A 288,358-nucleotide genomic window follows, 5' to 3' on the forward strand; every position below is an offset into this window, starting at 1 on the left:
TATATTATATTAAACAAGCGTCTCAAATTGAAAAATGAATATCGTTTAGCTATAAAGCCTGATTGGTCGGGGTGTATCAATTTATCTATAACTAGACTTAATCTATGAGCTAAGATTTTCGCCAATATCTTCTGATCAGTATTTAAAAGAGCTATCGCTCTGTACGAACCAGGGTCTTCAGAATCTTTATCTTTTTTAGGAATAAGTATTATTGTTGATTCAGTCAGAGTTTGTGGTAATCTCTGTTGTTTAAAGGCGTAACTATATACAGTTTGCAAACGTGGAGAGATCAAATCACTAAATTTTTTATAAAATTCATTATTTAAGCCGTCTGGGCCAGGAGTCTTCCCATTTTTCATGGATTTAATGGTCTCTTCAACGTCTTTCATAGTTATTTCTGCGCCCAGTAAGTTTCTGTCACTCTCATTCAAACCAGGGAGGTTACATTCCTGCAAAAAGTTTTGCATCTGCGCAGAGCTATCTGTTATTTTTGATGAATATAATGTCTGATAAAATTGCAAAAATCTCTGATTAATATCCTTGGGTAGTTTAAGCAAATCTCCATTATCTGATCTAATTTTATGAATTGTAGATTCACCTTCTAATTTACGGAGTTGACGTGCTAGCAATTTCTGTGGTTTATCTCCAAATTCAAAATGTTTTTGTTTAGTATATTGAAAAAGCCTTAAAATGTGAGCTGAGAGTATATAACAAGAGGAGTTGAGTATAGGAGCAAAGAGGTCCTTCTACAGTTGTACCGGGCCCTGGTGAGACCGCACCTGGAGTACTGTGTGCAGTTTTGGTCTCCAAATTTGAGGAAGGATATTCTTGCTATGGAGGGCGTGCAGCGTAGGTTCACTAGGTTAATTCCCGGAATGGCGGGACTGTCGTATGTTGAAAGGCTGGAGCGATTGGGCTTGTATACACTGGAATTTAGAAGGATGAGGGGGGATCTTATTGAAACATATAAGATAATTAGGGGATTGGACACATTAGAGGCAGATAACATGTTCCCAATGTTGGGGGAGTCCAGAACAAGGGGCCACAGTTTGAGAATAAGGGGTAGGCCATTTAGAACGGAGATGAGGAAGAACTTTTTCAGTCAGAGGGTGGTGAAGGTGTGGAATTCTCTGCCTCAGAAGGCAGTGGAGGCCAGTTCGTTGGATGCTTTCAAGAGAGAGCTGGATAGAGCTCTTAAGGATAGCGGAGTGAGGGGGTATGGGGAGAAGGCAGGAACGGGGTACTGATTGAGAGTGATCAGCCATGATCGCATTGAATGGCGGTGCTGGCTCGAAGGGCTGAATGGCCTACTCCTGCACCTATTGTCTATTGTCTATTGTCTATTGTCTATTGTCTATTGTCTATTTAACTTATATTTGAGAGCAGCGATTTTATTATGTATTTCAATAGAGGGAGCGATGGCATTTGTTATGTCTAACTGTTTTATCTGACTTTCTAGCTCATGTTGTTCAACCCGCTTCTTCTTGTTTTGAGACGCTTGAAAGGCAATAATACATCCTCTCACAAACACTTTAAATGTTTCCCAAAGCAGGGACGCAGGTGTTTCAGGGAGGTCATTTGCGTAAAAAAAGTTTCAATTTGCGATTTAAGATAGTCATAACATGCTGTTTCATTTAAAATTTGAGGATTAAATCTCCAATTGGTCTGTTTCCCCGTTACTCCTTGGAGTTTTACCCTAAATGTTAAAGGGGCATGATCGGATATAATAATATTATGATATTTTGAATTATACGTATAAGGAATAAGTTTGGAGTCCACCAAGAAATAGTTAATTCTTGAGTAAGTTTTATGCACTGGTGAATAAAATGAATACTCTCAGCCTGAAGGGTTTTCAATTCTCCAAACATCTTTTATATTTGCACTATTTATATAAGAGTTTAATAATTCACACGACTTGGATTTTGTTTTCCTTTGAGTTGACGATCTATCCAAGTAAGGATCTAGTGTACAATTTAAATCTCCTACAATTATCAAGTTATATTGTCCAAATTCTGGAATGGTATTAAATATATATATTTTAAATAACGGATTATCAAAATTTGGTGCGTAGACATTCACCAATATCAATTTTGTGGAGTATAGTTCTCCCACTAATATAACATATCTACCTTCAATGTCAACTATAGAGGAGGTATGTATAAATGGTATACCCTTACGAATTAAAATGGCAACACCTCTTGATTTAAAGGGAAATGATGAGTGAAATAATTTATCAATCCATTTGCCTTTCAATCTGTTATGTGCTACATTTTTTAGATGAGTTTCCTGAAGGAACATTATATCAGCATCAATAGATTTTAAATGTGAAAGTACTTTACCTCTTTTAATTGGTTCATTAATACCCTTGACATTCCAACTACAAAATGTAATACCTTTACCCCCTGTTTTCATAGTAGTATCTTGCATCTTAACCGATAAATAGTCTATAATAAAGCAAATGGCCTGGCACCCGAACTACAACATTTTTCTTGAATGAAGGGTGGATGATCTTTTGTACTACGTGGAATGTCTCCCGGAAATATCTCCCAAAAGTATATAAATTCTGAATAATGACATAATGATAAAAATTGAATCTAAAAAAAAAATCAATATATAAAAGGTTAAAAGAGTGCAGGAAAAAAAAAGAAACAACTAAAACTACAACTACAATTAGTGCAGTTAGTGATAGCCACCCTAAGGTGGCAAAAAATCTAAGGACTTCCGTGGGATGTAAAAAAAATAATAATACTAGCTCCGATTTTTAACGAAGTTGTTGTTTTTTGTTTTTTTATAAAAGAGAGGTAAACGGGGCAGGCCCGAAACTAATTAGTCTATAATAAATCGATTTTTCTGTCTAAGGTACATTAATTAAGTGTTCGAAATAAAGTTTACATAAATCAAATATTACTTGTACTTCTTATTAGTAATGATTAATAATAATATATATGTTTTTTGATTAATAGTAATTAGTTACGATTAATATTCGTATAGTATGTACACTAAGCTTAAATCTTTAGATTTTAATATCTTAAAGTCCAATCAGTTGTCTGCCAATTAATAAAGCCGTGAAGTAATATTGAACCCTTCAGCGACCTTTCGATCTCCCGAGCGAATTCCAGTGCTTTATTGTGGTCAGTAAAAAAGGATTCTGTTTGATTGTAGGTAACTCGGAGTTTTGCTGGATACAACATACCAAATCTGAGCGATGGGATCTTCCTAAGAATAGATCTTGACTCATTGAACAGTGCTCTTTTCTTGACCACCTCAGCAGGATAATCTCTGAAGATGCGAATCTCATCGCCTTGAAATGATAAAGTTCTGTTGCTAGCAATTCTCGACAGCATATCTTCTAAAACGTGAGGATAATGCACCTTCAGTATCAAATGTCTTGGAGGGGCGTTAGCACCTGGACGTGCTCTCAGTGCTCTGTGGGCTCGATCCAGCAAGGGCTTTGAATCAATTTTCAAAACTTCTTGTAAAAGCTCAGCAGTAAAGTCACGGAGGTTTTTAGCTTTCTCTTTACCTTCTTTAACTCCAAGAATTCTTAAATTTTGTTGTTTAGAATGACCCTCTAGGTCAGTACATTTTTCAGTTAATTTCATTAATAAATCAGATAAACGCTGAGTCTCCGTCAATACTGCTTTTGTTGTTTCAGCACTCGTCTCGGCTAAGGCTTCCAACTCACATATAGCCTCGTCATGTTGTTGCATTGTCTGTATAACTGGTTAACACCCAGGCCACAGCCAATAATGGACCGTTTCCTTGATCATTGTTACTTTTTTGCATATCTTTCATTCATTTGTTCTATATCTCTCTACATCACCGTCTATATCTCTCATTTCCCATTCCCCTGACTCTTAGTCAGAAGAAGGGTTTCAACCCAAAACATCAATGGTTCCTTTTCTCCAGAGATGCTGTCTGACCCACTGAGTTACTCCAGCTTTTTGTGTCTATCTTCAGTTTAAACCAGCATCTGCAGTTCCTTCCTACACAGATGCAAAATACTTGTTTAGTTCCATGCCTCCATCCTCTGACTCCAAGCACAAATTCCCTCGTTTATCCTTGAGTGGATCTACCATCTCCATAGACACCCTCACAATTTTAATGTATATGTAAAAAGCCCTGGGATTTTCTTTACTAGCTAATGCCAATTCATTGCCTCTTGTAGGCCTTCTAATTGGCTGCTTGAGTTCTTTCCTGCTTGCTTTATATTCTTCAAAAGGCCTTGTCTGATTTCATTTTCCTATACCTTACATACACTTCCATTTTCTTTTTGAGCAATATGCCTTTGGAATCTAGATCACATTGCCTGTTGATTTAGTGAGGCAGTGTGGTCTACGAGGAAATTGGATGAATATAAGGTGAGGAATATTTGCAAGTTGTAGCATTAATCTTTGCTCTGGTAGCAAGCCAGCAGAGACCTGATGGGTCAAATGGCCTTCTCAGAAACATAGGTGCAGGAGTAGGCTATTTGGCTCTTCGAGCCAGCACCGCCATTCAATATGATAATGGCTGATCATCCAGAATCAGTACCCTGTTCCTGCTTTCTCCCCTTATCCCTTGATTCTATATCCCTTGATTCCTAGCCCTAAGAGCTATATCTAACTCTCTATTGAATGCATCCAGTGAATTGGCCTTCACTGCCTTCTGTGGCAGAGAATTCCACAGATTCACAACTCTCTGGCTGAAAATGTTTTTCCTCATCTCATTCTTAAATGGCCTGCCTCTTATTCTTAAACTGTGACCCCTGATTCTGGACTCCCCCACCATGGGGAACATTTTTCTTCAATCTAGCCTGTCCAATTCCTTAAGAATTTTATGTTTCTATAAGATCCCCTCTCATCTCTCTAAATTCCAGTGAATATAACCCTATTCGATCCATTCTTTCATCTTATGTCAGTCCCGCCATCTCGGGAATTAACCTGGTGGACCTACGCTGCACTCCCTCAATAGCAAGAATGTCCTTCCTTAAACTAGGAGACCAAGACTGCACACAATACTCCAGGTGCGGTCTCACCAAGGCCCTGTACAACTGCAGTAGGACCGCCTTGCTCTTATACTCAATAATACTCTTCTGTGCTGCAACCATTCTAAGAATTCTATCTCTCTCTCGCTTCCCTTATCCCTAACCAGTCTGAAGAAGGGTGTCGACTCGAAACGTCACCCATTCCTTCTCTCCAGAGATGCTGCCTGTCCCGCTGAGTTACTCTAGCTTTTTGTGTCTATCTTCTGATTCAACAGACCTTGGTTCCAAGGCATTACCAGAATAATTGAGATGAGATGCCAGCACTGATTTATCTCCAGAGAAAGCACCTTCAATTTTCACGGCCCACAAGTTTGACAATGGGATCAACACACTGCGAGTTGTCCCATTTCTACACTGGCAAGCTTTGAGCCTTCTTTTCATCCAAATGAACAAACAAACAAACATACCAGTGACTGCACAAAGTGCTGGAGTAACTCAGCAGGTCAGGCAGCATCTCTGGAGAACATGAACAGGAGACATTTTGGGTCTTATTCACTGAACCTTTGTCAGACTAATTTCGTTCTGTTAACAGCACTGTGCAGGATGGTACAAACTTGGAATTACACAAGCCTCTCTCGTCCATCATATACTTCATAATTACTACCCTGAAACTACAATGAAATATTAATCCTCTATTTTTTTCCAGTGTGACTCAGCAATGAGGTGTAGCAATATTAAATCCAATTAACAAACGCATCAAAGGAAAAACTTAAGAATAGAGATTTTTTTGTATATCTTGTTGACCTTTTGTGTTCCTTCAGTGATTTAGCTCCCTGCACTGCTGGGCAGTGTACGGGGGCTTGGGAAAAAGAAAATGTGCTTCACACACGAAGTACCTTGTACCTGTCTTCCTCATCCCAAAATCATATTGGTGACTGGACTGGTTGCACCTTCCTGCATCTGTTGAGCTTATTTCAAGTCAGTGTAGCTATGACACTTGAATCATTCTCCATAACAACTTTGTGAAATTCACCATTTATCTATATTGTCAGGACGTGAAAGATGAAAGAAGTTTTTAAGGGTGGTAGGTGTATGGAATGAACTGCCGGAGCAGGTAGTTGAGGCAAGTATTGTCACAACATTTAAGAATCATTTAGACTCGTACATGGGTTGGATTAGTTTAGAGGGATATGGAGGATAAGTTTAGAGGGATATGGCAGGCAGGTGGGACTAGTATAGATGGGGCATGTTGGTCGGCGTGGGCAAGTTTGGCTGTAGGGCCTGTTTTCGCGCTGTATGACTTTGACTCTATAAAATATTTTTTCTTTACAACAGACCTTGAATTTTTTTTTAAACTTACTTTGATGATTGCCTGGGGTTTTAGAAAAGAAACAAAAGTTGATCATTTCTGTTCATCTCCATCAAGTGTTAAAAACGTCCACACTATTCCACTCCAGAGATGCAGCCTGGCCCACTGAGTTACTCCAGAACTTTGTGTCTTTTTTGTAAACCATCATCTGCAGTTCCTTGCTTCTACATTCCAAACTCTAGCACACGCACGCTTCTGCTGTTGTTTGTTTTACTTTCCACTGTCAGCTGTTGTAACTGAGGAGTTAATTAACCAATTTACTATAAATATACCAAAGCCCTTGCTAAAACAACCAGTGCATAAAAGGAATACAGATTACAGAATTGTTTACATGCTTTGATAGCAATATGTAATTTTTTGCTTTGTGGTTTAATTGTTATGTTAAAAAAAATCCCCAGAAAGTCTACACATTGTAAAATCAAAAGGTACACTAATTAAGAGATCTGTTGATAATCTGCAATCAAACCAGTACCATTTAAATCTATTACTAACCACTAATAGTATCAGGAACAGATGCTCCTCTGTGCAAACTGAAGGACTGAATGATGGCCTCTCATTGTAATTTTTTGGTCTAAAATGATAAATAAAATATTATCCAAGCTTCACGCTAAAATAATTACATTTGCTGCATTGCAACCAATTCCATTCTGACATTACTTCAGAGAGAACACTGCTATCTCTTTGGGGATGAGATGGTTTATCTTTTCCCTGAACAACTGTTTGTTTTTGGTGAGGTTAAGAGAAAACAAAAAGACGGATTGGTAATTTACCCTCTTGCTCGAGAGAATTATGGATCAGTATCTCGGCTGATCGCATCAAACCAGTCTCACAGCTCCAGTAGTTGTGATGTTCTATCAGCAGAAGAGGTGGCATGCTGTTCTGTTGCTATGGAGTGTTACTGGTTACCTTGGATACCTTGGATACATTTATACTCCCAGAGAACGACAGGCACAAGCTTTCACCATTACAAATTGAGGGAAAAAATGCTGTTGGAAATAAATCCTATTAGATTTCTGTAATTAAATTATTATAAATATTGAATGGCCATGCTAGAGAAATCTAAATGTGTTGCCTTAGCTCCTTCTCAGATTGATTTCTAAATGGATACTTTCTGTGAGTAAAAATAGAAATTCCTAAAAAGCACACATTCCCAGATTAAAATATATATTTATAAAATAAATTTAGTGTGCCGACCCCACTCAAAGCAAGAAACATTGATAATGAAGCCTCTGCCAAATTTGGTTCTGATAAAACAGAGATGCTGCAACATAGCGCCAAGCTCCGAAGGGAGAGGGAAGATGAGGCGGCTGAGGTTAGAGTGGAACACTTGAATTTGAAAGCCATGATTATTGCTGCCAAGCAACCGCTTGCATGGTTTACCTCAAAGCACAGCTTGCCTCATTTTTGTCACTGTCACGAAATCCTGTTGGCCACAGCGAAGATGCATCTCGACAGTTCTCAGCTGCACCACTAGATGGAGCGCTTCACAATAACTGGCGTGCCGACAAATTAGCCTCCTAGTGGGAATGTTTACTTAATGAGTGTGTTTGCTTAGGGAGAGATTTATTCTGCAAATATTCTGATGTATGCATCATAACAATCCGTGGATAATCATCTCCACCACAGCATTCTATAAGAAAATAACTGCAGATGCTGGTACAAATCGAAGGTATTTATTCACAAAATGCTGGAGTAACTCAGCAGGTCAGGCAGCATCTCAGGAGAGAAGGAATGGGTGACGTTTCGGGTCGAGACCCTTCTTCAGACCACCACAGCATTCAGTTAATTTTCGGGTATTACTTCCCCCTTTTCTCACACCTTTCATGCCTTCGCACTAATTACCCTGCAGCCAAAAGGATAAGGCTCATTGGATGCACAAGGAAGTGCAGATGCTGGTTTACGAAGAATAGATACAAAGTGTTGGAGTAACTCAATGGGTCAGGCAGCATCTAGGGAGACCATGGACAGGCGACATTTCGGGTCGGGATCCAATTAGGTTTATTATCTGGTTATTATCGATGCTTTCTACAATGATCTTTTGTGTTCTTCTTCCCAGGTCAATCTTCCCTTGCTAGGTTGTGTACTTTGGTACTCAGAATTCTCCCGTTCTTTTTTGTTTAGAGATACAGCACGGAAACATGCCCTTGGGCCCACCGAGTCCACATCGACCATCGATCACCCTTTCACACTTCTGTTATCCCACTTTATTATCCACTCCTACACACTCGGGGCAATCTGTAAAGGGCCAATTAACCTACAAACCTGCATAGTCATAGAGTCATAGAGATGCAGCGTGGAACCAGGACCTTCAGCCCAACTCGTCCAAACCGGCCAACAATGTCCCAGCTACACTAGTCCCACTTGCCTGCGCTTGGTCCATATCCCTCCAAACCTGTCCGATCCATGTACCTGTCTAATTGTTTCTTAAACGATAGGATAGTCCCAGCCTCAACTACTTCCTCTGGCAGCTTGTTCCATACATCCACCACCCTTTGTGTGAAAAAGTTACCCCTCGGATTCCTATTAAATCTTTTCCCCTTCACCTTGAACCTATGTCCTCTGGTCCTCGATTCTCCTACTCTCAGCAAAAGACTACCCGATCTATTCCTCTCATGATTTTGTACACCTCTATAAGATCTCCCCGCATCCTCCTGCGCTCCATGGAATAGAGACCCAGCCTGCTCAACCTCTCCCTATAGCTCACACCCTCTAGTCCTGGCAGCATCCTCATAAATTTTTTCTGAACCCTTTGAAGCTTGACAATATCTTTCCTATAACATGGTGCCCAGAACTGAACACAATATTCTAAATGCAGTCTCACCAACATCTTATACAACTGCAACATGACCTCCCAACTTCTATACTCAATATTCTGACCGATGAAGGCCAAAGTGCCAAAGGCCTTTTTGACCACCTTATCTACCTGTGACTCGACCTTCAAGGAACCATGCACCTGTACTCCTAGATCCCTCTGCTCTACAACACTACCCAGAGGCCTACCATTTACTGTGTAGGTCCTGCCCTTGTTTGATGTCGCAAAATGCAATACCTCACACTTCTTTGTATTAAATTCCATCAACCATTCCTCTGCCCACCTGGCCAATCGATCCAGATCCTGCTGCAATCATTCACAACCATCTTCACTATCTGCAAAACCACTAACGTTTGTATCATCAGCAAACTTGCTAATCTTGCCCAGAATGTTCTCATACAAATCATTGATGTAGATGACAAACAGTAACGGGCCCAGCACCGAACCCTGAGGCACACCACTAGTCACAGGCATCCAGTCTGAGAAACAACCTTCCACCATTACCCTCTGCTTCCTTCCATGGAGCCAATTTGCTATCCATTCAGCTATCTGTCCTTGGATCCCATACGACCTAACCTTCCAGAGCAGCCTACCATGCGGAACCTTGTGGAACGCCTTACTGAAGTCCATGTACACAACATCTATAGCTCTGCCCTCAGAAACGTCTTCAAAAAAATAAATCAGATTTGTGAGACACAACCTCCCACGTACAAAACCATGCTGACTATCCCTAATCAGCCCTTGCCCATCCAAACACAATATTCTAAATGCGGTCTCACCAGCGTCTTATACAACTGCAACATGACCTCCCAACTTCTATACTCAATACTCTGACCGATGAAGGCCAAAGTGCCAAAAGCCTTTTTGACCACCTTATCTACCTGCGACTCAACCTTCAAGGAACCATGCACCTGTACTCCTAGATCCCTCTATTCTACACTAACCAGAGACCTACCATTTACTGTATCCTATCCCTCAGAATACTCTCCAGTAACTTACCAACTACAGATGTTAAGCTCACTGGCCTATAGTTCCCAGTATTTTCCCTGCAGCCCTTCTTGAAAAGAGGTACATTTGCTACCTTCCAGTCTTCCGGCACCTCTCCTGTATTTAAGGACGACTCGTAAACTTCAACCAGGACTCCCGCATTTTCCTCTCTAGTTTCCAACAATGTCCTCAGATATATCAGATCAGGCTCTGGAGATTTGTTTACCTTCAAACACAACAGTGCCTTCAGTACTTCTTCGACAGTAACCCTGACTGCTCTCAAGACACTTCCAGTGACTGCTCCAATTTCCTCTGTCCTACTCTCTTTCTCCTCGGTAAAATGCAGTGGAGAAATACTCATTTAGGACCTTGCCCATCTCCTGTGGCTCCACACAGAGGTGACTGCTTTGATTCCTGAGAGGTCCCACTCTCTCTCTAGTTACCCTTTTCCCTCTTATATATTTATAAAATCTTTTGGCATTGTCCTTTGGGATGTGGGAGGTAATGGGAGCATCTGGAGGAACCCCACGCAGTCACAGGGAGAACTTGCAAACTCCACACAGACAGCGCCCGGGGTCAGGATCGAACCCGGGTCACTGCAGCTCTCCCAGCTACGACTCTGTGCCGCCATTATTGTGAATAGAGAGGACAAGATTTAGTTCAGCACACGTTGGCATTTTTGTCCTTTGATCCCTCAGACCGATGCGCTAATGCAGCTGAGATCCTTAATACAAATGATTGTTTCCTCAGTAAACGTAAATGGGGAAGGTTAAGTCCAGGTCCCAGTGCCCAAATTGATGTTTTGCTCATATTCCTGATCACCAGGAATGTTCGTGGTTGTTGAGGAAAATGAACATTTCACACAAGTCGTTGTGGCTTTCTAAGTCAGATTTTATAGACAGCAGAGATTTCTCTTGCATTCAGGGAGCTTGTTCATGCAAAGTTTATTGGTTACCACAGGATGAGGGAGCTGAATGAACACCCTCTGGTGTCAGTTAATCCAGTGTGTATCAACTCTAGCTCGCTCACACCGCTTTCCTTTAGCTGGGAGTAAAATCGCTCCCCAGAAATATTATTCAGGGCACTGAATGAACACAGCAGCAATGGAGGAGTTCGGAGATAGCTGGAATGCTGGAGATGTCCCCGTCCTGCTGATCAATTAAACCAAGGCCCAGCAAACTATATCAGGTGGATGTAACAATCCCAAAAGACTATTTCGAAGAGTAACGAGAGAGTTAGCCATAGGGTTGATAGTTATCCCGCGGTCATTGTCATTAAAACAAAGTATCTCGTCACCACATTGCCCTTTGTACCTTTGTAAGAACGTACTGTGTACAAAAGTTGTTGCAGTGCCACCGGTACCTCATTAGCTGCCTCTGCTTACCACAAAAAGGTTCAGGAGCAACCAGGCCATTAAACACTACAACCTCTGGATAAGCTGCAAACTACATAGACTTGGGGGCATTATTTTAGTCTTTGCACTATGATTGTTTGTTTTGTTTATATACACATATATATGTGTGTACACACACACAAATATATATATATATATGTACTCTGAACTTTTGTGTTGTTTACTGTGGTGCTTACAGTGTACTATGTTTTACAAATCTGTTGTGCTGCTGCAAGCAAAAATTTCATTGTTCCGTTTCAGGACATCAATATACTAAAACTCTCATTTGTTTGTTTGTTTGTTCGTGAACTACAGCCAAAACGGTACACGATAGCGCGACAATTTTAGACCCACCTTGCTCACCGTTGTCCCTTTGGTGCGAATGGAAGAAGTTTCATTGAAATCGGTGTTATATTTTAAAGGTTATCCACATTTTAAAGTTTAAATCTATTTCCTAGGGAGGGAGGGAGGGAGGGAGGGGTGGAGGGAAGGGGGGAGGGTGGGGGAATAAGGGGGGTTGAGGGTGATGGAGTGGGGGGGAGGGGATGGGGGAGGGGAGGGGGTGGGGGAGGGAGGGGGGTAGGGAAGGGGAGGGAGGGAGGGGAGGGTGTTGCATCAATGTAGGAGAGATTTGGGCCCAACGGGTCCACTTGGTCTAGTATGGCAATAAAACGCTCTTGACTCTTGTGTGCTTCAGAGACATGGACTTGCTAACGGGGGCATCTAAAAGCACTGGAGATATGGAGAAACCAACAGTGTAGGAAGGAACTGTAGATGCTGGTTTACACCGAAGATAGACACAAAATACTGGAGCCAACAATGAACCATTCTACATTTCCTTGATCGTTGTCTGCTTTGATCAGTCGTTTTCACACATTGCCCTTCCATATCTCTAGTTTCCCTGTGCCCTGATTCTCAGTCTGAAGAAGGGTCTCGACCCAAAACGTCACCCATTCCTTATCTCCAGAGATGCTGCCTGTCTTGTTGTTACTAAAGAGACCAACAGTCGGGATAAGTAAGTCAATGTCCGCAGCCTCTCCCAGACCAGCAGCATCCACTTCAAGGTTGCCTCTGATGGCAGGCCACGGTTGTTCCCAAGCCCACATTCCTAAAGTAGACACTGCTCTGTCGAGCTCCATCATGGCAAAGGATGGAGGATACACTTCAGGCATGCTCTCCTTTGAAAAATGCAACATCCTCACTGAATTGGGAGAATCTTCAGTCAATAACTGCTCAAAATGGAGAAGAGACATCTGGAATGTCAGTGAGACCCTTGAGTTGCTTGTCAGGAGCCTGTAGAAGCTCGGACAAAATGTCAGAGGGTTTGTAGGATCTCCAGTTGGATCCAGCCATCCATCCCCTAGTGCGCCTCCTGCCTTCTCACCAGACACCTCCGATCCCTGAGAACTGGACTAGAAGCCATACATCCTCTCCCTCTGGCACTGCCTAATGGGAAAGAGAAGTAAGTGATACCAAAACAATGGGAGATGCTAAATAAAAACAAGTATTCTTATTCTTTTAAACCATTTTTTAATTATTTATCTCACTTGTAGTTCCCTCTGGCGAAGCACAGATTTTAAGCTATTCTCAGAATACCAGTCACCCTCAATCAGCCACAGAAAAAAGCCATCTCCCTTTGAGAAATATTAATAATATTACCTGGGCAGCAAGACAGCTTTGTGACTACACCATTGCCATCATCACATTTTCTGGAGACACAAGTATAAATAGTAACATTTGCAGGAGAATTATTGTTACGCCCAAAAGGTAGAACCTTACACTTGCACATTATTCCGGAAAATAACTGGCTAACAACATCTTTATTTTTTCTCACAGTGAATTTTCAAGAGTCCAGGGCATGGAGAGATATAGATTATATGCAGGTAGGTAAGAGTAGGTCTTGGCATCATGTTCAGCACAGGCATTGATTAATCACTGTACTGTTCTGTGTTCTATACAGACAAGAATAGGATGAAATGCCAAATGTTAAATCCAGTTATCAAGTTACACATTCCATTGTAAATGAGCATGCTTTGACCGTTTGAGTGTTACAAATAATGGTGAGAGTATTTCATTGTTCTTGCAGTGTCAAGCAAGGTGGTTACATCCTTTTAGCATTTCAGTGGAATCTTGGGTGATCATAGATGGACACAAAGTGCTGGAGTGACTCAGTGGGTCAGGCAGCTTCTCTGGAAAAAAAAGGATGGGTGACATTTTGGGTGGAGACCCTTCTTCAAACTTGAGTAATTATATTGCTGAACAGTGGATTCCTAAAGTTTTTCAGATTAACAGGATACCTTTCTATGATTTACTTACAAAATACCGTTAAATTTAATACTTCTTTCTTACAAAATATTATTAACAATATGTACTTTAATTATCGCTAATATTACTCTGAAATTTCACAGATTATAATTTTTGTATTTATGCTGTTTCTTAAAACAAAAAAATAGTGTGATCCACCTTTCTTAGTTTCAACTCAGAAACCGTGGCCAGTTTAATAAATACAAGATTTACTTAATACCCTGGTAAAAGTACCATTTTAATACAAAATTACTTTAAACAAAAATCAAGTGCAGGAAGGTTGCGATGTTCATTTGATTTAAAACTTTAAATTGATACAGCGTTTCATCTATGGCACGTTTTATTTGGGTTGGTAACCGGCTTGTATTAGTTTCCATTGTGCTTCACAAACCTCTGGGGAAATATCTTGCTCCACCTGAAACCCCTTCTTTGGGTAATCCCGAATTTGTTCAAAAACAGCTGGAAAAAGAAAAAAACAAAATTAAAGTTGAACCAAAGACTCATGATAAGTCTACGTATAAAATAGCAATGACATTGAACCAAAACCCAGACGAATGCAAGACAAATAGGCATGGTGATATTCAAAGGAAGGCAGGGAATTTTTGGCAACATTTTTTCCTTAACTGACTTTTTTTTAAAATGTATTCCAAAGGCTGAAAATTTGAAATGAAATTAAAAAGACGCGGTAAATTCTCAGCAGGCCAGGCAGCATCTGTGGAGAGAGAGAAAGAATTACATTTTCAGATTAATGACCTTTCATCAGAAATTCACGATCTTTCAAAATTCTCTCTCCACAGATGCACTCAAACCTATTGAGAGCATTTCCACCATTTTCTGGTTTTATTACCAAAAGCAGAACATGACATTCATTTCATTTGCTGTTGTAATAAACTTGCTGTGTTTCCACATTTACCAACACTGGATATGCTCCATGTATAATGCTTTAGCACATCCTGACAGCTGCAATACATGCATCTTATTAAGGCAAGTTCCATCTGTCGTTAAATTAACACTTGTCTAAAAGCTAATTCCTGTGCATTAGCTATTGAAATGTTTCTAGATACTTAAATGTTGTGAGTACTGGCCTTCCCACCCACTCACAGAGTGTGTCCCAGATCCCACTCATCCTCCAGGTGATAAACATCCTCCTCAGATTCCCTCCAAATCTCATCCCTCATCCTATACCTGTGTCCTCTGGTTTTAGACAGCTCTGCTGCCTACTCTCTACCCTGTATCCAGCCCGCATAATGTTGTTTAGCTCCAATTGGGCACATAGGCAGAGGAGTGATTAATGGAATTTAATGCCGATAAATGCGAGGATTTTGGGAAGTCTAACCAGGACAGGGCCTTTGCAGTAAATGGCAGGGTTCTGGGGAGTGTTGTGGAGCAGAGGGATCTAGGAGTGCAGATACATAGTTCCTTGAAAATGGCATCACAGGTAGATAAGGTGGTCAAGAAGGCTTTCAGCACATTGGCCTTATCAGTCAGAGTATTGAGTATAGAGGTTGGGATGTTATGTTGCTGTGTAAGGTGCTGGTGAGACCACAGGTGGAGTATTTTGTTCAGTTTTGGTCACCCTGCTATAGGAAAGGTGTTATTAAGCTAGAAGGAGTGTGGAGAAGATTTACGAAGATGTTGCCAAGACTTGAGGGTCTGAGCTATAGGGAGAGGCTTGGCAGACTAGGATTGGATTCCTTGGAGCATGAGAGGATGAAAGGTGTTCTTATAGAAGTGTATAAGATCATGAGGAGAACAGATAGGGTAGATGGGGTAGGGTACTTAGAGTAAGGGAATCAAGAACCAGAAGATATAGGTTTAAGGTGCGAGGGGAAAGATTAAATGGGAATCTGAGGGGCATCTTTTTTACACTGAGGTTGGTGGGTATATGGAATGAGCTGCCAGAGGAGGTAGTTGCGGTAGAAACTATGCCAACATTTAAAAGATATTTGGACAGGTTTATGGATAGGAAATGTTTCGGGGGATATGCGTCAAACACGAATAGTCTGACTAGTATAGATGGGGAACCTTGGTTGGCCTGGGGAAGCTGGGCCAAAGGGCCTGTTTTCATGCTCTATGACTCTATGATTCCATCAACGTCCTCTACTCCAAGGAAAACAAACCCAGCCTATCCAGTCTCTCTTCACAACTAAATAGTTCATCCCAAATAACATCGAGAGGAATCTCCTCAGCATGATCTCCAGTGCAATCAAGATATTTCTATGTAGTCCCATCATCAAATGCTCACGAGTGTTCACACATGCAAATAGTTAATGTCCTCAGTATATACACGATAAAATAAGTTATGAAGCCAAATGTAATGTTCGTAGAATGACGTTAATACTCCCAAGTTACTTCAGCCTGAAGTCTCAGTGTGGAACAGTCAGTTTGCTTTCTCAGCTTACCTAACATATACTCAATTAAGTTGTCCATATTGCCCACATGCTTGTTTGGGTATTCATCAAGTTCCATTATTGGAGACGTGACAATGGCCTGCACATTCTCTTTGTCTTCCGGCCACTGGCGAAGGTAGGTTGCATAAACACGACGTTCCATAAATGGTTGTTGGACTAGAATAATCCTCTTCACTAGGGAAAAATAGAAAATCCACAACACAATTCTGGGCAACAAGTTGCATTTATATAAACCCTTTTTTAAAAAGTTGCAATGTGCTTCACTGAGGCAAAAATAGACATGAAGAGAAAGAGGTTAATCGATTTCCATGAAGCCATGACTACAGATTTCTGGAGATAAAAGGGAGGCAAATGGACAGTCATCAGTGTTGATAACCAAATCATAGTATGGTATGAAAATAACATTTCAGAATGTGACCCCAGGATGAATCAAGACACTATGAACATGAATGGACAGAGGGAGAAAGATGAGAAGAGAGAGAGATGGGGAGAGAGAGATGGAGAGAAAGAAATGGGGAGAGAGAAATAGAAAGAGAAATGGGGAGAGAGAAATAGAGAGAAAGTGAGATGGGGAGAGAGAAATAGAGAGAGATGGGAGAAAGAGAGAGAGAGATGGGGAGAGAGAAAGAGATGGGAGAGAGAGAGAGAGAGAGAGAGAGAGAGAGAGAGAGAGAGAGAGAGAGAGAGAGAGAGAGAGAGAGAGAGAGAGAGAGAGAGAGAGAGAGAGAGAGAGCATGAAAGATAGATCATGAAAGAAAGATGTACAAGCTTATGTCTGAAGGGTGGCTGAGGTGTTACAAGATCAGTCTACAAAAGGTCGGATGCTCTTGGAAATTAATGATAATTGTCTGGTTTAAGTCTGGATAAAATGATTAATATTCCAATGGAATAAATTGAAACAATTTTAAAATAATTGTTAGAAATTTAGAAATATTAACCATTTGTGGCGATGAAACAATGTCCTGAGTAAATGAACATCCAACACCTTTCAAAATGGAGATGCACTCATGTAACATGAAGTGAGTGCGTGTTACAAGGTGACCAAGGTGTGATGTGATATTAGTAGTAATCCTAGAACTGATAACAGTGTTCATTTCCCTACTGGGCAATGCCATCAATCTGCACAAATTACAAATTAAAGTTTTTCGCAGTGATTTACTTTCACTCATGTTTCTTTGTTCCATTTCACTTCCTATTATTTTGAGACAGTTGTAGTCCCTTCTCTTTATTTGTCATCCATTACTTTATCAGATGTCATCTCCTAATGCAGTTTCAATAACTGCTTATCATTTGGGAATTTCTTTCAAACAAATTTTCCAAATTGATTTTCAATTCAACAGTCCCACCCTGTTAAAGCTTCTAATTGTTTCTGTCACAGAAGTCAATATATCCACCTCTTAATTTTATTTTCATGATTTTGTTTTGTTCATTCCCAGAGTAAGATAAGATGGCAGGGCTGCATTTAATTCCATCTAAAATCCCATTGCTTGCTGTGGACAATAAACTTACTGTGTATGTCAACCACTTTTTTTTTGTATTTTGCTCTCTGTCCATTAGAAGTCAATATAATTTGCAGGTTTAGTCAGTATATTTTCAGGCCAATATCGTTGCACTATTGCTTTGATACAGTTTTGATTGAAATTCTTTTGGATGCTATACATTGAGGCATAGCACAGAATTATAATACAAATATCTATTTATCTCCTGCAGGCTGAGTCCAATACTGTATAGATCCAAATAACCTATTATAAGGATGCTAACTAAGAATTCAAAAACCTATCTGGTCCCAGGAATGTATTAGCTTCCAAACTGGTGAGCGTTATAGAGGGATCTAGGAGTGCAGGTACATAATTCCTTGAAAGTGGCAACACAGGAAGATAGAGCAGTCAAGAAGGCACTTATTGGCCTTCATCAGTCAGAGTACTGTGTATAAAAGTTGGGATGTTATGTTGCAGTTATACAAGGCATTGGTGAGGCCACATTGGCAGTATTATGTTCATTTTTGGTCACCCTCTTTGAGGAAAGATGTTGTTAAGTTGGAAAGGGTGCAGAGAGATTTACGAGGATGGTGCCAGGTATCGAGGGGCAGGTTTACTCCCCTATGAGGGGAGGTTTACAACCTGTGTTGCCACTTTCAAGGAACTATGTACCTGCACTCCTAGACTTTATTCCTTGGAGAGCAGGTGATCTTATAGAGGTGGTGTCAGATCATGAGAGGGATGGATAGGGTAAATGCACAGAATCTTTTACCCAGAGCCTTTGATTTGAGACTGGCATGGTAATCTCCCTCCCCAGATGTTGCCTGCCCCGCTGAGTTCCACCAGCTTTGCTCAAGGTTCCAGTATCTGCAGCTACTTGCGTCTCCAAAAGCAATCAGTATGTGCTCTCACTGGCAGCTCCAATCTGCCAAGCTCATGGCAGCATATTTGAGTGATAAAAGAATCAGGTTTGAAATGCATAATGGAAGACACGATGTATATGAATGATTATTTTGGACAAAATTTGAGGCTTGTTATATACAGATAGGATTTTTTTGTAGACAGTTATCCTAAACTCTCTTGTACAACATTGTTGATTTGGCATTCTGTGGGCCTCTTTGTGGCTTTACAGCACAGGAAACAGAAAGCACAGGAAAAAGGGGAGGAAATTGAATGTATTAAAAATAGTGTGTTCCCAGTGGTTCAATAACCATTCAGCTCAAAGATTGGGGTTTAGATGTGTAAAGTTACATTTAATCCCCAAGTCTTTGCTACTGTCTAAAGTCAAGGGGGCAGCATTGTTGATATTTTCATTATATCAGCTATTAATAAGGTCATGGAGTCATAGGGTAACACAATGTGGAAACAAGCCCTTCGACTCAACTTGCCCACACCGACCAACATGTCCCATCTACACTAGTCCCACCTGCCTGCGTTTGGCCCATATCTCTCCAAACCTATCCTATCCACGTTCTCACAGGAGATGAGTATAAAAAATCTGTAACAGTTGTACGAATTATTTAATGGCACTAAATAGAAAAAAAAGGCATATAAAATATAAAAGATATGCCAGTCATGTGATCAGCTTCTCGTGGGGAGGACCGCATCAGAACAGTGGGAGTTATTCAAAGGAATAATTGTAAAAGTACAGAGGAAGCATGTTCCCCTAAAGTTTAAGGGTGGGACAAACAAGTCCAAAGAACCTTGGATGTCGAACGATATACTAGGATTGATTTTTTTTTAAATGGGGGCTTTTGGAAGGCATAAAGAACTTAAGGCACAGGCATCATTAGAGGAATACAGAAGGTGTAGGGCGGTTCTTAAAAAAGAAATTAGGAGAGCAAAAAGGGGCCATGAGATAGCACTAGCGGGGAAATAAAAGAAAATCCCAAAGTGTTCTATAAGTATATCAAGGGTAAGAGGATAACGAGGGAAAGAGTGGGGCCCATCAGGGACCATAGTGGAAAGCTGTGTGTGGAGCCAGAGGATGTAGGAGATGTTTTAAATGATTTTTTTGCATCTGTTTTTACGAGGGAGGAGGGCGATGCGGACTTAGAAATGGAGCAGGAGGGTTGTGATGTTCTTGAGCATATTGCTATTGACAGGGAGGCGGTGCTGGAGGCTCTGGCAGGCTTAAAAGTGGATAAGTCTCCAGGCCCTGACGAGATGTATCCCAGGATGCTGAGAGAGGCAAGGGAGGAGATTGCGGGGGCTCTGGCACAAATTTTCTGAGCCTCTCTTGCAACGGGGATGTACCAGAGGACTGGAGGATAGCTAATATGGTGCCATTATTTAAAACGGCAGTAGGGATAAACCTGGGAACTACAGGCCGGTGAGTCTGACATCGGTGGTGGGGAAGCTGCTAGAAAAGATTCTGAGGGACAGAATCAGTCTTCACTTGGAGGATCGAGGGTTAATTAAGGATAGTCAACATGGCTTTGTTAATGGAAGGTCGTGTCTGACTAACTTGATTGAATTTTTTGAAGGGGTGACCAAGGAGGTAGATGGGGGTAGTGCAGTGGATGTGGTATACATGGATTTCAGTAAGGCTTTTGACAAGGTCTCACACAGGAGACTAGTCAAGAAGGTAAGAGCCCATGGGATCCAGGGCACCTTGGCAAAATGGATAAGAAACTGGATTAGTGACAGAAGGCAGAGGGTGATGGTAGAAGGTTGCTTCTGTGACTGGAGGCCGGTGTCCAGTGGGGTGCCGCAGGGATTGGTGTTGGGTCCCTTACTGTTTGTAATCTACATTAATGATCTGGATGTCAACGTACAGGGCATGATCAGCAAGTTTGCAGATGACACAAAGTTAGGGGGGGTGGTGAATAGCGAGGAAGGGATCTGCAAGCTGCAGGAAGATATAGATGAGATGGTCAGATGGGCGGAGCAGTGGCAGATGGAATTTAATCCTGAAAAGTGCGAGGTGATGCACTTTGGCAGAAATAACTTGGAGAGGGAGTACACCATGAATGGAAGGACCCCAGGGAAGATAGGGGTACAGAGGGACCTTGGAGTACAGGTACACAAGTCCTTGAAGGCAGCAGGACAGGTGGACAGGGTGGTCAAAAAGGCATATGGGTTACTGGCCTTCATTAGCCGGGGCATCGAATATAAAAGTAGGGGGGTAATGATGGAATTGTACAGAACACTGGTGAGGCCACAGCTGGAGTATTGTGTACAGTTCTGGTCACCACATTATAGAAAGGATGTGATAGCTTTGGAGAGGGTGCAGAGGAGATTCACCAGGATGCTGCCAGGGATGAAGGGCCTCGGCTATGAGGAGAGACTGAGCAGACTGGGGTTGTTTTCCCTGGAGCAGAGAAGGCTGAGAGGGGACATGATCGAGGTGTACAAGATCATGAGGGGCATAGATAAGGTAGATGGCGGGGAACTTCTTCCACTGGTGGAAGGTTCAACAATGAGGGGACCTAGATACAGGGTAAGGGGAGGGAGGTTTCGGGGGGATGTGAGAAAGAACTTTTTCACCCAGAGGGTGGTTGGAGTCTGGAACTCACTGCCTGGGGTGGTGGTGGAGGCGGGAACGCTCACAACGTTTAAGAGGCATTTGGATGGGCACTTGAAATGCTACAACATTCAGGGCTACGGTCCAAATGCGGGAAAATGGGATTAAAATTAGACTGTGTTTGGTAACGGGCGGCGCGGACACGATGGGCCGAAGGGCCTCTTTCTGTGCTGTAAGACTCTATGACTCTATGACTCTATGTACATAGATGTCAGGGGTTAATATGAAAGTGGATATAGAATAGAAAGAATTTAGGAACATTTGAGCTATGTTACACACTTGAAAAAACCCCACCCTTTTAAAAAATAACTACATTAAATGCTAAAGGATGCAGACCATATATGATATGACTTAGAACCCATCTATGCCAAAGAAGCATTGCATTTACCTGATTTTATAATCATCTATCTGGCAGTCCTGGTTAAATATCCTAATTAAAATATGTCAAAATACAATCATTAAAACATTTCCAACTTAACAATATCTTTCCTCTAAGAGGGTGACCAAAAATGAACATAATACTGCAACTGTGCAATTAAAATATTACATTTTCTTTGTATATTTGAGATGCAATTTTGTAAACTCAAAAGTCTATTCTATGTCTAAACTGTCATTAATGCACATGTTTTTTCCGTTAACTTCAAATAACATATCTTCGTAGCAGAGCAAAACTTAGAAAAGTGCGACACATATGTACATTTTGGGTGCTTTCTGCTGGTCACAGTAAATTAGTTGTTCAATTTTATTTTCTTTGCAGGGAAATATGTTATAAAATTGATTAAGATGAACCTATAGCAGTTTTGGAACATATTCTTACTCTTGATCAACCTTTGTCCATTGCAGTACTTGGCTTTGAAGATGATCAAAAGACTGTGTCTGCTGAAAATCTGAAATAAACATTGAAAAAGCTGGACACTCTCAGCATGTGAGGCAGCATCTGTGGAAGGAGAAACCAAGTGTATTTTGAGGTCAAAGATTCTTCATCGGAACTGGAAAAACAAGCACGTTAGTTCAAGTGGCGGGGATTGGGTAAAGCCAAAACTGTCATCGAAATCCCATTCATGGAAATGTCTGATGAAAAGATTAATTCATGCCATTAAAGAGGTGGAAGAAAACAAACAAATCTTTAGTTTAGTTTAGTTTAGTTTAGTTTAGAGATACAGCGTGGAAACAAGCCCTTCGGACCACCGAGTCTGACCAGCAATCAGACTAGCACCACTTTAACATTTTTACCAAAGCCAATTTAACCTACAAACCTGTATGTCTTTGGAGTGCGGTAGGAGACCGGAGCACCCGTGGAAAACACACACTGTCACGGGGTGAGCGTAAAAACTCTGTACAGACAGCACCTGTAGTCAGGATCGAACCCGGGTCTCTGGCGCTGTAAGGCAGCAACTCTACCGCTGCGCCACCCTGCCACCATGTTAATGGCCACATAAAAGCTGCAAAATGCAGGTCAAAGCTTTTGCTGAAACCCAAAATCAAAAGGAGAAGGTTAGAAATGTCCAGCAGATCAGTGACTGTGGAGAAGAAAAAATCTCTGGATTTTCCTCTCCACAGATGCTGCCTGTCATGCTGAGTGCTTCAGCAATCTGTCATGGCATTACTTTTAAATGATTTATATATTACTTGAAACCTACTAAGTGGTTGAAAATCAATACTGTAACAACATGTAATAGTTTTTTCCTTCTATTGGTTATCTTCGTGTTTACTCAGAAACGTAACTGATTCCAATTTACATTTTTGCTCCATTTCTTCAGATTTTAAACTTTAGAGATACAGTGCGGAAACAGGTCCTTCAGCCCTGGGAACTAGATGGCTGGAAGGATATGGATAATGTATATGCAGCTAAGATCAAGTTAACTTGGAATCATGTTTGGCACAACCAGTGTGAGCTGAAAGGCCCGTTCCTGTGCTGTACTGCTCCATGTTCCATGTTCTAATGCACTAGTTTTCAAAGTGGTTGTCATGATATGTTAAAAAAATTGGGTGGCGAAAATTATTTTACTGACTGTTCAACCTCACATAGAAGGGACTAAGGGAACGTGAGCAAGTCGACCCTCCCCATAAGTGACATCCAGCAGTGAAACATGCATGAAATATCATTCCCCTACAGTCTTTCAGGACTCAATCTAAGTGCTTAGATTGCATCTACAATTAGTTATAATTAACTAGTTACAATCATCCAGATACCTTTTTCAATGTTGCGAGAGTCCTTATCTCTACAACATTCACGGGTGAAATGTTCCAGATTCCTACGACTCCCTGGATAACTTTCTTCCCCTCAAATTTCCTCTAAACCTTTTAATCCTCACCTTAAACTGTCGGCATTCTGTCTTCTTATATCTCAAGTATATTAAAAGACATACAATTCTGAAACAATGGTTCACAAGGGAATGCTTTCCTTTCATGCCCTCGTTCCCAGAGAGCTATAATTTCAGCTCGCTTCTCATTCTAGTTCTCATATTGACCGGTCCTGATCATTTGGTGGTAGCCTGCTGCAACTGTAGCTGCCTTTGTCCTTGAGAAACTGGAAAATGGGTTGTGGATTGGCATCCATCCATCTGCAAGAGATGATGGTGCAGCTTTAGCATTGTCCTGCTTGTGGTTGCATTTCCTGCTGTGGCTGACTAGGCTGGAAGTCCTCGATCATCATTTTTAATACACGTCTTACATGTGGTGATGACAATGTTGACCTACAAGACAGTATTTTTATACCTTTGCATGAATGTAGTTTCTCAGCATGGATAGGATAGTGTTGGAAGGAACTGCAGATGCTGGTTTAAACCGAAGATGGACATAAAAAGCTGGAGTAACTCAGGCTGATATTTACCTGGGATATTCTTTTCCTTCAGCGTTTGATATGCAAACCTTATATTCTCGCCTGTATTTGTGGCCTTTGTTTCCAGCACAATCTTGTCAACAGGAACGCCCAATTTAATTGCATTTTCGGCAAAAATGTCTGCCTCCGCCTTATGCCATACACCTGTGTGTAGCAATCGTAGTTAGGTTAGTGAAGTCAACTTATAAATCACTTACACAATGAGGAAGTAGATATTTGCATTATCCATCAGCTATTTTCACCAATCCGTTTATAAACACACAAGTTGTGAGCAGGAGTAGGACACTCACCCTGTGAAGCCTACTCCTCAAGTCAGTCCAATCCTGGTTGTCCCGATTGTAATCTAAAATCCATAAACCCACCTACCCTTAGTAACAACCTCCCAACCCACTTACCCCCAGTAACAACCTCCCAACCCACTTACCCCCAGTAACAACCTCCCAACCCACTTACCCCCAGTAACAACCTCCCAACCCACATGCCCCCCCCCCCCCCGCCCTTCCACCCCCCTCCATTTGAGAAAATGGACTAATTCTGCTCCTATGTTTAGTTTAGTTTAATCTAGAGATACAGTGCAGAAAAAGGGCCCTTCGGCCCCACCGTGCCCGCACCGACCAGTATTCACCCATTCACACCAGTTACATTTTCCCATCCGCTCCCTGCACACTAAGGATAATTAACAATGGCCAATTAACCTGCAAACCTGCATGCCTTTGGGATAAGGGAGGAAACCAGAGCACCCGGAGAAAACCCATGTGGTCATAGGGAGGACGTGCAAACTCCACACAGACAGCACCCAAGGTCAGGATCGAACCCGGTCTCTGCTGCTGTGAGGCAGCAGCTCCACCAGCTGCGCCAGTGTGTGGCCCCTATATTCTTGTATGACATTTTGCCACAGACAAAGTTTGGAAGGCCATTTTAAAGAGGATATTGTTGCCGTCTCAGATGGCATGTGTCTAGATAGGATTCACAAAATGGACACCAGCTCGTTAACTCGAATGAATTCTTCCTGGATTTGATACAGCAACATTCCAGCTAGTGTCAAGAACAATCACCTGCAGCAGCCTGCAAATCCATCCCACTGGTCTTCCCAACACTTGATCTCAAGTACGGGCTGTACATCAGTACGTACGTCAAACCAGGATGGGCACCTGTACAGCACAGCATTTTATATTTTCATTTTAATTCCAGAACTGTATCCTCCAAGAACTGTATGAAATGTCAGCTCAGGTTATCCTCTTAAATGGACACAAAGCACTGGAGTAACTCAGAGGGTCAGGCAGCATCGCTGGAGAACAATGATGGGTGACATTTCAGGTCGGGACCCTTCAGACTGAAAATAGAGGGGGGGGGGAACTGGAGGTAAGAAAAGGCCAGAGCAAAGAAGGGCCAGTAATGGATGACCAAGGAAGGGTGGAGCCCATATTGGCCCATTGTCAACTGGGAAAGAGGTGATAACAAAGCAATACAAGGATGTGAACAGTGGAACTAGCAGGACAATTAGAGTGGGGAGGAGAGAGAGTAAAGGCAGGGGTTACTTAAAATTAGCAAAATCAACATTCACATCGCTGGGTTGTAAGCTGCCCAAGTGAAATATAAGATGCTGTTCCTACAATTTGCATGAAGCTTCACTCTGAAATGGCAGGCGAGGTACTTGTACCCAGTGCCTTCTGAATCAGAGATGAGAATATAACCAAACGTTGACATCTACATAATTATCCGTTGCCCTGAGGGAAATTTAAGGTTAAATGTTATTTGAGATAGAATCCCACCTCTATTCTGGTACTTTGGCAGTTAATAATTTTAAATATTGTAATTGATGCAATGAATTGACATTGATTTTACAAATCTACCAAATTGTCTGGAGGAACAGCAGCTCATATTTTGCTTGGGTCGCTTGCAAACCAGCGGTATGAACACTGAATTCTCTAGTTTTTAGTAAATTAATCTCATAATCCCCTCCTCCCCCCCTCCCTCATCGAGCCTTTCTCCTTCCAAGTCGCTTTCAAAACTTCCACAGTTTTCCACACTGTTTCTCTTGAGATCACACCTTTCCTGGCCAAACATGGACCTACCAGGCAACACCCTGCCTGAGGTCATTTGTATCTGGCTTCGATCGGTACTGGTCTTTTCCCACCTCCAGCTCTTCACTTCCCCCTCACCCCACCCCCACCCCTACTTTCAGTCTGAAGAAGGGTCCCTTAAACGTCACCCATCCTTTTTCTCTAGAGATGCTGCTTGACCCATTGAGTTACTCCAGCACTTTGTGTCTATCTTTGGTATGAACCAGCATCTGCAGTTCTTTGTTTCTATTAAATTTTCCAGTATGGGACGTAAAGAATTTGATAAACTGAGATTGCCTGTGAAATTCTCATCCATTTGTGAGTCTGACTCAAAGGTTGCCTGGTGCTCTCTGACACAGCATTGCTGAAAGGTTTTGAGGACTATTGATCTGAGTGTGGGTGGTAAGTCTGAGGGCAGAGCCAGTGGTCAAATGTCCTGTACCTGACATCCAGCATGCTCCTTGCCCATACACAGCAGGACAGAAATCCAGAATGTGTTGCCATGCCAACATAAACCAGCCATTGCTCCCTATGGAGTTCCCAAACAGCTGTCAACATGATTCAACTCACAATGCAGTTTCTGTAACCCCCTTCTGGCCCCGACAGTCCTCCCCATCTCAGTAACCCTCTCCAGCCACTACACCCCCTCCATGTCTCTGTAATCCCCTCTGAGTCCTACATCCCTCCTCATCTCTGTGACCCCCTCTGGCCCCTCGATCGCTCCCCATTTCTGTGACCACCTCCGACCCCTACATCGCTCCCCATGTCTGTAACCCCCTCCAACCTCAACACCCCACCCTGTCTCTGTAACCCTCTCTGGCCCCAACATCCCCCCCTTTCTCTGTAACCCTCTCTGGCCCCAACATCCCTCAGTCTCTGTAACCCTCTCTGGCCTCTCCATCCCTGCCCATCTCTGCAAGAGTCCCTCAAATGCAGCAAATGAAAATTAATTTTCTTTTTCTTTTAATCTGCTATTGGGATGTCAGCATCAGAAGAAAGGCCAACATTAATTTCCAATTCCCTAATCACCCTCGATAAAGTGGTGGTGAGCTCCCTCCTTGATCCACTACAGTACTTTGAATATCAATCCTCCTGTGTGTTATTGGATACAGAGTTCCAAGGATGGTGAAGGAACGTCACTGAGTTTCCAAGTCAGGAAGCTGTGCAGGAAAACTGCAATATTACATTATGAACTACAGCAAAAGAGATTGCAGTAGCGCCAGAAGAAAATGTGAAACTGTTATGCAATATTGTTTGATTGGAGTATAATTTAATTGTACTACCTCTTACCTACAGTATGGTTCCCCAGGTAACCAGTAAACAATATCAGCGGAGCCCAATCTTCCAGATAAAGATTTGCAGCTCTTTCAGCCACACGAATATCATGGCACCCCAGGCCAATAATTACATCACTCTGGAAGAACAAAGACTCTCAGTTAGCCTGCATGCATTTACCATCAGCGTTTCCCCACATCAATTCTATACGGCAACAACACAAATTATTAACATGTTATCAGAAAACCAAACTGAGCAGCAAAGTAACGCACAAAACTAATTGAGGCACAAGGAACGACGGATGCTGGAATCTTCAGCAAAACACCAGCCCTCCCTTACCCCTTTACCTAGTTCCACCTACCACCCACTAACCGTTTCCTTGACTCTTCCCACTCCCCTCCCCTTTACCTAAGCCAATTCACCTATAATTAACCTGTAGTGTGGAAAGAAATTGGAGTACCCGGAGAAAACCCACGCGGTCACAGGGAGAATGTCCAAACCCCGCACAGACAGCACCCGTAGTCAAGATCGAACCCTGGTCGCTGGCGCTGTCAGGCAGCAGCACAATCGCGGCGCCACTTTGTCGCCCCGGAGTTGCAGTTCTTCCAGCAGTTTCTTTGCTGCTCCAGATACCAGCATTTCCAGTCGCTTATGTTTCCAAATGCAGAAATCTTCATTCCAATTTGTGATATAAAGAGAGAGGTGCAAGGAATGGAAATACCACATCTGTGCATAAGTTTCTAAAATGGGGCTGAGGTTACATTGCAATAGTACCTGCTTCAGATTCATGTTTGTACTGAGTTGTGTCCCCTAACAAAATCACTACTAAAGCAGAAAAGTGTTTCTCCTGCTGGCATCAATCTCTCAGCACAAAAGTATTCGGGAAAGTTTTAACCGATATGGTTTTTGTTATTGAAGTGTTTGATTCATTGCGATACAATCAAGTCCAGCTTCCATATTCTGTGAATACCCGGGCTGGGTCAGAGATGAATAATATCGTGGACGTGGAAGGAGGCAGGATCTTTGTTAAGGAGAAGTTGGCAGATTACAAAACTCAGCATAAGGAGGAGATGAAGCTTCTAGCATGCCCCAATCTGCAATGGTAGAGCCGGTCACTGGTCAGCAGACCCAGTGGACCGCGGCCTGTCAGGGGGGGAAGCCACCGAGCCAACCCCTCCTCATCCCCCAAAGACCAGAGGGACCAGGAGGATGGAGCCAACGACGTCGGATGCGACGGGCGAGGAGCGAGGCTGGTGGGAGAGGGAGGTCGGCTGTGGGAGGTGCCCCTGGGGCACAAAGGTGGCCGGGCCAGGAGAGGACCGCTGCGTCTAAGGAAGGCAATGGCTGGAGGCCCTGCATCAGTTGGAGCTTGCCTGGATTGGGCACCGCTCATAAGAACTGGGACGCGGACTGGACTTTGAAAATGGTACCAAAACATGGTGCCTCTTGCATGCGGGCTCAGTGAACTATTTCTGTACACTTGCTAATTGGGGAATGCGCTTAGGAATGGCATTGCAGTACTGGACTGCATGTAAGAAAATAATTTCACTGTGCATTTGCACATGTGATAATAAAAGCACCATTGAACCATTGAAGATGGCAGTCTGCTTCACACAAAACAATGGCCGTGATGTGGGGTGTAACCATTGGGAGTAAATGGAGCAGGTGATGTAATTTTTACAACAATTAATCCTTGCAACGATCTGTGTGTGTTTTTCCTGCCAATCAGGAGCAAATCTCTCTTACCTTCACAAGAGGTTGTCCCAGTTTAAGGTAGTTCCATAAAACCTGTGCCCATTTTTTGCAGTCATCATCCATTCCACTCACACCATCTCCATCACCTAAAATAAAACAGCCTGAGATGTTTCACGGCAAGTTTCGTGAGCAGGTAGCATATGGAAGTGCAATTAGTTTCCCCTCTCATTGCAGCTGCCAGTGTCAGGTTAGCTAGTACATGTTGAGCATAATGAACAGTCTGCAGACCCAAGTATGCTGCCAGCAGTCACACTGATACACAAGAACTCTGCAGGTGTATCCTTGTGTGTATCTGTACTTCCTCGATAGTCAATCAGCCTTCCAGCAACACTCTCTCTTTATCTGTCTAGGAAGTTCAATAGACTACAGCAGAACATTATGTATAAAATGATGAGAGGGATAGATCGGGTAGACACGCAGAGTCTCTTGCCCAGGGTAGGGGAATCGAGAACCAGACTGCATAGTTTTAAGGTGAAGGGGGATATATTTTTATATGAATCTGAGGGGTAACACACAAAGGGTGATGGGTGTATGGAACAAGCTATCAGAGGAGGTAGTTGAGGTTGGGACTGTCGCAACGTTTAAGAAGCAATTAGATAGGTACATGGATAGGACAGGTTTAGAGGGAAACGGGCCAAATGCAGGCAAGTGGGACAAGTCTAGATGGGACATGTTGGCCGGTGTGGGCAAGTTGGGCTGAAGGGCCTGTTTCCACACTGTGTGACGATGACACTATAATTCTATCTAAATAATGCTGGACGAACAGCTATAATGCATCCAAAGTAAATTCAAACCCCCCTCCTAGGCTGTGTCCATCAATTACCTGCCATGCTTTGTCCTACCTCTCTCCCTTTCCATCATTCTTCCCTCCCCCTACAATCAGTCTGAAGAAGGGTCTCGACCTGAAACGTCACCTATCCATGTTCTCTGGCGATGCTGCCGGGCCTGCTGAGTTACTCCAGCACTTTGTGTCCCTTTGTTTATTTACCTGTATCTTCAGTTCTTTGTTTCCGCATCAAGACATGAGATGATATTTGAAGAGAATTTAGAGGAAGTGCTCAGAATTTTTTTAAGTTCCCAACAAGCACCTGGAACCATTTGCATCAACACTTTCCAAACCAAAGGTGTTTCATTTTAGCAAGGACAGCAATGTTACTGTTGGCAGAAACAAGGAACTGCAGATGCTGGTTCACAAAAGGAAACAAAGTGCTGGAGTAACTCAGTAGGTTAGGCAGCATCTCTGGAGAACATGGATAGAAACATAGAAACATAGAAAATAGGTGCAGGAGTAGGCCATTCGGCCCTTCGAGCCTGCACCGCCATTCAATATGATCATGGCTGATCATTCAGCTCAGTAGCCTGTACCTGCCTTCTCTCCATACCCCCTGATCCCTTTAGCAAAAAGGGCCACATCTAACTCCCTCTTAAATATAGCCAATGAACTGGCCTCAGCTACCTTCTGTGGCAGAGAATTCCACAGACTCACCACTCTCTGTGTGAAGAAATGTTTTCACATCTCGGTCCTAAAAGACTTCCCCCTTATCCTTAAGCGGTGACCCCTGGTTCTGGACTTCCCCAACATCGGGAACAATCTTCCCGCATCTAGCCTCTCCGACGACGGGTCGAGATCCTTCTTCAGACTATTGGAATTCATTTCAATGAGATGCAAATCCTGGTGCTCTGGACTCGAGGGTGTCAGATGAGAGGTTAAAGGATTTGAACCAGAATCTGAATCCACCCCTCCTCAAATCCAAATCTACACTTAATCTTTAAATTCAGACGACTAAAGGTGGTTGTTGGTGAGGCATGTTTGTCACTTCAATCTCTACACATACCACACCACATGAGACAGAATTTGATGCCAAACAATTTGTATTAAGTGTTCAGAGGCAATAGACAATAGACAATAGGTGCAGGAGTAGGCCATTCAGCCCTTCGAGCCAGCACCGCCATTCAATGCGATCATGGCTGATCACTCTCAATCAGTACCCCGTTCCTGCCTTCTCCCCATACCCCCTCACTCCGCTATCCTTAAGAGCTCTATCCAGCTCTCTCTTGAAAGCATCCAACGAACTGGCCTCCACTGCCTTCTGAGGCAGAGAATTCCACACCTTCACCACTCTCTGACTGAAAAAGTTCTTCCTCATCTCCGTTCTAAATGGCCTACCCCTTATTCTTAAACTGTGGCCCCTTGTTCTGGACTCCCCCAACATTGGGAACATGTTTCCTGCCTCTAATGTGTCCAATCCCCTAATTATCTTATATGTTTCAATAAGATCCCCCCTCATCCTTCTAAATTCCAGTGTATACAAGCCCAATCGCTCCAGCCTTTCAGGCAATGGTAGATAAATGATTAATGGCACCTTCCAGTAAACCTGATGCCCTATACCTGTGATTAAGGAAGAATCACTTCTCTTTCCCATTTGGAATTTTAAAAATAAGTCTAAACGTTGGATTATTTTTGTTTGTCGTTTTAAAATAAAACACCCCAATCTTACGGATCTTGTGAAAAATCAATGGCTTTTGGAGTGAATTTGTGTTCGCTCGCATCGACCTCCAGAGGGATTTTGCAGAATAATCTCTGCAATGCGCTGTGTTTAACAAGCCCTCGCCCTCCCTCCCTCCCAGGCAGGTGGGAAATCAAAACAATGCATTCTTATGGAAAACAAAGTGTGGAATGAGAAGGCACGGAGCTGGTTTACCTGGTCATTGGGCTGGAGGAGGAGGCTGCTGGTTCCAAAGTCTGCCCTCCCGGCTGGGGACCATTGCAGGATCCCGGCCGCCCCGACTCCAGGCAGCCTCAGCTTGCGTTTGTTTGCATCAGTAATTGTCATCTGACTTGTCAGTGAGCCGAGATGAGTTGCCCTGATTTCAGCTCTTCTCGATCAGCGGCGGCTTAGCCTCGCGTCGGGAAACTGCGGACCCTGTTTTATGGAGGTGGTGGGGGTGGAGGGGAGGGGAGGGGATCGCCCCTAGCCCAAAGCCCATCCAAAACCTCTCCCGCTCCAGAGTCAGTGGAAACAGACGCAGACATTGACAAGGCAGAACGTTGAACCAGATCACCGCACGTCAAGCTGGCAGTGGGTGGAACATTGAAACATGAACAGAAAATGCCGAAAACGTTCAGCTGGTCAGGCAGCATCTGTGGAAAGAGAAGCAGGAGTTCGCCGGCTGGAGCTTACACTTCCACATGACACATTGAGTGGTGAACAGGCAGGATCTGAACCCCATCCCTTTTCCCAAAGAAGGATCCCGACCCGAAACATTGTCTACCCAATCCCTCCCACTTGACTCGCTGAATTCCTTCAACATTTTGTGTTTTACTGAAGACTCCAGCGCCTGCACTTTCTTGTGTCTCCCTTTCTGGCCTTTGTTGATGGATTTTGGACATGAAACATTAACCCTGTTTCTATCTCCAGGCACTGGCTGACCTGCTGAGTGATGCCATCGTTTTCTGCCTGAGATCCCAACATGGCAAAAGATGAAATATAAATCCTCTGGGTTTACATTAGTGGAGAAAGGATATAGACAAATATATATTTGTCTAAAGAAGGGCTCTGACCCAAAACATCACCTATCAATGTTCTCCAGAGATGTTGCCTAACCCGCTGAGTTAGTCCAATACGTTGTTCATAAATTATAGGAGAAGAATCAGGTCATTCATCAAGTCTTCAATGCCATTCAATCACGGCTGAGCTATCATTCCCTGTCAACTCCATTCTCCTGCCTTCTCCCCATAAACTCCTGACATGTGTCCTAATCTAGAATATGTCAATCTCCACTTTAAAAATATCCATTGACTTGACCTCCACAACCGTCTGTGGCAATGAATTCCACAGATTCACCACTCTCTAACTGAAGACATTGCTCCTCATCTCCTTTCTAAAGGTATGTCCTTTTATTTTGAGGCTATTGCCTCTGGTCCTAGACCAGATATTTGTGTCTATCTTCTAATCTTGTTTCATTGAAGCTAATTGCGGAAGAAACTGACAGCATCACCAGGCCTGGCCGACCTCTACATCACCGACATAGTGCCATCGCCAGGACAACTGGCCTTTTGGGGCCAAGATAAGACTGCAATTTTAAGTGCTCGATACTTCAAAGCTACATTGGCACTAGAAATGTGGTGACTCTTAGTTTAGTCTAGAGATAAAACATGGAACAAGGCCCTTCGGTCCACCGAGTCCATGCCAACCATCGATCACCCGTTCACATCTCATCGACTCCTTCCACATCAGGGACAATGTACAGAGGCTGATTAACTTACAAATCCACATGTCTTTAGGATGTGGGAAGAAATCGAAGCTCCCGGAGAAAACCCACGTGGTCACAGGTAAAAACATAGAAAATAGGTGCAGGAGTAGGCCATTCGGCCCTTCGAGCCAACACCACCATGCAATATGATTATGGCTGATCATCCAAAATAAGTACCCCGTTCCGGCTTTATCCCCATATCCCTTGATTCCCTTAGCGCTAAGAGATAAATCTAACTCTCGCTAAAAGGTTGAATAGTTCAAGGGTTCGATGGTTCTTTATTGTCACATGTACAGAGGTATGGTGAAATTCTCTTTTGCATACAGTCCAGTAAAGTATTAGCATACCTCGGCATAATCCCCAATTACTACAAAGCGTGTAGAAATAGTCCACTGAAACAGTATACAAGAATTGCCAAGTTTGGCACCATTTCAAAGGGCAGTCCAGTCCGTGCTCTCGAACTTCTGAAGCACCGCATGATCTAGGCGAGCCCCAGGCTGCTGCAGGGAGATTGGTCAAACATAGGCAAATGGGACTAGCTGCGGTGTGGCATCTTGGTCGGTATGGACGAGTTGGGCCAAAGGGCCAGTTTCCATGCTGTTTGACTCTATGACTCTGTGGTGGTAATGAGGAGGAGCCCGGAGAGGAAAGTACTGCGTTGTAACATGCTTGGCACTGCTCAGTCAACCCCAGCTGCCACATGCCTCACGTTCTACATAGGACGGCACAGTGGTAGAGTTGCTGCTTTACAGTGCCAGAGAACTGAGAACGGAGTTTGCACGTTCTCCATGTAACCGCGTGGATTTTCTCTGGGTGCTCGTTTCCTCCCACACTCCAAAGATGTACAGGCTTGTAGGTTAATTGACTTCCGTTAAAATGGTAAATTGTCCCTAGAGTGTAGGATAGTGTTAGCATATGCTTGGCACGGCCTTGGTGGGTTGAAGGGCCTGTTTCCAAGCTGTGTCTCCAAGCTAAGCTAAACTTGTTAATTGCCATTTCACTCTGATTCCTGCATAATTTGATCTTTTCTTTTGTGTGAACAATGAAGATCATCAGTGGCCTCCAAAACCACCAAATGTTACCAACAGTGGAGGAATGTATAGGAAGGAACTGCAGATGCTGGTTTATCCCCAGCCAACAATGGGCCATTATGGATTCCACCCTCCCTGAGGCCATCTGTCGGTGGCCTTGATTTGTTTAACTTTCATGTGGAGTAGCATTGGTTCCATTTTAGTGCATTATTCTGCAAGGAAAATGTCATCACATTGTTTTTAAATCCACTAATTACAATGCCCCATTTTCTGGGTATTTATGCCATGTTTAATGCAGCAAAGGGTGAAATCCAATTTAGAGTCGAGTCTGACAGCGTGGAAACAGGCCCTTCAGCCCAACTTGCCCACACAGTTCAACGTCCCATCTACACTAGTCACACCTGTCTGCGTTTGGCCCATATCCCTCCAAACCCGTCCTATCAATGTACCTGTCTAAATATTGCGTTAAACGTTGCGATAGTACCTGCCTCAACTAGCTCCTCCGGCAACTCGTTCAATACACCCATGAACCGTTTGTGTGAAAAGGTTACCCCCAGGTTCTTATTAAATCTTTCCCCCCTCACCTTAAAACCTACGCCCTCTAGTTCTTGATGCCCCGACTCTGGGCAAGAGATTCTGTGTGTTTACCCGATCTATTCCTCTCTAGTTCTAGAGATGACTGATTTTTTTAAATTTAAAGATGCTTGAATTTTTTTTCCAATTTACATTGATCGCGATGTGTGTTGCAGGTTGTGTGTCAGGCTCCAGTGTGACTCATAAGCAGTAATTCTAGACTCCCTGGAGTTTCTGGAAATGAACACCACAAGGCGAGCTGTTGGAATGCAGTGCCAAAACAAATGCTAAAACTGACGCAGGGATTACTCGAATCCCTCAGGTCTTTTCATTCCATGAACATAGTATTTATTGACAATGTCGTCCATTGTATAGTAAAATTCTCTATAAAAAAATGGTGTGGTAGATAGTTACAGCCAAAATAATGTGCATAAAATCAATCCCAATCACTGACAATGGTCTGCCTGGCTCACTGATTTAAGCTTATTTCACAGGGTGAATTATCCAATCATTTTCACTCTGGCCAGCTGCAACATTTTTACTGCATCAAACTGATTTAAAGGAGCCGTAAAAGTGCAATATTGTTGTTGTTCCAACAGGTATGTCAGTAGGTTGCAATGGGTATGCATGGCCAGAACTAATAGAAACATAGAAAATAGGTGCAGGAGTAGGCCATTCGGCCCTTCGAGCCTGCACCGCCATTCAATATGACCATGGCTGATCATCCAGCTCAGTAGCCTGTACCTGCCTTCTCTCCATACCCCCTGATCCCTTTAGCAAAAAGGGCCACATCTAACTCCCTCTTAAATATGGCCAATGAACTGGCCTCAACTACCTTCTGTGGCAGAGAATTCCACAGACTCACCACTCTGTGTGAAGAAATGTTTTCTCATCTCGGTCCTAAAAAACTTCCCCCTTATCCTTAAGCTGTGACCCCTGGTTCTGGACTCCCCCAACATCGGGAACAATCTTCCCGCATCAAGCCTCTCCAACCCCTTAAGAATTTTATATGTTTCTGTAAGATCCCCCCTCAGTCTTCTAAATTCCAGCGAGTACAAGCCCAGTCTATCCAGTCTTTCCTCATATGCAAGTCCCGCCATCCCAGGGATTAATCTGGTGAACCTTCTCTGTACTCCCTCTAAGGCAAGAACGTCTTTCCTCAGGTTAGGAGACCAAAACTGCACACTCCAGGTGCGGTCTCACCAAGGCCCTGTACAACTGCAGCAGAACCTCCCTGCTCCTAAACTCAAATCCTCTTGCTATGAATGCCAACATACTATTCGCTTTCTTCACTGCCTGCTGCACCTGCATGCTTGCTTTCAATGACTGGTGCACCATGACACCCAGGTCACGTTGCATCTCCCCTTCTCCCAATCGGTCACCATTCAGGTAATACTCTGCTTTCCTGTTCTTGCCGCCAAAGTGGATAACCTCACATTTATCCACATTATATTGCATCTGCCATGCATTTGCCCACTCGCCTAATCTATCCAAGTCACTCTGCAGCCTCCTAGCATCCTCCTCGCAGCTAACACTGCCACCCAGCTTCGTGTCATCCGCAAACTTAGAGATGTTGCATTCAATTCCCTCGCCCAAATCATTAATATACACTGTAAATAATGTAGAGAGAATGATTGCAGAGGGTGTATTCAGCACAAAGTATATATGAAATAAAATGGTTTTTTTTAAGATGGGCAGCACAGTGGCGTAGAGGTACAGTTGCTGGCTTCTTGCGTCAGGGATCTGAGTTTGATTTGATCCCGACGACAGGTGCTGTCTGTACGGAGTTTACACATTCTCTCTGTGACCGCGTGGGTTTTCTCCGGGTGTTCCGGTTTCCTCCCACATCCCAGACATGCGGGGTTGTAGGTTAATTGGCTTCTATAACTTGTACCCTGGTGTGTAGGATGTGAAACTGGGGTAACATAAAACTAGTGTATGGGTGATCATTGTTCGGCGTAGACTCTGTGGGCTGAAGGGTCTGTTTTCTCACTGTATCTAAACTCCAGCTCAGAGAGTTATAACAATAATAAAGAATGTGTACTAAAGAATTCACTTAAACTTTAAATGAAAGGGCGCAGTGGAGAAATGTAGTGTTAGAATTTAATATAACATTAATTGCAAGAATTAGAAAACGTAGAATTTTAAAAGTACATTAAGGAGAGCTTTTTGAACCAGTACGTAGTTTAGTTCAGAGATACAGCGCAGAAACAGGCCCTTCGGCCTACCTAGTCCGCACCAACCAGCGATCCCTGTACATTATATCCTACACACTACGGACAATTTACAACTTTTACTGAAGCTTTGTACTTTTACAACAAACCTGTGTGTCTTTGGAGTGTGGGAGGAAACCAGAGCGGCCGGAGAAACCCCATGCGGTCATTGGGAGAACGCAAAAACTCCACACAGAAGCACTGTAGTCTGGATCGAACCTGGGTCTCTGACGCTGTAAGGCAGCAACACTACCGTTGCGCCTCAGTGCTGCCCCGAGCCAGTATGTGGATTATCCTATTAGAGAAGGGGCAGTGCTGGATGTAATTTTAATTATTCCAACTGGACAGGTGACCAGTGGAAGGGGTGACTTTGTTACATAAGACAGAGCTCAGCAAAAGACTGGGAACTATTATTTGCCCACGTCAACCAAATGAGTCGTTCAAAAATGATTGCCATCAAGGGTAAAAGGACAACAAATCCAGAAAACATGGCTGTCAAGGAAAGAATGTTAGACCAAGAATCAGTACTCATCATAGAATTATATAGCATGAAAACAGGCCCTTCAATTCAATGCCTATGCTAACCAGGATGCCCAATCTAAGCTAGTCCCATTTACCTACGTTTGGCCTATATTCCTCTGATCCTTTCCTAGCCATGTACCTGTCCAAATGTCTTTAAATGTTGTTATTGTACTTGCCTCAACTACTTCTACTGCAGCTCGTTCCATATACCAACCACCCTCTACATGGAAAAGGTTGCCCCTCCCTCCTAAATATTTTTTCCCTCACCTTAAACCTATGCCTTCTGGTTCTTGAATCCCCTACTCTGGGAAAAAGACTGCATTCTCCCCAACGATTCCCTTCGTGATTTGATCTATCTCTTTAAGACAATCGCTCATGCTCGTATGCTCCATGGAATAAAGATCTAGCCGACCCAAACTCTCCCTATAGCTCAGGTCCACAAATTCTGGCAACACCCTCGTATATCTCTAGTCTTTCCAGCTTAATGACATCTTTCCTATAGCAGGGTGACTAAAACTGGGCACAATACTCCAAGTGCAGCCTCACCAACATCTTGCATAATTAAGTGTGAAGGCCAAATTAGACTAGGATAAAATCCATCATACTGAAGCTAGTAGCCTTAATATGTAGGACATTTTAGCAAGAAAGAAACATAATGCTGATCTACACCAGGAAAGTAGTCTAGGTGGCTAATCAGGAACACACCACGCAATCATGTTTCCATTGAAGGTGACACAGCGGTAGAGTCGATCCTGACTATGGGTGCCATCTGTACAGTTTGTATGTCCTCCCTGTAACTGCGTGGTTTCCTCCCACATTCCACAGACGTGCAGGTTTGTATGTTGATTAGCTTTTGTAAATTGCCCCCAGTGTGTAGGATGTGAAAGTAGGATAACAGAACTGGTGTGCGGGTGATCAAATGTCGGCCGAGACTCTGTGGGCCGATGGGCCTGTTTCATGCTGTATCTCTAAATTACCACACCAACAGGAGTGGGAAATGAGGATAATGAGAAGGAAGTACGATTGCTGACAGATTATAATCAGAAAAGCCACATAAAGGCACATAATAAACCAAAATATTTGTAAAACCTGCTGGTTACAGAAGAAATGCTCTGAGGAAAGACCATGGTCAAGATCACCTTTTATTATCTTGGTGATCATATCATTCAACAATAATATAGTTGTTAGCTTGACAGACCCACAGGAGATGAACAGCCCACATCCCTCTTCCCCATAACCCTACCCAAAAAGTAGACAGCTTTGAAAACAAAGAGTTAAAGACCCCGATTTCTCTCAAACACCCTATATTTGTGAAATTTCCCAAGTCTCAAATTGCTTATACGCTTAAAGTTTTTGTAAAATGCAAATGAATTTACCATCTGTTTCCATCATTGTAAAATCTTGGAGAACGTCTATTTCTGTAGAGAAACATTATTCAAAGGATCTCAACATTCACCAGGGCTTCAAATTGGGAATAAAAGAATCACACAATTTTTTTTAAACAAATTTAATAATTTACTCCCATAACGGTGATTTACCATTTGACTGGTGTGCTGCCATCAATCTTGGTATTCTCCAGATATCCATCGTATAGTTCCCTGAGATGCATTAAAAGCTCTTCAATGTTTTCACCCGTAAGTGCAGACACAGGGATTAGTCTACCATGCTTTACTTTTTCTTGAAGCAAAACAAAATTGGCTTTGGACTCTGGAATGTCTATCTTGCTCCCAATGACACAAAATGGTCTCTCCGACAGTCCTTTCTCATACTGCCCCAGTTCATATTTTAAACTTTCCAGCTGTTGCCAGGGGTCTGCTGTTGACAGATCGAGCACAAATAGTAGAAAACGGCAGCGTTCAATGTGTCTCAGAAAGGAAACTCCCAGGCCTTTGTTTTTATGGGCACCTCTAATGATTCCAGGAATGTCTGCAACTGTAGGAAGAATAAATCTTTGAATACAGAATTCCATCCTTCGCAGATTATGCTGCTTTTACATTGCTAATTGAATACAATTCTGCCTCAGTCATTAACGAGTCATAAGGAGATATATAATAGAAACAGGCTCTTCTGCCCTCCGCATCAATATTAACCATCAGCCACGCATTTACACTAAAGATAGACAAAATGCTAATCGGGACCCTTCTTCACTCTGAAGAAGAGTCCCGAACTGAAGCGTCACTTATCCATTTTCTCCAGAGATGCTACCTGACCCACTAAGTTATTCCAGCATTTTGTGTCTATCTTTGGTATAAACCAGCACGGCAGTTCCTTTTTATTATATTACCCATGTTCCTGTGGAAGTGTCTTCTCAATGCTGTCATAGTACCTGCCTCAACTACCTCCTCTGGGAACTCGTTCCATTTACCCACCGCTCTTTGTGAAAAATTGCCCCTCAGCTTCCTATAAAATATTTCCCCTCTCACTGAAGTCTATGTCCTCCTGTTCTTGATTTCCTTACTCTGAGTAAAAGACTCTTCATTCACCCTATCTCTATCCCCCTCATTGAAACTCAAATTCCCCAAGTCCTTCACAACATCAATGCCTTCAGCTCAAATTTCTGGAATTACCTACTCAGATCTCTTTACCACACTACTTTTTTAACCTACATTTCATAAACTCATTTTTCCTAATATTCTCTTCCTTTTGTTCGACGTCAATTTTGTACGTTGTTTACGGCTTCACCTTCTGTGAAGCAGGGAGTATTGTTTAAAAAATCCTGAGCATCCATTGGAAATTATCTCCCTACTCTCTTACCAGCAACCCACCCCATTAAAAGCATTACTGCTGATGGATGGAGCAGTTAATTGACTTGTAAACAATATGGTGCATTTAACAAGAGCTGAGGGCTGAAGGATGGATGCTTGCTGACACCATTAAATCTTTGCCAGGGATACCTTTGGAGCTATGGAAACAAACTGTGTTTAGTTTAGTTTCATTTACTTTAGAGATACAGCGTGGAAAAAGGTCCTTTGGCCTACCGAGTCTACACCGACCAGCGATCCCCACTCACTAGCACTATCACACCAGCGACATTTTACAATTTTACCAAGCCAATTAGCCTACATACCTCTACATCTTTGGAAACCGAAGCACCCGGAGAAAGCCCATGCAGGTCATGGGGAGAACATACAAATTCCATACAGAGAGTGCCCATAGTCAGTACCGAATCTGGGTCTCTGGCGCTGTAAGGCAGCAACTAGATTTTAAGCAGGTAATTCAGATCCGCAGAAAGAAAAAGAAAGATAAAGGCAAAGATGCTATATCAGAACTGGGGAAATAAAAACTAAAGCTCATTTATTTTTTCGCTTTTCTCAACTGATTTTCTTACCACAGGTAATGTCTGAAATACTGAGTGCATAACAATATACTGCATCTCACCAAGGAGACTAAGCAGCAGGAGGCTGGGAATAGATATTTAGAAAAATATTTATCCTAATTTCTTTGGTGGAATGATAAGGTGAAAACACAGCATTCTTGATAAAACTGTTTTAGTTTCCTACTTCACTACATTCAAGATCACCACGGAACCACAATTATCTGCAGGAAATAATCCTGCAGATTTACATTAGCAATAAATGTGATCCAAATTCCAAATTCTTGATTAAATCATTTCTTAAACAGATTGGAAGTCATCAGAATTATGAAGCGATAAATATATTTTCAACTTTCAAGGCCAATAAAATCTAAACCACTGTAGGTTGATAGTTTAAAACACATCGTTTAGACTTTTGAGATACAACACACCCAATTGGGTCTGCACCAACCCCATACACTAGCACTATCCTGCACACTAGGGACAATTTACAACTTCAATATCAAAGCCAATTAACCTACAAACCTGTCCGTCTTTGGAGTGTGAGAGGAAACCAGAGCACCAGGAGAAAGCTCACGCGGTCATAGGGAGAACATACAAACTCTGTACAGACAGCACTCATAGTCAGGATTGAACCCGGTTCTCTGACTCTGTAATGCAGCAACTCTACCGCTGCACCACTGTGCTACCCTGCCCAATTTACAACATTGTTGTAAGTCACTGTTTACCTGCGATCTGCTCGAAGTCTTGATATTGGATCACACCAACGTGAGGAGTTAATGTTGTAAATGGATAATCAGCAACTGCTGGCTGGGCATTCGAGATTGCTCTCAGAAGAGATGATTTTCCAGCATTGGGGAAGCCAACCTTGACGTAACAAGAAAACATTTAGAACTCTTCTCGAATCCTGCTGGGTGAAAATAAATGCTTTGCAGCCATATAAGCTTATCCAATTTTGTCTGCTTTTAAATAAGACACAATAAAGCCCATTTAATTATGATATAAATTACGAGTGGTCTCAATAAATGTTTAGAAAAATGGCATAATAATTACGTTGGTGTTATGGTGAAGACACAGCATTCTTGATAAAACTGTTACAATTTCTTACTTCACTAGAATCAGGATCAGTAAGGAACTACACTTTTCTATGAGGAAAAACACAGTATTTGATATAGTAAACAAGGAAGAGCATGATGTTATGTGCGGAATTTTTAAATGTAAACCCTGGGAGAAAAGATATTCATTCTCCTTAGCAAGGTCAGCAGTCTTTGAATTGGAGCACACATCGTAAATCAACAAAATGCTTTGTTATTTCACGAAATATAAAATCAACAGATTGTCACTTTCATATCAATTTTTTAACCTATTTGGCACCATTCCTTAATAAGACCTTTTAGAATTCGCACCTGGTGATGTAGAGGTACATGGGTCAGTATTGTTCCTTGTGACTAAATACCTGTAGGGATGCAGACGTTACCGCATCCCTACAATGGTCTTGGTCTCATGACAAGCAAAAGGTCTGAAGTGTTCCCAACCTGAAACGTCATCTATCTATGTTTTCCCAAGGATGATGATGCCTGACCTGCTGAGTTACTCCAGCACTTTGTGCCTTTCTTTGGTAAACCAGCATCTGCAGTTCCTTGTTTCTATATGGTCTGACCAGTTGGGCAATTCGTTGTATTATTTCACATTGAAGATGAAATAGTTCAGGATTTAAGTGAGTTTAACCCATTATTTCAAATGGACAGATCATGGGTATATACAGGTCAGGGTCACACAGCACAGACAATGATTCTTCGGCCCAATGAATCCATGTTGCCTGTCAAACATCCATTTACACTAATCCTACTTTATTCTCACCACGTTACCATCAATTCCCCCAAATTCTATCATTGACCTATAAGCTAGGAGCCATCTACAATGGCCAGTTTACCAATCAACCCATGCATCTTTTCATGACATGATCAAATTGAATGGTGGAACAGCACAGTGTCGAGAGGTTGAGCGGATCCCTCCTGCTCCAATTGACTCTCTTTGCAATAATTTTATTTTTTAATTGGTCATCTGTTTGTAGAACCATGCTGTTTGCAAACTGGCAGATAACTTTATTGTATTACTGATGTGACTATGCTTGCAAATCATGGCTGTTATGTTACTTGAGATGTTCTGAGGATTAGGAGAAACAATATTAAAAAACAAATCCTTTCGTTATTTCATTGCAGAGTGAAATTATTGGTGGGCTCAAGTGATTTCAAACCATGTACCATCACAGAAGTCAGCTCTGAATGATTATTTTAATTTACCTTACACGACCATGGAAATTAAAATGTTGCATATTAACCTCTCTTAATAACAGCACATCGCTGTGCAGATGATTGGGAATGGAAGGAGAATCAGCATTGATGAAAATAAGCTGCAGGTTACTCTAACTTCCCATCACGCACAATTAGCAAATGTCTTGGGTAGTTCTTCTTCCTGATCTCTCAGTTGGGGAAGGAACTCACAAGAGGGATTTTTTTTTTGTAAGTCACTACATTTTACATTTCAAACAAAATCTGAGTGTCTCAAAGAAAATAAAAACTCTCAAATCATATCATTGGTAATGACGTTATTCGAGTTAAACAAGTACAAATTGCTAACACAACAGGTGTTATGTCAAATCACGTGGAAGAGAAGTCATATAATTTTTCAGGCTTTACTAAAAATGAGAATAACCATACAGCATTAAAAAAACAAAACTCACTGATCCTGGAAGTCTGAAGTATAAAACAAAAAAAAAAGAAATTCCCAATAAGTCAATGGGCGGGCACAGTGGTGCATCGGTCGAGCTGCTCACAGTGCCAGAGACCTGGGTTCGATCCTGACCTTGGGTGCTGTCTGTGGGGAGTTTCCATGTTCTCCCTGTGATTGTGTGGGTTTCCACTAGGTGTTCTGGCTTCCCCCAAAATTTACCTGTAAATTGCCCCCTCGTGTGCAGATGATCGCTGATGAACTCGGTGGTCCGATTGGCCCATTTCAATGCTGTATCTTTAAACTAAACTAAACTAAAAGTCAGGCGGCTTCTACTGAGAGAGAAACAGTGTCAATGTTTCTGGTCAATGGAACTTCAATTAAGCCTCTCTGGGGATGCAGGGAGAAACAGGGTGAAGGCGGATCGATGCGGCAGAGGGGACAGTCCGGTGGGACAGTTAAAGCATTACACAGTGTGAGACTGCACGAGGGAATGGAATTTAAGGAATATCACGTGGAAGCGAAATCCTGAGGGGCATTTGTATCCAAGAACCAATGAGGCTCACAATGATTTGACACAAAGGGCTGGTAAAACAATCTTTCCATAAGCTGGAACATGAAAATGTTTTTCAAAAGACACAAAGTGCTGGAGTAACTCAGCGGGTCATGCAGCATCTCTGGAGAACATGGATAGGTGAGGTTTTAGGTTGAGTCCCTCCTCTATGCTGCTGGCTCCTGCTGCTCATGTTGACCAAGCGCTGATTCAACTTTAAAATTGACCTTCGCAGATGCTGGAAGCAGATTTTTTTTTACATCCTGACCGTTGAATAGCTGTGTAAAAGCTTGTCGTGGAAAGATGATGAAAGGTTTTCCTGAGATTTCAGTCACATCTGCCAAACATTCACCACGGTTCTACAAAAAAAGTTGCATAAGACGTTGCTTCAAAGTTAACCGAGGTTTAAAGTGTGGGTTTGCACTGCAATCCCAGCAAGACGACTAACTTCTGTTTTTTTACATACCATCCCGCCATGAGCCATGGTCCGGAGTTCCAGCTGCAAGACCCGCTGCTCAACCGCTTCCCCTGGCGTTGCCAACGTTGGTGCACGGTTCTCATTAGATAGAAAGAAGCGGTTTCCCTTGCCACCCAGACCACCATACGATGCCACGTACTCTTCACCGTGACATGACAGATCGGCGACTACCTTCCCATCTTCCTTGACCACCGTACCAATTGGCACCTACAGACACAAACAACGTGTAATTAACCTGAAAACACCACAAAAAACGATGCATTTTGAACATTTGCCTCCACTCACCAGTAAGCGAGTGTGGGCTGCATTCTTTCCATAACAATTCTTACTTGCTCCCGGTTCTCCATCAATCCCACGATAATATGATTTAATATCCAGCAGTGATTTCACTTGTTGAGCCACTGGAAAATCAAGATTACCTGAAATTAATTAAGTAGATACCAAACATAGAATAATAGTTCACAAGGGGGTTGCAGTTTGTGCTGGAGCAGGTTTAAATTTAATTCTTTCTGAATTCCAGAGAGTACTTGCTTTACCATTTGCTTTAGCTTACACCTACAGTCATCATCATTAATATTTCATACCAGTGAGTATAAAACAGTGACACATCCCCCTGCAGTGGAATGCACAGCTCATAAACTCAAGTATCCTGCAGTCTTTCGAGCCACGTGGTCAATGCAACATGAACAAGATGCCACACTGCAAAGCCACATTGCAGTAACAACCATTTTTTCCACATCAAGAGCAAAATGTGTTTGGGAAAAATTGTCATGGATATTTCAATCGTTTAAAGTATCCTGCTTTTTAACAGTTACTTTTACCTGTGAAATCTTCCACCAAAGAAGCTAGCGGATACATATTCTATAATTATTATTTTTTTTTTAAATAGGACACACAGATTTCTAAATCATTAGATTTTTGATTAATCAGACTAATTTTGAAGATTGCAAATTTAAAAGAGTAATTAATTCATAACATTGCCTTACCTCTGGTCTGTATGTAAAAATCCCACGGTACAACAATGAGAGCAAAGCGGCTCTCCTTGTATCCAAAGATGGATACAAAATGCTGGAGTAACTCAGCAGGTCAGGCAGCATCTCTGGAGAATAGGAATAGCTGACATTTAAGGTTGAGATCCTTCTTCAGACTGGAAGAAGGGTATCGACCCAAATCAGAATCAGAATAACCTTTATTGTCATCCAAAAAAACAAGTCTTTTGGATGAAATTCCGTTACCCACAGTCCAACAATAAGAGCAATAAAAATAAGCAATAACACACACAATCACAAACCAACACAAAACAAAAAAAAATAAACATTTATCACAGTGAGTCTCCTCCAGTCACCCCCTCACTGTGATGGAAGGCCAGAATGTCATTTCTCTTCCCGCCGTCTTCTCCCGCAGTCAGGCTGTTGAAGTTGTCACGTCGGGACGGTCGGGGCTCCCGACATTGAAAACATCACCTATTCCTTTTCTGCAGAGATACAGCCTGGCCCGCTGAATTACTCCAACATTTTGTGTCTATTTCCGGTGCAAACCAGCATCTGCAATTCCTTCCTACACATCTCCTGGTATCCTGTCATTATTTACCCCTCGATCAACATTGACTATAACAGGTTAGTAAATCTCAAGCTCTGACAAGGACGCTTTATGCCAATATCTATGCCTTACATTTCTATTTTCAGGCTCAGTACCTATTTTCAGATTTGGTCTAATTTTTAGGCTGCTGCAAGAGAAGATCACCAGGAGTCATGATGTAAATGTACTTGATCTGACCCCACTAAATCAGATTGTCGAGTTATTAATCCTACTTATTTACAGAATCTTACAAATTAGCTCCCAATATTCTTACATCACACATGGATTGCATTGCAAAAAAAAGATTACTACCCAGGATATTGCAATGGCTCAGTACAACTTTAAACACTTTTCTTAGATGAAAACTACAACAAATGCAACATTTTTTATAAAGACAATTTTGATGCATCTTAATTTGTTCAAAAACCTTCCTTAAAATTGACAAGTGGAATGTGGTGATGCACTTCCCATTCACAAAGACATTTTGGTTTCAAATCTTATTTATTCATTGACACAGTTACAATCTGTTAAACATTTAAAGAATTTAGAAAACACCGTGAAACAATAATAAACTATTTAAAAGACCAATATTGTTCCATTGGAACTATAAAAACACTCCTCTTACCACGAAAATCCCGGAGATGTCCAACACTTACATTTTCCCAGTTAATAGCAGCCATACAACCATATTCAGTCCTGGATTGTGTGGGAGTAGAGAGTTAAATCTCAGCACGATGGCTTCAGTTAGCCTCTGGATGCGAGAGTCAAGGAGCAAATTTATGCACTTCTTTGCTGCCCATTGATCTCTCTCTAGGAAGGTTTGTGGTTACAAGGATCCCAGCTGCATATGATGCTGTCCATTGTCAAATAGTTTGTTGACATTCACCATCAAGGCACATGAATGAACTGTGGCCACTAGAGAGCACTCAACACTCACTAAACGTAGGTAGCAAGAAAAGTAGAGAATAGTGGCAAAACGTGTTACCTTTTAAAATAACGTGTCCTCCATTCCCTCCATTTCCACCATCAGGTCCTCCAAACTCTTTGCGGGGTTCACTGTGGAAAGCGCATGTTCCATCACCACCTTTCCCACCTGACACTATGACCCTTCGCTGATCCACAAAGTACCGAGCCTAAATCAGACAAAAACCTTAGTCTACAAAAATTTTTCCAAACCTTTGTTCTTAATTTTATTCCTCTTTTTAGAAGCAGAAAATCCATAAAATACATGGATTATTTTCCTGACAAAAGATTGCAATGTAGCAATGTTAAGCTTCAATTTTAAAAAATGATGGGAACTGAGCTTGTGGAAGGAAATGGACAGACAATGGTTTGGGTCAGAATCTTTCCTCTGGGTCTGAAGAAGGGTGCCGACCAGAAACGATGTCTGTCTATTTCTCTCCACAGATGCTACCAGACCTGATGAGTTCCTTCAGCATAGAATATAGAACAGTCCAGTAGAGGAACAGGCTTTTCGCCCATAATGCCACTTGTTTCTGCCTCCACCACTACCCCTGGCAGTTTGTTCCAGGCACTCATCACCCTCTATGTAAAAAAACTTGCCTTGCACATCTCCTTTAAACTTTGGGCCTCTCATCTGAAAGCTATGCCCTTTAGTCTTTGGGTGATATTTCTACCCTGGGAAAAAAGGTTCTGTGTCAACCCTATCTGTTCATCATAATTTTATTTACTTCTATGAGTTCTCCCCTCAGCCTCTGAGGTTCCAGAGAAAACAATCTAAATTTGTCCAACCTCTCGTTATACCCAGTATACTCTAACCCAGACATCATTGTGATAAACCTCTTCTGCACCTTCTCTAAAACCTCACATTCCTAATCTGACACCATTCAGATAATAATCTGTCTTCCTCTTCTTGCCACCAAAGTGGATAACCTCACATTTATCTACATTATACTGCATCTACCATGCATCTGCCCACTCACCCAACCTATCCAAGTCATCCTGCAGCCTCATAGCATCCTCCCAGCTTACACTGCCACCCAGCATTTGTGGTTAAATGCAAAAATTCAGACGATGGTATCAGAATTTCTCTTTTTTTTGAAGATGCGGTACTTTTGTATCTTTTGGAGATATTTCACAACCTAATCATTAATGTGGAGCTGGGGTTGGTATTGCTATGGGTTTATTACGGTCCTGTTTACTGAGATTCAGTGCCTACTATCCTGGCAGATCACACCATGCACGAGTAAATCAGGTTGTACAAACGGGAAAATAAACAGAGTGCAGAATATCATGCCACAGCCACATAGACAGTGCTGATTGCAAAAAGTGTGAGTGCTACAGCAAGGTTGATTGGAAGATGAGTGAAACATTTTTAGCTCACGAGAGGTCTGTGCAAAAGTCTAATAACTTCAGGGATTAAGATGTTCTTGAATCTGGTGGTACGTGTTTTCAAACTTATGTATCTTCCGCCCAATGGGAGAAAGGAGGAGAGGGAGTGACCAGGGCTCGAGTGGTCCTTGAGTATACAGCTGTTTTCTCCCCAATGCAGTGTGAAGTGTAGATGGAGTCGATGGAAGGGGTGGGGGCGGAAGAATGCTGGTTTGCAAGGTGGACTGGGGTGCATCAGCGACTCTTGCAGTTAGCTAACAATCACTTTCGAGTGCAAAGGCTCAAAGAAACTCTCTGGACAAATATAATGTTAAAAAGTGGTTAACATTTCCTGTTTGCTCTGCTCCCAAATCTAAACCATTATGACTACCAGTACTTCCTTTCCCCATCAAACTAAAAGCATTTGTCAAGTTTCTTGCGGCATTCGAAAATTTAACGGGTGAAGAATCATTAATATTACCAGTTTCTTTTCAGAAAGATGCTTTTTCTTCCGAACTCCTCGAGCCTTAGCATATTTTAAACAGCTTACAGTGAAATTCCGTAACAATATATGGCTGCAATCAGGATCTGCCAGCAGATTACACCCATGTCCGCAGGACCAAACACCTTCCGCAGAAGTCTGCAACGGAATCCACTTTCTCAGTGACAAGATCAGTCTTATAGACATGGTAGGCTGGCAAATAGGAATTTAAAAAAAAATGAATCAATAACAATTTGCATTAATACAGCATTTTTTAAAAGAGTAAAAAAAAAAAACATTTCACTGATGCATAATCAAACAAAATTTGGCTCGAAATTCGGTCCTCCAACTCGATTGAATTTGCTCCACGAGTAATGAGAAATTCTGCATTTCAGGTCTCTCTGAAATGTCTTCCTGAACCATGGCTTTCCCTCTACAGTCGAGGGCAAAGTCCTTGACTGTATCACATTGATTTCCTGCACTTCTACTCTCATCCCTTATCCTCTTGGTCAGAACAAGAACAGTGTTCCCCTGGTCCTCACCTTCCACCCTGCCAACCTCCGTATTTAATAGATCAGCCTTCACAATTTCCACCAGTTCCAACAGGTTCCCACCATGAGATGGCACTTTCCCCTCTCTGCATTTCAAATGGAGTGTCCCTTTTGCAACTCCCTAGTCCATTCTTTGATCTTCATTGTTGCACTACATTATTTTATTTTCAATTGCTGTGAAATGTTGCATCACTTGCAGTTACAAAAAGATAGAAAATGCTGGAAAACCTGAGTGGGCCAGGCAGCATTCGTTGCTGATGTGGTTCTGGCTTACGAATGTGTCCTAGTCTACCAGAACTACATCAGTAACAAAGTACACGCCACACTTTATTCCATCTGAGAAATCCCCGTTGTATCACCCGCATTTTAGTGCGGCCCCAACCAACTTACTTCTCGCTTCCTCAGGGTTGTGCAAGGGTTCTCCTTCTGAAACATTAACCGTCCATTTTTCCACAGATGTTTCCTGACCTGCTTAGCTATTCTAGCATTTCCCATTCTTTTTCTTATCCATGTCCGGAGGGAATAGATAGGCGCGTTTCAGGTTGGGATCCTTCTTAGACTCTGAAGCTATTGAGTCTGAAGAAGGGTTCCAACCTGAAACATTCCCTCCATTGATGCTGCCTGATGCGCTGAGTTACTCCAGCACTTTATTTTGCTCAAGATTGCAGCATCTGCAGTTCATTGTGTTGTCATTATTTTGGCTCAATTTTTTTGCTCTATTCGTATAATCTGTCCCAATAATTAATCATGCACAACACATTACACTGACAAAGGTGTGCCATGTGTTTATAATGGCCCCCGCCATCCCATTTGGACAGCCTATCTGAGATATTCCCTTTGTTCTCACTATCTCCCCCCCCCACCCCCACCTTCTTTCCTTCTGAAAACTACCTTGCTTCCCTCTCTTTCAAAGTTTGGACAAAAGGACCTAGACCTGAAATGTTAAGGAGATGAGTAGGAAAGAACTGCAGATGCTGGTTTAAACCGAAGAAAGACACAAAAAGCTGGAGTAACTCAGCGGGACAGACAGCATCTCAGGAGAGAAGGAATGGGTGACGTGGAATGTTAAACTGATTTCTTGTTGAGTATTTTCAGCAGTTTTTGTTTTTATTTCAAATTTCCAGCATTTGCTGGGTTTTTCTTTTGACATTCACATTAAAATTGGGAAGTCTGCACGATCACAACACAATGTGCAAATTTCACCCAGCACCCGAGGTCAGGATTAATTCCTGGAGCTGTGTAAGAGCAAGCAATAACCATTGAACCACCATGTAACTGCACTACAGCCAGTTTGTCCATTATAAGGGCCTACCCATGGCAATCTGGTGACCATGTAATTTGCTTTCAGTAACAAAACAAAAAACAAAGTGCTGGAGGAAGTCATCAGGTCAGGCATCTGTGGAGGGGAATAAACAGACAATGTTTCTGGAGAAGGGTCTCGACCTGAAATGTCATCCATTTCTTCTCCCAGAGATGTTGCCTGTCCCACAGAATTACTCCAGCTTTTTGAGTTTATCTTCAGTTTAAACCAGCATCTGCAGTTCCTTCTTACACATGTTTCTGGTTGGGACTCCTTCAGTGTTTGCTTGAGATTACAGTATGTCTCAATCTCACTGTTGGTAACATTGACAGTGGAATTTCTGTTACGTTCCCAAGAACACTAGCTGCACAGTGGCGCAGCTGGTAGAGCTGCTCCCACACAGCACCGGAGAATGGGGTTCGATCCTGACCTCGGGCACTGTCTGCGTAGAGTTTGCAAGTTCTCTCTGTAACTGTGCATTTCTTCCAGTTTCTTCCCACATCCCAAAGACATGAGTGTTTGTAAGTTAATTGGCCTCTGTAAATTGCCTAGTGTGTAGGGAGTGGATGCGATAGTGGAATTACATAGAATTGGTGTGAACAGGTGATGGATAGTGGACATAAAACTTTGTGGACCTAAGGGCTTATTTCCATGCTGTATCTCTAAACTAAACATGGCCCTTGGATCATTTAACTGCAAATGAATGAGCACCGGAAAGACTTCAGCTCAGACAGTGCTGCACTCCCTCTGCTCTGGGTGTTGAGTCTGAACTTCTAATATCAAATTCACTGGAATGAAGTTTGAAGCTAGAATATCTCAAAACGGGATCAAGTGCCATCCACTGACCGCAGTTACCTTTTTAATGAACGGAATATTTGATGTAATGGATGCAGTAACCTCTTATATATCACCTCAGGACGGCAGAGCGGCGCAGCTGATAGAGCCGCTGCCTCACAGCGCCAGAGACCCAGGTTCGATCCTGACCTCGGGCGCTGTCTGTGTGCAGTTCGCATGTTCTCCACACCCCAGAGACATGCGGGCGTGTCGGTTAATTGGCCTCTGAAGAAGGGTCTCGACCCGAAACGTCACCCATTCCTTCTCTCCCGAGATGCTGCCTGGCCTGCTGAGTTACTCCAGCATTTTGTGAATAAATACCTTCGATTTGTACCAGCATCTGCAGTTATCTTCTTATAGGTTAATTGGCCTCCATAAATTACCCCTGTACGCAGGGAGTGGGTGAGAAACCGATGTAACATAGAACGAGTGGTCGGCGTGGACCGAAGGGCCTGATTCCATGCTGTATCTCTAGACTAAATCTCCTCTTTCGGGCCACTTTCCATGCGCCAGCGCTGCACCTCAACGACCCAGCCTCCTTCCCGGAGGGCGTTTAACGCGAGCTCGGGGATTCAGCCGAGGCCTGCGGCTCTCGGGCCGACATTGACGTCAGCGGAGCTCCTTTTTCCCAGCGGGTGGAGGAAGGCGCCGAGGACAGAGAGCCGTGATCCGCCCGCAACACTCACCTGCTTCTGTACCTTCCCCACAGCAGCGGGTGTATTGTTGGGCTCCCAGCCGCAGCCGCAGCCGCAGCAGCTGTGTGCACCTCACAGCCGAGCTGGGCAACGCTTTTCGTACGACGTGGACTGTTCTGGAAAGAGTGCACGCACGTGCACATATACTTCTGCAGACTTTTGGAAACTCGCAGCACGCCAATCAGCACCTGTGGAGAATGAAACTGTTAGAGGATTCAAGGCGAAGACCCTTTATCAGAAATTAGGAAAGTAATGGATTGAAAACCAGGTTGTCAATAATCCCAATCCTACCAATTATGCTACCAAGTATGTTTTCTGTGAGATGCAAATGTGAGTGCTCACAATCACGATGCTCGAGACAATCTAGAGAAACAAGTATAGTTTATTTGCAAGTCTGCAGAGTTGTGTGTCTCCCCTGTCGAAACACACCGAGGTCGGGAAAATCCCTTCTTTTTATTCACTTCATTTTACAATTGTTACACCTTTAATTCCTCCCCTTCGGGCTCCTTCCAATCGGAGCACTGAGGTGCACAATCTACCGTCACCGCCCCTGTTGCCTTCCACATCATACAGTAATATTCATTTATTTCATTAGGCAAGCGCAGTACAGAGTAGTCCATGCCCTTCCTCTCCCCTAGTTCTCTGATTATTTTGGCCTTCCTCCCAGTTCTCTGATTATCTTCTGACACTTGGTGGCCCGTACGGGGACTTGCAGACTTGCAAATAAACTATACTTGTTTCTCTAGATTGTCTCGAGCATCGTGATTGTGAGCACTCACATTTGCATCTCACATTTTCTAAATACTTTTATTGCACATTCAGATCTCATGTCATCGCGCGGTGCAGTTTTGATTGTTTTCGGGTAAGGATGTTTGTAACATATAACATATAACATATATAACAACTACAGCATGGACTTGGATAGCAACAAAATAAAATGTTCAGATAGCTCTATACCCTGACAATAATAATCCAATACCAATAGATCTACAATAGCATAAATATTTTGAATATGAAATGGAACAATGAAATTCTTACTTGCAGCAGCACAACAGATAATGTAAACATAGTACCTAGTAGACACCATAATAAACTAAAAGTTCAATATCAAATAAGCATCAACGAGGTAACTAAATTAGTATTTTACATTCTTGTTATATCCTTTTTTCTACAGAATTTTATACTTAATTTTTATAACACCAAAAAATCATAATACTTGCCTTTTACATGATTGTTATAGACTGACTTTCAGTCTGAAGAAGGGTCTCGACCCGAAACGTCACCCATTCCTTCTCTCCTGAGATGCTGCCTGACCTGCTGAGTTACTCCAGCATTTTGTGAATCAATACCTCCGTTTTAAGGATCTCAACTCAAAATGTCGATCCACAGATGTCGAATTCCTCCAGCAATTTGTGTTCTGTGTGCACATATGCTATCTTTTATTTAGTCTTCACCCATTCTTTGGGCGGCACGGTAGCGCAGCGGTAGAGTTGCTGCTTTACAGCGAATGCAGCGCCGGAGACTCAGGTTCGATCCTGACTACGGGTGCTGCACTATAAGGAGTTTGTACGTTCTCCCCGTGACCTGCGTGGGTTTTCTCCGAGATCTTCGGTTTCCTCCCACACTCCAAAGACGTACAGGTATGTAGGTTAATTGGCTGGGTAAAATGTAAAAATTGTCCCTAGTGGGTGTAGGATAGTGTTAATGTACGGGGATCGCTGGGCGGCACGGACTTGGTGGGCCGAAAAGGCCTGTTTCCGGCTGTATATATATGATATGATATGATGATTCTAGACTATTATTTCAGTTCTATTATAGGACAGAATCTTTTGAAATTCAAGCCTAATAAAGCCCTGGATGCAAGCATTTGGCTAAATGGATCTATCGTAAGCTCAGGACGTAACCGACCTCATTTTGGTTCTGGCACTTTATCTCCACTTTGTATCTATAATGCTGGAGCACTATATTCTGCATTCTGGTTATTTTTCTCATTGCACTACCTGCTATACTCGTGTATGGAACACAAAGGTGCTGGATGAATTCAGCAGGTCAAGCAGCATCAGTGGAGGAAATGGATAGGAATGTTTCAGGTTGGGACCAGTCTTCAAACTACTTGATTGTACTCATATATACAATGATTTACCTGGATAGTATGCAAAACCAAGTCCTTCACTATATCTGCATCTATTATCTATGTATTCACTATTATTGTCACAATATGTGACAATAACGAACCAATAGCAGTTGTTGAGGATTATTCAGGGGTTATAAGGTTGTGTGGAAGTAGCAGCCATTAATTCAAAACGAACAGCCTTCACAAACTGTCATGTACATTGGATGCAATAATCAGTTTGAAATAAAAATCAAAGACAGACAGGGTGTCTACGTAAGACAGCTGAGTATGTGAATTGGCCTATATCAATTCAGAAATCTTCAGCTTACGTTATTTCACACCAATGTGATGGCTTCCAGACCAGACTTATTTTGTCCCATTGGCAGATAAAGCATGGCCCTAGGCACATTTGTCTGTTAATCAATAATTGGGGTACTTATGTACTCAAGAGTCAGTTCTCACAACCATCATGTCTGAAGATGGACACAAATGCAAAATTTCACCTATTCATGTCCTTCAGAGATGCTGCCTGACCCATTGAGTAACAGCTGCACTTTATGTTCTATGCAAGATATTCCAGCATCTGCAGTACCAAGTGTCTCATAACGTTAATGTTGGGTGCCTGGGTCTTTGTCCTCAGAAGCTTTTAGCCCATCCGTTTGAATTTTTGTGTCCCAGCAAAGATCTTTGAACATTCAGAAGCGTCATGGCAACTACAATATGCTCCCATTGTAAATATGTAATTCTGCAAAGTTACTTGTCTACACTCAAAATGTTAAAGCTTGGTAATTAAAACTTTAGTTAATCATTTATTGGATCTTTGTGTTTAAAATAATATAAACTCAATATAGTTTGAATTTGGAGATCCTACCGAGAGGGTTTTCAAGACAATGTCTGCTTCCCTTGACAAATAAAGACTTCAAAGACCATGACTCTATGACTTTAAAAGTAACCAGCTTCAGTCTCCGAGTCACTCAGTTCAAAAAGTCACAACAATAATACTAACTCAAAGCATGTTCTATGTACTGTAGTTGTGCAGTAAGATGTTTTATTTCAAAATGCACAACGATGAAACAAAGAGAGCATGAGAGATTAAAGCTGCAACAAGGATGAAACTGGAACATTTGAATCTAAATTATGAACAACCGATTATAAGGCTGAATTTTCAAGGGAGAGAATACAGCAGCAAGAATCAATGTTTAACTATGTTTTCTGAAAACCATTAGAGCAGGCTCAGGTATGAAACAACATTTTCTTCTCAGACATGACTAGAAACAGCATCCTATTAATCATGATAATACTTGGGCAGTCTCTCAGGATTGACAGTTACTTGATTTTAGTCAAATGTCAAGGAATTGCCTTTTGTGAATCTTTTAATATGGGGTGATCATTGCAAACCTCTTGTCAGACAGGGATATCTGACAAAGCTTGGTCTTTCCTCTAGCTGAAGGTTCAAGAAAATTGGTGACTAGACTCTGCTGCACACACATATCAAAAAACAGATATTCTTGTGCACAGCCTCTTCTTCTGCCACCCTTTCCCAATCCCTTCCCTTCTTCCTCAATTTTCCTTTAATAATTCATCCACTCAATTGTTCCTCACACCTTCAGCCTCATCCTTCTTTTCCCTCACATCCACCTCTCTCCACCCTTAAAACCTCATATCCTAGCACATGGCCACTCACTCTCACTAACCCCAACCCAACACCCCCCTTTGCCCTCTCCAGGACTTCTCCACAATTGCCGACATGCATGAATTGGCCTCAGAAAAACTTGGTAGAATCTTTGGCACTCTTCTGATGTAGGCTGGAGTAACATTGCTATCAAACCTGATTGAATCTGTCTCAAGAACCATCAATCTGCAGAGGTGGGAACATTTTATTCAACCGCCCTCAGATATTGCAGATATAATGCAAAATAACAGCAGCTAACCTGCATAAAGCAAGATGCTACACTTATTAAATATGGCTAGGTTGTCTATTTTAACGTGCCACAAGAGGATTAAGTACTGGCCAAGATACCAGGAGATGGTCCAATGTACCTAGTAACACTAGTATCCTTCACATCCAGAGGCAGTGTTCACCGGTTTAATGTCTCCCCTTTAGCTTGGATCTCTGGGAGTTCAGCACTTCTTCACTACTGCAACAGAGACGCAACCTGGATTACATTTGATGATAGTCGACAAACTGAAGTTCTATTTGCAAATGGTTTTGATCAATCTGTGTGTAATATGTGTGCAATGACAGATAAAGAATCATTAGAAGCACCGTGTAATAATTGTATACACTCAGCAGAGTGTTGATTTGATAGTTCAGGGCATTTGAAAGCAAGTTCAACCTTTCCCTCACCATAAAACTTTGGGGGATTGAATAATGGCCACTGTTTAGAATTTCCCAAGTTTGTTTTGGGGTATTAGTAAAGCAGTACAGGTTTCATGCATATAATGCAGAGGGTACAAGACTAAGTTTGGATGGAAGATTTCCTTTGAAGAGAAATTCAATGATATTTTAAAAATTACAAGTCAACAGCGTTTGTGGTCATTCCTGCCAGCTGACAAATTGCTAGACTTGAACTCAGCTTCAAGCCATACTATGCTGGAATTTGAACGAAGGCCTTTTGATTGTTAATCTTGCATTTTCACTGCATGACACCTAACTGATGTTTCACAAAGAAGTCTAGATGTTTTTTCAGAAGCAGTGTCTTTTTAGGATTCCACTTCAATATTCTGAATTTCTACCATTACATTATTTGGTACTCACACATTAAGCAACACTGTCATTACATTACCTTGATAAATAAAGATAATCCATACCTTGTCTGTGCGGCCAGGTTTTTATCAGCCTTATCTCAAAATCTGGTGAATTACGAGATAATAATTTTTGATCAGATTCATAAGTCATTTGTTTTGATGAAAAGATTGAATAATGAATCCAATTCAATGGATAGTTACATACGAATAGTACATTAACAATGAACTCAGTTATTTATTAGATTATTTTGAAGATTAAAATGTAACAACTTTAAATAGCAACATGAAATTTCTTGTACAGGCAAGACAATTCAACTCACTTGTACTTACATCAAAGCCTGTTGGTCACTAATTTAAAACAGCAATTGCCTCTATTTACAGAGGTACACAAACATCTACTCAGTGGTTAGTGTTTTATTAGATAATGATGAGGAAAAGACTTAACGTATTACATTACAACAGATTTCATCAAAAAATTCTGTATTACTAAAATCTCAAGTTTTTTGTTTCTTGAAAACAAGCAGGTGATTGTCACAGTACAATCTGTATTTTAGCAATTTGGCTGTTTAACAGCAAGACAAAAAACAACATTGGCTCTATCAGCAAATGAAATGCAAAATGTTCATGTGATTGTACATTGAAATACATTTTTTTTACAGCAAATAGTTTAGCTTCCAGTGCTCATTAATCACATGTCCTCGCATTCCCACATTACACAAAGATCATACAGTTACATAAGCTGGTGCATTCTGGAATTAATGCTTTTAATATGTACATAATCTGATTAACTTTGGACTGTTTTAGAATACCTCATCATTCCCTTGAATATTTTTTTATAAAGTACACACTTTTCTGGTTAAACACATAATTAAATATGGAAGTAAATGTACACATATATTTTAACGCTTTTCTCAGACTTTGTCTCAACTGTTCCCAGTCTCTGCTCTTGGGATGTTTCTTGGTTCAGAAGTGGCGTGGTTCAATTTACAGAGGTATTTATAATTGCTGCCAACACTGATTAGGTATTAAAACAGATAGACTGACTGACCCTTTCCTACAATTAAAGTGGACTGATTAATAACAGTTTTCCCCATTTACTTAGAGCCTGGTGAGTTGACGACTGAATGTGTATATACAGCATAGAGTCTTAGAACAAACTATTGGTCTTCTGATGGAAGAAAACTAGTGCCACGAGTCAAGCAGGTCATCTGTAACAAAACTTAATTTCTAATCCATACCAGTGTAGCTCTTGGTACAGTAACACATCTTAAAAACTGAAGACAACTTTCAACCACAAAACTACAAAAGAAAAATATCAAAATTACCCAACCACAGTAAAATTCCTGCATGATCATTGCAAACATGGAAACTATTTGGATTGATTGAGAGTTAAAATTATTACAGCTCAACAGCATTAACTGCTCATATAAGTAGACAATCTTCATTATTCATTTGTATAACAAATTGCATTCTCAAATACAACATTCTTAGCATTATTTGTTTTTCGATACTTTTCAAAAATCATAACCAAGGCAATAATAGGAAAATATCATACTAAAACAAAATTGGATGATTTATCATTATTTTCTGTTTACATTATTCTTGAAAACTATCTTATCAACTCTGAAAATCACTTTTATCCTGCCCTTTTGAGGCCCTTGTTTTTTTCATGCTATTTTACTTTGTGTATTGGCTTTGACACCTTTCTCATATAACTCAATGCAATAACACTTACTCAGTGTCACATGTCTAAAAAAAGTTTGTGAGGAATTATCAATGCCAATTTTAACACATGCAATAGGAATTATGTACAGAATATACTGGCTTCCTTAGAGAAATCAAATGTAAGAACAGTAACTACCACTGTCCTATCCTGGGTGTAAGGTTTAGGGCCAAGGTGACACGTGCTTTCCATTAAACTACCTACAATGTTTTGTTCACTGGTAAATGCAACTGCAAACGTCGTGCACAAACTTAACATGTTGCTTTCAAATCAGTTTTTACTAAAAACACAAGTGACATTTAGTGACCTATATCCAATATTCAGATACTGCATTAAATATGGAAGAAATAAATCTTAGTGCAAATTTTAGTATAGCCACACAGATGCTTAAATCAACAGGGGAATTCACTGTTTTAGAGAGCATCTGCAAACTTTTAATCTTGTGTTTCTGTGGTGGATCATTGGAAGGGCACTAATAATCAACTTGAAATCCTATTAACAGATGCAATTGTACAACAGTGCAACAATTTAAAACATACAATATTCACAGCACCAATTCTAAAACTATTACGCATTGGCTTGTCATTGGTAGTGCAATGGTACTATTCACCATGAAAAGGATGAAAATTTCTACTACAACCAGAAGCTGCTTTGAGCTATCTCTCAGACATGAAATATGACAGTCCATGCTTTATTGTACTCTGTAAAAAAAACCTCAAAGTAGTATACATGACTGTTTCAGTGGTGACAATCAGCTGTTTCCTATTGCTGGTAGTTTCCGTACTGTGCCTGTGAGAAGAAAGATAATCCAACATCAATGAATTGACAATAAAATTGATACGACAAATACAATGATGTGAAATTAACCAAATAGCTTCCTTAAATCACTTGAAGCTGTCCTCGTTTCTGCATATTTCACAGTGTGATTGCATACCTTAACATCAAAACCATTTTTTTTTTAAATCCCGCGGGATGTTGTAAAGCCCATCAAATACTCTTGTAAATCAGCAGCTGGAACAGAAACTACCTGTTCTATCTTATGTGTCATGCATAACAGAACATTGCAAACTTTCACATATGAAAACAAGTGTAGATTAGCATAGAACATTTCAGTCTGTCTTGTACCAGTGCCCTGAAAGATCCTATTCTATGATACCAGTCATAAATTAAAAATTAAATAAATGATCTAGAAAAAATCTGCATTATAAATAAAGCAGTATATTTACAGTGAGAAATACAATGAATGAAGTTGCCCTGGGCAAGTGGGAGAGCTTCTTTATTAAATGGGATAAAATAATTGGCTGAACTCAATAAGTGGTCCAGTTTGACTAAAGAACACAAAGGAATAATAAAGCCATTGCTCCTGATCATTCTTCAGCGGCTTCTGCTGGAAAGTTATGTTCTTCAGTAAGATAGGAGAATCTGGTGTGTGTTATTCATGCTTCTGAAACAACAAACAACACTCTCAATGTCCAAAGTCCCTCCTTTCATCTTGGTTTTAAAAATAAATACATTCGCTGGATGAGGATAAAGTCAACAAGGATGATTTTTGTTGCCCTAAGGAGGCACCATAGGGATGCTTTCAGAATCACAGAAATTGCCACAATGATCAAATATACCTGCTAATTAAATATGTGGCCTGTTCAGTGTACAGTTGAAAATCAACTATATTGTTATAAGATGAGTTATAGATGCCTTCCTTAAAGTAAATTAGTTCAAACAGTTGATTCTATGGTATGATCCAATAGATTATTTTTAATTTAAATATAAATATTTCAAACTGCTTTGGTTGAATTGGAACTCGTATTTTCTATAATATAAATCCAGACCTCAGATGACATTGATATAAAAATTAATTTTAAATCCAAAGTGTGGAATGAAGCATGAAGTAATGTAAGTCTACTGTGCTCGGGTTACAAAATGTATTCCACCGAAATCAATTGAACCTATTAAAACCAAATTTCAGCAGTGGGTACAACCTGATGCCTAACTATATTACATAATTGACAAAGAAAACACATTTCTACTTACCACTATACACCATATGAATTACATATAAATTCTACTTAAAAAAGGTTAGTTCAAAAATACATTACTATTAAATATCTTTATTATGTAACTATTTTTTTCACATCGATATTTCTAGCCTTCTATATATAATTTGACAATGTTAACATTGTTGATTACTAATGGCATTATAAATGGAATATTTCCAAATGCCTTATCAAAACATTCATAGTTAAAATGATTTTTTCATTGATCTGAAATGGTAACTGTTTCCACAGATGCTGCTTGACCTGCTGGATATTTCCAGAATTTTCTATTTTTATTTCTGGTTTCCAGCATGTACAGTTTTTATTATTACTCTTTATTTCTCTGCTATTTCTCTTTCAGTAAATGCACCTTGAAGCGGCTCTTCTCCTCTCTCTGACAGAATTTACATTGTTTTAAAAAAAAATCTTGTTCTCCCTCAATGGTTACGTTTCATTTGTTGGCTTTGATAAAATAATCATTATGAAAGGTCATTGACTCGAAACGTTAACTCTACTTTCTCCACAGATCCAGCTGAATGTTTCCAACATTTTCTGTCCCCCCCCCCCAGATTTCCAGCATATACAGTATTTTGATTTATAACAACTCCCAATAGCTGTTCAGAAGTACAAAGTAGCAAAAATGTATCTTTCAATCAGCGCCATTGTATAAAAAATCAAGAACTTTTTTCTGCATGCAAGACTTTGCAAAGAGTTTCTAAGCCACTTCCAAAACTTTTCACCCTCGACTCATCTCATCTAACCAAAAGAGTGTCAGGAATTCTGCTTGAATCTCATGGCATACAAGTTGCTGGTCAATGCTCCCACATATCATATCATATCATATATATACAGCCGGAAACAGGCCTTTTCGGCCCACCAAGTCCGTGCCGCCCAGCGATCCCCGTACATTAACACTATCCTACACCCACTAGGGACAATTTTTACATTTACCCAGCCAATTAACCTACATACCTGTACGTCTTTGGAGTGTGGGAGGAAACCGAAGATCTCGGAGAAAACCCACGCAGGTCACGGGGAGAACGTACAAACTCCTTACAGTGCAGCACCCGTAGTCAGGATCGAACCTGAGTCTCCGGCGCTGCATTCGCTGTAAAGCAGCAACTCTACCGCTGCGCTACTGTGCCTCCCTTATGTGTTTCACTTTTACGTAATTTCTATCTGTATATTTATGACAGAATTTCTACCTTTGGAAACTTACTGTGTGAAGATATTACTGTATAAAACCCCTGTTGCGTTACATCTCTCACACAGCATGTTATAGCAACACTAATCTCAAAATGTTATGTTCAAAATAAGTTCTGCACTGTGTACACAGATATTCAATTTTAATGCACAATCTAATCAACTCAATTGAATCTGGTGCCAACAATGAAATCCTTTTCTTGAGGATATAAAATTGTAACCATTTTTGGTAACATGGGGATTTTTAACAAGGTTGGAGAAGATAGGGAATGGATCAAATTGCTCCAAGATACACTATACACCGATCAGCCAAAACATTATGACCACCTTCCTAATATGCTGTTGGTCCTCCGTGTGCCACCACAACTGCACCAACCCGCCGAGACATGGACTCTACAAGACCCCTGAAGGTGTCCTGTGGTATCTGGCACCAAAACATTAGCAGAAGATCCTTCAAGTCCTGTAAGTTGCGAGGTGGAGCCACCGTGGATCGGACTTGTCGATCTAGCACATCCCCAGATGCTAAATCGGATTGAGATCTGGAGAATTTGGAGGCCAGTGCAACACCATGAACACTTCATCATGTTCCTCAAACCATTCCCGAACAATATGTGCAGTGTGGCAGGGCGCATTATCCTGCTGAAGGAAGCCACTGCCATCAGGGAATACCATTGCCATGAAGGGTTTGCAACGATGTTTAGGCAGGTGACATGTGTCAAATTGACGTCCACATGAATGGTCGGACCCAGGGTTTCCCAGCAGAACTTTGCCCAGAGCATCACACTCCCTCCACCGGCTTGTCGTCTTCCCACAGTCGGTTCAGACCAGACGGGATAGCCTTCGTTGCCCTCGCGCATCAATGAGCCTTTGGCAACCAACACCCTGTCGCCGGTTTGTGGTTTGTCCCTCCTCGGATCACTGTCGGTAGGTATTCACCACTGCTGACCGGGAGCACTCCACAAGCCTTGCCGTTTCAGAGATGCTCTGACCCAGTCGTCTGGTCATAACAATTTGGCCCTTGTCAAAGTCACTCGGGTCTTTACTCCTGCCCATTTCTCCTGCATCCAACATATCAACTTCAAGAACTGACTGTTCACTTGCTGCCTAATATATCCCACCCCTTCACATGTGCCATTGTAACAAGATAACCAATGTTATTCACTTCATCTGTCAGTGATCATAATGTCTTAGCTGATCGGTGTATATGGGGTGTAAAGTAAACATTTATAATGGGGATTTATAAAGATTGTCAAAAGTAACCTACATGTTTGTTACTTAAAGCCACTAATAACTTATTTTGAACTATTCCCATGCAATATTAAATAAAATCTATTTCATTTTCAAAATATATCGCCAAATAAAATTCTCAAAGTAAAATAGAAAAAAACAAAAAAAACTTTTTAATAACCTTGTCAAATTTACTGCAAAACATTAGAAGAATCAATGCAAATCCATGTTTTTGCCAATTTAATGCAACAAGAATATTCATTCATTTAAAACCTCTCAACTCATCAGGTCTGGTAAAGTGCTGTCAAGTAGAGAGATACAGAAACAAAATTAACAACTAATCATCTGTAACCTGTTGAATTATATCATCTTTTGATTTGGTGGGTAATGCTATCTTAGATAATGCACTCAGCAGTTTACCTTCAAGCCTCTGGATCCTTTGCATGACTGAACTGGGATTTGTCTATTTGATCATTTTAAGTTAACAAGATCTTCCGATATTGGTTGCAAAATGTGTTTTTTCACAAAAATCTCAACACAAGAAGTAAATTGCTCAAATTGTGGTCCAAATTAATGTTATTTTGCCATCAAACTTATCCTGGTCTTATCTTTGAATCCTGGTAATTTCCAGTGAGCCACTAATTCCAAATGAGATCATACAAATACTTGTACACATATTTATATTCTTTCATAGAAATCAGAAAGAAATAGGACCTTAATCCCAAGAAAGACCAACAGGACTTAACAGTCATCCTTCCCAAAGGGCTCAATAAGTGATAAGTTTGGGATCAGAATTTAACACCTGAAAAAAATCTAGAGACAATACAAAATTAGACTGAAGAAGGGTCTCAACCCAAAACGTCACCTATTCCTTCTCTCCTGAGATGCTGCATGACCTGCTGAGTTAGTCCAGCATTTTGTGATACTTTACATGGCTGGAGATTGTTATCTTTAAGAAAAGGTGATTATCAAGGAAGAAGAACTTAAGGATTTCAGTGGGTGTCTATATTGAAATTATAATCAGATTCTCCTTGAGCAATAAGGATTTATTTTGATAATCTATTAATAATGAGCACAGAAATAAATTGAAAGAAAAGAACCTGATCTTGGTTGCTTTCATTTCCTAAAATTACAAAAGCTTTTCATTCACCATTTTATGTTGAGTATTGTGTATTTCAATGGAAGAAACTGCAAATAAAGCCTTGGCATTGTGATTTCACAGGTGCAGTTCATTTAAAAGGACTACAAGAGTTAAAGAAAGTCCTATGTTTGTGTCCTTCATATGCTATTTTGCTCACTTATTCCTCACAATGCAATAAGATCATAAATATGCCATAAATTAACGTAACTTGTTCACGTAATATGAAGATTCTGACTGAAAGCAAAGATTAAGAGAAGGCAAAGTGGGATATCTTAGTTTTCGGGTATCCTTAATTTTACACAGTGGAGTGCCTTTCATAAGGAGATTCAATGTGAATTTGACAAAAGATTTGAGAGTGATAGAAGAGAGAATGGGGGAAAAAACAAAGCCACTGAGACGTTAGACCCAATATCTTTATGGATGTAGCATTTGTGGGGAAATCTTTTCTACTCATTCCTAGCGGTTTTCAATGCCAAGACATTTAATCAATGGTAAAGGCTGTGAGAAACTGGAAAACATGTATCTGAACACCTGCTATATTAAAATGAAAAATCAAGTGACTTCTTAAGAATACGCCAGATTAGACTAGATCATAACATTCTAGACATTCTAGCCTTAGAGGGAGTACAGAGAAGGTTCACCAGATTGATCCCTGGGATGGCAGGACTTTCATATGAAGAAAGACTGGATAGACTGGGCTTATACTCGCTGGAATTTAGAAGACTGAGGGGGGATCTTATTGAAACATATAAAATTCTTAAGGGGTTGGAGAGGCTAGATGCGGGAAGATTGTTCCCGAGGTTGGGGAAGTCCAGAACCAGGGGTCACAGCTTAAGGATAAGCGGGAAGTCTTTTAGGACCGAGATGAGAAAACATTTCTTCATACAGAGAGTGGTGAGTCTGTGGAATTCTCTGCCGCAGAAGGTAGTTGAGGCCAGTTCATTGGCTATATTTAAGAGGGAGTTAGATGTGGCCCTTATGGCTAAAGGGATCAGGGGGTATGGAGAGAAGGCAGGTACAGGTTACTGAGCTGGATGATCAGCCATGATCATATTGAATGGCAGTGCAGGCTTGAAGGGCCGAATGGCCTACTCCTGCACCTATTTTCTATGTTTCTATAATTAGTACTTTTTTAACATTCAACCAGGCAAAATTCTATTTTACCCAGGGTGCATGGCACCAGTAATCATTTTTGGATGAAACTGTGATAATCAAGAACTTGGACAAGTCAGTTTTACTTTATTATGCCTGACTCATTCTCAGCTTCAGGCATGCATTTATTAACATTAGTCATCGCACACCACACAATTCCACCTTGTTATATATTATTGCTCAAAGCTCCCCACAACTATTGCCATGGTACAGTCTCACTGGAACAATTGAAGAGCATGAAGCAAAGCCTGAAAAGCAGCAGGAGCAGAAGGATCAGAAGATGGTTCCTTTCACAATACCCACAGCCTCATCGCCCATCTGGATGAAGAGTGGAAGCACCATCTGGGAAACCCTGATGGGAAGATGCTTTTTTAAAGAAGCATGCAAAATTGTAATCCCTAATGCACACCAACTAACCCATTCCACATGCCCTATATTAGTACCAATCCAGTATAGCAACGATGAAAGATTCCGAGATGACATCTAAAAATCGCTCATATCTGCAGAAATGTTAACATATTTGATTAAATCACTGTTTTGAATACTTAAATGGGTTGCTATAACATTTCTGCATTTCTTGATAAATAGCTTTTCATTTAAAGAACTTGCACTTCTGCATAAACACTCTTAACACGCTTTTTTCTTAAGCAGGGGTTAAGGGAAGTATATAAAATTATGAGAGGCATAGATAGGGAGGGTAGTTGGAACATTTTTCCCACGGTGGAAAGTTAAAGATTAGAGGTTGTAGCTTTACGGTCAGAGGGGGAAAGAAGAAAGAAGATGTGTGGGCCAAGTAGTTTTGCAGAGAGTGAAGGGTGCCTGGAATGGTGTCAGGGATGGTGGTGGAGCAGATACAATGGGGATTATTAAGAGACTTTTAGATACTGATATGGATCATGTGCAGCCAAAGGAGTTTAATTTAGCTTGGCATCATGTTTGGCACATGCATTGTGGGCTGAAGGTCCAGTTACTGTGCTGTACTGTTCGATGTAATATTTTACAGATCTCCCTGACAAATGTGAACATGAAATTTATTTTCACATTGTTCCTTTGTGAAGGGATTTTTATGTGTGAAGACTACTGTGGCTACCAGCTTCCTGATTCTTTTATGGCAGACCTTGTGGGTCCCCTAACCTTCTGGAGGGCAAACTCCATCTTTGCATTCACCTGTTGCATGTCTCTTTGGATGAATGTGATAGATGTCTCCACCATGGGAGCTACAGTGTGCCACCAGGAATGCAACTTCAAGGACGGATGCCTTTCCCAGAGTGCTGGGCAGCAAAGTGTAGAAATTGTGTTGAATTGCAAGAGGTCCAATTAGGAATCACATGCATCTTCGGTTTGTCTCTGGATCAAAAACAGGTTTTTGCATATTTATTTTAGTTCAGCAATAAAATTGCTGATTATGAGGTGGTTCAAGTCTTCATCACCAAAATGGACATCAGCAGCTGTAGATGAGACTCAGAAATGCCACCTTTAATTTCCTTCAAAAGGGATCACTAGTAAGATCGATTCTGGATAAAATACATTTTGCACAGTTGTTGAAATTGAAGTGTCACTGCTGAGGTCAAAAAATTTCGAATGAATCAAATTATTCAATTTGACATTAAAAGATCAAACTGCCTCCAATCTGCTGCCCAAGTCCCACTGAAACTTTAAACATAAGGCTCACAGGTTGAGTTATGATCCAGAAACATCAGCTGTTGTCTTTAATTTTGCGAGAAGCATAGTTTCCATCAACCCTAAATATGCTCAATCACAAAAGGAGGATATAAAGCTGGTGACTCTAAATGCCACTGAAGCAAAGGATATTGCTGAATATTATCAAATAGTGTGAGTGTAGGCTGGAGAGCCTCCCATAGAGATCTTATACAATTTCTCCAGAATCAAGACGCAGGAAAAGGAAAATTCTTGTGCTTTGTGAAACTTTAATCAGCAATTCTTCAGAACAACTAGCAGACTATCAAATAATTGGAAAGCAAGCATCATTTCCCTTCTCACTTCCTACAAGCCACAGGGAAAATAAGAGTGAAAAATACAACAATAAAAAAGCAGGTTGGCAATTCTTAATTAGTCCTCATTTCATTATACATATTTTTTCCTAATCTACAATATTTCAATCATGATTTGCTACTTTGTTTAAATAAATTTGCCATTTCTATTCCTCTATCTATAAATCACAGAGGCCGAGAATTGTCAGGCACTGTCATATTCCGGATGCTTGTAAATTATAGCTGATCTTTGTGGATGACTGCAAGTAGAGGGCAATAAGTGAGTGCAGTGGAGAGAAAACAAAACCCTGCTGAAACCATGAAATGCTGCACAGAGCAGTTGCTGATAATCTGAAATAAAGAAAATACTCAGCAGATTAGGTAGCATTAGTTAATAATACCTGTAAATTATTTCACATCAGATCTGGCTGATTCTGACACAAATATTTGATATACGACAAATAAAAAATTGACTGGTTATTTTAAACTATCAAATTCAAAATCAAATCTTGACAGCCTGTAATATGCCAAGATCGAAGATGTGCTGCTCAGGTTTACGTTGTATTCTATGAGAAAATGTAGGGGTTAAAAATATTTTCTTTTTCTATTTGCGCTTTTGATTGTCAGAGCTGAAAATTTTAACTGATCCGCTGACTATTACATTTTCTATTCTTATTTCTAATTTCCAGCATCTGCATCTTTTTGCTTCTTGCTTAATTTTTATTAATACTGCTGTCCCTGCAGCAGTGCAGTTTTAAAATGAAGGGCAGGAGGTGAGTGGGTGGGTAGGATGGTGCTGCAAACCTGACTTAGGCGAGTTCCTTTTAATTTAATTTAAATTTAATTTCACTTCTGTTTTCCTTTGAAGTCACTCCCACCTCAGCTCCCAACTCATGACCCCTGGTTGACCTCTCCCTTCCCTCAGATCTTCATGCCTGCAGCCCACCCACTGAACTGCCAATTCTCCCCATTTCACCTGATCAACCCCTCCCCTAAATCCACTCATCTTCCAAACTTTTGCCAAGCAGTCCGTGTATCTCAAAACCTACAATAGCACACCACATTACAATGGATTGTAATAAATGCAAACTCTACTTTTGTTTCCCAAAAATCTACGATGCTATAAGACTATTCTGCACTCCAGTATTTTTCTCTTTGCACTATCTGTTGTACTTGTGAATAGCTTGATTGTATTCATGTATTGTATGATTTGATTTGAATGGATAGCATCCAAACAAAGCTTTTCGCTCTTAGTACAAGTGACAATAATAAACAATACAATACAATTTACCACTTTCATATTTTACCATTTTGTACTCATCTGCCATGTGTCTACTTACTTTACCAACATGAAATCTTCAATTATTGACATAATGATCTAGATTTTGTACAGTTTTTAATATCATCCACAACATTTGTAATGCTGACCCCTGTATCAAGAGATTAAATTGTTCATTTAAACAGAAAGGCATAATAATGACAAAACTAGGCTTCCTGATCTATATTTTCCCTGGAGACCCTCTTCAACTTTCTTAAAGTCATCTAACATTAGCTCTATTAACCAATGAGAACTTAAGTATTGTGATCAATGCTTCTGCTTTTTCTACTTCTTTCCTTTTCAGAACATTGGAAATATTTCATCTAATATTTTTAAGTACATCTATTGTAATCCTATCCATAGCTTCAGTCACTGAGCATTACCATTATATCACGATATCAAATTATATTCTTGAAATTGTCCAAGATTTTATATCAGTGCTGACTCAAAGATGGAACAGAAACATCATGAGTGATATATCAATCAGGACTACAAATTTTTATTTTTTTACTGATCCTTACATTAGCATTTTCATCAAGAAATTACATATTCCATTTTCAGGAAATATAAGGCTGACTGCAATCAAAATTCAAACATCTCAGCCAGGATAAATATTTAAGCAAAACATGCATCCGATGTGATCTTGCTGGTTGAAATGATGCATCGAGGCAACTATAGAGTAATTATTTAACAAAACTAACATCGGGACAAAAGATGGTAAATACACCATAGAGAAAATATTTTGTAGAAAGCCTTTAGGCTGACACGTCATTGTCTGCATTCAGTGAAATGGAGCAGTAGATAAACAGTTTGCTTGTGATCAGCATCAGTCCAAAATAGGAATTAAACTGGTTGCAAGCCCGAGGCAATTGCTGAGCATCAAAAGCTGTGCAGAAATTGCTCCAGCATTATTTAAAGATTTAGATTTCAGGAACATATTTAGCACTGCCTTCAGATACCACAGCAATACATGGTGATGGTTCAGAGTCGTTGACTAAAGGTGGTAATAGTTTTTAAAGATCCATAGGATTCAAAATCTCAGTCATAAGAACCAATGCTGCTTAATTTGTAAAACAATCTTGAAAAAGTCTGGTTTTATTGTTACACTTGTGAGTTACCAATTAAGTCATGTTTTCTGTGGACTGGGGTACACAAGTCTTTTGCGCCTCCTACATGAAACCAAGCAGCTGTCTAGCAAAGAGCTGATAGCTTTAGGTTGTTTCACAGTCTTAAAAGTCCTTATTGCCATGGAATCACATAAGCAAATGCGTTACTTAACAAGTAGCAACAGAGCTCGGAAACACTTCTCAAATTAAAAAATAATTAATTAAGAGGCAAAAAGATCAATAGAAGAGGCCGAACAGAACAAAGCAACTTTCAGGACATCTGGATATCCCCAAAACACTAGAAAACTAATGTAGGAAAATGTAGCTACTGGTGTATTTTAAGAAATATAGCAAATAATTTCTGCACAGCAAGCTCATACAAATTGAAATGCAACAAAAATCAAATTACCTGTACTTTACTGATGTTAACTTAGGGGTGATATTAACAAAGATAATACAGGACATGGCCTATGCAAGGAAATTAAAAATTAAATTCAGTGAAAGAAGTAAAATTTCCAATTTGAAACAAATAGTATTCGTCAGAAAATGTAATGGTAACCTTAAATTAGATTTTGTTTTCTTCACTAATCTGTGGTAATAGTTAAAAAAGCTCTTCCCAGGTTGTGAATTTAGTAGGAAAACCTCAAAAAATAGCATAAACATCCTTAATCGCCAACAATCAATCCCATTCTTTACCTCCAATAATCCCCCAATGCCAAATCTCTTTACACAAACATCCAGGCAACCTTGGCTCCACCCAGGACAAACCCACTTGGACACCTTGTGCTTAGGGGAGAGGGTAGGGCCGAAGATGTCCTGGATGGGTTGCTCCTAGACCTGGCCAAGCTGGTCATCTGCGAGTCACAGCACCAGACGGAAGAGGGCTCTGGCCGAGCTGGCTGCCTGCCCCTTTTCCTGGGTAACGTCTGCACCCAGGTGGTACTAGAAAGTGACCATGAGGATTTCTGGGAACGCTGGGCACTGTGGGGGGGTGGAATGCATCCTTAATAAGGATGGTGATATCTATATACTAAAACTCTTGTTTGTTTGTTCCTGAACTACAGCTAAAACGGTACACGATAGCATGACAATTTTAGGCCCATCTTACTCACCATCGTCCCTTTGGTGCTAATGGAAGAAGTTTAATTGAAATCGGTTATATTTTTTAAGTTATTCACATTTTAAAGTTTAAATCTATCTCATAGGGAAGGAGAGGGGAGGGAGGGAGGGGGTGGAGGGAGGATAAAGGGGGTTGAGGGGGATGGAGTGGGGGAAGCGAAGGGGGAGGGGTGGGAGGGAGACGAGGGGGGAGGAGAGGGTGCTGCACCAATGCAGGAAATGTTTGGGCCCAACGGGTCCACTTGGTCTAGTAGTTGTATAATAGTTTATTTAGTATATTTGTTTTGCTTGTATTGTGGTGGTGGGTTTGTTTTGAATAATTTAGTATTGTACATATTATTGTAAATAGGTGGATAAATTATTTTTGGTTAAAAAATAAATAAAAGGTCATGCCCACTGACCATTCTCTGACCCGCAATCTTTAATCCACTTACACACTCGACCCGACCACAAGTCACATCCCTATCTGGCAGTTTTCCCCCACCCCTCACAAGTCTACCACGTATCCCAAAAAAGTTTGAAATGCTGACACCTCACGATCACCAAAACTGGACGACAGCTCCAAGAAAGGGACTTATGGATACGGGATTATTTAGAAATGCACCTCATGCTTATTATGCTACTGAATTTTCTAGCAAGATGTTCTTAAATAAAATAATCATTAGTCAATCACCAAATGTACCAGTAACATATTATAATGATACTAAGCAATGTCTAGCTAGGCATATGTCACCTTACAGTAGAAAGCAATTCTAAGGATATTTTCTTTTTATCATTTTTAATGACATGATAGCTTTATTTGTGTACATTGAGTATGCAAGCAAAGAATTTCACTGTGCCGAATCACATGTGACAATAAAGTATTCCTATTCTAGATGTGGAAGAATGCCAAAGGACACTGTATACATTATGTATGGACAGATCTGAGTCATTCCTTTATAATAGGAACACTCTTGAAAATAGCCCTTTGCAAAAAGTTGATGAACATGGAATTGCTAGTGACTTTGAAACTATAATCTGCATTGAGGGACTGCTTTAATGAGAGTGGAGAGAAAAAAAGTTGAATGAGAAACCTAGCAACATATAAAAAATTGTTACATTTCCATGATCCTTTCTGAGATTTAAAAAAAAGGACCCAATTATGATTTGTAGGATTTAGACAGATTCAGTAATGGCCTCTAATATCCAAAAGTATACGAGTTCTAAAAAATGGTGATCATTACTATTCTTGGCATGTTGGTTAATAAAAATGTACTTTTAAACACCTTGGAAATATTCAAATCATACTTTTCACCTACCAGGAATGGGATTGAACCCAAAAGGACTTCAAACCCCTATGTCATTTTCTTACAATGCCACAAATCTTGCACACATTGCCCTTGCTATCATTTGCTTTTAAACAATGCAGACAAATTATAGAAAAAAATCATGCAGTTTTTTTCTCATGCATTGAATTGTAGGTTATTCTGGAGCACAATCTTTCAGGCTTAATGGATTTGAGTTTTGGTGCTTTTGTTTGAGAGGAAGAAAACAAAGAATCACCCCACATCCTTTTATTTCAGAATAATTTTAACATTTGAAGTATTTCTACTTCAACAGTTTAATTCTAACGAGTAAAGGATTGATTTGGAGTAACTGCAATAGTCATCAAACAGGAATAAAATAAAAATTAGCAGAGTACTCAAGCAAACATGTCATTTGGTTAATCTGGCTTTCTCTGAAGGATTCAATAGCTACACCAACCTAGTTTTGTGGAAGTATCAATATTTTGGAGCTCTTCATAGTATCAAGCTCTCAGGTGATCAGTGATGGCACAATCAGCCACATATGAAATTTATTTTGCTCTTTCTACAACATGATTTTGCCTTGGCCTTGGAAGAGTAACTTTCATTGTTTTTACAGTTATTTCATTCTGGCATTGCTTCTGTCTCTTCACATTGAGTGTCAATTTAGGAACTATTAGGAGAAGCTTTATTTTGCATTAATGGTTGATATAACTGGAGCATGTAGGGGCTGCTGTAAGGCTAGTAAAAGGTCATCCAATGAGATCATTCTGATATTCTTTTTATTTTCTTAAATAAGCACACCATAAACAACAAAATGGTAATCATAATTCTCTGTAAATTTTATAAAGTCATCTGCTAAAGTATGCATCAAACATAAAAAAATTGATTGGCATCTTTCAAAACATCAAGGTGTTTGAAAATGCTTTATAATCAAAGAATCACTGTTAAAACATACTTAAATGTTTCAATACAAGAAATGCAACAGCCAATTTGCCTACAGCATGCTTCCATTAACATCAATTTGATAAATACTCAAAGATGTTTTTGTGATATTGAATGAGGGATACATTTTACAATATTTCCATTCTTCTCCAAAAAAGTCTCATTCGATCTGATCCACCTCTCTGAGAGGACTAATGGTACTTTAAAATAATAAATCTCTTGAAAGACAGCATCTTCAGCAGTACCGCACCCCCTCTGTAGAGGGTCAATGAAAGTCAATTTAGATTTTTATACTCGGATCTCTGGTGTGGGACTAGAACCTGTAATGTTCTGACTCCAACCACAATGCTAATAGCTATGCCAGGGATTGAGATTTTTATTGAATAAAGCAATGGAGTTGGAAAGAGTGTCAGAATGAAATATTTAGATGGGGGAAATCATAATTCGATTATATTTAGTATTGCCACCACAAAGGTAAGACAGGCTTGTACAAAAATATTCATTTGAGGAAGGACCAGTTAGCTATGCCAAATGTGATTCGGCAAAAATGGATTAGGAACAAAGATTCCAACTAAACCAGTGTTAGACCAGTAGGAAACAGACGATGATAGTGAATGTTTAGAGCAAAAGATGGTCACACAAAGCATCTAGATCAAGAGATCCCTGGATGTCAAGAAGCATACGAGGTTGAATTAGTTACATAAAGTGAAATATGCATCAGTCAAAGGTGCTAAAAGGTAAACAAAATGCAAGAATAAAAATCAAAGTTAGGGAGAAAAGGGACACTGAAAAATATGAAAAATAATCAAGTGAAATTAAGGAAAAAAATCAAAAGTTGTTTATAAAATATGTAAAAATAACCAGAAGTAAAACAATTGATTAGATACCAAATGTTTTCCTGAGATCGTACTTAAAAATATTCTGATCAAAAAAAAATCGTCATTACAGAAAGAAAATATAGTTAAGGAAGTGGTGTCGAATATTCAACAGGATAAACAAAATGAGCGAAGGTATTCAAGGTTGAGGCATCTTTAAAAGTAAATAAATCAATTGTATCATACAAAATGTACCTCAGTGTCCTAAGAGAATCAAGTAAAGAAATATCAAAGGTTCAGTCTGTTTTTTCCAGTTAATGTAACATTGGTTAAGAAAGGAGCAGGATATATTTAAGGCTATAAACTTAATATGGGGCAAATTATTGTTGATCAGTATTACTTAAGGAAGAAGAGATTAATGAAGAAGTGTTAGAATTGATATAGTAAAGGAGGATTATGTTTGCCTATTCTGAATAAGGAATGTTGAATAATAAAAATGTATTTGATTTGGTTTACATTGATCTTACCAAGGATTTGATAACATTCCACATGGTATAATAGTCAGAGAGCCATGGGGTCCAAACGAAAGTTGGATATTGATCCACAGCAATCAGAAGCAAAGGATAATAGATCATGATATAGTTGGAAGATTGTCTAAAGAGGTTTTGTAGGGTTCAACACTAGGTTCATTGCTTTTTGTGGTACACCGATCCAAGACTTAAAAATGTAGGATTCTTGATTATGTTTGTGAATTATGCAATAATGCTTATTGTTATATAGTTGTTTATGTAATGTTGGAATCTGCAGAGTGTAATAGTTTATCAGTGGTTTGATCAAGTGAACATATCAATGGAAAATTGAATTCAATCCAAATGAATTGATACATTACTAGAGGGATCCAGAAGTGCACTTTGCTGGTGGTAGTATAGGTGGTAGAGTTGTAATTGGGACAAAGACGATACTTTCCTTTACTAATCAAGGTAAAGTAAGGTGATGTGATATGCCACAGTTGAAGAACACAGAAGTTCTGGTCATCACATTACTGTATCCATTAGATACAGAGGGAATTAATAAATATATTACAATGAATGGAGAATTTTAGTTGTCATGAATGGCTGGATACAGATTCTTTGGAACAGAGGAGGCTCAGGGAGACCAAGGTGTGTTAAATTATGGATTAAAGTTGACTGGACAAGCCTTTTTCCTTTAAGGAGGCAATTGATAGGATAAGAAGAGAAATAAGGAAAATGTTCAAGAAAAAGTAACACATGCATTTATAGTGTTGTAAACAAAGCAGTTATGGATCAAGAGCTGAATAGTGGAATTAGGATATATAAGTCTTCTCTGGATGGCATGGCCACGATGCATTAAATAGCTTGATTTTGTTCCTAAAATTCTGATTCCATTGTTTGAAGTATCCAGATATTCAGGTGTCATTCTCCATCTGATTTATTTTGCACGAATTTTAGCCATTTTCTGATGCCCAAAACATGGTAGTAGAATAAAATCACAAATGACCACCAACTTGAATGTGTTGCTTTTTGTGGTCTACAGTAAAATATTTAGTGCCGAAATGTTCTGGGGATTGAGTAAAAACAATTGAAGAAATGGTGAGGAAAGATGAAAATCACCTGGCCTTGATGGTCTGCTCAATTAATGTTGTCTATCTAACTGCACACTACTTTGAAACCATTTAGTTATCTTGATTAGCTGGTATTCATTACTGTTGGTAATAAAATCCACAAATGGCCATGGTCATGCAGCCAGGTTAATGCATGGAAGGGAAGTTGTGGCATAAGAACATTCCTCTTGGACATACTTAACTGAGGAATAGCTTAAGACATGACGTCAAAAGGGGAGGTATCAACTGAATGATTTCTTGAGGGTTGGAGAACCTTCAAGGGTATCCCAGACAGTCACCACATGTACCCACTAAAGACGCTGTCTCTGATGCCCGAGATTGTGCTGCTCTCACCTGTATGCAGTACCTCCAAAGCTGTGCCAGAGGCCCGTTTCTGACTTGAAGTCATGGTGCTGGCTGTGTTGATTTGCAGTCCCACACTCACGTCTAGCACCTCAGCTGGATTATTGCACTGAGCATAAAGAGAAAGAACAACTGAGGAAATGCATCTTCCAGAGTGTGGGAACAAATCATCAAGTGATTGATTTTTTCACCACTCCTCAGTATAAACAAATATCTTGTAGAGAGGAAAACGCCTCATGACCACAACATCACACAAACAGGGTTATGTCTCGAGCTTTTAAGGGGATTGTTAGACAGTGATGCAGACAAATACATTGTGGAATAAATCATCAAATGGAAGGTGGCACAACATTAAACAGGGAGTGCTGTTGTGTTTAATAGTGAATGTCTGAGTGATCCTGTATTTTTAATGATGTAACTGCTTCCTATCTTCAGAGATCTGCCTTTACCCCACGGTGAAGAATCTGTTAATTAGGTAAGAAAAATAGTAAGTTCTCTTTTTTGATGATGAACATGAATAAAAAGTAAATTTTGATAATATAATAATCATTACTTTTGACATTTCTGAAATTCTAAAGGAAAATAAAATTTTGCAAAGTGTACCTGGGAGTACTATATATATATATATATATATATATATATATATATATAAAAAATTATATCACTCAATTCATCTAGAATATAATTATTTCTGAATAACTATTTACCCATTTTATGGTACATTTAAAAGAAGTATATCAATTTTCACGGTCTCAATCTGTAGAAGTTTGGACATAGCAAATTAAATGAAGAAAATATTTATAGTGTTAAGCAAAGGTAATATTTTAAATAATAAAGATGTCTTATTTGGCATGAAAAATAATAAGCATACCAGGGCAGTTCATCAACGATTATGGTAACGTACCACTCAATTTCCAAAGGAAAGTGAGATGTGCAAGAAAATAAAGTAAAAAAGGTACAAAGACCTAACAAGAACAGAGATTAAGGCTACAAATCCTAATTCACAACAAAACTGCTCATTTGATGATCTTCTTAATGACAAATATTGCTTGAAAATATTTAATTTGTTTGGACATTTTAAAGACATTGCTCTATCTACCACTATGTCTAATCACATTGTTATTATCTAGTCTTCCATCAAAGTTCTAGTTTTCTACCATATTGCTCTGGGGCCTGATAAAATATATTCATCTTCTGATTCTTTTTCCATAAACCAAAGCTTTTTCCATGAATTTGCACTCTTTTGCATTCACTCACTTACTTGTCCAAATCTGCTGCTTTCTATATTCATCGTTCAAACATATACAACTCTCACAGTTGATCCCACACCATCTATAACATGCTGCCCTATGTTATATGATCCAAATCCCAAAGACTAACAGCTGAAATTTGTCGTTTCCAAGCTGTTAAGTGATGAATCAGTCCATCTTTCTTTCAACTATTTCCAGAATCATGCTTTTCATTAGGTCTGCCACACCTCCCACCACCCCAACTCAGACCATCATCTCTTGAGATTATATAAATTTCCCCCTGATAGGGCCCTAATGCTTTTTACAGGAGCCTCCTTTTCATGGTTGTATGTCAAATATTTCCTTTATTAGTAAGTCTCTATTTGATCAACACTTACAATATTGTTCCTTATCTAGTAGATTGCCCTTCTGTATTTCTTACATTCTTCAGGAGGATACAAGGAAATGTACAAAGGGGATTTTTTTAACCCTCAAAATCATTATTCCTAGCATTCCCACCATGGCTCCAAGACTTTTACTGGGCTGAGTTCAATGGCACACATACGTAGTTCTTTTCAACAGTGCAGTGTTTCAAAAGATGATACATTAGAACATCTGAAATGGCCCCTGGCTTAAAAGAGACAGGGACAAAATGCACAGATCTGCATTTTTGTTGGGTCCGAATATGCCATGGCAAAAAACTGGTGGTGTTTGGAGAGATTTTTAGAGATAGCCAGATAATCTACATTTCAACCAATAAAATCATTTCAACTGCCTCATTCATCCTTGAGTGCCATTTTGTTTCTTCTAAGTCTTCTCCAGCAACGATAGTGTTCGAAGTGAAGAAAATTCACTTGCTCCCTTGCTTTGCTTTGTATCAGACTCGCGGTTGTGAAAACACATTTAGTTTATTTCGAGAGGGATAATTAGTAGGTTCATCACAAGCCCCCACCCCCCTCTCCCAAACAAATCATACTCTAGGATTGAAAGCAAAGAAAACAGCAGATGCTGGAAATCTGAGATAAAAACAGAAAATATTTTGAACTCGTCAGCAGTCAGGCAGCATTTGTGTGGAGAGGAACAGTTAACATTTCACATCAGATCAGCAGTCTTACATCAAAACTAGCTCCCCTGAAACTAGTTAGTAAACTAGTTTAGGTGTTTACTAACTTTTCCTGGTTGTAATAAAAGATCATCTTATTTTTAAGAAAAACGAAAAGTTCTATTTTTCTTTGCACAGATGTCGTCTGACTAGAACTTTCAGTTTTTATTTCATGTTCTAGGACTGACTGAAAATGTTTCCATTCCTGAAGAAAAATTCAGCCCAGTTATCTAATATTCCAATAGCTAAACTTTGGTTTCTTCCTCTCACTCCTCCACATTCCATATCTCCTGCAATCTTCAGTAGGATACAAGAAAATGCAAGATGGGTTCTACAGTTTATTGTCATGAATATTTCTGAAGCAATTCCACTCTTCACCTTTGTGTTCTTGTTTCCTTAAACAAGATCTGTATGTTCTGTATGGCTCACCGTGCATCTTCCAATTATCTAGGATCTCCAAAATAAGCAACTTATTAACTATCTATTTTACCTGACAAAGCTACAAATTTCTGGAAACTGAAATCACCTAATCACCACAACCAGGTTTATTTCAGCTCCCTTTGCATTTGGTTTAAAAATGCAGCTGGAATGCACCACTTGGTGTTTGGCCTTTTTTTTTTTTAAACAAAAAATCCTCAGGAATTAAACATTCATACCATTTACACAATTCAAAAGTTCAGCATAAATTACAAATGTGCTCTGTAAAGAAAGAACCTTGAGAGTACATCAAGAAAAACTGACAATGTTATAACAAAGGGAACAAATCAACACTTTAAAACAAAAGTAATGTATTAAAGATATTAGACATTAGATACTGGAAACAAATATGAAGTTGACAATTGGAATGGTCACAAGAATCTGACTGCAATTCAAAGAAACAACCATGACACAACATCCATTTTGCCTCCTCCTACAACTTTTCAAAACCAGTATCATAGTCTACAAAGTCAGACATTTGGTGCTGCATTCTTCAATATTAAATGTGTAAATATCACTTATTTCCAGAACAGATGCAATTGCAATCAGTTTTGGTTCTAACTGTAGCACACTAAGATTTCAATTAGACACCTCTGGTCACAATTTATCATTCATACATGATACACTTGCTGCATCAGTTGCACAAGGAATGCTTTCAGTGCTTTGCATGGGAAATTTGATCTTGTCGCAAGGACGGCCCATTGGCGATCAATCCTGGAACACCCATGTTTTTGTAGCGCTTCTGCACCAGAGGTAGGACCCAACCAAGTTCTAAGAAATTGCTCAGCTGCTATGTTCAAAGTCCAATTTTCCTCCTTGCACAATATCTCACTTCTGCCCAATCCCCAGGTCCAGATCTCTGGCCTCCCCTATCCCCATGAGCTCCGATCTCCATCTGGAAACTAGGCACCAATCTCAGGCAATGAATGAGATCCCAGCCAGCGTGCAAGATGTGTGATCAGCAAATTTTGGATGCTGATGTTGAGGCTTGGGCTTTTCTAAATTTTGCAGTGACAGCCCCATGACCAAGCCAATCAATGGCATGCCATGCAGTTCGTCGCTGAAACCAATTTTTTAACCAAGAAAATTAAAACCAATATTAAATGATTATAGACCTTTAAATCTCCCAGGAAATTCCAATGAAACATTGATGAGCACAAAGTAATCTTATTTTAGATGTTATTATCTGGTTTTGAAAACAGGTGAAAATTTGAGCAGTAACTCTTAAGAAAGAGGAGGGTGCAAACTTTTAAGTATCTTTTCCTTTTTGGTGCTTTTATTTTTGTTGTAGAACATTCTTAAAAACTATAATGGAAAAAAAAAGTCACAGGATGGTCTATCTTGCCTGTTCATATCCATAAGGCCTCTGTTGCTGAGCTGAGGGCCCTGGTTGAGCAGTCCTATAACTTCCATATTGTTGACCTTGACCCTGTTGGTAACCTGGATATTGAGAAGAGGCTCCCTGTGTTGTACCTGTAATTTTAATAGCATGTTTTCATTAAGACAGGTGGTTCAGCATCATTTTTAATTTCTTACAAAATTTGGAAATGTCAAGCAACACAAATTGCATTTAACAGAAATATTCAGTTGTTGATTGTTATTGAAGCAAATATTTTCAAACAAATCAAATTAATATTCATGTAAAAAACTCTCACTTTGACAAGGCATGCTTATGCCACATCCACATGATTCATGATGTGGATATAAGATGCTGCTGGAGAAGTCACAAAATAGTCATAACCATCTGAGAGAGAAAAACTTCACTTTATCTCTGCCTTAAATGGGCGGATTAGAATGTGTTGGATTATATTTTACATTTGAAGTTTTAATTTTAGAACAAAATTCATTACATTTAAGAGTAAAATTAGATTATGATGAATTTATCAAGAAGATGTGTATTCAACAGAAATTACTATTAAAACTGGCACTTTCTGCTCTTGACCATTGTGAGATTATGGCAATATTTGACTTGTGCATATACAACCAGAAGGAACATAGGACACAAACCTGAGGCCAAATTAAACTAATCTCTTCAGCGTGCATGTGGTCCATATCCCATCCATGTCCATGCACCTATCCAAAAGCTTTTTAAATACCATTATCATATCTGCTTCCAAGACCACCCCTGGCTGTATGTTCTAGGAACCTACCACTCTCTGCGTAAAAAACCTGCCCCTCTTAAAGCCATGCCCTCCAGTCTTTGCCATTTCCACCCTTGGAAAAAAGGTTGTGATTGTCTACCATATCTAGGCCTCACATAATTTTATATACTTCTATCAAGTCTCCCCTCAGCCTCCATCGCCCCAGCCAAAACAATCCAAGTTTGTGCAACTTCTCCTTATAGTTGACTTGTGTATATACAACCCTCTCATCCAGGCAGCATTCTGTTAAATCTCTCTTGCACCCTCTTCAATGCCTCACATCCTTCCTGCAATGGAGCAACGAGTGTTTGATTAGTAGGGGTGTCAGGAGTTATGGGGAGAAGGTAGGAATGGGGTTGAGGGGGAGGGATAGATCAGTCATGATTGAATGGCAGAGTACATTTGATGGGCTAATTCTTCCTATCACTTACGAATGAGAACTGCATACAATACTCCAAATGCAACTGAAAGACACGCACAGCGTATGCCTATTTTACTACTTTTACTTGCGTTACCACTTTCAGGAACCTGTGAACAAGGATCTCAGGGTCTTTTTTAATATCAATGCTGTTCAGAATTTTGACTTTAACTGTTACTCAAAGTGCAATACCTCACACTCGCTTGGATTAAACTGTCATTTTCCTACCCGCATGAAGTTGATCAAGATCCCACGGTATACTCTGCCAACCATCCTTAATGTACACAACTCCATCAATTTTGGTGTGATCTGCAAAATTTACTAACCAACCCATCTACATTTACATCCAAGTCATTTATATATATCACCAACAACAGAGGTTCCACACAGATCTCTGTGGAACTCCGCTGGTCACAGACGAATAACACACTTCCACCACAACCCATTGCAAGGTTTGCATTTTATGTTATAACTTCTTGCCAAACCAATAACCAACACTTTGGCTCCCTTTGAATTTTTCTCTAGATGCTCAACTAATAATACAGGATTTAATGATAGATGGAAATGTACTTCGGGTTATGTGTTCCACATGAAATAATGTTGTGGCCTTGATGTAACTTACATTTTCTTATATACTTCCTTAAGTTGCTTTCCAAAGTATTAACCATGTGATGATGAGGAAGAAAATAGCCTGTTCTGTATCAGCCATCCAGAATAATTCCACAATCTCATCTAATTTTTCCATCTGGTAAAACTGTGCTAGCATCCACATGCATAACTATGAGCTAATCACCTTATATTTGGTCAAATGATTCAACAGGGTCAATAAAGAGAAAACCTCTTTATATATCGCCACTGCTCAGTACTATAAATCCCCCCCCCCCCCCCCCCATTCCCATACTGACCCATCTGTTTTCAGCCTCCTCCTCTGCCAGAGTGAGGCCACAGGCAAATTGGAAAACAGCGCCTCAAATTCCACTCGTGTAGCATACAACTAAATGGAATGAACATTGAATGCTCCAATTTCAGGTAACCTCCCCACCATTTCTAACCCTGCCCAAGTCACACAGTTTCAGTCCTCTACCTTCACTTCTTCCATCTGCCCATCGCCTCTTGCTCCTTCCTATCCCATATCCCTTATTTTTCTTTCCCCCTTTTCTCTTCTATCCACCATCCCTCCCTCTGGTTTGTCATTTCACGACCCATCTTCTTTCGTTATCAGATTCCACCATTTGCACGCTGTTGTTTCCTCCACCTCTGCTTTGGTTATCAAAGATAATGGAGCAGAGCAAGATAGACCACTCGACCCTAAAATACATAGTATGTCATGGCACCATTTTAGTAGGCAGAAACTTGCAGAAACATTTAAAAAGAAAAATAACAAAAATCTGTAAATTGATAGATGAGATATATTCTGCATTTTTATGGTATCATCACACATACTGTTCCCCCAAAACACTGATTACACTGCGAGAGGCATAGTGATCAGCGGGGTTTGCCTACTAAAATGGCGGACATTACGCTCTTTTGCGTACGACACTTCAGTATAGGCGATTTCGACGGAGTGGTTCATCTTGCACCTCTAGTATCTTTGGTTATCATCATCATCACCTCTCTCCCACCTGACATATCTGCCAATCATCCCCTCCTCACCTAGATCCACCTATCACTTGCTAAGTTTCCCCACCCCTTCCCCTCATCTTTTTCTACCAGTCATCTCTCCTCTAAACCATCATCTGAAGAACGGTCCTGACACAAAATTCTTGTTCATTTCCTTCTATAAATGCTGAGATCCACCGGCTGTTTCTTTCTCACTCAGGATCCTGCATCTGCAATCTTTGGTGACTCTTTATAAAAATAAATGTTATTATGAGCAACCATTTGAAACCTTCAAAGTTATGGTTTTAGATAAAGTTCCAAACAGTTTAAAATCAAAAAAGCTATGCCATTAAAGGGCCCTTTTTGAAAAGGAAAAAATTATGCAAGTTTATTACCCACTTCCTCACATTTTGTAATCTTCTACTTCTTTCGTTTTACCATCTATCCAGTCGTAACATTATATACATGTTGCAATGATGATCCTAATCTGAGGAAAGACATTCTTGCCTTAGAGGGAGTACAGAGAAGGTTCACCAGATTGATCCCTGGGATGGCGGGACGTTCATATGAAGAAAGACTGGATAGACTAGGCTTGTACTCGCTGGAATTTAGAAGACTGAGGGGGGATCTTATAGAAACATATAAAATTCTTAAGGGGTTGGAGAGGCTAGATGCGGGAAGATTGTTCCCGATGTAGGGGGAGTCCAGAACCAGGGGTCACAGCTTAAGGATAAGAGGGAAGTCTTTTAGGACCGAGATGAGAAAACATTTCTTCACAGAGAGTGGCGAGTCTGTGGAATTCTCTGCCACAGAAGGTAGTTGAGGCCAGTTCAATGGCTATATTTAAGAGGGAGTTAGATGTGGCCCTTGTGGCGAAAGGGATCAGGGAATATGGAGAGAAGGCAGGTACAGGTTACTGAGCTGGATGATCAGCCATGATCATATTGAATGGCAGTGCAGGCTCGAAGGGCCGAATGGCCTACTCCTGCACATATTTTCTATGTTTCTATGAAGGGCCTTTTGTCCAATCAGATTTACTGTCCATGGGAGCTGTAGTCCTAATTCTACATTCCTCCTGGGTTCCATAATCCTTTAACCACTTTTCTTTATCTACCTATCTAAATTGCTCTCAACTGGTGACTCATCTTTCTGCTTCAGTCACTAGTTCTATGACAGCATTTGTACGGTGTGTTCTAAAATTTTATATTGTTTAGTTTAGAGATACAGCGCGGAAAAAAAGGCCCTTCGGACCACTGAGTCCGCACCGACCAGCGATCCCCGCACATTAACACCACCCTACACACACTAGGGACAATTTTACATTTACACCAAGCCAATTAACTACAAACCTGTACGTCTTTGGCGTGTGGGAGGAAATCAAAGATTTGTCATCTGCGAACTTGTAAATTGGGTAGGATTGGTATTTGGCTGCAAAATCATAAGTGTATAAAGAATATAGTAGGCAAGCTATTGGAAAGGATTCTTCAGGATAAGATTTAAACCCATTTGGAAGAGAAGCGGTTAATTAGAGGCAGCCAACATGGCTCTTTGCACATGACAGGTCGTGTCTTACTAACGATCAAGTTTTTTGAGGATGTGACAAAGATGATCGATGAAGGATAGGGCAGTGGATGATGTCTACATTGATTTGAGTTAGGCATTTGTAGAAGTTGCCATGGTAGGCTGATCCAGAAGATTAACATGCATAAGATTAACTTATGGATTCAGAATTGGCTTACTAATAGAAGACTGATACAAGGTGGAAGAAAAATATTCTTTATCGAGGACTGTGACCAATGGAATTCCACAGGGATCTGTGCTGGTACCTCTTCCTTTTGTGATAATAATATAAACGACTTGGACACAAACATAGACGGGTTGGTTAATAAATTTGCAGATGGCACCAAGATTGTTGGGGTCGGTCTGTGAGAAAGGTTGTCGGGGTATACAGTGGGATATAGATCAGCTACAGAAGTGGGAAATAAGTGGCAGATGGAGTTTAACCTGAGCAAGTGTGAGGTGTTGCACTTTGGGAGGTTAAATGGCAATTAATGAAAAGACCCTTCTCAGCACTGATGTACAGGGGGATCTTGGGGTCTAAATCCATAACTCTGAAAGTGGCAACACAAGTGGAGAGAGTGGTAAAGAAGGCATATGGTTTGCTTGCTTTCATAGGTCAAGGCATTGATTATAAGAGTCAGGAAGTCATGATATAGCTTTATATGACTTTGGTTTGGAGTACTGCGTGCAGTTCTTATCACCCCATTACAGGAAAGATGTGGAAGCTGTGGAAAGGTTGCACAGAGGAGATTTACCAGAATGATGCCTGGAAGAGGGGATATTAGTTACAGGGAGAGGGTGGTCAGACTTGGATTGTTTTCTCTGGAACACTGGAGGTTGTGGAGAGACCTGATATATATATATCTATGACGGGCATAGATAGGGTAGACAGTCAGAATCTTTACCCCAGAATGGAAGGATTAGATATTAGAGGGCATAGCTTTAAGGTGAGAGGTGCAATGTTAAGAGATATGTAGGGCAGCTTTTTAAAAATTAAACACAGAGGGTGGTGAATGCTTGGAACGTGCTGCCAGAGATGGTGGTTGCAGCAGATATAATAGTGGTATTTAAGAGATTTTTGGATAGGCAAATGGGTATGCAGGGAATGGAGAAATATGGATTATGTACAGGTAGATAAGAGATGACCTTGGCATCATGTTCGGTGCAGACATTGTGGACCAAAAGGCCTGTTCTTGTGCTGTACTGTTCTATGTTCCAATTCACTGACTGATGAATGTCAACATGTCAAAAACCTTCTTTTCGAGCCAAATCTACCTGTGTCGACAAGCCATGGTTTTATTCCTTGGAATGCAGAAGACTGAGGGGTGTATAAAATTATGAGCATAGATAGGGTGAATGCACAGTCTTTATTCCAGGGCAGGGGAATCAAGAACCAGATGACATATGTTTAAGATGAGAAGGGAAAGATTCAATTGGAACCAGAGGAGCAACGTTTTCACAAAGAAGGAGGTGGGGACATGGAATAAACTGCCATATTAAGTAATTGAGGCAGGAACTGTGTACTGGTACTCCTAGATCTCTCTGTTCTATCACACTCCACAGGACCCAACTGTTTACTGTGAAGGTCCTGCCCTGGTTCAACTTCTCAAAATGCAGTGCCTTACACTAACCTGAATTAAACTCCATTAGCTCTTCCTCTGCCCTCTTGCCCAGCTGATCAAGATCCTGTTGTAATTCTTGATAATCATCTTCACTGGTGAAGTGGTGTTGGGTTTCTTAATAAATATTAGGAGAGGAATTCCCTGGAGCCTGATGAAATCTATACTAGTGAGGGAGGCAACAAAGTAATTGCTAGGACCTTGACAAGATCTTTGTATTCCCTTGACTAACGTGTGAAGTCCCAAAAATTTGGAGAATAGATATTGTTCTTTTGTTTAAGGACAACAGGAATAATCCAGGATATTTTAGGCTGCTAAACCTTACATAAGTAGTAGGCAAAGATTTGTTAGAGACGATTTACTTGTATTTGTAAAAGCATGGACTTATTAGGGAGTGCCAGCATGGCTTTGCACAAGGAAGGTCCAGTCTCACAAATTTGATTGTGTTTTTTTGAGGTCGTGACAAAGATGATTGATGAACTTTCCTGAATCATTTGGCAAGGTCCCTCATGGTAGGCTGGCCCAGAAGAATGGCGGGTTGGTAAATTGGATCTAAAATTAGCTTTGGTCACATATGCAGAGAACAGTGGTGGAGGAATGTTTTTCATAACTGGAGGATCAGTGGAAAACTTGTCAAAAAATAAAGCAAGACATAGGTCACTTGGAAATTTCTGTGGAGAAATGGCAGATGAAATTTAATTAGTATGTGGTGCTGCATTTGGGAGGTCAAATGCAATAAGAAAATATACTATAAAATTATCAAACTAGTTTTCTCTAGAGCACAGAAGCCAAGGGGTGACCTACTAGAAGTATATAAAATTATAAGAGACACAGATAGGGCAGACAGTAAGTGTGTAAGAAGGAACTGCAGATGCTGGTTTAAACCGAAAAGACACAAAAATCTGGAGTAACTCAGCGGGACAGGCAGCATCTCTGGAGAGAAAGAATGGGTGACGTTTCGGATCAAGACCCTTCTTCAGACAGGTCAGGAATAAGGGAAACAAGAGATATAGATGGTGATGTGGAGAGATAAAGAACAATGAATGAAAGATATGCAAAAAAGTAACGATGATAAAGAAATAGGCCATTGTAAGCTGTTTGTAGAGATAGTAAGTTTTTTCCTCCAGGGCATAAATGTTAAATGACAGAAGACATATGTTTAAGGGGCAAAATGTAATTAATTTAATAAATAAAATTTAATAAAAGAGCCCCAAACCTCTCCTGATCTGGGTTATTAGCATTAAACTACACAATCTCAGACAAGCTCACGTAAATCATCTTTCAGTGACATCCTCAAGCATATTGTGATAGTCTGCATGAGTGGTACACTACCTACATATTAAACTTTCACAATGGTATTTTTTGCCCACTCACCATATCCTTGTTGTTGGCCGGGATAACTCTGTTGGGTAGGATATTGCTGCTGGGAGTAAGTCTGCTGTTGGGTTGGTGCCTGCTGGTAAGCCGATTGCTGTTGGGCATATTGTGAATTTCCTGGATAAATGATGGAACAGGCTGTTAAGTCTTGTTGTCTTTGCTATCAAAGCAGAAAAACAAAACAATTCAAATTCTGCAACATAACTACAATCCATTCCCAACCAAACTCTCATATAACTGGGGTTTATAGTAACTGATGGTTACTGTAGTTTCTGATTGTCAGTGATCCTGTCTTAAAAAGTGCATTATTGGGTAAGAATGGTATCAGAAGTAAAAACAGAAAGTGGTGAAAGCATTCAGCAGTCATACTGCATTTGTGGGGAGAAAAACAGAATCAACGTTTCACATTAAGGTCCTTTCATTATACCCTTAGGTGCTCAAGATATGTTCTCCTCTACACATAAACGAAATACAGATTGGGTGACCACATTACAGAACACCTCTATTCAGTCCGCAAAGGCAACCCTGATGTTCCAGTCATCTGCCACTTTAATTATCCGTCTCATTCCATTCTTTCATCTTCTACATTGGTCTAACAAGGGCCAACATAAGCTCGAGGAAAAGCACCTCATCTTCTTGTCCAGGCACATCATGGCACTCAGGATTTAATAATTTAAGGTAAGCACCCGTTTATCTTTCCCTTTGTCTTTTAGTACCAATTTTTTCTTGTTTAACAAAGTAACAATTTAATAATTGTGACTATAACTTTGGTCGACAGCCTAACACATACATTCCCACTGTGCTCTCCAGCTCTCCCCATTATGGCAACTTAAAATATGCCCATTTACTCACTTTTATAGTTCTTATGAAGACTTCTTGACATGAAAAGTTGACTGTTTTTCTCCCCCTGATGGTGCTTGACCTGCTGAGTAGTTCCAGCATTTGTTTCTATTTTGAATCTGCAGCACATCCAGTTTTGTTTTGCTCCAAGCACTGTATCAGATCACTTTGCCACTATCAATATTCATTTACGTGAATGGTATAAATACCGCTGCTTCCAATGCAAACACTCAACAGTACATATCAAATGCACCTCTCAAGATTTTTTCTAATGCCCAAAAACAACCAACACACTTCATCCACAGCAGGACTGGAAATTTGGGTCTGGATTTTAGCCTATGGGAATATGGGAAGGTGGGTTCCCAAATAAACTACACAGCTCTAAGTTTTTTTTTCTGCCTGTTCCCTGCATGGAAGCCTATCAAAAGAAGCCTGCAGCATTTGGCCATAGGTGAGGAAAGCAGTTGCAAGAGAGGTAAGTATTGCAGAGTAGGAGAGAAGATCTCACTTACAGGAAGATATACATGGGGCAGTGGCTATTGGAGTGAAATGCCAAGTTTTCCATGTGAGATAGTGGACATGAAGGAAATGCTCTTGCTGTTCCTAACATTAATTCAAAACTGTAAACTGCTTATCTGATGAATACAGTTCCGCTCACCTCCTTTCACTTGCTGGGATTCCAAAAGTCTGGGCAAGAGGAGTTAAACATTGAGTATTGTAAAATTGAAGGCAGGGTCTGAATAATATTTGTTATTGATGCACCACTTCTATTACAACTGCCTCAAACATGGCAGACTGCACTCCTTTCTGAAGATTTCTTGAATTTCAAAATCTGACACAATTACATTCAGCTCATTCTATCCATTCGCATGGATTCACAAACAATCCTTTAGAAAATGGAACAGTACAGCACAGCAACAGGCCCTTTGCCCAGAATGACTGTGCCTAACAGGATCCTTGTTTAACTAGTCTCCTCTGCCTGCATGTGATCCATAACAATCCATTTTCATGTGCCTATCTGAAAGCTTCTGAAATGCTGATTTAGAGTTAATTCTACTGAAATTCCTTTCAATCTAATAACCAACTGATAAAAATGTGGTCTGGGTTGACATCAATCTAATTCAATCCAATTCCAAAAAAGTGTAAGGGCAATGTTCAGATCTTCGCTAACCTCCAAGTGACTAAACCAATTCTCCACATTTTTCCACTTCCTTAACCACAAAACCTTAACTTATTACACAGTTCACTGAAACAGGGCAGATTGCTTTTGTCTACATTATATTATAATCAGCTGGATGAAAGTAACAGCCTCAGATCATCACATCCAAGTATCAAGCAGTTATGCAAAATGGAAAAGTCAATTAAAATTGCTTTCACCTTTTATCAAGCCAGGGAGTTGCACAACGGTCTCTGTGGAAAGCAGAAAAGGGTGGTGAAGGGAAGATGATTCGATGGTTGGATTGCATTGAAGCTTGTGGAATGTCGGAGAATGATGTGTTGGATGCAGCGGCAGGTGGGGTGAAAGCTAAGAACCTCTGTGTTTTGGGGGATGAGATCAGAACTGTGGGGAATGGATGAGAGGGGAAGGCCCAGTCACCACTGCAGGGGAAAATCATGTCTCCTGAGAATGAGGACATCTCCAAGTCTCATCTTGGGAGCAGATGCACACCAGACCCCACCATGTTTCTTGCAAGGACACCATCCTATTCTGACAATTTCTCCGTCTCTGCTCTCAAGGTGTCATATACCATAGGCTGGATGTATATTACTTTTTTAATGCACTGCAGTAACTCATTAAGGCTTCTGCAATGGCCCCTTCTAAACCAACAAAATGTACCAACTAAAAGATTAAGTGCAACAGGCACACAGAATCACTACCATCTGAAAATGCTCCACTATGTCATGCTTGGGTGCAATAAATATACCCTTGTTAGCAATGTCTTCATTTCACAAATGAATAAATGAAAAGATGCAGTGTTAGATCAAATGTATCAGAAATATTTCAAAACTAGTCCCTGCAAAAAAACTATACATCTCTCTGTTAGCCTTAATATATACTTAAGATACTATGTCTATTATTACACTTGCAACTTTATATTTCTGCAGTAGAAACAGCGGATGACTCTTTACGTACATTTAGTAATTTATATTACCTCCTTCGTAGTAATGTTGTGAGGATTCCTCAAATGACCTCTCATATCCTTGCTCTGCATATGATTGTTGGTATGCATATTCACTGTGACCTACAGGGCACGTTGCAGGGAAAATTTTTACTTTTACATTGTTGAACAATGAAAGTCTTTTAATAGGTCTTTGTATGAAACAACCTTCTAAATCACTTCAAGGGAAAATACAACTACTCTACTAACATCCACATTGAATTAGTCTTAAGCTTTTATGCTCATATTGTACTTGCATGGTATCAATTATCTTGAATTTAAAAATTGCAAAGATAGAGTGGTCTCACCAATCATGTAAAATGCTGACCATACATCCCACAATCAATTAAGTCAGAAGTTACTCATGGCTATTCTCCTCTCTAAATAGAAATAAATAATCTTTAATGTAGGAATAATTAAGACCACTACTGTTGATATATGAATTAATCTGCTTTTAGATAATATCGTATTGTGCTGATGATACAAAACTTGGAAATACAGTAAACAATGAGAAGGGAAGCAAGTGACTTCAGAAATTGATGTAAATTGGGTAAACATATGGTTGAAAATTAAAATGTTTGTAACGTCAATCGGAATAATGAGAAGAGTCACGATAAACTAAATTATATACTTTTAAAAGAATTTGTAAAAGAGCGACCCAAAATACCTACATGTCCTTGAAGGTGGTAGAAGCCTTTCAAAATGTATATGGGATTCTTTAGGGTACACAAATAAGTTAACCTAGACCTTAATGGTACTAATTAGGTCCAACTGAAGACCTGCAGTTGTAAAACTATTCTTAAATTGCAGTTTTATCATGCAGGAAAAAAATTACATTCTGGAAGACAGCATCTTAAACAGAAGTAGACGTATGATGAGTGGGCCAATTTTGAAGGAAAAAAGTGTCAGAAACAGGCTGCCATCTGCAATTATGTAATGTAGCAACCTGTAAAGAACAGAAACATTAAGGGCAACTATCGAGTCCTGCTTGAAAATGTACAGAAAAAAAAATGTTCTGTACAGATGATTAAAAATGTTTGCTGCTCTACTCATAATTTTTCTTTGATATTTATAGACCAAGTAATACTTTCTTATTTACATAAATTGACACTACACAATACCTAAATCAACGTAAAAAAATCATCAAAAACCAAACATTTCATCCTTTTAGTACTATGCAGCTTCCATATATTTAAGAAGAGGAATTGATTTATTGGTAGATAAATATCTTTATCCAGTTAGATAAATTTTTTAGATACAAATATGAATGGCAGTCCAAGGGAAAAAAGATGTACCATCAGGATAATATTGTTGATTAATGGTATCTGTGGGTCCTTGGGCATGTCCATATTGCTCACCATAGTAATCTTCCTGTCCAATGTATTGTTGAGAAGACCCTACAAAATGAAAGACAGTAACCGGGCTGATTTTTTGGGGGTATTTTTTGTTTCAAAGTCTTTTTTTGCACATAGAAAATGTATTCAGACATGTTTTCACCAAAATATTATATTTATATATACACATGAAAGTTATGAAATGTTTTCTGCTCGGGAAAATAAAACAAATATTGTATTCTTATTTGACAAAATATTTGGTTATTACAATGAAGGTCACAAATAGCTGATATCATAGCGTTAGCAATATCTACCAAAACCAGCCGTGAATTTTGAATGGATTATCTATAGCGCAGCTTGATTTCATGTCACATTTCACAGTCCCAGTTATGGTAACCAGGGCACAGTTTTAACAATTGGGTAAAATACAAAAGAAAGTCACGTTTGCACAAATTTAAAATATATCTTGCCATAATCCTACATCTAAGCTTATTGCACTTGTTGTTTATAAATATATTCAAGTTTGTAACCATGCTACACTCTGTCTCTACATTACAAGCATTTACGCCAACTACCAGTGGTATCTTTGACTACATTTATCTAAAAGTGCAAATAATCAAGGTTTTGGTCTCAAAATATTGTGTAGTGGAACATTTTATTTACTTTGCTTGCTGTAATAATGTCACAGTTCTGGATCTGTTGGAAGAATGAAATGTATCTGTTCTTCAGCTAAGAGTATAAATAGAAAATTATTGACCCTATCATGAAAGTATTCAGGAGACTCTTTGCTTATCTCCTTAAGGCCTGATCAAGGTTTATGCTTCAACTAACATCAATGAAATATTAACTTATTCCCATTTATTTGACCTTGATGCGTACTACTGCAGTTTCTCACATAATCATGCGGCATGGAAACAGGCTATTCAACCCAACTTGTCCATGTTGACAAAAATGCCCCATCTACACTATTCACCAAATAATTTGTTATCTTAAAGTACTTTATAACGTACTAAAAATGTAAGGAAAACTGTACAAACGCCACATGTCTTTTGATCCATGATGTCCTCACCAACCATGATGCCAATCCAAACTGATTCCATCTGCCCGCTTAAGGTCTACATCTCTGCATGCCCAGTCTGTTCACGTGCCTGTCTAAAGGTTTCTCAAGTATTGCTATGGTATCTGCTTCTAAAACCTCCTCTGGAAACATGTTTCAGGTACCTACATTATCTTAAACATATACTTTCTGATATTTAATATTTCCATCCTGAGAAAAAGCTTCTGACTGTCTACACTATCTATGCCTCTCATAATTTTCTATACTTCTTCATCCTCCTATGCTTCAGAAACAAAAAAAACATGTTTGTCCCTAACCTCTCCTTGTAGATAATACACTCCAATCCAGGAAACATTCTGGTGAACCCCTTCTGCACTCCCCCCAAAGCCTACACATCCTTGCTCTAATAAGCTGACTGGAACTGGACATAATATTACAAATTGCCCAAACCAATATTTTCTACACCTGCATCATGAAAATTCGGGTGCATTTTGTCTTTTTCTCCCCGAGACTCAATGTTCAATTTTGCTTTTTGCGGGGAAAAACAAATTCACCAATAGTCTGAACTCAGCAATTATAAATTAAGAAAAGACTCAGTTGTTTTTGTTTTAGAAGTTGTTGTGTCTACAAATATTTTAGGTTCAACTGTGAGAACCATTAACAGATGTGAGAGAGAAAACAAAGAGTGTTCCAAATTACTGAATTGCCTGGGAAAGTGTTTAAGTATTCTCAAGGGTAGATTTTAATCTATTGAGATTGTACAAGAACAGGTGACAGCATTTTTGTTATCTCTTCCTATCTTTATTTCTAATGTTTAAAAAAAAAAAGTACCTATTAGTCTAGAAATAAATCATCTGAAGACACAGGCAATTGCAGATGCTGAAATCTTGGGCAAAAAATAAAGTGCGAGAAGAACTTAGCACTATTTTTTGCTCAATAAACCCCCCAAGTTCTTTTGGCAGCACTATGCACATCAGTCATACTGCTTCTCTCTGCTCCTGAGATCTGGGTTCAATCTGACCTAGGTTGCTGTCTTCATGGAATTTACATGTACTGTACTCCAGTACTCCCTTATATTATATAAGGGATAATATATCAATCATTATATATTATCCCTTAGTGCAATTTCTAAGTGGTAAAAGAACCAAATGAAATGGATGGATATGTGAGAAAGAACAACTTGCAGGGCTACAGGGAAATAATTGATTGGGTTGCTCGGTTAGGAACTCAACAGGAATGGCCTCTTTCCGTGTCCTAATAAGTAAAACTGTATTGCCCTAAATCTGATTAAAGTCACATAAATGAAGAGAACTTCCATTGCATCATCGGACTTTCCTGTGTAACATCATACTGAAATGAGATAGTTGGTTGCAAGTATTCGTCTAGCCAGTATAACCTTTTAAAGTGACATGTCACAATATCAGCTGATGGGGAGTGTTGCTACTGAGCAAATGAATGCTGCAGAAATAGGAGTAGATCAACAAGGGTTAGAGAGACTTGGACATGCTGGTGAAGAAAAGCCCTCACAAGAGGCATGTTATATATACACTGCGACCATCCAGAACTATAGGAAGTGGCTTTTGGCAGGAAATTCTGTGGACATGAGCACTGTCCATCAACACCTGAACTGGAGGGATTCCTGCAAGGCAGACAAATGCCTGTGCCAGCACTGACTACTCCTATGGTCTGAAGGAAGTAGATGAAGAATTCTTCTCACAGTGAGGAGTTTAGGTGTCTCTCCAAAGGGCATCAACTGCAAGTTATGGCAGGGATTAACAGTATCATCCAGAGGCTTGGAAGCAAAGAGCAATTTTGATTTCCATTGGCAAAGTAATCCAGCCACAGATGGGGTTGTATTAAAGGTTATAGGAGAAGACAGACCTCTGCGAGAATAAAGAAGGTAGTACATATATACACGATAGAAAAATCATCCTGTGAGCATGCAAGAACTATTATTTTTCAGACCAGCGAGGTTGAGGATCTCATTGCCGATCCCAGCCAAGAATTGGCTGGAAAGAAGTGCCAGAAACATAAGAGACAAATTTCCCAATGAATACTAATTTTTTATTTTTTTTTAATTGCTTTGTTCAGCTATTTGAAAAGTTTTCAAATTTTCAATTGCACACCATTTTCTTTCAGAGCTACAAGTGGAGTTCTACCCCATTCTACACAGACAATCAGGTTTCGTTACAGCATTAATTTGACAACTTTCAGGCACGAGTCAACACCAAAAGTAGTAACACAACTGTGTTAGCTTCATGTCACCACCTCAGGCAATATCTAATGTTACATGAAATCAGTGCACTGGAAATCAATACTAAAATAAAACCGATAACCATTGCACAAAGAAATTGCATGCTTGTTTACTCTTGAAATAGATTTGTACCCAATCAAATGTTGTCCACTAAAAAATGAAAGTTAAATCATGCAAAATACAGCATTCTACAGCAAATACAATATAATTTAAATACAACAATTAAAAACACTTCTCACAGTCGATTTACCATACTTTAACTGTTCATCCAGTTAACCCCTAAAAGCTTGTTCAAAGAACCAAGAGAATCAAACCGTTGCAATAACAGCTGGACTTAGATCTATTTACACCATTCCTTCCAGTACGGTACTGGGTTCAAAAAGAGACAAACAGGATGAAGAAATAAATAATGAGCTACAACTTGCTGCCAATACAAGCTGCCTGCCCTCACTGCTGTCACAAGTATACGTTTACCATTTGTGGAACACTTGTCAGGAACATGCATCTAAAATGACGAGGCCAAACACAGCGGCGGGACCTCATGGCAACATTTTTTTTTTTTAAACACAAAAAGTGCTGGAGTAACTCAGTGTGTCAGGTAGCATCTCCAGAGAATATGGATAGGTCACGTTTTGGGTCAGACCATTTGTGGTGGGTTGGGGAGGGGGGTAGGACGAAGGTCAGAGATTAATAGACAAAAAGTGTGAGATGAGACGAGGATAGAAGAGAAGTGGAGGAAGGAAGAAAGGTGGAATGGGAAAATTGACCTTTTTGTTCTGGGCCTCCTCCATTACCAGAGTGAGGCCATATGCCAACTGGAAGGTTAGCATCCGCTTGGATAGCTCACAACCTAATAGTATGAATATTGGGAATTTTAGGAAACTAATTCACACCCATTTCTACCCTTCCCCCTCCTGCTATCCCCTTCCACCAATATTCCCATATTTTTTGCTCTGGCATCACAATTCACGTCTCTTTGATCCTTATTCTACACAATAACACTGAAAATCTTTTAAAAATTTAATTAATTCAAAAATAGTAAATGCCCATATCCTTATCCCTCACTATTGTCTATTTTCATTCAAATGAATGAGCTCCTGTTTCTGCACTGGTACAGGTTCAACAGGCAGATTGCCCAGCAGATCATGGTCCACATTATTGATCTTCCATTTCTCAACATTATTGTACACATTGTATAGGGGTAGCACAGTGGTGTAGTGGTAGAGCTGCAGCCGCACAGCACCAGAGATCCTGACCTGGGGTGCTGTCTGTGTGGAGTTTGCATGTTCTCTCTGTGACTACAAGGGTTTTCTCCAGGTGTTCCGGTTTCCTCCCACATTCCAAAGACGTGCAGGTTTGTAGGTTAATTGGCTTCTATATATTGCCCCAGGTGTGTAGAATGTAAAAATGGGATAACATAGAACTAGTGTATGAGTGATCAATGGTCATCATGGACTAGGTGGGCCAGAAACTAGAAACTAGGTGGGTTTCTGTGTTTATCTCTAAACTCAAAATGTTTTATTTTTTACTATCATGTCAAAGCTGGCTGTCCTCTTGGTATTTCTAGACCAGCCTTGCTGCAATCATTCAGTACAATTTTGAGGTTTTTTGAGAGTCACCACTATTTAGATACTTGGACGAGTTTGAAGGATGCAGCTGGGAAATCACCAGCATTATTTGATTTGGAACCCGCATGTTTGCACGGGCGTCCAACATCTTCCTTACATTGCCCAGCAAGTTCCAGGCCTTTATAGTTACCAATGTACTTATGGAAATTCCACATAAGATCAGCCACTATCCAACTTTCAAGACAGTGCTGACTGATTAAAGTAACAGATAATATTTAAAACTGCATTGGAACTCTAAAGAACAATTGCCTGTTGGATTCAAGAGCCTACTACTTTCTCGAGTGTATCTTTGTTATTATTTCACAATGTTGAAAGGAATTGCTAGAGTAGCAACCTCCACCATTCATTGAGGAAAAGAAAAAAATAAAATTACAATGTAGGGAACTGCAAAAATGTATCAGAAGTTTCTTGTCAAATGATACCATGCACATCATACCTTGTTGTGTTGATCTATAAGGCCCTATTGGCCTTTGGCCCATTATGTTGCTGCCTTGGTTACTCTGTCCCATCATTCCCATAGTCGACTGTCCCTGGTAATGTTGTCCACCTCCTTGTGGTGTATTGTAATGTGGCGTTGCAGCTTGCTGGTGTATCATTGGAACTGAAAAATAATCTTAAATGAGTAGCTCTGTTAAAAAATCTCTTAAACACATTTCATAAGGTCTCAGCATCCTTTAGTACTTTAGAACCATTGACGCATTTTACAATAAAAGCAGCAAATTGAGCTATCCTCATTTTGATGGACCTAGCACAAAAAATCCATGGTGACTGAATTACATTATTTAATCCAACGTTGGCTCTACTTAAAGTCATTACATTTATTTAATTTGTAATAAATAATAAAAAGGAATACGGCCAATACATTCCAATAAAGTGAGAACATGCATCAGATGTCTTACAATGTATATTTCAGCAAGGCATTTGATAAGGTTACGCATGGTAGGGAGTGTGGTAGAGCAGAGAGATCTGGGTTGCAGCTTCATAGTTCCCAGAAAGTGGCATCAAATGTAGATGGGATGGTCAAGAAGGTTTTCGGTACATTGGTCTTCATCAGTCAGGGTATCGAGTATGGCAGTTGGGAGGTTATGTCACAGTTATACAAGACATTAGTGAGGCCGCATTTGGAGCATTGTGTTCAGTTTTGGTCACCCTGCTAAAGTCATCAAACCCGCTGACAAGGGAGGTGCTGTGGTAGTCTGGCGTGCTGACCTCTACAGGACCGAGTCCAGACGACAACTCTCAGACACCTCCTCCTACTTATCCTTGGACCTTGACCCCACCGACGAGCACCAGACTTTAATCATCAACATCATCACTGCCCTCACCAATTCCGGCGCTCTGCCCTCTAATGCCTCCAAACTTATCGTTCCCCAGCCCCGCACAGCCCGATTTTACCTTCTACCTAAAATCCATAAACAGAACTGTCCCGGAGGACCCATTGTTTCTGCATGTTCATGTCACACCGAACATATTTCCACCTACCTCGACTCCATCCTATCCCCCCTGGTCAAATCCCTCCCCATCTACGTCCAAGACACCTCACCTGCTCTCCGTCTCCTCGATAACTTCCGGTTTCCAGGACCCACTCCCTCATCTTTACCATGGATGTCCAGTCACTCTACACTTCCATACCCCACAAGGATGGTCTTGATGCCCTCCGTTTCTTCCTCGACCGTAGAACCAGCCAATCCCCATCTACTAACACTCTCCTCCACCTAGCAGAGCTGGTTCTTACCCTTAACAACTTCTCCTTTGACTCCTCCCACTTCCTCCAAACCAGAGGCATAGCTATGGGCACTCGCATGGGCCCTAGCTATGCCTGCCTCTTTGTCGGGTACGTCGAACAATCCCTGTTCCGGACGTACACTGGCCTCATCCCCGAACTCTACCTCCGCTACATTGACGACTGCATTGGCGCTACCTCTTGTACCCATGCAGAACTCACTGACTTCATACACTTCAATGCCAATTTCCATCCTGCTCTTAAATATACTTGGACTATCTCCGACATCTCCCTACCATTTCTGGACCTCACCATCTCCATCACAGGAGACAGACTAGTGACTGACATCCACTATAAACCCACTGACTCGCATAGCTATTTGGAATACACTTCTTCCCACCCTGTCTCCTGCAAAAAGTCTATCCCCTACTCCCAATTCCTCCGTCTATGCCGCATCTGCGCCTGGGATGAGGTGTTTCACACTAGGGCATCAGAGATGTCCTCGTTCTTCAGGAAACGGGGCTTCCCCTCTTCCATTGTAGATGAGGCTAGGACCTCTTCTATATCCCGCAGCTCCGCTCTTGCTCCCCCTCCCCCTGTTCGTAACAAGGACAGAATCCCCCTCATTCTCACCTTCCACCCCGTCAGCCAGCGTATCCAACAAATCATCCTCCAACATTTCTGTCAACTCCAACGGGACCCCACTACTGGCCACATCTTCCCATCCCCTCCCCTTTCTGCGTTCCGCAGAGACCGTTCCCTTCATAACTCCCTGGTCCACTCGTCCCTTCCTACCCAAACCACCCCATCCCCGGGCACTTTCCCCTGCAAACGTAGGAGATGCAACACCTGTCCCTTTACCTCCCCCCTCAACTCCATCCAAGGACCTAAACAGTCTTTCCAGGTGAGGCAGAGGTTCACCTGCACCTCCTCCAACCTCATCTATTGTATCCGCTGCTCTAGATGTCAACTTCTTTACATCGGCAAATCCAAACGCAGACTCGACGATCATTTCGCTCAACACCTTCACTCAGTCCGCCTTAACCAACCTGATCTCCCGGTGGCTGAGCACTCTAACTCCCCCTCCCATTCCTAGTCTGACCTTTCTGTCATGAACCTCCTTCAGTGCCATAGTGAGGCCCACCGGAAATTGGAGGAACAGCACCTCATATTTCCCTTGGGCAGCTTGCAGCCCAGCGGTATGAACATTGACTTCTCCAACTTTAGATAATTCCTCTGTCCCTCTCTTCCCCTCCCCCTTCCCAGTTCTCCCTCTATCTTCCTGTCTCCACCTATATCCTTCCTTTGTCTTGTCCCGCCCCCTGACATCAGTCTGAAGAAGGGTCTCGACCCAAAACGTCATCCATTCCTTCTCTCCTGTGATGCTGCCTGACCTGCTGAGTTACTCCAGCATTTTGTGAATAAATACCCTGCTATAGGAAGGCTGTTGGTAAGCTGGAAAGAGTGCAGAGAAGATTTACGAGGATGTTGCCAGGACATGAAGACCTGCGATATGGGGAGAGGTTGAGCAGGCTAAGACTATGTTCCTTACAGCGCAAGAGGCTGAGGGGTGATTGTACAGAGGTGTATCAAATCATGAGGTCAATAAATAGAGTGAATGCAGACTTTCACCCAAAGTAGAGGAATCAAGAACTAGAACACAGTGGTTTAATGTGAGAGGGGAAATATTTAATAGGAGAGGGTGGTGGGTATATGGAACAAGCTGCTTGAGGCAGGAACTATAACAACATTTAAAACACATTTGGACAGATACATGGATAGAAAAGGTTTAGGGATATGGGTCAACACAGATAGGTGGGACTAGTGTAGATGGGGAATTTTGGTCAGCAAAGACAAGTTGGGCCAAAGGGCCTATTTCCATGCTGTTTGACTCTATACTCTAATAGCAGCTGGTGTTCAGAAACCCCCCAACATAAACAATTAACACCACCAATGATAATTTCTAACCTACTATTTAAGGCCAGGAATTGGCAGACTACATAGAGACACTTATATGTGATTTTTCCCATCTCAATTGTTGAAATACAAGCATGTGCATATATGCATGTGCACATGTGTTGCAGTCAACAAAAAAAATAGATTTCTCTTGCTCTTACTCCCCAAATTTCCATCCTCTCTTGATGACTAGTGCTTGAATGTACCTTAATTTCATTCTCACTGAAGCTTCACTGAAGTCGCTGTACTCGTACTGTCATGTTATGCATTATCATAAAATATGATGTCAAAATTCAACCCTCTCCCAAACAAATACAAATGTGCAACATTAATTGGCTAACAAATACCCTGGTAACACTGTGTAGGAAAGAACTGCAGATGCTGGTTTAAATCGAAGATAGGAATGGGTTCCTTCTCTCCAGAGATGCTGCCTGTCCCGCTGAGTTACTCCAGCATTTTGTGTCTAATGTGATAACTAACACTCTTGACTTCAAATTCTATATCAGTCCTCATACCCCAATTGCTCTAACTCACTGACACCATATTTGCAGTGCACTGAGAAAAGCTAATTCAGTACAAGATCCGGGACATTTTGATTTGGTTAACTTAGTATTACATCTGCATATGTGGCACTGAACCGCAAACTATGGAGCACCTATTGAGATGTCCTCTATTGGAGCATGAATGCAAAGCTGAGGATCTCGCAGAGAACAATGATATTGCTAAGAGTTGTATTCAGTTTTGGCTGAAACACAATATCTAGCATGTTGTGGACACGATAAGAAGAAGTATTACATTGTATACATTCAGCCAGACAAATTTGCAATTCTTTTGTTTGTACATCAGAAAATGTAAATGCAATGGCATTGCAACATATTTTTCACTGAATTACAGAAAGAACCATTATGCTTTGAGTATTTACATATTGTATCAAAATTGGTATCCCTTTGGACTCAACCAGTAAACTGCTTCAAATAAAATGTTGCTTTCAAGCAAAAATAAGTATTTTATTTCTTAAGGATTCCTTATTTCCATTTACTCATTCATTGTAATTTTCCATTCAGAAAATCAAAATACACCACAATTATGAAATTGTTTAACACTATTTTTAGAATTAGTTTTGCAATATTAAAGCATTATTAAATGGGATACTCATTATTTTGGACACCCCCTGAATGTAAAACCTCTGCTACTTTTTCCCTCAATTATGTGCTTCAAAGATAATGTAATAAAGCTCCCTTTACATTAGTTATGGGTGGTAACAAGCCATCCATTGGGAAGGTTACCATTTCAGTGCAAATATACTCAGTTAGGAGCAAGCTGAACTATCCATACATGCCCATTGCAAAATAAATCAATCCCCATGTTCTTGTGAAAGTGAAGTTAGTTTGAAGTGAAAGACCACTACCGTTTAAAGCTTATCTTTTCCATTAGATCTACCTCTTGACCTTCTTCAATCACTCGCCTTCACAATGCTCATTGATATTTTTTTCATTTGGCTGCTTTCCTTCTCCCTTTTAAATTCATTAGATTCAGCCTCTTATCAAAAAGCACATTCTAAAAAAGTCATCTATTTCCTCCAAGCAACAATGTCTGAATTTCACTTCTCCAGAATGTTAGAATAGGTCTTGCACTTTGATGTTCACCCTAACAATTACATGTGTGTTCCTTTCCATGGAAATTCTAGTTTCTACCTCCTTCCTAACCTGCATAAATTCCAAGTAATCCAAATGTCACAGCCTTCTTCCACACTAAACCTTGTTGGGAGTGTTCAGTAGATCCCCAAATAGTCAACAGGAATTAGAAGAACAAATATGCCAGGAGATTGCAGGCAGTTGCAAGTATATTAGGGTTATCATAATGGGGGATTTTAGCTTTCCCAATGTAGAATGGGACTGCCATGGTGCCAAGGGCTTCTTCGGGATGGAATTTGTCAAATATGTTCAGGAAAGTTTCCTAAGGCAAAAGGGCCCTACAAGGGAGAAGACAAAGATTGATTTACTCTTAGGAAATTGGGATTGGCACGTGACTGAAGTATCCATGGGTAAGCGCTTTGGGACCAGCGACCACAGTTCTATTAGCTTTAAAATAGTTATGGATAAAGATAGGGTGGGACCACAAGTTAAAATTGTGAATTGAGGCAAAGCCCACTGATGATATTAGACTGGAACTTGCTCAAGTTGATTGAAGTAGGTTGTTTGCAAGGAAAGGAATGCTTTGAAAGTGGGATGCTTTTAAAAGTGTGATGACGTGTTAAGGGCATGCACATTCCTGTTGGAGTAAACAGCAACGCAGGTGGGAGTAATGAAGCCTGGAAGATAAGAGAATTCTAGGCTCTGATTAGGAAAAAAAGGTCAGGCAGCATCTCGGGTGAAAAGTAATAAGTGACGTTTCACTGAACACCTACGATCAGCCCATCTTTGCCTACACAATCTCTCAGTTGCCAAATATTTCAATTCCCGTTCCCATATTGACCTTTCTATCCAGGGCCTCCACCACTGTCAGAGTGATGCCACACGCAAATTGGAAGAATAGCAGCTCGTATTTCATTTGGGCAGCTTACAACCCAGCAAAACGAATATTGATTTCTCTAATTTAAAGTAACCCTTGCATTCCCTCTCTCTCCATCCCCCCCCCCCCCCCCCCCCCCCACCATAGTCATCTTGCTAGTTTCACTTCCACATCCAACAATGGACCATTGTGGGCTCCATCTTTCTCAAGTCATCGGTTCTGGCTCTGATCTATTTTATACCTACCAAAGATTAAATCACTGAGGAAAGTAAATGATTGAGAACTGAGAGGGGTATAGAATGTGTGGTGGAGAAAGAGTACCTGGATTGGAAGAAGATCTTCCAAAAGGATCAGGACCAGGAAGATGGTTCTTCTAAGATTATTAGAGTCTAGGATCTAGGACGATATTCAAGTGAATGTCCATGGATGAGTTATAGTTCCAGGCATCTATCTAAGAACTTGAAACATCAGGACAATTTTCACATTGAAGGATTCGGTCTTTGTATTGGATGCAGGGACTCGGTTTCACATTGGGGTACCCAAAACTTGGAGCCAAATAAGGGAATTATTGCACTTGAATCTTAATGCTATGTTAAAACTTGACTTTGCTGCTAGTGCCCAATGATGGTAATTTCCCAGGGAACTTTATCTTGTCCTTCCTTTTGACTTGCGCTCTAAAAGTGTTGCATGCAGAATAACATCATCCTGTTTGTGACTGACACAGAATTTGCATCAAGGTCAAAAAAAGTGAACCATTCTAGAAAGTCCTCGGTCAACATTCCTTGGCTCAGTTTAAAGAATTACCTATTACATAAAAATGAATAAAATGCTGCATGATTGAATTTCTAGGCCGAATTTTCTTTGCCATTCTGTTTAAGGGGGAATCCAAATAAATTCACAGAAATGTGATGCATGCAAAGAGCAAAAATTATTACAGCAGGTTATCCACTATAATAATGTGACACAGCTATTTTTAAATGTTTACCTTGACTGGCTTGCATGCTCATGTTTGTCCGGGATCCATAGTTTGCCAGCGACTGACTCTGACCCTGCATCTGCATCCCTTGTGAAGAGGGCACAGAATGACTATAACCACCTGGTGTTCCATGGTTACTTACAGGCATATTCATTGAAGAACTTGGCATTGTGGCTGGTCCTGACTGTTGAACTGAAACATGAGTAGGACCTAAAAAAAACAGAACCACGCTCAGTCAAAATAATTTGTTTGGTTTTCCTCTGGAATAATCCAATTCTGTGGCATACATCTCAGTTAAAGTCAAAACCAATAGGAAAGGTCTACCATCTATTCCAGTTGCCATGTGATATAAATAAACAACAAACATAGTGATATCTTCAGAGCCCAAGCAATAGCTAATCAATATCACCAAGAAAACATGCACAGTAGCAACTTGGATCTGAACTCAGACCTCAACCAGTACTCCCTCAAAAAGAGGTGAATGGGGGTAACACACTCTTGCTACATCACATTATAGATGAGCACATGGGCCCAAGCCCATGACAAATTTCTTAATATAAACATCTCTATTGAAGTAGATCAGAATAGGAAAGTAGGAAATGGGAAACAAAAGCAAAGTATAGAGGAACTCAGCAGGCCAGGCATTATCTGTGGAGGGAAATAGATGTTGTTTTGGGACTGGACCCTTCTTCAGATTGATAGAGTTGAGGGGGCAAAGCTGGTAAAGAGAAGTAAGGAGAAAAGGTGGAACAAAATCTGGCATGTGATAGGTGAATTCAGGTGAGAAGGAGTGATTGAAGATGGGTGAAGATATTAAAAAGGGCTAGAGGTGAAATGGAGACCAAAAGGTGCAGATGGAGAATCAGATGAGGAAAAAGGAGGAAGAGTGAAGTGTGAGACCTGAGCGAGGGTTACAGGGTGAAAGGGAATGGAGGGTTGGGGAAGGGGGGAGGAATAAAGAGAAAATGGGAGGGATAGGAGATGAGTAGGAGGAGAAAGGAAATGGGTGACAGGGGCAGGGGAGAAAGGTGTGCACACAGGATTTATAAATGGGGGGGGGGGGCAGGGGGGAGAGGAGTTTAACTGTAATTGGAGGCTTCAATGTTTATGCTGTTGGGTTGTAGGCTATCCAAGCAGTACATGAGGTGTTGTTCGTTCAGTTTGCATGTGGCCTCACTCTGGCAGTGGAGCAGGCCAAGAACAGAAAGGAGAGGATTGGAATGGAGAAAATGGCTAGTAACCAGAAGCTGCTGCAGGCCATGGTGGACAGAGCACGTGTCTAACAAAACATTTGCATAGTCAACACTTGATCTTGTTAATGTAGAGGAAGTCACATTGAGAGCATCAAGTACAATAAAGGGAAGTGTATTCAGGCCATACAACAGCAGTTTCTGAAAGGAACACTTGGAGAGCCACTTAACAAGCAGCAACAGGCACAGCAATAATGCACTCTGCATATTGAAACTTTCAAATGTTAATGTCCTATGAACATTATAGGACTCCAATTTTACTGTTCCAAAATTAAGCAGAATTTTTGATGTATGGTTGAGGGAAAACCCATCCCATCCAAGGTGGAAGAAACATTAATCTTATCATACGGAATATCCCCCCCCCCAACAATGGATATCAAGACTGTCCAATTGGGATGGGGTTTTTTTTTATTGTTATGTTGGCTGCATTTGAAGTCTTTTGCCGAAATGCCCAAAAAATGTGGTTGATGAAGGGATGAAAACTGGTAGTAGGAAATGTAACTACAACTAGTGTATCACACAACAATAATGGACTGACAACTAACTAATTCACAGCTCTTTCTGCAGCACGGTCTTATGTTACCAGTATTTCATCACCCTGACCAAATCCCTATCTCCAAAACCTACTTACCGGTTTCAAAAGATTTCTCCTCCAATGACAGCCTATATTTCCCAGTGATGAGAAAGAGGAAGGAAAAAGGTAATTGATCGATAAGTATAGAGGAGAAAGAGATAATTTTTAACAGAGAGAGAAAAATTAATTGAAAGCAAGATATTAAGGAAAACAACCCAAAAGTGATTCACAAAGACAGAGGGAATGTCGGAAGCAGAAGAGAAATGTTACACATTATCGTGAGCAATACCACGGCAAATCCACATTTGGGGAAAAAACAAATCTATATCCTACAATCAACCTTCTAATTTTCTGTAACTAATTTTTCTGTGAAATCTCAATACCAGGCATTAAATAAATCTGAATTCTATCATTTTCAGCCTTTGGTTTAGCAGATCCCAATATCATAGCATTGCAACAAACTGTAAATAAGCGACATTGTTAGAACCTACCATTGCTCATCTGGTTCTGCATTAGTGTGGAAGGAGGAATTCCTCCCCCCATAGTGTCATTAGGAACATTCTGCGAATGCAAAGCTTGATTTGATCCAGGCAGATTCATTCCTCCTGGTCCCATTGACAGGTTTTGGGAAGGTGGCTAAGAAAAAGGAAATGGTACAAATGTAAAAAACACAATTAACAATTGCATTTTTAAATATATTACAATTGGCTAAAGATGCTAGAAATAAATTACATTCATGTAGAGAACAAATAAATTTGCATTTATGTAGCTGCCTATCATACTCTCAAGACATACCAAAACATTCTGCAATGAATGGATTTATTTTTTGAAGTTTAGTCATGGTTATATAGGCAAACTGTTCAGCTAAACTGTGCAGAGCAATGTTTTGCTTACAGGAAACAAACGAATGAGTAAATAGTCTGTTATTGATGATTCTGCACTAAATGAATACTGTTATTTGGCACACAGAGGTTATTTTGTGAAGTGCCATTGGATAGTGACAAAGGTATTCAGCATTCCCTTCTTTACAGTGCTGAAGTGTGGGTAGCTGTTATGTGTTCAACAGCATTTTTGAGGATCAATATTCAGTATTCCTCCATTAGGAACCAACAGAGCAATTTGTAAATATGCTAGTGTAAAATTCATGTACAACAGAAACAAGTTTGAGAACCCAACTTCCATCTAATCTCAGTTAGGACTATGACAAGTTGGAAACAAGTTAGTTTAGTCTATTATTATAGTAACATGTACCGATATACAGTGAAATGCTTTTGTTTGCATGCTAGCCAGTCAAAGAAGACTATACACGAATCCAATCATGTCGTCCACAATGTACATATAAAGGGTTCCAATGTTCAGTGCAGGATAACGTCTAATAAACTACAATTGAAGGTATTTGAAAGGTCTCCAATGAGGAAGTTGGGAGATCAGGACCGCACTCCAGCTGAAACAACTGGTATCAGACCACAGTGCGACGTCCAGGGCACCCTCTATTTAGGCAATTCAACAGTACTACTGAGTAGTATAAGTAAATAACTGCAGATGCTGGTACAAATCGATTTATTCACAAAATGCTGGAGTAACTCAGCAGGTCAGGCAGCATCTCGGGAGAGAAGGAATGGGTGACGTTTCGGGTCGAGACCTTTCTTCAGTCTGCACGGTGGCGCAGCGGTAGAGTTGCTGCTTTACAGCGAATGCAACGCCGGAGACTCAGGCTCGATCCTGACTACGGGTGCTGCACTGTAAGGAGTTTGTACGTTCTCCCCGTGACCTGCGTGGGTTTTCTCCGAGATCTTTGGTTTCCTCCCACACTCCAAAGACGTACAGGTATGTAGGTTAATTGGCTGGGTAAATGTAAAAATTGTCCCTAGTGGGTGTAGGATAGTGTTAATGTACGGGGATCACTGGGCGGCACGGACTTGGAGGGCCGAAAAGGCCTGTTTCCGGCTGTATATATGATATGATATGATATGACCCAAAACGTCACCCATTCCTTCTCTCCCGAGATGCTGCCTGACCTGCTGAGTTACTCCAGCATTTTGTGAATAAATCAACAGTACTACTGAGTTGTACAAGCGTAAATAGGCCGTTCAGTAGCAGTACAACAACCATATGTATCTCACCCTATTATCAAACTGCTTCGGTGCTGATCATCTAGGGTGTCACAAAAAGACCAAGAACCACTACATTATAAGTTAGCAATTTTACATCAAAAATGAAAACTTGTAGATACTGCCTTAAAGCAGCTCTGATATTGTCTTTGCCCGTGTGTATAAGCTCCATTTATCGGGAAGCATGGAGAATTTGCAAAGGAAATGCTATGAGGTTGCAGGGTGACTTGACTTGTGCGAGTGGGCGGATGCATGGCAGATGCAGTTTAATGTGGATAAGTGTGAGGTTATCCACTTTGGTGGTAAGAATAGGAAGGCAGAGTATTATCTGAATGGTGTCAAGTTAGGAAAAGGGGACGTACAACGAGATCTGGGTGTCCAAGTGCATCAGTCACTGAAAGGAAGCATGCAGGTACAGCAGGCAGTGAAGAAAGCCAATGGAATGGTGGCCTTCATAACAAGAGGAGTTGAGTATAGGAGCAAAGAAGTCCTTCTGCAGTTATACAGGGCCCTAGTGAGACCGCACCTGGAGTACTGTGTGCAGTTTTGGTCTCCAAATTTGAGGAAGGATATTCTTGCTATTGAGGGCGTGCAGCGTAGGTTTACTAGGTTAATTCCCGGAATGGCGGGACTGTCATATGTTGAAAGACTGGAGCGACTAGGCTTGTATACACTGGAATTTAGAAGGATGAGAGGAGATCTTATCGAAACGTATAAGATTATTAAGGGGTTGGACACGTTAGAGGCAGGAAACATGTTCCCAATGTTGGGGGAGTCCAGAACAAGGGGCCACAGTTTAAGAATAAGGGGTAGGCCAATTAGAACTGAGACGAGGAAAAACTTTTTCAGTCAGAGAGTTGTGAATCTGGAATTCTCTGCCTCAGAAGGCAGTGGAGGCCAATTCCCTGAATGCACTCAAACGAGAGCTAGATAGAGCTCTTAAGGATAGCGGAGTCAGGGGGTATGGGGAGAAGGCAGGAACGGTGTACTGATTGAGAATGATCAGCCATGATCACATTGAATGGCGGTGCTGGCTCGATGGGCCAAATGGCCTCCTCCTGCAGCTATTGTCTATTGTCTATTAATGCATTTAGTAACAGTAACTAGTTTGAAAGTTCTTCACTGGTTGCCAAACATTAGCACATTATAAAATATTATAATTATATAATTATAAAATATTCTCCATAAATGCAAGTTCTTTCTTCTGTATCATTGCATGATCTTTAATACTTAAAAAAATAAATTTGCCTTTGTTTACAATATTATATTTTTTAATTTGATTACCTACCAAAAATGCAGACAAGATAATTTCAGCGGGGTGGGGGGGGGAGAAGGGTCTACATAATGACTGCAAATCAATTCTGCCATCTTCCAAAGAACTAAGTTAATTTAGTTACATTAAGTTACATATTTAGCAAAGGGTTATCAGTGAAATTGCAAATACACAACTCCATGCAATATGCTACACAAGAATGGTACATTTTACAACATGATTTTAATTAATATTTACATACAACATCTTTAATGTTGGTATTTTAATGAGGTATTAATCAGTGAAAAAAAAAGAAATTTAGTTCACCACTGTTTCTTTTTATTGGTTTTGCTACAACCCTGGTAGTGGAATCAATGGTGTATTACTTACAGCAGGTAGCAAGGACTGCATGTTTTGATTAGAATCTGCTATAGTTGCCAAATACACCAAATTTCTGTGCAGCATCTGTTGATATCTAAACAAACAGAAGAACAAAGAAAAATTTAAAAATCAAGGAGAAATATGTTCAATGCAATCTTTGCAATAAGGGTGAACATTAACGCTAAACTTACATGTTGTAACATTACTCAAGTCTGGCCTTGGCCTAATATCTACGATCTATAATAATAAATGAAAATCAAAAATCCACAAATGCTGCAAATTTGAAATAAAAACAGAAAATGCGGGAAACAGTCAGCATCCGTGCAAAGAGAAACAGGTAGGTAACATTCCAAATCCAAGACATCATCAGAACCAAATTCAAATTTCAGTAGTAGGGTGCAAAATAAACATGAGCCTCATTTTCTCATGGCATCAGGTCAAAAATGCACAAGGAAACCTCTTCGATTACCCCCCACCAACAATCCTTTCTCACCTGATGAATCAGTGTTCCTCTATATTATACAAATTTGCAAAAATACCAGAGGTATCTAGGGCATAGAATGTGTGCATAGAATAGAATGTTCTGAGTGAGGGAGTTAATAACCATCACCAAGAGTAGCTTGGTAGCACCACCACACACCGAGATGGCCAAATTCTGGAGAACATAGCAGCCCAATGTGCTTGGATAACAATCTTAAGGCTTTAGACTTTAGAGATACAGTGCGGAAACAGGCCCTTCGACCCACCGAGTCTACGCCAACCATCGATCACCCTGTACACTCGCACTATTCTACACACTAGGGACAATTTACAAATGCCAATTAACCTACAAACCTGTACGTCTTTGGAGTGTGGGAGGAAACCGGAGCAGTTGGGGTCACCCTGAATCAGTGTTGCTCTACATTAAACAAACTTGGAAAACACCAGATGTATCAAGGCCATAGAATGTGCTCTGGGTGAGGGAGTCAATAACTATCATGCTTCTGGGGGGTAGTGTGAAATGTGAGGAAGATGCAATAAGGCTGCAGGGTGACTTGGACAGGTTGTGTGAGTGGGCGGATACATGGCAGATGCAGTTTAATGTAGATAAGTGTGAGGTTATTCACTTTGGAAGTAAGAATAGAAAGGCAGATTATTATCTGAATGGTGTCAAGTTAGGAAGAGGGGATGTTCAACGAGATCTGGGTGTCCTAAAACATCAGTCACTGAAAGGAAGCATGCAGGTACAGCAGGCAGTGAAGAAAGCCAATGGAATGTTGGCCTTCATAACAAGAGGAGTTGAGTATAGGAGCAAAGAGGTCCTTCTGCAGTTGTACAGGGCCCTAGTGAGACCGCACCTGGAGTACTGTGTGCAGTTTTGGTCTCCAAATTTGAGGAAGGATATTCTTGCTATTGAGGGCGTGCAGCGTAGGTTTACTAGGTTAATTCCCGGAATGGCGGGACTGTCATATGTTGAAAGACTGGAGCGACTAGGCTTGTCTACACTGGAATTTAGAAGGATGAGAGGAGATCTTATCAAAACGTATAAGATTATTAAGGGGTTGGACACGTTAGAGGCAGGAAACATGTTCCCAATGTTGGGGGAGTCCAGAACAAGGGGCCACAGTTTAAGAATAAGGGGTAGGCCATTTAGAACGGAGATGAGGAAGAACTTTTTCAGTCAGAGAGTGGTGAAGGTGTGGAATTCTCTGCCTCAGAAGGCAGTGGAGGCCAGTTCGTTGGATGCTTTCAAGAGAGAGCTGGATAGAGCTCTTAAGGATAGCAGAGTGAGGGGGTATGGGGAGAAGGCAGGAACGGGGTACTGATTGAGAGTGATCAGCCATGATCGCATTGAATGGCGGTGCTGGCTCGAAGGGCTGAATGGCCTACTCCTGCACCTATTGTCTATTGTCTATTGACCTGGCTGAATTCAGGAGAACATAGCAGCCAAATTGGGTCTGCAGCAGGTACTGGGAGAACCAACAAAATAGTTTCCTTTCTCTGTCTTCCCAAATCTAACTGTCACCATTATGTATCTGAAACTACTAACAAACTAAGTGGAACAGTCACAGAAAAGATCTAGCAGTTCAAAATTAGGTACCAATGACGCCCGGTGGGCAAACAGCAGCAGCAACACCATCACAATCTGTAACCTCATGGTTTGGCATATTCTTCATTCTGCAATTACAATCAAGCCAAGGGATCAACCCTACCTAAACTAATTATTTAGAAATGCTTGCTGGGTGCAACAGATGCAAGTATACTTAAAAATTAGGTGCCAGACCAGTGAGGTGGCAATGCAGGACCAGGTTACAGTATTACAAGAATTCAGAACAAATGGATATAGTCACAAAATTATTTAAAACTAAGGTGCATAGGGACAACTTCTCACAGAGGATGGTGAATCTCTGGAATTCTTTACATAGGAAGATTATGGAGGCTTGATCATTGTGAGTACTTGCAGAGGAAGAGTGTTTTTGTAAGATCAGGGACTTAAGTTCCAAGGCAACTGATACAGAAGAGATTAGGTCTGGGGCAGTTCAGTCATGATCACATTGAATGGTGGGGCCAGCTCTTCTTTTCTTTTGCTCTTATATTCAAATATCTATTTATTTGCTGAACAACAAGGAAATGCAAAAGACAGAACTAAACAATCTCACAGCAAATGAATCAGATTAAAATTCAAACACCCTACCAAGTCTAATTGCAAATGGTGATGGCCAATTAAACAGCTAATAGAGGGAGGCAACACCAATAACATCCCATGGTCAATGGTGGTATGGCCCAATAAATGATTACAAAAGAAAATATTTACACAGCAAAAAGTGCCAAACAAATGATCAATCCCACTTCTGAAGATCCCCAACATCACAAAAGCCATTTTTCCAGTCAATCTAATTCACTCCAAACGATATTAAGAAATGGTTAAGAACCTCTGATACACTAAAAACTAAGCAATCAGAGAACAATGCAGCTGTATTACTAACAACTTGCTCCAGAATACCTCCTCCTTTTTACCAATTAATTTCAATACAATTACAACACTGATATCTGGCAATATGGAAAGTTGCTCAGATATATCCTGTTCAAAAAAGGCAGGACAAATCCAATTTAGCTAATTACCACTCAATCAATCATCAGCAAAGTGATGGAAACCACTGTCAAGAGTGCTATCAAGTGGCACCTACTTGCCCATGTTGAGTTTAAATTCTGCCTGGTTCCTGACTTCAAAGCACAGCCTTGGTCCAAATATGGACCAAAGAGCTGAATTATAGAGTTAAGATTCACAGTTTCCTGACATTATTTCAAGACATCAAGCCACCCAGGTAAAATTGCAAACATTTGGGCAAAAAAGGGAAAAACTCCAGATTCAGATTACTTTATTGTGCAATTAAATTCCTCATTCACATGAAGCTCAAAAGAGTAATGATAAATACAACTATAAATGCTTACAGTGCTAAGTACACAAAGAATGAGATAACGCTTAGAGTACGTGGTAGCACATCTGAGGGATATAAAAGAGATGATTGATTCAGGGGTCTAACAGCAGTGGAGAACAAGCTGTTCTTCATCTGGACATGAGCTTTCAAGCTGCTATACCTTCTCCCAGAGGGTTGAAAGAATGAAAAGGAATGGTCAAAGTGGCAGCCTCCTTGACAATACTTACAGCCTTCCTGATGCAATGCACCATCAAAATGGATGGGATGGAAGGAAGTGATGAGCCTGTGATCGACTGGGCTGTGTTTACCGCTCTGCGAGCTCAGGTGGTCAAAAGCAGGGCAGTTGCCATACCAGTTCGAGACACATCCAATCTTCTCAGATGCCTCATTAAGTATATCTATTGAAGTGTTTTCTTGATCACCACTTCAGCGTGAAGGGATCAGGTTAAGTTGCTGGAGATATGGATGCCAAGGAACTTGATGCTTCACCATCTCGACAGCAGCTCCATCAATTGAGGAGGACAGGTTGTGTTCACTTCCCTGTTTCCTTAAGTCAACGACCAACTATTTTGTCTTATTGATGTTGAGGGCTAGGTTGTTGCCCTCACACCATGACACAAGTTCTCGATCTCTTTCCTGAAGTTCATCTCATTGTTATTGATCCAGCCGACAACAGTGGTATCATCAGCAAACTTAAAGATCCACCTGTCACAAAAGTATATAGTTGTGTTACTTAAAAGTCAGTCATACCAACCCCAGCATATCATTGTCTGAAGAAGGGTCTCGACCCAAAAAGTCACCCATTCCTTCTCTCCAGAGATGCTGCTTGTCCCGCTGAGTTACTCCAGCATTTTGTGTCTACCTTCGATTTAAACCAGTATCTGCAGTTCTTTCCTACACGTATCATTGTAGGAGTTCCTCAGGATCATCTTCAGATGCGTTGTCAATTATTATCCTTTTATCATAATGATCAGAAATAGGGGCTGTTCACTGATGACTGCACAATATTCAGTCCCATTTGCAATTCCCCTGCAAATAGACCAGCTGCAGCCTACATGTTGCAAAACCTAGCCAACATTCAGGGAAGAAATGACAAGAAGAAAATATTTTTTGGGCCATATATACACAAGACAGCAATCATCACTAACAAGGGAGGCATTGACACTTAATGGAATTACCATTAATTAATCCCCCAATATCAATATCCTGGAGGTCGCCAGTAAATAGAAACTTCAGTGGACCAACTACATAAATACCATGGATTTAAGAACAGATCTGGTATTGGGCAAGTTACCTCCTGACACCTCAAAGCTTTTCCAACACAAATGCAGAGTATGAAGGAATGCTCTCCATTTGCCCGGAGGAGTGCAGTACTAACATCTCTCAAGAAGATTGACACTATCCCAGATAAGGTAGCCTCCACAATTGGCACAGTGTTTATTGTACTGTAGTGCACTGTAGTTACTCGCCCAAGGTACTCTGATGGCACTTCTCAAACTCCCCACCAAGGCTTGAGGCAATGTCTGTGTGGGGACACTAACACCCCCAATTTCCTCTCCACCTAAACTTAAAATAAATTGTCCTTCCTACGTTGTCACTTGATCTAAATCCTGAAACTCACAGTCCAATAGCACCATGGTAATATCTTCATTGAAAGGGCTGCAATGGTTCAAGAAGGCAGCTCACAACACCTTCTCGAGAATGATTAGCAATGAGGATTAAATGCTAGTCTTGCTGCAATGTTCAGATCTTGTAAACAAATATAAAAAAGCATTGCCACTGAAATATATGCATACAAACAGACATAACAAAAACTAATATTCTAAATAAGATTCAGACTTTAAAGCTAACACTTCAGGAGAATATAAAGCAGCATCTACTATTTACCATCAGTATGTCAGTACCATCATGAGTAACTTCATGAATCATCCATTAGCTACCCAAGATGCCGATAAGAATAAAACAAAATATGATGTAATAAATTATTCTTTGACCATCATCATAATTTATGAACTCCGCAGAACATTTATAGGTATAACACAGTATATTTCAGCAAGCTCTGCCTTTAAGGATCCTCGTGGACATTTCCAAAAACATAACTTCTCCAGTTACTATTTTCTTCTCAGAAAATTAACTACCTCAATCAAATAAAAAATCTGTTAGTGTTAGCAAATCAAAAATTGTTATTCTCTGGCATTCTCTGATTTGGTTTTAGAAGGAGCTTTCTGTTTAATTAATACAGACTGATTGCTCCCATCTCATTCACAACAATTAGACTTTGACATTAAATTCATTTCAGTAAAATGATTGGAATGGTTTTCTTCCAGAGAACAGCTTCCATATCTAATGTTAGGTTAGCTTGATGATTTCTATTTTAATGTAAATAATTATTTCCTTCAGATCTCACAGTTCAGAATAGAGGCAGCACTTGGATAACTTTTAATAATAGATGAATCTTCATCTCACAATATCTTGTGATATTGTCAATGTGATAGATTCACATTTCAGGAGAAATTATCTTCAAATTCTGCAAAATAATGAATGCTAATTGCAGCAAATCATGCTCAGTGGCTACATCTCCTATCGACTGCACACAAAATAGCCCACTGACATCTTTGATTATGTCAAAAAGCAAGAACTTTCATGCCCCCATTACCGAGTAGAATAAAAAAGTATAAAATCAAATAAGAGTTGATTAGATGGAACACAAGAAACAACCAGAAACATTTACAAAAACAAGCCAGAGTGTGAAGAAAAACTATTAAGTCAATCGCTAAATTTGTGCTTTAATTGAAAATGACAAATGACTAATTTCATCCTGAAATTCAAAATTATGGGAAGTTGTGGTGAAAGTGTTCAACAATGATCAAAACATCCAAATCTAATTATTTCTACAAGTCATTGTATTTTTTAAAATCTAATTTATGACTAACTTTTTGTTCAGAGAACCATATAAGGACATTTCCAAATATACCTCCCATTTTATAACTTGTTTGATGTTTACAAATATAGTTTCAAACTTGTACTAATTTCCAAAGTCTTATTGACTTCCAAAGTATCAAGGTCATACAATAATTGTTGAATTTCATTCTGCCATAAACATTCATTTTGTTTTAAAACCTTACAATAGTCATGATTTTCTATTAGATTTTACATTAATTTTCATATTGCTCACTGACTAGTCATCAATTCTTTGTCAACTGAAAGCCAAGGACAAAACAATTTCTAGATATTCCTATATCAATATCAAACCTATATCAATAACTGGGAGTGAAAACGTAATTATCCGTGGGAAATAATTACTGGATTTCAGCCAATCTTTCAACATAAAGTACTCATCTCACAAGAGGGCTACATCTGTAAGAATTTATTAACGTTTTGCTTCCAACAACCAACTGTACCTATTCTAGTTAAGTCCAGCCTAAAATCCATATACTAAAACTCTCATTTGTTTGTTTGTTTGTTCCTGTTTTTTTGGGGTTTTTTTTGTTTTTTTCTTTTCTATGACTGCTATGTAGTTTCGTTCGGTACTTCGGTACCGAACGACAAATAAAGCTCTGTTATACCTGTTATACAGCCAAAACAGTACATGATAGCACGACAATTTTATGTCCACCTTACTCACCATCGTCCCTTTTGTGCTAATGGAAGAAGTTTCATTGGAATCAGTGTTATATATTTAACGTTATTCACATTTTATAGTTTAAATCTATCTCCTAGGGAGGGAGTGGGGGCGCATAATGGGGGTTGAGGTGGATGGAGTGGGGGGGAGTGGAAGGGGAGGAGAGAGGGGAGGAGGGGGAGGGGGGGCGGAGGGGAGGAGGGGGGGAGGTTGGGGAGGTTGGGGGAGAGGGGGAGGTTGGGGGAGAGGGGGAGGTTGGGGGAGAGGGGGAGGTTGGGGGAGAGGGGGAGGTTGGGGGAGAGGGGGAGGTTGGGGGAGAGGGGGAGGTTGGGGGAGAGGGGGAGGTTGGGGGAGAGGGGGAGGTTGGGGGAGGTTGGGGGAGGTTGGGGGAGAGGGGGAGGTTGGGGGAGAGGGGGAGGTTGGGGGAGAGGGGGAGGTTGGGGGAGAGGGGGAGGTTGGGGGAGAGGGGGAGGTTGGGGGAGAGGGGGAGGTTGGGGGAGAGGGGGAGGTTGGGGGAGAGGGGGAGGTTGGGGGAGAGGGGGAGGTTGGGGGAGAGGGGGAGGTTGGGGGAGAGGGGGAGGTTGGGGGAGAGGGGGAGGTTGGGGGAGAGGGGGAGGTTGGGGGAGAGGGGGAGGTTGGGGGAGAGGGGGAGGTTGGGGGAGGTTGGGGGAGAGGGGGAGGTTGGGGGAGAGGGGGAGGTTGGGGAGAGGGGGAGGTTGGGGGAGAGGGGGAGGTTGGGGGAGAGGGGGAGGTTGGGGGAGAGGGGGAGGTTGGGGGAGAGGGGGAGGTTGGGGGAGAGGGGGAGGTTGGGGGAGAGGGGGAGGTTGGGGGAGAGGGGGAGGTTGGGGGAGAGGGGGAGGTTGGGGGAGAGGGGGAGGTTGGGGGAGAGGGGGAGGTTGGGGGAGAGGGGGAGGTTGGGGGAGAGGGGGAGGTTGGGGGAGAGGGGGAGGTTGGGGGAGAGGGGGAGGTTGGGGGAGAGGGGGAGGTTGGGGGAGAGGGGGAGGTTGGGGGAGAGGGGGAGGTTGGGGGAGAGGGGGAGGTTGGGGGAGAGGGGGAGGTTGGGGGAGAGGGGGAGGTTGGGGGAGAGGGGGAGGTTGGGGGAGAGGGGGAGGTTGGGGGAGAGGGGGAGGTTGGGGGAGAGGGGGAGGTTGGGGGAGAGGGGGAGGTTGGGGGAGAGGGGGAGGTTGGGGGAGAGGGGGAGGTTGGGGGAGAGGGGGAGGTTGGGGGAGAGGGGGAGGTTGGGGGAGAGGGGGAGGTTGGGGGAGAGGGGGAGAGGGGGAGAGGGGGAGGTTGGGGGAGAGGGGGAGGTTGGGGGAGAGGGGGAGGTTGGGGGAGAGGGGGAGGTTGGGGGAGAGGGGGAGGTTGGGGGAGAGGGGGAGGTTGGGGAGAGGGGGAGGTTGGGGGAGAGGGGGAGGTTGGGGGAGAGGGGGAGGTTGGGGGAGAGGGGGAGGTTGGGGGAGAGGGGGAGGTTGGGGGAGAGGGGGAGGTTGGGGGAGAGGGGGAGGTTGGGGGAGAGGGGGAGGTTGGGGGAGAGGGGGAGGTTGGGGGAGAGGGGGAGGTTGGGGGAGAGGGGGAGGTTGGGGGAGAGGGGGAGGTTGGGGGAGAGGGGGAGGTTGGGGGAGAGGGGGAGGTTGGGGGAGAGGGGGAGGTTGGGGGAGAGGGGGAGGTTGGGGGAGAGGGGGAGGTTGGGGGAGAGGGGGAGGTTGGGGGAGAGGGGGAGGTTGGGGGAGAGGGGGAGGTTGGGGGAGAGGGGGAGGTTGGGGGAGAGGGGGAGGTTGGGGGAGAGGGGGAGGTTGGGGGAGAGGGGGAGGTTGGGGGAGAGGGGGAGGTTGGGGGAGAGGGGGAGGTTGGGGGAGAGGGGGAGGTTGGGGGAGAGGGGGAGGTTGGGGGAGAGGGGGAGGTTGGGGGAGAGGGGGAGGTTGGGGGAGAGGGGGAGGTTGGGGGAGAGGGGGAGGTTGGGGGAGAGGGGGAGGTTGGGGGAGAGGGGGAGGTTGGGGGAGAGGGGGAGGTTGGGGGAGAGGGGGAGGTTGGGGGAGAGGGGGAGGTTGGGGGAGAGGGGGAGGTTGGGGGAGAGGGGGAGGTTGGGGGAGAGGGGGAGGTTGGGGGAGAGGGGGAGGTTGGGGGAGAGGGGGAGGTTGGGGGAGAGGGGGAGGTTGGGGGAGAGGGGGAAGTTGGGGGAGAGGGGGAGGTTGGGGGAGAGGGGGAGGTTGGGGGAGAGGGGGAGGTTGGGGGAGAGGGGGAGGTTGGGGGAGGTTGGGGGAGGTTGGGGGAGAGGGGGAGGTTGGGGGAGGTTGGGGGAGGTTGGGGGAGGTTGGGGGAGGTTGGGGGAGAGGGGGAGAGGGGGAGAGGGGGAGAGGGGGAGAGGGGGAGAGGGGGAGAGGGGGAGGTTGGGGGAGAGGGGGAGAGGGGGAGGTTGGGGGAGAGGGGGAGAGGGGGAGGTTGGGGGAGAGGGGGAGGTTGGGGGAGAGGGGGAGGTTGGGGGAGAGGGGGAGGTTGGGGGAGAGGGGGAGGTTGGGGGAGAGGTTGGGGAAGAGGTTGGGGGAGAGGTTGGGGAAGAGGTTGGGGAAGAGGTTGGGGGAGAGGGGGAGGTTGGGGGAGAGGGGGAGGTTGGGGAAGGTGAGGGTGCTGCACCAATGCAGGATGGGTTTGGGCCCAATGGGCCCACTTGGTCTCGTAGAGAGTCTCTGCAAATGCAGCATTCTTTAACAAAGTTAGAATTGGTACCAAGCATGCTGCAAGTGCAGGCAATGTATACTGCTGACCCCAAACTATGGTAAAGTATTGATTAATGCAATGAATAAATGAATGAACATTGTAGCATGACAAAAGCTCCCAAATTACCTCGTCCTTCAGCCCTCAGTTTGGCCATTCAAGGGCACTGTGAATGGACAAAAGGTTAAAAATGACTCCAGATCTATTGTGAAACTGGTTGATGCTAATAATTAGAATTTATTAACCAAGTACAAGTTTCCAAGAACAATTGAACTCAGAACAGCTTTGTTTGCTAACTGCTCTCTTGATAATTTCTGATGATGTTTTCGTAGCAATGAGTTAAATGAGAATTCTACTGAACCTCTTGTAACACTAAAAAATAAACTTCAAATAACAACTATTAATCTATACCGTCCTACTTTATTAAACATTTATGGTCTGGCAGCAGCATCTTAGAATATGCTTAACTCTGAACGAGTTACTCCTGATCTGAAGATTCTACTGGTAAATGCTCGCCTAGCTATTATTTCATTAACTCCAGCCTCCAATGTGATATTATGAGCAAGGCAGAAAATTGGCTTATTAAAGTGTCAGAATTGCATATAAAATACTGAATTTTGATAATAACCAATAATATTAATAGGAGAATAGGGAACAAAATGGAAAGGAATGCAGGAGCAAAAAAAAAAACAAAACAAATATATCAAGCATAGAGGTATTCAAAGTAAGCAAATAAAAGACGTCAAATGTCATTTATCGAAATGATGTCAGATTATCTAAAGGAATTTAATATAGTAGCCAAATAGATTCTATCCTGTGGAACATCTAAAAATTAGGCATTGCATTAAATATAGAGCCACATCAGTTGTTGATTATGTCAAACAGGCTATTTCACACAAAAGACGAACAATGGATTCTCTCTGCCAAAAACTTGTGAAGTTGGAGGTCAATAAAAAAATTTAGAGGGACATATGTATATGGATATTAATAGGTAATATTAATAGGTATGGAATAAGGTAAGTAAACTAAATTAAGATGCAAACCTGCCATAATACAATCATAATCTAATTGAATTGTACAACAAGTCTCCAATGGTTGATTATCCTATTGCTATTCTTACTTGCTGTTCAGGCTTTCATTCAAAATGATTATCATATATTGCAAAAATCATAAATTTCCAAATCTGTATCTAACACAAAACTTGGAAGGATAGTGAGATGGATAACAACACTTTGTGGAGATGTAGACGGTTGGTGGAAAGGAAGAATACATGGCAGTTCAAGGGTTTTGCAGAGGCTGCGTGAATTGATATAGATGATCATTATCCTATTAAACAATGGAACAGATTTGAAGTTCATAATTCATAGGAGCAGAATTAGGCCACTGTGCCCATCAAGTCTACGCCATTCAATCATGACTGATCTATCTTTCTCCTGCCTTCTCCCCATAACCTTTGACACCTTTACTAATCAAGAACCGATCAATCTCCACTTTAAAAACATTTAATGACTTGGTCTCCACAACCGTCTGTGGCAATGAGTTCCACAGATTCACCACTCTCTGACTAAAGACATTCCTCCTCATCTTTCTAAAGGCATGTCCTTTTATTCTGAAGGTCAAATGCTCTAAGCTAGCTCCAATTTTCTACATTTTAATGTATCTGTCCAAAGCCAGCATGGACGAATCAGATTGAATGGCTACCTTCTGTGCTGTAGTTATTCTATGATTTTGATCCAATATGCAAATAGGGTTCTAGATCATTAAACTGGCAATGACAATTGATAAAACCTCTAAAGCAAAAGAAAGCTCCTACAATAGCAAAAAAAATATTGGAATGAAAATTTGTTACAAGCTTACATTGAAGTACATTAATAAAATGAACGCAAGTTTGGGGCATAAAATATAAAAGCATTGGTATTTGGAGTATTGTGTGCAGTTCCAGACTCCACATTTAGGAAAGATGGAGATTCACCAGGATGAAGCATGAATTGGTGAACTTCAGTTATCGTAAGAGCTTGGATAAACTGGAGTTAAAAACAGGTAGAGATGACCTGATAGAGGTAATTAAGTTATTAGAGGCATAGTCAATCTTTTTCCCATGCTGGGTATATCAAAACCTAGACACATAGGTTTAAGGTGAGTGGAAGGAATGGTACAGGGAAATCAGAGGGAATGTTTTTTTAAAACACATGTGATTGATATCAGAAACTTTTCACCAGAGGTGATGGCGGAGTCAGATACAATCACTACTTTTGCCAGGCTTGTAACCAGGCACTGAAATAGAACAATACAAATGTGGACAAATGGGGTTAACATAGATGGGCAAAAAGAACAGCAAGGATATGGTGGGCTGAAGGGCCAATTTCTCTGCTGTTCTCTCTGTATGTATATCTCAATACATCAGCAGTTCTATGTAGATTCCATGTAGGTCTCAATATATCAGTGCTATTATGCCAAATTAAGTACAGTTCAACAATACACTTCAAAAGCAAGCACCCTGCACAAATAATACTAATTTGAAGAAAAGCAATTATGTATTAAAGCCACCATCATGCATAGGAACAAATTATCTTTCAAACTGCACAAGAGTTTTAATGGTTTAAAAATTAATAATGACACTCTTTTGGATTGTGCTTAGTAGAATATAATGAGCACTTGACTGTTTTATTTTTAACTTCAGGTAGAATAAAGTTTCTGCTGCTTCATTTCTGCAGTGCGAGCCATAAAGTTGCTCTCTTCTATCGCTGAATTTTATATTTTTCTTTCAAGCCACAATTCCCAAAATAAGGTTGACTTTAGAGTACTTTCCAAAAAAAATGCTTCAGAAAACAATACATGTCTTATGCAGGTGATCAAATGTCTGTACTATTGAAAGTTCAGCAAATGATCGCCTATAAAATTCCACCTTCTATTCAATAGCCACAGAAGAACATATACTTGGTTTGGCTGGTGGGGGGTGGGGGAAGGTACGATGTTGCAAGTCAATTATGAGTACAGCACCGCAAACCACAAAGCACAGGCGAGTAGTTTATACAATTAGCAAGACCTTCCAAGAATGCATCACAAGCCACTACAGTACATGCAGATTTCTGAAAAAGTATAATCCTCTTAAGAGTTTTCCTATTTTAGTGGTAAGCCTTCTTGCACCTAATATCCACAGCAGATTTTTACCCCTGGAATACAAGAGACTGCAGATGTTGGAATCTCAAGCACAAAAACAAATTGCTGGAGGACCTCATCAGTTTCATTATCCAAGTTCCTCCAGCAATTTTTTCCACCTTGGAATCATGTAGTATAGGGGTTCCCAACCTTTTTCGTCCCATTTACCCTTTTGCAACTTCTCGAAAGTAAATCTACCCCCACTCTGTTTTGTTCAGTAATTTGAGTTTACACTTCTACCATAATAAAGCAACCGACAAAGGGGACATTTAAAAATACTGTTTTTAACATTATTATTTTAAGTTCAAATAACAATAATAATAGCATACAACAATGTTATTTCACTTATTTATGAACAACTAATGATGAACAGATGGAAATACCAGAGCCAAACACAGTCAGTCAAAATGTACAAATCCAGAATCAACAAATTTAGGCAAAATTTACCCCAGGTTGGGAACCCTTGATGTAGTAGGAGAGGGAATAAAGGGAGAGAATATCTTACATTAAAATATATTGTTACTTAACAACAATGATACATTTGGTGAGCTCTGTTCTAAAAAAAAAGTCAACCTGCATTTAAAACTCTTAACATTTAAAAACATTCATTCCCGATCAAAATGTAAACACTTAAATCCAGAAAAAACTTGCAGATCTAATAATAGCAGATCTTCCACTGCTGTTACAATCCTTATCTCATTCATCATACCAAAATTGCTATCAGGTATGTGACTGTTTATGTTGGATAAAGATCTCCACATCAGGGCCATAATAGTTCACAATCTTAAAAAGACAATTATATCACTGTGTTAGGAGTGAGATTTTAACTGGCCCCAACTACTAAATGTCAATTTTAAGAATATGTCCAAATTAAGTTTACTACAATATGCCAGATAAATTCCTTTGACGTCAAATTATTCCCCAAACAATTTCACTCAAATCCAGCAGAAAATCTTTAGGCCTTTTGCATTCATACACATATTCATACATACTTGTCTTCTGGAGGTTAGGATGGTAACTGAGACTTTGAAAATTTCAAAGTTCAAAATGACAAGACTTACTGAGAACATTCTGCAGTTTTGCCTTTACTCTGGTAATCCATGATACACTGTATCAAATGATTGTTCTCATCCAACATCTAAAACCAGAAATTATTAGAAAAAATTAGTTACAAACCAAATGTTATAATATGTATCAATTTAGCATACCTCACATTAAAATATCTTTAATTGGGTAAAGTTCTGGTGGACTATTAAAAATACAATATTCTTGATAAACAAAATTGATTATGGACCAGCCTCCAATCATTACAATGTTTGACTTGCAGTTCAATTTTATTGCTACAAATTGTCCACAAAGACCCTTATTTTCAAGTATCTGTTTGCTGCCCAAAAACAAAGGTAAAAATTAGTTTCAATCTTTACACTGATGGAAATGCAGAACTTACAAAATTTGTGGACTACTTAGGTGTTTAAATGCAATTTTTGAAGTTCAAACAAAACCTGTTTTCTGTTGGCAGCTGGGGCAAACTTTAGTTTGGCAGTTGAAAGATATACCAATATGGTTATGTTCTATATCAAATTTGATAACAATGAAGGGTCAATGCTAATTTTAAAAAAACCACTATTTTGAACATCTTGTCCAATTATCATTTTTTCAAACTGGAAGAATGAGATTCTTCTTTTTTAGCATTCTGTAAATTACATATGAGCTTTGGCAATAGAATTAGTTGAGAGCAAGCCAATTCGTTTTTGTTGGAAGCTGGGACCATTGGGCTGTGACAGATAGCCAACATCTAGTACAGTATATACACTCTCAGGGTCAACATGTATTTTAGTGATAACCAACTGTAGGTGATTCTATGAGCCAAGTCAAAAATTGTAAATGTATATTCTTGCTAATTATTCAATACTTAGAGTTTGCAAGCTTTCAACTTCCATTAATGCTAGATTTTAAAATAAACGTCTTGGTCCCACCTACTATTACTTTATTTGAATATCAGTTATCCCTTCAAGTAAATGATTTGGTCCATTGACATAAATATAAAAACAAATTGCTCACAATAAAATCTACTTTCTCAGTGGGTACATTTTCAACATTTTACTCTGGAGAACTAGCCTATTAAGACCTTTCAATAAAATAGCTGCTCGTTGAGTGGAGTTAGGAAGAGAGGAAAAAATATCAAGCAGTTATGTAAAAGTAAACACTCGTTCTAATTTTATATACACGTACAAATAAATCATAAAACTTTAATTATTTGTTTTGGTATTTAACTTCTAATTTCAAGAGGACATCTCCTCCCATTCTCCTACACATGGTTGTTTACAAAGCTAGGTTTTAATGTTATTTTAACATAGAAAATTAAATGGATGCGAATTATATGCGATTGACTTCTTTAAAACTCCCCCTATTCATTTGCCATTTCTCCCAGCAAAAGCAAGATGGCAGAAAGCTACCGAAAGAGGGAGTGAAATCGTGCTAACACTGGTGGCTACTTGGCCAAATCGTGGGTCCGAAAATATTTCCGCACATACAATGTGAAAGGAGATGAGCATCCTTTTCAATTTGCCATTTTATCTCTTTGTGCTCCGATATGCAGAAGGTACCCCCACCCCCCGCCCGATCATCGAAAATAATTAGTTCAATCCCGTTACAGTTGACATGAAGCAAGATATTGATCTACTTAACCAGTTACACGCATTTAGAGGCCAATTCGTGGCAAATATTTGCAACGCAGTTAGCATGAGCGCGGTCGTTTCCTCGGCAGTGACAGAGACAGATGCGAAGTGCTGGATGTTTAGCAACAATGCTTCCTGTCCATCGGATGGCAGCACGATGGTTTGCTGAGCAGGATGCTGATGAGATGTTGATTGCTGTTTGCACTGACACCTTTTCTTCTTCGCCATGATTAATCCGCTAAACTACCATCATTTCCCTACCATCGCCAATCCTCAAACCCCTCCACTCCATTTACCGGTTCCAGCTTCTCCCCTACCATCAATGTCAGAGAACTCAACGCTAGGCACCATCTGGATAAAGTTTGGCGAATTGCATCGCAATCGGGGGGGACGACGAATCAAAAATCAAACGCTTCGCTGCCCACTACATCCTCACGGGCAGCCAAAGAGTCAAGAACCCGAGGTTGCAAGAAGCTGTCATCATCAGCACCATGAACACGACTCTGTCTTTCTTAAAAAAATCAACTCCATTTGCAAGAATTGTTAAACTATCACAAATTGCAAGTTTCAGTTCATTACTTAGGACGGCCGTTGCGTTCTCTTGACATTTTTATATAAATCAACAAAAAGCACACAACCTCCTTCACCATTTTAACGTTTCCATTCCTCACGAAAGTAGCACTTTTATTAGACAATCACTGATTACGTCCTATCCACCCCATTGGCATCCTATCCACCTTATACGTTCAATAAATAAATTAAAAATACGTAGGGATTTTTTTTTCTTCAGATTTGCATCTGCTTTCGGAAGAAGTGCAATATATACATCGTTGATTCGTTTGTTGGCTGTAATGGGCAATATTAGTAACTGCACATTTGCCATTATTTTAGACGAACGCGCACCTGTTAACAATAAGGATGCAATCGTTTGGTTAAGTAGATGTGATCAGCGATTTTGTTTTTGCAAGCACAAAGGATGAAAATTGTTTCCATCATAAAATTGAAATTAAACGATGCACTGGCTCCTTAACCTACGTTGCCCCATGTGTCTGCACTATCACACCTTGCTTTGTTCAGAGCTGCTGCATTCACAATCCTGAGAGTTTGGGGGGGGGGGGGGGGGGGGGGGTTGGAAATGACTACTGTCCCCAATCAGGATCTGAAAAGATCAAATCCTGCATTTCAAAACTGAAGGAAATAGCACATTTCATCTGCAGAATAAATGATAATTGCCAAATTGCATTCACAACAAGGCATTACATTTTCAATGAATCATTGCAGGTTTTTCTTTCCGCCAAGCCAGGGATAACTGGATGACATATAAATAATAAGACGTTTACCTTTTGAATGGTAGCTTGAGTGACCTCCCCTTTCCCCCGCTGGCGAGCTGATGCAAAGGCCACGGACATGACGGTTGTTTTCCACAAGTTCGCTTGTATTTTCCCGACGACGCTGACACGAAGGGAGAAGCGGTGCCAGCAGTGATTGCGGATGGCTGCACCGGCAGCGTGCGGACGGGCAGTTGCGGAACAGCGGCTGCAGCTGCGGAGCGAACGGGCGGCTGGAGGCTCCACCTCCCGCTACACCAGCCGCCTCCTCCTTCCCTCCCCCTGCGCAGCGAGTGGTCAGCGCCGAAGCGGAAGGGGCGGGATGATTCGACGATTGTAGGGGCGGCCCGGGGACCGCGGCTTGATTTCACTTTCGCTCTCGCGCTGCTGTCGAGTGTGTCGGTTGATCGCTCGCCCTGCTCGCGTGCCCGGGCCGCGGCGGTTGAAGTTTGACTCGGGTTTCGCGCCGCCTCTTTTCGTCCGCTCGCCCGCCCTCCCGCCCGCCATGAGCGCCAGCTACGACCGCGCCATCACCGTCTTCTCCCCGGACGGCCACCTCTTCCAGGTGGAGTACGCACAGGAGGCGGTGAAGAAAGGCTCGGCCGCGGTGAGTACCCGGGAACTGATCGGTCACTCACACATATACCCCCCCTTCCCCCGGGGGCTCTCGTCAGGCGGGTCCCGGGGCATTCATTTGCTCCAACGTGAAGCGAGGACATGGGGCAGGATTTGGGCCTATTCCTTTTACTTTTCTACTGCCGGAACAGCTTTGCAAAATCCAGCAGGAAAGACTCAACTGCAGAGTCACTGTGACTTTTGTATTGTCCTGCAACTCTTCAGGACAGGCTTGGATTTATAGCGACCAAACTGCTGAATGAGTTACAACCCTATCCCCACCCGGAACCCTGCAACTTGCTTATTTGTTGCCAACTGTACTTGCAGATGAGTGACTTTGCAAGGGAAGGCGTCGTGGTACCCGGGCTCCTCCAGCGCTCGCAGCCCGAACTACATCAGCTTTATCTACTTCTAACCTTTGCAATTGATCTTGTTTCTGTTTCGTATTTTTTTGAAAACACATTGAGATCTGGTTCCCGTCGGTTTGAAGTTTAGATGCCTTGTCTGCTATCATGGCCACCCCCCCCCCCCCCCCCGTTTGCAGGGTACGTCCGTGTAGCCGCTGGAATTCCAACGCTCTACATAATGCTCGCATGCAGTCGTCAGTGATGCTTGACTTTGTTTATAATTGCAAAATGTTATAAATAACAAATCTACTTTTGCTAATGTTAAGCAATATATTTGCAAAATTATTTTACTGAGAACAATTTTCTAGTAGAAGCAAGGAACTGCAGATAGATGTTGGTTTTCAAAATAAAGACGAAGTGCTGGAGTAACTCAGCGGGTCAGGCAGCATCTCTGGAGAACATGGATAGGTGACGTTTCCGGTCGAGACCCTTTTTCAGACTCCATAATTTTGTAGTATTCTTTAACAATAGTATTGCAAGATAATGAAAATGTAATTTTGTAGTATTATTGTTTACTGTTCACCTTTTCATATTTTAGATGTACAAATCAGAAAACAAATGCTTTCTGAATCAAAGCTCCTTTATTTTCAAGTCTCTAATATCCCAATAAATATTTCATTTAGAGATGGTCTGCGTCATTTATTAATTGCGCACCTTTCACTATATTTTACCTGATACAACATTTGACTCTTTATCAATAAAAAATAACTTTTGCACATCCTCATTCATCTCTTAGCAATATTTCTGTATGTGAAAATATAATTTAAAGTCACTGATTAACTAATAAATCCAATCTTTTCTTTTAATGTTGAATTAAAATACTTCAAGACTGTATTTTTTTTAAAAATCAGTACTCTTTAGAAAAGAAGCAGTGTGATTCCAAGGAGATATAATATGTGTAACTACAGACACTAAAGAGTTCTGTAGTTAAGTGTTTGCAATATTGTACAATAAACTTTATTTTAGTCAAATTGCATTTTTGCCAGTACGTATAATCGCAATACCATTTTTTAGACTAATACTTTGATCTTTCACGCAATAGGTTAGTGTGCGAGGAAAAGGAATTGTTGTCCTTGGAGTGGAAAAAAAATCTGTAGCTAAATTGCAAGATCAAAGAACTGTAAGGAAGATCTGTGTACTGGATGACAACGTTTGTATGGCCTTTGCAGGTTGGTTCTAATGTTGAATGGGATGATTTAATCTTTGAAACCTTGTTGAATATCTCTTCTGGTTTTTTTTCCAGAATCTTACAGCTTTTTTCTATGATGAATTACTGCTCACTTCATCCAATAGTTGGAGAAATCGCTGCATTCTTAGTCTTATTACTGGATGCAGGAGAAATAATGATCTGCTACTTGTGAAATGTTGAGTTGGTGGAAATTGGATCTGGTTTGTTCAGTGTAATTCTTTATCTTAGCTCTTTGTTAAATGATGTATTTTTAAAATAATCAAGTCTTCTTGGTGGATCTGTTAACACTTAGAACTTGTTTAGAGGCACCTTTTTAACAAAACCAAAAGTGGACACGAATAGCTCAGTGAAGGGCTTATTATATTTTATCAGTGCTCAATAGGAAAACAAAGGAGCTGATTGTGGACTTCAGAAGGGCTAAACATCCAAGGACGTACACGCCACTGGAGATAAATGGGTCTATTGTGGATAGGGTGAGCAGTTTTAAATACTTGGGAGTCCGCATCACAGAGGATCTGACGTGGGCAACGCACATTGCCGCACTGGTGGGTAAGGCTAAGCAGCGCCTTTACCACCTTAGACAACTGAGGAAATTCAGAGTGTCTCTGAGGATCCTTCATTGCTTCTACTCTGGAGCTGTCCGGCAACATTACAGTCTGGTTTGGGAACAGCTCTGCCCAGGACGGCCCTGCAGAGAGTAGTGCGTTCGGCAGAACGCACCATGGGAACTACACTCGTCCCCCTGCAGGACCTATACATCAGGAGGTGCAGATCCAGAGCAAGCAAGATCATGAGGGACCCCTGCCGCCACCCCAGTAACGGACTGTTCCAGATGCTACGATCAGGCAAATGCCTCCGCTGTCACGCTGTGAAAACGGAGAGGATGAGACGGAGCTTCTTCCCACAGGCCATCAGGACTGTCAACTTTTATAACCCCAGAGACTAAATTTTTGTCGACACTACTAGTAACTTATTAACTTTATTTATATGCTGTAACTGTAATTCTTTTTGTGCACAACCCGCAGGCATTGCCACTTTCATTTCACTGCACATCGTGTATGTGTATGTGACAAATAAATAAATTTGACTTGATATCATCCTCAGTGTGACATAAATGTTGTCTCTCAATATCCTTTATTATGGTAGGACTCACAGCTGATGCCCGGATAGTGATAAATAGAGCTCGTGTGGAGTGTCAAAGCCATAGACTCACTGTAGAGGATCCAGTCACGGTTGAATACATCACACGCTTTATTGCCAGTTTGAAACAGGTAAATTCATACATCATTATATTAGCTTAAATTTGCTCTGTATAAGTGGAGAAAAAAAATGTGTTACCTTGTAGAGCTAGAATGTTCTGCCATAATACTCAAAACCATAAAATATCATTTGCATCTTGACGCCATGGGTAAATTGTGGGATTTGTGAAAGAAAATTAAATTTGACTTTTTACTTTGAGAGACTGGCAGGGTGGTAGTGACACAGCTGGTAGAGTTGCTGCCTCAATGGCAGAGACCATTCGATTTTTGTCCTTGGGTGTTGTCTGAGAAGTCTGCACATTCTCCCGTTTCCTCCCACATCCCAAAGACATACAGATTTTGGTTAACAAGCCTCTATAAATTTATAACGTGTAGGGAGTGGATGTGAAAGTGTGATAACATAGAACTAGTTTAAATGGGTGGTCAGCATGCACTTGTTGGGGCTGTTTCCATGCTGTGTCTTTAAACTAAAGTAAACTCAAACTTACTCCTCAGTCATTCCCTCTTTTACGGTCTCCCATCTGCTTACAGCGTACAATTTTCTCTGCACTGCTGCCAATTCTAGTATGCCACGTTTGAACTGCTTTGTTTTATTATACCACTTTAAATTTGTTAAAGGATAAAGACATTTTACACAGATATTTCAGAATTGGGATGTACAGTGACCTGCATTTTCCAAACTGTTTGCAGCGTTACACACAAAGTAATGGGCGCCGACCGTTTGGGATTTCTGCGCTGATTGTGGGTTTTGACTTTGATGGAGCGCCAAGACTTTATCAAACTGATCCATCGGGGACCTATCATGAATGGAAGGTAAATAGTTTGCAAACTTTGATGCCCCAAGTATAACTTTTTTTTATTGAAAGATGGCCATTTGTATTTATTAGTACACTATTCCTTGAGCATTGTGAGAGGTCTTACTTATGCTAACTATTTTTTAATATACTAGGTGAAGTGCATTGTTGCTAGACACTTAGAGAGGAATTCATTGCCATCCATCTGGGCTGGATACAAATGCGAGATGAAAAATTCGTATGCTAATCCATCTAGATCACCAGAAAGGATTTCTGTATAATACCAAACAGAAGATAGAAAGTTCAACAATGTAAATGCGTTAGTTTTTCAAATAGCACAAACAATTTAACCTAAGTTTTTAAAAAAACTTTTATGTTTGTCACCTGAACAGTAAGTACAAATTTCATGCATGTTTTACATTCAGGCCAATGCCATAGGAAGAAGTGCAAAGACTGTCCGAGAATTCTTGGAGAAAAACTACACTGAAGAGGCCACTGCCACAGACAGCAATACCATTAAACTTGCCATCAAGGCTTTATTGGAGGTAAATTATTTCAGTGAAAATCAATGGAGTTATAGTATCAATTATTGCAGCACTGTAAAGTATCACTGATCAAATAAGTTCAAAACTTTTATTCTAGCTTGTATTCCTATCAGTATTGACTCAATCTATTTATGGTTCCAGATGTTTAATCTGTATGAATTTTGGTCATTCACAGTTCTATTAATAGAGGAGTAAAATAGCTTACTTCAACTCCATTTTCTTCAGGTTGTACAATCAGGAGGAAAACACATTGAACTGGCGGTGATGAAGCATGGACAACTCTTAAGGGTAATGTCATCGGCACTGCAATGAAATAGCCATTTTATTCTTTGACTGTTTAAATCTCTATCCATTCCTGTTTTCCTATTGATGGGTTAATATGACAATTTAAAGTTAGCCCAGCCACTTTAAATGTTTACAACATTACAATTTTAATAGTTACTGGCAGTCGCCCTTGATTTATTTGAGTATTACATTAGGGGTAATGCCCTATTAGGGGTAACTGCCAGTGCAAAGTTACCGTGGTAAATTTGTACAGCACAACAGTCCAATTTGCCGCAAAATAAAATATTACTCTCCAAAAAGTGAGCTCCCTGCAGAAATCCAGCCATTACAATCAAATTTTCAATAAATTCAATTCTAAATAATTTCTGGTGTCTGGGACTAATTTCAGCAATATAGATGACCAGCCAAATTTGCGCATTCTGAGAACTCTTAAATCTATATGCTAAAACTCTCGTTTGTTATCTTGTTTGTGACTGAACTTCAGCCAAAACGGTACACGATAGCGACAATTTTAGGCCCACCTTACTCACCATTGCCACTTTAGTGATAATGCATGTAGTTTTATTGAAATCAGTGTTATATTTTTAAAGTTGTTCACATTTTTAAGTTTAAAAGGAGGAGGGGAGGGGGACAGGGTGCTGCACCAATGCAGGAGAGGTTTGGGCCCAACGGGTCCACTTTGTCTAGTATGTTACTAAAACTGTGTGTATGAGTGCAGCATGACTTTTGTGGTTCGCACAGCCAAAACGGTACACCGTAGCGCCCGATTTTGGCCCACGTTACTCACCATTATCCTGCGCATATTATGTAACAACTCTCATTTAAATTGAAGCTATATTTTTAAAGCTTGAGAGATTTTAAAGTTTAAAAATCTCCTTTATAACCCATTTCTTGAAGGTCTTCAGCATGTGACGTCACAATGGGACCCGCACGTCTTCAAGAGATCAGCTTGCTCTCGCCCCCCCGGACCATTAACTAATGCGCTCCCCCCTTAACTAATGCGCCCGTCGCAGCATGCCTCGCGCCTGACATTCCTCCGAGCGGGCAGCGCTGACCGCCAGGAGGCTGACATTCCTCCGATCGGGCAGCGCTGACCGCCGGGAGGTGTAGTCGCCTCTCCCGCTCCGAGAGGGGAGGGGGGCGGCACCCGCCCGACAAACGGGAGTGCCGTGCTCAGTGCCTTCCTCTCCCCCCCTCGCACGGAGGAATTTTAAGCTGCGTTGAGGGGGGGTTCGAATGGGTGGAAGGGGGGTCAAGTAAGTAAATTTTAATTGTATAGCACATTTAAAAACAACCCGCGTTGACTAATGTGCTGTACATCAGTGCAGGTACTAAAAAAGAACATACAATGGCACACAAACATAACAACACATACATAAACAGTTCACAGCGCCCCCTCAGAGGGCCTCAAACGCAAGGGAGTAGAAATAGGTTTTGAGCCTGGACTTAAAGGAGTCGAGGGAGGGGGCAGTTCTGATGGGGAGAGGGATGCTGTGTGTTCCAGTCTAGGTGCTGCAACTCAAAAGCGCGGTCACCCCTGAGCTTAAGCCTAGACCGTAGGATAATCGTTAGCCCCAAGTCAGCCGACCTGAGGGACCTGGAGATAGAGTGGTGGGTTAGAAGATTTTTGATGTGCGGGGGGGGGGGGGGGCGCGGGCGCGGGCGCGCCATATCCCTTGATTCTGTACTGGGAGCCAGTGGAGAGAGGCCAGAATCGGGGTGATATGGTCCTTTTTACGGGTACCCGAAAGGAGTCTTGCTGCGGCGTTTTGGACCAATTGCAGGCGGGACAGGGATGATTGACTGATCCCAGTGTATAGGGAGTTGCAGTAGTCTAGGTGGGAGGAAATGAATGCGTGGATGATTTTTTCAAGGTCTTCAAATTGGAAGAATGGTTTGATTTTAGCTATGGTACAAAGCTGGAAGAAGATGGCTTTTACCACAGCGTTGACTTGCTTGTCAAAGTTTAATGCAGAGTCAAATATCACGCCAAGGTTTTTGACATGCAGTTTGATTAGGGAGGATAGGCTTCCAAGGCTGCCTGTTATCGTTTTGATGGAGTTCCGAATAGGATGACCTCAGACTTGCTCTCATTTAGTTGAAGGAAGTTCTGTGCCATCCAACATTTTATGTCCTCAAGGCAGTGCATGAGGCTGATTAAATTTGACCGGTTGTTGGGTTTCAGGGGGAGATAAAGCTGTGTCATCTGCATAGCAGTGGAAAGAAATGCCATGCCTTTGAATGATTTGGTCGAAGGGGACCATGTACAGAGAAGAGAATGGGGCCGAGGATGAAGCCTTTATCAAGAGCAAAGTATGGAGAAGAGAAGGAACTGCCCAAGATCTAAAGCATATTCCCATCTCATCTGTGAAACATGGTGGTGGGGGTGTTATGGCCTGGCATGTATGGCTGCTGAAGATACGGGCTCACTTATCTTCTTTGATGATACAACTGCTGATGTTAGTAGCATAATGAATTCTGAAGAGTATAGACACATCCTATCTGCTCATGTTCAAACAAATGCCTCAAAACTCATTGTCCGGCAGTTCATTCTACAGCAAGACCATGATCCCAAACATACTTCGAAAGCAACAAAGGAGTTTTTCAAAGCTAAAAAAATGGTCAATTCGTGAATGGCCAAGTCAATCACCTAATCTGAACCTAATTGAACAAGCCGTTTATATGCTGAAGAGAAAACCAAAGGGGACTAGCCCCCAAAACAAGCATAAGCTAAAGATGGCTGCAAAACAGGCCTGGCAGAGCATCACCAGAGAAGACACCCAACAACTTGTGATGTCCATGAATCATAGACTTCAAGCAGTCATTACATACAAAGGATATGCAACAAAATACTAAACATGACTATGTTAATTTATATGGCATTGCTGTGTTCCAAACATTATGGTGCCCTGAAATGGGTGGACTATGTATAAACACATGTACAGAAACAATTTCTACATGGAGGAACTGAAATGTATAAAAATGGCCTTTATTAAAATCTGACAATGTGCACTTTAACCACGTGTGATTTTATTTTTCTATTACAAATCTCAAATTGTGGAGTAGAGACAAATAAATAAATTTGTCCCAAACATGGAGGGCACTGTACTTCTATCAAGTCTCCCCTCAACATCTGACATTCCAGAGAAAAGGTAGCTGAAACCCTCACGTCCAGGCAATATTCTGGTAAACCTCTGAACTCTCCAAAGCCTCCACATCTTTTCTGTAATGGAGGCGACCAGAACTGCAGGCAATACTCAATGCAGCCTAACCGATGTCCTCTAGAGCTGTATCACAACTTTTTATATTCAATGCTCACACTTTCCAGCTTGACATCTTTCTTATAACATGGTGCCTAGAACTGAACACAATTTCATTAGAAAACTTGCTCACCAACCCATCTATTGCCGTCTAAGTAATTGAAAACAAAATTTCAATTAAGAAAGTACTTTTAATGCAATAACGTCCATTGGTAGTTGAGGTTTCAGACAATCTTGAAAGTGAAATAGCCTGCTCCTAAAAGGTCTTATATCTTATGATTTCCTGCTATAATCCTAGCTGTTGAACTATAATTGTCTATACAATTTGTATGCAGCTAAATTCCAGGTATTTTTTTCTTTTGTAGATCTTAAATCCAGAAGAAATTGAGATGCACGTTTCAGAAATTGAGAAAGAGCGGGAAGAAGCTGAAAAGAAAAAGGCACCAAAAACCTAAAGCACTTTAAAAAAAAAACAACTTTTGAACAGAGAATTCTGTATTTTACTCATTTCTATAATTACTGGAATAAACAATTGTGAACCAACTGAACATTTGTTTGAAATTAACTTGTTTCAGTACAATTTAAGCTTTCTGTCTTCATCACAAGACCAAATCAGTTTCTCTCCTCTGCACTCCGCTCTGGCTGGTGGAATTTGTCCTTGCCCTCAACTTATTTTTTTTGTTTGTTATGTTATTGTCCCAAATGTACACTAACATCCCCCAACAGGGGATATGGGGAGAAGGCAGGAACGGGGTACTGATTGAGAATGATCAGCCATGATCACATTAAATGGTGCTAGCCCAAAGGGCCGAATGGCCTACTCCTGCACCTATTGTCTAACTCTCCACTGCATTGGGGCTGCCTCCTGCACATGTACAGAAATGATTGCTTTCATTAACTTTGCCACTAACTTTCACACTGTCCTCAAATTCATTTGGACAGAGGACGCTGGCGTTGATTATTCGCCGCTTTTCCGTCAGGATAGTTTGTCTGTTTGTGTTTGTTTCTATGTTAATTGTATTTGTAAAGCGCTTTGTGCATGTGTTAAGGCGCTATATAAAATAAATATATTATTATTATCTCTTGAAACCTCTGATTATCTGATCAGTATCCACATGGGACAGTCTGTTGCCTGACATCTGCTACAAAACCAGACTTGTTATTTGGACTGCACCTTCACCTACCTTGCCTCTTGCAAAGATAGTAACCTCTGCTCTCCATTTCTCCACAAGATGAAGCTTTCCATTCTAGGATACCAGAGCTGTCCTTTCTGTAGTAATATGGTTACACCCCCCCCCCGGTCACCTTTGTCCTCTTCTTGCTTTCCTCCAGCCTCCACATCCAACATGACATGCTCCAACTTCTCATCCACTCCCTTCCACCTTCTGCAGAGGCAACTCCCGTTTACTTGTCCCAAATCACCCCCTCCAATTGCTTCAACCTGCAACGGCAGATGTAACACCTACCCCTATACCCCACCCCCATCCATCCAGGGATGCTAGCAGTCCTTCACGGTAAAGGAGCTCCATGTGAAACTCTGGTCTCATCCAGAGTGTAATAGATGAGGTTAAATATAAACTGGCAACTGTCCTGCCGTTTGGTCTGCTGAATCTCCCAGTTGTGAACCATTTAACTCCCCTTCCCCACTAACGTTTCTATCCTGGCTCACTGTTGCAAGAGACCAACCATGCAAAGTGGAGGATCTACACCTCTTATTGCACTAAAGTAGCTTACTGCCCTGTGGTATGAACATTGAATTCTCCAATTTTAGTTAGCTAACCTACAAACAACACCCAACCCCCCAATCAGTCTTAAGGATCCTGACCCAAAATGTCACCTATGTTCTTCAGAGATAGTGCTTGAACCCACTGAGTTACACCAGCACTTTGTTTGTTGTCAACCAGCATCTGCAGTTCTTTGTATGTTCAGTTCTCAAGTGCATGAGGTGAAAGTGCACCTTGATCAAGTTAGAAGATATGGCAGTAGATACAACTAATTGTTTTGACATAAGAATGAAACACAAATTGAAAAGATGTCAATTTGGTCTTGGCATATACCAGGACATGTAAAATAAAAAGAGTACCATGATATCTTACCCTACTTTTGACAAGCTACAATAGGGGCAATGCTGTAGTGGAAATAGCAGTGGTGAGTCAATTCCTTCAGGAAATTATTTTCTAAATGCAAACAGTAGCATTGGCTTTAACAATTGAAGTAGAAACCGATGGACAAGAATGGATGTAAACTAGCTATAATTTTGGTTGTATCAAAATAAGCAATATTAATTTTATATATCACCATGCACTAAATATTGCATGAGAACAAAACCATAATTGGGCAGCAGTTAAAGAGTTTGAAAGCAAAGAGAAGGATTAAAGACAGACATAAAATGCTGCAGTAACTTAGCGGGACAGGCAACATCTCTGGAGAGAAGGAATGGGTGACATGTCAGGTCAAGACCTTTCTTCAAAGGAGTCAGTGAAAAGGGAAACGAGATATAGACAGTGATGTAGAAAGATATAGAACAAATGAAAGATATGCAAAAAAGCAACAGTGATAAAGGAAACATGCCACTGTTAGCTGTTTGCTAGGTGAGAACAAGGGAAGGATTAAAGTATGTTTATAAATAGTAGTGATATGTTGATATTTAGGTTATAAACTTTGGAATCTACGCCTCTTTCATCCACTTCTCTTTTCCCTCTCCCCTCCACGAGCATTGATCTGATGAGACCAAGTCTGTTCAGCCTCATTTATGGAAGCCGGAACATCGAACTCCTGTCTCAGGATTTAATTAACTTCCACTACAGTCCATTCAGCATTCCACCAAGAAATAAAGGGAACCCTGTGGGGGGGGAATGACGACAAAGGGACGCGTGCTTTTTGTAACTTTGTCAGCACCTTGGTGGCGACGCTTTTGTGTACTATATGCGAAAACAAAGAATTCCACTGCACCTAGCTAGTTTGTTCACAAGGCAGCCCAGTTAATATTGGGCAAAACACAAAGTGCTGGTGGAACTAAAGAAGAGTTCTATCCCCATATTACAATTATCCATTCCCTTCACAGATAGTGCCTGACCCAGAGTTCCGCCAGCACTGTGTTTTACTCAAGATTCCAGTTTCTGCAGTTTCTTATGCTTTCAGTTAATGTTGGCATAGATGTAGATGTAGAGTTAGATTTGGTCAGAGTCCCAATCTCAAAGGAAATTAGCAAACTAGTTCTGTTGCAACAATAAATGGGCATACCTCCAATCCAGCTACATTTAAAAAAATTAATCTCAAACTTGTTTGGGATTCATTCTCTTGATCAAATCCAATACAGTATTCAAACCAATGTGGACCCCCTTTTTTTAACCTTTACCAATCATATGCACAGCAATAAAGCTACAAAGATACATAACCACTTAAAGATGGATAACTGGAATGCAACTCGGATGATATCCAACAGAAAATGGGCCTCATCCTATTGTAGATGTAATTAGAACAACTCTATTGCATTGATGTATAGTAGGAAGCTAGAGCAAAAAGGTTCGCCTTTTGTGAGGACATTTACAATCAATGACACTAAAAAGGCAATAACTTTTAGGTTAAGCATGGTAAAGTCCTAAAAATAAGACAAGAACACTTTGCTTATCATTTATTAAATCATTGGGAAATTTGCCCAATGTTAGTTAAAGTGTATTTCACACAATTTATTGCTACAAGAGTGCAGTTACCATGGCTTTGTGACATGTCAGTCTTCAAAATTTCAAAAAGTGTGCACAGTAACAGGCTTGCATCCTGAACAATTAATCCACCAAAGGCAGTGATCTCTTCCCAGATCAACAAGTGCCAAGATGTTTTAAATGAAAAAAAAATTATACAACATATTCAAACATCTGTAGGTATCGGTCAAAATGTTAGCTTTATACAGATCACTACTGTACATTTTTCAAAATAACTATTTAGTCTGCATACGGCAGTGAACGTCCAAATGAGTTTCATATCTGGTATTCCATGCAATTCTTGGTATTTATAGCATGGAGAAAAGAGCTCAAATGTTTCACAGAAATACAAGTCCGGCACATTCATAAATTGGATGTTTGCCAGACAAAAATAAACTATACTTATGCACATGCTACATCCCAGGAAATGTTAAGAATCAATCGATGGCATGGAAATAATTCTTCTTAGCAGTTGGCTTTCATTAGCTTATCACCAACTTCATTATCAATAAATACTGCGGCTCATGTTGAAAGCTTCTTGATGAAAGTCCGTTGTGATTATTTACACCATCTAAGCTGGCATTCATGTCCAAATGGATTCCAAATTGTGTTCATTTGTAGTATTTTATAGTGGTACAATATAATTAATTCTGGGAAATCAGCATTCCTAAGCAGTCTTGTAGCACACAGATGCAAATTCAGCTCTATTTTAAAAAATAAATCCACAATCTACCAGAACTGGATGAAATCTAAGAAATTGAGGCAATCAAGTTTAGTACTATACAAGCATAAAGCCAGCTGACCTATAACAGATCTCCAGGAATCAGAACATCGTACCAATATAAAATACTGTATCAGACAAATGCAAGATTAAATGTCATTTTCACCCTTGCAAATACACAAGATTAAAATGAAAAGCAATTCCTAACTTTGTAAACGTAGGAAAGCACTTGAAAATAAGCCATTGGTCACAATTCTTTCAATTACAAGGATATAGCAAATAAGTTTTAAACTGTGAAAGATGCTTAAAAAAAGTTACTCAATTCCAAGTGCAGGCAAGAAGCACGATAACTTCATGCCATATCTGTTTACTATTATTCATTATACCCTCATTACAGACAAGTTTTACCTTTCAGTACCATATGGATTTGGTGTTAATCTGCATGGGTGAGAAATGTTTATATACTCAAGATACAAGATATTTTTCTTACGCTGATAGAAGGTTGGTATCAATCCTAACTATATGTAGCAAGTTAGAACAGAGTACTGTTCAAAATAATAAATTAAGCTTTCCCTGCACAACTGTGTAAACCATCCCGTTTCACACAATTATTTCTTCACCTGTTAAACAGTTAAACCAAAAAAAAAACATTCATCTCCTGCATAAAGGAGCTCAAATCGTCAATACAAAACTTAATTGACAGAATACCAGAAGCAGTATTTTACAACTAGCTTGCCAGTTACTCCTTTGGGTTTATTCAAACAAAAATGTATTTCCATTAGTTCACAAGTAACATGCGTAGTGCCAATTCTTTTGTGCATATACACACACACAAAACTTTTAAAAAACCCACTCTTCTCAGCAGTTTCTGAAATGAAAAAAAAACCAGAATTAGTCTGATGCAGGCACAAAATTACCATGTCTTCAGCTATGCCTGCTTAAAAAAAATACAAGGTAATACAAAAAGCATACTTTAGGAAACAATGCTGTGCTCTGCATTTAAGTATTTTATCCATTTCACAAAGGAAAAGCCAAATATCGTAAGATACGATTTGGTGATGTCATTGCAACTTAAAATGATCTCGGTAATCAATGTTTATGCTAACTTAAACACAGCGAAATAGACAATAGGTGCAGGAGTAGGCCATTCAGCCCTTCGAGCCAGCACCGCCATTCAATGCGATCATGGCTGATCACTCTCAATCAGTACCCCGTTCCTGCCTTCTCCCCATACCCCCTCACTCCGCTATCCTTAAGAGCTCTATCCAGCTCTCTCTTGAAAGCATCCAACGAACTGGCCTCCACTGCCTTCTGAGGCAGAGAATTCCACACCTTCACCACTCTCTGACTGAAAAAGTTCTTCCTCATCTCCGTTCTAAATGGCCTACCCCTTATTCTTAAACTGTGGCCCCTTGTTCTGGACTCCCCCAACATTGGGAACATGTTTCCTGCCTCTAATGTGTCCAATCCCCTAATTATCTTATATGTTTCAATAAGATCCCCCCTCATCCGTCTAAATTCCAGTGTATACAAGCCCAATCGTTCCAGCCTTTCAACATACGACAGTCCCGCCATTCCGGGAATTAACCTAGTGAACCTACGCTGCACGCCCTCCATAGCAAGAATATCCTTCCTCAAATTTGGAGACCAAAACTGCACACAGTACTCCAGGTGCGGTCTCACCAGGGCCCGGTACAACTGTAGAAGGACCTCTTTGCTCCTATACTCAACTCCTCTTGTTACGAAGGCCAACATTCCATTGGCTTTCTTCACTGCCTGCTGTACCTGCATGCTTCCTTTCATTGACTGATGCACTAGGACACCCAGATCTCGTTGAACTCCCCCTCCTCCTAACTTGACACCATTCAGATAATAATCTGCCTTTCTATTCTTACTTCCAAAGTGAATAACCTCACACTTATCTACATTAAACTGCATCTGCCATGTATCCGCCCACTCACACAACCTGTCCAAGTCACCCTGCAGCCTTATTGCATCTTCCTCACAATTCACACTACCCCCCAGCTTAGTATCATCTGCAAATTTGCTAATGGTACTTTTAATCCCTTCGTCTAAGTCATTAATGTATATCGTAAATAGCTGGGGTCCCAGCACCGAACCTTGCGATACCCCACTGGTCACTGCCTGCCATTCCGAAAGGGACCCATTTATCCCCACTCTTTGCTTTCTGTCTGTCAACCAATTTTCTATCCATGTCAGTACCCTACCCCCAATACCATGTGCCCTAATTTTGCCCACTAATCTCCTATGTGGGACCTTGTCGAAGGCTTTCTGAAAGTCGAGGTACACCACATCCACTGACTCTCCCCTGTCAATTTTCCTAGTTACATCCTCAAAAAATTCCAGTAGATTTGTCAAGCATGATTTCCCCTTAATAAATCCATGCTGACTCGGAATGATCCTGTTACTGCTATCCAAATGCTCAGCAATTTCGTCTTTTATAATTGACTCCAGCATCTTCCCCACCACTGATGTCAGACTAACTGGTCTATAATTACCCGTTTTCTCTCTCCCTCCTTTCTTAAAAAGTGGGATAACATTTGCTATCCTCCAATCCACAGGAACTGATCCTGAATCTATAGAACATTGAAAAATGATCTCCAATGCTTCCACTATTTCTAGAGCCACCTCCTTAAGTACCCTGGGATGCAGACCATCAGGCCCTGGGGATTTATCAGCCTTCAGTCCCATCAGTCTACCCAAAACCATTTCCTGCCTAATGTGGATTTCCTTCAGTTCCTCCATCACCCTAGGTTCTCCGGCCCCTAGAACATTTGGGAGATTGTGTGTATCTTCCTCAGTGAAGACAGATCCAAAGTAACGGTTTAACTCGTCTGCCATTTCTTTGTTCCCCATAATAAATTCCCCTGCTTCTGTCTTCAAGGGACCCACATTTGCCTTGACTATTTTTTTCCTCTTCACGTACCTAAAAAAACGTTTGCTATCCTCCTTTATATTATTGGCTAGTTTACCCTCGTACCTCATCTTTTCTCCCCGTATTGCCTTTTTAGTTAACTTTTGTTGCTCTTTAAAAGAGTCCCAATCCTCTGTCTTCCCACTCTTCTTTGCTATGTTATACTTCCTCTCCTTAATTTTTATGCTGTCCCTGACTTCCCTTGTCAGCCACAGGTGTCTCTTACTCCCCTTAGAGTCTTTCCACCTCTTTGGAATAAATTGATCCTGCAACCTCTGCATTATTCCCAGGAATACCTGCCATTGCTGTTCTACCGTCTTCCCTGCTAGGGCCTCCTTCCAGTCAATTTTGGCCAGCTCCTGCCTCATGCCTCTGTAATCCCCTTTGCTATACTGTAATACCGACACTTCCGATTTTCCCTTCTGCCTTTCCATTTGCAGAGTAAAACTTATCATGTTGTGATCACTGCCTCCTAATGGCTCTTTTACCTCTAGTCCCCTTATCAGATCAGGATCATTACACAACACTAAATCCAGAATTGCCTTCTCCCTGGTAGGCTCCAGTACAAGCTGTTCTAAGAATCCATCTCGAAGGCACTCTACAAACTTTCTTTCCTGGGGTCCATTTCCAACCTGATTTTCCCAGTCTATCTCCTTCACGCTCCCCATCTCAAGTTTGGGGCAAGAAGAGGGTATAAAATAACTTTAAATCATCGTAAACAAGATCATAAACTAACAATATTCATCAAAGCGAGGTTAATACATTAGAGAAGATTGAGATACAAGGATATTGAAGCTGTTTTTTAAAATAATGCTCAATTCTCTGAGAATTAAATTATATATTTGATTACTGGACACATTCTAGCAGAATCCTCAGCCTGACGGAAACTAACAGTATGTAGGACACCTAATCCTTCCTGCCAATCAGTCTATAAATATATATTGCTTTCAGAATTGATCAACAATTTGGACAAGTACATGCATTGGAAAGTTTGAGAGAGACATGGGTCAAACATAGGCAAATGGGAGTTGAGTATCTGTTTCCATGTTCTAAATCTAAACTGACCCCAAATCTGAGAAAAGATACAAGAGTTATGGCCATTACATATTTCTAGCTGTTCAATCTTTACAAAAGTTTCTAACATTCAGTTTATGAGCATTTTAGTAGTTTAAAACAGTTTTAATGAATTTTGACTGGGCAGAGATGGTTCCCTGAAAGCAAAACTTTAAGATTATTCAAATAATGAATAATGAATGTGCAGTTTTGGTCTCCTAATTTGAGGAAGGACATCCTTGCTATTGAGGCAGTGCAGCGTAGGTTCACAGGTTAATCCCCGGTATGTCGGGACTGTCATATGAGGAAAGATTGGAAAGACTGGGCTTGTATTCACTGGAGTTTAGAAGGATGAGAGGGGATCTTTTTGAGACGTATAAAATTATAAAAGGACTGGACAAGCTAGATGCTGGAAAAATGATACCAATGTTGGGGGAGTCTAAAACAAGGGGTCACAGTCCAAGACTAAAGAGGAGGCCATTTAAAACTGAGGCGAGAAGAAACTTTTTCACCCAGTGAGTTGTGAATTTGTGGAATTCTCTGCCACAGAAGGCAGTGGAGGTCAATTCACTGGATGAATTTAAAAGAGTTAGATTGAGCTCTAGGGGCAAGTGGAATCAAGGGATATGGGAAAAGGCAGGCACAGGTTATTGATTGTGGATGATCAGCCATGATCACAATGAATGGCGGTGCTGGCTCGAAGGGCCAAGTGGCCTCCCCCTGCACCTATTTTCCATGTTTCTATGAAAGTGTAAATGAAAAGATTGCAAATGTTGGATATCTGAAAACACAAAATCAGAAAATGTTGGAAACAATAATTAGGCCACACAGCATTTCTGGAAAGAGTTCCTTTCTTCCTATCTTCTCTACAACTTTTGTTTTCTCTCTTTCCCATTTTTGATAAAGGACCTTCAATCTGAAAGATTATCTAGTTTTGCTTTCCACAACTGAGTGTTTCCATCATTTTGTTTTCATTTTATATGACAATACAAGTTGAATTGCACTTAGAATATCAATAAGGTTCAGGAACATCAGTTAATGGGTAATGGCAGGTGTTATTAGAAACATAGAAATATATAACATAGAAAGGCCATTCGGCCTTTCGAGCCAGCACCGCCATTCAATATGATCATGGCTGATCATCTAAAATCAGTAACCCGTTCCTGCTTTTTCCCCATATCCCTTGATTAACTGCATTCTATACATCATATTCAGTCCAAGTCTCTTTCTAACACAGAAACATGTTAAAACCAGTGCTACTGCTATACCTTACTAAACCCTGCTGCCGCCACTATTCCTTGGCATTGAAGAAGTTCTTCTCCCGCCTCCACGGCCTCTCCCTCCACGGAAGCCTCCACGGAAACCACGTCCATGAAGAAACTTAGCAGAGATCCCAAACGTTTCCGTATTAAGCTTCCTTTCTTCAGCCCATGTACGCCTATTGCAAAAAGGGGGATGAAAGGAATCAATGAAGTTCAGAATGCTACCGGTGAGAAAATGAAACAACTACCCTACAGATTAGAATGTTTAAACAAGGAAATACCCAATAAATCTCATATTTTTGACATGGGGTAGCAATGTTTTCATTCTTGTAGTGTACCAGCACCACACAGCTCACTACTTCCTTCTGTCCAGTGACAAGAAGTAGAACTGTGATAACGAGGGGATATATGAATGCAAACAGTGGAACTGGCAGAAAGAATAGGGCGGGAGAGGGGGAATGCAGAGGTTACTTTTAGTTTAGTTTAGAGATACAGCGCAGAAATAGGCCCTTCGGCCGGCAATCACCCTGCACATTAACACTACCCTACACACATTAGGGACAATTTACACATACACAAAGCCAATTAACCTACATACCTGTATGCCTTTGGAGTGTGTGGGGGGACGACCAAAGATCTGAGTCAGGATCGAACCCGGGTCTCCGGTGCTGAAAGCACCTTAAGACAGTAACTCTACCGCTACACACCATTGAAATTAGAGAAATTAACATTCATGACGCTTGGGTATCTTACAACCTAGCAGTATGAATGTTGATTTCTCTAATTTCAAGTAACCCCTGCAATCCCCTCTCCCACCCGAGACGTCCTGCTAGTTCCACTGTTCACATCTATATATCCCTTTTGTTATCACCTCTTCCACAGCCAATAATGAACCATTGTGGGCTCCACCTTTCCTTAGTTTTCAGCACAGACTCCGATTTGTTTAGAACCTTTTCATACCTCTAGTTTCCCTCCCCGTGACTCTCAATTGGAAGGCTTTCGACCCAAAACATCACCCTTTCTCCAAAGATGTTGCCTGATCTGCCGAGTTACTTCAGCATTTTGTGTCTCTCCACAATCGACAAGTTCTTCTTCATATCTCCGCCATTTCCAATAAGATTCTACCACGAGACTTATATTGTCCTCCCCTCCTGACATGCAAGACACTATTCCCTTGCAACTCCCCAGTCCAGTCTTCCCATGCCCACCAACCACAGGAGATGCAACATCAGTCCTTTCATCTCCTGCCTTCCCACCATCCAGGGACAGGGACAGTCTTTTCAAAGCATTCTATTTGAACTTCTCCCAGTCTCATGTCCTGTCTGGCGGATCGCTTGTGGGGTAGTAACACCGTGCCCCCCCCCCCCCCACCCCAAGTTTCCAACTGTCTGTTATTTTAAGTCACCATCTGTGGCCTCTTATATTATTACAAGACCAAATAAAAGTTTGGAGAACATTTCTTCTGTCTGGGCATGTTGTAACCTAGACTGCCAAATTCTCCAATCACAGGTAACTCACTGTCTGCATTAAAACCTGATTGTCATTTGGTTCAGTTTTTATTCCTATTAGGATAATCTGGCCTACTGAGCATATCCCATATCTTTCCAATAGCAATGACAAGAAGCACAGGGGCTTCTAACGGTCAGTTTAAGTCATTTGATTTCATCCTATCAAAGACTTCCCCTTGGTTCTACACATCTCTGCCCCGCTATTGAAATCGAACTGGCTTTCACTTTTCTACTACTTAAGGATCTTGGAATCTAAAACATTAACTGTTTCTCTTCCACAGATTCAGTCTAATCTTAGTGGTTAGAGCATTTTCAGTTTCTATTCAATTTCATGGGATTCAAGGAGAGATAGCTGAATGGATACAAAATTGGCTTCATGGAGAGAAGCAGAGAATGATGGTGGAAGGTTGCTTCTCGGACTGGAGAACTGCGCCTAGTGGTGTGCTTCAGGGTTTGGTGCTGGGCCCATTGCTGTTTGTCATCCATATCAATGATTTGAATGAGAATGTAAGACAAGATTAGTAAGTTTGCAGATGATACAAAAGTGGACACAGTATTGTGAAGATGGTTGCCAAAAATTGCACCAGGATCTTGATCGGTTGGCCAGAGGAATGGTTGGAATTTAATACAGAGAAATGTGAGGTGTTGCATTTTAGAAAATCTAAAATGGGCAGGACCTACACAGTGAATGGAAGGGCTCTGGGAAGTGTTGTAGAGCAGAGGGATCTAGGAATGTAGGTACATAGTTCATTGAACTATATTCCTGGTCACACGTGGATGAGGTGGTCAAAAAGAATTTTGGCACATTGGTCATCAGTTAAAGTATTGAGTATGGAAGTTGGAAGATCATGTTGCACTTGTACAAGACGTTGGTGAGGCCGCATTTAGAGTATTGTGTCCAGTTCTGTGCACCATGTTAAAGGTAAGATGTTATTAAGTTGGAAAGAGCACAGAAAAGATTTACAAGGATGTTGCCAGGACTCAAGGGTCTGAGTTATAGGGGAGATTGAGCAGGCTGGGACTCTATTCCCTAGATCGCACGGTGGATAAGCAGTGATGTTATAAAGGTGTATAAAAGCATGAGAGGAATAGATCGGGTCGATACACAAAGTTTCTTGTCCAGAGTAGGAGAATCGAGAATCAAAGATGAAGAGGGAGGATTTTATAAGAATATGAGGGGTAACTTTTTCCACACAAAAGGTGGTGGGTGTATGGAATGAGCTGCCGGAGGAGGTAGTTGAGGCAGGGACTATCACAATGTTTAAGAAACAATTAGGTAGGTGCATGGATAGGATATGTTTAGAGGGATATGGGCCAAACGCAAGCAAGAGGATCTCGTGTAGCTGGGACATCGTTGGTCAATGTGGGCAAGTTGGGCTGAAAGGCCCGTTTCCACACTATCACTGACTCCAAAAGCTGTAAAATCATCCGACTCTGCTCTTGCTTTAACCCAGCTGCCAGAACTGTGTTCAGAAGCGTAACAAACCAGCCTCCTTTACTCCAGCCTCAACTCTGCCACACAAAATATTGATGTATTGACTTTCATCAAATCCCACTCACCCAAGATGTCCATGCTCACTAAACGTGTACATAAATAGTCAAATGTAAAGATTTTCACGTCTTCAAACTCTGCATGACCTCTTACCCATTCCCAATCACCAGCTCTGCAAGACACTTAAAATATCACCTACTCAAATTCTAGACACATTCGTGAAATTAAAACCCACGCCACTATCAGAAGCCATAACTACAACTCCCAAACGATAGCCTTTCTTCTTTAAACACCAACAGATTATACTAATTCACAAATATTCCTAATGAAAGCATGCCTTTTAACAAGCGTCTAATCATTTTGACTAATATCTTGTTGCTTGGTGCCAAATTTAGATACTATGCAGCTTTATAATAATTGGTTTTATATATATAATACAGGTACAAGATGTAATGAGCTATCAGCAATCATGCGCAAAGACTGTTCTCAATATTTTCTGATCAATATTGTGACAAGCACTACACATCGCCACTAACAGACAAAATAAAAGTTAAAGCGAGGTGCTATTTTTAGAACTATGAATTAATCATAATGTCCAATATAGTCTGTGCATCAGTTAAATGGTACAAAGCCAGTATTTAGATCAGCTGTTTTTAATTAGATTTAAATTTTGATAACCACAATAATAGAACTCGGTTACGTTATAATGAATTTTACAGACACTATTTCAACATCTTAATAGTTTGGTTATTTTTACTTTATTTAGAAAGCAAAAACCTCCAGCTTTCCACGGATCTCCTAAAATAAGATAAATTGGATTTTCATCTTTTAGGAATTCACTCAACATAAATATATATATATAAGAGGAGATCTACCTCTTTGTAGAAGTAACACAGGAAGAAGCATTTCACCTCTCTCACAACTCTCCTTACCTCCAAAATATGCATTAGCTCTGTTGGAAAACTACAAAAGGAATTGTCCAATTAAAACTACAAAAGCTTCGGCCAGCTTAAGATAAATTACAATTACCATTATATTCCCCAGCATGGATTTTAAAGTTTCTCAGTACTCTCACTTCCAAGAGGATGATAGGCAGTCCTTTGCATCTCACTTAAATGGTAAGGGGTAGGCAAAAAAGGTGGCAAGAGGCCGTTGGCCTCTTATATCTGCTCTGCCATTCAACAAGACCAGAGCTCCTCTTTCACCTCAGCAAAACTTTCCTGCACTAACTTCCTGTCTCCTAAATATCTCGACACAAATTCAAATTTAGAACAATGAAATTTTAGACAACTTCCATAGCAAAGAGAAATTGCATGAAAATTTACACTTTAAACACTAGCTGCAAACATTTAACGGCATTTTAAAAGGCAAATTTATATCATTATATAAACTTCAAAGAACTTTACTCACTTCAATTTAATTTATCACAAATATATTAAACAGCACAAGCTTTACCTTGTCTTTGGCTCAGTAGAAATATTATCAAAGAATGATTTTGTTTTATCATAATAACAATTGGGCCCAAGAGATGGCTCTTCTTTTTTTCCTTCAGGACTTGGTAATTCAACAATTGGATCTCCTTTCTCTTCTTGGCTGCTTAGGTCTCCTTTATGTACAATGTCATCTAAAGAGTTGAAGGTATTTTTTAGATATACGTTATATAATGTTAAGATTGCAGTTGCACTTTATTCTTTGGACCACACACAGTATCCATGCAGGAATTGATGCCACCACATATGCCTGCTCCTATAATTTTGCTGGTTTACTTGAATGTTTTGTCTCTACCTATCTATTGCTGTACAAATCCCAAGCAAATTCTTGAGGATTTTCTACTGCTCAAAATTAGAACACCAGAATATTGACTTAAACAGATCTAAAATTCACGCCTTGCCCCCTGCTTAATCAAAGTGCGTGTGTTACACTTTTGTAGAAGGTCGGGCAGTCCAAATGAGCATTAAAACTGAGGTGAGAAAAAACGTTTTCACCCAGAGAGTTGTGAATTTGTGGAATTCTCTGCCACAGAGGGCAGTGGAAGCCAAATCACTGGATGGATTTAAAAGAGAGTTAGATAGAGCTCTAGGGGCTAGTGGAATCGAGGGATATGGGGAGAAGGCAGGCACGGGTTATTGATTGGGGACGATCAGCCATGATCACAATGAATGGCGGTGCTGGCTCGAAGGGCCGAATGGCCTCCTCCTGCACCTATTTTCTATGTTTCTAAAACAGATAATATCCACCATGCATTGAAGGCAAGAAACAAGAAAATTTTAATACTTGATAAGTATAGCATATCTCCCAATCCCATAGCCACACTTGATTAGCTCAAAGCTAATCACCTCTGATGGTGAAAAAATAGTAGTCATCTTATCAATACCACTAAGACATGATTGAAAGAAACAAATTGCCAGTGTATAATAACTTTAGCTGAAATCACTTTTTATTTATAGCAATAGAGTACCTTTTATTTTTAGTTTGTTTTGGAACTCCTTTTCAAACTCCTCCTTATTAAACTGAGCATTTGCACTTTCAAAATCAAAATCCCCTTCAAACTTCATGGTTGCTTCTTTATTATTTCCTGAAAAGTTTTGTCCTCTTCCACGGTTTCTGACTCTTCTATTGCCTGAAATGAAGGTACACTTTTTGGGTATTACAACAGCAGTAAGCTTTGAAGAGTTGATGGAACAAGTCTAAACAAGCAAGAAACATAGAAAACAGGTGCCATTCGGCCTACTCGAGCCAGCACCACCATTCAATCAGGACCCCGTTCTGGCCTTTTCCCCAAATCCCTTGATTCCCTTAGCCCTAAGAGCTAAATCTAACTCTCTCTTGAGAACATTCAGTGAATTGGCCTCCACAACCTTCTGTGGCAGAGAAATCCACAGATTCACAACTCTGAGTGAAAAGGTTTTTCCTCATCTCAGTCCTAAATGGCCTACCCCTTATTGTTAAACTGTGACCCCCTGGTTCTGGACTCCCCCAACATCGGGACCATTTTTCCTGCATCTACCCTGTCCAATCCTCTTAAGAATTTTATATGTTTCTATAAGATTCCCTCTCATCCTGCTAAATTCCAGCGAATACAAAGCCAGTCGACCCATTCTTTCATCATACGCCAGTCCCGCCATCCTGGGAATTAACCTGGTGAACCTACGCTGCACTCCCTCAATAGCAATAATGTCCTTCCTCAAATTAGGAGACCAAAATTGCGCACAGTACTCCAGGTGTGGTCTCACCAAAGCCCTGTAAAACTGCAGTAGGACTTCTTTGCTCCTAAACTCAAATCCTCTCGCAACGAAGGCCAACATGCCATTGGCTTTCTTCACTGCCTGCTGTAGCTGCATGCTTACTTTGTGACAGTTGTACAAGCACACCCAGGTCTCTTTGCACCTCCCCTTCTCCTAATCTGACACCATTCAGATAATAATCTGCCTTCTGTTCTTGCCACCAAAGTGGATAACCTCACATTTATCCACATTATACTGCATCTGCCATGCTTCTGCCCACTCACCCAATCTATCCAAGTCACCCTGCAGCCTCATAGCATCCTCATCACAGCTCACACTGCCACCCAGCTTTGTGTCATCCACAAACTTATAGTTGTTACATTTAATTCCCTCGTCTAAATCGTTTATATGGTAAACAACTGGGGTCCTAGCACCGAGCCTTGTGGCACCCCACTAGTCACTGCCTGCCATTCTGAAAAGGACCCGTTAATTCCTACTCTTTGTTTCCTGTCTGCCAACCAGTTCTCTATCCATGTAAATGACCCAATACCATGTGCTCTAATTTTGTACATTAATCTCTTTGTGGGACCTTGTCTAAGACTTTTTGAAAGTCCAGATACACCACATCCACTGGCTCTCCCTTATCCATTCTACTTGGTACATCGTCAAAAAATTCCAAAAGATTAGTCAAGCATGATTTCCCCTTCATAAATCCATGCTGACTTCGACTGATCCCGTCACTGCATTCCAAATGCGCCGCTATAACATCTCTAATAATCAACTCCAGCATCTTCCCCACTAAGGCTAACTAGTCTATAATTTCCCATTTTCTCTCTCCCTCCTTTCATTAAAAAGTGGAGTTACATTGGCTACCCTCCAGTCCACAGGAACTGATCCAGAGTCGAAAGAACATTAGAAAATGATCACCAATGCATCCACGACTTCTAGGGCCACCTCCTCGAGTACTCTGGGATGCAGACCATCAGGCCCTGGGGATTTATCTGCCTTCAGTCCCGACATTTTACCCAACACCATTTTCTAACTAATGTGGATTCCTTTCAGTTCCTCCCTCCCACTAGATCCTCGGTCCCCTAGTATTTCTGGGAGATTGTTTGTGTCTTCCTCAGTGAAGACAGACCCAAAGTACTCGTTTAACTGTTCTGCCATTTCCTTGTTTCCCATTATAAATTCACCTGTCTCTGACTGTAAGGGACCTACATTCGTCTTCACTAATGATGCCTCAGGGACCTGAAAGGCAAGATATATTTTTTTTCACATTCGAAGTTAGTTGTAATTGAGTTTTTCACAGGCGTAGCACGAACAAGTATCAGAAACAATGGCAGCAATACCAAGAATTGAAAGATCAGCTTTCCTCAACATTATTTTTAGAGGCTACAACTTCTTTTTAAATTATACAATTGGTATTGGTTTATGACCGCCATGTGGACTGAGATGCAATGAACGGCTTTGTTTGTGTGCTATCCAATTAAATCAGATCATACTGTACACGAGTAAAATCAAGCCATACATAAGGTAATGCAAAGACAAAAGTGCAGAATATAACAACTCTCATTACTCTTATTTACTTTACTGTCTACAGTCTACTGCATTATAGTGTCATAACTACAGAGAAAACACCCAGAGTCTGCATTGAAGGTAGGCTGGAAAATCGGGACTATATCGTAACTCTTGGGAAGATTATTCAGTAGGTTGATAACAGAGAGTTAGAAGCTAGTTAGAAACAACCCGAGTCTGGTGGTACCCTCTATCAAGTTATGTATCTTCTGCCCGATGGCAGAAGGGAGGAGAGGAAGTGATCTGGGTGAAAAAGGTCGTTGATTATGTTGGCAATTTTCCCTGAGGCAGCATAAGGTATAGATGGAGTTGATGGGAGGGAGGTTGAATCTGGTCTGTGTGATGCACTGGGCTACATCCACAAAGTTATGAAAATCAGGGAAGGAACAACTTTATTAAAACAAATCAATCACCAGATATGCTTCAGTTGTAGATATTCCAATTTATTTTTGTCACAACTGTTAGATATCTAAACCATCTGGCATTAGATAACTTTGGAACTCCAAAGCACCTCAAAATTTTCTTTGCACTGGCTATAAAAAATTCAGTATAAAACCTACAAGATTTCAAATCTTTACGATCAGCTGAGAACTCCCCCAGCACTCAAAAAAACAATACTGAAGTCAAATCAGAATTCATCCTTTCTACATTTTAAGTTTACTTTAAGCAGTAGCAGCTTTACTATTGTATCTGCATTTTGTCATGTAATAAATTTCAGTTTTCTCTAGTCAATTATTTCTGTCTGAGTGCAAGTCATATACAAGATAATCAATCTGGTTCGCTAGTAGTCTTAGGCTAATTTACATATACCGAATCCAGAAATAATTTAAAATAAAAAATAATGAAATGCGAGCTACTTTGATTTAGAACCAGATTTTGATTTTTTTAAATAAATGCACAAATGTAGTTAGATTTTGCACAGACACACAAATAGGCAGCATATCCATGATAAGGAAATTTAAAAAAAAATCAAAGTTGCATTCATAAGCTGAACATGAAGCAATGTATATTGAAATGGTGGTTGATGTTTAGTTCATGTTAGCTTGGGTCTCCACCCATGCAGTTTATGCGGAAATGCACAAATTACAACCATAAAATTACATGTTGGATTTTTTCCACTTTGTATGATTAGTAAGTTTTTATTTGCTCAACCCTGGTTTCACTGTCTGAGTGCTACTCTGCAAAGCAGTGACATGAGCAAAAGCTTATTAGTGGATTAACAAAATACTCACCTGACCGTCTCCTTTGAGGTTGAGGCTTTTTATTCTCATCGTTCACTTGAGCTCGACTTTGTGTGAGAGGCTGTGGGATAACTAGGGGAAAAAAGATAGAATTCACTACCCTTTACTCTTCCTCAAAAAACAGTCAACATGCACAGCTTCATATTAGTGCTTGCCCTCAAACTATGAGTTACTGATTGTTGGCATTAGATTCAATAAAAAAGCAAATCAATAAGCAATCAAATACAACCTCCATTCTACAATATGCAACGCAGTATATAGCTTTATCATTTAGACACAAAAAATTCACATGGCTAATGGTGCACGTCTCAAAATCTCCTACCTTTCCTTTGCTCCAGTCCAACGGATTGCTGATTTATACTGGTAGGGATTTTATCTTTTTGAAGGTTCTTCTGATTAAGGCCCTCTGTGGGACTTGTCTGCACACCTTGTTCCACCATAGGACTTTGTCTTGGTGGCAAAAATGGAAAACCAGTAGCTGCTAAATAGAGAAATTTATTTCAGCAACTATGAACAGAGATTGAGTTTTGCCAACTTTGCATGCACTGGAGGAGATTCCAAAAATAATAAAAGATATGAGCAATTATTAGTTAGCAGCAATACAGGAGTGGCAAATGATCTTTGGTTAATTAACTTATTTTCAGAAGTGCAATAAACAGATGAATGCATACTCATTTCAATTATTGGGCTTGTACCAGAATAATCAAAAAAGCTTATTATTTTTTACTAAATTGTAGTTAAGATCTATTCTATTTACAGATTATATCAGATCAAACATCCCAACAGCCATAATGAACTAAAACAGGTGAAATTTCATGATGTGCGCTATCCATAAACTGATGCTGCAGGTCCTCAATATACCTATTGTACTACAGCTGGTGTAATGTACTCCTGACATTACAATAATATTTTTGAAATGCCAGGACAGACAATTTTAAAAATCAATGTTGTCAATATTTTTCCATTATGTTCCTAGAACTGCCAATGCATCTTAAACAGAATGAAAAACATTAGTCATTTTGAAATCAATGGTTTTCACATACTAATTCTGATGAATTACCAGACTATCCAAAATTCGGGGCAATGTCAGTGGTGAAGTGTCAGCATTCATGGCAACCCAAGTCCAAACACACACATTTGGAACTTCCACATACAGGCCCACCACCAAAGATACTAAAAGAACAAGATGGACCACTCCGTTGAAATCGCCTATACTGAAGTGTGGTACGCAAAGGAGCCATTTTAGAAGGCAAAACCCACCGTCCGTTATGCCTCTCGCAGTGTAATCAGTGTTTTGGGGGGAACAGTATGTATAATTATACCATTAAAATGCAGAATATATCTCATCTATCAATTCACAGATTTTTGTTATTTTTCTTTTTAAATGTTTCTGCTAGTTTCTAAAATGACGCCTTGACGTACTACGGTTTTTAGGGTCGAGTGGTCTATCTTGTTCCTCTAGTATCTTTGCCCACCACCGATTATCCGGCAACTGGTGATCCAGCACCTCCTTTTGGGCAAAATTACGAGTGCACTTGAAATCTGCTCCAGAAGTGCCACAACCCCCCTCCCCCAAAGTGGCGCCTAAGCTGGATGAGTTGGCCGATTTCAACCTTGTCGGGACTTCCGCGCCAATAGGCGAGTCGAATTTGCCCCCTGCCACCGTGGCTCTGGAACTCCAGCCCAGCCAGAGCAGATCCATTTCCTTAGCCGACTTTCCACAGCTGATCGAGGGTCGAATTTAACCCCAGCAGGCAGGGCTCTGAAATTTCAGTCCGGCTGGTGCAGGCAGATTTATTCCCATTGACATCTTCCAAGGCCGACTTTGCGGGTTGGTATCTTGGCTCCCAGGTGGCCTAGGCAGACTGTTCCTATATTGTTGGACTCCTCTTGGAGGTTATGACCTCCATTAGCTTGGCAAAACAGATAAGCCAGAAAGACTCCTGAACCAAGGATGCTGGAAAATCAGTGGTGGACCTATAATTACAGGTCTTCACCTTGTTGCCCGTGCTCCTTGCTGCTCAAATTCTGATCTTGGAATCCAATGGTAACATTTGGGGAGGGAGAGGGGATGGCAGATCTCAACCTCATCTGGACCGGGTTAATGGCCTGAAATCTGCTGAAAACACTTCTCAGTTGAAATTACGCAATTGGTAATTGTACATTCTGGACTAGGACCTGGGCCCATTCAGTGAAGCCCTGAATGACAACAGAGCATTGCACAATGTAATTTAACTACTGTGCAATGTCAGCAGAGACATGCTTTCAGGAAATTTCAAGCCATTAACTCTCAACACTCCCTCCCCCCCCCCCCCCCCCCCCCCCCCCCCCCCCCCCCCAAACGCACACATGTTGCTGCTTCTCTGGAAACTTTCTGGCATTTACCTCAGATTTCCAGGATCCAAACTACACAAGTGCCGTTTCAATATTTTACCCATGATCATAAATAGCTGGAAATCTTAAATGTTTGTTTCCTTTACTTCACCTAACATAAACCATCAAAATTGAAGTAATCCATTTAGCCGCCTCTACCACTTCACATCCTTCCCCCAGAACAATAAACCAATCTGATGACCTCCCCCTCCAAACATTCTCTCTTGCCTTAGCATTAACATGCTATCAAAAAATCTGTCCCACGCGAAATGAAAACACCCAGCTAGATGTCACCACCTCTCAGCAGTTCTATTATCACCAGTGTCACACTTCCTATTCAGCATCCTGTAATGGATGAGTAGAATTCTCCAAATACTGATAATTTTGACTCTACTACAGACTGATCCCAACCACCAATTCTACTTCCGTCTTAACAACTCCAAAACAGAAAGATACAAGAGATAGCCCAGCAACATGACAGTTTTATGGGCTTTCAGAATGAGAGCCTCATAACAAGATTAAAGACTGAAAGTCATGATATATCAACATAGGTTCATGATGCAAGATTAGAGCCAACAAATACTAAACTAGAGAAATTTACTGAAGGCAGCAGTGTGAATATACCTGGAGCAAAAAAAATCAATGCGGAGAAGAGGAACATTTGCAGCTATGTGTAAAGAGGCTGCAATTACTAAATACTGTTGAATACGCATCCTAAGTGACATCTGGAGTAATAGCAGGGGTATTCAAATCTAAGGAACATGTGACTGCTGTATTATTTTTGACACCAAGCTTAATGATAACGAAATTTGCATTGATAACATTGCGCAAGAGGAACAAAATCCTGGCTGCTGAGAAGAGATTGCATTAAAATTGTAAGGGCTCTTTAACTGGTTTCCAATAATCAATTGTGTACAGCTAGTTATGATTAAAATCACAGCAGTACAAGTGATAAAACAATCTCAAACAATAATTGGAAACACGCATTGTCATATTGCATCTGAAGAGAAATAAAGGGTTACATTCTACATCAATGAACTTCCAAAGCACTCAGAAAGCAGGGTCATTCCAACCCACAAAACGTTAAATCACATATCGCAAAGCAATAGAGCACAGTAATCAATTTTGGTGGAAAACATTTCTGCAACAATTTTGCTTGCTTTATCAAGTGTCATTTAAAAATAATATTATAACATCAGTTAGCTCTAGCTCCTATTATAAAAATGTTTAGCAGTGAATAATTAGGTTGGGAACAAGCATTCCAACTGCACTTCACTCTACCCAGCAAAAGTGTAAGATGATTTTCAAAAGGACCCTTTAAATGTCAACAGCTAATTATGTGGATCAAGAAGATTACTTAGAATTAGACTACTTAAACTATTAACTAACTAAATCAGACCTCTCGACAAAATAAAGTGTTCAGAATTCAAACTAATGTACGAGGCATATTTGTCTCACAGCACGAAGTACAAAACAGACTTTCACTTGGGAAAAAATAAACAGTGATAGAACTTCAGTTGCTATCAACTTGCAACTAGCCACCACTGGTGAAAGTGCTTTAGAGGGAGTACAGAGAAGGTTCACCAGATTGATTCCTGGGATGGCAGGACTTTCATATGAAGAAAGACTGGATAGACTAGGCTTATACTCGCTGGAATTTAGAAGACTGAGGGGGATCTTATTGAAACATATAAAATTCTTAAGGGGTTGGAGAGGCTAGATGCGAGAAGATTGTTCCCAATGTTGGGGAAGTCCAGAACCAGGGGTCACAGCTTAAGGATAAAGATAATCTTTTAGGACCGAGATGAGAAAACATTTCTTCACACAGAGAGTGGTGAGTCTGTGGAATTCTCTGCCACAGAAGGTAGTTGAGGCCAGTTCATTGGCTATATTTAAGAGGGAGTTAGATGTGGCCCTTGTGGCTAAAGGGATCAGGGGGTATGGAGAGAAGGCAGGTACAGGTTACGGAGCTGGATGATCAGCCATGATCATATTGCATGGCGGTGCAGGCTCGAAGGGCCGAATGGCCTACTCCTGCACCTATTTTCAATGTTTCTATGTTTCTAATATTCCACACATGCACTAGTTAGATCAGCCAATATTATCACAGAAAATATTCTGTGGCCATTTCTTTGACCATAAAACAGATCCAAGCACATGCAACAATGTATATATCTATGTGTAAGAAGGAGCTGCAGATGCTGGTTTAAACTGAAGATAGACACGAAAAAGCTGGAGTAACTCAGCATCTTAGCATCTCTGGAGCTAAGGAATGGGTGACGTTTCGGGTCGAGACCCTTCTTCAGACCCTATGGTCCCTATTCAGATATCAATGGGTAGGTTAGCCAGGATGGTCAATTGAAATCATTTTTTTCACATGCATCCAAAACTACAAACTAATAGCAATATCTAGTTATTCATAAATCTGATTTATGTTTTCTTATAAGGCAGGCTTCAAGACAAGATTTTAGTTAAGCAGGAGAGACTATAAAGAATAGTTACAATACTGTTACACAGACAAATGCAGATAGAAACCCTCTTCCTATGGAATGAATATCTTCCCTTGCGTTCCATCCCAATGTTCACTATTATGCCTTTGCTCCACTATTCATGTACTACACCAGAAATATACTGAACTTTGCAGCAGGCTAAGAATTGCATTGCAGTGTTGTGCATTTTCACTTGCTTCTAAATAATGCAGCTTACAAATCAAACCAAAATGTCAGGACTTAGAGTTAACCTCCAAGCCCCGACATGCTTATGAAATAAATCAGGTCCACAATACAAACTAGTTTCACTAAGTTTTTTTTTTGAAAAGCAGCCAATTTCAAGAATTTGATATCTGAACCAATACCTGCTGTGGAGCCCAATTCTTAACACTGAATAGATAGCTCAATTATTATTTCGCACAGCTCCAGCAACGTTAACACTAGAAACTTTCAAAACTAGCATCATTTATTTGCAGGTTACTTCCCTTCAACTTTATATGCATCTGGAATTTACATTTTGTTATTTAAATAATGTACATACATGACATGATAACTTCTTGTTTACAAAGTTGACTATTCAAAATTAACATGACCAATGCAGGGGATAGCATTCTCCCTACTGCATAGTAATCGCAAGCAGATAGGCCACAGGACTACTTTTTAAATATCCTGTCACTACATAAATCAGTAACAAGATAATCACCTGGCACCTGCAATATAGAAACAGGCTAAACTACCAGAACAGTAGGGATGAGAAATTATTCAAGCCAGCAGTTCAGTACGTATGTACTAAACCATTCACTTTCTTTCCATTCCAATAACATCTTCAGCATAGAACCAACTGCATCTCAGAATATGAGTAGCTGCACAGGAACCGAATCAATGTGGTAGATTGTACGTGCCCAGCTCAATATTAATAATGCAATTTCCATTATTTTAAATTAGAAAGGAAATTTCAGTAAGAAAGCACAGCAGTAGCATTAATTGTAATAAAAATCTTAAAAAATAAAGAGCACATGAAATTGTTGAAGTATTACAAGAGGATCACATATGTCCAAATTGGAAGGCCATATGTACCCCTTATCATACTCTGCCTGCAAGCCAAAATGTTAGTGTTGGTTTAAGGAATAAGAAACTGAAAGAAATCACAAAGCATCATTACAAAATTGCAAAACATCAATAAATTTAAAAAATCCCTGAACACCAGGGATGAGACAAGCAAATCAAGTCACCAATTCGGGATTTAAGCACCAACAGGAACGAGAACGATTTATAAGAATGCACAAATTGTCACAGACGGTTTGGTCATCATAAGTCAACAAAATTAAAATGCTTACTCGTGACAGTCAATTAAGAATAAGTTGAACCCATTTGGACTTCTGTTTTGGAATACTAAATATATGATAAGCTTGTCTCATATTTATGAATGAATCAATCAGTAAAAAAATACAAACACATACCACATGCTGCATAAAAGGTGCATTTCAAAGTTAGGCAAGACAGAACATCAACAAACAACCTTAAGCAGACTACAGACAGACGTTACCCTGAGAAATCAGTTGGCTTTTCTGCAAAGGTGCTGGTTCGGGTGGTATTTCAAGCTTTGTAAAGGCTGGTTGAGGTGAGGGAGGACTATCAGTACTGGAGTGAGAAACAGTTGTGATTTGAGTGGGTGTTGAACATCCTGTTAAAGTGCAGGAAAGAGAGAAAAAGGGAACCAGAAGATCAATGCTGCCAATTTTGACTAAAGTTATCTACAAATTCTATAAAGATACTTCATAATAACTTTGTTAGTCAGTCACTGGCTATCAAAACCAATATTTAAAATAAAAAAATCACCAGGACCAATTACATACCACATGGTAATAATACCAGAATAAAAGTAGAGAAATGGAATACAGCAAAAGGTGAAAAACCTGACAGTAAACTAAATATAAAGAACCTTCCAATTTCCAGCTGCAAATAATTCATAACGAAGGATGTACGAGTGGAATGGGGGGTAGTGACAATGCCACAAAGTAGTCAATATGCTATTCAGTCTCTCTTGATCTCCCACAAAGATCCAGACAAAACAGTCTTGCATAGGATGAAGAATGTTGCAGGTATGCGTTTTATTGTATGTTACAGTTCTCTATTGTAAATCAAACCTCCCAACATTTCACTGCAAGCATACATGAATCAGGTATGTATTCTTAATTCGGTTTCAACACGACAAATAATTTCACATTATGGACTTGTTAACTTGAACGTTTTCAGGAAATATAGTTCAGATTCACATCCATAGCATTACACGTTAAGGTGCGACTGCTCAAAACAGATCAGATCACTACATAGACTTGAAATGATTGAAGAGGCTCAACCATTTCAACTTTAAAAACTTAATTTGTCCAATATTTAAGAATATTGTTAAGTGTTTTGCAATTACAATAAAATTCAGAATGGTAGTGAAACAAGCACCACCATGAGCAATATTTGAAGAGGTGGGTTCTGTGCACAGTGTTTACATGTCAAAACAATCATAAATTCAAATTACCCCTCAAGGTATATAATTTTAAGATTTGGGCTACTGGAGGTTGAAGAAAAATCTAGCAAACTGCTTTACTGCAACTGGATTCTGCACATCATTTGACCGAATAAAGTGATTATTAACACTGGGGAACAAATGATTTCAATCGTTGATCTGGCAACCAGTGTGGCAATGTACTAACCACTATTTAGTCTGGTTTACATTTGATTCAACTAAAGCAACAGTTGGAAGTTACATGATAGACTCGTTGCATATTAAAATATACTTTACTGAAGATTTTTTGATGCTCTTAAACTATGAAGTGGTGGGGTCCTGGAGTGGAGTTTCTGCGATTCATACAATTATATCAATATTTAAAATACATGAAGTTACTGCACACTAATTATGCAGCAGACCGAGGGAATAGTGCACTGACCTAAACCCACAGAAGCACCATATTGTTGTCCAACCAAGGATCCTCCAGCAAACTGGCTGTATGGAGTCATACTACGGAAAGGACTGTATGACGCAGGGGGTTGAAATGAAGCATTTGTCGAACTGCTCAGGGAAGACTGGAAAAAAAGAAAGTTAGGTCATTGCTAATAGTCTTAGTGCTTTGGAATTGACATCAAGCATAATGCAATGACCTACAATATAATTTATTATATTTACATCCTTTTATAACGAAGGAATCTAAAAAGTTAGCATAAGTAACATGAAAAACTCAACAGCCACAAGACTTATTTTACCAAATATTTTCCATCCAGAGCCAAAGGTGCCAAAAGAAAAAGTCAAAAATGCAATACACCACAGTGGTGCCCATTCAGTGATTTGATTTACCAGTATGTCCATAGTTCCTTCTGTAAAACTCTGAACCAACACTCAAGATCACTTTGAGTACAGGCTTCATGAAAAAGCATGAACTAAGACTAATTTTAGTGATCCTGAACTTGCTAGACACGAGTAGCTGACATGAATCATAAGGAAATATCTGTTCAGGTGATAACTGAAGTGTCCATCACCAGTTTATTGTAAATTGCTTTAGATGGGTCAGCAACTTAAGGAAAAGTATTCTGTTTAAAATAGACATTTCTGTTGCTTCGCCATACACCCAATTAAATCGCATTGCATTTTTAACTTGAAATGTTGTTTTAAATTCATTTATTTACCTGTACAATGGCAGGATCCTGAGGTTGAGGTTTTGGAGGTTCACACACAGTAATATCTTTGATATCACTACCACGAAAGATGATGTATTCATAGATTTCATCTCGTGGAGCAATTGGTCTGTCAGTGGGCCGATCTTCTGTGCCAAATGATCGCACTATCAAAACAACATTTCAAAAATCAGGAGTGGAAAATAAGGAACCAATTCCATCTGGATCACCAAAGTGCTATCTTAAACTTGAGGCTACCCTTGAATTGATAAGGAATGACCATTGCCAGTTAGTGAATTGTATCACTTTATTCATTTGTCACAATATGCGCTGTCCACATATCATTTCTGCAATAGAATTCCAACACAACATTTGACCATGATCATTTTCACTTTCTTTTTGTGTAGAAAGGATTAAATGGCAGGATGTATGAAAATATTCCATAATTACATCAAGACGTAATTCATGGACGTTTTCAGTGCATTCTGCAATTAATAAATTAACGACCAAAGTCCCTTCCTGTGCTGACACTTTCCTTTCTAATGCAGTACCAAAGAATGTCAGCTCTGGTGTTATCCTTGCATTGATTGATCCCCAAATCCACAAAATGAATGGTCTTAACTACCTTTGTAGGTCAGGAACAATTGGGGATAAGACAATAGATGGCAGCATTCATATTCCATGAATAAATAAATGTAAAACCAATGAATGTTAACACATTAGACACACAAGAGACTGCAGATTCTAGAATATTGAGAATTCAGTAAGGGCCCCAACCCGATTTGCCACATTTCATTTTCCTCCTGAACTACCGAGTTTCCTCTGCAGTTTGTTTTTAGGTTAACAAATGAGACAGCAATAAAACATTGTATTATGACATCTTGTTTCTGGATATTTGTTTTTTACTTCAGTATGCATTCAAAGTAGTTTAAGAGTAAAATGATTTTCAGAGTAGGATAACTACACAAGATTTTCTGGCTTCAAACGGTAGTTTTCTAATAAAAAAACAGCAATACAAAAATCCACAATATTTGCCAACTATAAATACTTTGATTTTGCCTAAGTTCTTGACAGATCTACAAAGATTCCACAATGCCATTAAGGTACCCAAAAAAGAAAAAATTAAACTGTGAAATGCACGTTGGATCGAGAAACTAGAAGTAAACTATAAACTATTCAACAACCGCTATAGACAAAATGGGCTTCATGCAAGATTGTTTAATGATTAATACTAGTTTATTTATTCGGATTAAATCAGATAGTGGATAGTGCCAAATTAGCAGCATATGAAAAGAATTCTCAAAACTACAAATCAATGACAAACCTTGTATATAAATTGTATTTTCTCATCTTATTCCACAACATGTGACTGGGATGGTCACATGTTGTGGAATAAGATGAGAAAATACAATTTATATACAAGGTTTGTCATTGATTTGGAGTTTTGAAAATTCTTTTCATATGCTGCAAAAATGTTGCAACGTACAAGCAGCGTGCAATGGATTATGCCAGAAAAGCGATAATCCAGTAAATACAAACCAAATTTCAAGGTGGGCAGAGTTAAAGGCAACTACAAAGTTGCAGAATTAATAGAAGATACATCTATCCACAGATAGATGACACTTCAGGTCTGGACCCATACCAGAAGCATTAGGCATCATTTTTTGTCTCAAAATTAATCATGGTCATTTGTGAAAGGCAAACAATAACCAAAAAAAAGACAAGTCAGACATTAGGAACAAAAGCAAAATAGTTTTTGAATTAGATCAGTTAAGGGCAGCATTTTCTTTCAAGATTACCCTAGAACATGAACCCCAATTTCTCCCATTCCCAAACAAACATTGCATGACCTTTATATCTTCTGCTTTTTATTTCAGATTTTCTTTAGGTAATCTCTTGGCTATCATAGAAGGTTTACAGTGTAAAATGTCCGAACATCCTGGTGAAAACCAAGATCAGGGGTAAATTTTAAGTATCAGTAGCTTGATATCATCTTTGAAGATAACATTTGTGGAGAGCAAGAACAGAACGGATACTATTTGGGGTGTGTGGGAGAACCTGTTTTTGGGGGGGGTGAGAGAGAAAAGGACCCTGTTTTTGCAGAAGTGGAGAGAAGAACCCTGTTTTGCGAAGAGTGGGGGGTGGGGGAGTGGAAGAGGACTCTGTTTGGAGTGGGTGGGGGAGTGGAAGAGGACCCTGTTTGAGGGGAGATGGGGGGGGGGAAGAGGACCCTGTTTGGGGGGAGGGGGGAAGAGGACCCTGTTTCTGAGGGGGGAGGGAGAAGAGGACCGCTGTTTGGGGGGGGGGGGAGGATGAGGACCCTGTGGGGGGGGGGGAGAGGACCCTGTTTGGAAGGGGGGGGGGAAAGAGGACCCTGTTTGGAAGGGGGGGGGGAAGAGGACCCTGTTGGGGAAGGGGGGTAAGAGGACCCTGTTTGGAGGGGGGGGAGAGGACCCTGTTGGGGAACGGGGGGGGGGGGGGGGGGGGGGGGAAGAGGACCCTGTTTGGAAGGAGGGGGGGAAGAGGACCCTGTTGGGAAGGGGAGGGGAAGAGGACCCTGTTGGGAAGGGGGGGGGAAGAGGACTCTGTTGGGAAGGGGGGGGGGGAGAGGACCCTGTTGGCAAGGAGGGGGGGGGGAGAGGACCCTGTTGGGAAGGGGGTGGGGAAGAGGACCCTGTTGGGAAGGGGTGAGGGGAAGAGGACCTTGTTGGGAGGGGGGAGAGGACCCTGTTGCGAAGGGGGGGGAAGAGGACCCTGTTTGGAAGGGGGGAATAGAGGACCCTGTTTGGAGGGGGGGAAGAAAGAGGACCCTGTTTGGAAGGGGGGAAGAGGACCCTGTTTCGAGAGGGGGGGGGAAGAGGACCATATTTGGGAGAGGGGGGAAAGAGGACCCAGTTTGGGGGAGGGGGGTAAGAAGACCAGTTTGGGGGGAGGGGGGTAAGAAGACCATGTTTGGGGGGGGGGGGGGTTATGAGGACCCTGTTTCGGGGGGGGGGGGGGGAGAGGGAGAACAGGACCCTGTTGGGGGGGGGTTAGTGATGCGGGGAGGGGAGGCAAGGGGTGGGCGAGAGGCGAGGAGGGGGGGGGAGGGGAGAAGAGAGGCGAGGGGGGGGAGAGGCGGGGGGGGGGGGGGGGGGAGAGGCGAGGGGGGGGAGAGGCGAGGGGGGGGGAGAGGCGAGGGGGGGGAGAGGCGAGGGGGGGGGAGAGGCGAGGGGGGGGGAGAGGCGAGGGGGGGGAGAGGCGAGGGGGGGGGGGAGAGGCGAGGGGGGGGGAGAGGCGAGGGGGGGGGAGAGGCGAGGGGGGGGGAGAGGCGAGGGGGGGGAAGAGGCGAGGGGGGGGGAGAGGCGAGGGGGGGGGAGAGGCGAGGGGGGGGGAGAGGCGAGGGGGGGGAGAGGCGAGGGGGGGGAGAGGCGAGGGGGGGGGAGAGGCGAGGGGGGGGAGAGGCGAGGGGGGGGAGAGGCGAGGGGGGGGGGAGGCGAGGGGGGGGGGAGGCGAGGGGGGGGGAGAGGCGAGGGGGGGGGAGAGGCGAGGGGGGGGGGAGAGGCGAGGGGGGGGGGAGAGGCGAGGGGGGGGGAGAGGCGAGGGGGGGGGGAGAGGCGAGGGGGGGGGAGAGGCGAGGGGGGGGGAGAGGCGAGGGGGGGGGGAGGCGAGGGGGGGGGGGAGAGGCGAGGGGGGGGGGGGAGAGGCGAGGGGGGGGGGGGGAGAGGCGAGGGGGGAGGGGGAGAGGCGAGGGGGGGGGAGAGGCGAGGGGGGGGAGAGGCGAGGGGGGGGGAGAGGCGAGGGGGGGGGAGAGGCGAGGGGGGGGGAGAGGCGAGGGGGGGGGAGAGGCGAGGGGGGGGGAGAGGCGAGGGGGGGGGAGAGGCGAGGGGGGGGGAGAGGCGAGGGGGGGGAGAGGCGAGGGGGGGGGAGAGGCGAGGGGGGGGAGAGGCGAGGGGGGGGGAGAGGCGAGGGGGGGGAGAGGCGAGGGGGGGGAGAGGCGAGGGGGGGAGAGGCGAGGGGGGGGAGAGGCGAGGGGGGGGGAGAGGCGAGGGTGGGAGAGGCGAGGGTGGGGAGAGGCGAGGGTGGGGAGAGGCGAGGGGGGGAGAGGCGAGGGGGGGAGAGGCGAGGGGGGGAGAGGCGAGGGGGGGGAGAGGCGAGGGGGGGGAGAGGCGAGGGGGAGGAGAGGCGAGGGGGGGGGGAGAGGCGAGGGGGGGGGAGAGGCGAGGGGGGGGGAGAGGCGAGGGGGGGGAGAGGCGAGGGGGGGGGAGAGGCGAGGGGGGGGGAGAGGCGAGGGGGGGGGAGAGGCGAGGGGGGGGGAGAGGCGAGGGGGGGGGAGAGGCGAGGGGGGGGGAGAGGCGAGGGGGGGGGAGAGGCGAGGGGGGGGGAGAGGCGAGGGGGGGGGAGAGGCGAGGGGGGGGGAGAGGCGAGGGGGGGGGGAGGCATGGGGGGGGGAGAGGCGAGGGGGGGGAGAGGCGAGGGGGGGGGGAGGCGAGGCGATGGTATGGGTGGGGAGGGGTGAGGGGTGCAGGTGTTGGGAGGGGGCTGAGGGGGGGTTTCGGGCTCCGTGTTTTCTAGGGTAGGAGGCGCAGCCCCGGGGCTCGCTCTTACCCTTGGCCAGGGCCACGGTCGAGTTGTCCGTGTCGATTGTGTACAAGATGCCCTCATAGCGGATCTGAGCCTTGGAGATGAGGCTGATCTTGCTGCCGATGTACGGCGTGCCTCCGCTCATGTTGACGGGCCTGAGGGACGCTGGCTGCCCAGATATTCTTTTATCTTTATAGATTTCTCTCTTTTCCTGTGGCGAGACACGCACGAAAAGCCCCCTTGACGGACGCACAAGCCGCCGGAACCGCCTCCCCCCCCCCCCCCCCTCCCCGCGGCGCTTAAATATGGCGGGCGGCGCTGTCCCTCCGCCAGCGCCCCACCCGCCCCCCTGCAGCGTCCGCTAGCGCCCCCTGGAGCCCGGCGCTGACCGCCGGCGCCGTCCGCCAGCGCCCCCTGCAGCCCGGCGTCGTCTGCCAGCCCCCAAACCCTCGCTCAGCGCCGCCGCAGCGCTGGAGAGGTGCCACACAGGTGCGCACAGCTGCTCACCATCCGCGACAAGCAGCAGACCGCAGATGAACAAAAAATGTTTTTAACCCAAACTTAAATCTTGCCATTAACATCTGTCTGATGTCTCATGTTCCACGGGTTGCTTACAACCCAACTGTATGAACGTTGAAAGTAGACGCAAAACGCTGGAGTAAATTGGCGGGTCAGGCAGCATCTCAGGAGAAAAACATTATTTGCACATACTTTCACAACGGTTGAAACATTTAGACAGGTACAAGGATAGGTCAGGTTTAGAGGAACGCAGGCAGGTGGGACTAGTGTCGATGGGACATGTTGGCCAGTGTGGCAAGTTGGGCAGAAGGGTCTGTTTCTACGCTGTATGATTCTATGACTATGTGGTGGAAACACACACATAACATTTTAGTCTTTAGACAAGTATTTAAAACACCATTTTGGGAAAATGGCGTTTCCCCACTGTTGGGAAATGTCATCAGCATAGATTGATACAGTGGCCAGGACATCGGTCAAAAAGCTTGCTTCTGTGTTTTCTAATGCCACAGCTAATTTGTCATTTAATACGATCATCATTCTCAATTATGCTTTGCTCTATATAATTTACACTTCTGAATGCTAACCACAAGGCTAAGCTAACGTGGGGTGTTATTTGACAATGTGAAAAATGATCAGGCAACTGAACCATCCTACCAACAACTGAGCTACTCTCTACCTCATCATTGAAGGCCGTCGCATGAAAGGTAATCAGTCTTTACTGGACTTTGTTTGTATATCGGTGAGATCAAGCCTCCGCTCAGTCTGCCTAAACCTACCTGATCTCCCGTTTGCTCAGCACTTTAACTGCCCCTCCCATTCCCAATCTGACCTTTCAGTCCTAGACCTCTCCTCCATTGTCAGTGAGACCCAACACAAATTGGAGGAACAGCTTGGATAGCTTACACCCCAGCGGTATGAACATTGACCTCTTACTTCAAGTAGCCCTTGCTTACCCTCTCTCTCTCCACCCCCTCCCCTTTCCCCCAGTTCTCCCACCAGTCTTACTGTTAGTCTTTTAGCTGACTGATCACAACAAAAAGCTTTGCAATGTACCTTGGTACACATGACAACCTAAATTAAAGTGAACTATTTTAAACTGATACACACTAAAAACATTTATTTATTGTGTCCATTATTACCGTTTTATGATATATTATGAGAGACATGGATAGGATTAATGGTCAGAACCTTTTTTCCCCGGGATGGAAATATCAAATACTAGAGGTATTCACAGCTTCAAGGTGAGAGGGGCAAAGTTTAAAGGAGATTTGTGGGGCAAGTTTTTAAATCCGCATACAGAGGATGGTGAGTTCCTGGAATGCACTGCCAGGGGTGTGGTGGAGGCAGATGTAATAGTGGCATTTAAGAGACGTTTGAATAGGTGCATGGATATGCACAGAATAGAGGGTTACGGATTATGTGTAGGTGCATAAATGTTGGTGTCGGGTATCATGCATGGCACAGACATTGTGAACCAAGGGGCCTGTTTCTGTGCTGTAATTGTAGTCGAAACAAATACTCAGAATATATTATAAGAAAATAACTGCAGATGCTGGTACAAATCGAAGGTATTTATTCACAAAATGCTGGAGTAACTCAGCAGGTCAGGCAGCATCTCTGGAGAGAAGGAATGGGTGAATATAGATCTGTCTGTCCCAAAGTGAGAGTTCCTTGTTAGAAACCAGTTTGGTTACCTTGAAATAAGGCAGAAAAAGATAAATTCAAGGTAGATACAAAATGCTGGAGTAACTCAGCGGGACAGGCAGCATCTCTGGAGAGAAGGAATGGGTGATGTTTCAGGTCGAGATGGATTTGAGAGAATACATGTCCACAATATAGACAAAAAAAAGTGATACAATATTACCATCACATATTGTCATGCTGTGATTCTTAATGATGGTATCACGGTCATTGTGATTCATCATTCATTTCATTTGTGACATAATTGGAATTTAGAATAGGATCCGGTAATGGGTCGATGCATTGTTATATCAAGCAAAAGAACAAACCATAAACAGCAGTAACATAGATAAAAAATCTACTGATTTTCGGTAAGTACAGAACAAGAGACGAGTCTAAGTTTTGTTCATTCAGCGATAGAATTTGAAAAATCAACTTCATATCAAGTCTGATACTCTATATTGATTTAGTGATTAACAATATTAGCATAAAATTGCAATTAACCTTATGATAGTTGGCTACAAACACATGCTATTGTCTCCTTTTTGGGCAACATTTCCCTATTCACTATAAAAATAATTCAACACAAAACACTTAACCTATGTTTTTCAGGAAATAGGCCTAATTTCTTTTCTCCTGTATAGTTTCTCATCCTGATTTCGCTCAGTTTAACTTTTTATTTATATAATGTACTTTCTGTCTGCAGGGTGTATAGTTAAAATACACATTTATTACAGTATTTGTTTTACTCTGGCCCCTGTTGATGTGGTCATTGTTTTATCAATATGCTCTCAGTTCCTGCAATTCCACATTTCATCCCTTAGTCCAACCAAATCTAACTTATGCTTTCATTGTTTTTTCCTAAAAAGACTACATCACATTTTTCTATCATAAATCACATTTGTTAGTTTATTTTTTATAATTTCTGAACTTTTTGAAATTTAGTATTGACATCATTAACACCCATAGACCCTATATTTTGATCAAAATATAGGGTCAACTGCTAGGCCAACGGTTTACGCTGAAAATAAGTGCAGCGCGCCAGCTGCCCCCCCCCCCACCATCTCCCCAACGATTAATCTGAAGAGTCCCAACCCAAAACATCATCTGTCCAGTGCTCAATGGCTTTGCCTCTCCAGCCATCCCTCTTGCCAATCCACCCATTCTACATATTTGTCTATTTTGAACCATTTCCAATGCATTAACTTGACTTTCACATCACTATTGTGTTGAGATGCATGTTTTCAAATACTCACTCGCTCACTTTAGCTTAAATTGTTGATTCTAGTTGGTGTGACAGATCTTAATTACTCCTTTCCTGATAAGTTGAGACAACTCTACGGCTACATCAATGTATATAAAGTTGCATATTTTTGTTCAGTATTGTGTAACTATTTTGTTTCATGTGCATTTTAAAACTAAAGTCTTATGTTCTCACATTTATGCTGCTGCAACAATTTGCACTTATTTTGTACTGAATTCCAATCACTAAGTATGAATGAATACTTCATGCACATTTTCCAGTATATAAATTGGATAAAATTACTTTATTTTCAGGTTAAATGTTTTATAGAGAACATTATTAATCCAATTAATTTGAGTTTCACAATATGCATGTTCAACTTGTGACTTCCCATTAGAAATGTAAACCTGAAAGATGAAAAACAAAATTATATTGCATTCATACTCAAAGTGTTAACACTATTTTAAAATGAGCACAGCAAATCATCACAAATGAAATGATCACTCTTGATCTGCACAGGACAAATACCTCAACAATTGGCCTCACCGCAGAATTGCAGAAGAGAAAATTCATGACAAAGGGACAGTTGATAAAGCCAATGTAATCTTGCAACTTGTTTTGTAGCCTTTAAGAACTTACCCAAATTTTGATCAAATGCAGTTTTTTGCCTCTTCACCATTTCAGATTGTGATTTTACCCTCGGGGGGGGAGGGGGGGGGGGGAAAGCTAATTTGCCATTTAATCTATCTACTAATTACTTTAAATACATACCTCCTCGGTTTTGATCCCTCTGCCAAGTGAAATGGGTCTCCCCTATTTATTTTAACAAGGTCTGCCAATTTTGTGAATGTTGAATGTGCTGGCCTTGCTTTGCAATCAATCCATACTTAATTCAATTATCATGACACAAGGTAAGAATTTCAAGCCTGGCGGCGACAACTACATAACTTTCCTATGCACCTTCTCTTACTTTCTGTAATGTGACCAGAACTTTAAGCAGTACTCAAGCTACAGCCAATTCACTTTTAACACACTTTCACCACTCTTATATTCTATCCTTCAACTTATAAAGAAAGCACCCTGTTTGTCTTTTTTTAACCATGTTTCTGACTAGTTCTGCTACCCTCAAGGATGTCTTATCATGCGAGGCTAACTGACTTTATAAATGTCTAAGTATTTTCTTTCAATAAATCAAAACCTGGACTTGGAACATGGTTCTCATGAAATAAATGGCTAAGCCCCCCCCCCACCCCCAACAATCGGCACTTCATTTATTTTTGCGAGTTTCTTGTTGCATTAAAAACAATCAAGATGGGATGTCTTCATTATCCTTCCAAAAGCAACATTATAAAAGGAAAGCAACATGAGACACTGTGGAAGATGAAGAATAAACATTCACAGAAATAAGAAAAAAAATAGTTATAAACCTCCAAATGAGTAGTATGCCTCCGGTCTTCAAGCTAGGTGGCTTGAAGACCACAGGCATTATTGGTAGATCCTCCTGTACGTGATGTTATCATCTCTCCAAGCTTCCATCAATGTTTTGTGTCTTCACAATCCATTAATCAAAATGCAGCTTGTGATCATTGCAAATTTTTCCTCCCATTTCCTCCCTCTTACCAGCATGCAGCAACATTTACCATCTTCTATCTGGAATATAAGATGAAATGAAAAAGGGAGTAAATCTATACAAAACCTAAATGGCATGAATTTCAGATTATTGAAAGGCAATAGGGTGGAAGATATGGAAACATTATCCACAATTTTATAAACATTAGTGTGCTCAGTAGCTTAAGAAAAACAGACTTGAGTACATTTTTTGTTAATATGCCTGAATTAAGGTGAAAATTAATGTACAAAAACTAATTTACAAGGCATAATGAAATGCTTCTGTGCCAATTCATGAATGTTGGGCATACAGCCATGACCTTTCTCAGCATTCAATAGGCATTTGGTGCAATTACTGCAACATTATATCAAGTGTGACCAGTCATCAGGAAGCAGGTTGATCCAGTACTTCTTATAGAGACCAACAACACAACTCTACAATGAACCAGATTTCTCCAGTTTTCAGGAAAGGCTTTCTGTTTTTATTTTGTTGGAGGAACTCCTGAATGCTCAAAATCTGCACCACAGTGCTGCCTCAATGACCAATGTTAGAGTGTGCAGTAGTTCACATTAGAAGATGTCCTTCTACTTTTAGTAACGTCTTCAGTTGAGGACTGCCACTTTCACACCTCCAGCCTTGGACAGGCATCAAGTTATCTGTGCTTGGCTGGTAAAAACGCAAACTTCATCTGCACAAACCAAATACTGTGCCCTCCATAATGTTTGGGACAAAGACCCATCATTTATTAATTTGCCTCTGTACTCCACAATTTGAGATTTGAAAATTACATGTGGTTAAAGTGCACATTGTCAGATTTTATTAAAGGCCATTTTTTTACATTTTGGTTTCACCATGTAGAAATTACACCTGTGTTTATACATAGTCCCCCCATTTCAGGGCACCATAATATTTGGTACACATGGCTTCACAGGCATTTGTAATTGCTCAGGTGCATTTAATTGCCTCCTTAATGCACGTATAAGAGAGCTCTCAGCATCTAGTCTTTCCATCACCTTTGGAAACTTTTATTGCTGTTTATCAACATGAGGACCAAAGTTGTGCCAATGAAAGTCAAAGAAGCCATTATGGCATTGAGACACAAGAATAAAACTGTTGGAGACATCAGCCAAACTTTAGGCTTACCAAAAATGTTTGGAACATCATTAAGAAGAAAGAGGGCAACAGATAATAGACAATAGACAATAGGTGCAGGAGTAGGCCATTCAGCCCTTCGAGCCAGCACCACCATTCAATGTGATCATGGCTGATCATTCTCAATCAGTACCCCATTCCTGCCTTCTCCCCATACCCCCTGACTCTGCTATCCTTAAGAGCTCGATCTAGCTCTCTCTTGAATGCATTCAGAGAATTGGCCTCCACTGCCTTCAGAGGCAGTGAATTCCACAGATTTACAACTCTGACTGAAAACGTTTTTCCTCATCTCCGTTCTAAATGGCCTACCCCTTATTCTTAAACTGTGGCCCCTGGTTCTGGACTCCCCCAACATTGGGAACATGTTTCCTGCCTCTAACGTGTCCAACCCCTTAACGATCTTATATGTTTCAATAAGATCCCCTCTCATCCTTCTAAATTCCAGTGTATACAAGCTTAGCCGCTGCAGTGTTTCAACATATGACAGTCCCACCATTCCGGAAATTAACCTAGTAAACCTGCGCTTCACGCCCTCAATAGCAAGAATTTCCTTCCTCAAATTTGGAGACAAACTGCACACAGTACTCCAGGTGCGGTCTCACTAGGGCCCTATAGAATTGCAGAAAGACTGGTGAGCTGACTAATCGCAAAGGGACTGGTAGGCCAAGGAAGACCTCCACAGCTGATGTCAGAAGAATTCTCTCTAAAATAAAGAAAAATCCCCAAACACCTGTCCGAAAGATCAGAAACACTCTTCAGGAGTCAGGTGTGGATTTGTCAATGATCACTGTCCGCAGAAGACTTCATGAACAGAAATACAGAGGATACACTGCAAGATGCAAACCACTGGTTAGCCGCAGAAATAGGATGGCCGGGCTACAGTTTGCCAAGAAGTACTTAAAAGAGCAATCGCAGTTCTGGAGAAAGGTCTTGTAGATTGATGAGACGAAGATTAACTTATATCAGAGTGATGGTGAGAGCAACGTATGGAGGCGAGAAGGAACTGCCCAAGATCCAAAGCATACCACCTCATCTGTGAAACACAGTGGTGGGGGTGTTATGGCCTGGTATGCATGGCTGCTGAAGATACTGGCTCACTTATCTTGAAACAACTGCTGATGGAGGTAGCGTGATGAATTCTGAAGAGTATAGACACATCCTATTTGCTCGTTCAAACAAATGCCTCAAGACTCATTGGCCGGCGGTTCATTCTACAGCAAGACAATAATCCCAAACATGCTGCTAAAGCAACAAAGGAGTTTTTCAAAGCTAAAAAATGGTAAATTCTGGAGTGGCCAAGTCAATCACCCGATCTGAACCCAATTGAGCATGCCTATTATATGCTGAAGAGAAAACTGAAGGGGACGAGCCCACAAAACAAGCATAAGCTAAAGATAGCTGCAATACAGGCCTGGCAGAGCATCACCAGAGAAGACACCCGGCAATTGGTGATGTCCATGAATCGCAGACTTCAAGCAGTCATTGCATGCAAAGGATATGCAACAAAATACTAAACATGACTACTTTCATTTACATGACATTGCTGTGTCCCAAACATTATTGTGCCCTGAAATGGGGGGGGACTATGTATAAACACTACTGTAATTTCTACATGGTGAAACCAAAATGTGTAAAAATGGCCTTTATTAAAACCTGACAATGTGCACTTTAACCACGTGCGATTTTTTCTATTACAAATTTCAAATGGAGTACAGAGGCAAATGAAAGGTCTTTGTCCCAAACATTATAGAGGGCACTGTAAAAGCCCCATAAATTATACACCGAATCATACACATGAAAATTAGTCCTTCAGTACAGGTGACATCACTGCAAGACCCCTGTGTAGCACCATTTTAGTATGTGCTTTTCAAGGAGTGTAGAATTGCAAGCCTATTTCTGAGAATTAAACTACCTTTAGCATAATTTCTATTATGACACTGAACTCCTCTGAATTAATGGGCAAATGAAACTTCAACTGAAGTACCCAAAGCAATATTTTAAGAACAGCAGAATTCTGTTTCTGGTAATCTAGGGATATTCATCCCTCAATCAACACAAAATAATTTGGTAGTGGGCCAGTGGGATCATTCTGCTTATTATTTTCCAGAAGTTAGAAATAATACAAAAAAATCTGCAAATACTCAAGATGACTTGGAGAAAGCAGCAGATTTAATGGTTCATGTCAATTCTTCATGTTCCATCATACAACCAAGACAACACTTCATTTCTAACATTATATCTGAAAATATTCTTAGTGGTTGACAAATTTCAGTACTAGTTAGAGAGAGGAATAATGTCCTCATCATCAAGATCTTGAACTGAATGCATCAATGCACACCCAACAAAACCACTAATTATTTATATAATGTTCAATCAACATGTTCTAGTGTCAAATATATTAACCTGGCATATATTAGCACTTAATATTTGCAATTATTCAGCTATAAGACATTAAAAATCCAATAAGTTTTCACATTCTACAGTTTGACATTTCATATCTTCTAGAGTTAGAGTCATGCAGGCCCTTTGGCCCAACTTGCCCACATTGACCAAGATGTCCCAGCTACACTAGTCCCACCTGCCAACATTTGGTCCATATCCCTCCAAAGCTGTCCCATCCATGTACCAGTCTAACTGTTTCTTATTGTTTCGGTCTGAAGAAGGGTCTCGAACTGAAACGTCACCCGTTCCTTTTCTCCAAGGATGCTGCCTGTCCCGCTGAGTTACTCCAGCATTTTGTGTCTACCTAACTGTTTCTTAATGTTGGGATAGTCAGTGCCTCAACTACCTCCTCTGGCAGCTTGTTCCATACACCCACCAGCCTTTGTGTGAAAAAGCTAACCCTCAGATTCCTGCTAAATCTTTTCCCCTTCACCTTGAACAAATGTCCACTGGTATAAGAAGATAACTGCAGATGCTGGTACAAATCAAAGGTTTTTATTCACAAAATGCTGGAGTAACTCAGCAGGTCAGGCAGCATCTCGGGAGAGAAGGAATGGGTGACGTTTCGGGTCGAGACCCTTCTTCAGACTGATGTCAGGGGGGCGGGACAAAGGAAGGATATAGGTGGAGACAGGAAGATAGAGGGAGATCTGGGAAGGAGGAGGGGACGGGAGGGACAGAGGAACTATCCAAAGTTGGAGAAGTCGATGTTCATACCACTGGGCTGCAAACTGCCCAGGCGAAATACGAGGTGCTGTTCCTCCAATTTCCGGTGGGCCTCACTATGGCACTGGAGGAGGCTCATGACAGAAAGGTCAGACTGGGAATGGGAGGGGGAGCTGAAGTGCTCGGCCACCGGGAGATCAGTTTAATTAATGCGGACCGAGCGTAGAGCAGCGGATGCAATAGATGAGGTTGGAGGAGGTGCAGGTGAATCTTTGTCTCACCTGGAAAGACGTAAGGGGGAGGTAAAGGGACAGGTGTTGCATCTCGTGCAGTTGCAGGGGAAAGTGCCCGGGGTTGGGGTGGTTTGGGTAGGAAGGGACGAGTGGACCAGGGAGTTATGGAGGGAACGGTCTCTGCGGAACGCAGAGAGGGGAGGGATGGGAAGATATGACCAGTGGTGGGGTCCCGTTGTAGGTGACGGAAATGTTGGTGGATGATTCGTTGGATCCGCTGGTTGGTGGGGTGGAAGGCGAGAACGAGGGGGATTCTGTCCTTGTTGCGAGTGGGGGGAGGGGGAGCAAGAGCGGAGCTGCGGGATGTAGAAGAGACCCTAGTGAGAGCCTCATCTATAATGAAGGAGGGGAAGCCCCGTTTCCTGAAGAAACTGGTCCTCGATTCACCTACTCTGGGCAAGAGATTCTGTGCATCTACCCAATCTATTCCTCTCATCATCTCTGTTATAATTAACTTATCTACATATTTTATAGTAAATTTTGAATTGGATACTATGATATCAGAAGGGCAATTTTCATATGCAATAAGATCCCCAGAACAAGAAATAACTTGCATGATTAGTAAATTTGTGGCAGTGTCGAAAGTAGAATTGTTAACTAAAAAATTTTGCTCTATATCAATGGTTTTGCATGTACTTAATATGACTCTAAATCACAAGCAGGTGATGGGACACTTTACAAGTATTTCACAACAATAGCACCTGCCACTATACAAACCACTGTACAACATCTAAGCCAATACATGACACGATCGGTAGATACCATCCAAAGTACAACCAAAGAGATGAGAATGCTACCAAATGCACCAAAGTGACAAGATTTTATGGGCGGTTGCTTGTGGAAATGTATCTAATCTATTTTTTTTGTTTTCAAACACACAAAGTAATGATTCAACCAGTACATTATACTGTTGTGTGAAGTAGCTACAATTGTTTCTCTGGAAAGGTAATGAAAAACTCTTCATGAAGCCAATAGATATCAACTGTATTGTAGCTCAGATAACAAGTTTTATTTCGGTTTAATACACTTGTATCAAGCCTCATATTAAGCACATGAAATAACGTTTGGGTAGGCATTATTCAAACCAATATTTGAATGGTCTTGCAATGTCTTTTTTTAAAGTTTATTTTAAAATGTCAATTAATATGACAGTATATGACGTCAGAATACCTCTAAGTATTCAACAAGGTGCATGTTAAACTTCTTAATATACCAGTCCTTTAGACGCATGATAAAACTTAATGCCTTGCCTTGCGATTTCAATGTTCGTTATGATTAATTTTGTTTTAGTTGTCAAGATATTCTTAAAGTCTTCAAGTCACACACTTCTCCTAAAAGCAAAATAAATACAAATATTAAAATAGAATGAGAGGGAGAACATGGATTTGGATGATCACAACAATTAAAATTAACCTAGAGCCTAAATTTATAATTAGCTTTAGGTCTACATTTAAACTATGCCCGTCTTCACTCAATACTGATTTGTGTAATAACAGATCCAGCATAAAACCTCGTATTGGGTAATAGTGATTTCTATCCTTTTATATCTTTCTGGACTATCAGGCATCTCAAAGCATTGGTGAAATTTCACTGATAGGTGAAACACCACCAATATTGATTAGCAAATTCCTCCATATTGATGGGAAGGCGAGCAAACCAACATCATTATCTTTTCCCAGGTCTTAATTATACAGTCAGCTATGTTAGGTAAACAATATTTTCCAAATGTCCCAAAATAGAATCCTGAAACTTCTGCTCTATTTTGAACACCATCATTGTAGCAGATTAGTAGGTAGACAGAGAAAGATTCAGAAATGTTCTCAAAGCCACCTTAACAAACAAAATATAACATCCCCATTGACTCTTGTGAAATTTGGTAGCGAATGACTTGTGGCTCATGAACATTTAAACAGGAGCAGTATTGGGGTAGCATTCAGAACAGAGTCCATAGAAGACCAGCATAACATGGATGGGGTACCGCACTTCAAATCGCACCTCAAACCACCAGGCACCTCCTCCTCCATATGTGGTAGTGTGTGGGGTCCATATTGGCTTAATCAATCACCTCAGAAAAGGACTGGAAATTTAACGAGTAAAATTGTTTTGGAGAGAATCAAAGGGAAAATTTTCTGGTTTAGGTCACACATAGCATTAAACATTATGGTTGTGATTATTGGACACCAGTCCTTTCAGTCACAGAATTTTCTTAAATCTTTACAAGCACCTATGCCTTCTTCAGTCTGAATAAGGGTCTTGACCCGAACTGTCACTCATTCCTTCTCCCCTGAGATGCTGCCTGACCTGCTGAGTTATTCCAGCATTTTGTGAATTATATACTTCTATCATACATCCTGACAAGGATCCGTTCCAGAGAAAAAATCCAACTATGTCCAATCTCTCCATGTAGTTAGTACCCCCTAATTAAAGCATCATACTGGTAAACTCCTCTGCAATGAGGCAACCAGTACTGCACACAATACTGCACACAATACTCCAAATGCAGCCTATCCCAAGTCCTATAAAACTGTGCCATGATTTCCTCATTCTTATACCCAACCTATGAAAGCAAGCATACCATATGCCTTTCTTTACCACTGTCCACTTGTTTTGCCACCTTCAGGGAGCTATGGGCTTGGACCCTAAAATCCCCTGTACATCAATGCTGTTAAGGATCATGCCATGAATTGTATATTTTCCCTTGCATGTGACCACCCAAAGTGCAGCACCTCACACTTGCTTGGATTAAACTGCAACTAACATTTCTCTGCCAATTTCTGTAGCTGATATATATCCCTCTGTATACTTTGATAGCCTTCCTCATGGTTCTGCAACCCCAGCAACCCTGGTATCAACCGCAAACTTACTAACCAACCAGTCCATGCCCAAGTCAGTTATATATATCACAAACAGGGGTCTCAGCATAGATCCTTCCATAACTCCACTGGTCACAGACCTCCAGCTTAAATATTGTCCTTCCACCATAACCCACTGTCTTCTATTAGTAAGCCACGCGTCCAAGTCACTATTAATCCTGTGCATCTTAATCTTTTGGATCAGGCAACCATGGGGGATGTTATCAAATGCCTTACTAAAATCCATTTATACAACATCCTCCGCCTTACCCTCATCAATCACCTTTGTCACCACCTCAAAAATGCCGATCGTTAGTAAGGCCGACTTGCCGTGTAGAAAGCTGACTGTCCCTAATTAACTAACAAGTGAGAGTAAACCCTATCCCGAGGAATCCTCTCCAATAGTTTCCTACCACTGACATGTGGCTCACTGGTCTATAATTCCCTGTATTCTCTCTACTTCCGTTCTTAAATAAAGGAACATTAGCTACTCCCCAGTCCTTTGGGACCTCACCCGTGGCTTGAGAATATGCAAAGATCTTTGTTAAGGCTCCCACAATCTCCTTTCTCAATAACCGGAGATAAATCCCATCAGATCCCTGGGGATTTATCCACTTTACTGTTCTTCAAGAACCCCAACACCTCCTGCTCCTTGATCTCAAACTACCTGTGCATGTTTGTATTCTTCACACAGATTTTTACTGTCCTCCGCCTCCTTCTCCTTGGTGAAAACAGGAGAGTACTCCTTTAATACCTCGCCTAAATACCTTGCAGATTCCAAGCACATTCCCTTCTAGATACTTAAGTGGTCCTACCTGCTCCCTGGCTATCCTCTTGTTTTTGACATATGTATAAAAAGCATTTGGATTTTCTTTAATCCAACTCGCCAAGGTTTTTTGTGGCCCCTTTTGACCCTTCTAATCACCTGCTTGAGTTCTTTCCTCATCCTTTATATTCCTCAAATGCTTGTCCGATTCCAACTTTTTAAAACTTGCATTTGCTTTCTTTTATAACCAAATGTACCTCTTTGGTCATTACCATCCTTATCCCTTCTCCTTACTAGAACATTCTGGTTCTGAACATCAATCAAATGGCCTTTAAACGACTCCCCACATGTTAGATGTGGACTTACCCAATATCAATTGCTCCCAGTGTACCCTCCTGAGCTCCTGCCTAATAACATTGGTAATGTGCCTTACTCCAATTTTGCACTTTCTTGCAAGGTCTTGTCTTCAAAACAATCTTAAAACTTATGCATAGACAGAAAATACTGGAGTAACTCAGAGGGTTAGGCAGTATCTCTGGAAAAATGTGGCGCAACGGTAGAGTTGCTGCCTTGCAGTGCTTGCAGCGCCGGAGAACTGGGTTCGATCCCGACTATGGGAGCTGTCTGTCCGGCGATTGTACCTTCTCCCCGCGTCCGCGTGGGTTTTCACCGAGATCTTTGGTATCCTCACACACTCCAAAGACGTACAGGTATGTAAGTTAATAGGCTTGGTGCATGTGTAAATGGTTCCTAGTCCGTGTAGGATAGTGTTAATATGCGGGGATTGCTGGTCGGTGCCTGTTTCCGCACTGTATCTCTAAACTAAACTATCCATTTTCTCCAGAGATGCTGCCTGTCCCGCTGAGTTACTCCAGCATTTGTGTCCATGTTTGGTATAAAACCAGCATCTGCAGTTAATTTTTATTAAAACTTATGGAGTTGTGATCACTGTCCCCAAAATGCTCTGCCATTGAAACATCGTTTACCTGTCTAGGCTCATTTCTCAACACGACCCAATATGTTCCCTTCTCCAGTTGGACTATCCACATAGTTTTGAGAAACCCTCTTGGATATATCTCACAATTTCTGCCCCATCTATGTCTTTGGCACGGAACAAGTCCCAATCAATATTGGGAATGTTAAAATCACCCACCGTGACAACCCTGGTGCTTTGGATTCTTTCGGTAATCTGTCTGTACATCTGTTTCTCTATCTCTTGCCATATGGGGAGGGGGGGGATAGTACAATCCCGTTACATTTCTTTCACCCTTCTCATTTCTTGACTTAGAGATGAACCATCAAAATTCTGGAAAACCTTACATAATAATATACTTACATAATGAAGGTATCTTCAGCACTTGACTTTAGTTCAAGATGACAGCTCCGACACTGATGTCAATTAGAAACAGACAATAAATATTGGCCTTCCTATCAGCTCTCACATCCCATATATTAATTAAAAAGGTACATGGTAATGTTAAGTTGGTTTCATAAAAATAAAAGCACGTGTAATATTACATTTTATTTTAAAAAAGGCACATGGAAAATGTTTATCCTTTGATAAAGAATCACTTCTGAGTTATGGTGGAATATTTATAATAACAAAAATGTAAGATGGTAATTTGAAAATATGGATATATTTCTTAGTATTAATGCACCTTTGATTCTTCAGTAATCATTCTTCCAATTTACCCCACTCATGTGAATGCTATTCATTACTTCAACTTTAAATTCAATGTTTCAATGTGTGAGACTATACTTTTAGATGTGTTTGCAACCATCCAATTTCTGATCATCCAAAGTAAAGACTTTGATCTTTAGGTATCAAGATGCTCCTTCACCTTTATCTGTCCTCACTGACCATCAGCACAGGGCTGTGTGCTCAGTATTCTGCTCTACTTTCTAATACCCATGACTGTGTAGCTAGACAACTCCAATGCCACTTTCAAGTTTGCCAATGATACCACCAAATAACAGGTAATGCAGAGTCATCGGAGAAAATTTGATAATCTGGTTGAGTGGCGGCAGAACAGCCTTGCCCTCAATGTCAGAGTCCAAACAGCTGATTGTTGACTTCAAGGATAGAAAGTAGAGGGACCATTGTCTTCAATAGTGGAACAATGATGGAAAAACAATGACCTAGTTCTTAGGCATATTCATCTCCGATGATCTATCCTGCGCCGAGCACATTGTTGCCATCACTGAAAGCTCGCCAATGTCACTACTTCCTCAGAGGTTAATTCCCGGAATGGCGGGACTGTCGTATGTTGAAAGGCTGGAGCAATTGGGCTTGTATACACTGGAATTTAGAAGGATGAGGGGGGATCTTATTGAAACATATAAGATAATTAGGGGATTGGACACATTAGAGGCAGATAACATGTTCCCAATGTTGGGGGAGTCCAGAACAAGGGGCCACAGTTTAAGAATAAGGGGTAGGCCATTTAGAACGGAGATGAGGAAGAACTTTTTCAGTCAGAGGGTGGTGAAGGTGTGGAATTCTCTGCCTCAGAAGGCAGTGGAGGCTAGTTCGTTGGATGCTTTCAAGAGAGAGCTGGATAGAGCTCTTAAGGATAGCGGAGTTAGGGGGTATGGGGAGAAGGCAGGAACGGGGTACTGATTGAGAGTGATCAGCCATGATCGCATTGAATGGCGGTGCTGGCTCGAAGGGCTGAATGGCCTACTCCTGCACCTATTGTCTATTGTTTGAGATTAAGCATGTTGCCTCTCTAGCAAACTCTAATAGATGTATGATGAAGCGCATACTGACTGCTTGCATTAGGGATTGGTTCAGAAATACAAACACTTAAGAACAAAGGAGGTTGCAGAAAGTGGTGCACAATATCCAGTCCAACAGTGAGTTGGGCACTGATCTTCCCACCAAAAGGATCTACAAAGCACTGCCTTAAGGCTGCTAATTTCAAAGAGCCACAGTTAAGAGGGGATATGAGGTATATAAAATGAAAGGTTATAGGTTAGTCTGCAGGAAAATTTTCCCCTTGAACTAACTAAAATTGGAGGACAGATGTAGGACAAGGGACAAGAGATTTAGAGAATCCTTTTCACTATTATCTTCGGCAGATTTATCCCGAGGATGGTGTAGTTATTATCCATATAAAAGGGAAATTATGTTATTCTATACCCAATGGTTCATTATTTTGCAAGGGTAGCCTGCAATCCAAAGCAATGACACCACAAAAGCTCTATACCATACATTAGCAGGTATGATTTTTTGTTACGTTAAAAGGCACATATGGCAAAGTTCTCTTCACTCACTGTTTTATTAATTGACCCCCCCACCACCACACTAGTCCAATAAGCATATACATGGTCCTAGACTAAGCTTGCACAAGAAGTCACATATCAAGTGAACACCTCAAAATCAAGAGCCAGATAAGGCACAGGATGGAATGCAGTGCAACAAAGGGGAAATTGACCCAATCATATTCAGCAGATTGGCTGGTTAGATGTCGAGAAGCTGTTCTGAAAGATGGAGGACATAAAACTAGGGAAGGCATCAGCGATCCAAGACAAATAAGGAGAAATGTTGTATAAAGAGTTGCATTTGTTCTCTGGCTTAAGAATGCTTAGTCAATGAACATGTTCAGCACAGATTGAATACTTAAGACAAGGAACTTGGACAGGAACATAGATTTGAGCTATGATCTTGTTGAATGGTAAAGCAGGCCTGAGGGATGGCTGGTCTACCTTTAATGTTCTGATAGTATTCTTAAAACTTGAGCTTGTGGAGGGACTGGAGCTGTTGCTCATCTTCATTTAAAGTTCAACGTGGGAAGTTGATAGTTGTGCTTAGATATTACCAGACACTCATTATCATTTTTTATTTTAATAAACCATAGACAAGGTTACATAAAATTAAGCATGGCAAATTAACGAGACAAAATAAATCATGCATTCAGTTATTAAACCCAAGTGATCATATGCTCCACCCAACTAATTTCATCTCCTCGACATACATTTTTCTTCCTTAATAGTTGATCATGAGATTTGAGAATACATGACCAAATTTCTAGTATCTTTCATTGTCATTTTTGAGCAGTAGAAACTGACATGGCAATATCTAACTTTGATCAACGGGAACTTGGAGCTAAATTACAAATAGAAATTGATGAAAGTGTCTAAATATTTGGTAAAGTATTGGGCACCATTAAAGACACATTGAAGTGACATGGGCTAATTACTTATTAATATACAAGAAAGAAATTCATTCTTGGACATTTATCGATAAACTATCTGCTCATTCAACGAATAAACTTAGAACCTGACACAAGCTTTACCTGAAAAACACCCAACTGGGACAACTGGAAATAGATATATTGCTAACCAGAGAGATTATATATCCAGCTGAATGGTTGGTGCAGAATATGTCAAGGCATCTCATGCCTACCTCCTGGCTGCTCAGAGGAAATGCAGGGATAAATGTCAGCTTCACCCACTTGATTCCCTGGCCCAAACTGACATTATTATAACATTGGGTAGTTAAAAAAAAAGAAACATGACCAAGGAGGCTAGAAGCAAATCCAGAGCTTTAGGATCTCATTTTGAACCACTAGGGAGTTTTGCCAGTGACAATTGAGCTACACACAAGAACAAATCAGAACCATTAGTGCTTATTCTGCAACATTACTGCAACAGCCTCCTCTATGGCGCACCCTCAAAAATCATCAGTAAACTTCAATACATTCAAAACTCCGCTGCCCGTCTACTCACCCACACCCCGATCTGTGACCATATCACCCCCGTCCTTTACAAACTCCACTGGCTCCCCATCCCCATCCCCCAGAGAATCCAGTACAAAATCCTCCTCATAACTTACAAAGCCCTCCATAACCTGGCCCCATCCTACCTGACCGACCTCCTCCACAGGCACACTCCCACCTGCTGCCAATCTCCTATCCCCCCACATCCAGACCAAACTCAGATCCTGGGGGGAAAAGGGCTTTCTCCATCGCTGCTCCCACCCTATGGAACTCACTACCCCAAACCGTTAGAGACTCCTCCACTCACCACATTCAAAACATCGCTGAAGTCTCACCTGTTCAGTACTGCCTTCAACCACTGAAGGTCACCTCACCTTCTGTCTCCTTTCTCTGTTCGTTTACTTATTTACTTATTTATCTATTTATTCATTTCCCTATGTTCTCTAAATTTCTGTAAAGCGTCTTTGAGTATATGAAAAGCACTATATAAATATAATGCATTATTATTATTATTATTCTAAACTATCGGCTAGTATATGTTGATTGAAAATAAATTGAAACACCACATGAAATGCTCAAAATTATGTACTTTTAGAATTTACATCAGAATAAATTAGGTTAAAAGACATTTGGACTACTGGTAAGATATTGTTCATGTATTCATCAACAAAATTCTAATGGTACAGAATATACATGCTTCATAGCTTAGTGTGAAATTTCAATTACTCCAACATGAGATTTTTTTGACTTCTTTAAAAAATGACATGAAGTACTAGAAGATTTGACTTTTATCTTAAACCAATTTTTTTACTTTTCCCAGTTCTGACGACGTGTCTATTTATCTTCCCACTGATGCCATCTGATACTGTTTAGTTTTTATTTCAAATTTGTGTCTGTAGATTTTGACTTTCATCTTCACAATATTGGCACTCCTGGATGATGTTAGGGCAATCTTGCAAATGGAATATAAGCTACAAATTTGCCATAGATTTTATTTCATAGTTTAAAAAAAAACTGGTTGCAGTTTCTATAATCTGATTTCTTAAGTCAGATCACAAGCAACAACTCATTCTATAGTTCTTTCCAACCCGTGTTGTTTGATTGCTTAATGGCTTCATTGGCAGTGGATCAGGTTGCTAATTAATGGTGCTACATTGGAACAAGGGTTTCAGCAAGGGTGGGTAAGGGGTTCACACCAGTAAAGATCAGCAAGCAATACAAACTTTGATAAACAAGATTATAAAATGCAAAATAAGGACATTACTTTTGATTTCAGCATAGTATTAAATGTCTGACATTAGATCTTAAATATATTTATCTTAACGATTTGAATGACTGCTTTAGAGACAACTGATAAACTTTAACACTGAACTGGCTGAAGTTATTTCTGAATTGAGTGCAATGAAATTCAAAGATTGTTTTTATCAAATCCCAACAGCTCTACAAATTTGCCCCCAGATTAGTTGAGAGTAGCTCCAGGAACTGAGGTAGCTATGTAGTTATAAACAGTTATACATTCTCATTGCTGGTTTTTGTTTGACTTTAGATGCTAGAGTATTACATAATTAGTTTTGCAGTTCAAACACTAAATATGCAAATTAAAAAACAATCAGATTATATTTCAAATGAAGAGAAAAAGTCTCGAGTTGCATACAAATTTAGTTTTGTTTATTGTCATGTGTACTGAGGTACAGTGAAAGACTTTTGTTGCTTAACCAGTGGAAAGACAATACATGATTACAATAGAGTCATCCACAATGTACATAAGCAAATTTCCAATTCCACACACTGTGGACTCTGACTTGCCTCAGGTTAAAGCTACCTTGCCAACATTACTGATATTATGGGAAAGATTTCTGAAATGTGCATGTAAATGAAGTCTTGTGGATTGAGGAGATTTGAGAAAATACATAGGTGATGGAGGAAGCTACAGCTCTTGTCAAAGAACAACTTTTAGACACATATCCCCACAGAGCAGGAATTGATAAAGTTAGTTAAGACTGAGTGATTATATTCATTGTATGGCTATTATTGCACTGTAAGTACCATTTAATTCTAATCAGTTGCTATATCACAACTTACTTCGCCTGTTACTATTTAAATCTTAGATCAATTCTAATGAAAAATAGTCTTTATGCTGAACTAGCTGAACCGTTAGCTCATTGGGAATCCAATCTATTTAGGCTAGAAAATTTTAATGACGCACTTCCACGGCAAAATAATCTCTAATATCAGAGAGATCAAACTGGAGGGCAAGATTAGTTATTTTATACATTGATCCAAGAAAGAAAACAAATTATCAACATTTTTAAATTCAGCCTTAAAGAACAGGTTTATCTAAACAGCATCTTCTCTATTGCTTGGTTTCTCCCATTAAATAAAAATGAAGATAGCAGACTTATGATCCAATAATTAAAGTGACATTCAACATTTGTATCTGCCCCATTGCAAGGTTGTTCAATATCCAAGGGTTGCTGTCATTTAAAAGTAGATTTGATGAAAATTCATAGATGATTTTTGGCCATGAATGCAGCATTAACTCAATTTAATAGGTAACTAGACCAAGTGGACCCGTTGGGACCAAACCTCTCCTGCATTGGTGCAGCACCTTCCCTCTGCCCCCTCCTCCCTCTGCCCCCTTCCCTCTCCATCCCCCTTATCCCCCCTCCCCAAGGAGATTGATTTAAACTTTAAAATGTGAATAACTTTTAAAATATAACTCCGATTTCAATGAAACTTCTTCCATTAGCCCAAATGGACGGTGAGTAAGGTGGGCCTAAAATTGCTGCATTATTGTGTACCGTTTTGGCTGTAGTTCAGGAACAAACAAACGAGTTTTAGTATACAGATGTTCCACAGTTTACTAATTCCCCAGATAAACTTTTAATACTGCAGTGCTTTACAAAAATCAATGCATTATAACAGAAAGATATAAGAGTTGGGAGCTTTTATTTACAAACCAATGCTAAATCAGTCTGATTTTTGTTTAAACTGATCTAGCCATCAGAAAAATGTTGGGGGAACCACCTACAGCAAGAAAGGAATTAAAGCAAAGTTTCTGCAACAATTGAATCAAAAGGCAGTCTGCTAGATCACAGTGAAAAAGATAAAGTTGTTCCATTTCCTACTGCGTTTTAAAAAGCAGAGCAAACACAATATAAGGAATAGGTTTAAGATGCTTATCCAATTAAAGTCAGGTAGCTTACCTCCATCCAATTGTGGAATGAAAAATTCTTTAAGCAATATTTATTGAAATACTTAAAAAAGACAAATAAGCAAACTAACAGGTTAAAAGTGAAGTCACTTTTCTAATAAAAACAGATTAGTCGCTTTAATCTCCAATGAATGTGCACGTTTTCCTGATCTACAGCAGCAGGTTCTAGATTGCAAATTTCAGAGAAAGTGACCTTGCTCATTTTCCATCACCTGTGCAAAAGATAATAGAATGATACTGAATAACCGTCACTTCAATTAATCTGACAACTTGTCAGAAAGCAAACCTATCAATCTGGGGTGAAGTATCCTCTTAAAATATCTGCCACAAACCGACCTACTCATTGAGCCAGAGGCAATTTAGTGTTTCATTAACTCAGTTCCAATCCAAGTCAGGATAACCAATATCTATAAACCTAGCATTTGGCAAACTGCCAAATCTTAAGGGGACTTTTTTTAGCCTGTATATTATAGACCCTCAGCAAAATAGTGGACAGGCTTAAAAGTAACGTTTGTTTCAAACAGCAAACTGAAGTGATGAACAATGGGAATCAATGCCCCTATTTTCCACATTTTAACACTTTTATTAAAAGAATTGTTGACCTTTGTAAGCCAAAGTGTTAAATTGAAGCATTATACAAATGGTTGGGAGGAAATACAAGTTGAACAATCCTCAACTACAAAAGAAAATTGAAGACATTAAGTTACATCTTTATGTACAAATTAAGCCAAATTAAAAGTGAGTGTGGCCTATGCTGCTCATGGAAGATCTCAGACTCTTGGTTATAAGCAAATCTGGGTTTTCATTGCAATCCCTGCAGCACAGCTGTCCCCAATTAGTACTAATTTTAGCAGGTAATGGTGAAAAATGTGACACTGCAACCACTAGTTTGGCATCAATGACACAATCAGACAAACATTTACACAGCAGCTAGTTGTGCTATATTAGGCCCAAGCAGTGCTCAACAATAGAAGGGTAGGCATTGGGTTAGGTGAAGCAAGCAGAACACAAACGCTCACCATTCGGCAGGAAACAAATTTCAGCATCGCAACCTACATTGGTTACTGGGTTTCCATTATTAATATCCTTTGAAAATAATCAGAGATCCAAATTTGCTGATATCAAAATGGGTGATTTGCTAAGTAGCAGATGAAAGCAGAAAATTGCACAAGAGACAAATTTGACATGAACAAAATTGGAAGACTGTTCAAAGTATGAAAATAGAAAACACCTACTTGGATTCCAGACTAAACCCACAAGATACATGTTGCAAAAAAATAATATGAATGATGGAATGCGAGCTTATTTGTTAAAACCGGAAATTGTCCAACCCAAAATTTTGCTTTAAAAAGTTTCAGACAATGCATAGTGTTTGAGCCACCTCATGAAGGATATATTGGCTTTATTAGAATGAATAAAGGATTTTTATTTGCCTCTTTCAGGTAGATTGGCATTTAGAAATTACTTTATCATTACACCAAACACCAAAAATCACTTACTAGGGTTAGAACTTGGTGTAAGCATTGTAGTGCCTAGCAATATTACTAATTTTGGCATTTCATTAATATTAAAGGGTCATTAACTTCAAACCTTTTGCCACTACAACCTTCCACTCTTCAGGTGTCCACTATTCATTTCAGTTCATTGGAGCAGAATTTATGCAGTCATGGATGGATGCAAAGAAAATTACTCTGGTGAGTAGTTACTTTCCTCTACATGCAGAACTTCACAAATGCAGATCAAACATTTAGACAAGCTTCCCCATTTGTTAGCTATTGATATGGAGTGGGGGTGGGAAGAATTCACTTCAAGGTGTACAAAGTCAATTTGCAGCAAGAATATTTTTTGGAAGTGTAGCAATTATACAGCAGAAAACAAATGCATCAGGCCAATATCAATTATAAAACTGAAATATTAAGTTACTCTCACAATTTCAATCAAACAGAGGAGCGAAAGCAATCCTACTCATTAGTTTTGAGCACAATTTATTTCTTTAACTGTAGAAGAAACATTTGCCTATTAAAAAGTCTGCACTAAACTTACATTAATGGTTTTGAAATAACGATTGTACTACTGCATTGCAGCCCTTAATACGCTAACCAAATTTGGTCACATAGCAAAGCCTGCTCAATTTAGCCATTGAAGTTCAAGACTGTCATATGGACAAGTACAGTGAGGTACAGGTACAATTAAAATTTGCAGTAGCACAGACACTTTCAGTTAAACTAAAACAAATTAGAGTCCAGGTCATTATTCAGCAGACAACTAGAAATTTGACAAGAGCAGATTAGTGCATGACATCCTCAGAAAAACATGCAACCTGATTATTTGCACAGGTCTGTGAAAAAATACTACATGGGGAGACTGAAGATGATGCGTCATTGTGTTTTACGCAGGTACTGCTTTGGAGTACAAAACAGTATTTCCAAATTTTTCTTGGAGAAAAAAATTGATATGCAAGAGGCATTTTATGTCTCATTGCTCCAACCATCAGTTATTGGCAGATTCAGAAAGAAAAAGATAATTTTAAAAGTTCCACAGAAATACTTCAAATCTAGAAAATAGGTGCAGGGGTAGGCCATTCGGCCCAGCACCGCCATTCAATATAATCATGGCTGATCATCCAAAATCAGTATCCCGTTCCTGCTTGGTAATGGACCCCAGGAAAGAGAGTTTGTGGAGTGCCTCCGAGATGGATTCTTAGAACAGCTTGTACTGGAGCCTACCAGGGAGAAGGCAATTCTGGATTTAGTGTTATGTAATGAACCTGACCTGATAAGGGGACTCGAGGTAAATGAGCCATTAAGAGGCAGTGACCACAATATGATAAGTTTTACTCTACAAATTGAGAGGGAGAAGGGAAAATCAGAGGTGTCAGTATTACAGTATAGCAAAAGGGATTACAGAGGCATGAGGCAGGAGTTGGCCAAAATTGACTGGAAGGAGGCCCTAGCAGGGAAGACTGTGGAACAGCAATGGCAGGTATTCCTGGGAATAATGCAGAAGTTGCAGGATCAATTTATCCCAAAGAGGAGGAAAGATTCTAAGGGGAGTAAGAGGCACCCGTGGCTGACAAGGGAAGCCAAGGACAACATAAAAATAAAAGGGAAGAAATATAACATAGCAAAGAAGAGTGGGAATCCAGAGGATTGGGACTCTTTTAAAGAGGAACAGAAGATAACTAAAAAGGCAATACGGGGAGAAAAGATGAGGTACGAGGGTAAACTAGCCAATAATATAAAGGAGGATAGTAAAAGCTTTTTTAGGTATGTGAAGAGGAAAAAAATAGTCAAGGCAAATGTGGGTCCCTTGAAGACAGAAGCAGGGGAATTTATTATGGGGAACAAGGAAATGGCAGACGAGTTGAACCGGTACTTTGGATCTGTCTTCACTGAGGAGGATACAAACAATCTCCCAGATGTTCTAGTGGCCAGAGATCCTAGGGTGACAGAGGAACTGGAGGAAATCCACATTAGGCAGGAAAAAGTTTTGGGTAGACTAATGGGACTCAAGGCTGATAAATCCCCAGGGCCTGATGGTCTGCATCCCAGGGTGCTTAAGGAGGTGGCTCTAGAAATTGTGGACGCATTAGTGATTATTTTCCAATGTTCTATAGATTCCGGGTCAGTTCCTGTGGATTGGAGGGTAGCTAATGTTATCCCACTTTTCAAGAAAGGAGGGAGAGAGAAAACGGGAAATTATAGACCAGTTAGTCTGACATCAGTGGTGGGGAAGATGCTGGAGTCAATTATAAAAGACGAAATTGCGGAGTATTTGGATCGCAGTAACAGGATCGTTCCGAGTCAGCATGGATTTACGAAGGGGAAATCGTGCTTGACTAATCTACTGGAATTTTTTGAGGATGTAACTAGGAAAATTGACAGGGGAGAGCCGGTGGATGTGGTGTACCTCGACTTTCAGAAAGCCTTCGACAAGGTCCCACATAGGGAGATTGGAGGGCAAAATTAGAGCACATGGTATTGGAGGTAGGGTACTGACATGGATAGGAAGTTGGTTGACAGACAGAAAGCAAAGAGTGGGGATAAATGGGTCCCTTTCAGAATGGCAGGCAGTGACTAGTGGGGGTACCGCAAGGCTCGGTGTTGGGACAGCAGCTATTTACAATATACATCAATGACTTGGATGAAGGGATTAAAAGTACCATTAGCAAATTTGCCAATGATACAAAGCTAGGTGGCAGTGTGAACTGTGAGGAAGATGCTATGAGGTTGCAGGGTGACTTGGACAGGTTGTGTGAGTGGGCGGATGCATGGCAGATGCAGTTTAATGTGGATAAGTGTGAGGTTATCCACTTTGGTGGTAAGAATAGGAAGGCAGATTATTATTTGAATGGTGTCAAGTTAGGAAAAGGGGACGTACAACGTGATCTGGGTGTCTTAGTGCATCAGTCACTGAAAGGCAGCATGCAGGTACAGCAGGCAGTGAAGAAAGCCAATGGAATGTTGGCCTTCATAACAAGAAGAGTTGAGTATAGGAGCAAAGAGGTCCTTCTGCAGTTGTACAGGGCCCTAGTGAGACCGCACCTGGAGTACTGTGTGCAGTTTTGGTCTCCAAATTTGAGGAAGGATATTCTTGCTATTGAGGGCATGCAGCGTAGGTTTACTAGGTTAATTCCCGGAATGGCAGGACTGTCATATGTTGAAAGACTGGAGCGACTAGGTTTGTATACACTGGAATTTAGAAGGATGAGAGGGGATCTTATCGAAACGTACAAGATTATTAAGGGGTTGGACATGTTAGAGGCAGGAAACATGTTCCCAATGTTGGGGGAGTCCAGAACCAGGGGCAACAGTTTAAGAATAAGGGGTAGGCCATTTAGAACCGAGATGAGGAAAAACTTTTTTAGTCAGAGAGTTGTGAATCTGTGGAATTCTCTGCCTCAGAGGGCAGTGGAGGCCAATTCTCTGAATACATTCAAGAGAGAGCTGGATAGAGCTCTTAAGGATAGCGGAGTCAGGGGGTATGGGGAGAAAGCAGGAACGGGGTACTGATTGAGAATGATCAGCCATGATCACATTGGCTGGCTCGAAGGGCTGAATGGCCTACTCCTGCACCTATTGTCTATTGTCTATTGCTTTTTCCCCATATCCCTTGATTCTGTTATTCTAAGAGCTATATCTAACTTGAATACATAAATTCAAGGGTTTGTTCTGTATAACCAAAAGAAAAGTACTTGTCCATCTTAAATATCATAGCATTGTTTCAACTTTAAATGCACCATTGTATGATGAATTAGTGACATGAACAAATTTAAATCCTTATGCAAATTATCTTCATGGTGAATTTATTATTGAATACAACAGTGCTCAATTCAACAGTAGGAGGTTAGGTATAGCTAAGATTACTTTCAGCTGGAAGCTCATAAGATTTCAACCTTCAACTGGTCAAGCACAAGGGATTTCAAGTTTCATACATGGTCGATTGTTATAATCAACTAGTCAAAGAGCTGGACTAACTCAGTGGATCAGGTAGCAACCCTGGAGAATATGGATTGGTGACATTTCAGGGCAAGACCCTTCTTCAGACTGATAGAGGTGGGTGGGGTGGAAAGCTAGAAGAGAGGTGCAGGACAAAGCACAGCACCTGTATTTGAACACAGGTGTTTGATGGGCAGATGGTTGGACAAAGATTGGTGAAAAAAGAGAAAAGGAATAAAAATATGTGAATTGCAAAGCCAGAGAAAGGAATGTAGGTAGACAAAGATTGTGAGTTAGAGAAACAAAGCATAATTTAAATATAAATAGTTTACTTTTCACATGAAGATCTTTCCCACATGAACAAGTGTTGAAGCAAAAATCATACATTTTCCCCAAGGTAACAAATACATTTACAGCTAATAGTTGTGTCTAACAAAGTGCAGGAGTAACTCGGGTCAGGCAGCATCAGTGGGAGGAATGGATATGTAACACTTAGGGTCAGGACTCTTCAGACGGAAGAGTCCTGACCTGAAGGACAGCCTAACCATTCCTTCCACAGATGCTGCCTGTCCTGCCAAGTTACTCTAGCATTTAATTTAATTCACGACTCATGCACCTGCAGTTGCTTGTTTCCAGTTACTACCCCTTCAAAAAAAATTATAGAGACAACAAAATGCAGATGCTGGAATCTTGACCAAAAAAGTGCAGAAGGAACCCAGCAAGTCAGGCAGAATCTGTGGAGGGAATGGACAGATGACATTCCGGGACCCTCTAAGACAGATGGAGGGGGGTGCAAGGAGAGAAGAAAGCTGGAAAAGAGGTAGGGATCGTACAAAGCCTGACAAGTGATGCAAATACATGTGAAAGGTGAATGGCAGACTAATGTCAAATACTAGATAAGAAGACATGGGTAACAGATAAGAGGAGTGAAATGCAAAGTTCAGTTTAATGATACAGAGTGGAAACAAGGTCTTCAGCCACCTAGTGCACACCGCCCAACAATCACATGTACACTAGTTCTATCGTATGCATGTACTGCAAGGCTGGAATTCTACCACTACATCACACCTTGTAGGGAGGGATGTGGATGGAACTGGATAATAGGATACATGGGGCTCAGGAGTGAGTCAAGTGTATGGGCTGGGGAAAGACACTTATAGCCTCCTTATCACCTCTTGCCTTTGCCATCCACCCCCCCCCCCCCTCCCACCATTACTGAAACATTACTGTTCTTTTTCTCCAGAGATGATGTCTGACCCACTGAGTTACTCCAGCTTAGTGTCTATCTTCAGTTTACCCCATGACTTGTCAGGCTTTGCCCAAGTCCCACTTCTATGCCAGCTTTATTGACTTTCACTCAAAATAAATTGTGCACGTCAGTTTCACCTCCATTGCATTTCAAAGATCATTGGATAAAATAGTACCAGAGGTGTTCAAAACATGGCGGAAATAACTGCCACAGAAAGTATGGTGGATTGTGCCGGACCAGGCCCTATATTTTCCAAGCAATTCCTTTATTTACCCAAACTAGATATGGAGCACCCTTTTCACTGGCCTATCACATTAATTGTGAAAGGCAAACAATCAGGGGCAAGTTTCCAAACCCAACTAAAAATGTTCGAATAGAATGCCAACACCACCCCCAGCTTTGACTTCTGTCATAACCATCTTTTATGTAAAGTTCTAGCTCTCATGTTTGAAATGTGAAGGCATTAGTTAAAGGGAATTAAATATTTACTATCATGCCATGAAAAGCATGATGTGGATCTGTCAAAGTCCACTAATATGTTATGCACCATGAACATCGCAGCCTTCTTAAAATTACTGTTTGTCCTAATAGCATTTAATAATTTGAAAAAATAGAAGCAAGCAAATTGTTACAAAGAGTGGACAATTCAGCTCATTTGAAGAGTTGAAAAAGTAAAGAGTCCAGGCCAAACACAACTCCTGATAAATACAGTAACTGGCCAACAAGTTACTGCATCTGTCAGAAGCTTCAGCCATCTCCATTCAAGAGCATGAGCAGAAAGGTTACTTCATACAGCTGCACAGATTACATGCACAAGATAAGTTGTCCTCCAACTCAATTTATATGGTATGTAAACATGTGATTTCAGGATCTCGAGCACAAACCAACAGTAGTAAGACTATCAAATCACTGGATGATTAATACAAGTAATCCCAGTGAGCGGTCATAACAGTCACAGCTAGATTTTTCTGAAAGCTTTTACAAGAATCCAATAGGAATACTTAGTTTGAAAACAACAATAAATCCACAATTCAGAAGCCAAGCTCCGCATGAAGCAAGCAACTATCGTTATTACTCGCAATGGTATTTCATTATTCCTATTTTTAGAAGACCACAATAGGCAATAATATCAATCTCTACATTTCACTATTAGTGTGCATACTAGTCTTACACTGCCATGTAGTTTTGCAGCAGTGCTTTATTAAAACTAATATTCATTGCTTGTAGTACATTACAGTTTAGTTTTGCTTTGAAGCTAAAGTTCCAAGATTGATACCATACACAAAATAGTAGCATTACAAGTATTGAATCAGAAGGAAAGTGTCAAATGAACTAACCACTTCCATTCAAGGTAGACACAAAATGCTGGAGTAACTCAGCCGGTCATGCAACATCGCTGGAGAAAAGGAATGGGTGACATTTTGGGTCGCCCAAAACGTCACCCATTCCTTCTCTCCAGAGATGCTGCATGACCTGCTGAGTTACTCCAGCACTACTTTCGATTTAAACCAGCATCTGCAGATTTATTTCCTAACATCTTCCATTAATGAATTGGAACAGTTAAACATGTTTAAGACCACTTATCCTCAATACAATTCTAAAGAGGATCTAGACTATTCCCAAGATCAATGCAATTAGTTGTTTGCAAGGTGAACAGCATTCACCAGAAGCTAGAGAGAGAGAGAAATGCTCACATTTCTTTATGCATTACATCGGCATACAAGCTTCACTATCGGTTTAGTACAAACAATAAGCTTTCGTTTCTCCTATGTGGGATCCAATTTTCCCGCAAAGAAATGCACCTGCCACCCCATCTTGCACAACTTTACTCGTACCCGATTTTTTTTTCCGGAAAGTAATGAACTCAAACATTTACATAAATTCCATAAAGAACAAGAGACTATAAATCGTTGCTGGCGGTTTTCCAAAGTCTTGTTTCTTGTGCGAAATAAAAAGCTGGCTAAAGAAAAAAGTTAATCTGAACTTCATCCTGAAAAAGTAATTCCACAAACAAAGAAATACAAATGTCAACTTTAAAAAAAAAACGTTTACGTAAAACCGAATTACGGTGATAACCTGATCGCACTTCAGTTGTATACACATCTCCATAAGAGTTACGAAATAACAATCTCAAAAAGTAGATTTAATATGTCGGCTGAGATAAAGCTGTCAGGATGTGAGACAAGTTGATGTTTCCACACATACACCAGGTGTGGCGCCCTTCAGCATCTGAAGCCAGGGAGCCATCTTGCACACAATAATATACAAAGATAAATTCGGAAAATCCACAGAAAACGTCCGCTTTTAGCCCTGTTCTCGTCGAAACCATTGAGACGGTCGGAAATGTGGATCTCCTGGTCGAGAAAGTGCGGGATTAAACGGTTTCCTTTCGTGTTGTTCCTCCCCAGCGCGTCTCCAGCCCGCTCAGCACAGTCATTCCACAGCCTAATAACGCGCTCCTTCATTCGCCGACGCTTTAAACCGCGAGCGGACCAATCGCGAAGGGCCGTCGCGCACCCTGTTCTGACGTAACTCCCAACAACACGGCTCAGTGCGCTTGCGCCGTCCGAGTCAAACAAGAGTTCTGCCTTAAGATGGCGGCGGGGGCTTCAGATCTGTTGGACGATGTATTCTTCTCAGACGTGGATGAGAAAGTGGTGAGTGACTTAGTAGGGTCCTTGGAGTCCCAGTTGTCTGCTACGGGCCCCAACGCGTCGGAACAGGCCGGAATAAGGGCGCAGGTGGTGAATAATCACGTGGAAAACACACCCGGGATGGTGAGCAATAATGTTGAGCTGCAAACAGCAGAGAACAAAATGGGACTGGCAGGAGCAGAGCTTTCCACCGCAGCCAAAATCAAAGTGGAGGAGAGCTCCGAAGGGAAAAGCGTACAGATTAATTCTCAGAATGCATTCGGTGGCGGGGGTTTGTCCTGCACGACGGCGGGGAGTGGGGCACAGCAAAGTCCTGTTATCAATAATGCAAGGTCCCAGGCTCCAGGAGTGGAACAAGAGCAGAGTACAGCGGCGGCAGCAGTGACAGGATCATCAGCAGAAACATCGGCTTCAGGCAACATCGGCCAAGGGAAATCCGTGGTAATAAGTGCAATGGCAACCCCAGTGTCCAACCATGTGAAAACTGTCACCTCCAATGTACAAACTCTTAATGGGAATAATGGAATGGTGATCAACTCTCACAATGCAGGAAATGCCACCACTTTCACTTATTCTGCAGCAGCAACTACCTTACCGGCCGTCACGATGGTCAATAATGGACCTGGATCTGTTGTAAAAAACACGATTAATACAGGGTCGCCTGCAGCATCTATGCCGGCATCTAGTTCTGCTTACACTGTTATTCAGACGTCTTTTGTCAGTACGCAGAATGTTCCTTCGACTGTCGTTTCCTCACAGGCAGCAGGACCCACAGTGACATTGGTGAGACCACCACCTCACAGTGGCCCAGTTCTGTCAGTTGCATCGACGCCGAACGGTAGTAGTACTATATTGAACTCAACGGTTAATGTAACCAACTTGCCGGCTCCTGCTGCCACTGGGGCTCCTCATCAGACTTCACTTCTGACTTTAAATAGTCAACCTTCTAGTTTGTCTAGCAACGTTACTTTGAACGCTGGTGGACAGGTTGTCAAATCAGACTTGCAGCCCAAAACGATCATACAGCCACCACAACAGACACACAGTTCGGGAATATTGACATCAACAACTGGTAGTGCTACATCCAGTGTAAACAATCAGTCAAATACAAGTACTATGGTAATAGGTCAGACTATACAAAGTGGGCTTCAGAATGTGGCATCCAATCCTGGTGGAATTTCCACTCAGTCAGCTGGAATGGGCAAAGGAATCATTAATACAGTTGCCCAAACTCTAACAAGGACAGCAGCAGTGAGCACTGGCCCAAGGACAACTATAACACCACAAGTTATAGCTCCCCGGCTCCCTCAACCCCCACAGCATCAGCCAAACATTCAAAATATTCAAATTCCCCCAGGTGAGACCTAAATTATTTTGGTAATACTTTTTGAAAATTACTGTGAGTTTTGTAACCAGTTCCAAGCTTTCAAGATATAATTTGCAGTGTTTATAGGAGATGATTAAGCTAAAGTAGGAAAACTTGTGCACTGGACTTTGAGTGAGTGGCGTATAGGATTATGGTGTTAAATCTTATTTTAAAATACTTTCCAATTTTATAGTAGTGTCTGATACAATTTTATAAGTTAAAAGTTCCAGATTGCAAATTATGTAAGGTTTGTATCGCACTGAACTATAAACTTTATTCCATAAGTTACATACGTTAGTTAACCATAAAACAGTTAACTCATGTAATACCGTTGCACTTAGCAGTTAAAATAATGCTGATTTCAAGTGAACTGTACGAGTCATTAACAGATCCAGTGTTCTTTCAATTTAAAACATTGATTTCAGGCATTATAAAAAAAGAATGATTGCAGTGAAAACTTGCTCTGTACTTTTGATTGATTTGAACAACTGGTACAATTAAAATATTTTTTGAAGACCCGGTAGTTTTATGTAGCCTTAACCAATAAGTTCAAATCGAGCTGGTACGTAAATATTCATTGGCACTTTCGTCTGCGCCAGATATGAATCCTAAGGCACGTAAAGTTATTTCATAATCCATCCGGAAATAATGAATACACAATAAAGTGTCAGTATTATTGCATTTATTTGTCACCCTTTAGAGCATTGATATTCTAAAGTGGAATATTGCTCATATTTTGTGTTCATGTTTTAGCGTAAGAATCATAATAACTGCTGTGATAATAACCATAATTTTTATTTAATGATGCTATATGAGAGATATACATATCACTTATAGACCAAGAGAATGGAAATAATCCACCTTCATAGAAACATAAAAAAATAGGTGCAGGAGTAGGCCATTCGGCCCTTCGAGCCAGCACCGCCACCGTTCAATATGATCATGGCTGATCATCTATAAACAGTACCCCGTTCCTGCTTTTTCCCCATATCATATCATATCATATCATATCATATATATACAGCCGGAAACAGGCCTTTTCGGCCCTCCAAGTCCGTGCCGCCCAGTGATCCCCGTACATTAACACTATCCTACACCCACTCCCTTGACTCCCTTCGCCCAAAGAGCTAAATCTAACTCTCTCTTCACTGGCTCTTTAAAATAGTCGTGTGGTACTATTGCTTCTTTTAACTTCAATGGGTCAACTTCAAAGGAGGTCACCTCTGGCAGTGTGCATTTCTCGGTACTGCACAGGTGGCATAGAGTTTTATACTCAACCCTCGGGTTGATATTGAACCCATAACCTTCCAGCTCAAAGGCAAGCTTATTGACCCACATTTTCATGGTATATTGTCTTTTAATATGTTCAATATTGTAGTAATTATAGACGGAGTAAAGCATTGGTTGGAGCCCATAATGTAGTAATGCAACCAATTGTCAAGATGATTTGTACTTCTGATATTCTCCCTTCCTTTCCTCCCTTAAATTAGAATGGCTGGACAGGTAACCATTTAACCTTGCCTATTATTAACATTCTTCTCGTCAAAAGGTAAATGTTTCAACTTTGTATGAAGCAAGGGATTCTGATGCTGAAAAATATATAATCAAATTCAACACTTACTTTTAGAGAGAATTATTTAACAAATCATTACCCTTTGGAATTGTGTAGTTTCTTGATTTCAGAATCAGTTATATCCAGACTTTTGAAGGAGCCTTGCGTAACCTTCACTCTTTTAGCCAGATTTGTGTGTGCTTGTGCATCCACAACCTTGCATTAGATGCACCTTGGATGATTTTACAGGAGGCCTGTGCCTTTACTCCTCCTACTCTTGTTCGATAAACTTTTGTAACTTTGCTGGTGCAAGAAATGCAGTAACACGTGTACTGCCTAAGTGAAGTCTGCTATATGATCTTACCTGGTTATGTGCAAAACAAAGCATTTCACTGTACTTTGGTACATGTGACAAAGTATAATTGAAACATTGAGTTGAATCATTGCTGCACAGGGACTTCGATGTAGCCAAAAATATGGTCTTAAATCCTGTCCTAATGATGAAGAATTAACTTAATGACTATAGCATGTTAAATTGTGATTACTATGTTGTTTATCTACAGTTTCTAAAATGGAAAGATGGACTCATGAAATTTTCTTCTTGGATCCACTTGAACAAAACGTATCTATCCAATAAATAGTCTTGTCGTCTAAATGTAGCTGTTCTAAACACTGGAATAGATTTGGATGGGTAATTTGAATTACACTACTGATTATCCATATTGCAACAAATTTGTTGGAAATAATTTAAAATTCTGAATTATGTTATGCAAAAATCATATTAACATGAACAACGTTAAGAAAAAATGGCCAACAGCCTATTCTTGCTAAATAAACCAAACAACTTGTAAAAGTTTATTTCCTTTGGATGCAAAGAAGCATGTGTAATAAGTGCGATCTTTGAACATGTACTTTGATTAATGTCACTGTTATTACCATGCTCGGGTTAATGGAAAGGAAAGCAAAATCTGAAGAATGGAGAGATGACAACACAAATAATTTCAGATGATATTGTATCTCTAGTGTAACATCTTTCAAATTAACTAAGTTTTGGTTCCATGTTCTCTGCATCTAATGGAACCATTAATTAACATTTAGAATTTTGCATTCATACGAGTTCTCATTCTAAATTGAGTAAACCAAAATATTTTTCTAAACTATTTTTTCTGCAGAAATGTCTAAAAGTGATAGATTTTTCACAGTAGAAAGAATGACAGGATGACTTTTGCAGGAAAATGTTATTTCTTGAACGCAGAATATCAAAAACGATGTACACACTTGCATTTTTTGCTTTGCAATCTTGTATCCAGATTTATTTCGCAACATTTGAGATCAAACTTTTCTTAAACCAAACAAAATGTTCCCTTTGTCAGGCCAGTTAATCGTTGCATATGAGGGATTGTTAACAATCAGTTACAATCAGAAAACTTCACGCATTATACCAAAATCTATGCATAATGATAAAAATATTATTTTAAATTTAAGCCTTTTCAGTTGATATTCCAACATTGCCGTCAAATAAACTAACCGCACATAACTCCTAGATTCACTTTTATTACATATTGAGGGCACGATTTAGAATGAATTAATAATTTAGCAAAGCAAGGTTTGTGATGTTCAATGCATGAACTCTGTTTAAGTTCTAACTGTTCTCTTTGCAGGGTTGCACCAGTGCTAGTTTATCATTTGGTTTGTCTATCTTAAACATAGTTTCAGAGCCTAAGCATTTGATGTAAGCAAACTAAAAATATGATAAATTTGTAGGTAGAAATTTAATGTAAAAGGTGAGAGACAAGCTTCCAATTTTATGGTTAATTTCAGATATTGGTTAGAATGGTAATGAGTCTCAAATCTGAGCCTAGTTTATGTTAGCAGACAGAATGAATTGAAATTATTTAGTACATTTTCTGTTGTAGTTTCCGTAGCAATTTTGAAGTTGGGAAAGAGCAAATAAGTGAAGGTTGCAACCTTAGCTGTGATTTCAGCTTGAAGAATGAATCTTTGCATGCGCTGTAATGACAGGGTAAATTCAGTTCCTGTGGCGTAATAAAGTGTTTTCAGACTTTTATATAGTAATGGCTACTTTGTATCACTAATGACAGTGGAACTATTATTGTAAAGGAGGACAAAAATGAGAAAAGATAACAAGTTTTGGATTTTAATTTAAGAAAGGTTCAAGTAGAAAGCAGAATATAGGAGGAAAGAAAATTATTCTCTGATTATTATTCAGTTGATGCTTTCTCTTCGACATGTGGATTTGTCGCAATAGGATTTGAGTATAGGAGCAAGAAGGTCCCACTACAGTTATTCAGGGCCCTCGTGAGACAACAACTGGAGAATCGTGTGCAGATTTGGACTCCTAATTGGAGGAAGGACATTCGTGCTATTGAGAGTGCAGTGTAGGTTCACCAAGTTAATTTCTGGGATGGCAGGACTGACATATGAAAGAATGGATCGACTGAGCTTGTATTCACTGGAATTTGGAAGGATGAGAGGTGATCTTATAGAAACATGTAAAATTCTTAAGGGATCGGACAGGCTAGATGCAGGAAAAATGTTCCTGATGTTGGGGTGTCCAGAACTAAAGGTCACAGTTTAAGAATAAAGAGTAGGCCATTTAGGACTGAGATGAGGAAAAATGTTTTCACCCAGAGAGTTGTGAATTTGTGGAATTCTCTGCTCTCAGAAGGCAGTGGGGGCCAATTCACTGGATGTTTTCAAGGGAACGTTGGATATAGCTCTTAGGGCTAACTGAAACAAGGGATATGGAGAGAAAGCACTGATTTTAGATGATCATCCATGATCATATTGAATGGCGGTGCTGGCTCGAAGGGCCGATTGGCCTACTCCTGCACCTATTTTCTGTCCAAGGATGGCATGATTCCACTCCAGTTCTGTGCATTTTGAAGTGGCCATTGTAGGACCTGCTGACTATCAAAGGTGGGACTGGGAGTATTTTGACAGGGGGAGGCAGGCAGGTAGGTAATTTGGGAGGTGATGTATTCTTTCTATCATTTATACAGAGCTTCTTTGTGCTTCTGAATAATGAGTCAGGTTCTTAATGTCATCTTGTTTGTTCCTCCTCCATACTCTTCAGCCAGGGTTTCCTGCAAGTCTGTGGGAATGCAGTTTTTCATGAAGGCTTTGAGAATATTCTTGAACCTAGTCCTCTTTTCACCTGATAATCTCTTGTCATGATATAACATGATATAACGTGTCTCCTTCAGACATGCTAATTGATCAGTTTGCTGATTTGAGTCATCTGAGTGTAATTTAGAGCATTGATGTTGCCTGAAGGAGGACATTGGTTTATTTATCTCAGTATTGGATTGGGAAGATTATTACAATCACAGCATTGCTGGTATTCCTCTTGTGCTTTGAGATGCTTGCTATCGTTAGTTAAAGAAACATTCAAGAGGACATAGATCATTGTTGCCCAGAAGGCAGGTGATTTTGACTGAGATTGCGATTTTGATCCTCAAATATGCTTTTCGTCAGACGGCCAAAGGCCTTGCTAGTACATTGATGGTACAAATGTGAGTCTTCATTGACATGTACCTTTTGAGATGTGGGAAGTGATTCATGTTCTCTTGGGTATCATGGTGGACCCCTGTTATCGGAAGACAGCTTTGTCGAGCGGGAGAAGTTGGCAGAGGTCCTTTAAGTTTGTGGCTCATTCTTTCCTTTCCTCAGTGATTAGGCCAACGATGACCTAGGGTGGCACAGTGGCGCACCGATTGAGTTGCTGCTTTACAGCGCCAGAGACCTGGGTTCGATTCTGACTATAGATACTTTTCGGTACAGACATTATACTTTTCGGTATGGACATATATTCTCCCCGTGACCCGCGCGAGCTTTCCCCAGGATCACTGGTTTATACCCACACTCCAAAGACATACAGGTTTGTAGGTTAATTGGCTTGGTAAAATTGTAAATTGTCATTGTGTGTAGGATAGTGTTAACGTAAGTGGATCGCTGGTTGGAGCAGACGGTGCTGTATCTCTAAACTAAAACTAAACATGCACATACATGAAATCTGTATGCGTATTGCACCCCAATGAATGAGGTTGGGGTGACCTTTTTTCTGGAGTTGATACAATGGACACCAGTGAAAAAGCAGAGGTGAAATTCAGCATTATGGCAACGAAGATTGAAAAATGTCTGTGCTGTGAATCAGCCTTCCTCAGCACCTGTCTGCCTTTGGGTTGGGTCTCTTGTGGATCCAATGGCTAACTTTATATTGTAAAACAGACAGAAATTGCAGAATTTCTGTTGTAGCTAAATCTTAGAAGGTTGTTCTACAATCCATCTCAATTGAAGAAATCAAAGGCTTTAAAGTTTATTAAATTTTTTGCTGTATTTTTGTGAGAGGTAATGCAAATTGAAGATCAAATTGTGATTTAGAGAGCAGATTTTTGTTGACCTGGAGTTTCCTAAAAATTGCACGAATATTTCTTGGTTTTCAGTTAAAGTGGAAATATCAGATTTAGATGCAAGGAGGCATCTTTACTTATTTCCAATATTCATGATGATCAGTTCAGACATTCATTGATAAAACAATGCATTTAACTTGAACGATGTGCAGCTAAAATTTGTAATCTTGCATAAATTTTTATAACCCGTAAAATATTTTGTGCTTCAATGTCGGAGTTTTGTTTTCCGTGAATTTATTTCTGCGGCTATAATCCAAGAAAAGAGGCTTCAAGAATGTGAAGAGTGCTTGTAAAAGGCCATAATCACACTTTAATGAATAAGGAATTAAGTGTGAGAGTTAAGATATAGGCTTGTCTTTGTGGGGGTTAAAAAATTGGGTTACACTGGCAATTTGCTTTTAAATTTATTTTGTTCAAAAATATATTTTACACCCATGTGATGATAATGCCTGAACCAAAAATGTCATTTTTCTCCCCCTCGTTTTATGAAAGCTGAAATGGTAGCCATTGCTATGGTTTTACATTTATGTGGAGAGGAAGTTGTGCTGAATCAAATCCATATTTAGTTTGAAATAAAGTTTGAAATGGGCGGCACGGTAGCGCAGCGGTAGAGTTGCTGCTTTACAGCGAATGCAGCGCCGGAGACTCAGGTTTGATCCTGACTACGGGTGCTGCACTGTAAGGAGTTTGTACGTTCTCCCCGTGACCTGCGTGGGTTTTCTCCGAGATCTTCGGTTTCCTCCCACACTCCAAAGACGTACAGGTATGTAGGTTAATTGGCTGGGTAAATGTAAAAATTGTCCCTAGTGGGTGTAGGATAGTGTTAATGTGCGGGGATCGCTGGGCGGCACGGACTTGGAGGGCCGAAAAGGCCTGTTTCCGGCTGTATATATATGATATGATATGAAAGGAAGGTTTTTAAAAATGGCAAATATGAAATGACCGTTACATTACTAGTCCCTGATACCCTACATTGAAATAAACTTTATTTTCCTCTCCAACCCAGATAGTAAATTAGCAGATCCCAACAAAGCATTTGACTAGAGAGCGAGGAATTTCCAAGTTTCATGTGTAGCCATGACAAAATTTAGTATTTAATTTCAGGTGTGCGATAAAATGCTATTAGTTATCTGGAAATACCAGTTTGAAATCTTTGGAAAAAGTTAATGGCTGTTAACAAAAATTGTAAGTGAACTAAAAAATAAACTATTTTAGCAAATGAAGCTGTTTTGAATCAGTATTTTGCATCCTGAACCTCATAATTGAATTGTGGATGCTCTTGCTGTAATGTCAATATAGAATGTTAACCTATGTAAATTTAAAGTATAAACAACTAGTTCTGATTCTAGTATCATCTATAATCCTTAGAAACGTAATCTTGATTATATTGCACATATTCCTGTGACAAAACTCAACTGGCCCTATTGGTGATATCTGCTGCTCCTCAAAGCAATTTACCATTGAAGATCATTTTAAAAGACATCTTTAAGACTGCCTATCACATTAAGACGTTATCTCTACATCGGGGTGTTTGGAATAAAATTCTTCCCATTCAACTTCAGAAGTTGTATTATTGTCATACTGTGAGTGAACTGTCAAGGATGTGATAGTGGAGGAAGCCTGACAAGTGGAATGAGCAAATAAACTGATGGGAGTGAATTAATGTACAGTTAAGAAATTCATTATTGAATGACAGGATAGTTTCAAAAGTAATTAAATCAAAACAAAAAGTGGTAGTCCTTTTTCATTAAGATTTTTGAAAAACAATGAAAAACAAGACACAAATTTCTGGATTAACTCAGCGGGTCAGGCAGCATTTCTGGTGAGCATCTCTGGAAAGCACTGATCCATGTTCTCCAGAAGTGCTGCCTGAGCTTATGAGTTACTCTAGCATGAAGTCATACAATACAACTTCAGCCCAACTTGCCCATGCCATCTACACGTCCCACACTTGGCCCATATCTTTCTAAGCCTTCCTACAAATGTGCCTGTCCAAGTGCTTTTAAAATGTTGTTATAGTACCAGCCTCAACCACCTCCTCTGACAGCTTGTTCCATATATTCACTACCCTCTAAGTAGAATATGTTGGCTCTCGGGTTCCTATTCATTTTTTCTCCTCTCGCCTTAAACCTATGGCCCCTGGTTGTTGATTTCCTTATGCTTGGAAAAAGATTCTATGCATTTACCCCCCATGACCTTAGACACCTCGTAGATCACCCCTCATTCTCCTGCGCCCCAAGGCATAAAGTCCTACCTGCCCAACCTCCCCGTAAAGCTCAGATCCTCAAGTCCATGTGACATCCTCGTAAATCTTCTATGCACTTTGTCTTCTTTATGTAAACCAGCATCGGCAGTTCTTTGTTTCAACAATCTATTTATGTACATTTGGAAAGACGGGGGCGGATCAAGGATGGTAAGTGTGGTTTTGAGCAGGGGAAATCCTGTCTTTTTAGAGGCAGCTACTGAGAAGATTGATGCAGGCAGAAGGTAGATGTTGTCCAAATTGACTTTACGACATTTGTTAAAGACCTGTATGCTGATCCAGAAAGTTAAGGCATGTGGAATCTAAGGCAAAACACAAAGTGCCTGAGGAACATGCGAATTGGACAGATGATATTTTGGGTTGGGACCCATCATCAGATGCATGTTAGCTTGAAGATAGGAGGAAGAGGGTTTGGAGGAGAGATGATTTTGTTATTGAGAGTTTGACTGTAGGGATTGTTGTTAAAACTTTGTTCTTTGTAATACAACTTGATGTGATTGTAAGAGGTGTAATTAGTAAGTTTGCCAATGACTCAAAATTGATGGTGTTAAAAGGATTGTGAGAAATTTGTCTAAGACTACAGCAGGATATATAACAGACACAAAACTGGGCAGAGAGGCCTGCTGGAATTTATTTCTGACAAATGCATGGTGATGCATTTTGGGAAGTGAAATACGGAATCGGACTTTGCAATAAATGTTATCCAGAAACTAAGTGTTAATCAACAGCAAGTAGATAGGGTGATGAAGAAGGCATGTGGCATGCTTGCTTTCATAGGTCAGACTTGTAGGTAATAAAAGTTAGGTCGTTGTGTTATAACTACAAATCCTTGTTTAGGTTGAATTTAGAGTGTTTTCAAGTTCTGGGAAGATGTTGTTACACTGACAAAATAAGTGGAGATTGACTAGGATTTTGCCTGGATGGAGAATTTTAGGGATAAAGGGAGATTGGATAGGCTGGGTTTGCCCTAGAACCAACAATATGGATGGTAAACCTGGTAGAAGTATATAAAATTATGAAAGTCATAGATAGGATAGTATCATAATATTTTTCCTCTGGTAATATCAAAACCAAGAGGACATGGGTTTAAGGCAGGAAGGATTTTTTGTACAGTGGTTGATGTCTGGAATGCTCTGCTGGTGAAGTGGTGAGATCAGATACAATTGGTACATTTAAGATGCATGTAGACAGGTACTTGAATAGACCCCTTCCCCAGATACTTTCCTTTGCGCTCACAGGAGATGTAACACCTGCCACAACCTTCTCCCTCACCTCCAGTCAGGGACCCCAGCAGTCCACATGTACCTCATCATACCTTGTCTACTGCATTCAGTTTCCATCGGGTGGCGCCACCGCAGTGGCTGCCTCACCAGCAGTCTGTCTGTCCTTTCTACGTTTATTATTTTAAGTATGTGTTAAAAGTATGTTTTAGTGTTTCTTGGTTTGTTTTATGTGGGTGTGGGCTGGGGGGGGGGGGGGGGGGTGGGTGTGTGGGGGGGGGGGGGGGAGAGATTGGGGGAAACTTTACAATCTCTTACTTCGACGGAGATGTGATTTTTCTCCATGTCGTATCTCCGTCCCCTCTGTGGCCTAACGTTGAGGAGTTGGCGGCCTTTCCTGGTGATCGCGGGGTCTGCGCGGACTAACCATCAGGACCTGCGATCCTTTGCCGAGGATCGTCTGTGAAGAGCTCCAACCGTGGGGCCTGTGGACTTTAACATCGTGAAGCCGTGGTCTCTGGTAAGAAGAGGCTGACTCGGGAGCTCCATGCTGCGGAGAGTTTGTCAACTGTCCCAACGCGGGAGTTTCGATCATCTCAGTGCCAGGACTTGGACATCGGACAGTCGGCAGCGGCGACTGCAGAGGGGTCAACAGCCCCGACCACGGGTGAACAAAGAGGAAGGAGATTGAATTTTATTACCCTCCATCTCAATGAGGAATGTGGAATCTGCTGTGGTGGATGTTGAAGTTAAATTTTACTTTATGTGGCTGTTTGTCTTGGTGCTTTTCACTTAGTATGGCTGTATGGTAACTCAAATTTCACTGTATCCTAATTGTTACATGTGACACTAAATTGATCTTGAAATCTTGGTGCTCCTGATGTGGCCTTTTTTACAGCGTTGAGACCAGGTGTAGACTCGGCAACATTTGCCAAACACTTGCCCTCTTTCTGCCAGGGCTTGCTGGATCTCCCATTTACTAATAATTTTAACGCCCCTTTCCATTCCCATGCCAACCTTTCTGTCCTTGGCCTCCTCCATTGCTGGAGTGAGGTCTCACACACACCTCTTCCCCAGACACTTTCCCCTGCAACCACAGGACATGTAACACCTGTCTAAGTGCTGCTCAAAGTGTGCTTAACGCTTCTGTTTCACTATTTGAGATTGTAAGTTTTAAATCCCATCACTATTTCATAGCGAGAGGATTCGAGTATAGGAGCAAGGAGGTCCTACTCCAGTTGTTCAGGGCCCTGGTGAGACCACACTTGGAGTATTGTGTGCAGTTTTGGTCTCCTAATTTGAGGAAGGACACTCTTGCAGCGTAGGTTTACCAGGTTAATTCCGGAGATGGCAGGACTGACATACGATGAAAGAATGGGTCGACTGGGCTTGTATTCATTGGAATTTAGAAGGATGAGGGGATCTTTGGAAATTCACTGGATGTTTTCAAGAGAGTTAGATTTAACTCATTCGGGCTAACGGAATCAAGGGATATGGGGGGAAAAAGCAGGAACAGAGTACTGATTTTGGATGATCAGCATATTGAATGGTGGTGCTGGCTCGAAGGGCCGAACGGCCTGCTCCTGCACCTATTTTCTATGTTTCTATTTAACTCCCTTCTAATCATATTAATTACCTGAAATCTGTACTCCTTCCCCTATTGTCGTCTCTCTTCCCACAGAGCTAGTGAACTCCCTATTAAGATCCTATCACTTTTTCTAACCCCTATATAATTTTACACATCTTCATGCATTCACTCTTCCAAAGAAAACCACCACAACCATGCCAATCTTTCACAATAACTAACATTTCACTTATCATATCATATATCATATCATATATATACAGCCGGAAACAGGCCTTTTCGGCCCTCCAAGTCCGTGCCGCCCAGCGATCCCCGTACATTAACCCTATCCTACACCCACTAGGGACAATTTTTACATTTACCCAGCCAATTAACCTACATACCTGTACGTCTTTGGAGTGTGGGAGGAAACCGAAGATCTCGGAGAAAACCCACGCAGGTCACGGGGAGAACGTACAAACTCCTTACAGTGCAGTACCCGTAGTCACTTGTGTTGAAGGCAGCCGTGTAAATCTCCTGCACGCTCCAGTGCTATCATATATTTCAAGCAATGCCAAGGATAGTGTTTCCTACTAACCTTGGTAGTGTTTCCTACCTTGGTGCTCTTTACACCTGGTAGTGTTTCCTACCTTGGTGCCAATTTTTCACCTTGGCAAGTATGGATTTCTGTACACCTTAAAGGGCCCGTCCCACTTAGGCGCTTTTTTGGCGACTGCCGGCGACTGTCAAAGTCGTAGCAGATCGCCGGAATTTTCTTTAACCGACGACAATGACCACGACAATGCCGAGTCAGGTTGAGATTACACCGTCTTCGGAAACATCGTGAAATTCCCACGCTGTCAATGCTTCTCCGGCATCCTAATTTTCGCTGAAATCACTGACAAGTCGCAAAGTACTTGAGAGTTTTGAACTATAACATCTTGTATGGGTTACTGAAAAACTAAGCTTCGCTGTAACAAGGCATAAACTGGATTTACTTCCAGTTTACTAATAGCAGTATTAAAAATATATATTTAAAAAGTGGTTAAGTGGATTTTTGTGAAAAGTGTGTGGGCATTCTTTGAAAATGTACGGGAGATGCATATCTGGTTTCTGGTTTGCATATCTGGATTGGGAGCCTACTTTAAATGTAATGGCTGATGGCCATAAACATCGCAAAAATTCCCACGCTTACCTGACCATCAAACTGTCGCCTCCAATCTACCTGTTAAATGTCCTGACGGTAAATATGGTAAATATTTTAAAAATTATGGTATTTTGAAAAGACAACTTCTTTTAATATTATGTGCTTCTAAATGCATCTAAGAGAACCTATCAAACATGGGGACAGCATGCGACAGCGCCCGCAATAAGCAACGATACCTGCTGACAAACCAGCTGTCGCCGAGAAATTTCAAACCGGATGATTTCTCAGCGACGCGCTGAGATGCACTACGATTTTTGGAAGACTCCTCATGATCATGCCCGCGACCCCCGGGCGAACTGTCGGCGACAGCCTAGTCGCTGGCAGTCGCCTTAAACTCGCCTAAGTGGAACAGGCCCTTAAATGTCCTTTCTGCTGGGTTTTATGGACAAGATCTCCTTGTGCATCCACGCTTCATAGAAAATAGGTGCAGGAGGAGGCCATTTGGCCCTTCGAGCCAGCACCGCCATTCATTGTGATCCTGGCTGATCATCTACAATCAGTAACCTGTGCCTGCCTTCTCCCCATATCCCTTGATTCCACTAGCCCCTAGAGCTCTATCTAACTCTCTTTTTAAATTCATCCAGTGAATTGGCCTCCACTGCCTTCTGTGGCAGAGAATTCCACAAATTCACAACTCTCTGGGTGAAAAGGTTTCTTCTCACCTCAGTTTTCAATGGCCTCACCTTTATTCTTACACTGTATCCAATACTTATTGGCCTGAAGGGTCTCAACCCGAAACATCACCTATCCATGTTCTCCAGAGATACTGCCTCACCCGCTGAGTTACTTTGTGTCATTTTGTGTGTTAACCCAGCATCTGCAGTTCTTGTTTCTACTTAATGGCCTTGTTTGTCCTCAAATAAATTGTCTGGATCAAATTACATCTCTCACTTTTCTGTTAAATTGAAAATTATATTATCTTCCCGCTTCCCCTGCATGAAAACCAATTTTTGTAGATAAAATGCAAAACGCCACAGGATCTTGAAATGAGAAAAAGATACATAAAATGGTCATAGTGTGCCATGTGTCCTGCAAGTTCTGTGGAAAAGGCATTAAAGCAAATTGAAGGTATTTATTCACAAAATGCTGGAGTAACTCAGCGGGTCAGGCAGCATCTCAGGAGAGAAGGAATGGGTGACGTTTCGGGTCGAGACCCTTCTTCAGACTGATGTCAGGGGGGCGGGACAAAGGAAGGATATAGGTGGAGACAGGAAGATAGAGGGAGAACTGGGAAGGGGGAGGGGAAGAGAGGGACAAAGGAACTATCTAAAGTTGGAGAAGTCAATGTTCATACCGCTGGGCTGCAAGCTGCCCAAGCGAAATATGAGGTGGTGCTGTTCCTCCAATTTCCGTTGGGCCTCACTATAGCACTGGAGGAGGCCCATGACAGAAAGATCAGACTGGGAGTGGGAGGGGGAGTTGAAGTGCTCAGCCACCGGGAGATCAGGTTGGTTAAGGTGGACTGAGCGAAGGTGTTGAGCGAAACAATCGCCGAGCCTGTGTTTGGTTTCGCCGATGTAAAGAAGTTGACATCTAGAGCAGCGGATGTAATAGATGAGGTTGGAGGGTGCAGGTGAACCTCTGCCTCACCTGGAAAGACTGTTTGGGTCCTTGGATGGAGTTGAGGGGGGAGGTAAAGGAAAAGATGTTGCATCTCCTGCGGTTACAGAGGAAAGTGCCCGGGGATGGGGTGGTTTGGGTAGGATGGGACAAGTGGACCAGGGAGTTACGGATGGAACGGTCTCTGCGGAACTCAGAAAGGGGAGGTGACGGGAAGATATGGAAAGTGGTGGGGTCCCGTTGTCGGTGACGGAAATGTTGGCGGATGATTTGTTGGATACGCTGGCTGGTGGGGTGGAAGGTGAGAACGAAGGGGGTTCTGTCCTTGTTACGAATGGGGGGAGGGGGAGCAAGAGTAGAGCTGCGGGATGTAGAAGAGACCCTAGTGAGAGCCTCATCTATAATGGAAGAGGGGAAGCCCTGTTTCCTGAAGAATGAGGACATCTCTGATGCCCTAGTGTGAAACACCTCATCCCGGGCGCAGATGCGGCGTAGCGGAGGAATTGGGAGATGGGGATAGACTTTTTGCAGGAGACAGGGTGGGAAGAAGTGTAGTCCAGATATCTGTGCGTATCAGTGGGTTTATAGTAGATGTCAGTCATTAGTCTGTCTCCTGTGATGGAGATGGTGAGGTCCAGAAACGGGAGGGAGATGAAAATTGAAAAGCAAATTGAAATATAAAATATTTTTTAGTGCTATTAAATATTTTTTAGTCATTGGGATGGGGGGTTGGGGTAAACCTGCAGAACTCCATTACCAGTCCTCAAGGCACAGATACCTGTCGTGTTGCTTCTTGCTGCTAAGCCCATTTTGGTTTCCATCTTACCTTTGGTCCCATAGGCTTTGACTTTTCTGATCAGTCGAGGTAGGTTTTGTCGATAGCCCAGCTAAAGTCTACACAGACCTCAAGGAAAATGGCACTTTTTCAATGGCTCACGACCTCCTCACTACCTGCTCAGAAAATTATGCTAATAATATGATGTTAGTTAACGTTAAATATTTATAAAATTTACATTATTGTACATGGGTACATTTATGGAAGAAGTTAATTATTTAACTTTCGACAACTTAATGGGTTGAAGGGGTTTTTACTCAGTCACTGCAACTTGGAGGGGGGAGGAAGACAAAGTGCTGGAGGAACTCATCACATCAGGCAGCATTTCTTGAGAACGCGGATAGGTAATGTTTTGGGTGGAATTATGAGGTGTTTTTTCCTCCCATTTGTGTGTGGCCTCACTGTGGCAACGGAGAACACTCCCTGCCCTTCCACCTGCATTCCCTCCTCTAGCATCACAATTTGCAACTCTACAATCCTTTTGTTGCATGCCTTTTGTCATTTCATCACAGGCCTTTGTCCAACCATCTGCCCTCCCCCCACACCTGCATCCAGCTATTACTTCCAGGTTTTGTCCTGGCCCTCCTCTCCTCTGTCCGTCTCGTCCCCACCCCTCCCCAGCACACAATGTGAAATATTGGTATCTGTTTATTATTGTCATTCGTATCAAGGCTCAGTGAAAATTTTTGCTTTGAGTGCTATGGAGGTAAATCATGCCATACATGAGTACGTCAGGCAATACAAAGACAAAGTAAAGAGTGCAGAATATAATCCTGCAGCTGCAGCGGAATTGTAGATTTTACAAAGTGCAAGGGCCACAAAGAAATAGATTGAGAGATCAGGAATTCATCCTTATTGTATGAGAGATCTGTTCAAGAGTTTGATAACAGCTGGGAGAAGCTGGTCTTGAATCTAGTTGTCCATGCTTTCAAGCCTTTGTGCTTTCTGCCTGACGGGAGAGGGGAGAAGAGAGAATGACTAGGTGTGAGTGGTCCTTGATGAGGTTGGTTGCTTTTCTGACGGTGCATGAAGTATGGATGGAGTCATGTGGGCGGGGGTTGGGGTAAAGCTATTTTGCTGTGACTTGACTGTGTTCACAACACTCTAATTTCTGCTATACCAAGGTGTGATGAATCTGGATAAGATGCTTTCTATGGTGCATCTGTAACGTTGGTAAGAGTGTAGGAAGGAACTGCAGTTGCTGGAGTTACACCTAAGATAGGCACAAAATGCTGGAGTTACTCAGCGGGATAAGCAGTGTCTCTGGAGCGAAGGAATGGGTGACCTTTCGGGTCGAGACCTTTCTTCTCCCCTGACTCAGTGTGAAGAAGGGTCTTGACCCGATTCACCCATTCCTTCTCTCCAGAGATGCTGCTTTGTCCTGCTGAGTTACTCTAGCATTTTGTGTCTAGGTTGGTAAGAGTCATTGGAGACATGTCAAACTTGCCTAGTCTTATGATGGAGGGGCGTTGATATGCTCTCCGAGCCATGGCATCATTGTGATTGGACCACGACAAATTGTTGATGATATTTCCACTTAGGAATGTGAACTTATTGACCATCTCCACATCACCACTGATGATACTTATTTGGCTGGCATTAAAGAAGAGGCTGTTGACACCATGCTGCTAAGATCTTGGTCTCCTTCCTGTACTGTGTCTTGTTATTATTTGTGATCTAACCCACTACAGAAGTGTCATCTGCCGCTTGTAAATAAAGTTAGAGCAGAATTTGTCTGCACAATTGTAAGTGTACAGAGAGTAAAGTGAGGGTCTGAGAACGCAGCCTCGTGGGTCACCGGTGTAGAAAATTATCACAGTGGATGTTTTTTTTTGCCTATACTTGCTGATTGTGCTTTATTTGTAATGAAGTTGAGGATCCAGTTGCAGAGGCAGGGAAGGGGTGGGTGATTGAGGCTTCGACACAGACGTTTGGAGAGAGTTTTGTTGCAGTTATGGTGTTGGTGAAGCTGAGGACAATAAAAAGGTATCTGGCATAGGTGTCTCTGTTATCCAGATGTTCCAGGGATGAGGTTTGGGCTGGAGATAGTGTCTTACATGGTCCTGTTGGAGTGGTGGATGAATTGCAGTGGATCAAGGTTGTCTGGAAGGCTGGAGATGATGTGCACTGTACATAGCCTCTCAAACCATTTCATGGCAGTGGATGTCTGAGCCACTATGTGGTAGTCATTAAGCCACACTACTTTGCTTTACTTGTTGCCAAGAATGTAGTGGTCTTATTAAAATGGGTGGGTGCCTCCGATTAGAGTAGGAAGATGCAAAAAATGTCTGTGAATACACCTGCCAGCTGTGCCTGCCACCTGGTGCAGGTCCAGAGGTCATGGCCAGAGACTCCATCCAAGCCAGGCTTTCTGCGGATTTCCTTTTTCCACTATGATGTCTATACTGGAGCAGTGGTGAATGTGGGTACAGGTGCGAGTGACATAATTCCATTGTCCTTCTGCTCAAAACGAGCATAGGATGTATTGAGTTTGTTGGGAGACAGTTCTGCCTGACCACTTTAGACTGTAATAACTTGCATTCCTTACCACAATCAACAGGTGTCTGTGTGGTTAGTCTAGGAATTTACCATGATCTGGAATTATCCCTCGGCATGCACGATGGCTTGGCAAAGGTCACATCTAGATTTCTTGTACAGGTCGTGTGATCACCTGACGTGACGCCTCCGACTTGCACTTCACTCTGGAGAAGATCTCGCAGTTTACCCATGGTTTCTGCACTTGTATTCACTGTTTTGGCATGCAGTCCCCTACACATTTACTGATGAAGTGTGTGATGACACGAGTATACAAATATAGGTTGGCGGCTGAGTCCTTGAACATGGACCAGTCCACTGACTCAAAGCAGTCAAGTAGGATCTTACCTGTTTTCTATGATCAACGCTGTATACTGTATCCTCGCACTTCAGTTTTTGCTTGTGAGTAGGAGCCAGATTTTCCAAAATGCGGGGAGGAGATAGAGTTCTCTGCATCTGTGGTTGTATATCAGTGGTCGAGGCTGTTTGGGCTGAATACATCTTTGCTAAGGTTTAATTAGCATAGTATTTCATTATTGAGTAGTGTTTAAGAGCATCCTCTGGCATTACTATGGAGCATTGTAATATTTGTGTGGAATAATTAAATATCATTTTCCCTTGCATTTGTGAAGGATTCATTGTCTATAAAACAATCTTCCTCCCTTTAAAAGATTCTGTTTTGCAATTCCAATTCAAAATGTGCAGCTTGTGAATCGATACTTTTTTTCTCGACATAAACACTTGCACGAAATGATAGATAACTGATGTCGTTTCTTAAAAGTTGAAATTGATGAGGTTTGAAATATGTCAGTATTTTGTATTCTTAGGATTTTCCTGATTTTTTGCAACGTACTAATTCGACACACTAATGGAATTTGGCAATTGTAAATGGATGCTGTCGATCTATTGTATAACTTTGTGAAACTACTACAGGAAATGATAGGGTGGGGAGAGATGAAAATGGTACTACACTTAAAATACTCTATGTTCATGTATGTACTCAATGTGACTTCCTACATTCCTTCAAGCATGAGCATTAGTCTTGCAAATGCCATTTGTTGGTGTATTTTCTGCCAGTACTTGTATGCATTTATTTAATTGTTTTTAATGCTGATCTGTGGGGAAGACTGAAGTTGTTCAGAAAAGGAAGAAACTTATTCTTAAAGGTATGCTTTCTAAGTTAGTAAAACTACACACAATTATTCTGGGTTTCAAATCAGACTTGGCACTACAATCGGCAATTCCCTATTATTTTCAAAATGAGTGCACATTGAAAATATTATGTTATGACTATGTTTTTACCTGAATTGCTTTCTCTCTTATTCTGTTGGTCATAATACTTTGATTAATCCAATGGAATTATATAAATGCATAATAACAAATTTCATAATTAAATTTTAATGAAATGTATGAACTTAGTTTTCATACCTGAGAGTTGTGAAACATCAGGTATTAAAAACAAAATAGCAGTATATTTAATTTATGGGCTGTTCCCCCAAAGGTCTCGTCCCTATAGGGTTCATACCTTATTTATTCCAATCATTATTTATTGTGCATTCCCAAATGGTTCCCTGAAGCTCTTTACTAGCCCATTATAGAGGGCAGCAAAGGATCAACCACATTCATTGGATCTGAAATTGCACACAAGCCATGCCAAGTCAATATGGCATTTATTTCATACATGAAGGCTATTGTGAAGCAGTTGAATTCTTATGACAATACAATAATTTTGTGGTGACTGTTTCTGAAACTATTTTATTCCACATTTATTAAATTACTTCATTTTAAATTCCCTAGCTTTAGCGAGATTTGAACTCTTTGGATTAGTACTCCAGGTTTCTGTAGGGTATCTTAATCATTTTGCTAATATCCCTGTGTTTTCCACTATTTTCCTACTCGAGTCTTAATTTCTAGACTCCTCATTAAAATGTTAGGGCAGTCACCATTTTTTTCAATGAAGACCTATTGTTTTTTTTCCATGAATACTTATTGCTTGTTCCATATCTCCATCCAAATCCAGCAACGTCATTTTCATTGACTTGGAGGCTTGGCTATGAGAATTAGTTTCTTTCCTCAAGTATTATATAGAATATTATCCAAAATATTCCTTAATATTTGAAAATAGTAAACAAATTAATACATACAAGTAATGGAATGATGCGAGATATTTTGAACGGGCCTTTGTGGAAAATCTTGGTTAATGATGGGAAAAACTGTATTTTTTATTGTTTGCTTAAATGTTCTTCCAATACGAACATCTCAAATATTAGCAGGAGTTGGCCATTCAGCCCCTCGAGTCCATTTTACCATACAATACAATCAAATCTAAACATTTTCCAGCCCCATTCCCATCTTCCTTAATTCTTCTTACATCTGCTGAATCTTATTATTCGTAGTTTTAAATAAAATCAGTTACTAAACGTTTATGGTTCTCCAGGGTGGAGGATTCCAAGATGGTTTTGATGTTGGTTTATGATTGTAACATGTATGGAGATTTAGTGCAAAACTTTGTTTTGTATGCTAACCAGGCAAATCATAGTATATACGTGTACATCAGGTAGTACAAGTGCGAAAATAAACAGCGTTCAGAATATGGTGTTACAGCTACAAAGAAAGTTCCATTCTCAGATAACTTTAAGTCACAATAACTTGCTGATGGCATGCTGCTTTGCTGGAATAAATCTTTGCAGCGGAGGAAGTTTTTTAATTATATGTTTCCTCTTCATGCCCATTGCAGCATGTAATGTCAAAAATGTTGTGCGAGGTTGCACTATTATCAAAGACTGAAAGAGGATCATTTGTGTAGTTATTAGAAAGTTGATTGTGGGATTTTATTTCACCCACCACTTAGCTTATTTAAAATTAGGATGATCATTTAATGTTTGCATTTTTGTACAGTTGGTATTGGTTTATTATTGTCATTTGTACCAGGGTACAACAAACTTTGCATGCTATTGGGTCAAACCTATATTATACACAAGTACAATCAAATCATATAGAAGTTCAATAGGTAAAGCAGAGAGAAAAATATTGGAATGCAGAATATACTGTTACAGTATTATTGTGTTACAACAACAGGGAAAGCACAGATCGTAAAAAAATGCAAGGGTTACAATGAGGTAGGTTAGGAGTTCGGGACTACACACTTCGACTACTGAACAGTCCTCTTGTAAGCTATAAGCAGGGAAGAAGATGTTCCTGAATCTGGTGGTGGGTGCTTCCAGGATTTTGTATCTTCTGCCGATGGGAGTGGAGAGAAGAGGGAATGACAGGAATGTAAATGTCCTTAATAATGTTGATTGCTTTCCGAGGCAATGTGAACTGTAGATGGAGTCAATGGTTGGGGGTTAGCGTAGGGGAGGGTATATTGTATGATGGACTGGGCTACATCCATAGCTCTCTGCAATTTTTGGTCTTGGGCAGAGATTTTGCCAAACCAAACTGTGATACATCCCAATAAGATGCTTTCTACAGAGCTTCTGTGGAAGTTAAGTATTGCTGGAAAGACGCTTAGTTTTCTGAGGAAATAGAAGCATTTGTGTATTTTCTTGGTCATAGCTTCAATATGATTTGTCCAGGATAAATTGTTAGTGATACTTTACATCTAGGAACTTGAAACTACGGCACCATGGATGCTGACTGGGGCAAGAAAAAAACAAGTCAAGAGTGTATTACTGTCATATGTCCCAAAACAGAACAACAAAATTCTTACTTGCAGCAGCACAACAGATATGTAACCATATTAATTTGTAAATCCTATAATAAACAACAAAAATTCAGTAAATATAAGAAAAAAACCCAGACAAATAAATAGACAATAGTCAATAAATAAACAATAGACAAACTCAAAAATAATGCCCCCGTCTAGATAGTTCAGAGTGTATTTGGAGGCTAGTATTTAATAGCCTGATGGTTGCAGGGGGTCAATTCCTATACAGTACTCTTGTAATTTTAGCATATCATTCATAGGATGCAATTATGGGACTGTCATTCACTGAGATGAGGAAGGGAAATTTTAGGGTCAAGCTCTTTTACTGGAGGTAACTTTTCACTTAAAATGCCATTCTAGATGATTTGGTGCATCAATAAGTGTCCCATTAAAACATAAGAAGAAGTAAGGATTACACGACCCAGTCTTTTTACTGCCATTCCTCAGGAAAAATATATATTTGTGCATGTGCAGAGTTTCTGAATATCTGTCACCATTGTAATATAGAAAAAAAAACCCCAGCTAATTTTCCCATCCAAGCTGATATGGGTTCATTTTTTGATAATGTGGATAAACATCAGTCAGGATACTGGGATAACATGCACTTGAAGAGCAATTCATCTTCACCTTCACTTCTTACAATAAATACCATCGACGCTTTCAGTTTAATATTTTGGACATGGTGGCCTAGAAATTATTTTGCTGCTTTTTAATATTTTTTAGCAGCATTGGAGGTCACCTTAATGCTTCCCGTAAAAGTTCCATAAAGATAGAAATCTTCAGTTGCAAAGTTTATAAAATAGCTTTGTCTGGTTTCCTGTGCAATGCCATGGATTGACTGCTGACATGTGCACAAGTTCTTTTAACTGCCAGCATTTGACTGCTTACCAGGAATCGAGAGATAGCTCTTCAAAGGATATTCCATAATAATCTTTCACTTCCGGCACATGCTATTATATAATAAATTATTGCTGTAATAGTGAGAGGTGGGAGAGTGTTCTCTGGGTAAGAGGGACATGGACAAGCTGGTGAAGAAAAGTACGTACATGACTCCTGCTCTTTGCTTTGCGATGTAGAGACTCTCCATGGTTATTGCTATGCAGTACAGGTGTCTGATTGCCTCTGTAAGGAGTAAAATTGCAAGGGTATAATCCATCCTTTGGAGAAGCTTGCAATGCAAACAAATCCTTGCGCCTACTCTTCCTGTAGTCTTGGATTGAATGAGTAGTACGGGTCCGCCACTGATTTTCCGGTAACTGGTGACATCTCTTTTAATCCGGACAAAATTACGAGAGTGCACTTGAAATCCCCCTGGAGGTCCCCCCAAAAATGTGGCGACTAGGACTGGTGAGGTGGCCGAGCACAACCTCATCGGGACATCTTCACTGATCAGCTAGTTGAATTTGCCCTCTGCAGCTGGGGGTCTGGAACTCGAGCCCAGACAGAGTCGGCGGATCCGTTATGGGCGACTTCTGCAGCCGATCAGTGGGTTAAATGTGTTCCCTGTGGCCGAGTTCTGGAACTCCAGCCCGGCCGGAGCTGGCAGTTCCGTTTCCATAGCCAATTTCTGAGGCTGACTTTACGGGCCGGTATCTCAGCTCATCGGTATCCGTCCGTAACCTCCATTGGTCTGGCAAAACTGATAATCCTGAAAGGCTTTGGAACCAAGGGTGCTGGTAAATCGGTGGTGGACTTGTCGATTAAATCTTCTCTACGTTAGAATTTGGGTGACTTTCTTCATTGCAGCCAGAAGGAACAAAGTGAGATGTAGCAGAAATTAGCAACAGCATACTGAAATAATCTAAAATGCTTGTGAGCTCTCATGGACATAACAGTCTAGAGACCTGTGAGTCTGCATTTGAGATTGCGGACAAAGAATGAAGTTTGAACATTGGTCCTTCAGATAGCATGACTTTGTGGGAGGCAGGGTTTTTACTCGCTGGTTATTCGTGAGTAAATAATAGGTTTAATTTTTCTCTTAAGTGAAGTTGAAAATCAATTTGGACATTGAAGTATCATTGGTAACATCTTTATGGATGTTTTTACACGGATGGATGTTTTTACAAGACAAGATTTGAAAATTCTGCCAAAAATTCAAGAGTCTGATTTTGCAGCCAACAAGTGGGCTTCTCGGAAGTGGGCACATTACAACTTTGCTCCAGGTTAAGGAAACTTTCAACTGCACAGCATTTCTTTTTTACTTGTGTGAAGAAATTTTCAGGCTGAGGTTTTTGAGGAATTCAGGCTAGGAAACCAGTGGCAGTTGTGGTGCTGGATAGTTTTACAAGTTTTAATTAATGTTTGTTGAAGAAAATTTGGAGGGAATAAAGTTATTTGTTGTAAATTTACAAACTGAGTCTGTGATGGGGGGTAATGTTTAAGATTCCAGTGTAAGTGATAATTTTATCTTTCTTTCAAACTGAGAAACAGTGATACTTTTAAGTGGACTATTTGAAGTCGATACACCAACTTTTCAACCTGAAATTGAAAAGAATTTAATTGTATATTCAGAATGAACTGACAGATGGTCCTCGTTTCTACAGCTATTTGTAAGACCTGGAAACCACAAATTATATGATTCTGAGAAATTTAGTTTCAATGAAATGTTTATCCCAGGTGTGCAACAGGTAGTATAAACTCTGGATAAAATTGAGCAAAAAAAAATTTTACTTTCACTTTTAACTTTTAAGCATTATGAGCAAATACTTTCAAAGCATTTTCTAGTTTGAATGGGGAAGAAAATGAATGCATGTTCACGTTTTCACGGATTAATTTGTACCTTCAATTGAAAAAAGGAAATAGTATGGAATATTTTATGTCCTAATAATTTGGAATGAGAGATTAGGGGCAAGAGTTAGGTCAGAGATTTTTGGGAGGAGAAATATATGCTCAATAAATCACCAACCAACAAAAACTCCAGATTGGCGGGCTTTTGGAGATCGCATCTGAGAAAGTCATAGCCAATCAACGTGTTTTATTTTTATGTAATGCTATTATATCTGATTATGGCAGGGGTATTAGGGGATCTCAATTAAATTCTGTCTATAACAGTATCGTATGCACTGAGATTGGTGAGTCTCAATACTGTCTCCCTTACTGATACCACACTCAACACTCGCATTTGAAATCTGTCAGAGGGGCTGTAAGGCAGGTGTTGTATTGTTGAAATCAAAATATACAGAAGGGAAAAAGAGTGCAAGTTTGCACTTGACGTGGGATGGCTTAATGATAACTTATTGCAAATAGGTCAGGGGGGAAATTTTACAACTTTACATTATTTGGGTATTAGCCGAATTGCACCAACGTGTGAAATTGCGAATGTGGAAGCGAATGAGATCTTTGGGATGTGCTGTGCTGTGCTGGTCAGAGTACAGGTCCTCCCTGGGTTATGAGCACCCGATTTAGTCTACATTTCTGGACATTACGACCTAGGAACGGAATCCTGTTGTAACCTGGGGATGACTGGTATATAAAAGGAGAAAGGAAAGATTACATGGGGAATGTGGAAAGCCTCAACTTTGCATTCTATTTTTTTTATTTTGCAATGCAGTGATTGTTACTGGATTAACTGTAATTTGAAGGTGCAAAGCTGAGGTTGTTAACCATAGTGGATAATTACATTGTAAGATCTCGCAAGTCTTCAGAAAGAAGACTTGATCCTTTTATAAACCTATAAAGCGGGTGCAACATTGATGAGTTCACTTCATTGTTTGCATCATTCTCATTTTTAAGTATCTTTTGATGTAAATATTTCTGGCAATGCCCAATCAACATTTGTGATTGCAAGACAATAATAAGTAGTCACGTGAATGGAGTGGTATAGTAGGAAGGAGTGAAGTGGTTGAAGAGCAGCAAGGAACTTAACGAGATCAAAACAAAGCATAGTAAGCAAATAATATGGGTATTTAGATTGAGGAAGTATGTGGAATGTTCAGAAACAACATTTTGGAAGCAGAGAGCATGTCTCAACATCCATGAAGTAAAAAGACGACGTTGCCATTTTGAGTAGAGGTACTTTGTCAGAACAGAGGAAAGAGTTAATCTTGTTTTGTTAATTCTCACAAAATACCAATCTACCTGTTTCTCTTCAGCTGTTGGTAGACTTTATTTTGCACTTTCTAAATTGTGTCCAACCTTTTCAGTTTTCTCCGTTTTCCTTTTAATATAATGGAACATCTTAATGCTTGTATTTACTGCTGTGTGCTGCTATGAATGAGAGTTCTGAGTGGGTAAACTGTCTGTTAGATAATTTGATGGATTTCTATTTAATGTATCCAAGAATAAACAATAAGAAATCAAATGAAGTTGCAAGGTGAAAGTACCAAAGTAACAGTTCTTATGGAATTGTATTAAGTGCTGATACATGGGTAAACAGGTAAGGGCACAAGTGTAGGAGTAACTCTGCGGGTCACGCAGCATCTCTGGAGAACGTGGATGGGTGATGTTTCAGGTCGGGATCCTTCTTCAGACTGATTGTAGGGTGGGGGGGGGGGGGGGAGGTGGAGAAAGAAAGCTGGAAGAGTGAAGAGGCAGGACAAAGCATAGCAGGTTATAGATTAGCACAAGCGAGGAAGGATTTTGATAGGATATCTTCGGGGAAATAGGGATTATTGCTTGAATAGCTTACAACTCAATGGTATGAACTTTGAAATGTTTATATTTGGGTAACTAACAGCCTCCCACTCCCCTCCCCTGTACCCCACCTGGACTTGCACCTATTTCTCTCCTCCCACATTCCTTCCTCTGGGTTCATAATTCACATTACTTCAATCTGTTTGTCTCGCTCCTTCTGTTCTATCAAAACTCCACCTCACTTGTGTCCATCTATTACCTGTCACGCTTTGTTCTGCCTCTCCACTTCTACCTTTCAACCCCCCCGCCACTTCTTCCATCCCACAATCAGTCTGAAGAAGTGTCACCTATTCATTTTGTTCAGAGATGCTGCTTGACCCGCTGAGTTACTCCAGTATTTTGTGTCCTTTTGTCTAAACCAGCAGCTGCAGTTCCTTGTTTCTACTGGGTAAACATGTAATTGGATATAACCAGCAGAAGATGATGTATTGATAGTTGGAAACCCAGGTTTGGAAGGTGTAAATGTTTGAATTGCAAAGTAGAGTCAGTGCTAATATCTTGGAACATGTAAATTAGGAGAAGGATATTTAAATTAGGTATGGTAAATAACAAATATTGAACATAACGCAAATGAAAAATCAAATTAATAAGTATGACATTTTTGGGAATCGTATATTATAAAATCTGATTTTTATATAGTGAGAAATAGTTTCAATTTTAAAGATCCTTTCACTTCCTTGGAATTTCCCAAGTACCTTTGGTACTACGCTGAAATGTTAGTCTGGATTATTTGTTAAGTTTGTAGTGCAGGGCTTCAAATAATCCGATGAAAAAGGAGGTGAAGTACATGAGTAAGAGGGGCAAAAATTAAATAGTTGGCAATTTTGATTTTTGGGTGGAATTTTAATTGAGATGGGAAAATCTTTTGACAGATAAGATGATTCAATAATGTTCCTGAATTAGATATCTCCCTACCACTAGAAATTGTTCTGGGTGGTGGTACAACAACTGAATATAGCACAAAAAGTAGTGAATGAGACAAATGATGGATAAGAATAACGGACACTTATTACTTTCCCCCATTTGCTTAAATGCATATGAAAATGAAGAATATGTTTTGCCCGATTAAATGTGAATAGAGAAAGTCACCAAGTGCTGGAGTAACTCAGGGGGTCAGGCAACATCTCTGGAGAACATGGATAGGTGATGTTTCAGGTCGGCAGCCTTCTTCGTCTGAAGAAGGGCTCTGACCCGAAACATCACCTATCCATGTTCTTCTGAGATGCTGCTTGATCTGCTGAGTTACTCCAGTACTTTGTGTATTTTTTAATAAACCAGCATCTGCAGTTCCTTGTGTCTCCAAATATGTACAGAGGTTGGGTGCAGAAAGAGACACGATCAATGATCAACTTTGAGCAATTTCCATGCTGCTTTTATGCAGTTTTTTGACATGAGGTGAATTATTCACTTTCCCTTCTTGAAACCAATCATGTAATGTTTTCATAAAGATTCCTGTTTTCTGTGTGTGATCAGATTTTATGTTCTGCAATTAAATATACATTGAAAAATCATATAGCTCGATTAAAATCTTCCTACAAAAATAATATCTTTGCATGGTTAATGTCCATATGCTATGTAATCAATTGCTAACATTCTGTTTTGTCTGAAATGTTAGAAACAAAGGCAGCACAGCTGGTGGAGCTGCTGCCTCACAGCTATGAAACCCAGGTTTGATCCTGACCTTAGGTGCTGTCTATGTGGTGTTTCCATAATCTCTTTGTGACCGCACGGGTTTCCGCTGGGTGCTGCAGTTTCCTCCCCATTCCCAAAGGTATGTCGGTTTGTAGGTTAAGAAGCCTCTGTAAAATTGTCCCTAATGCGCAGGGAGTGGATGAGACAGTGGGATAACAGAACTAATGTGATCAATGGTCAGCGTGGTAGGCCAAAGGCCCAGTTTCCATGCTGTATCTCTAAACTAAATTAAACAAAACATTGCCATTCACATCCACATTCAAAATGTGGAGATTTTGTTTATTTGAATGAGTACTTAAAGGGCAGACTGGACTGTCCAATAACACTCTTATTATCATTTATCAAAAACAATAACTCGGTCCCATTAATACTTTACTTTAATGACTATTTACTTTGTTCACACAATTAACACATTTTAGGGCCACTTTTAAAGTATGTTCTCAATAAGACAAATGGAATTAAGCAGTAACGCCTTCAAATTTGAACAAATAATTAACAATCATTTTCATCACATGTGAATTTAAACCTAACTATCATTTGTTTCAGTGTATTTTTAATTATAATTTATAAACATATGGTCACTTCTGAAAGATTGACTCCCTCCTCTGGCAGCTATGACTTAGAAGACTTAATCCCATTGTCAAAGAAGACCCTGCATTTCCTGCACATCCATATGCCTATCTAAAAGTCTCCTAAATGCCACTGTCATATTTGCCTCCACTACCAATGCTTTCCAGGCAGTAATCAAACTCTGCATGTGGGGAGAAAAGAATTGCCCCGTGCATCTCCTTTAAACTTTGTCCCTCTCGCCTTAAAGCTGTCCTCTAGTATTTGATATTTCCGTCCTGGGGTAAAGTTTCAGACTGTCTTTCAAATTTGCTGTGTAATGATTTGGATGTTTTTATCCCGCTGGAAATAGAAGTTTTTGAGACTTTCCACATCTTACACCTGCTTTTATTTTGCATCTCCAAATGGTTGTTAATTAGTGATGGTTTCCCATAACCAGTGTCTAATTTGTTGCTTATGAAGAAATAAACACACTCTGATGATAGCCTTTTATAAATTTGAGGCTATCATAATAAAATTATTACCATAATTTAACTCTGCCAATTTCTATAATTTTCCAGATATTTTACATGTAGCATAGATCAGACAGCATCACTTATTGTGACAAAAAAAAATCATTAGGTCAGGCAGCATCTGTGGAGGGATATGGACAGGTGATGTTTCAGGTTGGGATCCCTCTTCATATTGATGGAATAGAGATAGAAAAAAGTGAGGAGAAGGGGTGGGCCAACCTCTGACAAGTGCTTTGAGAGGTTAGTTATGGGTCTTATTTGCTTCTATCTTAACAAGAACCTGAACCCACTAGGTTTTACCACAATAGATCAACGAGGGGTGCAATCTCACCGACTCTCCACTCTGCACTGCACCACATGGACAATAAAAACATGAATGTCAGACATATGCGAGACTACAGCTCAGTGTTCAACACCATTATCCCTTCCAAATGTATTACCAAGCTCAGGGAACTACGACTCTTCATATCCCTTTGCAATTGGATTCTCGACTTCCTCATGAACCGACCTCAATCTGTATGAATTGGCAACAACACTTCCTCCTCAATAATCATCAGCACAAGGTTATCTCAAGGCTGTGCTCAATCCCCTGCTTTACTCAATCTGTACCATGACTACGTAGCCGGACACTTCCAACACCATCTTTAAATTAGCCGACAACACCACTGTTGATGGCTGAGTTACGGGTAATGAAGCATCAGAGTTTAAGAGGGAGGTTCATTGTTTGATTGAATGGTGCCAGAACAACAACATTGCTCCCAACGTCAGTAAGACCAAGGAGCTGGTTGTCAACTTTGGAAAAGGACGGCTGAGTATCCACGAACCTGTCATCATTGATGGGATGGTGGTGTAGGTGGTTAACAACTTTAAGGTTCTTGGTGTGCATAACTCTGAAGATCTTTCCTGGACCCAGCAATTGATGCAACCATGAAGAAAGTCCATAAACACCTCTTCTTCCTTAGAAAATTTAGGAGATTTGGTATATTGACGAATAGTCTCTTGATCTACTGCAGATGTTGGATAGAGATCATATTAACTGGTTGTTTGCATCATGGCCTGATTCGGCAACTTGAGTGCCCAGGAACGAAGGAGATTACAAAATGTGGTGGATACTGCCCAGTCCATCAAGGGTACTGATATCCTCAATGTCAAAGTGATCTATAGAAGGCGCTGCCTCAAAACGACAGCCAGCGTCAAGGACCCGCACCACCCAGGCCACGCTCTCATCTTACTCCTGCCATCATGAAGAAGGTATAGGAGTCTGAAAACCATGACCCCCAGGTTCAGGAACAGCTTCTTCCCAACATCCATCAGGCTATTGAACACTACAAACAGCAACTAAACTACAAACTGTCTTGTTTGCACCAAGGACTTTGGGCTTTTTTGTTTTGTATATTAATATTGGGATGTTTTTTATTTATTTATTTTCTGTTTATTGTATTATTTCTGGAGTACTGTGTTTACAGACCTGTTCTACCGCACGGATTTTGTTCTGTTTCGGTACATATGACAATTAAACACCCTTGGTTCTCTTGACTGGAATCTCGTGTCAACTCTTGTTTCCCCTCACCACCGTCCACTCTCAGCATCATGTCTTAAAAGCAAAGAAAATAAAATATCAACATTAAGTAATCAATTAGCAGTAAGTATAACAATGTTCAATGATATATCTCATTGGACAGTTTTTACACCATTATCTCTGAGATGAACAGTGTTGTTTAACCACAGGCTATAATTCATTTGAGAACTTGGGCATAACTGCCTCCATGTTTACAGTCTTCGGGAAGCCCCCATGGCAAGTGGATTTTGAACTGCTCTGAATAAAGTGCTTAAAGTCAAACTTTTGTTTTGCACATAATATTTATCTATAAATTGTGATATTTGGAAGAGGTGATTTATAATTAAAAGAACAAGTAAAATTTGTTTAAAATTTAATGGACATATAAGACAACAAATTGGATGAGCATGTCAATGGAATACAAATTTTAAAGATTTGTACATATAAGGTATCGGGTGATGCCTGATTCTGTTCGGATGATAATCCAAGGCCTGCTAAATGGCTCCTGTGCAGTTTGCCTTTGATCCATTTTGTTTGTGACACGACCGCTTGGAAATCAAATTGCACCTCAGGCCCAGGTCAGTGAATGTTTTCAAGGGAGTCCAGCTCCTAACGCCATCCTTGGATCTGGAAGTAAAAACGAGGAACTGCAGATGTTTATTTATCCAGGAAAGGCACAAAATGCTGGACTAACTCAGCGGGTCAGGCAGCGTCCCTGGAGAAAAAGGATAAGTGACGTTTCGGTTTGGGATAATTCCTCAGACCCTAAGATGTTTGGAAATTCCCCATTAGATCATGAGGAAGCAGGATTCATGGCTACATAGGAAGCATGTTTTCCCATGTGTGACTTGCAGACATCAGAGAGCACTCCAGTGTGAATAAAAAGACCTAAAATGACACCAAGATGCTTTCTTTTCATTAGATACTACTGTGCTTACCCCCCCCCCCACGTGCTGCAGTTTAGATGCACAGCAGATCCCTACACAAAATTGAGAACTGTGAACCATTTGGAAAGCCCCATATTTTTGTTCACTTTTCATTTTTTTAGTGGACTGTAAAGCTCTCAAAAACATTGCCTTGCATGATTTAGTTTCTCGTCGTCAATAGTCAAAATTATATTTTTGATTGAGGGGAAAAAAAGGGATCTGGCACATAAATGATCAATGTTGCAGTTTATAAAGTTCACAAAAAGGAAAAAAAACCAGAACTGGCATGTTTTTGTCGAGGATTAGAATTTAAATGTGGACATTACAAATTAGGTATGGGTTTAACATATTCTAATTTCAAACTATAAAAAGAATATCGAGGCATTGTAAATGCACACAAAAGAATGCCAGATCTTATGCCATGTGCATCAAAACACATGGCATAATTGTCTGAGCAATGTCTTGATAATAGAATTTTAGCCGGGTAATGAAATGCTTCGTGAGAATGATGAGAGGGTGCAGAAAGAGGACATTCGCAAAAGTCTCTTATTCAATATAAATACAGTGTGGAATTGGGAAATCTAAAGGTGTTTATATTTAATGCCAATACGAATTGAATACAAACGTATGCATGCAATGCTTCAGCTTGTAAAGGTATATTGGTGAATATTGGCCTCCTCATTGAAGGAAGGATGATGATACTTGCTGGAAATATTTCAGAAAAGATTTACAAAATCAATACCTGGATGAACTGTTCCTCTTATGAGGAACAAGCGAGGATGTGATTGGTGAAATTTAGAACAGCAAGAGGAGTTTCTATTGAAAACTTTAAAGAATCCTGGGGGGGTTTGACAATGAGGATGTTGAGAGGATAAGGAGGAGAGGAGAAAATCTAGAATTGGGAATTACAACTTCAAAATAAGGGGCTACCCAGTTAAGACAGACAAGACAAAAATTTCTCTGAGGAGTGGGAGTTAGGGTGGTACAACAGAGAAACAGCTCACCGTGTCTTTGCCACTGTTTTGCCCACTACACTAACCCCATTGGCTCACTTAAGTTCATAGGAGCAGAATGAGGCCATTCAGCACATCGAATCTGCTCTGCCATTCAATCATACTGATCTATCTTTACCTCTCAATGTCTGTGTCCCTCTATACCTTGCCTGTTCAAGTGCTTGTGTAAATGATGCTTAAACCCAGTAATCTGATTCTGCCACCACATTCCTGGGTACTGCATTCAAAATATAAAACATACTCCGTATAAGGAAAAAAAACGTTCTCCTCAGACCTCTTCCCTCTTACCTTAAACCCATGCCCACTTGTTTTTGATACATCCACCAGTGAAAACAGTATTTGACTATCTTACTGATCTACACCTCTATACTGGCAGTTGCTGGTTAGGTGAGAATTCTATTCCTAAGAACCGTCTGTAAGCCAATTTCTCCAGAGGTCAGGAATGTCCATTTTCTGTTGCTACTATAAACTATTTCTCCACACATGCTTGCAATAACTATTTCATTGAATAATCACCCTTACATTACCCATAATTAAACTAATGGAATGGTATCCAGCCATTATTGAATGCCATGAAATATTTTAGTATCATTATTACTAGTTTGAAAAATGCTTTAAAATGTGTGGGAGAATTTACGTAAAATAAGTTTTCATAAGTCAGGTCATTTGTAACCCAGGGAGCTCGTATATTTCTCTCAGACTGCCTCGTGAAGACTTTCACTCTGGGAAAAACAAATCCAGCCTGTCCCATCTCCCCATAACAAGTCTTCCAATTCAAACTACATCTGAGGATTTATGAGGTTATTGCCAGGAGTCAAGGGACTGGGCTACACGGACTGGTTGAGCAGGCAAGGACTCTATTCCTTGGAGTGCAGGGGGATGAGGGGTGATCTTATAGAAATGTACAAAATCATGAGAGGAGTAGATTGTGTAAATGTACAGAGTCTCGTCCCCAGAGTAGGGGTATCGTGAACCAGAGGACATAGGTTTAAGGTGCGGGGGGAAAGATTTAATAGGAACTTGAGGGGTAACTTTTCTACACAAAGTCATAGGTAGAGTCATAGAGTGATACAATGTAGAAACCGGCCCTTCGGCCCAACTTGCCCATACCGGCCAACAATGTCCCAGCTACACTAGTCCAAACTTGCCTGCGCTTGGTCCATGTCCCTCCAAACCTGTCCTATCCATGTACCAGTCTAACTGTTTCTTAAACGATGGGATAGTCCCAGCCAACTACCTCTTCTGGAAGCTTGTTCCATACACCCACTACCCTTTGTGTGAAAAGGTTACCTCTCGGATTGCTATTAAATCTTTTCCCCTTCACCTTGAACCTATATCCTCTGGTCCTCGATTCCCCTACTCTGGGCAAGAGTGTGCATCTACCCAATCTATTCCTCTCATGATTTTGTACACCTCCAAAAGATCACCCCTCATCCTCCTGCGCTCCATGGAATAGAGACCCAGCCTACTCAACCTCTCCCTGTAGCTCACACCCTCAAGTCCTGACAACATCCTCGTAAATCTTTGCTGAACACTTTCAAGCTTGACAATATCTTTCCTATAACATGGTGCCTAGAACTGAACACACTATTCTGAATGCAGTCTCACCAATGTCCTATACAACTACAACATGACCTCCCAACTTCTATACTCAAGACTCTGACTGATGAAGCCCAAAGTGCCAAAGCCTTTTTGACCATCTTATCCACCTGCGACTCGACCTTCAAGGAACCATGCACCTGTATTCCTGGAAGGGTGGTTTCATTTGGAAAGAGCTGCCTAAGGATGTAGTTGAGACAGGCACTATCACAACGTTTAATAAACATTTTGACAGGTACATGGATAGGATAGGTTTAGAGGGATATGGGCCAAACGCCAGCATGTGCTACTAGTATAAATGAGACTTGTTGGTCGGTGTGGGCAAGTTGGGCTGATGAGCCTCTTGCCAAGCTCTATGACTATGACTCCTGTTGAATCTCCTTGGTACTGTCTCTAGCGCAACCATGTCCTTCCTTTTTTTAACTCCGAAAGGATGATGGAAACACAATCCTTGAATAATACTTTTAAGGCAGGGATCCATGGGTTTGTGTTTAGCAAAGAGATGAAAGGCTACTGTAGGTAGCAAAGCAGAGTTGAGATTAGTCACATCATTCATGATCTATTAAATGCTGTAGTTTCATATTGCTTTCTTCTACTCCCTGTATGTATATATCATATATTATGAGTTAATTTATTAAGCATACAGATAAGTGTTTTAACTTATCAACCTCAAATTTTTATAATAAATTATATATGTAGAGCCACCTTTCTTAGAAAAAGTTTCAGTTTAACAAAACTATTTGAAGCATTGAGAAAGGAGGATTGGTGACTCCTTTCCTACTCCTTCAGTGACCGCTATCTACAACACTGCCTACCAACCAAAGTTTCCAAGCTTCAAGAGAAGTGAAGATATAGCCCACCCATTCAATCCAGTTCCATGTTTCTTTTCTTAAAAGGAAATATTTGATTTAGAATTAGATCTTGACTTGGAATTTGTAATCACAATAACGGTGAGGCTTACTATTATATATAAGTGTAAGATTTTATATGACTATATATAGACTATAAATATTATATATGTAAGACTTCACAGAATACAATTTTTAATTTGTATATATTGATTTTTTTCCCCTCATCCGCCTGGATGGGAAAATATTTGCATGAATTATTTTCAAAATATTTCCACCTTTTAAAACATAGCAGACAGCTCAGAACTTGAACACGTCAAACGCACAGCTCCCTCCGGGCTGGGCCTTGGTCATCTTCTCGGCTTGATGGATGCTTGTTGCATTGGCACTGCCGATAGAGTCGTGGATAGCTTGAGAAGACATCCTTGCCAATGAGCGTTAACAAGAACTTAGATCACCTCCTTGAGTGCTGTCGGTGCATGAATTAGCAGCACTACAGAGCTTCAGCTGCTTCCCACGCTGTCCTCAAACCATTGTTTGTCAAACTATAAACGTGCACCTGTGATGCACTGTTCTTATAGGGAAACACTGCCACAAGCAAGCTGGTGCGATCATTTCAAACTGGTTTTTCAATTTTAAAATAAGCGCAAAGTAGATAGGATTTACCAATTTACGCTTATTTACTTGTGTTTTGACAAATGATCACGAGCTATATATGTCCACGATAGATTTTCCGCCTCCGCACACATAATTTTGTGCAATTCTGAAAATTCAAGGCACTTAAAATTAAAATGCTCGAATTGACTATTTTATTGAAATTATAAAGCAAAAGTCAAAATATACCAAATCTAATAATAATTAATAAAATCTGGCAACCACCACTGAAAATTTCACGATATAGTTAGATATGGAAATCTAGAGTTGATGTCAAAAGGAACTTGTCCTTCCACAGAATGAACTCTTACTGATGGCTCCTGAAGTAAAATAGCCATTGGAGCAAGAACTCTGTACTTGCTTATTAATTTTGCACAGAAACTGTGGAAAAGAAAAATGGACACAAAGTGCTGGAGTAACTTAGTAGGTCGTGCAGCATCTCTGGAGATCATGGACAGGTGATGTTTTGGGTCAAGACTCTTCGTAAGACTCTGTGAGTGAGGCTCGGAGCTGCTGAAGAGCGAGGGCATGGTGGAGAATGTAGAATGCAGGGCACGGAAGGAGAACCTTTGCGAGAAACGATGGATTGAGTGCTGTTGGACCCGAACTGGGAGACCTAGAAATGGAGCTGGAAGCCATGTGCCTTGGAGCTGGACGCAAGCAAGTGCCGAGGAATCAGCCATGGCGGTAATAGTGAGTCTGGTTCAGATCATGGTCAAAGAGTAGGAAAGCATTAGGAATCGCAGAAGAGCAGTAGCAACGGAGGGTCTTGCAGAACCCATCTTCGAAGTAGGCACACCTTGAGAAGATTTCTAAGTGGAGCAGTGAAAAGTTGTAAGGAACTGCAAATGCTGGTTTACAAAAAAATAGACAAAATGCTGGAGTAAGTGGGTCAGGCAACGTCTGTGGAGAACATGGATACGTGACGTTTAGGGTCGGGACCCTTCTTCAGACCAGAAACGACACCTATCCATGATCTCCAGAGATGCTGCCTGATCCGCTGAGTTACTCCAGCACTGTGTCTTTTTTTGTTGAACAGCATCTACAGTTCCTTGTATCTGGCGGGGGGGAAATAGGGTTGGTGCATTCTGAAGCTGGTGTAACAGATTGCCAGTGCATTGGCAAACTGCTTCAACCATATAGACTGAGGTTCAGAAGTTTCATATTGCTTGTAATTTACTTGCGTGTGCAGCACTCCAGGTCTAGTCAAATGTGTGGATGATTTGGGGAGCAAGGCTTGGTGACTAGCATTTAATAGGAAGAGTGCAATTGGATACAGGTTCACTGCCATTATTAGAAATAATCCAATTCGTACACTTATACAAGATAACATGGACCAGTGGGACGTTTGCTGCAAGTGGTACTTTCATTAGTTTTCGTTTTTAGTTTAGCTCATTGTCATGTGTACTGAGGTACACTGAAAGGGTTTTTGTTGCATGCTATCCAGTCAAAGATTATACATGGTTACAGTCAAGCTGTTCAGTGTACAGATACAGGATAAAGGGAATAACGTCTAGTGCAATTAGTGCAAGATAAAGTCCAGTAAAGTCTGATTGAAGATAGTCCAAGGGTCTCCAATGAGGTAGATGGTGGATCAGGACTGCTCTATAGTTGGTGATGGGATGATGGTTCAGTTGCCTGATAACAGCTGGGAAGAAACTGTCCCTGAATCTGGAGGTGTGTATTTTCACACTTCCGAACCTCTTGCTCGATGTGAGAGGGGAAAACAGGGAGTGTCTGGGGTGAGACTCATCCTCAATTATGCTGGTAGCCTTGCCGAGGCAGCGTGAAGAAAAGATGGAGTCAGGGAAGGGAGGTTGGTTTGTATGATGGTCAGGGCTACAATTCTCTGCAATTTCTCGCAGTCTTGGGTACCTCTTAGTCAATTTGGTTTAAGTATCCTTGCAATGCTTGGGGAGGAATATTGGTCAGGAGATTAAGTAATTTTGTACATGCTGGCAAAGGTGATACACCACAGGAAGTACTCTGTCAGACTGAATTATGTTAAATGAATCACAAGTGGTCGTTATTATGGAAATAAAAATCAGTTTTCCATTGCATATTGCAGCATTATCCAGTTGAATTCCCTACCTATCAACTTGTGTGGATGTAATTGATTCCATATAATTTTCTCAAAAGAACAGTAGGTCGCTCGCCCATTAACGTATCATTTTACCAGCCGGTTATTTATCTCATTTGCTATTTGTGAACTTTGCATTGTGCAAATTGGTATCCCATTTGTCTCTAGTAATTTATGCGTAAAAAGTAATTAATTATCTGTGAAGTACATGGGGATTTCCTGAGATTGTGAAATTGATTTGTAAATGCAATGCAAGTTCTACACACTTCAAATAGTCCAAGATGGTATCAGTTCCTTTTTTTCGTGAGTGGTGGAGGCAGGTTTTGATTTATGACATTTTGGATAAAGCTGTATCTTAGTGAATTGGATCTTATAGAAACTTACAAAATTCTTAAGGTGTTGGACAGGCTAGATGCAGGAAGATTGTTCCCGATGTTGGGGAAGTCCAGAACACAGAGTCACAGTTTAAGGATAAGGGGGAAGTCTTTTAGGACCGAGATGAGAAAGTGTTTTTTCACAAAGAGAGTGGTGAATCTGTGGAATTCTCTGCCACAGAGGGTAGTTGAGGCCAGTTCATTGGCTATATTTAAGAGGGAGTTAGATGTGGCCCTTGTGGCTAAAGGGATCAGGGGGTATGGAGAGAAGGCAGGTACAGGATACTGAGTTGGATGATCAGCCATGATCATATTGAATGGCGGTGCAGGCTCGAAGGGCCGAATGGCCTTCTCCTGCACCTATTTTCTATGTTTCTATGTACCACTTTGCTCAAACCAATAGAAATTTTGCAGAGGATAGAAAATGGAGGAAAATATCCTTTATTGGAATCTTAGTGAATTGGACTTCTAAATATATATTTTTCTATTTCCAGGAATGGTCCTTGTTCGTAGCGAGAGCGGGCAGTTGATACTGATTCCTCAGCAAGCTCTGCAGCAGATGCAATCACAAGCTCAGTCTCAAGGGACACTCACTTCACGATCTGCCACACCTACAAGTGCTCCTCCAGTTCAGATTTCAACTGTACAGGTAAGATAAAGACGCCTCAGCAGCATGCTTGGAAACTGGATTTGTCCAGTTATTTTGGTACAACCTAGCCTGCTTAACTTTTGCCATTACATTTTATTCCTTTTTAATTGTCAAAAATATTAAGGTAGTGCAATCTCCCAGAATATTCTATAGACCTGTCTGAATGTGATGTGCACACAACTGTTGGTATCAACGCAAAATGTAAGTTAATTTTAATTTTTAAAACATTTTCCTAACTTATATTATGCATTGTAGCCTGGAAAATAAGTTTGAGACTTTTTTTTTTAATTGAACACTCATAATACTGACTTTTTCTTCTAAAGTTTATTGATAAAATTTCAGAATATTTGCTTTCAAAATAGCATTAAACGAATGAATGATGGAAAATAGTTTTGCCAATAATTTGTTTGAATGTATCAGCATTAACTGCCAAGAAATGGGGGTTCCTCACAAAAGATCCTGGTGATTAAAATTTAATACTCAAAATCCAATTATTATATAAAATGATTTGTTAATAGAGTTCCAGTTGGGATTTGCTGCTAGTGCCCTCTCTCTTATTTAGTATATGTACTTGATGAGGGCAAACGAAATAGGTACTACCCTGCACAGGAAGATTTCCAGAGCCTTATTTTTTTTATAAACTTAGCAAATTAATCAGCCGCTCATATTGCCTTTCTGATCTTAAAAAAATTACAGCTTTAGGGACCCAATATCAAAATCTCAACCTTGGGTACTGCCTGTATGGAGTGTGCACATTGTCTCTGACTTACATGGTTTATTTTGGTTGCTGAAAGCACAAGAGTCGGCAAGTGCTGAAATTGTAAGCTAAAAAAATGAAGTGCTTGGGTCAAGCAGCATCAGTGGAGGAAAATGGACAAACAACCTTTTTAGTTCCAAACCCTTCATCTGATTGAAGAAGATTCCTGACCCAAAAGGTCATCTGTCCATTTCACTCCACAGATGCTGTTTGACCTCCTGAGTTCGTCCAGCAGTTCAGTTTCCAGCCATATCCCAAATAACATGCTGGTAAATTATTTGCTGTTAGCTGCCCTTTAATGTAAACCAATGATAACCAGAATCAAAAGGGAGTTAATGAGCATGTGTTAAAGAGAATAAGTTGTCAAATACCGGGGAATGAGAGGGGAGTGCGATGTAATGGGAGAGCACCCCGAGTGTCAGCACAGCCCCGTGGATGAAATAGCTTCCTTTTGTGTTGTAAGTAAGGTTGGCATGGTGCCACAGCAGTAAAGTTGCTGCATTGTGGCGGCAGAGACCTGGGTTCTATTCTGACTATGGGTGCTGTCTGTAAGGAGTTTGTATGTTCTTCCTGTGATCGCTTGGTTTTTCTCTGGGTGCTCCAGTTTCTTCCCACAGTCCAAAGACGTACAGATTCGAAGGTTAATTGTCTGTCGTAAATTGTCCCTAGCGTATAGTGCTACTAGTGTGCAGAGGTCGCTGGTCAGTACGCATTCGATGGGCCGAAGGGCCTGTTTCTGCGCTGTATCTCTAAACTAAACTGAGTACAAGAAAAATCTGTTAAAAATAGGAAGTAGAAGCCATGTGATTTGGGAATAGTAATTTATGTTAGAAAATTGTGTGCAGTTTTGGTCTAATTTGAGGAAGGACATCCTTGCTGTTGAGGCAGTGCAGCATAGGTTCACGAGGTTAATCCCCGGCATGGCGGGAATGTCATATGAGGAAAGATTGGAAAGACTGGGCTTGTATTCACTGGAATTTAGAAGGATGAGAGGGGATATTATAGAAACGTATAAAATTATAAAAGGACTGGACAAGCTAGATGCAGGGAAAATGTTCCCAATTTTGGGGAGTCCAGAACCAGGGGCCACAGTCTAAGAATAAAGGGGAGGCCATTTAAAACTGAGATGAGAAAAAACCTTTTCACCCAGAGAGTTGTGAATTTGTGGAATTCTCTGCCACAGAAGGCAGTGGAGGCCAATTCACTAGATGAATTTAATAGAGAGTTAGATAGAGCTCTAGGGGCTAGCGGAATCAAAGGATATGGGAAGAAGGCATGCACGGGTTACTGATTGTGGATGATCAGCCATGATCACAATGAATGGTGGTGCTGGCTAGAAGGGCCAAATGGCCCCTTCTTGCACCTATTTTCTATGTTTCTAAAATCCCAGGAAATTAAATAACATTTTCATAATGCAAACTTTAAAAAAGATCTGACAAGAGTTCAGAAACATTATTATTTTATGAACCTAATTGTCAATCTACTTGACAGCACACCTTTCTCAATGGTACACAGATGAGTGATAAAAACTCTTAAATAATTACAAAAATCTTCAGATCAGACAGCGGAAAGAGAAATGAGTCATCCACCTGAAATGTCAACTCTACTTTTTCCACACCTGTTGTCTGACTTACTGTGATTTCCAGCCTTTTCTGTCTTTATTTCCAACATCTGCAGTCTTTTTATTTTTAATAAGAAATTATAGGTTGCTAAAATGTAAAGAATACATAACATTGCACAGTTTCTTTAACTGAATAAAAATACAATCTTAAGATCTCTCACTCGCATATTTGGTTTCCCAACTTAATCACTTTGTTTTGGACATAAAAATAGGTCTCCGATATCTTTGCAAATTCACTTCTCCGAAAAGAACTCCACTGAAATCTCGTTCCCCAGAGTCTTTTATTTGTTTGGATAATTCCATGTCAAATTTTCTCTTGGGCCCTGCAGGATCATTACAATTTCAAGCTATTATCTTGACATTATCTGCAATACCCAGTGTATCTCATCATTTCCCCAAGTGATCTGCAAATTGACAACATGAATGTCTCAAGGAAAGACTGCTGTTTATGGGATGCCAACTCCTAAAGGTTTGGCACTACAATGGTGCTGAGTAAAACTGATTTAATTTACCAGAAAGTTGTTTTGTGATAGGATTAATCATATTTTCAAAACCTAGGCTGGGTACATCATATTTCTCACGAGCATCCGTATGGCCAATGTACAATCGTTATCGAACAAAATAGAAGGCCTGAAAGCAAGACTGCTGCATCAGAGGGACATGTGGGACTGCTTCATACTCTGCTTCACAGAGACATGGCTCATCTCCAACTCTCCAGACATAGCTCCGGCCCAAATGGACCAAATGCAGGTGTCAGGAAATTGAAAAGGCAGTGGCATCAGCTTCGTGATAAATGTTTTGTGGTGCTTGAATCCAGTGGTCTTGTCCCATTCCCCTGATCTGGAACATTTGGCGGTTAAGTACTGACCATTCTACCTGCCAACAGAGTTCTCTGCCATCATCCTGACTGCAGTCTACAGCCTGCCTTGGGTATACATGATGCTAGCACAAAAGGAATTGAACATTGTGATCAGCTAGCATGGAATAGCGTAACCCGGAGTCTTCCTCATTGCTGGGGACTTCAGCCAGGTTAGCTTGAAAGAATATCAGCCGAACTACCATTAATGTGTCACCTACAACATCAGAGCACACAACATAGTTGACCTCTGCTATACCACCATCAGGAACCTCGACCCTCGCCCGCAATTTAGAATATCTGACCCGGCTGTGCTCCTTCCTGTGCACAGACAGTTTGAAGAGCGTGGCATCGGTGAAGGGGATTACAAAGTGTTCATCAGATGAGGCAGTGGAGTGATTACAGGACTGCCTCGAATCGGTGTACTGGGCCATGTTCAAGGATTCATCAGCGGTCCGGAATGAATTTGCCACCGTCATCATGGACTTCAAAAAGAAACACACGAGCAAATGTGTACCTATAAAAACATTCCAGGTCTTTTCCAACCAAAACCGCAGGTGAACCAGGAGTTTCATAATCTGCTACGGGTTAGATCTATGATATTTATGATTGGCAATCCAGCATCATACATAAAGTCCAGGAACAATCACTGGAAGGCCACCGCGAGTCCAGAGAGACTATTATGGACTAAATTGGCATCATAGATAGGGTAACTCCATGCCTGTATCCAAGAAGATCAAGGTGATCTGCCTCAACGACGATCTTCTAGTAGCACTTGGGCCCGCCATAATGAAGTGCTTTGGAGGTTGGTTATGGTGTGAATCAACTCTTGCCTCAGAAGTGACCTAGATGCACTTCAATTTGCCTTTAACCACAACCAGTCAACAGTAGATGCGATCTCATCGACACCACTCTGTTCTGGATCAACTGGACAATAGGAATACATATGTCGGCTTACTCTTCATCGACTACAGCTCGGCATTCAGCACAATCATCCCTCCAAATCCATCACCAAGTTCAAAGACATGGGCCGTAGTATCTCCCTTTGCAATTGGATGCTTGACTTCCTCTTCGGCAATCTCAAATCATTGGAGATCGATAACATCTCGTTCTCCCTGACCATCAACGTTGGTACTCCTCCAGGTTGTGCTTAGTCCCTTGTTTACAGTCTCTTTGCACCTATCAATGTGTGGCTAAGCACAATTGCAATGTCTTATACAAATTCACCTATGTCACCACGGTTTTTGGCCAAATTACAGGTGGAGATCATTCAGCTTTTAGGAGAGAGATGCAACACTTGGTTAAGTGGTGCCACAACAACAAACTCTGACTCAACATCAACAAAACCAAGGAACTAATTGTTGACTTCAGAATAGGGAAGAAAACTGCAGATGCTGATTTAAATCAAAGGTAGACACAAAATGCTGGAGTAACTCAGCGAGTCAGGCAGCATCTCTGGAGAGAAGGAATGGGTGACGTTTTGGGTCGAGACCCTTCTTCAGAGAAGTCAGTGAACCTCTGGTGGGTCAGTGGTGGAGAGCGTTAGCAGCTTCAAATTCCGAGGCATTAACAGATCCTGGGTGCAGTATACAAGTGTAATCATGAGAAAGGTGCGCAAGGACCTTTTTCGTAGAATCTTAAAGAGATTCAACAAGAGATTCGCCGAATACTCTAACAAAGTTCTACGTATCTACAGTTGTAAGTATCCTGACTGGTTGCATCGTGGCCTGATACAGCAATTCCAAACCACAGGAACATGAAGCTGCAGAGAGTGGTGGATTCAGCCCAGTTCATCACTGGTATAGCCCTCCTCACCATGGGAAGCATGTACACGGGGCACTGCCTCAAGAAGGTGGCATCTATCATCAAGGATCCTCACCATCCACACCATGCCTTCTTTTCATTGCTACCATTGGATAGGAAGTACAGACGTCTCACACCACTAGTTTAAGAACAGCTACTTTTCTAAAACCATCAGGTTCTTGAACCAACCTGCAATACCCTAATTCTACCTCTGCATCAGAACACTACGAGCCACCACTGGCACTACTATGGGCTTGTTGAATGTGCCTATGATGCTACTTGGGGCGGCATGGTGGCGCAGCGGTAGAGTTACTGCCTTACAACGCTTGCAGCGCCGGAGACCCCGTTCAATCCCGACTACTGGTGCTGTCTGTATGGAGTTTGTACGTTCTTCCCGTGACCGCATGGGTTTTCTCCAAGATCGGTTTCCTCCCACACTAAAGACGTCCAGGTTTGTAGGTAAATTGGCTTGGTATAAATGTAAATTGTCCCTCGTGTCCATTGGGTAGTTTTAATGTGCAGGGATCGTTAGTCGGTGTGAACTCGGTGGACTGAAGGGCCTGTTTCCGCGCTGTATCTCTAAACTAAACTAAACTACTGCAAGCAAGATTTTCATTGGTACCTGCATCTCATCGTACTTGTGCACATGACAATAAATTTGACTTGACTTAAAAATAAAAATTATCTATTCATTTCCGCTCATGCTTATGAAGTAATAACCAATTGACGTGGATTGTTACGATCTTTACATGTCATCGAAAATTCTGGTTCCGAAAAAAAAGTTTTAAATGACTTAATGCAATCATCTAGAATAATTTTAGCATGTTCTTAGAAATGTGTATTAGATTGTTTGATAGATCAGTGCTATTGTAATAGTTGTAGCAGGTCGCTGAAAAAACGGCGACTGGACCCCCCTACGACAATGTCTACGACAAGCGACAACAACCTACCACCTCATCGACGGCATGCTACCGACAACCGGCGACCCAAGCGTCGCAACTAGGACGTCCACCTACGACCGCACCTATGACAACCTACGACGACACCTACGACACCCTATGACCACACAGGCGACAACCTACGACAACTGAAGTCAACCTACTTCCACCCGCGACAAGCTACGACCCTGAAGACTAAAGACAACTGGAGACAATTCACGTCATTCTGGCTTCCAAAGCAATGGAATCACCGTATCCCTATAAAAGGGGGTGTACAGTAGGGTTTCCATTCATTCTGCATCATGACTATTTGAAAGTGATGCCATGAGAAAATACTCTGAAATACAATAACTTCATACATCAATCTTTTGCCAAAATGTCAAAAATGTCCTTTATTGAAACAAACAATTTTTTTTAAAGTTTGATAAGAACATACAACAGTGCATACAAAAATATAAACTTCAATAAATTTCAATAAACTTCAAACTTCAAACTTTAAACATAAAACTTCAAACAGGATTCATAACAGTGATGTGTGATCAGATTGAGTATTCAAACTAAAGTCCACACTTGCGTCCTGGGTCTCTGTTCTGGGGGTACCCCCTGGTGTCACTGGTGCAAGTGCGGGTGTGTCAAGGCAAGGGTAGTCTGCTATTGCAGGCTGTAATACAGTGTATGCCTGCTGTGATGGGAATGATGTTGCCTGGTGATAATATGGCATCACTGATGGTGGCATCAGTGGTGATTCCATCAGTGACTGGCTGCAACACAGAAACATATCAATATTAAGTGAAAGGCAAATAAATAAAAACTTTTAACAAGGTGTGTGTGACAAAGAATTTCAAGTCCAATTCACAAAAAGCATTATAAAATTAGATACCTGGTGAGCCTGCATCAGTGTCATCATGTGGTGGTCCCATCAGTGTCATCTGCTGTGGTGGTCAGAGCCTGTCCCATCTGCTGCTGTCCCATGTTTCCCATCTGCAGCAGATTCTGCAACACATGAAATAATTGTGAATATTTCATATATAAATATAAAATTTAAGGTCAAATATTAAAGTCAAATGTCCCCAAAATCCCACAAAATATTGAAATATCCCACAAAATCACTGAAAATATTTACCGGCTGGGAGAAATTATGGGCCATCGTCATGGCAGCGATAGTGTAGTTAAACCACACGTTATCTGGGATTTTGAGCAGCTCATTCTTCAAGAATCCCTGGAAGGTGTCAACAGCCCTCTCATTTGGTGTCCGGGGCTGTGCCATGGCCAGTCTGGCCTCTCTGGCCTCTTCTGCCTGTTGCATGAGCTGCAACATAAATGAGTAAGATACAGGTAATTAATTTTTGAGAGAAAAAGATGGATGGATGAGAAGAGAACTCTGTCAAAGATTTTCCCTAAAGTACTTACTGCCTTGATCTGCTCCTGCGGACTTGCCTCTCACTCCTCCACATGCCTTTCCGTTGTGGTGGAGCATGCAGTGGAGCTGGCAGTGGTCCTGTTCCTTTTGCTGTGCTGCTGACTGGTGAAGGTGGTGGATCCAGTGGTTCCCTCAAGAGGATCAGACTCATCCTCACTCAAGGTTCTGGGAAGTGGTTTCCTCTTGGTCAAACTGGAAGGAAATAAATGTGTTTTTACAAACTTTCAAGACCATCAGGACATGGCAAGCAAGACGACAATCAAATAATCAATCTCATAATGTCTATGTTGTCATAATTACTTTCTTGGTGCTGCGTCGAGTCTCAACTCGTACTATGTGTGATGTGATGAAGGACCATGTGTCCAGGATCCACTCCTGCCTCTGTGTCAATGTCTTCCCACCAGACCCTGACTTGTTAACCTTCTGGGACAGCTTCCCATATCTTGTCCTCTGGCTCTTGAAAAACACACCTCGTTGTTCATCTGTAAAAAAAATAATAAAGATCAGTGTGAATTGCCTGCTTGCAAGAGAATGGAGACAACAGCTGCCACACAACATGAAGTTGGTACTTACAGGTACGGTCAGGGAACTCCTTGGCCTTGGCTTCAAGTAGTGTGCTCTTCCCGGCTTTGTTCCGGTACTGCCGATGCTTTTTGTCATACAGCTGAGGGTACGATTGGTACCACTCAACCAGCTCACCTTCTTGTTGCACACTGAACTCGTAAGGTCTCCATGAGGTATTACTAATCCTCACCAGGGCTGGGGTGGTGGTGGGGACAAGGGCCACCTCCCTGGTCTCCTCCTGGGCCTCCTCCTCCTGGGCCTCCTCCTCCTGGGCCTCCTCCTCCTGGGCCTCCTCCTGTGTCCCCTCAGTCTCCACCAGCTTGGTGGGTGGGTATGGGGGTTGGACTCTGCCCTTGGGCTGCCCCTTCCTTCTCGGTGCCATGTTGAGCTGCAGTCCTCGAGATAAAACGCACAGTCCTTGAGAGAAGACTCACAATGTCCCATGACCATGGGCGTTCGCCACGGAGGCGCCAGTGACATAGCCTGGCGTAGCTAGTTGCATCATCTTTCGCCGATGGTTGCCAGCTGTCGTAGGTTGTCGCCGGTATGGTTGTACCTTGTCGTCGGCATGGTCGTACATTGTCGTAGATTGTCGCCCTCATTCATCAGCATTGCGGCTGGCTGTTGTAGCTTGACTTCTGCGGATGGGTTTTCCCCAATGCCTGTTGCAACTTGACTTCTCTTGACGCCGGTACCTGTCGCCGGTTGATGTAGGTAGTCGCCAATGGAATTCACCGAAGTAAGCACCGGCGCCAACCTACGTCAGCACCTAAGTCAGGAGACATCAAGCTACGATCATTGGCGTCAAACCAACTGTCGCCGAAATTTTTTCAACATCTCAAAATCCAGCGGAGACCAGAAAAACGCTACGATACTTTGGAGACTACTCACGACCATACAGGCGACACCCTGACGACCGTGTGGCGACAGCCTAGTCGCCTGTAGTCGCCTAAAAAATCACCTAAGCGAGACAAGCCCTCCACCAAATCCACTTTCAGATTGATACAATCATGACAGGTATTGTGTGCAGTCGGCTTCACTTACAGCTAATTCTGGCATTGCAAAGCTCCACACTTTGTTCTTTTTCAGATTGTAGCTGTAGAATATTGTAACATTTAAGTCTACTACAAATCTAAGTGGTGCTTTTATTTAGTCTTTAATCTTGGTAGTGTGATCATCTAAGTTTCACTTGGTTAACTAATAATAAAACCTTTAATAAAAATACATCAAATTTCATGATCAGTAATGTATAATTTTTAGGGGTAACTTAATAGCCCTCAATGATATCATTAAAAATTCTTGAGTACAAATAGATACAAAAGTAAATTATCCTATTGAATGCTGAAAGCATTTGAAAATGTGTGACCATTTTATATACATCATGACATAAATAGGCCCTTAAGAATTGCATACACTATTGCTAGAAGTCTTATTTTGAAGTCTATGTTTCTTAAAATGTAGTTTTTTTAATTTTTGGTGTTGGATTTCCATCTAAATATTCTAATATATTTATCTCACTTGAGCTATTAAATCAGTTGACACAGCTTAGCTTTTTTTGCTGAGAAGTCTGATGAGGCAGGTCGAATGTAAAATGTAGAATCTACTTTGAGTCACGATTTCAGAGTCAAATGTGTTCGGTGGCTCATAACCAGGAGCTTGTTCACTTTTCTGCTTTGTATTTACTTCTGATATTTCATGTTTAGAAACTGATCCTTTTCAAAAAGAATAAAATCAGTAACTAAATATTAAAGTGTTATTAAAAATTTGGATTCCACAATAAACAATTTAACAAAATAATGCAATCTTTTTAACTTAAAGTTTTTGTATATACAGTACCCTCCATAATGTTTGGGACCCATTTATTTATTCGTCTCTGTACTCCACAATTTGAGATTTGTAATAGAAAAAGTCACATGTGGTTAAAGTGCACATTGTCAGATTTTAATAAAGGCCATTTGGAGGGCACTGTATTCCCACCATCTCAGAAGAAAATAGGAAAGATTGTATAGACAAGGGAACAAAAAAGTGATACCAGATAATTTGCTGTTGACTAAGCAGTCTTTCAGAAATGTACGTACTTGTATTGTTAGCCTGCCTTTTATATTAGTGATCACTGTATGAAGAGGTGTACTCATCCGTGACCAGATTAACTTTTCCGTGGAGACACAAGAGACTGCGGATTCTGGAATCTTGAGCAAAGAATAAACTGATGGAGGAATTCAGCTTGTGAGGCATCATTGTGGAGGAAAATGTGTATTGTGTGGGCTTCATAAAATCTGTTAAACGTGATAATGAAATATGAAATAGTCAAAATATATCGATGAAAAGGTTCTCTCTTCACAGATCAATTTCAGTTTATTCGGTAACACCTGCACTCATTTATCCTTCCACAAATATATCTATTCGAATTTTGTTGACGCAAGGAACCTTAAATGGTGGTTTACAAAAGAAGACACACATCACCATGTGCTCGTAGATGCTGCCTGAATCGCTGAATTCCCCCCTGCACTTTGTGCATTTTTACTCTTAATTTTGTTGTTGGCTTTAATTGTATTTCCTTTAACTTTTCCATACACCTTTTGGATTTTAAATCAAATCTATCCAGTTAGATTTTAACCAAATAAATAGCCAATAGAGATATATCATCTTATAGGGAATTTCTCGAATCTGATTTTTTTTTTTTAACATTTGATATTAATTTGATGTCTGGATTAGTATTTTGATGATGTGATACTCAACTAGCAGCTTGGATGTCATGAATTCAAATCAAACCATAGCGAGGCATGAAATGGAATTCACAAGTTTTAGGTTGTTGTCAGGAGAAAAAAAGAACCATCAATGATCAGAAAAACCTAACTTATTAGTCAATGTCCTTCAGGGAGGAAAGTTTATCACATTTCTCCACTCAGACTTGCTTCTCACATCTGTCCACTCTCCGAGGTGCTGAAATTTTACATTAGAGAATTCCAAATGGTTGTGAGGCATTGTAGAAAGGCACATTTCTTTAAATAAAGGATGTTTATTTATTAATCTGGGTATTTCAACATCGACTGTGGGGTAGTTAAACTTCCAGACTTAAATTTAACTTACATTTTTGAAAGTCCGCTTTTTCAACAGCAAATTAATTGGTGTAAGTCTTTTGTTTTCTGGACTCTGTTTTCTTCTGAGATGGTGGGAATGTATACACAAAGAATTTCTTCTGGTTATAAAGATGGTATTGTATTGTTAGGTTGTCTTTTGTAGAATACAAATTTTTAATAACACTAATATTTAGTGACTGATTTTAAAAGCGATAAGTTTCTAAACTTATGAAATATTAAAAGTAAAAATTCATTTTAGATTTTAAATTATTTTAGAGATTATTAAAATGAGTATGCTCAATAAACGATGGCACAAAAACTGGCCTCAATATTTTGTTCCTCCAATATCATTTCTAGGCACCAGGAACACAAATAATTGCACGACAAGTACCACCAACAATCATCAAACCAGTTTCCCAGACACAGACGGCAGTGCAAGTGACAACAGCACTTCAGCGACCTCCTACTGTACAGGTATTGTTCCGAATCAGATTGTTCAATTCATACAATAAATTTAGTTTCAGCGGAGGGGAGAAAAAGGCAACAATATTGGGATTCAGACAAGCATTGGATTCGGGGAAGAACTGCAGTTTACACACAGAAATTGTATTGCACATTGTGTGGGACCAATCGTAGTATAATTGTGATTCCATAAGCCAGGACCAGCTTGTAGTTTTAACACTGGTTTGCAAAATAAATGTAATGTTAATGCATATGGGAAGGCCACCTGCTGCACTTCATTTTGCTGTCTAGAGTGTACGAGGATACAGAGCTACCCGGGTAGATGGAATTACAATACAGATTCACATGGTCTTGAATGATCAAACAAGTTGGACGAACTGAATGACCAATTTTCTGTTCATATGTTAGTCCAGAACATGAGATAATGTTTCATTTAAAATGAAAATAATGATTTTTAACTGCCAGAATCAATGTATTAAATTATGCCTTGCAAATCCTAATTATATAATATATATATATTTTCTACTAACACTGTCTCTAATCATTCGTAACAATGAGTTGCGATCCCTCTTTCTGAGATGCACCCATTTGCCACTACAGTGTGGTCCCAAGGGAAAACAAACCACGAGAGATACTTTTGATGAGCTCCCTCTCTTTTGGGGCGGACATCAAGGATGAGAAGTATCAGACAACATCGATCTGTAATTCATATGTTTTAAGGTCATAAGTGATTGGAGCAGAATTAGGCCATTCGGCCCATCAGGTCTACTCCACCTTCCAATCATGGCTAATCTATCTCTCCCTCCTAACCCCATTCTCCTGCCTTCTACCCACAACCCCCGACACCCGTACTAATAAAGAATCTAATTATCTCTGCCTTAAAAATATCCATTGACGGCCTCCACAGCCTTCTGTGACAAAGAATTCCACAGATTCACCATCATCTAAAGAAATTCCTTCGCATCTCCTTCCTCAAGGAATGTCCTTTAATTCGGAGGCTATGACCTCAAGTCCTAGACTCTCCCACTAGTGGAAATATCCTCTCCATATCCACTATATCCAAGTCTTTCATTATTCGGTAAGTTTTAATGAGGTCTCCCGTCATCCTTCTAAACTCCAGTGAGTTCAGGCCCAGTGCCGTTTTAGTAGTTAAACATCTTCCCATCACTTGCCATACTTGAATTAGCTCCCACATTTCACTGCATCACAAAAAATGATTTTAATTTAATGTTTCTTGCAGTCCCAGATTGTAATAAGTGGAGCAACATCTGCAGCTTCTATAGGGACAGCAACAACAGTCCAACCAGGAACACCACAGAGAACTGTGCAGAATTTGACAGCAGCTACAGCTGCTCCAACCTCACAGATATTGCAGCCCACAGCTTCAGCGGTAAGAATCAATTATTGGTAACCTGTGTAAAAGTAGTCCAGTAACAGTGTACTTTTCAAAACTCCACTTGTGTGTTTAGAAGTTTTTAAATAAGCATGAAATAAAATTTTCATTAAAACTGAGTCAGGTGCTGAATAGGACATAATGTTCATAGAACAATGTACAGGAGCAAACACAAGAAATTTTCACTGTGATGCTACAATTCCAAAAGCAATTTCAAAAAGTGTTAATGTAATTTACTCTCTTGATAGTAATGCAAGAGAACAAGCATATCCATTAAAGCATTTGGTATCCTTGCAGTATTAATAGCTTATTGTAAGGTTTTAAAATAATGATCCTTGAAGATTGTGAAATCATGATGGTTTGATGATGGATAGTTGATGTATCCATAAAGAATATATCTGTGAATTACAAGAATTATTCATTCCTGTCTGGTAAAACAAAAATTAGGAAAGAGGACTCGGCCATGGTTTACAAAGGCAATTGGCATATTAGAGATCCTAAAAGGAGGCTGATAAAATTGGCAACAAAAATATCAGAGCGGAGAATTGGAAACAATTTATATTTCTGCAAAACAGAAAATAATTAAGAGGAGGGTGGTGGAAATGAGAATAAGCTCACAGGGCGGCTCGGTGGCACAGCGCTGGAGTTGCTGCTGTACATCACCAGAGACCTGGGTTCGATCCTGACTATGGGGGCTGTCTGTGTGGAATTTTTTAGTTCTCCCCATGACCGGCGTAGGTTTTCTCCAGGAAGGTCTGGTTTCCTCCCACACTCCAAATATGTACAGGTTTGTTGGTTAATTGGCTTGGTGTAAATGTAAATTGTCCCTAATGTGTAGGTTCGTGTGCGGGAATCGCTGGTCGGCATGGACTACATGGGCTGAAGGGTCTGTTTCCGCGCTGTATCTCTAAACTAAACTACAAGGAAACATAAAAGGTCATTGTAAAAAATCTTCTAAATATGTGAAAAGGGTTGTGCAAACAAGTTGTTGGTCACTGAGGGCACAAAGGAACCAATATCTTCGCAAGGAAGCAAGGGTGTGGAATAAAAGAAATTGAAGGAAATTAATATTAGTTTATAAAAGGTGCAAAAAAATTAATGGGCCAACAAATTCCCATGGGCTAATATTCAAAATCCCAGAATGCCATAGGATGTGGTCTTGGAAATAATGAATACATTGGTAGTCATATTTTCCAATTCCTTTGACTGTGGAATTCAATGTAACCCTCCCCAGTTTTAAAAAAAGTGGGATGGGGAGAGGGAAATGGAGTATTGCAGACCAATCACCTTAAAACTAGCAGTGGAGAAAATGATAGTCAATAACAGATACAACGATGGAACACTTGAAAAAATATTAAAAGGATTGGACAAAACCAGCATGGGTTCACGGAATTGAAATCATGCCAAATGAGTTTACTGGCAGTAACTACCAGAATGTATGTAGGAAAACTTGTGTATGCTTGGACTTTAAAGAGACCTTTGAAGTCGCACAATCGAGGTTAGTACACAGAATTTAAGCACATAAGATTGGGGTAATATGCTGCCACGAATTGAGAATTTGTTGATTGTGAGGAAGGGCCGAATGGCCTACCCCTGCACCTATTTTCTATGTTTCTATGTTAATAAGTAGCAAGAAATGTTTGTTTTCTGCAGATGGTGGGCAGTAATTAATTGAGAACCATGTGTATCAGTGCATATACCCAGATGTTTAGAAGATATATTTGGATGATATAACTAAATCTAATAACTTCAAAGTGGCCAATGCTTGGCAATTGCAGTTTAACAAGAGTAAATGTGAGGTTTTAGAAACAGACAAGCTATTGGAATAGGAGAAATGGAAGGTGCAATGAGATCTTGACCACCAGTCATTGAAAGCAAATGTTCAGTTGAAGCAGGCAGTTGGGATAATATATTAGCCTTTAATGCAAGCAGACTGGAGTACAGGAGCGAGAGTACCTTGCAGCATGCGTACAGCACCTTGGTGAAATCTCATCTAGAGTTTTATGTGCAGTATGCCTTCTTTACTACTCTAGTTACTTGTGCTGCTACTTTCAGGGAGCTACGAACTGGACCCCAAGCACTCTGTACGTCGGTGCTGTAAAGACTGCTTTCACCAACTCTGCTTTCCCCTTACAATTGACCTCACAAAGTGTAACACCTCACTTGCCCAGATTAAACTCCTTCTGCCATATTTCCACCCATGCCTGCAATTGATCTATATCCTGCTGTATTCTTTTGACAGCCTTCCTCACTGTCGGCAACTCCACCAATTTTGATGTAATCTGCAAGCCTACTAACCAAATCATGTACATTTTCTCCAAGTCTTATATATTTAAAAAAACTGAGGTCCTAGCACTGATCCCTGTAGTGAAACACAACAGACCCTCAGGCAGAATATCACCCTTCCACCACCATCCTCTGTTTTCTATGGTTAAGCCAGTTTTGAATCCAAACTACAGGTGCTCTTCAGCTTACGATGGGGTTCCGTTCCGAGAAACCCATCGCAAACCGAAAATATTGTAAGTGGAAATGCATTTAATACACCTGATCACGTGGCCGGAAGCGAGCCACGGGTCGCTGCCGTTTGCACCATCGCTTAGTCGAAATATCGCAAGTTGAAGCATCGTAAGCCGGGGAGCATCTGTACCAAGTCATCATGGATCCTATGCCTTTTAATGATCTAGATTAGATATCATGAGGCACTTGATCAAATGTGTTAATAAAATGAAGAAATACAACATCCACTGCCTTATCCTCATCAAACCTCCTTAAAATCCTTTGTCACCTCCTTAAAATCTCAAACAAACTTGTAAAACATGTCCTTTCCCAGGCAAACCCATGTCTCTAAATAGCCCATTCAAATGTGAGTAAATTCTATCCCGAAGCATCTTCTCCAGTGGTTTACCTGTCACTGTCAGTGCTAACTGGCCTACAATTTGCTGGATTATCTCTGCTTCCTTACTTAAACAAAGGAACAACCTTGGCTACTCTCCAGACCTCTGGGACCTCACCTGTGGCAAGAGAGGATACAATAATTTTTAATCGCGGCCCACTGAACTCTCCTCTTTTGCCTCTCTCAATAAATTGGGATAGATCCCATCAGGCCTTGGTGACCTATCCACTTCGAGTCCTAAAACCACCATCTTCTTAATCTCAACTTGCCCTGTCAGATCAGTATATTCCACGATGATCTCACTGTATTCCAGTCTTTCTCCTGAGTGAACACTGGTGCAAAATATTAATTTAGTACCTTGTCTATATCCTCTGAGTTTAAATCCAAGTTTCAAATTGTTTCAAATTTTGATCATTCTGTGTCCCATCAAAAATACTTAATCCTGTTGTTTGGATATGAAACCAAGACCCCATTTGCTCCCCCTGGTGGACATAAGATCTGAAGTTAGTATTTTAGAAAGCATAGATACATTGACAAGAGGTGCAGGTGTAGGCCATTCGACCCATTGAGCCAGCACCGCCATTCAATGTGATCATGGCTGATCATCCACAATCAGTACCTCGTTCCTGCCTTCTCCCCATATCCCTTGATTCCACTAGCCCTAAGAGCTATATTTAACTCTTTTGATTGCATCCAATGGATTGGCCTCCACTGCCTTCTAAGGCAGTGAATTCCACAAATTCACAACTCTCTGTGTGCAAAAGTTTTTCCTCGTCTCAGTTCTAAATGGCCTTCCCCTTATTCTTAAACTATGGCCCCTGGTTCTGGGCTCCCCCAATATTGGGAACATGTTTCCTGCATCTAGCGTGCCCAATTCCTAATAATTTTATGTTTCTATAAGATCCCCTCTCATCCTAAATTCCCGTGAATACAAGCCCATTCACTCCATTCTTTCATCATATGACAGTCCCGCCATCCCGGGAATTAACTACGTGAACCTATGCTGCACTCCCTCAATGGTAAGAATGCCTTTCCTCAAATTAGGAGACCAAAACTGCACACAATACTCCAGGTGTGGTCTCACCAGGGCCCTGTACAACTGCAGAAGGACCTCTTTGCTCCTATACTCAACTCCTCTCGTTATGAAGGCCAACATGCCTTCTAAGCTTTTTTCACTGCCTGTTGCACCTGCTTACTTTCAGTGACTTATGTGCGGTCCCAGCACAGAGCCTTGCGACACCCCACTAGTCACTGCCTGCCATTCTGAAAGGATCAGCAATGCGTCCATGATTTCTAGAGCCATCTCCTTGAGTACCCTGGGATGCAGACCATCAGGCCCTGGGGATTTATCAGCCTTCATTCCCATCAGTCTACCCAACACCATTTCCTGACTATTGTGAATTTCCTTCAGTTCCTCCGTCACCCTAGGTCCTCTGTCCCCGAGTACATCTGGGGATTCCTTAGTAAAGTCAACCAAAGTACCTGTTCAACTCGTTTGCCATTTCCTTGTTCCCCATAATAAAGTTTCTGTCTTAACTAATTTTTTCCTCTTCACATACCGAAAGAAACTTTTACTATCCTTTATATTCTTGGCTTGCCGTATTGCCGTTTTAGTTACCTTCTGTTGATCTTTAAAAGCTTCCCAATCCTCTGGCTTTCTGCTCATCTTTGCTATGTTATACGTCTTAATGATGTTCCAAACAGTTGATTTTGGTAAGCCTAAGGTTTGGCTGATGTCTCTAATAGCTTTATTCTTGTTTCTCAGTCTCATAATGGCTTCTTTGACTTTCATTGGCACGACTTTGGTCCTCATGTTGATAAACAGCAATAAAAGTTTCCAAAGGTGATGGAAAGACTGGGTGCTGAGAGCTCTCTTATGCCTGCATTAAGGAGGCAATTAAACACACCTGAGCAATTACAAAGACCTGTGAAGCCAAGTGTCCCAAACATTATGGTGCCCTGAAATGGGGGGAGTATGTATAAACACAGGTGTAATTTCTACATGGTGAAACCAAAATGTATAAAAATGGCCTTTAATAAAATCTGACATTGTGCACTTTAACCACATGTCACTTTTTCTATTACAAATCTCAAATTGTGGAGTACAGAGGCAAATAAATAAATGATGGGTCTTTGTCCCAAACATTATGGAGGGCATTGTAGCTTTCCCTTCTTGAACTTTCCATCCCATTAATTCGGGTGTCTTTCATAACCTTTCCTGTACTCTCTTCCCCTTTAACTCTATCCCAATTTGTCAACCCCTTTCCCGCGCTATTAGTAGAAAAAATTATTAGGAGTTCTCGGGCAATACTAAAAAGTTAGCCAAATCACCAAAATGTATCAGCTTCTGATTTTACTACCGTTTGTAGGAACTTGATGTCTACTTTTTGGCTGTCATATTGTTCACATTGTAACAATTGGTACACATCAAAGCAATTAACATGTTTAGGATATCTCACTGTGAAAAGGCACTATATAGTTGTAAAAATCTGCTTTTATTTTCTAAGTTTAACACAATGTATAAAATATTGGCCTGCATCAGATTCCTGACATATCCATTAATGACAATTTGTACTATTTTTAGCAAAATGCCCATGTTGATTAGAAAGCTTTTCAAACCGTTGCATTCTTAAGTGTGAATAATAATTTGGGATATTGCAGGGGTGTGGGCATGTTTTAATGTGGTCTCTAAATAATTTAATGAACTTTGTAATTAAAGATATACTTTTAGTTATTTACTGCTTGTTTTTAAACGGTTTGTTGCTTAATCTACTCCAGCAGTTCCTTTCGTAACTAATTCTATTCAAATCGAATAGTAACTTTCAAATTTATAAGAATTATGTTATATATATGTAAAATGTTATGCTTTCCTGACAGAGTTGCATAGCTAAGACTACTCTTTCAAGATTAATGTAGGTCAGTATGTCAGCCAAGTACTTTCAGGGTTAGTAACCTAAAACTGATTTATGGTTGATGAGTCGAGGATGTATAGCCATCTGCTGGCAGATGTTCAAATTGCATAATCAAAAGAAATCCTGATTTGTGTTCCCCGCACACTAACACCATCCTGCACACACTTGGGACAATTTACACATACATCAAGCCAATTAACCTACATACCTGTATGTCTTTGGAGTGTGGGTGGAAACCGAAGATCTGTGAGAAAACCCATGCGGTCACGGGGAGAATGTACAAACTCCGTACAGATAGCACCCGTAACTTGAACCCGGGTCTCTGGTGCTGCAAGCGCTTTAAGGCAGCAAATCTACCGCTGCGCCACCATGCCAACCTTGCGTTACCTACAAGTTGGACAATTAGAAATGCATTCCATTTGGGGAAAAGTTGTTTTGCTGAATTTTAGTGGTGATGGTTAGATAAGGAACAGCTATGAGTGCATATGCAAGCGAAGATGTTTGAACTTCTTAATACTAACATCAGTAATAGCTATTAAGAACATACAAATTCACAAGCATGTGGACAAAGGAAGTTTTCTTCAATGTTCTCATCCGGCTTTGGCAACAAGCCATATATTTGATTTAAGAAATGTCCAGAAATGAATAACTTACCATAGTTCTCTTGTACTTGAAGAACATGAAGCGTATTATCCTTGCATTGAAATAAACAATAATTTTTGACACTATTGTACTATTTTCTATTCCACAAACCACAGTGGTTATATAAACCAGATTATTTCTGAGTTGCCTTTCATGTGAAGTGTTTCCTAGCTGCAACTTAGTCTGGTGATTCTGCAAATATATGATGTAGGCTGGCAAACGTAGAACTTGAAACAATACAGTGCAGGAATAGGCTCTTTGGTCTACAATGTCAGTGCTAAATACGATGCCATGTTAAACTAATTCCCTCTGCAATCCATGTGCCTCTTAAATGGTGTGTCTGTGTGTGTTAGAGGTGGAAAAAGAAATGCCCATTGTAAAACTAATATGCAGCTAAAATCATTGAAAACAAGTTCAGCTATTGCCAAAGTATTCTGTCCAATTCTCTAGGTTTTGCACTTCAGCATGGATTGGGGCCCCATAACTGAGGAAGGATGTGCTGGTATTGGCAAGGGTCCAGAGAAGGTTTAGATCCCAGGAATGATTGGGTTAACATGATGAGTGTCTGACGACGCTGGGCCTGTACTCACTGGAATTTTGAAGGATTTGGGAGTGAGGGAGGGGGAGGGGGAGGGGGGAATCTCATTGAATATTAACAAAACGTGAAAGGCTTGGATAGAGTGGATGTGGATAGGATGTTTCCACTAGTGGGAGAGTCTAGGACCGGATGCCATCGCCTGAGAATAAAAGGAATTCATTGCCACAGATGGCAATGGAGGCCAAGTCAATGGATATTTTTATGGTGGAGATTGACAGATTCTTGATTAGTAAGGGTGTCGGAGGTTGTGTGTTAACCACACTTCCCAGCACTTGGTCCATAGCCCTCTATGTCTAAGCAATTCAAATGTTTGTCAAGACATTTCTTCAATGCTGTCAGTGACCCAGCTTCAACCATTCTCTTATCAGTGTATTCCAGGTCACTCTCAAGATGAAGAAGTTTCTCCTCATTATCCCTTCTGAATCACTTTCCCATTAACTTAAATTGTTTCCCCTATCCTAAACCGATATGTCCTCTAGTTTTATTTGTCTCTGATACAGAGAAACGCTCCTGCAGTTTTTCCTAATTATTACCCCTAATGATTTCATATATTCTAGTCATGTCTCCTCTTGCCTTCCTCCACTTCAGGGAGAAAAGACCTAGCTTCTCGGGTCTCTCCTCATTTAATCTGATCCATGCCAGGCAACATTCTAGCAAATCTCCTCTGTACCCTCTCCAGCACTATCACATCCTTCTTCTACCTTGATGACCAGAATGGTGTTCAATACTTCAAATGAGGTTTAACCAAGCATTTATGAAGTTTGAGCATAACCTCCCTACCTTTACATTCAATACCCTGACTAATGAAAACCAGTATTGTGTATGCCATTCTAACCATGTTGTCTAGTAGTGCTGCCACCTTCAGAGAAGGACATCTAAGTTTACAACAGAATCTACATCAGTTGGGAAGGTGGGCCAGATATAGCAAGTGGAATTTAACTCTTAATAAGGTGAGGTGTTGAACTTTGGTATGTCAAACCAGAGCAGGATTGGCACAGTAAATGGTAAAGCCGTCAAGAGCTTTGTAGAACAAATATATCCAGGAGTACAGGTGCATGGTTTCCTGACAGTGATGATTCAGATGGACTGGATGTGGAAAAGGGCATTTGGCATGCTTGCCTTCATTGGGAAAGGCGTTGAGTACAAACGTTTGACCATAATGATGCTGCAGTACTGGTCATTGGCGAGACCATTCTTGGGGCATTGTGCGCAGTTCTAGTTGCCTAGCTATGGGAAGGATGTCATTAAGTTGGAAAGGGTGCAGAAGAGATTCACCATGATGCTCCCTGGACTTGCAGCTTGACTTGTGGGGAGAGGCTGGCTAGGCTTGGATTTTGCAGAGTAGGAGACTGTGGGGTGACCTTACTGAGGTATACCAAATGATGATGGGCATGGACAAAGTGAACACTCAGTCTTTTACCCAGGATAGAGGATTCTAAAATTAGACAAGGTGAGAAGGAGATGTTTCGTGGGATGTGGGCCAAATGCAACTCACCAATAATACCAACTTAGTCAGAATAGACAAGATGGGCAAAAGGGCCTGTTTCCAGCCTGATGACTTTAAGTGGGATTGTTGGATTGCTGTAAGATTTAGCATGTATTGTTTTCTGATATTAATTCTCTAGTGATGGCAATGGTATATATCTCCTCTCATTGTTAATTCTTGTCTGATTACATCTTTGTGCAGAACCTTGGGGTATTTTCCTATGTTAATGCTACGATATGTGTGGGTGTTGTTTTTGGTTAAGACTTGATGAAATAGAAAATTTAAGTAAGATACTGACTGACTGCTACCAACTGGACATGTGCTTGAATCATTGCTTCAAAAGAGAAAACCAGGAAGGTTTGCTCAACAAATTAGTTTTTCAGATTTTGAAATCGAAATACAAAATAATGTATGAAAAAAATTACTTTATACTGGAGATTATTTTTTTATACTGGAGATTTATTTTTTTTAGCAAAAAAACCCAACTTTGTGCGTGTAAAATAACTTTTCGGTAGAAAAGGCTTCTTAATTGCATGGCACTGTATTTTTCCCATTATTTAATGAATAAATATTCCACAGGAAACGATGGAAAATGTGAAAAAATGCAAAAACTTTCTGTCTACATTGATCAAATTGGCTTCAAGTGGTAAACAGTCAACTGAAACAGCTGCCAACGTCAAAGAACTGGTGCAAAACCTTTTGGTGAGCAATCGTATTGCAAATATTTCTATATTTATTTTTTAAAAACTGAACTAAATGTTTCTTGGATTGGAGTGAGCAAGTTGCAAATAGGAAAATGCATTTTTAATAGGGAATAGGATATTTTATCATGGTGAGAATTTGAGGCAGAGAACACGGTTTAAGGGGAGGGCAGATTTATTTACCTGAAACAAAAGGTAATAAAGTTCAATGGGAAAATGATAGAGCATAGGGTATATTTATTTTTATTATTAGAATAGCACTAACACTAAGACAGATGGGTTTTTATGCTGTGAGTAAACATTTATGTTTCATATTTGAGGATATATACCTCAAATATGTTCCGTAAACTAATGCATCGTATTCCAGCCACAGATGTTTCAAATTCTTGACTAAATATTTGAGAGGCATTGATATACTAAAAGCATGAATTTGTCTGAAATTCAGACTTCCATAACTTTAAATGTTTAGATCCACTTTTATGCGCTAGTTGTTTGCAATGTACACAGAAAAAAAATCATCTTGCAAGTTTTTACAATAGAGAAGTGTTAAACAGATAAAAATAAACATATGCAGAGCACAAACAAGCTTCATTATTCAGACTTGCAATTCATGTTTTTATTATTATATGTGCATTGCCCCAATTTAGAGAAGGCATTTTGAGTTTCTGATTACAATCCCTTAGAAGTTTAGAATTTGAAAAAATATGCATTGTTTTAGCTACCAAAAGCCATTTTTCAAGCACAAGCTTTGCAAAAGATTAATGTATTATTTGTGCAAGTGCATACAATTAGGTGTGAAGCTGTATCGGCCTTGGAGGAATCAAATGTGCAGTATAGCCTTCCAACGCTTGGTTCTGTTGGATACTACATAAAAACAAGTCATTGTGTTCCAGAGGCCTTTTCCCAAAGGAACACCAAATTGTCCGTTGAAATTGGGAAAACCCTCAATATGTTGAAAGCCATTCGAGTTTTATTTTCTTCCTTTTTTTATAGGATGGAAAAATTGACGCAGAAGACTTTACAAGCCGGTTATATAGAGAGCTCAATTCATCACCTCAGCCATATCTTGTGCCTTTCCTGAAGGTAATCTATAGTTTACCTTGTAATAATACATTTAATTTTTCATGTTTGGAGGAAGTACTTTTTATGTCCTAACTGATGAATTCATTCATGTTTTGGTACAAAACCAAGATGACCAGTATTAGGAAAAGTAGCTTCACTTTGGGAATTATATTTTCTATCCAGTGTAAGATATAATCACTCTTTTATATGGTGATTCTTGCTTGGTGGAGATTCTATTTATGACTGAGAACAAGATCTCTTCTGCTCCCCCACACCCATTATCGGTATTGATTTATTATTGTCACGTTTACCAAGATACAGATTTGCGTGCTAGCCAGGCAAATCATACCGTGCATAATATGGTAGTGCACGAGAAACAGGAACAGAATGAAAGATGTAGAGTTACTGAGAAAGTGCAGATTAAAAAATAGATTAAAGGACTGCGCCAATGAAAATTGGAAAATTATGAATTTATCCTTGGCATATGAAAGGTCCATTAATGAGTCTGATAATAGCGGGGAAGAAACTGTTCTTGAATCTGGTGGTATGTGATGGATTGTGCTGCACTCACAAATCTCTGCAATTTTGGGCAGAGCAATTGCCATTCAGATAGGATGCTATCTATAGTGCATCTGCAGAAATTGTTAAGAGTCACTGGCGACATCCCAAATTTGCTTAGACCTCTGAGGAAGTATAGGCGTTGGTGTGCTTGCTTGGCCGTATCATCAATGTGGTTGGACCAGGACAATTTTTTGAAAATATTTACACCTAGGAACTTGATTCTTCTGGAGAAAGTGTACGTTCGTTCTGTTAAATATATTTTACTTTTTTTTCCCACTTGGGTTTCCTTTAGTGATTTTCAGTAAATCTTTTTGCTTACTAGACTGGGTAAAAAAAACATTTTGCATTGACCAGAGTCCAAGCTAATAAATACAAGCAGTACCAGGTCACATGTGTGATCTAACATACTCCTTATTTATTATTATGGATAATTCAATAGATTTCCAAACATCATCCATGCACTGTATATATGGCAGAATGTTTCAAAGTTTCTTACTTCTCCCCTCCTTCTAACAGATATCTATAGAAAATCTGTAGGAAGGAACTGCAGATGCTGGTTTACACGAAAGATAGACAAAATGCTGGAGTAACTCAGGGGGAGAGGCAGCATCTGTGGATAGAAGGAATGGGTGATGTTTCGGGTCGAAACCCTTCTTTGGTCACGCATTCCTTCTATCCAGAGATGCTGCCTGTCCTGCTGAGTTACTCCAGAATTTTGTGTCTAACTTCTATATAGAAAATCTACCATTTTAGAAAGTGGTTTTAGCCAGTCCTTTTATTTGGAGTACCTGGAGCACAACCCTGAACTGAGCAAAACAAAAATAACTGCAGATGCTGAAAATCAGAAATAAAAATAGTAAATGCTGCAAACATTCAATGGATCAGGCATAATCTGTAGAAGAGGAAGAGAGTTAAGGTATCTGACACTTCTTTGGTGAACAGCTGAATTACTCTGAACCAATATTCAGAAATTGGCAATGTTTTCATTTTTTAATTTAGTAACTGCAAAACCCCCCAGAAGAATAGAATTGGGGTATGCCTTATGGCCACGCGAACCTTCTTCACATTCAATTAGATAATGGCTGATCTGATCTTTGACTCAGCTGCAGCTTCTTGCCTGTTTCCTAAAATCCTATAGATCAAAAGCCTATTCACTTCAGCCTTGAATTATTCAATGACTCTGCCTCCACAGTTCTCTCTGCACAGCAATCCAGAGATGCATAACCCATGGAAGAAATTTATCTTCTCAATATTAACTGAGGCTCAGTTTTGAAACAATGCATCCTTGTTCTATATTCCTCCACAAGAGAAAATATCTTTCTTGTCAAAACCCCTCAAAATCTCCCACATTTGAATAACCTCCCATTCTTGTAAACTTCAATGATGTGGACCTCATTTCCTTAGTCTTCCCTCTTCAGACAAGTTCTTTGTCCCAGAAATCAATCAGTGAACCTTTCCTCAGGTGCCTACAATACGATACGATACAATAAAACTTTATTTATCTCAGGAGGGAAATTGGTCTGCCAACAGTCAAACCCATGACAGAAGGGGGAGGAGATGTACAATTTGATAGCCACAAAGGAATAAAGGACTCCTGTGGCGTTCTGTGCGGCATCTTGGTGGAACAGGTCTATTGCTGAAGATGCTCCTCAGGTTGACCAGTTTGTCAAGGAGGGGGTGAGCTATATTGTCCTAGATGCTCTGCAGTTTGAGGAGCATCCTCCCCTCCAAGACCATCTCCAGTGAATCCAACTCCACCCCCAGGACGGAACCAGCCTTCCTGATGAGCTTATTAATTCTGTTGGCATCTGCGGCTTTTGCCCTGCTACCCCAACACATGAAAGCGAAGAAGATGGCACTGGCCACCACTGATTGGTAGAACATCTGCATCATCTTACTGCAGACGTTGAAAGAGCGGAGCCTCCTCAGAAAGTACAGACTGCTCTGTCCCTTCTTATGCAGTGCCTCAGCATTTCTGGACCAGTCCAGTTTACTGTCCAGGTAAACTCCAAGGTACTTGCACTACTTGGTAAACTGCACATCCACACCATACAAGGACAAATTAAAAAGGACTTACCTTTAGAAAGGAGATGAAGAGGAATTTCTTAAGCCAGAGTGTGGTGAATTTGTGGAATTCATTGCCACAGAGGGCTGTGGAGGCCGTCATTGATTATTTTTAAAGTGGAGATCAACAGATTCTTGATTAGTAAGCCTGTCAAAGGTTATGTGGAGAAGGTAGAAGAATGGGGTTGAGAGGGAAAAACAGATCAGCCATGCTTGAATGGCAGAGAGACTTGATGGACCCAATGGCCTAATGCTGCTCCTATGACTTAGAAACTTATGAAATATATACCGCTCTAAATAAAGGAGAGCAAATCTATAGCAGTACTTTTAAGTGTGGTCACACTAAAGCCCTGTATGTTTGTAGTAAGACTTCCCAACTTTCATGAAGGACAGTGTTCAGTTAGCCTCCCTAACTATGGGCTGTATGTAGCATGTAATAATAGTATTGTTTGCTTTAAATCTTACCAGGATTAGTTCAAATGTTAACTCCTCTGTGCTTTCCTAGCGGAGTTTGCCAGCCTTGCGCCAACTCACTCAAGACTCGCAGGCTTTTATTCAGCAAAGTCAACAACAATCCTCAACTCAGACCACAACTGCATTGACAGCGGTGGTACTAGGAAACACCGTTCAGCAGCGACCTGTAGCGCGAACAACTACTTCTACAGCTACAGTAACCAGCACTCTCCAACATCCGGTGTTAAGTTTAGCGCAACCTGGACAGTCAGTGCAAGCTGGCAAGGTAGGTCAAATGAACACAGCCACGTGTGACATCGGTGCAGTTAGGATGCCTCGTACATTCTTATTTCCATGTTTTGTGTAGACCTAATGACCAGAGGCAGCCTTAGTCTTTTTAAAGATATTCTCATCTGTTTGAAGTTGAGAAGTCAAATTAACATTATTGTCTGCAGAAATTATTTGTGTTGGAGGGTGGCATACAAAAAAAAATTGGAACGTATTGGGGAAGAAAAGGTTGATTGAATAGTACGAGTTATGTAACTTTTCAGTTCCTGACTTATTTTGCTTTAGTTTGCATAATTATGATCAAAAATGTTATAAAAATGCAGATTTGAATTTTTGTGATGTGAATTTCTTACCTTCATGCTATCTTCAGGTTTTTCAACAACAGCAAGGAACGCTGGCCAGACAGACGCCCATGGTAACACTTAGGCAACCTCAGAATCGCATCATGCTAACGGCACCTTCACAAGTGCAGTTGAAGCAACTTCAGACAGGTAAACATGGATATTTTCAAACCTCTTAAAATTGAAAATTAATAATTAAATGCATAAAATACAATGTGATTTTTTGGATACTGTTGCTTATTGTTTTTGCAAAAAGAAAATTTTGAAGTCAATAAGTGACTAAATTTTGTTCTCCAGATAAGCCCTTTTTTAAATTAGTGCTTTAATTTGTGAGGGATTTGCAGGGAAACAACTGGTGCGAAGTCAGAAAAATACAAAAGTTGATTGTTTGTGGCCTTGAAGAGTGAATCAAAACATTTATATAAACAAGTGAATGGCTAAAACTAATTGGACCAAGGCTCTAAGATGCAATTCAATCCCCACTTATAATGCACTTTGTTCAAAATAAAGACAGTTTGGGAGGGAGTGAAGTAGAATTGGCTTTCAACTTGGGAGTTTCTTTGTAGTACATGGAGAGAAGATGGGAACTGGGCCCTTTATCAAAAATGCTAGCATGTTTAGTTACAGTGCTGCAAGTGTACGGAGACAGTCTCTTGTAAAATTACTGGTTTCCAGCTGAGGCAGAACAGTGGCATGGCTGGTAGAGCCGCTGCCTCCTAGCACCAGAGAGCCAGGTTCTACCTTGACCTTGGATGCTGTCAGCTCAATGAGGCTTTACTTCTACCACACCTCCATAAAGCCTCTTATCCCTCAAGTCACTCAAATATCTATTAATTTCATTCTTGAATATATTTGGAGGGCGCTCTTTGGAAAGTGATGTTAATGATTCACAAACTTAACAGACAGAATTAAAGTGCAACAGTTGTTCAGCAAACTATTTTGTATATAGTAATGAACCATATAGCAAGCCCATACGTTGCCCCCGGTGCTGTTCCTCGTTTGTGGGAAGATGATTCTGCGCGTACTATAGGTGCTGATTTTATTGAGCCAAGAGAATAATTTGATTTTTATAATATTTATACTGCCTTCATTTTTTAAATATACTCTTTGGAGGTCATCAGCAGTCCTTGTCCAACAAAAATCAATTGCATCTGGTGTTAGAAATCTAAAATAAAAATGAAATTCTGGAAAACTCAGCGATCATCAAGCATCTTCGTAAAGAGAAAACAGTTTGACATTTTGAGTAGATAATTGGCTTGAATTAATGATCTGAAAACCAAGAGCTCTTGGTTAAACCAAAACCAAGTCTGCCTGACCCGAGCCATTACAGCGATTTGCCCTTTATACGACGAATGTATAATAATCTTGGATATCATTATGTCAAGCCTCAAATGTTACATAGAAACATAGAAAATAGGTGCAGGAGGAGGCCATTTGGCCCTTCGAGCCACCACCACCATTCATTGTGATCATGGCTGATCATCCACAATCAGTAACCCGTGCCTGCCTTTTCCCCATATCCCTTGATTCCGCTAGCCCCTAGAGGTCTATCAAACTCTCTTTTAAATTCATCCTCTACTGCCTTCTGTGCAGAGAATTCCACAAATTCACAACTCTGTGGGTGAAAAAGTTTTTTCTCATCTCAGTTTTAAATGGCCTCCCCTTTATTCCAAAGACGTACAGGTATGTAGGTTAATTGGCTGGGTAAATATAAAAATTGTCCCTAGTGGGTGTAGGATAGTGTTAATGTACGGGGATCACTGGGCGGCACGGACTTGGAGGGCCGAAAAGGCCTGTTTCCGGCTGTATATATATGATATGACTGTGGCTCCTGGTTCTGGACTCCCCCAACATTGGGAACATTTTTCCTGCATCTAGCTTGTCCAGTCCTTTTATAATTTTATATGTTTCTACAAGATCCCCTCTCATCCTTCTAAATTCCAGTGAATACAAGCCCAGTCTTTCCAATCTTTCCTCATATGACTGTCCCGCCATCCCGGGGATTAACCTCGTGAACCAATGCTGCACTGCCTCAATAGCAAGGATGTCCTTCCTTAAACTAAGAGACCAAAACTGCACACAATACTCCAGATGTGGTCTCACCAGGGCCCTGTACAACTACAGAAGGGCCTCTTTACTCCTGCACTCAAATCCTCTGGTTATGAAGGCCAACATGCCATTAGCTTTCTTCACTTTCAGTAAACATGAGGTACAGTAAATGTTGTTGACCTTAAAACAGTAGTCGTAATGTTAAAAAGAGAGGGGCCTAGACCATCTAAAATAAAACTAGTCTTGTTGAAGTCCTTGGCTCTGGCTTTGATTGAAAGATGTTGGGGTATGTGTCTGGTATTTGTTGACCATGGCGTGCAGCTCTTCCTGTGCTAGCTGAACATTGTCCCATTACAGGAAGGATGTGAAGGCTTTGGAGAGGGTGCAGGAGAGGTTTACCAGAATGCTGCCTGAATGGAGGGTATTGGCTATAAAGAAAGGTTGGACAAACTTGGATTGTTTTCCTCTAGCATGTCAGAGGCTGAAGAGAGACCTGATAGTTTTTAAAATTATGAGAGGCATAGATTGGGTTGACAGTTGGAATGATTTTCCCAAGATAGAAATGTCAAAGACCAGAGGGCATAGCTTTAAGGGTCAGGGAGGGAAAGACATTATGGGTCGAAGTACTTGTGCTGTACTGCTCTATTTTCGAAGACAATCAACCAGGAAAGATAAAGGACTAATTATACCTTTTGAGTTAAACATGAAGTTGGTGTAAAACAGGAATCGACCATTAAACTCTGCATACTTCACCTGCCATTTAACAAGATTGTGGCTGATTTTATTACCTCAACCTATTAATTTAGTTTAGAGATACAGGGCTGAAACAGGCCCTTTGGCCCACCGAGTCCGCACCGACCAGCGATCCTCGCACATTAATACAAGCCTGCACACACTGGGGACAATTTACACTTTTAACGAAGTATGCAAACGCAAGCTAATTAACCTATAAACCTGGACGTCTTTGGAGTGTGGGAAGAAACCGAAGATTTCGGAGAAAACCCACACGGTTACGGGGAGAATGTACAAACTCCGTACAGACAGCACCCGTAGTCGGGATTGAAACCTGGGCCTCCGGCGCTGTAAGGTAGCAACTCTAACCCTGTGCTGCCCTATCTCGCCCTATTGTCTTGACCTTGTCCCATATCCCTCAACTCCCAAAATCCAACAATCTCAGTTTTGAATTAAGTAATTGAGTCGGCCTCCCCAGCCCTCTAGGACAAAGATTCCAACGATTCACCACTTTTTGAGTGCAGAACCTCCAAAGATCGATCCTAAGTGGGCAGCCCTTATTGTGTAACTCCAACTTCTAGACTCCTCAGCGAGGGGAAACGTATTCTCTGTATAATCTTATTGGGCCTCTAAGAATTTTGCATGATTCAGGGAGGTCTCCACTCATTCTTCTAAATTCTGGGGAATTGAGGCCTCGGCTGCTCACTAGCTTCTCATTTGACCTGCCATTCCACGAACCAGCATCTGAACCTTTGCTGTCTAACAAGATATCATTTTTTTCATTAAGACCACTAAAGGTGCACATGATACTTCAGATGCAGTCTCACAAAGGCGCTATATAAATTTTAGTTGCACTTTTTTTATCCTTGTACTCTAATCTTTCTGCAATAAAGGCCAATATCTCTATTTTTCTTCCTAAATGCCTTCTTCACCTATATACTTTCAGTGACTTATGCACAAGGACACCCAGGTCATCATTTAAAAAAATACTTAGCTATTCTATTTTTGCTATTGGAATGGATACTCTCAATTTTTCTCACATTGTACTTGGGAACGCCATTATCTGTATCCCCTTGAAACCTCTTTATCAGGCTTCCGAATCGTCCTTGCAAAATTTAAGGTACCGTTTGATAAATCTATAACCCACTGAGGACAATGGACTTTGTCTAAGGAACTGATGCACCAAAATGCTGAAATCTATATTCTGCACTCTGTATCTTCCCATTTGCTCTATCTATTTGTACTTGAGTTTAAGCTGATTGTATTTATGTTTGATATATCTGATCTGTTTGGATAGCATGCAAAACAAAGCTTTTCGCTGTACCTCAGTACAAGTGACCACTAATACACCTAATCTTAATTAGTGTCATCAACTAATGGCAAATGTTTCAATAGGTTCACTGAGCGCACTGTTGATCATGCCTTGCCAACTGGAAAAAGACCAATTTATTTATTCTATCTGTTAACGAACCCCAGTCCATGAATGTGAATTTACACTCAAATATGTTTTTTTTTCTTTTTGCTTGGTCATTTTTAGCAGCAGGGTAATTGTTTTAGCATGACCCTTAGATCATACATTCTCCACTGAATGAAGTGCCTCATCCACTTTATTTTGCATTGTCTAATTTTAGTTAATACAGTTTGCCTCTATATTAATCAAATCAGCAAATCTAAGGGTGAGGATCCATCTCTGCCCCTCTCCTCTTCCTCATGTACATGCTGGCCACGAGTGATATCATCCTGAGAAATGGGATCAGTGTCCATATCAACCTAGAGATCGAACTTTAGAAAGACCGCATAGTTTTCTCCAGCTAAACGCTAGAAGAAAATTATGAACAGACACAAACACCCCATCATTCTCCCTTTTCTCCTGTCCACCCCAGTCGTTTGTTGAACTGCATAATAACAGTGTATTGTCCATCATAAACAGGACTTTGTTCCAACTTGGTGCCTTCACATAAAATGCCTTCACTATCCACTAGGTCTCTATTCTGTAGATTTCAGAAGAATGAAAGGTGATCTCATTGACATTTTCATAGAGAACTCACCAAAGTAAATCCAGGAAGGATGTTACCAAGGCTGCGGAGTCTGGAGCTTGGGCTCACATTCTCAAAAGAAGATAACATTTCTACATGTAGGCTGTTGAATCTTTGGAAATATCAACCCTAGAATTATATGGAAGGTCATTCATTGATTGCATTCAAAACAGAGGTTGATAGTTTTTCAATGTGAAATGAATTGGGAGGGATGGGGAAAGGTGAGGAAAAATGTTGAAGTAGATGGTCAGCAATGATATGTTGAATAGCATAGTAGACTTGAAGGGCTGAATGGTCTATTTCTCCTTTGGTTTATTATGTTCACAACCTGTAAGTTATAGAAATCCTCATCCACATCAAACTGAATCATGTATTGGAATAATCTTATCCAGCCTTCCTTTCCCCACCTTGCGTGCTTTCCCACATAGGTCTGCCTGTATCTTCTCCTGTTACCCCGTAGAGTGTGGTACCTTTAGATTAATTTGTATGTCCAGTGATCCATCCTGCTCCACCATTCAATAATACAAATATGAATATTTACCTCAGTGCTTTCCTCTACCCGACATCACTCGATTTCCTTAATATCTTAAAATCTGAGAATGGCTAAAATGAAATGAAAGGGTGATTGTAAAAGTCATACATTTTTTATAACAATTCATTGAGCTTCCTTGTGAAGGAACTCTTCCATTTGTGCCCCGAGGATGCCAGAGCGTTCAAAATTTAAGAGCTTTTAAAAAAAATCATTGTCCCTTGTCCCTGATTCTACATTATCTCAGAATTACGTTTTTCTGAAGGGTCCCAACCGAAACATCACCTATCCATGTTCTCCAGAGATGCTGCCTGACTCGCTGAGTTACTCCAAAACTTTGTATATTTTAAAGTTTTTCTTTAGTTCCTCCATGGTTACTCCAACCTCTGATTGGGCTTATTGCAACTCATCCTACCTCACCTTTTCCATTTGTCCCACAGTTTGGTGCCTTGCCTATATCCCACAGTATAATTATCTCTCTGAACTTTTCTGTGTCATCATGTCTCTATCCTTTTAGAAAACTTTAAAATCTATCTCTGAGATTTCAGTTAACTTTTAATATCTGTGATTCCCATTTATTTGACTTATGGCACTGTAAACTATTTTGATGCATATTTTACTACATTAAAGAAAATTTGTTGGAAATCACGATTCTATTGTGTTCTTTACATTACTGCATTGCAGTAATGGTATCAGTCGAACTGGATTTCAGTTGTGGATCTGAATACACTAAACACTATCGCATTACATGATACAGAATGGATTTTTGACTTCACTAATCCAAGTTATTAATTTTGACTGCCAGAGTGACCCAAAGCCATCTTGCACTATCATTCCACCCATCCCACCCTCCGTTCCACCTCCAATTATACTTGCATTGCAACATCGAAGTATGGTTTGATATATTGAGGAACTTCAGTTCATCCTCAAATATCTTATGCATAATAGTTTGTCGTACAAAGTGATGTGTGCATTCGAGTCAATTGTGCACTGCATTTTTTCTCTGCTTAACTAAAATCTTGTGACCATTGCAGATGTAGAAAGTTAATGAAGCAAAAATTTGACAAAGTTCTCCTCAATTTTACAGTTCCTGTTATGAAACAGACAGTGGTGCCAGGAAGTAAAGCTGGTTTGACGTATTCTGTCCAGACGTCAGTTGTTCAAAAAAACAAGCTGAAGGAGGCGGCGGCGGCGGCAGCGGCAGCAGCAGGTGGAGGTTCATTCAGGTGAGATGTTGGAGCCTAACGTCTCAAACACAATCATCATTTAGGATGGGAAACGATATTAAAATCTCAACGCTTATTTCAAAATTAGGCTTGATGCATACACTTCACAGACTATTTATGGCTATTTATCAAAACAACAGCAATTGCAGAACACAAAGCGCTGGAGTAACTCAGCAGGCCAGGCAGCAACTCTGGAGAATATGGGCAGATGACGTCGGGTTGGGACCCTTCCACAGACTGAAGAAGGGTCCCGATGCCGAAATGTCATCTATCCATGTCCTCCAGAAATGCTGCCTGACCCAATGAATTACTCCAGCGCTTTGTGGCTAATTGTATAAACCAACATCTGCAGATCCCAAATTAGACCATAGAGACAACATGCCTTCGACTCCTCTGACTTCCTCCAAGTCCAAGGTGTAGCTATGGGCACCCGCATGGGCCCCAGCTATGCCTGCCTCCTTGTAGGGTATGTTGAACAGTCCCTGTTCCAAGCGTACACTGGCCCTATCCCTGAACTCTTATCTCCGTTACATTGACAACTGTATCTGTGCCACCTCCTGCACCCATGCAGAACCCATGGACTTCATCAACTTCACCACCAATTTCCATCTTGCATTCAAATTTACTTGGACCATCTCCGACACCTACCTCCCCTTTCTTGAACTCAGTCTCCATCACAGGAAATACACTATCGACTGACGTCTATTACAAACCGACTGACTCCCACAACTATCTCGACTACACTTCTTCCCACCCTGCAAAGACTCTATCCCCTACTCCCAATTCCTCTGTCTGCGCCGCATCTGCACCCATGATCTTCTTATCGAGTCCACATCACAAGATTAGAAATTGTTCAGCCAGAGCTGAACACACTTCTCGGCATCTGACTTCTTGTGTGTAGTGGTGGAAAGATTGGTGGAAACAGGGCCGCAACGTGAACTCTCTTTTCTTGACCCCTTCGCCCACGAATGAGGTGTTCTATTGCAGGACATCCGAGATGTCCTCATTCTTTAGAGAACGAGGATTCCCCTCTCCCATCATAGATGAGGCCCTCACTCGTGTCTCCTCGGTACCCCGCAGCTCTGCCCTTGCTCCCTCTCCCCCTAGTCGCAACAGAGACTGAGTCCCCCTAGTCTTTACCTTTTACCCCATCAGCCGTCGCATTCAACACATAATACTCCGAAGTTTCGCCACCACGAACGGGATCCCAACAGTTGTCACATCTTCCCATCTCCACCCCTTTCAACCTTCTGCAGAGACCGTTCCCTCTGCACCTCCCTGGTTAACACATCCCTTCCCACCCAAACTACCCCCTCCCCAGGTACCGTCCCCAGCAACCGCAGAAGATGCAACAATTGTCGCTATACTTCCTCCCTCGACTCTGTCCAGGGACCCCGACAGTCCTTTCAGGTTAGGCAGAGGTTCACTTGCACCTCCTCCAACCTCATCTACAGTGTCCGTTGTTCAAGATGTGGATTCTTATACATCGGCGAGATCAAACGTACACTGGGTGATCATTTCGCTGAACATCTTCACTCAGTCGGCCTGAACCTACCTGATCTCCCGGTTGCTAAACACTTTAATTCTCCTTCCCATTCCCACACAGACCTTCCTGTCCTAGGTCTCCTCCATTGTGAGGCTAAACGCAAATTGGAGGAACAGCATCTCACATTTCGCTTAGGCAGTTTACAATTTCAGTGGCATGAATATTGATTTCTCTAACTGCAAGTAACCCCGGCATTCCCTCTCTCTCTATCCCTCCCCCACCCAAATTCCATCAACTTCTCGTTTTCACCCAACAAACAGATAAAAATGGCCTGTTTCTTTTATCATCATTACTTTTTTGCATATCTTTCATTCATTGTTCTTTATCTCTCTACATCATCGTCTATATCTCGCGTTTCCCTTACCCCTAAACAGTCTGAAGAAGGATCTCGACCCGAAACATCACCCATTCCTTCTCTTCAGAGATGCTGCCTGTCCCCCTGAGCTAATCCGGCTTTTTGTGTCTATCTTTGGTTTAAACCAGCATCTGCGGTTCCTTCCTACACAATAATGTTCCTTGCAAAGCGACCATTCTTTAACTGCTGCTAATTTTAAACAAAATTCTTCTCACATTTGAATCCTGGACATTCATTTCAATAGGAAGATCAAACGGCGTTCTTTGTTCATGGGTTGTTGCTTTGTCGACAAGGCCGCATTCATTGCCTGTCCCTAATTGCCTTGAAAAAGCATGTTGAGTTGAGTTTGTAAGGGAACGGTTTGGAAGGATACGGGCCAAATACAGGAAAAAGGGACTGGCTTGGATGGGGCATTTTTGACGGCATGGACAAATTGGGTTGGAGGGCCTGTTTCTGTGCTGATGGCTATGACTCTGATTCATTTTGAAGTACTGCAGTGTCCAATGAATGATGCTGGATAGAGAATTATCTACATATGTGTTTTGCCTACAAGTAGATTTATTTATTGTTTTGAGCAGGTTGCCTATGCTGTCGACCAAAAGGCATTATTTCCTCTTTTTCATAAATCTATTTCTCACGAATCTGTTCTTCTTGATCCAGTATTAGTATTTGAGATTTAAAAAACTGAAGGCTACCTTTAAAAATGACTTTAATGAGTACTTTTGACATTTTTTAGGGATGATGATGATATTAATGATGTGGCATCCATGGCTGGAGTTAACCTCTCTGAAGAAAGTGCACGGATTTTGGCAACAAATTCAGAATTAGTGGGCACTCTGACAAGATCATGTAAAGATGAAGCATTCTTGTTTGCGGCTCCATTGCATAGAAGAATGCTGGAAATAGGTAAAGCATTAACCCGTCATTTTCACAGGATGGATGCATCATATTGCAAATGTGGAAAGAACCATAGAAATGAAAGATTCTTAAAATATAGACTTCCTTCGTACTTCTATATGTATCTGTAAGCGAAATGACATGGCATTTGATGGCAAATCAGAAGGAAAAAATGCGGCTGCACGAATTAGAACGGTAGCTGAAGCCACATCTTTGTCAACTGTCCACTCCCAGTTTTTTTCCAAAAAAGTTCCTGACTGAGCTGGGGGAACTATACCAACACCACTTTAACCACATGGACTAATTGTAGAGAATGTCTTTGATGCAGTCAAAATGAAAGTAGATATATCTCATATAATTACCTAACAAACAAAGTGCTGGAGTAACTCTGGATCAGGCAGCATCTCTGGAGGACATGGATCGGCGACGTTTTGGATCGGGACCCTTCTTCAGATTGAATAAGTGCCTTGACCCAAAACGTCACCTTCCATGTCCTCAAGAGATACAGCCTGACACTGCTGAGTTACTCCAGCACTTTGTGCCTTTTTGTTTGTTAACCACATCTGCAGTTCCTTGCGTCAAACAAACATATTACATATTTTCAAGAAAATAAAAATTTCAGCTATGTAATAGTACTGATTTTCATCAGAATTGTAAATGACCATATTTAGGCTTTTGGTTAGCTGCATGGAGCTAGAGGCTATTGAACAATACCCCGGCTAAAAGGACAACAGTCAGTAAAAGGAGTGCTCTAATATAGTTAAGAATATTAACTTTTCTAACTAACTTTTTTTTGGGAACAGGCAAGAAACATGGAATTACCGACGTTCATCCTGATGTGGTAAATTTTGTGTCGCATGCCACCCAACAGAGATTACAAACCCTAGTAGAAAAGATATCTGAAGTTGCACAGCAGAGAAACATCACATATAAGGTGAGTGTGGAATCACTTTTATGGTTTTGCTAGCTGCAATCTTATTTCTTTCAAAAATACGAGTCCACTTTTACTAATTTTTATAACTCAATGTATATACACTCGGTCCACCTGTTCCCTTTATTATGTTACACCAGTGACAAGCAACCTTTTGTTAAAATAATTCTCACATTGAACCCTCTGCCTTTTCTGATAATATCCATTGATATCAATAATTATGTGGTACCTTGCAAAAGTGGAAAATAAAATAATCAATGGTGATGAAAATTCTCATACACAAAGTCAAGCTAAGTCTGTTCCTTACTCTACCTAATAGCAAGAATGTTCATTTTGGCAACCATTACAAGTTATAGAGATAGAAGCAGAAAGTCCAGTTTATCACTTCGACTCCCAATCTCAAACCCAAGTGAAACCATCTGACAGTCACCTCAATAGAAATGGAGAACAAAAATTAGGAATGATTTTGGACAGTTATATGGATGGGAAAGTTTAGAGTGATATGGACCAGGCATGGTGGGGCATCTTGATCGGTATGGACAAATGGGTTGAAGGGTCAGTTTCCGTCCTGTATGATTCTATAATTGTACTACAACTCAATACTAAAAGATTTTAAGATTTAATGGCAAATTAACACAGAAGTTTTTTTTAAAAGACATAACATTCTAGAAATACTCTGCAGACCAGGCAGCATCTGTTGGAAAAGAAACAGAAGCAAAGTTTCAGGTCATTGGCCTTTCATCAGTAGGGTTATCAGTCCCAAAAAGCACCTCTATTTCTCTGACCTTTTGTGCTGTCTGGCCTTCTCAGTATTTACAGCAGCAAATTACAAACTGCACAGTTACAAAATGCACATTATTTTACTTTTGTATTATTGCCCTTTGATAAATATAGGTCAATCCACTCAACAAAATGAGGTTGATACAGGTCTATCACCTATTTTACGGCACCCTTGGTTCCAGAGCCTTGCCAGATTATCCGTTTTGCCAGACCAACAGAGGTCACGGCCACCGAGGGGAGTCGAACGGTCCGCCTAGGCCAGCAGAGGGCTGAGATACCCGGCCCGCAAAGTCGGCCTCGGACGTTGGCCATGGGAATAGATCTGCCAGCTCCGGCCGAGCTGGAGTTCCAGAGCTCTGGCTGCAGTTTCTGAAAAAGAATTTGCCCCGCTGACCAGAAGTCCAGATGAGATCGATATCAGCCTAGGCACCGCATTTTCGGGGTGACTTCCAGGAGGGATTTCAAGTATGCTCTCGTAATTTTGTCTGAATTAAAGGAGGTACAGGACCTTCAGTTGCCGTAAAATTGGTGGTGGACCTGTAATGGGAAAACAAATATTTGAAGGATTTTGTTGTTAGTAGTCATCATTGATTCGTTAAAAAAAACAATTGTGTATTTAAATTGAGCACTGTGTTTAGAGCAAGTTTTGTTAGTTCATTTATGATCAGTGAAGAGAGTACTGGTTACTGGGGTAAGGAGGTGATGAACCAAACATTTTATCCCTCGTTCAGCACAGTTACCCGGAGTTTTGCTATATGAAATGGTTTGGCATGTTCCCCTTCACAAATTTGCATTAAGCAAGAAACTGTTGATGGGTCAGTGTTATTTTTCAAGGTTTAGATAGAATTACTTTCCTCCACCACCACCACCACAACCAACAAATAATTCAGATTACCTTTTGGTTTCAGGAGGACGACAGGTACGAGCAGTTAAGTGACGTAAGGACACAGCTCAAGTTCTTTGAACAACTTGATCAAATAGAAAAACAGAGAAAAGATGAACAAGAAAGGGAAATTCTAATGCGAGCAGCAAAGGTAAGCTTATAAATTGAATTAATGGTGAGAAACGTTGTTTAGATGTTTAAAACGTGCAATACCAAAGCAATTACTTCAGTATCATTTAATTCAATGGAATTGTATATTGGGACAGGCGTACAATGACACTTTTATTTGGACATTGTAGCTTGTATAACAGAGGACAAAATTCTATCCCGCAGCTCCAAAGGAGTCAGGGCTGTGCATTTCTAGTACCTCGAGTCCTCGTCCAACGCTGAAGCAACGGCAACATTAATTAAACATCAAATGCTCACTGTGACAGCCATGTGCATTTGTTCATTATATACAATTGTTCTTATCCATTGAGGTTAAACAAATCTGTCGCCACCACTACCATCTAAAATGATACCAGTTATGTATGGTAAGTGTTACATTTAGGAAGGGGAAATGGAATTGACTGGTTTGTTCCCAGTAAATATGCACAAACAAATTGAGTGCTCTAACATCTGACTTTTGCAAAGCAACTTTACAATGCAATGACGTGTTCATGTGGCAAAATCCAGTTTTAGAATTTTTTTCAACATTAAAATTTGATTAAATTCGGAAAAAACATATCAATTCATGCCAAGCAATGAAAGCATGGACAATTTTTAAGACCGCTACGAACTCTAGGAATTTTGTGCCACCATTTCTATGGTATGTTTATTTTGCCTTGTGTGGTGAAGACACCATAAATATTGCAAAATGCAGTTGCATTCCTCATAGAATAAGGTGATCTTTGTAAGAGTGCGGCATGTGAAGCTTACCACGGGATCATATGCAATACCACAGTTTTGAAGAGTCTGATTCAGCCTCAGGGAGAGGACTAGGGCCAGTGGCTATGGAACCATTGTTTGTGGAGGTGCGGAAAATAGGCTACAATCTTCCCTATATTCGGTTGGTGGAAATTGCCTTGCAATACAGGATGTCAGACCAGCCATCTGACGAGCGAGGTAGTTGAGAGAAGAGATGGCTAAGTAGACATGGATATCATTAGCAGAAATATGGATATTGTTGCTGACGGATAGGTGCAGATGAATAATTGGAAGGAGTCAAGACTATATCAAGACTAATAATTGGAAGGAGACAAGACCACAGGGTTACTGGAGAAAATGGGGTGGGTGTAGGAAGTGACACTTTTGCAGGTGATTCTCTGGCTATGACTGGACAGATAAGAATGCAAACAAGTGCACTATCATATTGGGGAAGTAACCGGGGAAGTAACCTGGAGACATCTTGGTGAAGATGGCATGGTCAATTGCACAACGGCAGATTATTAAGTGCAAGAATATAAATTTACCTTTGTTTGCAGTCACAGGGTGCCATTTATCGTGTATGTAAAGGATGTTATTCATAATGATGAAATTTGTATCCATTTAGACATGGTTCTAAACTACAAAGCCTACCACTTGCATATCATTCTCCATAGTTTTCATGACAGTCAGGCAAAAGGATAAATCACTTTTTGCTGGTTTAACAAATTACACTTAGTGTAACCCAATCCTTAAATTGTTTTGAACATTGCTTTTGTTTTTAAATGTTAAGTAAATTCTGTTTTATTTTTTTTAAACAGATTCAATTGGCTTTTCACACTATGCTTAACCAAAACCAAACTATTGAAGGTACTAAAAATCAGAAGTAAAAGCAGAAAATGCTGGAAATACTCAGTAGGTCAGGTAGCATCAAGAGGTACTACCTGCTTTCAAGAGAGAGCTAGATAGAGCTCTTAAGGATAGCGGAGTCAGGGGGTATGGGGAGAAGGCAGGAACGGGGTACTGATTGAGAATGATCCGCCATGATCACATTGAATGGTGGTGCTGGCTCGAAGGGCCAAATGGCCAACTCCTGCACCTATTGTCTATTGTATCTGTGGAGAGAGAAAGGTTAATGTTTGAAGTTGATTATGCTCCATTAGAGCTGGGAAAAGTTATAAACAACTTTAAAGTTGCAGAGGAAGACAGAAATTAGGAGGAAGAAATAGGGAGGATCTTTGAAAGGGAACTACATAGGTAATGGTTGTACTGGTTAAAGACAATGACAAAGACCAGTGAGTAACAAAATACATGCCTGGGGGAAGATGTAAATCATCATTGGGTGAATGAATGCTGAACTTAGAGTGGTGGGGTGGAGGGGGGGAAGAACAATGTTGAAGAATTGATGGATAATTGTTTGAAATTGTTAAATTCATTGCGTCTGGAAAGCTGTGGTCTGAAAAGCTAGTCATTAGCTTGTGTCAATGTGCAACCTCATTGGAACTGTAAAGAAGCCAAAGTGAGAGTGAAACCTTGAAAGGCTTGGATAGAGTGGATGTGGAGAGGATGACTCCACTAGTACAAGAGTCTAGGACTAGAGGTCGTAGCCTCAGAATTAAAGGACTTTCCTTTAGGAAGGAGATGATGAGGAATTTCTTTAGTCAGAGGGTGATGAATCTGTGGAATTGTTTGCTACAGAAGGCTGTGGAGGCCGTCAATGGATATTTTTAAGGCAGAAATAGATAGATTCTTGATTAGTTTGGGTGTCGGGGTTTATGGGGAGAAGGCAGGAGAATGGGGTTAGGAGGGTTAGATAGATAGATCAGCCATGATTAAATGGCAGAGTAGACTTGATGGGGTGAATGGCATGACCTTATGACCAAAGACCGATCAGAGTGGAAGAGAAATGAAAAACTAAAGTGAAAGGAAGTTGGAAACTTTCAGAACCCATGCAAGCTCAACAGAAGTATTATGCACTTCATTCATTCAAGAGAAGATTATGGACCTTCCTGTTGTCATGCATCCTGTTCTTTCTCTGCAACGTAAAACATTTTTCTCTTGATTTTTCACAGTCGTGGACATCAGAGTGAAATTGTAACTCTGTATCTATCTCTCTTCACAGATGCTTCTGAGATGCGTATTTTCAGAATATTTTTCAATTCCCCAATTTAGTAATTCCCTTATTAGAAGGGGGTAATGATTTTGATGCAGGCAGCTTACATTTTATGTGGAGGTCACTCATTTGAAAAGCAGTGTGTAAATCAAAAGATGTGTAAACCACACATATGCCAGGCACCTCAGGAGACTACGGTGCCAGGCAGAAATTCAAACGCGTTATTCCAAAGAAAGAAGCACATAAATTAAACTTCAGTAGCAATTAGACAAGTGCGTTATTTTAAAAATACGTAAATTAAGAAGGTGTAAAATATGATGTGCATGTATTCAACTGTTCACGCTCGAGTTAGCTGTTTATACCTTGTTCAAATACGCCTATTATAGGTTTGAGATTCTAGATGTAATTGGTAACATTTAGGAAGGCAGTTCCAAATTAAGGCGCAGGAAGGAACTGCAGATGCTGGTTTAAACAGAAGATAGACACAAAATGCTAGAGTAACTCAGCGGGACAGGCAGCATCTCTGGAGAGAAGGAATGGGTGATGTTTCGGGTCGAGACCCTTTTTCAGACTGGTTAGCGATAGGGAAACGAGAGATATAGACGATGATGTAGAGAGATAAAGAAAAATGAATGAAAGATATGCAAAAAAGTAACGCTGATAAAGGAAACAGGCCATTGTTAGCTGTTTATTGGGTGAAAACTAGAGGCTAGTGCGACTTGGGTGGGGGAGGGATAGAGAGAGAGGGAATGCCAGGGTTACTTGAAGTTAGAGAAATCAATATTCATACCACTGGGCAGTAAGCTGCCCAAGCGAAATATGAGATGTTGTTCCTCCAATTTGCGTTTAGCCTCACTCTGACAATGGAGGAGGCCTAGGACAGAAAGGTCTGTCTGGGAATGGGAAGGAGAATTAAAGTGTTTAGCAATGGGGAGATCAGGTAGGTTCAGGCGGACTGAGCGAAGGTGTTCAGCAAAACGATCGCCCAGTCTACATTTGGTCTGGCTGATGTATGAGTCCACATCTTGAACAACAGATAAAATAGATGAGGTTGGAGGAGGTGTAAGTAGGGTTGCCAACTGTCCCGTATTAGCCGGAACATCCCATATTTTGGGCTAAATTGGTTTGTTCCTTATGGGAGCGCCCTTGAACCGTATTAGGCCGGGGGGGCGCTGCAGGCCCAGGGGGGTGGGGGGTGGGGGGTGGGGAGCGGCGCTGCAGGCCCCGTCAGTTTAGGTCCCGACATTTTAGGCCCTGACAGTTTAGGCCCCGACACTCTAGGTTTCCGGCATTTTAGCTCCAGACAGTGTAGGTCTGGAGGACCGGCCGCTGCCTAACGGAGGTTGCGTAGAAACCCGCCTCCCGGCCCGTGTGGCTGCCATTGGTGGAGCGAGAGCATGTGGCCACTGGCTGGGTGAGGTCACGTGGGGCTCGAGGCGGTGATGTCGCCTTGTCCTGTATTTGGGAGTGAGATAGTTGGCACCCCTAGGTGCAAGTGAACGTCTGCCTAACCTGAAAGGACTGTCGGGGTCCCTGGACAGAGTCGAGGGAGGAAGTATAGGGCAGGTGTTGCATCTTCTGCGGTTGCAGGGGAAGGTACCTGGAGAGGGGGTGGTTTGGGTGCGAAGGGATGAGTTAACCAGGGAGATGTGGTGGGAACGATCTCTGCGGAAGTTGGAAAGAGTTGGAGCTGGGAAGGTCAAGTGTTGGGATCCGTTGGAGGTGGCAAAAAATTCGGAGGATTATGTGTTGTATGTGACGGCTGTTGGGGTGAAAAGGTAAAGACTAGGGGGACTCTGATTTTGTTGCTACTTGGGGGAGCAAGGGCACAGCTGTGAGGTACCAAGGAGACACGAGTGACTGCCTTATCTATGAGAGGAGAGGGGTACCCCCATTCCCTAAAGAACAAGAACATCTCGGATGTCCTGGTATGGAACATCTCATCTTGGGCGCAGATGTGGTGTGGACAGAGGAATTGGGAGTAGGGGATCGAGTCTTTGCAGGAAGCAAGGTGGGAAGAAGTGTCGTTGAGATAGTTGTGGGAGTCGGTGGGTTTGTAATAGACGTCAGTCGATAGTCTATTACCTGTGATGGAGACTTTGAGTTCAAGAAATGGGAGGGTGTCGGAGATTGTCCAAGTAACAATTAAGGTTTCCTTTTTCCAAATAATTTTGTTTAACTCTCTTTTCAACCATAACAAGCACATGAAAGACAAATCATTAACTCTAACTCATGACCATAAGTGGCAGAGACTATATTGCTGTGACTATTTTCGTTTTTATTTTTAAAATAATAAGCAGGATGCCAGCATCATTAGCAAGAGCAGCAATTATTTTTCTGCTCTAATTTGATAATGGTGAACGGCTGCCTTGAATTGCTGCAGACAGTGATGAAAGTACTTAGGAGGCAGGAACAATGAGTTATTTGTAAGTCAGGAGAGCATGCAACATTTGAAGGGAGATCAGGGAACTGCAGATAATGGAATCTTGAGCAAAACGCAGTGCTGAGGTCACTCAGTGTTTCAGGCAGCATCTGTGGAGGGAATGGAAAGGCGACGTTTAGGGTCAGGTTCTTTCTTCAGACTCGGAGGCAACATTTTGGGTCATGACCCTTCAGTCCCAAATTATTGCCTGTCCATTCTCCACAGATGCTGCCTGACCAGCTGGGTTCCTCAGGCACTTTATGTTTTGTTCAACTTTTGAAGGGAACTCGCAAGGGGGTGACATTCCCCGGTCCCCTTCTATTTGTTAGGTCATGCATTTGGAAGTTGCTGGTGCTGGCATGCCGCATTGTATTTTGCAGACGATATGCACTGTGGCCATTTTACATTCAAATGGAAGAAATGAATGTTCAGGATGGGAAAATGAGCACCATTCAAGCAGGTTGCCCTTTCCTAGATTGGATTAAGTTTCCAAAGTTTGAATGGCACTCTATGGTCAATCATCAGTGATAATCTCAAGAGAATTCTTGGGTTCTGGGTCCCTAAGTCTCCGTATTTATCAATTACAGAACTGATCCTTGCTCTTTTTAAGCCTGTACCCTTTTTTAATCACGTGGATCACTTTGGATTAGACATACATGAGAATGTATTTGAAACCGAACAATGAAATTCAATATGGTATTGAATCACTGTAACGGTCACATCCTTTCGGTCTAATCTATATCTCAGTAAGTGTTGTAGATTTTGACGTTTAGTTTGCGTTCAATGTTGATGAATTAGTATGTTATATTCCCTTACATTTATCATCCTCTTCCATTTCACCTTCAGTCACGCTCCAGACAAGAGGACCCTGAACAACTGAGGCTAAAACAAAAGGCCAAAGAGGTAAGAATATTATATCAGAGTAAACAGTTACTTTTTACAGTGTTGGTGGAACAGTACTTGTTATCAGCATCGTACGACACTTGATTTAAAAAACACTTTGGAATACAACCAAAGTGAAGTTTGTATTTCTTGGCATTAGACTAAACACGCATAATGTCACGACTAAACGACAGCGGTGTGTTATGATAGGCAATAGATTTTATCAGTAATGTTAATATTTGTACAATTAACTTTTTGTTTCCTAACCTTTTCTATCTGCACTTTCTCTGTAGCTGTATTCTGCATCTTTTTTATTTTCTCTTTTGCACTACCTGAGCTACACGTATGGTATGATTTGCCCTGTTAGCACTCAGAGTAAAGTTTTCCCACTGTATCTCAGCACATAGGACAATAAAATAATACCAATAACAAAATGAATAATAACTTTTTTGGTTCATATTTCAAATTGCTTATTGAAATTGAGCATCTAACTGTTATGATGAATATAAATCATGAATGATCATGGTAAAGTGGGGAAACAAATAATTGTAGATGCTGGTTTATACCAAAGATAGATACAAAGTGCTGGAGCAAGTCAATGGGTCACGCGGCATCTCTGGAGAAAAAGGATGGGTGACGTTTTGGGTCTGAAGTAGGATCCCAACCCAAAACGTCATCCATTCTTTTTCTCCAGAGATGCTGCCTGACCCACTGAGTTACTCCAGCACTTTGTGCCTATGGTAAAGTGGGGGACTGGAACACTGAGCTCTTTGATCGAGGTAATTGAATCTTTTCTTGTATCATAGATGCAACAACAGGAACTGGCTCAAATGAGACAGAGAGAAGCCAATTTAACTGCTTTAGCTGCCATTGGTCCCAGAAAGAAACGGAAGGTTGATTCACCAGTACCAGGAATTGGAGCTGGGGCAGAGGTATTTTATTTATTTATCAAAGCATAATTTGCATTATGAATGCCATTCATCATTTAGAATTGTGTGAATTTCTCCATTGCAAGTTATGAGGGGAAAAAACCTTCTAATTATTTTTGCGGTCAAAAATTTCAGAAGTACGTTAGTTGGAGTTAGCAATCCAGGCCATTGCACTGCTCATATTGAATAACAAGAAGGGTCTCGACCCGAAACGTCACCCATTCCTTCTCTCCCGAGATGCTGCCTGACCTGCTGAGTTACTCCAGCATTTTGTGAATAAATTGAATAACACCTTGGCTGATCTTTTCAATGACATTGCTTTCCATTGTTTAGTGCAAGCTTAGTTTAGTGCAGAAACAGGCCCTTTGGCCCACGAGTCTATGCTCAACAGCGATCCCCATACCCTAGCACTATCCTACACACTAGGGACAATTTACAATCTTTACCGAAGCCAATTAACCTACAAACCTGTACATCTTTGGAATGTGGGAGGAAACTGGAGCACCCGGGGGAAAACCCACGTGGTCACGGGGAGAACATACAAACTCTGTACAGACAGCACCCGTGGTCAGGATAGAACCCAGGTCTCTGGCGCTGTTAGGCAGCAACTGCAGCAACTCTACTGCTCCAATGTTGACAAAATTAAACAATATCTAATAATCTATCTGTCTTGAATTGTGAATAGCCAAGCTTCCAGCAACCCATATAGATACTTCCAAACCTTCACTCCATGAGTGAAGCAATTTCTTCTCGTCTCAGTTGTGAATGGCCTTCCCCTTACTTTGAGAGTGTAACATTCCAGCCAGGGGAAACATTATCCCTACATCCTTCCTGCCAGGCCCCATAAGAAACTTGTATGCCTCAATCTGATCACCTCGTTCTTCTCAGCTCAGCAGTATAGGTCCATTCTCAGTAATCTCACTGGACATACCCCACCTCATCCTAGGTATCAATTAGTTGAGCATTTGTTGCAATCCTTTAGTTTCAAGTATTTCCTTCATCAGGTATGTAAATCAGATCTGTATTTCAGTTGCAGTCTCACTAGGCCCCCATATTGCACTTAACTCTTTTTGAAGTAAAGGCCATTGTTTTGTTTGTCATGCTAATTGCTTGCTGTTATCTACATGTTGACTTTCATAGTTTCAGGACACTTGGGCCACGCAGCACCAATCACTTACCATTTTAAAAACTGGTTTGTTTTTTTCATTTCATATCATATATATACAGCGCGGAAACAGGCCTTTTCGGCCCACCAAGTCCGCGCCGCCCAGCGATCCCCGCACACTAACACTATTAACACTATCCTACATACACTAGGGACAATTTTTACATTTACCCTTTTTAGTTTAGTTTAGAGATACAGCGCAGAAACAGACCCTTTGCCCACCGAGTCTGTCCGACCAGCGATCCCCATACATTCGCACTATCCTACACACACTAGGGATAATTTACAATGTTACCAAGGCCTATAAACCTGTACGTCTTTGGAATGTGGGAGGAACCTGGTGCTCCCGGGAAAAACCCACGCGGTCACGGGGTGAATGTACAAACTATGTACAGACGGCACCAGTATCCAGGATCGAACCTGGGTCTCTGTGATGTAAGGCAGCGACTCTACCGCTGCACCACCGCGCCACCCTACTGGAGAGGATTCCTTCACATTTTTCCATAGTATATTCCATTGGTCATGTCCTTGCCCATTAATTTCCCTGTCACACCTTGAAGCCTCGCAGCATCCTCCTGATAACTCCCACTGCCACCCAAGTTTATATTATCAAGCATGGATATGTTACTTTTTGTCCGTCTCATCCAATGATCCAATCTAGAAGCATTCTAGATCTGGAAGCATGGCCAGGGGAGCCAGACACCGACCGTTGGATTTCTGAACATTAGGATAGCAGATTATCGCAGTTTTACTGTGTTGATAAAATGCAGGAAAGTAAATGCCATATAAATTTATCATCATATACTTGAGGGATGAAATTTGCAGGATTCTGCATTGTTGCGTTTCAGTCGTTGGTGTTGCTTGCTCACCTCATCAAACATTTCTTGGTGGAACACAAGATATTATCTTTTGCTTTGCTTCAGGGATCTAGTACGGGCGGGACACCAGGTGGCTCTGGAGTTGGAACAACCAGACAGTTCACACGACAACGAATAACAAGAGTCAACCTCAGGGACCTCATCTTCTGCTTGGAGAATGAGCGCGAGACAAGCCATTCACTTATGCTGTACCGTGCATTCCTTAAATAAACATCCTAGGTTGATTTTGTTTTCCTTTTGACCGAGACAACCTTCCGCCATTTCTTTTTCTTTGCATTTTTCTGGGAAAGGAGGGTAGGGAGAAAGAAAGAGTCGGAGAACAGCTGGAATACTGCGAGCAGGGGAACGCTTTGGAAGTTCAGCTTTACATTATCTCGTCTGTTTTTAAAGTTTTTTGAATTTTATTTAGAAAAGAATACAGTGAGACCTGTGGATACTTTATTTATAAAATAAAAAATCTTATCACTTCTCATCTCCTGACTGAGTGGCCTTCTTGCCAAACAAGCCATATTTTAAAAACTGATTCTGATTTCACCAGTATAATTTGCCATCTTTCTGGCAGATGTGTAGTAACTTGAAACATTTTAAGTATTCGTTTTTGAATCATTTGGCTTAGAAGACGTTGAATTACATCAGTCTGAAGCTAATGACCTTGCATTATTTTACCTTCAAGGGCATGGAGCAACAAAAATGATTTTCATATTTTTCTGATTTTCATCATTTTTGTTCCTTTGCTGTATTTTCTTTCCTCAAGTTAGCCTTTGTAAATGTATGGTTTGTGAAGAGTTAGGAGCGGTTTATTCAGTGATAACTCTACAGTTCTCACCATGTGATTTGCATGTCGTAAGGTTTCTCTGGAAGCCTTCAAGAAGGATTTTTTTAGTGAATGTTGTTGGGCATTTGTAAAAAGAAAAATGCTTTTTTTTATTTGATACAATACATGATGCCGTAAAGGATTTAAAAATAACTTTTCTGCATAAATATACACTTGCACTGTGTTGGCTATCTAGCTAATGTAAAACTTTAGTTTAAAAAATTTAAGAAATGGTGAATTGTGAAAAGGATTGTTGCCTGGTATGAATCACGTGTAGAAAACAATTTGCTGGTGTCTATCAGTGAGCTAATAATTTGTACATAATTTTGGCACATAACAAATTGCTATGTAAACCGTAATTATTTTGGTAAAAAGACTGTATGCAAGCAATGGGCCTACTTAATGGTAACCGGAGCAATGTCCCCCTTTGTATCTATTTTTTTATAAAAAAATACTAAATTTTTCTTTATATTTTCAGAGGTTATTGTATTAAATGATTGTCTATCGATAGGACATTATGATTGTAAATACTTTTGCTTTCTTTGTGTGTAATTTTATGTTGTTAAAAGAAACATTTAAAGATGCTATTAAGCTGATGAGTTGTGTGTGTAAACTGAAAACTAATCAGTATTTTTACCAATGCCTGAAAACTGTTACGCCCTTGGTCTTTTACAAATCCCGTCTTTCCATTTTTCATGTAAATTTTGCACAGTTACTTGTTAATATTGTAAATATTTTACTTTCAAAAAAGGAAGTTTTTAATTACTATTGTTTTATATAGGATTGAAAGAGAATTAACTCCTTTATTAAAACAATGAATTTATCTGTATTTTGATTACTGTCTTAACCTTATAACCCTTTAAAAATAGGGAGGCTCAGGGAAACTAAATATCAGCAGTAAGTTACAATGTTATGTCTTAGTTTGGGGGAGAAAAAAAAAGTGAAAACAGCATGCGTACTGCCTTACAATCCCGCATCGTTTTAGGGGTTTTCTGTGCCTTGCCAAGTTAGAAAAACTTTATTTGTGGATTTTGTACTTACAATCTTAAATTCGAAAAAAATATGATCAGCAACCCAACGCTTTATTTTTCATATTTAGCCCAAAGTCAGTATAGGAAAGGGGCCCAAAGCAATTTGGTTATTCATCTTAACTGTGGAAAAGCCATAATTAGACACTCATTTTATCAGAATTGCAGTAAAATTACTCTGTTATTTCACCTGGAGGGATGTTTATTCAGCTCGTAATTATGTCTTTGTGATTCCAATTTACTGTATAATTTTTAAGGTATTCAGTGATCTTTATTCTAAAGAGCCAGGTGTTCTATAAAGCTAAAGCAAAGTGGAACAGACCAACCCCAGGAATAAGGCATTTATCAAAAACTGACAATACAAAGTAAACTCAATTTCAAGAACGAATTGTAAGCTCTACAAATAAATGAAGATGGAGCCTTGTAAATTCTGATGATTACAGCATCTTTAGACAAGTTCTGTGACAAAATAGGAAATGCATAATTTCTGTACTGAGATTGATTTTTGCCTTCAATCTCAATGTGGCACTACATAGTGATAACATTTTCTGGCTTTAAAACCTATTCTTGTCTTTGACTGCTAGCCAGCTGTTTGCCTTCCATCAGAGTAGTGCTCTGATCTGAATCATCTGTACTGAATGACAATAATTAATTGCAAGATCAGTTGAATTTTGAGCAATGTTCTAAAATTCTAGAATTTGATCCCTATGATCTCATGTGGAGATTCCACATCGGCACGGAAATCTCGTGCTTTCGACTGAACTAGAGGTACAAGATGAGATTCCAGCATGACAACTTAGGAATTTAAATTTGGTAATTAAGTAAATATGGGCTAAAATAAGATAATGATAACCTTGCGCCTGTCAAGCTGCTGCAGTAACCTTTCTGGTTTACTGATGGCTTTGAGAGAAGGGCCCAGTCCCTCTTTTTTAAAGAAAAACTGATCCATTGTCCACAGCATTGTCGGCCTGCAGTGCACCATAGCTGCACTAAATTGTAGCACGAGTTTCATCACCTTTCTGCTCTTACTGCAATTATGGATGGATGAACAATTGCCTTGTGACGCCTATCCTCCCCGTGAATAAAGTTTTCAAATACACCTGTGTACCCCCAAGAAGTCAAGTGCACTCTTGCACCAAAGCCCTCTCCTTTAACTCGCAGCTCTCCAAGATTCCACAAATCCCAAGTTTGTTCAGACTTCGGTACTGCTCCTATACTGCTGGCGAAAAGTCCAGGGAGAGTTCAGCTATGTACGCTGACACTCCAGCAGTGAAACTGGAATTTGCTGGGATTCTCCAACATTATGCTGGGAACTCCAGCTCAGTCAACCCATGCAACCAAATCTGGGACAGAATTGGAGTTCCCCATTCATCTGAAAGGATTCTTATCCTGGGGATTAA

At 40.9% G+C, this 288,358-nt stretch overlaps 6 protein-coding genes and 1 long non-coding RNA gene across 19 annotated transcripts; 2 read left to right on the forward strand and 5 right to left on the reverse strand.

The window, feature by feature from the left end:
• Window positions 1-13,056: 13,056 nt before the first annotated feature.
• LOC144604381 (uncharacterized protein SCO4629-like) lies at window positions 13,057-32,139 on the reverse strand. Of its 3 annotated transcripts, XM_078418709.1 has the most exons (7): window positions 31,884-32,106; window positions 29,173-29,267; window positions 27,442-27,565; window positions 24,080-24,232; window positions 16,234-16,416; window positions 14,223-14,290; window positions 13,057-13,716 (listed from the first exon to the last, which is right to left on the reverse strand). In XM_078418709.1, the coding sequence occupies exons 2-7, from the start codon at window positions 29,242-29,244 to the stop codon at window positions 13,696-13,698; spliced, it is 621 nt and encodes a 206-aa protein (XP_078274835.1). In that variant the 5' UTR covers window positions 29,245-29,267; window positions 31,884-32,106; the 3' UTR covers window positions 13,057-13,695. The 3 variants fall into 3 exon arrangements, with proteins under 3 accessions (XP_078274835.1, XP_078274834.1, XP_078274836.1); XM_078418708.1 differs by lacking the exon at window positions 13,057-13,716 and having other exon boundaries at window positions 13,724-14,290; window positions 31,884-32,114; XM_078418710.1 differs by lacking the exons at window positions 13,057-13,716; window positions 24,080-24,232 and having other exon boundaries at window positions 13,724-14,290; window positions 31,884-32,139.
• A 6,853-nt stretch (window positions 32,140-38,992) lies between these two features.
• On the reverse strand, window positions 38,993-53,227 carry mtg2 (mitochondrial ribosome-associated GTPase 2). 4 transcript variants are annotated; one of them, XM_078419267.1, is made up of 8 exons: window positions 52,910-53,227; window positions 52,610-52,806; window positions 49,239-49,451; window positions 47,412-47,559; window positions 45,134-45,249; window positions 44,837-45,055; window positions 41,816-41,954; window positions 38,995-39,706 (listed from the first exon to the last, which is right to left on the reverse strand). In XM_078419267.1, the coding sequence occupies exons 3-8, from the start codon at window positions 49,443-49,445 to the stop codon at window positions 39,309-39,311; spliced, it is 1,227 nt and encodes a 408-aa protein (XP_078275393.1). In that variant the 5' UTR covers window positions 49,446-49,451; window positions 52,610-52,806; window positions 52,910-53,227; the 3' UTR covers window positions 38,995-39,308. The 4 variants fall into 4 exon arrangements, with proteins under 4 accessions (XP_078275392.1, XP_078275393.1, XP_078275395.1 ...); XM_078419266.1 differs by lacking the exons at window positions 52,610-52,806; window positions 52,910-53,227 and adding an exon at window positions 50,180-50,228 and having other exon boundaries at window positions 38,993-39,706; XM_078419269.1 differs by lacking the exons at window positions 52,610-52,806; window positions 52,910-53,227 and adding an exon at window positions 52,245-52,517.
• Window positions 53,228-57,678: 4,451 nt separating this feature from the next.
• Window positions 57,679-127,257, reverse strand: LOC144604383 (calcium-responsive transactivator-like). 7 transcript variants are annotated; one of them, XM_078418718.1, is made up of 14 exons: window positions 125,648-126,030; window positions 124,021-124,097; window positions 113,694-114,171; window positions 110,057-110,141; window positions 106,795-106,939; window positions 104,489-104,689; window positions 97,750-97,914; window positions 92,336-92,437; window positions 91,035-91,124; window positions 90,259-90,291; window positions 88,039-88,158; window positions 80,673-80,800; window positions 76,511-76,628; window positions 57,679-59,991 (listed from the first exon to the last, which is right to left on the reverse strand). In XM_078418718.1, the coding sequence occupies exons 4-14, from the start codon at window positions 110,129-110,131 to the stop codon at window positions 59,954-59,956; spliced, it is 1,215 nt and encodes a 404-aa protein (XP_078274844.1). In that variant the 5' UTR covers window positions 110,132-110,141; window positions 113,694-114,171; window positions 124,021-124,097; window positions 125,648-126,030; the 3' UTR covers window positions 57,679-59,953. The 7 variants fall into 7 exon arrangements, with proteins under 7 accessions (XP_078274844.1, XP_078274837.1, XP_078274839.1 ...); XM_078418711.1 differs by lacking the exons at window positions 113,694-114,171; window positions 125,648-126,030 and adding an exon at window positions 126,978-127,257; XM_078418713.1 differs by lacking the exons at window positions 113,694-114,171; window positions 125,648-126,030 and adding an exon at window positions 126,978-127,256 and having other exon boundaries at window positions 92,399-92,437.
• A 31-nt stretch (window positions 127,258-127,288) lies between these two features.
• On the forward strand, window positions 127,289-136,246 carry LOC144604384 (proteasome subunit alpha type-7-like). Its single transcript, XM_078418719.1, has 7 exons — window positions 127,289-127,572; window positions 129,030-129,156; window positions 130,323-130,447; window positions 131,126-131,248; window positions 131,655-131,774; window positions 132,000-132,062; window positions 135,685-136,246. Exons 1-7 carry the CDS (start codon window positions 127,471-127,473, stop codon window positions 135,772-135,774), a joined length of 750 nt encoding a protein of 249 aa, XP_078274845.1. The 5' UTR covers window positions 127,289-127,470; the 3' UTR covers window positions 135,775-136,246.
• Window positions 136,247-138,938: 2,692 nt separating this feature from the next.
• On the reverse strand, window positions 138,939-167,391 carry lsm14b (LSM family member 14B). 2 transcript variants are annotated; one of them, XM_078418721.1, is made up of 10 exons: window positions 167,144-167,391; window positions 162,569-162,723; window positions 161,836-161,971; window positions 160,440-160,577; window positions 154,354-154,512; window positions 154,023-154,103; window positions 150,450-150,611; window positions 149,447-149,615; window positions 144,998-145,167; window positions 138,939-140,609 (listed from the first exon to the last, which is right to left on the reverse strand). In XM_078418721.1, the coding sequence occupies exons 1-9, from the start codon at window positions 167,262-167,264 to the stop codon at window positions 145,002-145,004; spliced, it is 1,287 nt and encodes a 428-aa protein (XP_078274847.1). In that variant the 5' UTR covers window positions 167,265-167,391; the 3' UTR covers window positions 138,939-140,609; window positions 144,998-145,001. The 2 variants fall into 2 exon arrangements, with proteins under 2 accessions (XP_078274847.1, XP_078274846.1); XM_078418720.1 differs by lacking the exon at window positions 160,440-160,577 and having other exon boundaries at window positions 167,144-167,383.
• A 10,447-nt stretch (window positions 167,392-177,838) lies between these two features.
• LOC144604636 (uncharacterized) lies at window positions 177,839-197,398 on the reverse strand. The gene is made up of 3 exons (XR_013548756.1): window positions 197,050-197,398; window positions 181,678-181,730; window positions 177,839-178,054 (listed from the first exon to the last, which is right to left on the reverse strand). It is a non-coding gene; the product is annotated as an uncharacterized LOC144604636 (long non-coding RNA).
• Window positions 197,399-197,557: 159 nt separating this feature from the next.
• LOC144604637 (transcription initiation factor TFIID subunit 4-like) lies at window positions 197,558-286,671 on the forward strand. The gene is made up of 15 exons (XM_078419270.1): window positions 197,558-198,974; window positions 236,811-236,965; window positions 248,362-248,478; window positions 249,707-249,856; window positions 258,970-259,092; window positions 260,085-260,174; window positions 263,284-263,517; window positions 263,890-264,010; window positions 270,294-270,432; window positions 273,070-273,239; window positions 274,034-274,164; window positions 275,850-275,975; window positions 282,109-282,165; window positions 282,951-283,076; window positions 285,162-286,671. Exons 1-15 carry the CDS (start codon window positions 197,558-197,560, stop codon window positions 285,324-285,326), a joined length of 3,321 nt encoding a protein of 1,106 aa, XP_078275396.1. The 3' UTR covers window positions 285,327-286,671.
• The last annotated feature ends 1,687 nt before the right edge of the window (window positions 286,672-288,358 follow it).

This window comes from Rhinoraja longicauda, chromosome 22 (genome assembly GCF_053455715.1).
Source record: "Rhinoraja longicauda isolate Sanriku21f chromosome 22, sRhiLon1.1, whole genome shotgun sequence".
NCBI lineage: Eukaryota > Metazoa > Chordata > Chondrichthyes > Rajiformes > Arhynchobatidae > Rhinoraja > Rhinoraja longicauda.

What these genes read in the sequence shown, in the direction of transcription:
- LOC144604637 (XM_078419270.1), top strand. Translation starts at nt 197,558, where the DNA reads ATGGCGGCGGGGGCTTCAGATCTGTTGGACGATGTATTCTTCTCAGAC. An exon ending in AAATATTCAAATTCCCCCAG is followed by an intron (nt 198,975 to 236,810) that starts GTGAGACCTAAA and finishes TTCTATTTCCAG; the next exon opens with GAATGGTCCTTGTTCGTAGC. An exon ending in ATCTTGTGCCTTTCCTGAAG is followed by an intron (nt 260,175 to 263,283) that starts GTAATCTATAGT and finishes GTGCTTTCCTAG; the next exon opens with CGGAGTTTGCCAGCCTTGCG.
- lsm14b (XM_078418721.1), bottom strand. Translation starts at nt 167,264, where the DNA reads ATGAGCGGAGGCACGCCGTACATCGGCAGCAAGATCAGCCTCATCTCC. An exon ending in AAACAAACTAAAAATAAAAG is followed by an intron (nt 149,616 to 150,449) that starts GTACTCTATTGC and finishes TCAACTCTTTAG; the next exon opens with ATGACATTGTACATAAAGGA. An exon ending in TCTACTGAGCCAAAGACAAG is followed by an intron (nt 145,168 to 149,446) that starts GTAAAGCTTGTG and finishes TTTTTGCAATAG; the next exon opens with GCGTACATGGGCTGAAGAAA.
- mtg2 (XM_078419266.1), bottom strand. Translation starts at nt 50,224, where the DNA reads ATGTTTCAGAAGGAGAACCCTTGCACAACCCTGAGGAAGCGAGAA. An exon ending in CAACCCTGAGGAAGCGAGAA is followed by an intron (nt 49,452 to 50,179) that starts GTAAGTTGGTTG and finishes CCTATTTGCCAG; the next exon opens with CCTACCATGTCTATAAGACT. An exon ending in AGACTTCGAGCAGATCGCAG is followed by an intron (nt 39,707 to 41,815) that starts GTAAACAGTGAC and finishes TTCTTCCTACAG; the next exon opens with TTGCAGACATTCCTGGAATC.
- LOC144604383 (XM_078418711.1), bottom strand. Translation starts at nt 127,046, where the DNA reads ATGTCCGTGGCCTTTGCATCAGCTCGCCAGCGGGGGAAAGGGGAGGTC. An exon ending in CTCAAGCTACCATTCAAAAG is followed by an intron (nt 124,098 to 126,977) that starts GTAAACGTCTTA and finishes TTCTGGTTTTAG; the next exon opens with ATGTTGGATGAGAACAATCA. An exon ending in TTATAGATCAACACAACAAG is followed by an intron (nt 92,438 to 97,749) that starts GTATGATGTGCA and finishes TTCATTTTGTAG; the next exon opens with GGTCTTCTCAACAATACATT.
- LOC144604381 (XM_078418708.1), bottom strand. Translation starts at nt 29,244, where the DNA reads ATGGATGATGACTGCAAAAAATGGGCACAGGTTTTATGGAACTACCTT. An exon ending in TGGGACAACCTCTTGTGAAG is followed by an intron (nt 27,566 to 29,172) that starts GTAAGAGAGATT and finishes TTGTTCTTCCAG; the next exon opens with AGTGATGTAATTATTGGCCT. An exon ending in GAAGGAAAAGAATATCCCAG is followed by an intron (nt 16,417 to 24,079) that starts GTAAATATCAGC and finishes ATTTTTCCCTAG; the next exon opens with TGAAGAGGATTATTCTAGTC.
- LOC144604384 (XM_078418719.1), top strand. Translation starts at nt 127,471, where the DNA reads ATGAGCGCCAGCTACGACCGCGCCATCACCGTCTTCTCCCCGGACGGC. An exon ending in TGAAGAAAGGCTCGGCCGCG is followed by an intron (nt 127,573 to 129,029) that starts GTGAGTACCCGG and finishes TTCACGCAATAG; the next exon opens with GTTAGTGTGCGAGGAAAAGG. An exon ending in GGACCTATCATGAATGGAAG is followed by an intron (nt 131,249 to 131,654) that starts GTAAATAGTTTG and finishes TTTTACATTCAG; the next exon opens with GCCAATGCCATAGGAAGAAG.